At 40.7% G+C, this 243,793-nt stretch overlaps 1 protein-coding gene and 6 long non-coding RNA genes across 11 annotated transcripts; 1 reads left to right on the forward strand and 6 right to left on the reverse strand.

Annotated features, from left to right (window-relative positions):
• Positions 1–72,474: 72,474 nt before the first annotated feature.
• NTNG1 (netrin G1) lies at positions 72,475–231,288 on the forward strand. Of its 5 annotated transcripts, XM_056355571.1 has the most exons (10): positions 72,475–73,098; positions 79,167–79,866; positions 140,287–140,927; positions 169,933–170,105; positions 180,098–180,124; positions 190,144–190,209; positions 192,120–192,179; positions 197,373–197,540; positions 203,130–203,267; positions 230,004–231,288. In XM_056355571.1, exons 2-10 carry the CDS (start codon positions 79,621–79,623, stop codon positions 230,228–230,230), a joined length of 1,746 nt encoding a protein of 581 aa, XP_056211546.1. In that variant the 5' UTR covers positions 72,475–73,098; positions 79,167–79,620; the 3' UTR covers positions 230,231–231,288. The 5 variants fall into 5 exon arrangements, with proteins under 5 accessions (XP_056211546.1, XP_056211543.1, XP_056211542.1 ...); XM_056355568.1 differs by lacking the exons at positions 197,373–197,540; positions 203,130–203,267 and having other exon boundaries at positions 72,477–73,988; XM_056355567.1 differs by lacking the exons at positions 197,373–197,540; positions 203,130–203,267 and having other exon boundaries at positions 72,477–73,098.
• Positions 125,576–134,764, reverse strand: LOC130156785 (uncharacterized). Its single transcript, XR_008824610.1, has 4 exons — positions 133,458–134,764; positions 130,529–130,608; positions 128,581–128,662; positions 125,576–127,670 (listed from the first exon to the last, which is right to left on the reverse strand). It is a non-coding gene; the product is annotated as an uncharacterized LOC130156785 (long non-coding RNA).
• On the reverse strand, positions 147,158–151,500 carry LOC130156788 (uncharacterized). The gene is made up of 3 exons (XR_008824613.1): positions 151,374–151,500; positions 151,185–151,297; positions 147,158–147,503 (listed from the first exon to the last, which is right to left on the reverse strand). It is a non-coding gene; the product is annotated as an uncharacterized LOC130156788 (long non-coding RNA).
• On the reverse strand, positions 155,541–166,106 carry LOC130156783 (uncharacterized). The gene is made up of 4 exons (XR_008824608.1): positions 162,850–166,106; positions 160,525–160,622; positions 157,086–157,177; positions 155,541–157,015 (listed from the first exon to the last, which is right to left on the reverse strand). It is a non-coding gene; the product is annotated as an uncharacterized LOC130156783 (long non-coding RNA).
• LOC130156786 (uncharacterized) lies at positions 170,429–182,285 on the reverse strand. Its single transcript, XR_008824611.1, has 3 exons — positions 181,032–182,285; positions 170,626–170,809; positions 170,429–170,551 (listed from the first exon to the last, which is right to left on the reverse strand). It is a non-coding gene; the product is annotated as an uncharacterized LOC130156786 (long non-coding RNA).
• Positions 185,537–203,158, reverse strand: LOC130156787 (uncharacterized). The gene is made up of 3 exons (XR_008824612.1): positions 203,034–203,158; positions 202,843–202,946; positions 185,537–189,292 (listed from the first exon to the last, which is right to left on the reverse strand). It is a non-coding gene; the product is annotated as an uncharacterized LOC130156787 (long non-coding RNA).
• A 123-nt stretch (positions 231,289–231,411) lies between the features above and the next one.
• LOC130156784 (uncharacterized) lies at positions 231,412–242,838 on the reverse strand. Its single transcript, XR_008824609.1, has 3 exons — positions 238,552–242,838; positions 237,407–237,471; positions 231,412–233,278 (listed from the first exon to the last, which is right to left on the reverse strand). It is a non-coding gene; the product is annotated as an uncharacterized LOC130156784 (long non-coding RNA).
• Positions 242,839–243,793: the final 955 nt, after the last annotated feature.

Consider the following 243,793-nt stretch of genomic DNA (forward strand, 5'->3'; position numbering starts at 1 on the left):
GTCAGTAAAAGCCTGAATCCACACTGCACTCCAGGAGTTTCACTGCCTTCTACAAGTGCCCCTGGATTATCTCAACATTAAACCCAAAGTATTATGAGAATTCCTTATCTTTGTGAGACACCAAATCCAAACTATTATTTTTTTGTTCTTCACATTTTACTGCCTGAAAACTAAGATGAAGTCTCTCCTTATCCTTCTTCTGCAAAAAACACAAGAACGAGACTTTTGCAAGCACTACCTAGTAATAATAGCCTATAAAAAAAACCCTTTCAAATAGTGATTTACTACTTAGAAAGATTAGTCCAGGACCGAGAAATGTATAAGGTGCAGGCAAAAGCATAGAACTCCATGAACTGGAAGAAGTAATTTTTTATTGCTTACAGCAAAACTGAGGCATCCAAACATCAGGAGTTAATTTTAAAAAGTCATAACTAATCTCTTTCTCTCATATTCCTGCATGTAAAATAGAGTTAATGACACTGACCAGTGTTTGTAAAGGGCAGGAGATTCTGACAGAAAAAGCACTCTCTAGGTGCCAGGCAGGACTAGGTATGCTGCGAACCAACCATGTCACCCACCTCATACTGCGCATTCTTATTTAAAGATATAAATGGGACCATAAACTTACTCCACCGACAGTATTCAGTCTTCAGTAGCTAGAACTACAGAAATAGGGAGCAATGGTATTTCTATTCTTTACAACAAAACCAATTGACAAAACAGGAAAAACTATACATAACTTTCAGACAACACAGGCTATCCACGCGACATACAGAGGTTAGAGATGAGCCGTGTCTATTATACAGAGATGCAGGTTACAAGTGAAAGGAATCTTAAAAAGAAAAAGCCCTTGGATTGAAAGGATGGCAGGTTATCACTGGTTAAGCTGGGTGACCTAATCTTTGAACCCCAGGCATCAAGAGGAACGAGTAATTATTATTAGACAGATGTCACTCTCTCAATACTCCTTCTGATTCTCTAGGTATTAAACAGTTCACCACAGGACAAGTTTAGGATATTCCCTTAGGTTAAGGAATATCCACAGATAAAAAAATGTGATCATTTTAACGTTCTCCTGTGTAGAGAGGATGATATTCTCCATTAGGATAAATCCAGTGAGGTCAGACCTGTGCCAGAAGAGAATCTGACTCCCAGTGTTTACCTTACTGCAAAGCGAAAATAGCATAGCAGAAACTGCTCGATTACTGTACTGGCTGCACTCAGGCAAATTATTCAACAATGCAACATAAACTGAGAAGTAACGCACACCATATAAGCTGTACATGACAGTTTACATCTACATTTTTTACCAACATAATTATAGGAATCTGCAGAATGAAATTAAGTTTTTAAAGATTACAGCCGAAGTCTTGAAAGTACATTCCAAAAGCGTGTTATGGTTTGCAATGAGTCAAAGAACCATTTTAGTAAAACCACAAATTATTTATAACAATGGGTAAAGTGGTTCATTAATAACCACCACTGTTTCATCTATGGGTTGAACTCCTTCAGCAAGAGTATCACTGAGTGTTTTACTGTCTGTATTCATGGCACAACCCCACTGCCTGCATAAGTGGGCTTTCCTTCTGGGTAATGCTGAAGAAATAATTGATTGCAAGGCTCATCCTCATTCTCAATTGTACTGATGAATTTTGTGCATGACATCAGCTAAGCCATTAGCTTGCCTACATTCTCCTCAGTGCAGGCTTTGTGCTCTTAGGAACTCCTTACGACATCCTAGAATTTTTTTTTTGTTGTTTTGTTACAACGGAAGTAACAAACTAAGCAAAATACAATAAGTCACGTAAAGGCAGACCACAGTCTGTGACAGAGAACCCTTGGGCCCTACAGTGACCTCCTAACCTGCTGAAACTGAAAGGGAATTTTGAGCAGAGTTCTTTTATCGGCATCACCAGGAAATAAAGTCAAGGACTGGGGGAAGGCAGGAGAGGGAGGATTAAAAATGCTCTCAGGTGCAATCTACGGCTAACTAGTTATTTCTTAAACTTTCTTCTCTGCAGTTAATCAAAGTGAAAGTGTAGAACCACCACTGTCTTAGTAAAAACTGCTCCACTGACAGGGAGCAAAGTTTCTCCCAACATTTAATCAACTGAACTATTATTTGCTGTGAAAAAGATATATGCATCAAACAAAACAGAGAATGATGTAAAATACACCAAAGAGATTTTTAATAGTGTGTTAACAGATTAATGATGTCCTTAATCCCCCAAATGTATTTATGCTTATAACAGCATACACAGCATAATTACAAAACACGATAACCAGTTCTAAATGCATTCAACAAGGAATGCAAATCTGCATAGCAAGAGCTCACTCCCAGCACTTCCAGATCGAACAGATGCAGGACCAGGCTTTCATAAGAGCCCAGGGGGTTATTTTCAAGGGCTCAGCACCCTCAGCTGTGAACAGATTTTCAATATGCCAAGGTCGTATTTAGACACTTTCATGATTGCTAGATCCACAGAAGCAGCTCCCCACCCGTTGCCCCAGCAGCGCCACAGAGATCAGGACTCTGCACGCGCACACACATCGCCGAGCTCTTTGGTTGAATATGGCCACTTTGTTTTTGTGCCTAAACTGGGGACAAGCTTTTGAAGGAAGTCTGGCTCATATCGTGGATAATGACTTTTCTTTTAAAAACCAGGTCCATAGAGCATTCTTTGGATTTCTGACAAGAATCTCCTTTCTCATCTAAATCCAGAGAAACCAGCCAGGTGACCTGCTGTGCATAGTTACATGGAAGCTGAAAGTTTATTGCTCTATCTGAAGCATGTACTGGCCAAGCATCCTAACTATAAATGAAAACAAGTGGTAGTTTTTCTTCTTCGGTTTATTTGTAAAATTCTCAGGTGTTCCATCCTTCTAGAAGAGGTTATGTGGCAGTACAGTAACACCTGACAGCCTTTACAAATGAGCTTTGTGATACTGTATTCCTGCATTACTACCACAGCCAAAGACTCCAACTGATATTGGGTACTAACGTGTTAATTGTAGCACAAAGGATGCTGAGACAGACTGATGCGCACAAAGATTTATTATTTTTTGTAGTGGGGTCCACAGCTAGCAGCATGTATTGACTCTAACGGTTAAAGTTACTTTGGTGGGAAAAGTATTTTAGAAGGACAAAGAGAAAAGGGAAACTGAATCTCTCTCCCATAGCGAGCTCGGAGGAGACAAGCACCCTACCCAAGGCATCCTTGCCAGAGCAGCAGGCTACCTACCACCCCCACCCCCCCACCCCCCAATACATCTTCCACAGTAACTATCCTGTTTTCATCAGAACCTGATCAAACTCCCAACAGGTTGCTCCTGCTTGTGATGCTGTTTGCACTGACTGGAGCAATTGTTAAGCATGGACAGGTGCTGCACATCAACTAGTTTGTAATCTTTACAAATGTGTATCATTGGGTCCCCTGCTGTAAACCAAGAGCTACAGCCAACTGTCAGGAAAAAGCGGGTGGGCAGTGAGAGGCAAGTCTCTTACTGGTTGTGATCACTTCCCATGAGAACTGTCAGCCCCCAGTACAGGGTTTGCAGGTGCGCAACCAGGAGAAAGACAGCAGAAGAGCAAAGGCAAACACTGCTGCTGCAGCAGCAGCTCAGGGAGGGCTCGCTGAGCTGCAGAGATGAGGCAGGGTGCATCAGTACACGGTGGGCTGTGGCAGGACAAAGGCTAAAGCACTTAAGGCACAGTGTGGCACAGTCACTGTCCCATCACCAAGAGACAGATTGTTCCTCAAAAGAGTCAAGGGTCTTTTCAAAATGAGAGCCTTAAAAGGTTACATGGAATCAGGAAGGTACAACATCTTGTCCAGAATTTCACCACCGTTCAAGCACAGGAAAGGAAACCAACACATTATCTCCACCGAGACAGTGTTTTCTTGTGCCTTCCAGGTAATTTCAAATCTGTGTCACTTATATAGCAGTGACTCTATGTAATTATTTTCCACACTTTCACAATGTACTCACTCTGCCTGCACTCTAACATGGAGGGGGTGGGGGGTGGGACTGACCTGGGTTTGAAAATGACTGTGTCAACAGATCTGCTGTATCCTGAGGAGCAAGTGTGGACACATCTGTGCTGATGCCAAGGAAAATTTTACATACAGTGTGGGAGAAAGAATGGATTTATTTTGTGCTTTGTACATGTACCCTGAAAAGTTTCAAGGCCTAAAAAGAGACTTTGAGAGGCATTGGTATATCTGTATTTCAAGGTAGTACAATTCATACATTTTTCTCCTTCAGCATCAGAATGAGTGTACACATTCAGAAATTTCCAGACAGTAAAAGACACGATGTTTTTGACTACATGAAGTTATGTTTTCTCCTCGGAGATGCAAAAAGTACTGGAAGACAGTGAAATTCCTGATTAAGCCAATAAAACAATGAGCACCTTATCAAATAGGTATTTCCAGCTGCTAAATATAATGATCTTTCAAGAGCTGGTATTTTGTCGGGTCACTTCCTGATAGGTGCTGTGAAATGGTATCCGTCAAAGCCCTCATATATAGCAAATGGGCTGTGAAAGAAGCAGCTAATCCTGCTTCCACTAGGAAATGTACTAAAGCACTAATGCAGTATGGCTGTTCTGATCTCTGAGCTCATAAGCACCATCCATGCCAACTCAAACACCTTTGTTGGATCATCGCAAAACACCTAAAAAAGTCATTCATGGAAGACCATAGAACAAATCAACACCACACAGCAGGGAAAAACTGAGAAAACAATTACACCATTATGAATACTGGAAGCTACCAGCTGCACAGCACTAAGGGGAACACATTGCTTTTGAGACATGAAGAACCATTTCTACATGATGATGCCCTGACCAATGTGTATGGTACTCTACACTTCAAAGAGCACAGGGAATTGTATATTGTGGTATTCTATATGGTGTAGACACACCTAAAATGTCATTCAGAGCAATGATCAGGTGAAATGGACCCTATGTTTGTCTCCTCTTTGTACCAGAATGTATGGGAAAGGTAGCAATGCATTGCTATCCCTGTATTATGAGAAGAAAGCGTATACTAGTGTTTTCTTCGTCAAGGACCTTCCATTTTTTTAAATAACTGTCTATAAATCTAGGGATCTGTAATAAGTTATAAAAATCTCTCCAATTCTCAAAGAGTGCTTTGCTCAGTTATTTGCTGCAAATCCACAGGAACCTCAGATAAACCCAATGAGTAAATCACTGTGGAAAGACACTGAGCTCCCTGGGCACATACGTGGTGTGCACATTTATAGAGGACAGGGCAAGCCAGGTACTACTTGTAAAACATTTGAAACAGGCACCTGTTTCTGGTCTTTATGGAAACATCGTTTGACTTGTGGGAAAGCCAGTTTGTCAGAATACAAAAGAAGGGGTCTGTGCTCCCCAGTTTACAAAGACAGCCCCCATCCCAAGGAGTTCACAGGAGTTTTGCTGTGTTTGTACCAGGCCCTGGCTACAACGGAGTGGAAGTCAATAACCGGTGCTCCTCAGCAATGTTGCAGTAAAAACAGAGTACATTCCTCTGCTACATTAGAGGCTATGTCATGATGTACTGGCCTCACTCCTCCACTCCTCTCTCCTGAGAGAGTGGTAAAACCGGGAGATTACACAGTATTCACTCCCACTCTCCTGTTAAGGATGCTTTAAGCTTTAACATTTCAGCAGGCTGCTCCTGTTTCTCCCTCCTCGCAGCTCCCTGCGTAGGTGTGAAAGGCTCTCGTGGACACGCGCTCCCCCAGCTTACGCAGCCGCTCCAGCCTGCGCCAAGGGCGCCAGCACCCAGCCTGCTGAGCACGGTGGGCAAAGGCAGCCCCCTCACCCTGCAAGAGGCAGCCACGGGCTGGGAGCTCGAGCCTGTTGACTAGATTAAATCCCACAAGCACAGAGACATTGGCGTCATCCCAGAGGCTGGCAGTCATAAGGCAGGAGCAGGCAGTCCTTATCTCAGTAAGGAAGCTTTGGCTCCAGAACAGCTCACTTCTCGGGGAAACCTCCTGCAAATCCCCAACACCCTTACCTGGATTTCTTGGCCAATGGCCCCTTTCTGCTCTCCCTGCCACATGGCTGACCCCATCGCATCCTTCTGGAAAATGGGGTCAAGGCAGAGGTGGCTCCACAAACCACACTCGAGGGATGTCACCTAGGCTGAAAGCACTTCTGAACTGATCAGCCTTTGAGGTCCTTTGTTTCCTGGGCTGGGATGAGGGGGGACCTCATTCTTCCTCAGCAAAGCTCCTGGCTGAGGGCACAGCCCCATGTGCCACCTCAACCTCCCAAGGTGATCCCACAGCAACCTTTTCCCCCTCAGCCAGCTCCAGCCCTTCTCCTATGCCTGCTATGCTTGTTAAAGTCACTAAAACACTGAAGGCAAAAAACCCGACACTTTTCTTCTTCTTTTTCAGCTCAAGGGAACCACATCTTCCTGCCCACACTGAGACAGGAGGGAGAGGAGAGGAGGGCCGGGCCCCGGAAGGCGGGAGGAACAGGGCACAAAATGGCGGGGGACACAGCCTTGCCCAGGGTGCACGCCAGAAGCACCACTTAGCAGCATCAAAACATATCCCAGACTCTCGAAGGACAAAAAACACATTTCAAACTGTGTCACAGACTCCTGTATGATTTTTGACAAAATATTCTTAATGTCTTTGCCTTCAGTCCTCTTCAGTAAAACAACATATTGCACTGCTGTGCAGCTCAAGACAGGTCAGGCTCTGGTCTCAGCAGTGGGGGCTCAGGCAGGAGTCTCCCAAAACCAGGAATTATACTGAGCTATATTCCTCATTCCAAGTTTTTCAATCTTCTTTCAAAAAGCCTGTCATGTTTTATTTGTGAAGTAGCGAGGCGGGTGTAACAGGCCCATTACACTAACAGTAATGAAAACTCAGGCTTTCACTGCTGGTAAATCAGCCATGATCAGCATAAAAGATTTTTCTTTTTTTTCATCTTGTTGTAATGTTTTCAAATTACCTTAACACACTGACTAGCATGACAATTTTCTAAAATTACTATAACTGTTACTATAAAAATGCTAGAAGATATTACTCCTCTTTTTCATCTTTTTTCACAAATAAAATGGGAAGCTGCAAGCACAGTGTTATAGAAAATGGACAAACAACTGGAAATTGACAAAAAATGTGAAAATCTTTAAAAAAACTTAAATCCCACTTTCATTTCTGTAAGGTTGTTAAATACTAATTCCTTCTATTTGGTGGTAAGGTAAATGCTTAACAAACAGATAAAAACATTTTGGTCTCAGTTCCACCATACAAAGCCATAACAACAACTGATTTCTGTGGCACTCCTCTACATTTATCCTAGCACAACTGAATCTAGACTCTAGCCCTTGAACTGTTTGCTGAGAATCAGATGCAGCCCTTATTACTCTTGAGAATAGCCACATGTTAGTAAAGCCGGTACTTGAAATCACACAAAGTGCCTCTTCAATAATGTTGTTTATGAAGCTATATTGTGTTTGGTTCATAATGGATAGCTTCAACCCTGGTTCAGCACTGGGCAAGAGTTCTTAGAGAATGCAAAGGAGATCCATAGGATAGCTATGTTCCTGAAACAAAATCACTTTGAAGAAGAGAAAACATCCAGATGGACAAGATGAGGCTGCAACAATTACACAGTGACCAGCAGTTTTGTGACAGATGCCCAAAAGAGAAAGAGATGCCTGCAGAACGGAAGGAACTTATGTTGACAAAGCTATTAAGAAAACCTTTCAGAAGATACCCTTTGTTCTAGGACCAAAACGTTTTCCAGGACAATTACATCTTCCAGGCTCCTCATCCCCTTCATTTTTAATTAGTTTTTTTTCTTAGCTGTGCTTGGTTCCATTTTCTCTGTAATAGCTGTTTTTACTGCTGTCCTCATACCAGAAACGTTAGCAGGCAATCAGTGCTCCTGGAACAGGTACTTGGATTACAAAAGGCACAGAAAAGCATATTTAGGGGCCAGGCTCCTTCTGCCTTTGGGCAGTAAGCTGGTCTGAGCAGGGGAGTCTAGCCAAAACTGATCAACAGGCACCTGGCTGTACCTAGATACCTACTACAGGTAGAAGCAGAGCCAGTTCAGAGCAATAACAAGGTAAATACTTGTATTGCTTTAAGAGGAACCATAACTCTACAAGCAGAACCTAAGACACCACAGCCACAAGGTTAGATTTTGTTATGCTTCTGTAACACCATTCATTTTTACAAAGTGATTGCTGGCTTCTACCACTGCATCTTAGACCAGAACCTAACTTGTAGCTTTCTCCGACAAGAACAAACAAATCAACTTTCTTTTGTGCTATCATCTTTCCATTACACTCCAAACCAATTAAACTTCTCAAAGGATTGATCCTGAGGATTGTGGTTTTATTTCCTCAAATTCCCAAAAATATTCCATAACGTTGTAGTTGTATCTCCCCAGGTACAGCTGTCTGCTCTCTCCCAAATGGATTTTTAGCCAGTAGCAAGAAGTCTGTAGTAACCAAGTATGCCAATACAGTAGAAGTAGACACCAATTAACATCCAGTAACCATTTTTGCTGTTCTCATTGCACTTGAGCACAAACTCGATAGAAGTCACAGATTTTGTGCTCTCCATTTTCACAGATAGCTCAGTTCTGCTGTCACTTCTGGTCGGGAGAATAGCAGATGGAATTAAGAACCAACACCTCCTTTTTACCACTGACAAAGGGTGTTACAAAGTGCACCATTCCCAAAGGCATCTCTGCTCACAAGCAACTGCAGGCATTTCTTTCTCCAGGAGCTAATGTGGTTCTTCCATACACTTCCCTACCATAGCTGTTTGTAAGCACTATAGCAGTCAAGACCATGAAAAAACCCACAGTGCATACATTAAGCTCTCTGCAAACAGTCAGGGGGAAAGAGGGGAGGACATGATACAGGACAGGGGACAACAAACCACAAAACCCCCAAAAAACACACACAACTGAACATCCAGACTACCCATGCAGAAGCAAAAAGAGAGGACAAAAAGTACCTAAGAACACTCCACAAAAAATATTAATGTAATAGAGACTCCCAAATCCCTAAGCTTAGATCACTAAACCATTTCCCTCTCCAGAATTACCTTATTTATGACACATTTCTGTGCTTTCTTGTCCCTACCAACCCCAGGAGATACTGAGATACGCAAACATTATCATCAGTTTCTCAAGCCTTCAGTATTTCTGAATATTAACTATAGGTTCAGTTTAATTCTATTTTTATCTGAACTAGTCTGCCCATATCTAATGGCTTGGTTATATTCCAAAAAAACCTCTCTTTCTAATTTTAGAAAGGAGATTGCAACTCACTCTTCTCCTCATTTATAAATGTTTTAAGCTCTCCACATTACAGGTTTTTCCTCCCTTCTGTTTTAGTAAGGAAAGGTATAGTTTCTGTATTAAAGTGCTTAATTAATACACAGACAAAATTTTGTAAAATATTTGGCAGTAGTAACTTCCCCAAAATGATGATCTTGCAATTATGCTTCTTAAATTGTAATGACAGAAGACCAATTCAGTTGCTGCAAAATTAACAATGTCGCCAAAGGGTTGTCTCCCTGAGCTTGTTTACTCTTATCTACTGATCTTTTAGAATTCTTATCAAAAGCATGATAAATTATTAAGATGTATGACAACAAAGACTCCTCCTTGAATGATACTACAAAGACATTCTTCTAATGCTAAAATTCCGCTCATTACCAAAGAAATTGAAGGAGGCAGGAAGATGAAGGAGGGTCCTGCATAAAACTCATTTCTGGAAGATGAGTGCTTAAGTTCCTCTAAGGAAAGAGGAAAGCCAGTCAAGGGAGAATGCTGAATGTAAGGCATTTCACTCCAGTGCTATCACCATCTTCCATTCAGGTAGTGACTGCGGAAACTGCTGAAGGAAAAGGTTATGGTCTGATATTCTGTTGGCAAAGTACAGTCACTGTCATTTATTTTATCATCATAATAGCCCTTGGCAGGCTATCCTTCCCAGCAATACAACAAACATTTTAAATGCCTTTTTAGCTAAGCAGTTTGGAGAGCTGTGCAAAAATAAACCACAAGCAAGCAGTTTCAACCCAGGAGTTAAAGCAACAGTAACCATTACTTAATTTCTACTCATTTGCAGCTCCTGTTGTGGCAGCCTGAAGTAGCCAGTAGGGATTCACTGCTTAGGCACAGGTGACTCACAAGAGCAATCAGCTGCTCAGTTGTCTACTAAGATGATCAACAAATTCTCACTGAAGGGATGCATTTGCTTAGTAGAATAGAGTTGATAAGCATTTGGGATGAAGAGACAGTGCTGACAATGGATACTAATTGACTGATGAAAAGACCTGCACACTGCTGGTAAACAAAAGTTTCAGACCACTAGCACTACCGTGTACTGGACTTGAACCAAGAGCAAGCTTTCAGCCAACAAGGTTTTCTTAACTTTGACTTTGTAATTAAAACTTCCACCTTATTCTAGAACACTGTGCACACACGATCATTTTTCTACACGTTTAAATCACACCTTTTTCAACAACACTGTCAAATCACTTATATTGAGGAGATATACCTTGCTGCTGACTGTAGGAAAAGAGTGTTTTCACGGAGAGGGATCAAGGAGAGAGGAGACACTGAAGTGCTCAGTTACAAGAACAAGTAGCTTGGAGTGGAAGTGACTATTTCCCTAGCACTGCACTCAGATCTTGGACCAGTCACAGCTTCAGTCATTCTGTTCCTCCAAGTCTCAGTCTCTAGCATTTGATAAGCCTTCAAGACCCTGAAAAAAAAGATTATTTTCCCCAGATCAAAAGGTTACTATCATTCACCTGTAGTCTTTCTACTGCTTTAACAAGGATAGGACTCAGCTATAAATGTCTGTGACCCCCCCCCCCATAAGCAGCAAAGTAAGTCAAACCTAGAAGGTTAGACAGTTCACCTGGTAGGTACTAAATTAATGCACAAGCCTAGATCCAGTTGCTCCACAGCACACGTTCTCCAAATCATACACTCTAATGCAGCAGAGGAGCTATGCTGACTGCAGAAGCACTGACACTGCCCTTCAGACTGTGACTAAATGCACTCACAAGACATAATAGTTCTGAGAAATAACGTGTTCTTTAGGATAACGTATGCAAGATTAAACAACTGGAACTGACTCACTGGACACCCAGTCTAGTCCTGGCCCCATGTTACATGATTGTCTCACTAACTGATTAATTTCCAGTTTAAAAGTAAATCTGCCCTCCTTTTTGGTATGAAGGTAACAGTCCACCTGCTGCACCCACTGACAGGAAAGCAGAGGCACAGCTAAGCCTGGCTGCCTTGCCCTTTCTAGTGGAAGTCAGGAAAGACCTTGCTTCCATATTCAGGCGCTCTCCGCTTTCACCTGCAGCTATACAGCTTGATTTCCCACTTACTAGTCTTGCTGGGAGGATGCTTCAGGCCCTTACTCGAGGAAGATTAGAAACCTATTTCTAAACATTCACAATTTATCCATTTTTTCTTTTCTTTACATTAAATTAAACATGCATGAAGCTTCCAGTCCTCATGTATTTGTGATTCTCCATTGTATTTCCCTCCACATACTTTTCAAGAATAATCTTCCAAATATTTTCCTGCTAACCAAAACAATTAAATATAGCAGCGCATTCCCTTTGTCAGTCACCTTATCTATGTACGACACCAGTTTAATCTACCATTGGTTACCTAATTCTGATTGCATACTATTTATTTTCCTCTTCCCGTCACATATCATTAATATTTTCCTTTCAAATTTGTTAAGGAATTGCAAGCTATTTCAAGGGTCAGACAAAGAAGGCTGTACTAGTTAAGTGGCTAAATACTGTACTTTTCTAAAGTGATTTAATTTATTTAACTGACATTAAATGCCTGTTCTGTGCTGCAGTTAAATAACCAGCCTGAATGGCAATCTGGTTATCAGAGTTAAAAACATTTTAGATTTCACTCCTGCAAATCTCTTTTCTGATCTTACCTCTACAAGAGAAGGCTACAGAAATGATTTGGCTGCTTGAGAACATGCCCCAGGCCTGATCTGGCAAGGTGATGAGTCATTAATTCTGACTGAATTAATGAGAGTTCAAGTTCTCAGCACGTTTCAGGTTACAGCCCCCAAGCTGAGAACCAAACGCTTTGGTGAGATATTTTCAGTGAATATCCAGTGTGCACAGCAGCCATAGAGAACAGGAAGATTGAAGAGTTTACAGGAGAATAGGTAAAGGGACAGGAAAACTGGAGAAAAATAATTTGAACATAAATCTTCAAACATCTAAAAACCCAGACTAGCAGCCAATGTGTATGTCGAATAAATGAGCCATTTTTCTTACTCAAATAATCACAGCAGCATGCATTTTGGTGCCTGTTTGAAGAGATTAAAGCAGTGATAATATTACAGTCAGTAAACAACTAGTGTACGTATATTAGTATTCCACATCTTTTATTACTTAACCCTTTGGAATAGCAATTAGTCTTCAGTTTAATTGACCAAATAAAGTTGGTAGAAAATTTAAAATGTCTTTTCCAAATGGCAAAACTGAGGCTTTTTATTGATCATAAAGGTTTTTAATGCAAACTGAGGACTGCTGAGGTAGCAGAACTGTCTACAATAGGTTACAGTGTACAGTGATAAACTTCCCATCTCCTATCAAGCCTTCAGTCTGCTGTTCACTACGCAGTCTTTATCTTCACATGCTGACACATGTAATCGAACATTCTCACTTTGCCACAGCAGAAGCAATTGCTTGACAATTTGATTATGGTTTCCTGTCAGCTCATACACAGAATATTCTGTGAGCTCTCAAGAATTGCAAAATATTTTGATTTTACAATGATAATAATCTTCTGGGGAAAACATCATTTAAGAATTGATTTCTGATAGCAAACCTACTCCAGATATGCATGCAGAGACTTCTCTGAGCATCTAGAAGCTGATATGCTGCACATGAGATGAGAGGCAGGAATGACAGTAATGTGCAAATAACAGAGGGAGAGGGCTGGTGAATGAAAGCAGTTACTATCTGACAGCTGCTCTGCACCCTGTGTGAAATGAGTGGATGGTCCCAGTCTGGGCTGCGGGAGACAGGCATCCTCTCCACAAAAGTCCAGTCTGAGCAGAGAGGGCAAACCCTGAAAGCACATAAAGAACACCTTTATCTCTAAAAATGGCTTTGGCAAATCCTGGGTGATGCTCATGGGCATAGGGAATGGCAGAACACATGCCTGGTTGCTGCCTTTTCGGTTGCATCATTAAGACAACTGAGAACTCCACAGCAATTGCTGTCAGTCTAGCTCATTTGGCTTGTTTTTCATAGAGACTATGTTATATAGCTCTCTATATGTGGCTTGCAGCCAAAGAGCTATTGCCTAATCAGAGGCTGAGGCCAAAAACTGAAGCCACCTTTGCATTCCCTTTCTCCTGTCCTGCCTTGGCATTAAATTGCTCCCCTCATAGCTTTTTACGTTTTACATTAAATGTCAAAACCCCCAGTGGGTCAAGGTGATACCTAACACCATGCAGCAAAGTCTCAGTCAAACTGTTTGGCTCTGGTCATGTCCTAGAAGCTTAGCGCTCCCACAGATCTCTTGGTATAAGCCACAGATGCCAGGTGGGCTCTCTGTGCTAGCAAAACAGCCAGAGCAGCTGCAACACACTTGCTAAACTAAGCCCATGCAGTTATGTTTGTTGCCTTCAAATAGAATTTCAAGACATTTTTATAACAAAGGGACACAAGTTTCACTGAACAAATTGTGTGAACAGTTTAGAGACTAGTTTCTTTCACCTTATACTTGTAGTCTGTACTGCTATCTCCAATTGAAGCAACTGGAAGATGGACATCTAAATAGTTTTACCTACGCAGTTGTTGACCATTTCTGAAAACATTATCCTAAAAGCCAACTTGCCTTGTCACAAAGTCAAAGTAGTCCTTTTACTGGCTTAAAATGTAGAGGTTTTCTTTTTTGTTAAAAACACTATTTACATCAAGACATCAAAATACATTTTCTTTTCATTCCTCTTCTTGTCCTTGTCCCTGAGGTATGACAATTACATGAAAGAAAACAAGGGAATAACTACAAAGGGAGTGATGCAAAACAGGGCAATCTTGGATGTCTAGAATCAGACTGAAAAGCTAAGACATTAAAATGGAGGAGATATCACTGAAAATAATCCTATTGCCGAAACTGCGTGACTAACAATAATTTATATGCACCCAGGAACATATGTGCACCCCCAGAACACAATCAATCACTTCACCTGGAATTCAGCCACTCAGCACTATAATATTCATACATACAAGCTGTTAGCTACTATTAATCAGAAAGCTTTTAACTAATCACTTGAAGTTTTAAACAACAATTTTATGAATTTACACTAAATTACCAAATTAGCATCATACCTTATCAATAGGTATTTAGCTACTATTTTGCATTCTGCCAATGCTACAGACAATCTAGGTGTGTCATGAGAGGCCAATATGTCCAATTAGACAGCCAGTACCGTGAAAACCTTTACAAGTCGGAAGAGCTGTGACATGCTAAGATGGAGAAGCCTCAGAAGAGATCAAAAGCCACGTGGACTTCAGCAGACTTAGAGTTTAGCTCCCTTATGTCTAAGGGGAACACAAGAAAACTCCAGATGAAAAACATCCAAAAGTCAGTCATCATCTTCACTTGCACTATGGTATACCACAATTCAATGAAATCAGTTAATTGTTGAAGAAGAGGAAGAGCTCGGAAAATAGCCTCCTTTATATTACCCCAGAGAGTTTCTCTCTTCCACCAAATGGGGAAAAGGACAAAAAGCTTCTCTCAACCTTGTTAGCTGAGGGTGTTTAACCTACTGCATTACAGTTTAAAGAGGAATAATTTAGCTGTGACCAGCTCATTCCACTGTTGTGCTGTAGCCAGTCTTGCAAAGAGTGTTAAAATACCAGCACTATTTCAAGATACATTTTTAAGAAAAAAGAAATAGGACAGCCTGCAGGAGAAAGGAGTATAAAATAATAAGGCAGAGTACTTTGACAAATGAAGTTTCAGATTAGATTAATTGCAATGATTGTATTTTTTAAAGTGTAATTATGTATACATGTTATAAGTAATGCTGATTTACACATACAAATGGAATGAAAAACGGAAAGCAACACTCTAGCAAAATATAGCTCAGCTTTTTGAATTCATGTGAAACCTTCAGCTTTTGAAGTCATCCAAAATTTAAACACAAGTGCTTTTCTAGATGGCGTCTAAATGGCTGAAGGGGCCTGTTTGCTGTTTCTTCTAGCTTGACTTCTTGGTGACCAAGACAGCATTTCTCACCAAACTGCTCGTTTCAGTGTACTGAAAAGATACACTTCCCAGCAGTGTCGATACGAGGCTGTGATAAAACACTTCTGGATTATTTTTCTTCCACAATTCTGTTTTCAATACTATGCAGATACCCCTCCCAGAAACTGCACAAAAGCCATGAATTGAGCGACATCAAAACCCCATCGTCTGTCCTTTATGGTCAGATCTAATAAGCATTGAGAATATAGAGAGATTAACAAAAAGAACTGCCTTTCATCTCTCTGGTTGACTCCCTGAAGCACAAAATTTGTTTTATAAATGAAGAAAATATATTTTTATAATTGCAGCAGGTATGGACTATAGATGCCCCTTTATTTATGCTAGTAATTAAAAATAAGTGTCAGGCCTACCACATTCCTGATCATTTAAGTCCCTTTAATGATACATGAAATATAAAAGAAGACTTCACTAAAGGTCTCTAACGAGAAAAGGGCAATCCCACTAAATAAAGAAGGATTATAATGCTGGGGCAAACTTGAAAGGAGATGGCATTCATACAAAATGCAATTTACTTTGACAGTAATTTTCTGTATTTCCCCTGCTACTATTGAAGATATATGTGTTTGAATAAGAGCTTTATTCTTTGAGAAGCCAGCTGTTCATTCACTTTGGTCTGCAGTTAAGTCATATGGTCCTGTGTTAATAGCTTCACCATTTATTACATAAAAAAAAATTATTATGATGTCATCAATTTGTCATTTAGAGCCCTACTGCAGGGCCAAGTAACTGAAGGTCTTGAGAAACTGCAGTGTGCCTTGAGAAAAATCATTGCTTTCAGAATTTGGGAGAAGGTTCATTTTTTAAATGGTGAACAAAAAATTGTGAGGAGGGACACAAGCAGTTCCTCAGAGGTATATGTTTTTATATGGATGCTATAAAGACTCATTCCAAATGCCCATTTTTGGTCTTTCTGCATTAATGTGCTTGAATACAGCCTCTACATTTATATCAGGACCAGTTATCTTCTTCTTACCTTTTTTATTCAGAGTGGTCAAGCATGATTATGAATGTCCTCACAGGGGTTTAATTCCAAAAATGTTTCAGGAAATATTTGACCCTCACTAACATCAGGGTTTTTTTTCCTTCTAAAAACTTCTGTCCCTTTGTGGTGGGCATTATCTAGATTACTGTCATGTCAACAGCATGTGTGCAAGTACTGTTCTGTCTAGAAAACATCAGTGTGAGCAGGCAGAGGGGAGGATGTGACCTTCTCCTGACTGCTGTGCCAGGACCTGGGAGCAGGGGAGAAAATTGATCCAGGCCAAGGTACTTCAGGTGAGCAGTGAGTGAGACCAGGTGACATTTTGCTGCCAGCCCCAACTACTGCAGAGAAACAGTGACACTGGCACTAAAGCAGGAGACAAGGCCCTTCCCCCCCACCCATCTCAGGAGAAGAATGTGTTAATATCACTCCTTGTGTTCCTGATGAACACTCAGAGAAGCAGGTGACCTGCAGCAGGACAGGAACATGCACTTTCATGGAGTCCTACAGACAGATGTGTGGTGGCAAGGTCTCACCCCGAGGTTCTCAGTCTCAGAAGAACCACGTTCTTCCCAAGGAGCTACTCCAACACCAAATTTCTTGCAGACTATTGGAAATCAAATATAATTTGACAAAGATTGGTTTAAAAATGTAATTAACAATATGGAAAGGTCAATAATGAGATGGTGGGCTGACAGAAAGACTACGAAACAAACTGGGCTGAGAACCATTCCAACAGATTCACTGCCCCAGAAGAGATACTTACAGTTAGGTGTTTGAGTATACTTAAGATAGAAAAGTTACCTTAAGGTAATTGACACACTACAGCTATTAGCACAACTCTATAAAAATCATGCATTGATCTTCAAGGTCAGAATATTTTGCTTTCCTTCCCAGTTGTAATATTCAAAATAATATTTAATTGATTATTGTTATATACAGGTTGTCTTTTGCTTTCCAGACATTATCCAATTATATATAAACAGCTTTGAGATACAAACAGTTCAACACCAATATTCCTCCTTTTTGGAGGGTCATAGAATATACCTAACAAACTTTTAGAATATGGATATCCAGAGCTCTCATGATTAGACGCCGTGGCTTCTTTTACAAGTAGGCATGGCTACAAGACCATGCTTTGCTTGGAGATTAACTATAGCATTTCATGTAGTTGATCCTTCTTAGTACACATCTGCAACAAAACCAGATTAAGGCACCAGACCAAATTAGTTGTCTTTATTGCCAATGTTATGGCATTGAAAAAAAAAAATTAAACAATCTGAAACTGTGCAGATTGCAATTCAGTTCCTTCTTAGCCCTTTGCACAGAGAAGCCAATGCTCAGCTTCTACACACGGTTATACTGAATGCTTCCCATGTGCCGGGTTAACTGACATTGTGAAAAAAAGAACCACACAGCTCTAATTGAATTTTTGTTTGCCATCATTGAAATTCTTGAACTGATTTCAAATATGCAGTCTTAAAAGTGAAAAAGAGTTGACCCCATTAACTGCATTATCTTTGGATTGTATATATCCCAACAGGGCAGATTAGATTTCACCTTAAAATCCTACCCAAAATAAGAGTCCATGCAAACATATGCAATTAAAATGAATGAGTTCAGTCATGTAGAGTTTAAATGTGAATGACAGATGCACAATCACTTCAGAATTCTTATTCTACCCCAGAAATGAATATGGTGAAGGCAGGTAATTAACAAATCCATTCCCAGAGATTGTTTCTGAATGATTATGGATGATTATAAATATTAGTTTTAGTCCATGTACTTTGACCTTCAGGGACCTCAAATCACTCCAAAAGGAGAACTCTACAGACAAAACATGAATCTAATCTGGTACTATTGTGAACACTTCCTGGTAAAAGGCATTGTAGACAGACATTGTTGATCACACTGTAGGAAGATAGACCTCAATGTCCACTCAGGCTCTAATCTGAAACTTTTGGATATATTCAATGGAGGTCAGTATGGCCTAAAAGAAACCTATTACCATATTTTCACCTCTGATTTACACAGAGCTGTGGTACCCTACAGGAGAAGACAGTATGAATCCGTGTGCTCCTGCCTTATACTGCCTTCAGAGGAAAGGCAGAAGTGTTCCTCCTTCCCTTAGCTCAGTTCCTCCTGACCTCAGCAGGGTCAGGTGCGTCCCCACCTCCTCGCCCCCCCAGCAAGACCCAGGCTGCTCCGACAGCTCCCAGCTCCATAGCCCTCTGCTGGCAGCTGTCTCTGGCCTTTACTAACACTAGCACTCTGCATTCATTTCAATGCACCCTGTTTTCAGGCTCTAAACCCTGTTAGCGCAGTCTTCTGGAATAAGTTTGTCTTCATTATTTTTCCCCTTGCTGTTGTCATTTACAAATCACATAGACGTAGATCAACCCTTTTGGAGAATACTCTTAGCAACTGCATTAGCTCATGGCGCATATGTAAAAATCAGAAGCAGGAACATGTCTATCTATATTTTCATGCTGTTATTCTCCGCAAGCTTTTATAAATTACTTCCCTCTATTGGCAGTCATTTATGTCCAAAAAAAAAATCATCTCTCAAACCTTAGCAATGTTGACTTTTTTGCTTTACCAGTATGTTCTCATACTTATGTTCTTACAACATAAAATTAGTATATGTGGCAGCATGTTTCGACAAGGCACAGCAATGAAGTTGTCATATGAGGAAGGCTGGTTTGTCTCACTAAAAAAATTACAGAGAATACAAGCCACAGAAGGCTTTTGATGAGAAACCATCAGACCATTAGCTATCAGACCATTTCCTGCTCACTATCTTATGCTATTGCAGGGGTAAGGACTACAAAGAATTGCTCCCCCTGTCAAGCGGTCTCCTTGCACAAGAGCCTGAGCTCCAGACATCTTTAGATGTGACACTCATAACATCCATGTTTTACAAAACTATCTTAAAGACTGAAAACTGTCAGAGAACTGATGAGGAGAAATCTTTGCCTTGGCACTGACAGCAGGAATGATTAGCTACATCAGGGCAGGGAGCAATCTTCATCACCTGAGGATAAAGCCATCTCTGCATTCAGGACTCCAGAATTTCTCCCAAATTTTCCAGCCTAACAGTACTCCAGCTTCAGGGGACTACCTATATGCAAGTAGTTATTAAGCTACTATTCATGCTGAGTCATGGTGAAAAAACAAGGCAGACAAATAAGCAATGGCAGCAGTTGCTATTTAATAGTCACAATCCTATCAAGGACTGTTCATCTACACTTTCCATCTCCCTGCTGCTGAGCATCTTCCTACCATCTCTGAGCTCTGCTGCAATAACTTTTCTCCCATAAGGAACTCCCTGGGGCATTGCACTGTCCTCCACTAGCCTTCTTCAGTGGCCAGCATTGCATTTATGCTTTGTTTCTCAATGGTTGCAAACTGGCATTTACTTATGTTTTTAAATCCCAAACAAAGTTCATACCATTCTATCCAGCTAGCATTTGTCCAGTAGCCTATGTGAAATGAGTTGCTGACCACTTTCCAGTTTTGCAGCAATAAATCCAGTATCCCAGTTGGCATCCATGTCTGTTCCAACAGACTGAGCATTCCATCTAAAGTCCAGAAAGTACCAGACCTCAGGGGGTGCTCTGTGAAGTTGTGGCAAAGAAGAAGAGCTCAACCAAACTGTGCTTGTTTCCCAAATGCAGCATCTGTGTCTACCATACAGACTTCAGTTTGCCTGGAGATACCAACAGATGAGAAGGGGAAGAGATGCCTGATCATCTCTTGACTGTATCTTGTCTGCAGAAACCCCTGATGTAAAGCCAGTAATACCAGCAACCTCGCACACTTATCAGAACAGCTAATGTTGCCCATTGGAGCTGCTCTTAGTTTGTAAGTGATAAGAGCTGTACTTAAAATAAGAATATGCTGTGAGGGTACCCGTATTTTCCTGCTGGTCAAGGGTTCCTGATGCAAAAAGCTACGCAGCAAGCGCCTGTCCCACCAGATCTCCCCTTCCCACACAGGGAGCACAGAAAGGGCTTTCACACCGTTTCCATTAAGTGCAAAAGCTCAGGAGTAACTCAAACTGTCAGAATTTATTCTGAATCACCTTTGCCCATAATAAATAGAAGTCCAGTTCTCTCACGGTTAGAGAAAACTAAATGCACACAGTGAAAAAAATTAAAGCTGTTGAGCCATTAGATGACTCATAATTATGTGCATAAACGTTCAGATTTTAATGGTGAAAGGTGTAAGCATTAGTAATTAATATTAGATGTTGCCAGTAAAGATTAAGCTTAGTTATCAGAACACTGGTTGACCTCTTGAAACTCCAGATCATTGCAAATGAGATCCTTCTTTCATTACACAGTTAAGTGTTCACATACAGCATCCTATTTCTGATGAACAAAGCAGGCAGAAGGGGTATTTCTTACAATGATTTCCCTACAGGTTTAAGCAGCCCGGAGTGGGGAAGGAAGGAATTTAGAACAACTAGCTGCTGACAAGCTGGTTTATACCATAATTACTATCATAAATTATTTTTACCTGAATATTCTGCTCTGTATCCATGTTGCGAAAGGGTGAGGGTTTTGTTGGGGTTTTTTTTGGATTCAACATTTTAACTATTTAACATAAAATTTACATACCAGACAGTGTAATTCCTGATCTAGTTTCCAATAGGACTTTTGGAGAATTAGGGAAAAAATACTTAATACCTCTTGCCCAAGACAACAGTTATTGGCTGCTGAGGATACAGCCCACAGCAGCTGATCACATGCTGGACAGTCTCTAGGGGAAAAGAAAAGGTGTCCTCTGCTACAAACCGCCACTAATGCTAAAACTAGCCACCACGTTATTCTCCTGCTTACTGTTTGTTTCTATTTCCAGCGGAAAGCAGTAGACCCATTTTACATAATGTTTAATTCAGCCCAGCTGCTGGTGGGAGGGTGGCCATATCCTTCCTCCCTTATCTTTTTAGGGACACCATCTGCTCTGGAGCCCATCAGGCATGTACGGGAGGGTCGCCTGCTGACAGCACAACAGCACATAGCCTCCGTAGCCTCTGGGGCAGTGACCAGAGCAGCTAGGGACTTTCCCTTTTTTATGCAGCCAATAGTATTCAGCAAACAGTGAAGAAGCACCATGTGGAAGAGGACAAGGGCAGCAGGCCAGGAAAATCCAGTAAGAGTCACAGATGCCTCTACCTGCCAGTGCACTGTTACCTGGAACCACTTCGGACCCATGCTGTATCTGCAGTGGCACAAGAGCAGATCCCAGCCCACGAAACACTGTAGTTCTGCTGTGCCTGTGTGGGGACAGGCAAAGCAAGAGCAGGCTCTGCTTCTCCAGCTGTCCTTGTGTCTCACCACTACTTCCAGAGCAAGCCCATCCAGACCTACTGTCTGTTTTTCCACAGTACTGTTGCCAAGGTTTTTTTTTCAGTTAAAGTTTATTGTAGTATGCAAAGTACTTACAAAGATATAAGCTATGAAAAGCAATTAATTTGCATTGGCCATTCAAACCTGACAGCAATGCTTGAATAACCTGGCTGCTCAAGCCTTCCCCCCAACCCCGTTTTGCTGCAGCATTAGATCATCCAGAAGTGGCGTAAAGTAGGATTCATTTTACGAAAACACAAATAAAAGTTATTTTTCTTTTACATACCAGATCAACATTTTGAAGTTAAAGAGGAGAAAATTGCATTAAACACACTCAACTATATTTGCTAAATTATTAATCTAACAAAAGCCAAGCAAAGAACATACATTCTGGAAATACTGCATTTTTTATTAATTAGCTGAAAAGAAAGAATTCTCCTGGTAGCTTGCTGGAAAAAAAAAAAAAAAGAAGTCTCCTGGTAGCTTCCTCTAAGACTCACTATTGCTTAGGAATAAGTATATCTAAATAAGAAAGATAAATTGCTTTATAATTAGCATAACTTGTAACTCATCATGTATGTGAACTAACAGGTATATTAGTACCAGTATTTCTACAAATACACCTTGTACCAGCCCACCCATTGTACATTATTCAAGGGAATCGTGCTGGGCTTTATGCCACACAAAATAGTCCCCATGGCTGAAGTAGCTCCTGGGGTTCAGAAAATGTAGAGGTTATACTTAGGAATGCTATAGCTCCTCCTCATATGATGGCTCAGAAAGGCTGTTTCTGACCATTCTTCCTAACTACTTGCATCAGAAATAGTGCCAAAATAAAACTGTATCTTTGGACACCTGACCAAGGCAACTGTTTTACTAGCTGAGGGGCAGCCGTTCAGCATGCTGCACTGCACAGCAGCCAGCGCCAGCTTCCAGCCCAGCTCAGGCTCCTCGGCTGGGCAAGAGGCTTGGCTGTTTCTCTCCCTTAGCGGTAATTTCCCCAAGGAATTTACCTGGGGAGGCAGGCAAGGTCTTTCCCAGGTGGTGAGGCAATACTCATCAATTTAACTGGGCCTAGAGTCTTCTTCCTACCACAGAGTTTCTAGCAAAAGGAAGCATTAAACCAAGTGGAAAGCCATCCACCCCATAGGCTTTCCACCAATTCCTCTGACTCCTCCCATACAGCCACAGATAGAAGCTAGGTTTATAAGTCTGTCCCATTCCTGCTTTAGGATGAGGTTTACTGCAGTTTCTCAGATAGCCTCCTACACAATATTGCTGCCAAAAGCAATTAAAAAAAAGCAAAAATCCCTCTCCTATTCCTTCCCAATTAAAATACATGTTCCAGAGTCCACCAGTCCTCAAACACAGCTCTTCTTTTTCAGTTTGTTTTTGTAGTATTTGGAAGAAAGTATGGTAGAAGCTTATTTAGTTTCTGTAATACATATTTACCTACCAGTTCCTCTTGGAAGGGGACCCTCCTTTTGAGGTTGCCCTGCTTTGAGCTAGCAGTTGGACTAGTAATGTAATGTTTTTAACATTACTCATGGAAACCATATTAAATGCATCGTGTGTCCTGCAGTACTCTTGGGAACCGTTATCTGCTAACAGTACAGTATTACTGAGTCAGTTACTAGATGTCAGTCAGCAAAAAAAACGTGCATAGCCTTTCATGCCTTGGTATATTGAGATTAAAGAATTGGGTATTTATTTATGCATGAAAGTACCTAGACAATAGATCACCTGAGTCTCTTGTAAGATTCTGCTTCCTGCAGAAGTTGTCTACTAGAAGTGTTATTTGTAATTCTTGCTTCCCTACTTTTCCTTTTGTCATTAGCAAAACCTTTTCCACCTCAAAAGCATAAGCAGGACTTGGATAAGAGACACAGCTGCTGATGGCAGCACAGACATCTGGTATGGTTCACTCCCAGCAGACAGGCATGGCAGTGTTCCCTCGCCAGTTGTTCCCCACTTGCCTGCAGAGCTGGGTACCAGCAGCTTGCCAGTGCCGGTGTTACTACACCGCTATGCCACCCAATGACTAGACAGGAGCAAGAGCTGATGCTACAACTCAGATGACGGGCTGCATTACCTCTGCAGCAGATGCAAGTCAGCCCCCTTCTTTCAATATCAACATTGCTGCACCGATTTGTACTCGTCAGAGCTAGGCATTGCCTCCACTACCACAAAAATACTTTAGATAAATTATTTATTAAAAACATTGCTGCTTTTATTGTATTAAATAACATAGCCTTCTCCCTGACCAGTGCCTCTATAATACATGCAAGTGATTTTGTTCATCTAAAACACAAACTAAACCAAATACCAGATGAAGACCAAAGTCATTAGTTAAAGGAGAGAGGGGAAAGGCAAGTTTGGCATTAGCTTTTAGAATTAATACCAGTTTTGAAGTGCCACTTAGCAAGATATATCTTTCCTCTAAATTGCCGACTCTTTCCTTCTGTATTTCTTATGTCCATAAGGGTATAAGCTTGGACACTTACAAGTTCAGGCCTAGAAACTATCTGTTCAGTTTTTCTTTTTTTTTTTTTTTTACCTTTATAGGCATAGCTACATAAATGATATAATAGAAGTCTTTATTTTAAAAGCTTTTTCTCATTAGTGTCTGCTCTCAGTTCTATAAATCACTGAGCTGTACATGTGATTGTGCCCTGCCATACAACTCCTAAGTACAGAAGTAGACAAATGAAGCTGTTACCAACCAATAATATTTGACATTTTTAACCCATACATTTTGAGAACTTTTTAATTACATATTTACTATGATTTCTGATTAAACCAAAATTGCTTTCAAAGGCACTTAATAAATCACAGCACAGAATTGTTCGCATTGTTCCCAAATGTATTGAAATGATTTGTCTGCCACATTTGTGACTGAAGTCCACCTTCCATTAAGGAAATTTAGAAGAAAATACTTCTAGATACTCTGATAACTCCAGATCTTTCTATGATTTGTTCTGCCCTATTCTGCTTACCCTCCAAGGGAGGACTTCTACATCTTCTTTAGGTAAAAGAAGACTTAACAGCAGGTATGTGTCATTGCCTGCCAGTTAAGGTGGCTGTATCTGCTGCTTTGTACCAGAGACCCTGTGCAGCTAGAAAAATTGCTGTTTGAGGTCAGCTTTCATCCTCATGAAAGTGTTACAACAAAAATTCAGAAATGATGTGCCAAAGAGGATGGATTCTCCACAGCCAAATACTTTAATGAGAAATAAATAACCAGTAACTTATTTTCCTGATCTGTCCAGGCCTTGTTTCTTTAAAGGGTGTCTTTTAGACTGTTCTCACAGTCTTAAGCCATACAGCTCTTATTTCCCCCTTATTTCCAATAAACACTTCAATGAAGCTGCAGCCAACTTCCAGAAATACGTAGACATGAAGAAAAATTGCTTGATGTCTGAGTATTTTATGTAAAATCGAGAATTAATGACCACAATATTGAAAAATCCTTTTATACTGATCTAAAAGAAGTCTCATTTGATCCTTTTATCATCTGGAATATGCAAATACCTGTATTAAATATAGTTACAATCACTTTTGTTCTCATGGGTCTGTATCCTTATATTTCACTGCAACAAAAAATATGGCCATTGCCAGCTAAAGAATAGGAACTAGTATTTCACGGGGAAAAAAAGTCAACTTTTCTTCAGTGCTCTTTATACAAGCTACAGCTCTTTCTCTCTCTCCTGTGAGGGTGTACTGAGAAACTTTGGAATATAATGCCACTCAACTGTTGTGCAGTTCTTCTAGATACAATTTATAGTTCTTACCAGGAAGAGGTTTTATTTACTGACTTACAGGAGATTACAAAATAAGCAATACAGGCTAACAAAGGATAAAAAGTTGTGCTTGCTCAGCATTAGTTTATGTTTTAAAAGCTCTCTTCATAACAAAACATTTGGGATTTTACTACCCTTGTGACAGCCTAGTTAGTATAACACTTACTTTGGGAGATGGGAAGGCTGGGAAACAGATACTGTAAGTCTTTTTTTGAGTAACTCTGGGAGAGACATCCAATATACAGAATATTGGGCTTACAGGGAATATTGGACCCAAAATAACTAGCAATCCAGTCCACGAAGGGAGCAGCCACAGCAAGGCTGAGCTATATAGCATGCCACTTGTTGGAGTGGGAGAGTTTCCAGTGTTTATTAACATTTCACAAATGCTGCGTTTCACAAAACTGCTGCAAGAGAAACAGCCGTCTTCCTATATCACAGCCGATACCCTTCAGACAGCTACAACAGCTAAGCTCTCTTCCACTCCTAAGTTTATGGGTGAATTTCTGGGGAAGAAAATGAACCACCACCACCAATTCAAATTCACCTCCTCAACCAAAACCAGAGTAAATTCCCTGGTTTGTTTACTCTTTATCTTGAGAGGAGGTCAGGTTTATCACTGCTCTCCCCTGGCAGGTTGCCACTAGAAAATACAAAGCCATTAGCCAAAAGCCAAAAAGAAAGCTGGTGCACATGTCTGCCTTGAAACTTCACAGCGCAGGAACACCTAGGTAACTACACTGAAGGACAAACCCCCAGAATTAGTCTTCTAAACTGATCATGCAAAACAGGTACTTTGAAATCCTGGAAAACAGAATTTTTAAACTCTCCTGCTATCTCAGCTGTTGGTTTCATGCCCTTCTATGGGAATCACACCACAAAGGAATTTTAATTAGACACTTCTCCTTTACACAACAACCTATCTTCAAGCTGAATGGCATGAAACAATCAATGCCTTGATGAATAAACTGTCAATCAAAGCATATCCCTACATGTGGTTACCCTGAGCTTCCGCAGCCAGAAGAGCACTGTGAAAGAAAACTCCCGTTATTAACCCTACCTGCACTGCAGTGTCGGAAAATGGATTAATCATCCCATTCCTATCTACCCTTAGCACCACTGATCAAATAGATTCTCACAACAGCCATCGTTTTAGTCCCTCACTCTGCCATTTAAGACACCCTGTCAAAAACATTCTTCAGATGATTCTTTTTCTACTGAGCCATTTCTAGCATGATAAGTGCTAATCATACTGATCCATTTTGCAGTATAAAACATTCAATTAGGCTGCATACAACATTAATGGTGATTACTAGAGAACAAAGCGAAGGGCAACCAGAAGTGACTTATCTATGCTCAGGTTCGGTGACCCCCTTCATTCCTTGCCAGGGAACGTGAAGGAACTGATTAATCAAACACAATGACCATATGTTTACAAATTTTTAATTTATTTTTTTTTAAGCAATCAGACTTCCACAGTCAGAAAAGCACTGACAAGTCGATGCGTAATTTTCTTGGCATGTGTGGCTCACAAAATCTTTTGTTTGTAATCAAACTGCAGCAAATAGCTGTAGCTCTACCTGTAACCATGGCTCAAAGGGAGGACATGAACAGCGTGCAACTATTACTTCCAGGATGTACTCCCCTGGTGCTGGAAAATATTCTGACCAAAACACACTGATTTAGGGTTGTTGGACTTTGCAACTGCCATAAAAGATAACAAAAAATGTTTTTACAAGTACATGAGAAACAAAAGAAGGGACAAGGAGAATCTGCATCCTTTATTGGATGTGGCGGGCAACATTGCCACAAAGGATGAGGAAAAGGCTGAGGTATTTAATGCTTTCTTGCCTCAGTCTGTAATGGTAAGACCAGTTACCATGTTGGTTCCCATCCCCCTGAGCTGGAAGACAGGGACAAGGAGGAGCAGAATGAGGTCCCCACAGACCAGGAGGAAACGGTTAGAGACCCTGCTGCTCCGCTTACACATGCACAAGTCTATGGGGCTGGACGGGATCCACCAGAGGGTACTGAGGGAGCTGGCAGAGGAGTTTGCCAAGTCACTCTCCATCGTTTATCAACAGTCCTGGCAAACTGGGGAGGTCCCAGCAGACCGGAGGTTAGCCAGTGTGATGCCCATCTACAAGAAGGGCAGGAAGGAGGATCCAGGGAGCAACAGGTCTGTCAGCCTGACCTCGCTGCCAGGGAAGGTCATGGAGCAGATCATCCTGAGTGCCATCACATGGCACATGTGGAAAAACCAGGGAATCAGGCCCAGCCAGTGTGGGTTTATGAAAGGCAGGTCCTGCCTGATGAACCTGATCTTCTGCAACAAAATGAGTGAAAGGCTGTGGATGGCGTCTACCTGGACCTTAGTAAAGCCTATGACATCATGTCCCACTGCATTCTCCTGGAGAAACTGGCTGCTCACGGCTTGGACAAGTGCACTCTACACTGAGTTAAGAGCTGGTGGAACAGCTGAGCCCAAAGAGTGATGGTGAATGGAGTTACACCTGGCTGGCAACCAGTCACAAGGGGTGTTCCTCAGGGATCAGTGCTGGGGCCAGTCCTGTTTAATATCTTCATCAATGATCTGGACAAGGGAATTGAGTGCACCCTCAGTGAGTTTGCAGACAGCATTGAGCTGGGGGGAGTGTTGATCTGATTGAGGGTGGGAAGGCTCTGCAGAGGGATCTGTACTGATGGGCTGAGGCCAGATGTATGAGGTTCAGCACGGAGAAGTGCCAGGTCCTGCACTTGGGTCACAACACCCCAGGCAGCACTACAGGCTTGGGGCAGAGTGGCTGGAAAGCCGCCTGGCAGAAAAGGACCAGGGGTGCTGGCTGACAGCCAGGTGGACATGAGTCAGCAGTGTGCCCAGGTGGCCAACAGCATCCTGGCTTGTATCAGAAACGGTGTGGCCAGCAGGGCTGGGGCAGTGACTGTCCCCCTGTGCTCAGCACTGGTGAGGCCGCATCTTGAATACCGTGTTCAGTTGTGGGTCCCTCACTGCTGGAGGGGCACAGAGGGGCTGGAGTGCGTCCAGAGAAGGACAACAAGGCTGGTGAAGGGGCTGGAGCACAAGTCTGATGAGGAGCAGCTGAGGGAGCTGGGGGTGTTTAGTCAGGAGGAGACCTGGGGGATCTTACTGCTCTCTGTAACTACCTGGAAGGAGGCTGTAGGCAGGTGGGGTTTGGTCTCTTCTCCCAGATAACAAGGGACAGGACAAGAGGAAACAGCCTCCAGTTGCACCAGGGGAGGTTTAGATCAGATATCAGGAAAAATGTCTTCACTGAAAGGTTGGTCAAGCATTGGAACAGGCTGCCCAGTGAGGTGGTGGAATCACAACTCCTGGAGGTGTTTAAAAAAATGCATAGATGCAGTGCTTAGGGCCACAGTTTAGTGATGGACTTGGGAGTCCTGCGTTAATGGATAGACTTTATGGTCTCAGAGGTCTTTTCCAACCTAAATGGTTCTATGATTCTATGACTCGGAGTATGACAGAAAGGCAGATGTTTAAGCAAGACCTCAGAAAACTACTTTAAGAGCACCCATATTAGGCCTATATTTTCACAGGAAAAGTCACTAAGTGTAAGATATTCTTCATGTAAGACCTTTGACTGAAATATATCTACCATTTATAATAAGTTTTATAACTTGAAAATTACTTCCCCCCCCCCCCCAGCCTTCATTTAAGGAGGAGATGGGGAAGAATAAACATACTGATGAGAAGAACCTTATATTAGTCAATTGACAGAGACAGTTTTGTGGATGATGACACAACTGAATTAATTCATTTTTAATCATAACGTATTAACCTGTGGTACAGAAAGCCAAAGTCAGCAATGCATTTAAGGAAGCCTTTAAATCAAAGCAGACAAACAGCCACACTACTGGCTACTACCACGGGATCATTAAGATGCTTAGAATTAAGCACAGGCTTAACATATTGTTGGATTGTGGCCTTAACATTGGCAGGGCAGAAAGGCAGGAAATCCAGAATATTTAAATCATATCTTACAAATATCATAGCAGGATTCTGAACTGTTCAGAAAGAAAGAGTTCCTACGTTCCTCTGGAGTGAAGTTTGTGGGTTTAAATGTAGGAATTTCACTTGGAGTAATGACATTTGAGTAGGATGGTCAGTGTTGTTTACAGGAATACATCCCAGCCTGAACGGCTGCCATTGTGTCCCAACAGATTATGTAAAACAAGGATTTTGATCCTGTTCTGTCATGCCTGTTGCTTCAAGCTCAACTTGCACCTGACTGGCTTTCCTGGTTTTACCTCTTTCCCTTTCCAATGCATTTATCTTTTTTGTGTTTGGTGGTGGTTTTTTAATAGGGATTTCTGTTCTAGGCATGCTGCAGGGGACCCTTCCTGATTAAGTGGATGCATTCAACAACACCTGGTGCATTTTAAACCCTGGGACAGCCAGATGGTGAAGAGACAGGCTCTCTGCAAATGCTGTGATAGCAATGAAAGCAGTGCTCCTGCAGACAGAAACTGTCCTCTGGGAGGGGAAGGCAGGAGAGAGGATAGGTTGATTTTGCCAGGTTTTCCTAAGGGTCAGCTGCTTACACTGCTAGAAATCTAGCACACTGTGCCACACCACGCATGCAGGCTGGAAACTAGCAGGTACACAAGTAAGTAAGCCTATTCACAGTCCTACTAGTGAACTGTCAAAGGATTGCCTCAAAAGCTGTATTACACAGGGGCCCAAACAACAGGTGGTTTTGTGGAGCTTCAGGATTACCCACTTAATCTTCTTAAAGAATGAAAGAGAACAGCCATAGAGGGCTCTTACAGAGGAAGATCACAAAGTTCATCAGCTGAGATGTGATTATAAGAGAGCTAATCAGTTTAGCCACAAAGTAGCGGATACTATTTGTTCAGAAAGCTCATCAGATATTATTTTTTCTCCCCTTTCCCTGTCCTTGTCCCCCTTTATTTATTTCTTTTTCTCCACATACACAGATTAACACGTTAGGTGTAATATTTCATTTCAACCCTGGAAAAACAAGCACCTATTAACAATTTTTCCTACACACCAGTGGTATTCCAATGCAGTACAGTAAGAGACTTAAAAATCTAGGGAAACATCACTCAAAAATTATCGTTTCTGGTTGTACTTCTCACTTCTATATACAGCTATGTTCACTGTGTCGCTGTACTCAGATTTCAGAGGAAACCAGCTCCAGGGTTTGCACAGCAGGCAGTATCATGAAAACACGAAGATACCATACACCTGCATAGCTAGTCCAGCCAGAAATCACTCAGTCCACGGAAGATATTGTAGCAAGGCAAAGCACCGTTAACATGTCCTTTCCTAGCCCAGGGCTCTCCAGAAGCTCTGCTCTCCTGCCAAGGAATAATTCCTCATGCACCTAGATGCTCATTTAAATAAGAGCTTTCAGACCGGGCAGTAGCATGCTTCACCGCAGAAAGGCAATCCTTTTGTCTTATTATAAGCAATCATCAGCTACAAACAGAAATAGCACCTAGTGGACAAACCAAAGTGGAAACCTTCTTGACAGTGTGATTATTACCCCTTATTGTCTGTATTCTAGCCTCAGCCCTAAAATACAGTTCTAGGGAACCTTCTTTTAGGATTACCAAAACACAGGTAGTAACAGCTGCAGGATTTGCTATCTGAACACACACACTTATGGAATCTGGATTAAAATCACCCATTCATTTCACTTACCCATCAGTTAAACAATCATCTTTCTGTAACTCCTCCAGCTGTGCAGGCTTCATAGCTACATCCAAAAGTTAAAACAGTTTACACTCCTGGGAGCTACATAACCCCACTACTATTTTTAAAAACTTTGGTTTCTAAAACCTATTCTTAAAATCTCTTACTTAGCAACACTGCCTTGAGGGTTCCCCGATACCACTTAGGAAACGGCCTGATTGGCCACAGCAAAATCACCCCCATCTGCAGGTTGATAAGGATCAGGTGAGTCAATCAGCTGCCAGGCTTGTGCCTTGTCATCTCACAGGCTAACCAGCCTTTACCACCTGGGACTATTTCCATATCAGAGTACTTACATACATTAAGCCTCTACTTTAGGGAAATCTTAATAGTTCATTTTTGCCAAATTCTTATTTTCTGTTCTTTTCATACTTGCACTCACTGAATCAATGTAACAAAGATCTGTAAAAATCATGGGATATATTGATAAGTCAGTACAGGTCAAAGAAAGAAAATATTACAGAATCTAACAGGGAACCTAAATTGATGTAACTTTCACAATAAAATTTTCATTTCTGTTTATTTCCATTTGATTTTTAGCCATCTCTGAGTTTCGGTTGTTTAAAGTTGCAGAAGGCTTCTCTGTTTGCTGCTTTACAAAAGTCAACTCATGGCAACTAAAATAGTTAATAATGTTTAATAATTGGGACCAATTGAATCTACAGACCTTCCTGGCTGCTTTCCTAGGATCTACATCTTTCCCAGCATCTGTCCCAGCTCCCTGTGCAAAGGTAGCTAGTGTGGGTTAACTCCATGTGTAGCAGAGGCAGAGCAGGGCAGAAGCAGCTGCTCATCTGGTTCCAGGATCATGAAGAAGCACCACATCAGTGTTGGTGTACTCTGTGTGCAATCAGATTTTGCACATGTATTTACTCACCAGGTTAAGAAATTATCTGATAGAGGCCTTTAGTAACACTTCTACACGCAAGAGAAGGTTTGTGTGGGAACCACCTTTGAGAGAAACTTTTTGAAGTACAACATTTATGGCTGTTCTTATCTTTAAAGAAGTATTCTGTAAACAGAGTGCTTTATCTATACCTTTCACAGAATATTGATTCAAGACAAGTTAAATCAGTTCCCCACTTTCATGGTCTTACTCCTTAGCTGGTACTATTTATTACACAGATTTCACAGATCTAACAACACCTTGACTCTGGACCACTACACTACAACAATTATCTGGCTTTTTTTTTTTTTTTAAGGTTTCCTCATTCTTCCAGTTCTAGGAAACAAACAGTTTCTACATACGCTTTCTTCTAGCTTAGTTCAAGAAAGAACTTGCACGTGTTCTGCAGCCCACCTCCTCTCAGTGAAGCATGTAAACACATGCATTGTGTTTAAGTGCTCGCCTAACGATGTTTCCTTGAGTCAGGACTTGAACTGAGATCCACAGCACATGGTTTTTAATCATATATTTCTTACACAAACATTTCTTTGTGACCGAGATGATATAACTCAAGATCAGCTCCTGTGAACAGGCTGTTTACTTTGTCATCTCAGAGGAGTAGCATTAGCCTGAGAAAACTTGCAGTATCAACCCATCCTCCTAAGTCACTGAGAAATTCAAAGGAATTCTGAATACGAGTATATTGTTTGTGTAGCTATGTAGAGCATTCTGCTTGCTGGATATTATTTCTGAGATTAAATTAAAACCATAAAAAACTTTGTCATGCATTCCTATATTCTCTTCTCGCAGGGCTTTATGATCAACTTTGATGGTATTTTACTTGCATAGAAAAAATGCAAGTAAATTTGCCTAACTAGGCAGCCAGACATATGCTAAACCACTTTTTTTTTCAGTGAGCTGTTAAATAAAAAGCCATGAGAGAAAAAGAATCTGTAGTCTTTATTAAAAAACAAAACAAGTACTTGTCTAAAAATGTTCAGTGTTACAGAAATTGTATGAAGGGAACCAAAATCTGAATCCAAAATTACTTCTCTCTAATATACACCATACTCTAGATTGCCTGTCAAGCTGGGGAACACTGCAGATATGAATGCAGCCAGTGCATATGCTGGCTTTCTAAATAAAACCTGTCAGCTTCATATTCAAGGGTCTGTTTTCCATGTCTGTCTTCTTAAGCTAAACTCTCTCAGCACTGTACTGTAAATTAAAAAAACAAAGTTCCCAGGAGTGTGGCTGTTGCTCGAGAGCGGAGACAACACTAAAATTTTTGATGACTTTCACTGCCTCAGGCATGGACTTCCATGGGCATTAGGAAGAGCTGTGGGGACGTGTCCCTCCCTACCACTCCCAGGGCTGTGTGGCACTGCGCTCTTCACCACTCCCCTCCATAAAGCAGCTATTCACTTCTGAGCTGTTTCAGCCCTGTCATCTGAGTTATTTCAGCCCCCCTTGCTGACATCAAACTGTTTCTGGGATGGCTCCTACTATACATTATCGATTATGGATGAAATTGTGGTCTTTTTGAAGCCAATGACAAAAATCTCAGTGAATTTTCAGGATTTTTGCCACCCAGCTAGGAAGGGGCACTTCGCATTTCTAAGCCATATTTTTTACCAATTAATTGAAAAGTCTCTTTTCTCCTTCTGTAGAGACTTATAAAGGAAGTTCTAGATTAGATAGTTAGCTACTACTAAAGCAGTAAGTTCATTTATTTCAAAGCCCATTTCAGCTCCTACTGTTCCCAGCCCACTGCCCATACTAATTGATATAGCATCAGTACTTCTCTGAGCTCCTCCACCTAACTCCGTTGCTTCCTGTCTGATTTAGTTTCGGAAATCCCTTCAAACAAGGTTTGTCTTTCTGTCCTATGTGTACCTAACGCACAGAGACCCCCCTGTGCCTGCAGCTCCAGGTACAGCAATAATTCAGCTTGGAACTAATAACCCTGAAAGCGAACAGGCCCACAGGCCGTTTCCACCTCACACGTGTGAGATCCACAAGCTTGGTGCCAATAAAGGACCATGTATGCCATCCTCTGCCGGCTGACATGTTTTCGGTTCAGTGCATTAGAGTGACAATCACGCAGGCAACTGCAGGCTCTATGCAGAGGGCTTTGGATCTAAGACAGAAATCATGACCTGGACCTTACTCAACAGGAACCCAGGCAGGCAGCGTAGCGCAAGGTGATGTGTTGATGGTAATCTGCATTACCAAGCTGGTAAGTGGCTTGCAGCAGTTAGAGGGTTTTCACAGTATTTATCTTAAGACCTTGATGTAATGAATTGCAATACTGAAAGTTAATGAGCTTACATATGTGGATCATGATTTCTAGATCTAAGAAAAGAGGGCTCAGTCTTCAATCTGATCAGTGACAAACAGAAATAGGTGTGCTTTAAATACAACAGTACGGCATCAAGATAAGCCTGTTGGATCATTCCCTTCACAGAGATGCTGTGGAAATAAGGCCTAAATTCATACCTTGAGAAGCCAAACAGTTAAATTACAATATTATCTTCTTAAATTAAATACTTTGTTAAAGGAATAGAACAGGATAGAATCAATTTTTATTGCTCTATCATGCCTCTAAACCAATTGCAGCTGTAATAAAATTAGGGATCCCATTTCATTTAAAGCAAGGGAAGTAATTTTATTTACTTTTTTCAGTCACACCCCCACACAAGCGCATGCAGAGAGCAATCAGCTGCTGTACTTGTTAGCTTACTGATTAAATACTTTGTCACTTAACTCCAAACTAATTAAAGAGAATTGAAGTTGCCAGTGCATCAGCCGGCGTGGCATTAACTTTAACTGAAATTCCTATGCTTCACTCATTCCATGTCTGCAGAGCTGGGGGAGGGAGATCCTTTTTGGTTTTTCCATCCAGCAGTTCTACTAACAGATCCATCCTCAGCTGCTGAGATTTCTTTGGTCAATAACTTTTGATAGCTGTATTAAAACAATAAAATTTCCTTGTATCTTCAGTCTCATCAGCACTGCAACCCACAAGTGTTCAGTGTGTGCGCAGTGGAAGTGTAGTAGTGAAAGATGGTTAACAATACCACAATTCTAGCTAGTATCTGATAAACACCAGTGATGTTGGAGGGCACACAGACCCAGATTATCTAACTTCTGAAAATGTTTGTTTGTTAAAATAACCACTAATTGTTAGAACTTGTTCAAAGCTTCAGCCCCTGGAGGGCTGCTAATTTGTGAAAATCATAGCTATTATTTTAAGGGGTGTGTGTTTTATTTTGATTTTGAGACAGAAATCATAAAGCCTCAAAGTCTAGGGACTAATTAAAAAATTTTCCAAAGCTTTACATTTGGAAAGTCATGATTGCTAAGCCGACATCAGAATTCCTGAGAGTTTGACTCACCACTTTCAAATTTTGTCACCAACGTGGAATTATAGCCCAGGAAAACCCTTTTCAGTCCCAAGTTAACTACCCTAAACATATGCATTTGTCCTCTACCCTCCAAATGAAATACATTGTACTGACAAATGAAGTATAGATTGGTTAGTGGCACAGGTATGTGTCCGTGTGTGTAGTTTATAGAGCTGATAAATTAATCTAGAGGGACACTTAGACTATACATGTTTCACCATCACGATTTTTGGAATATAATCAAACAGATGGTGCACAAACATCACAATATATTCTCAGGGTCCCAAAGGGAGTTTAAAATATATTTTTTTTAGAATGGCAGCTCATAATATATCATAACTATGATATATCATAACTAAGTTTGTGTCATTCTTTTCCCTATAAACTATGAGTTTCAAGGGTTTATGATGTAACCATAAAAATTCATTCAAGCTAGAAAAACAGCCTGAAACCTAGAACTCAGTTTTTGTGGAGAAATGTCAAGCAAGACATCCCATCATCATAAAGTTTTCATTTTTAAAATTTTCTGCATGCATTCATATAAACTGGGGGAAGAGGGAAGGGAGAGGTTCTAAAAACAAGTCCATCCTCTAAAGAACATAAATACTTGGTATTTTTATGTCAAATTTTAAAGAAGTATAATACATGCCAAATAGTCTTTTATTATGCTTATGAATGTTATAAGCCAAGAAAAGCACAAAATAAAGAACAATACTCTTTCTTGACCAAAGTTGTTGTTTTTTTTTTTTTAACATCTGAATTGGAGTGACTGTAGAATCCAGAAATCAGACTTGTAAAATATCCATATACATTGTGTACCCCAATGTTTGTTTTCTCCATGTCATCTGCCACTTTCGAATATTTTAGTCTCTGCCCTTAGGATATTTAAAAGCAGCAATAATAATAATAATAAAAAACACAAAAAAACCCACAGAAAGTGTTCATTAATATCAGCCTTAGATAGTGCTGTCAGGCTGTAGAAGCATCGTCTTGCTATAAGCTGAGTTGACTCCACTTTTGTTTCACTTCCCTTTCACAGGTGAAAACAGAAGCAGAATAAGGTCTGGAGAAGGAAGGTATGAGTCTTCCCTTGAGCCTTTTTGCCTGTCTCTGTGTTTAATTCCACACTGTCACCTCTGTGGCTTACACCATTATTATCCTTAGATGATTTTGGGGGTCCTACGCAAAGTAAGATGTATAGGGCCATACTCACCTCAAAACTTACTTAATTCCACAATCTAAGCTGTGTGTTATTTCTTTCTGGAAGCACTGCAGGTTAGACAGCAGATCAGATGAGAGAGAAAATAAAACTATGCAGCATTTCGGAGCTGCCTCCCTTACCATTGCACTCTCTGCTGTCTCTCCAGTTTCCATCTCCTTCATGTTCCTTGTCATATTTCCTATGGTTGGGGTTGGTTTCTTTCTGTCTGAATCTGTAAAATGGGGCTTCTCTGTAAAATTCCTCAAACACCCATATGAAAAATTCCCCGTGCACATTGTATGAATGTGGCTTTGGTAGAAAGGTGCATGATGGCATGCCCGTGCTGGCAACGTAATGGTCCCTGGCAAGCACAGCACAATCAAACCCCCTGAAGCTGCTCACGAGCATCACTGCAAGTGCCAGCCCCAGGCAGCCCGCGCAGCAGCATGGCACAGGCAGTTGGGGCAGCAGAGGGAAATTACTGGGGGGCAGGCAAATTGTAGAAGATTCTCTTGACCGCAGAACAAAATTACCTGCAGTGGGAGGGCTGGGACATGTTCCTAGCTCTGCTGAGACACAGCTCAGCGCTGCCATGCAGGCTACGGCTGACTCACTTTGCTTTGCCTGGCTAAACCGGGGGTTTGTCCCAAACAGCCTCTCTGCAGGCACCTATCAGGAGTGGCATAAAAGCCATAGGAGTGTACAGGCAGAACTGACTGGCCCATAAATGGACAAAATCAAGGAAAAACGATCATCACAGTCTTATGCCCTTGGCCTCCTGCTGTTCTAAGACCCCAGGAGGCCACAGAGCTAAATTAGTGCAGCAGAAGCAAGCGACCGGCTGTGACCCGAATCGTGTATTACATACCCCATGGCAGCCCCGGAGATCAGTTCTGATCCCCGCTATGCTACTGTCTGCTCTGACTTTTGTGCACCTGAACATCATGGCAATCCTCAGCTATTCCTTTATGGCAAGCTCTGGTTGGGCTGCACCAAAAGAGAGGTCAAAAATGGGATTTGGAGGACATGTTTAATACAAGATAAAAGTTACATGCACACAAGACTAGAAAAAAAGCTTGACATCTGTTGTAAAACAGCGTTAATTAGGTATTACTTTAAATGATGAATCCTGGCCCATTCCCATGTGAACAGCTGGCAAATGTACTATTACAGTCAGATTGGATTTGGGGGTTAGGGGTGTTGGAGTTTTTTAATCAAGATACCTCATTACAATCACAGTCTATTAAGACCCTTTTATTAGTTTATTAACAAACACTTTTTCTTGTTGTCTCCATCAGCTACACTGTCTCATGTCCCCCTAAACAGTACTTCCGTTGAATATAAAACAATAGCATTAGAGGTTAGAAAGTCACCAAAACACATTAATAAAACCTTTTGAAAGTGCAAGCTTAATTCGCACTCTTTGTGATCATTTAAGTGATGAAAGACTTTTGTCCACAGCACCCTTGTTTATTCAGATGGTTGACTGCTACATGCTGGTGAATTTCTTTTGTTTCCCTCATTCAGCATATGTTCCATGCCTTGTAAACCACGTACCTGTAAGAAGCATCCTATCTTGTTTAGATTAGAGGTTCATACATACTGTGCTCTTTTTCTGAACAGATTTTCCTGGAACGCTTTCAGGCTGACATTAACAAGATAAGGCAATATGCAACAGAGATGTGCTATACTACTTAGAATCATCTTTGAGCATAATTGTGTGCAAGTCTGAGTTGGTTTGGTTTCTATTTAATGCACACCTATCTATGTTGTTAGTGATGGTCAGTGATTTTTTCTAACAAATTATGAACAAAGTTTTTCCTTAATCTTTCCCAAGCCAGAGAAAGCTAAATCTGTTCCCTTGGCATATTGAAGGAAAAACTTGGTTCATCAGCTCCTAAACTATAATATTGTAAGGATACTGCAGTTGTTGGAGGTTCTTTGTATGTGTAGCTGTAGGATAGAATAAGACAATTTAGGGTTAAATGCTTCAAAACTTGATAAAAAATCGTTCACTTTATATGCTCAGTGCTTATCCAGTGAAGTCAAGAGAAACGATTCGCATCATTGGCAGTAGAATTTGTTCTTATGTATAATGTTGCAGAAAAAAATAAAATTAAAAATCAGAGTAAGAATGGCTTTGATGACAAACCCTTTGGGGCAAAGACTCCCTTCTCATATGGTACCCAAGACACACTGAACCCAAGTCATGACTCCAACTTCTAGGAACTGGCACAAAGAGGAATAACGCAATTATGCCTCTTACATGACATCCTGTGGTGGTTTTGCTGACACCTTGCATATGGACTACATACTACTTGAACCCCTTTGAAGAAGTGAAATATCAAGATACCTGTTTTCACTGGCCTACCATGCATGTCATTTAATATTTTTAAGATCCTTACTTTGACAATTGCAATTTGTCCTGCATAAAATATGGGAAATGTCACTTATTTTAAAAGGCTGTATTTAACACACACAGAAACTGCATTCAAATGCAGTTAAGGTTGTGACAAGCCAGGAAATGTGTAAAATTACAAATAATGCAAAATGGGCCTCTTAGAGAAATTACAGATTTCAAAGCGCATGAAACCTTTGCCTCCTTCCCATGTAAAGCAGCAACGTAGGGCTGGTGGCAGCCTGAACAGCTGGTAGTTTGCCATGCCATCAGTAAAGAAAAGACTTTTTCTTTTTACTCTTTTTCTGTGGAAAATTATCTTCAATTTTATTATAATGCAGTGCAAGTATCAAGTTTATTCTTAGCAGCATGTCTCTTCAGTCATGTTGTGAAAGTAATTGCAACAAAGGGGATATGAAAAGTATTACTAGTAAGAATAATGTCTTACTTTTACGCAGATCATTTAGTCCAGAAGGGTTCCTAGTCACTCTTGCAAACCACTGGCAGCATCTTGTTCTCAGACCCTCAAGGCAGCTTTCAGCCTCAGTGCTTGCCTGTGCCTGCATGTGCAGAGCCCGGCAGAAGAATCCTGGCAGCTCAGCGCAGATGAAGAAATCATCATGATGAAAGTCACATCCTCTCTGTGAGTCTGAGATCTGAAATTTGCTCCTACCTTTACATCTGAAAAATGCTTTACCTCCCACCTTACCCATCTCCCAGTGGCTTCTGGAAAAATATCTCAACTCCTTGGCATTGCTGCTGAAATCTTAGGTCTTCCTGTGGAACTGTGGTCAAGATGCTTTCAGCCTCTGTACAGTTCTTGTATCTGTGAAAAGGACAGTGGAAGAGACGGATAGACAGACTATTGGCTCAGAGAAGGCAAGCTTTATGCGGACAGGTCATGGACCCTTTTCCTGATTTAAGCGTGAAATACATCTGGACCTGTTATTCTTTCAATAGCAGAGAGACATTTGGGTACACTGGTGTGGCAACAGGACTCCCTCAAGAACATTCCTTCAGACTTTATGACTTTTTTTAATTCAACTATTGTCCACTAAAAGTAAGTGCTTATCTCTGTAGTTGGCTGTGATAACTTTATACCCTAATAAAACACAACACTATGTGGCAATTTCGCTTACTTCCGTGAATTATTATACCATGCCAAAATTCTTGCTGCTGTCACAAATGAAGCAGTGTAATTACCTGCTTAGAACCTCTGAGAGAGAATTAGCAAATCATTATGTAATTACAATTTTCCATCTCCTCCAAACAATGGTACTTTTAGCAGACGATGATGCTGGTTTAGTAAAAAGTTCTTATTAAAGGTATTTTGATGTTGAGTGGAAGAGTCTGATAATTATCTTCCAAAAGTAGGACTTCAGGTTTCAAAGAACTCTGCCCTACAGAGCAGGGTGCACCATTCAGTCTACGAAAGAAGCTGCACAGCATATAGAAGCGCTAAGAATGGAGATGTAGTCGCCTGTGGATACAGGAGGGCAGAAGGGTCCATCAGATCAAACACAGACAAAATATTCTGAACTGGCCAAGAGGATTCCCCTGGAGCAGAACAGAAAGGACAGAGTGAAAAAAAAAAAAGACTTTTGAGGACACAAAAAAAAGGAAATAAACTAGAAGAGTAAAAATATAAACCAGCAAATCCTAAACTAATGAACATGTGTGAAGAACAAGGCAAATGCATGCGCGTGTCTGCATGTGCACGTGGGTACACAGTCAACCTCCTGCACAACCAACATCACCTTGAGGGAAAAAGTGGGCCTCTGCACTGACACTAATAGGCATCTTCCTCCCTTTAGTCTTTTATGATTTATTCAGTTTTCTGGCTAGAATATAAATGGTTTGGCCACCATAAACTGTCAAGAGAAGTAACATCTGTTATGGAAGGCAAATTGGCAAGCACTACATTAAAGTGGGATTTGAATAATAGTTGTTTTCCTCAAAATTTAGACTATTTCCAATTTTTTTATAACTACAGATATAATTAATGATTTCATATAAAATCAGGCCACACACTGTTTTTATTCCTGGGCTTGGACTTCAGCTATTAACAGTTATACCTGAATATGCATTCTGAAGAGAATTAGGCCTAAACTGCAGTCTCCAAAATTCTCCCCCAGACTGGAGAGGACTCGGAGTCAGGGCTTTATTTGCCTAAATTTTATATTTGTTTTTCACCTTAATAAATCCTGTGCAGTTGTTTCAGATTTATTCTTACATCCTTACAAAGAAAATCCTTGTACAAAGTTTGGTCCCAGATAGCAGCCTGCTATCTTGTTCTAAATTTACTTGTCACATTGACCTAATATTCATAGTCCTATTTCTATTCCTAATTTTCACCAGAAGTATAACAGCCACACATGTGATAAATACACATGCACATGCTGTATTTCCATGTATAGTACCATGGGAAAGTACTTTATGCTGTAATAAAAACAAGTATATATATAGTAGGAAGCATTAAAATGCAGGATCAGTCACTGTATTTTAAAGAAACACTTCCTCTTTCAGCCTGTGTGGGCCTACACTTGTTTTAATAACCACCACATCAGGAAAGGGATTCCAGTTATGTATAATCCTGATATTGACACCTTTCCTGGGACAGTGCAGTGCAAACAACACAGGCAACAATAAATTCTCTTTTTTATGCATTCTATTAATACACGGAAATGTTAAATCTGCATTTAATCCAGACTCCTACAAAAAAGTTGAGAGAACGCAAGCAGGAATATGTGCTCATTCCTGCACAAGTCTCTAATCCCTGTTTGGGATTCCAGTGAGAGCAGCAACCCTGGCAGTGATACTCAAGACTTTACTTTATGTAACCAAAACTCGAAGATGAAATTACAGGCACAGCATATGTGTGTACTGGGGGAAATAATTTATGGGTATGTTCTATAAAAGTTGCTCTTGTCCTTCCCCTAGCTGTTCTCTTGGCCTCTTACTCTCCCCATTTTAAAAACTCCAAACAATAAACTGTCACAATGAATCTATCTTTTTTTTGCTAAATTACAACTGTTTTGAATTTAGCTCCTTGTATGATTACCCAGGGGAGCTGGCATCTTCCTGTCCCTTTACGCTCCTTGAGTGAGATTTTTGCCCAAGGGAGCCCTACTACTTGCTAAAATATAATTCAGATTTTTTGTCATAAGTGAGTGAGTCGGTGCTGCTTCTAGTAAGCCAAAGCAAAGTAATGTCAGCCAGCACACTCTGCAGCTTTGCAAGAAGTTTTCCTCACCATGATGTGTTAGTAAATTAGTAGGAAGCATATAAAATGTATCAACCAATGCATTTTGGTAATTAAAGAAACCCAGGTTTTCCCAGGTCGCATTGATTCTTCCCCACAGGAAGCTCAGACCTGGGTAGGGCACACTGGGCACTGGGCTGGCATCTGAGGGCAGAGCCCCTTAAACTTGTCCCTCCAGCTGTCTGCTAGAGAGGCTGGAGCTGGGCCAGCTGGAGCTGCTGTCTTGGTTTCAGGGGGACTCCAGGATGAGTGCTACCAGCAGAGACAGGGGAGTTATTCACCAGCTGGGGACAAGGTCACTTGGATGAACACCATTGCATCTTGCCCCTGCACGACACCAAATCTCCACCTGCATCTGAATTCACACTGCTAGCTGTGGTTTGCCATTGGTACATTACATTTTCAGAAAGGGCGGGCAGACTGCCGCTTCAGGTTTCGTACACTAGCACTTTCAAATGTATTTTAAGATGGTCTAACAATGTAACTTTAGTTCTTGTTCTGATTTCACATCTTTTTGGCTGAAAGATTCTTCCTTTGGAAAACACAGCATTGTCAATATATTATTTCTCTGCAGAAATAACTCACTGTTGTTTAAAGGTCTTTGTCTTCCAGCAGGACAGCTGAAGAACAATTGCTTCAAAGTAACATTTCAAAATAGCCCGTTTCAAATAAAAATTTAAACCAATGATTTTTATTTTTACTTGCTGATTCTAAGTGGGAAATTTGATTTTAACCTGTGAAATTGTTTCTGACTGATGGCACAGTCAACACTTCCTGCTTTGGCAGTTTTAACCAAAAATTTTTAAGAAGATTTTTCTCTTCTGGAACTTTTGAAACTATGAACTTTCATTCTAGTTTGAACCTGGGGTAGTACCAAATTATAACTATTCTCCCATGAAAGGACAATTTGGTCTCAGACATGAGGTGGCAGCAGGGAGGGAGCAATAAATTGCTGCCGTGAATGAGCCTAGGAATTGCTCACGCATTTCTGATTTTTTTTTTTTTTTGCTTTTTACTGCCATATATACTCAACTGCATGTTTTACCTGAGCAGACTGCCTCTTTTAATGAGAATTATGTACACAGTTTATTCCAGTTCCAGACTAATGCAGGTTTTATACTCAGCATTTAAAGGCACAGGTTTCCATTTTGCATCTAATTAGTCTGGGGAAATAAAGCGGAAGAATTAGCAATGCCCTACAACGCCTGCAGGAAGACATGTGCCCAGGCTGGCTACGTACCCCATCATGTTCAAAACACATCTGACAGAGAGGCACGGCAAGCATCGCCAGCAACACAAGGGCTGGCAAACCACACCTGAAGCTCACTGATTCACAAGACAGAGGGGCGACCGTGCAAACAGCTCCTGAACACTGTCACTGAGCCACCAGGAAAGGCAGCTTCTTCCAGGAACAGGCTCTGCCACAGCATTAGCGTTTCATCAGGAGAACAGCTAAAGCCCTGGGGAGGAGGGGAGGAGTGGGCAGCTGGCACTCTGCATCACTCCAACCTTCTTCTTGTTAAGCTTCAGAAAGATGTAGGAAGAGGGAAGGTGGTACTGGTCAAACAGGGCCCTCCAAGGGCCAATTCACAGCTATATGGCCTGGCCAGAGAGCAGCAGAGCATTTATAAAAGCAGAGCTGCCGACAGGGCAGGCGATGCACAGGGGTGTCTGTGGGCACCCATGCTGGGAGGGCAGCTGCCCTTGGCCCCAGCTCCTGCCCTGCTCCCACGCAGGGACCCTGGCTGTCACCTCCAAGAATGGTGACATCACCAACAAAACGCATGTCAAGATGTTTCAGCTCCAGCAGAGACACTCCCGTTACTCCCCCCCAATAAAAAAGTCTGTGAGAGGAAGAGTCAGAGATCCAACATACTCTTTCAGGAGCAACCCCAGTGCCTGTGCGGGGCGGGGGTGGCTGTGCTGCCAGGCACCCTGCTTCAGGGCGGGGATGTACAGCCAAGGTCCCGGGGACAGCGATTGCTAAAGAGCCCGTGACACCTTCTGCAAGCTTGGGAGTGTTAAATGTAACAGTATCTGGGAGAAATTTCAATTTGGATAAAAAAAATTACTGCTAGATATACAGTCAGATGCAGAATTATTTTTTCTTTTTCTGCCAAATTGTTCTGTGGTATTCCTGAGCTACTGAGCCCCAGACCAGAAGCAGGTAAAATGATTCCTGCCTTGGGATGAAAAGTGTCTTTTCATTCTCTCTCTTTCACTCTCTTTCTCTCTTTTTTTGGATAACTCACAGAGCAGCTAAAATTGAAAACTAGAAGTAGCAATATGATACCTATTCACTCTATTTTGTATACAATTAAAGCAATAATGCGTAAGACTGAAGTGCTGTTATGGTATACTCTATTTCTAACAGTACTTGTGTGGGGGTGACTGTCAGCTCAGCTCTGGGATGAGTAAATCCATTATATTCTAAAATATTCTCCAGCTGGAAACTTGTATCTCTCTTTTTCAAGGATTTTTGTCTTCATTGTTGTTTATTTTCTTGTACATTTGCCACTCTAACCCTTGGCATTCAATGGATCACATCGAGCAGGTAACCTAAAGGTTATGCTCCTATTTGTTTTTAAGGGTGGTAAGCTACTTCCTTACTGTCTACATGAAATTGCTAGCTATTATGTTATTAAACACACTTACAATGCATGTGCTTAATTTCTCTATGTAAAACAAAGCAGGTAAAAACATCAGAATTGGGAAATGCTTTTCACCAAGCTTCTGCTTGTGGCCTGCAAAATACAGTTAGTTTTACTTGTGATTTTCTTTTGGGATCTGTGGGCAGCTATTAAATTGAATGAGGCATTTCACATATATTTTACGCATTGGACCAAAGTCTGATCAAAAGAAAAAAGGTGCTTCACTTGATAAACCTATACAAATAGAATAATAATAAGGGGAAGCTGAAACAATTTAAATATTTGTAAAGGTCTGTGAATTTCTCCTATGAACATCTGTGTGAAAGAAAGAGAAAAAAATATTTGATGCAGGAATACTAAATTACAAACCACACTATTCTCTGATAGAAAGCGAGAGAGTGTGACTGCCCGAGTTGTGCTTCTTATAGGCTCCTGTATCATTGATTTCTTTAGACACTTTCTATCTAGAACACAATTAAGTTGCTCAGTCTTCATCATCATGCTACCTGCCAAGCTTTGCACTGCCTGAATTGCACTGCTTTGTTTGGGAAGAATTAAAAATTATGCACTAGAAAGGGTGAAAGTGTTTGATGCTCAAGTTTCAGAATGAGCGGCTGTTCTTATAGTCATCTATCAGAGTACCAAGAACACATTATTGGTGCGTGCGCTGTATGTAAGTATTCATGAAACTTATGCGAGAGCCAAAACAATAAGTGTAGATCATGGGGTGGTTTTTTTTCCTTTTAAGGTCTGTGTTCATGTTTAGATAAACTTTTCATTACTGTGGCATTACCCATCTGACTCTTCTCATAATCCTCCAATTGCTATCAAGACAGAGGTTAATATATGGGAGGAGGAGTAGTCCTAGCTCTTTTACTTCATTAAATCTTGCAGATATAAAAGCCAACAGGACATTGTAGCCCTGACTCTTCTAAAAATTACTCAAAATTAGGTTACTTGCATCCCCAGCAGATGAAGTCATTGCTCACCAATGGAGGCACATGGACAGTAATAAACAGACACTCTTCTAACGAAGAACAGATCAGCTGGTGATATAAAACACTGGCTAGGAGTTACAGCATTTGCTGCTGTCCTGATCCTATTGTATGAATTGTGAGATGAGGAGCGCTCTGCAATCCAATTTTAAGAAAAGGCAGTATGCCTGAAAAATAACCGAGGAGAATTGTGGACAGGCATAAATAGGAAATCTCTAAACAACCTATACTGTGAGCATGCCACTGGCTAGAGGAGCCACTGTCAGGACTTTATTCCCACAGATAATTACACAGAGGCGCAATTTGAAGCACAAAAATGTTCTTTTAATCGGTCATGATTAGAGGGAGAACCCAAGCAGCAGCATAAATAACAACAGGCAAAGAGTGTGAGTGTTGCATTGGAGAGGTAGTACTGTGGCAAGGCCGACAGAGAACTAAGGCCAAAATTTGCTAGTTTTTCAACTAAAACTGCTGATCCAATAAAGACGTTATCATTCTATAAACCTTGCCCATTTAAATCCTTAGAACATCACCACTACAATAATAATAATACTATAAGGCTCTTAACACATACATATACACATATCTCCATTACTAAGGCTTGTATTGATAAACAGATTATTTAGAATATTTCTTAAGTTTTTAGCAAAGTAATGATCATCGTGTTATCAAGGAGGGGCACGACAGAAAGGAGAATTTATCAAGCTCATTTACCATGAATAATGATCTATCCTTATGAATTATGATTTATGACCAGCTGGGGAAAATGTTTAAGTTACAGCTATAGCAGCTACCTCTCATCCACGACAGAATAGCTATCAAATTCCTTCATTTATTCACAGGTAAAACTATAGGACAAGCACCTAAAATGCAGGTACTTGATGTTCAAAACCAGCCCCAGGAACAAAGCAGCTTAAGAAGTCCTCCATAAACTGCACTTAGATCTCGCTTCTCCATTTCTGAATGCCTCTGTAACCCCAAGAAGCCACAGCCAAAATCCAAAACACCTCATCTGGGAGATCACTTCCTATGTTCCCCAAGACGCAGACGGTAAAATTTAATGTGAGGACTGAGGTGTGTTGGAACAGCACTGAGGAAAAAGCATACCTGCTCACAGGGAACTATCTTTCACAAAACAAAGTAATCTCTTCTCTCTCCTTTTCTCTCTCCCCCACCCTTCTTTTTTGCAGTGAAAGGACAACTGACATTACTTGCACTCACTTTGCACAAGTTCAGTCTGCATTAAAGTAACAAAGAGTAAGAGCACTAAATCCCAACACTACCGTTTGGCAAGAGCTGCACTGAGAACAGGGACCTGAACAGCAGCAAACAGCTTCCCAAATGCATCCCAGCTTCCCACTCCATGCCGGATCCGCCTTCCCTACCTGGCAGGGCCCAGGACTTTTGGAAGGACAAAGAATATGCTGAGCCCTGCGGCGATCGGGTGCTTCTGCCAGCCAGGATTTAGGAACAGGGCTGGGCAAGGGCATGCTGCTGACTCAGCGTTTGCCAGTGCAGTAGGTCACTCTGGTGCAGAACCCAGCAGTAACCATGGGCTCCAGAATTAGGATCAGGCAGAGAAAGAATGAGGGTCATTAAAACAACTGCAGCTAAAAAAAATAATAACAAAAAAAATCAGCCTGGCAAGCTTGGAAACTGCTGTAGTCAGTAGAAATTTGTAAAATAAATCTTATTGTAAAAATCTATCTTTCTGGGGTTTTCTTTTTATAGCAAGCTTTATTTTTTGAAAATTGATATTCAGTCTTGCAAGATATTTACAGCTCTTAAGAGCACAGCGATTCCTGCTTTCCTTACTGTTTTGATGTTAGAACTTGATGAACACCTTTGGATGCATCGATCTTTATTATCAACCACAGCTACATCAAAAACTCAAAGGAATAAGATGTTGGCTCACCTGTTTGTAAGAGCCATTCATTACAATATGCACAGAATTGGGCTGCACACAAACTCTAATCACAATAAGTAGGAGACTGGAAATACTTGCCATTGCCAAAAAACAAAACCAAAAAAACCCCATGTAAACCAGGGACCCTTATTTTTATTATTTATTTATTGTAAATCAGCTGAGGTGATTCTACTCTACATACACTGAATTCTGTGCCCATGTTGCCAATTAGCATAGTCATTGTTTGTTCATTACTCAAAGCTATGTCCTCCAATTTACACTACCCATATGCTGGTCTAATTTTGTATGGCATAAGATGCCGGAGAAAGGGGCCAGAACACTAATACATAAAAATTACAAATACTGCAGTGGCTCAGCTGACAGGTAGGACTGCTTCCAGGATGGGGCTCTGGACCAGCCTGTCACAAAATTCGCCCTGCCTGTATGAATCCTTTAAATCATTTTTTCCCAAGCTAAAATTGGATTCTAGCAATGTGAGGGGGCAGAAGGGGAAGGATTTTCCACAATAACCGATTTTGGTGGTGACTGTGCAGAATTGTATGGGAGGTATCGAAGAGATTAAAAGAGATCACTCTTAACAGTCTGAAGGGGGGTGTGTGTGTAAACATGCTTTTATCACAGAAAAAACTCTTATAAGGCAGAAAATAGTTTTCCACACCAAACCTCTACTTTGTGCTATGAACCCATGGTATACAACGTAAGACAGCCATATGAGTGAGCCTATACAACAAAGTGTTGCAAGGAGTGAGGTCTGACAAGGACAAGAGAAGTCCAGGTTTCCCCTGCAGCTGAGGTGGGGAAAGCATCTCCCTGTTCTAAGACCCTTACACACTGTTTGTGATGCATCGGGCAACCTCACCATCAATAAGGACACAGAGATTTTCCTGGCTGATAGAGAAGGCAGCAGTGAGACTTGTTAGTGTCTGGAGGCAGGAATGTGTCTCCCCTGTTTAACCCCTTGGTGGTTTGCAGGACCAAGGGAAGGGGACGCTGGCAAGCACCTGCTGGCCACTCATAGAGTGGCCCAGTCTGGATGAATGCCCAGCCTCAACCCCGCCAGCACACAGCCTGATGCAAGGCAAAACAGGGCTTTATGAGCCTCCTCTGTCCTCCATCCTGGGTGGATTTGGGGTGGTGGCTGCTCTCTGTCCCCCTGCTTTTCCAGCTGTGCTCCCCTCCCCTCTCCTCCCACCCCACAGGGTGCTTTCTGCACACCCTCCTACACAGATATGCCAGTACAGTTGAAGGAAAAGCTCGCTTCTGTCTGAATATAGAAAGAAAGCTCTGAAAAGAAAAGCCGAGTGGTTGTGGGGGGTTATTTTTCCCCCTACACCTACTAAGAAAGATGAAGTAGTGGTGCAGAGGTTCTGTGAACCTCTCGCCGTGTGTTACTGTTCATTACAGAGCCCCATCCAGCAGGGAACACCAATCAAACAGGCCATGTGAAAGGCAGAAGCACCATTAGCACCCGAACAACAACTAACAGTCCTCTGTGAGGGCAGGAATTCAGGTGCATCACCTCCTCCGTCTTCATTATCCCATAACACAACCGCGTAAAGTTGTAAAAGGAAGATGCTCCTGCCGAGACCGACCGCAGATGCAAACATAACTGTCTACAGAAATTAGCAAGGCAAATAGATCAGCAGAGCCTTACTGAGGCTTGTGACCGCTATTATATTTGGCTGCTGCAGCTTTCCTGGTGGATATCAAACACTAAGTGAAGGGAAGAAAAAAAAAATCTATTGCGCCTCCTCTGTCAGTAAGCCATGTGCAATCCAGCCTGTAAATAGCTGAGCTAATTCGCAGCTGTCACATTTATAAATGCCACTGAAGTGCCAAAGGGAATGCAGAAATCAGAGCTGTGCATTGCCCCTGGTCAGCAAGAGCAATGCTACCAGCCCCTGCTCCTCTGCTGCCAAAAGCCGCTGGGCTCATATGGCCAGTAACTGTAATGCAGAAGGCCACCTGCCAAAGCAGGTGAAACTTATGTTTTCTTCCCAGCCTTGTAATGCAAATCAGTATGTACTGTTGAAAAATTACAATTTCAGGTTTCCTCCTCATATCCAAATGAAAAAGGCACCAGTTCTCAAGACCTGCAGTCACCTTCTCCTTACACACAGGCCAGCGAGGGCAGCTAGCTACCCTCGGAGCCCTGCCAGCGTCCCCTGCCAGCATGTTCCACTGCAGACCTAGGGCATGTGGGCAGAGGTTGCATCAGGTGCAGCTCTGATGCACAGCCCTGTCAGCTAGGAACCAAACTGAAACACAAGTTCCCTACGCATAAATTGCTGAATTCTGGAGAAAAATGTAAAACTGCTGCTTGTTGCTAATTGGGAAAGTAATAAGACTGTACTCGGAAGAAAATAAAAAAAATGTATTCTTGCATCTTGTAACATTGTCAAAAAGCCAATGTCACCTGCTTTAGTGAACACACAAAAATGTTGCTCATGTCTTGCCCCTGGTATGAGCATCTCATTGCTTCAGAAAACATATTTAACATTACAGGAGTTTAAGCCTCTGCTGAAACCTTTTAAAAATGTCACACACAGAATTTCAAAGCTCCAATCCCAGAGCCTTCCTGAGGATAATGGAGAAGTTAAATCAACTTTACTCTGGGATTACCTTGCCCCTCCAAGTCTCCCCTTGGTCAGAAGTAATTCATTAGAAGATTACCTTCATTAAAAACAATTCTCTATCCTCCTTGGAAGTATTTCCTTCCAAAGAGTAAAGAGCTTATGCTAGACTTTGAAAAGCTGGTTAATCAGAAGGACATCTGAGTTAATTTCTCTAATGTTCTTTGCAAAGCACTGGTGCCACAGACAGTCTGCTCAGGTGTGTGGCCACCCATCCTGTCCATTTTTCCTCCATTTGTTACAGACACTAGTTCAGCCTCCACCACAGTTGTACACATCATACTGCTTTTAATAACATCTCTGATGTGCAAGTGGTAGATGAGCATTAACAGCATTAACAGCAACCGCTTTCGGTCTGTGTATTAGTGATTTACAATACAATGGCTGGAGCTCTCTCTGCATGGTCGTACAGGACAGTAAATAATACAATACAGGAAAGTGTTAATGAATTCCTAAAGTACACTAGCAGACAGGGTCAATGACGTATTTATTATCTTTAAAAATAGATCAATCTGGCCTTGCTAGAACAGGACAGAAGGTGGTTCTGCCAGCAGAAACATGTCAAATCCCTATTTGTTAGCCTGTGATAGATAGTAAGCAAGAAACTTAAATACCAAGTTTTCTGTGCCAAGAAAACTGTTTCAGAGAATGCATAATTCAGTCCTTTAAAAGGGTAGAGATTCCTTTTTTATCTGTTTAAATTATATCTGTTTCTTGCTCAAGAACAATAAAATATGAAAACAGCAGAGGCCTTAGCCTGAGGGGAAGCAAGCCAAGGAAACATCTGAAGTCTTCCCTCACACACACGCAGCAGTTCCCTGTTCCTAGGTACCCCATGCACTCCACCACTGTTCTGCGCAGCCTGCTCTCTGTCCGGGCTGTGCTGCCTCTGGGAGCTGGAGAGCAACTGCTGCACTTGGGCAGAAAGGGGGTACCCTGCACCTGGCGGGGGCAGGATCAGGCTCCCTGCCCAAGCCCCACAGCTCCCCAACAAACCCTGTCTCCAATAGGAACCCCAAGACAATGAGAAAATTGCATAAGCCAAGAGCATAAAACGTTAATTCAAATACTTTGATGGTAAGCAGACTGGATTTTAGCTGCATTGCTTTTAAAAAATTAACAGATATAAAAGGATCATAAAAGTGTAACTTCAGATTTCACAGGCAGAAGTAAAGCTGGGCTTCCTCAATGAGGCACTGACATAAGGAGCACCAGAACAGAGGCTTCCCACTTTTCTGACATCCCTTTTACTGTCTGGCGGTATGAGCTGTATCAGCGCAGCATCTCTCTGGCATTTCAGATGCATGTTCTACCTGCCCTCCTCTCTCCCCACCCTCCTAATACCCTGTCATTTACAAAGGGAAAAGTTTTGATTAATGAGTTCTTCCTGCCAAAAAGATAGCCTCGCAAGCAGCAGAATGAAAATAAGTTAGATTGTATGGAGCCCATAAATACAATCCTTCTGCACAAAAATCTCCAATTAGTAGCCAGGCATACTTGCTTATGAGTCATTAATGAATACTTCTATATGCTGAACATTCATATCTTTCTGCTTGTGACACCGCCTCCGAGCTTGACCCCCTGTCATCACATCAAAAGGATCAAGGTTTTAAATGAGATATTAGCAATTTCTTAAATAGCTTTTTTTAAACAGCATGGAAAAACTATTGAACCATGACTGTTCGTTCATAGACAACTACTGAAATCCCAGCACATCATCTCCTTGGTCCTTCAGCAGCTGAAGGCATGAAGGCCACATGTTTCACCATATATAGCACTCCTATGTAAGAGGGCAGGAATTTTTGGTTATTTAGACCCTGGCAACACAGTGAAGTCTCTGAGGGCAGTTTCCCTGCACTGACATGGAGGTTTGCAGGTATGGACAGCAGAAAAGCCAGGTTCTGTAAGACAGCACCAGGAGGAACCTGCCTGTAATTCACTTTGACTTCTAAAAGGCAGTTTGATTCTACCAGGTATATAGATTAGACAGAAATTTCATTAGTATGTCTTTTATCCTTCTACTTTTTTTACTAGCCCTAAAGCTGCATTTTAAATTATGTACAGCTTACTCTGTAAAGTGAGGCAATTACCAAATTTGGGCAAATCACATTTATTTTAAGCTTACGGTGGCTGATACCATTCAGTTCTTGGACCACATCATTATCAACGGTACCAGTGAGTATCACAAGAGGAGTAAACAAGGGGTTTGCTTGGCATTTGCAAGTGAGGAGGCAATTTCTTTCTGCTCTTAGCCCCCCCCCCCGCCCCCGTACAGCCAGGATAGACCTTCCCTTCCCACCCCACCCCCCACCCCCCCGCAAAGGCTGCAGCACCTGTGGGACTCATCTGACGTGCCTTCCTCCCCAGAGCGCTCCGCACCCACAGTATGCTTGCTCCGCTTGATATCAGATACACTTAAAATCACCAAATTTCTACGGAATTAGCATGCTCCCAGGTTTGGCATAGCAAGCTGCTCACAGCATGATCCCTAGCTTTGTCCCAGTGCTGGGCACAATTCCTCTCACCTCCGCAAAGCTTCCAGGTTTAAGTCCAACCCGTCAGCAGCTGTGACATGGCTAGGTGGCCCCTCCTGGTGACAGGTGCCACTGTTCACCTCCCCCCTGAGGAACCAGGGGATTTTACTGCAATTCGGTTCATGCAGAAGTGAAGTAGTAAGATTCAGATTTGTTCAGCTGGCCTCGCTGCCTAATAAATGAATGCTGTCAAAAAAATCCAGTTCTTGTTATTTCGAGGCTTGCGTAGGGTCATTATATGATGATTGTTCCTTAGGGGAAGGAAAAAAAAAAAAAAAAAGGTAATTTTTTTGGTAAATTGCTCCTTTTACATATGAGGAGCCATGTAAGGCAGAGGATGTTAAAAACAAAAAATGAAGAATGTGCAGAATAGGCTCACATACGTTATTCTAGACTGGAGGAAATACCTTACAGTGAGAGACCTGAACAGCTCAATCTGTTTATCTTATCAAGAAGAAGATTGAGTGGTGAGTTGATTACAACAGATAAGCACCTCGTGGGGAGAAAATACCAGGCACTAAAGGGATCTTTAATCTAGCAGGAAAAAGTATAACAAGAAGCAAGGGCTGAAAGCTGAAGGCAGATTAAAAGATTAAAAATTAAGAACAAATTTTTAATTATGAATTCAGTGAGTTATTGAGCCTGATAGCAAAGAGAGAAACTGAATGGTCTAACAGAAAAAGAAGGTTTAACTGGCCGATCTGAAGCTCCTTCTGGCCCTGCATTCTGAATTTCAGAGTGGGGTGGGGAACTGGGAAGCGCTCAGATTTAAGAAAGTGCAACCCATACTTCTCATCAAAATAAACAACTCCACCTGCTCATGCTTGATTCCTTTCTTCCAGGGGTTGATGAAAGGGATATTGTTAATTTTTTAATTAAGAATATTTAAATAGCTAGATCATTCATGTATTTTAATGCACATTTGTACTATAACTCCTAATGAAGTCACATCCAGATCACATTCTGTACTTATATACGTGCTTCATAGTAACAGAAGAATAAAGCTGGAGAGCTCGAACTGGAACCAGATAAAGGAAGGTTTTAAAGATTCCTTTGCTGGGACAACTCAAAGGGGCAAGAAGAGAGGCAGTGTGCACCTCTGGAAGAGGCTGAAATGCGCCCCTTGGCCCCTCCTGCATCCCACAGGGAGCTGCCCCCCTTGTGCTGAGGACACGTTGCCTTGGCTGGGGTGGGCAGGGGGCTCAGACCACACAGTGTCCCACAGACATGCCAAGGGGTCCTCATCTCAGTGGGCTGACAGAGCTGTAGCTTGGGGATCTCTTACACATCTCACTTGCCAATTCCTGATCAGGCACTTGGACGGGAGTGCTGCAGCAAGCATTTTGCTTACACGAAAGCAACTATTTTTGAGCATTTTCAGTTCCAGATCACTATATCCACTGGAAAAACAGCGCTGAAAAATAAAGTCTGTATAGAAACTGACTGCTTTCCTGTAGCACTCCCTGTTGTGCCATGGGAAGCTATAAAGCTACCTATATTTACCATGGCTTTTATTCTTCTCTTTATGGTAGATTTCAGTTAAAGCAATTGTTCTGGACACACTCATGCCAGTTATATACTCTACATACTATATACTGTATGTTTCTTTAAAAGGCACATCTGCTACAAAGAATGTAAAGAGTATCATAAGACATACTACTTTTTAATAAAAAATTGCATTTAAATAAAGAAAATGTAATAAATAAAACTCTGCTCAGTTTTAACAATATAAGCCAATGGACATTCGTGTAAATGAGTATAGGATTTCACCCAGTAAAGCATGAAAAAGTCTCTAATATCTACTGAAGAAACAAGGAAAGAATCCACACTGTGATCATCCCCCACTTCCCCATCGAACAAAAAATATTTTAGATACTAGTTGCAACTTTGCCCAGTTGGACAGCCTGGTGGGTGAAAAAGCTCAGTGCTTGGGAGCAAAACACAGCAATCTCCAACTCTGTATTAGGATTCCTGATCATTCTCAAGAAGGAAGCTCCACACACCAAAAATACAGTTTGGGTCACTACCTCAGGTAACAGCCAGGAAGCTTCAGGAATCACCAGAAAACATTTGACCAACATTGGAAATTGCTCACGGTGAGAACTGAAATTCTAAGACTTCTTATATGACTATCTCAGGAAAAAAAAAAAAAAAAGAACAGTGTAAATGCTGCATAATAGCTTATGCAGTGTGAAGTTCTCTTAAGTATTCATTTATATTTTTTAATATAAGATTACATAAGATTTTAGTATCTATAGTAAATGCCCTTTACTAATCAGCTTAAATATTGACTTGAAGTTCCTGTGGGCAAGAAGTCCTTTGAGGTCACAGAGGACCAGGGAGCCTGCACCGAGGGGCTACATCAACTGAAAGACATCCAAAGGAAAAGAAAAGAAGCTTCTACACCCAAATGACACATCAAAAAATTCATCTGCAAGACAAGATTTGAAGTAAACAGGAAATCAGAGATTTAGGTTAATCAGGTGTGGGATGAATTAAACAGGTCTGGCTAAACTGAAGTCCTGTGTGTGGTGAAGCTGTGGTAGAGTACCAAGTGTCCCGACAAGCAGGAGCAGGCTAAAGCAGAGCAGCCCATTCCCATGGCTGCTGTGTTACAGGAGCAAAAAGCATATACTGAAGACAGCTCAACCCGTCTGTGACATCTTTGCATGTCTTTAATAAAAACCCCATGAGATAGTTAAGGCAAGTCCTGTAATGCAGAGCAGTGCTGCAGGTGTGGGATCACAGGCAAGAGAAACCAGCAGGTCTCAGTACAGCATTAGGCAGAGAAGTGGAGGATGCTTCTATTCTACAGGCTTGGTCTGGCTTGATAAGATAGGGGAAAAGGTGAGATGAGAAAAGGTTGCACCAATGATAAATTATCCACAGAAAAATCATTACCAGCTTTCAGATATGCAAAACATAGGTAGAAGCCTGGAATAATGAATCTGAGGATTAGTCAGTTTAATTCAATCTGCACTTCTGCCTGTCATCTGGTTTCCATAGGATAGAAAATATCAGAGAAAGCAGAGCTAAAAGCAAGAACAGCAGAAAAAAGTGCCTTTGGCTTACGAAGAGCAGCTGCAGGAACTGAACGGCCATCACCTGGAAGGGGGAAGCTCCCAGGGACCTTTCAGAGCACCATTCAGAAATCTTTTTCAGCGTAGCAGCTGACATAAAACTTGGGATGTAATCATGGTATCAGAGAGCAGCATGACAAAAGATCACAAAGCTACCGAAGGGGAGTTTTAGGCCAGCTAGGAGAGCAGCTGCGCAGCGCGGGTGCAGCCCCGGCCGGGCGGCCCGATGGAGCGGGGCACCCCGAGAGCTGCGGGAGGGAGGGCGCAGGCGGGGACCCAGGCAGGCTCCTGCGGCTCTGCCTGCTGTGATCCACGGCTCCTGCTGGAGCACGGGGGCTGCCGGGGAGTGGAGGGAAGGCAATGCATAAGCAGGCTAATGCTCAAGTTCATGGAATTATTCTCTTCACCATCACTTAGGCGACTTCCTAATCACTGCGGAAGCAGCTATTTCTTATCAGACAACTATTCTGAATGGGGTTTTCTCTATCTCCTCTCAACTTTAATTTCATCTGGCAAAAAAAAACAAACCAGAATGCTGAAGGCTTGATAGTCATTGCAAGAACAGTTGCTCTTTGCCCTTTTATGCTTTTAATATGTTACTGATGAGTAAGGCTGAGTCAGATTTACAATTAAGATATTTGGTCATGCAATTAATGATGAAATTATCTGGCGCATGTGTCAGTAGTGCAGTGTGGTTCCTATGGAGGCTGACAGGAGTTCTGCTTTTGACTTCAGCGGCAGCAGAGCCAGCCTAATGGTGAGCAATTCGGAGTTCTCTACCTTAAAGCTTTTTTTAATGCCATGAATAGCATGCTGTATCCTTGGTAGCATATCTTTGAGGCTATCTGCTGGCATGGCTTAATTATCCAGTATAAGTTTTCAATTACAAGCATATGAATTCTGACATGGCTGTTAGAAGTCTAACAGCTCTTTACCCAAAATGTACGTGCATTCTCTGGTGTCCTTAGGCACAATTTTTCTTCTCCATCACAGCAAAATTTGACCTCTTTATTGGCATTAGCAGTGACATTGTAGTTCATAAACTATCCTTAGTTGGGGTTGAAACGCATTATAATGATGTGAAATATTTTGCTGGAAAAAAATAGATTCTGCTTGCTGAGGCACTGCCTGACAGCTTCAACACTCAAGAATCATAATGCTGAAGATATTTTAAGTCAAAGAAAGTTTATGGTAATAAAGTACAGCCTGGTATATACAGGGAGAAGTCATTGTCTTAAGTGTGAAAATAGAAGAGGACTGACTTAGACTACATTTTCTCTTAGTCTTTTCATGCATCTTATTACATCTCTCCTGCAAGAACAGTGACAGAAGACTGGTTCAGAGGCAAGCCTTCTCCCTGACTGCAGTCCTGGGCTTCACAGCAAGTCCCAGTGTTCCCAAAGCCAGCAGCCGCCTCTGCTTAACTACAAGGAGAAAAAATGGTATTGGTAGGAGCAGGCTATGGAGAAAATTGTTGTTCTAGAGAAAAGCTTCCTAATTCTATTATGATTTTCATTATGTTTCCAATTTAAAATGCCCAAATGATAAACTCATAAAAATACATAATGAAAACAGTCAGACCATTAACTACAGTCAAATGCAATGCCACTATAACAAAATCTGCAGGTGCTCTTACAATCAGCAAAGCAACACGATTCAGATTAAGCAAGGAAGAGGGGATTCTCTGAAATCTTTTACTCATGCTTCCAAATATTTAGAAAATGTGGTTTAAATGTTGCAAATTATGTTTCTTTATGTTGTTATTTTCCTGAACTGGATGCTGTGACAGCAGTCTGTATTTCATAGGGCATCGTTTCCAACCAGCAAAATCTATTCTCAACAGGAGATATGCTCCACTTAGTCCAAATGTTCTGAGGACATCAAACATTGGTATAAACATGCTGTATCATAATTGAGAAACTTGCTAGTACTCAGGATTTAGACAGCACTTTACAGCTTCAAGGTGCTGTCCAGTTAACTTATTTATTAATTAAATTTTCTAACTAGGGACATAACCTAGATTTTGTTAGAAGCAAGCTGTGGAGGAGAGGAGGTCAGGTAAACAGGTTTATCACGTTTACGTAAAAGACCATACCGAGTCCACTTAGAGGAGCTTCCTTGCCAAAACAAAAAGATAAAACTTCTCAAAGGCTTCGTATCCCTGGTGGGAAACTAACGGTCAACTGCATGACAGGCCAGCTTGGACCACTGGGATAAGGGTTTCAGAGGTATTTGTCACTGGTCTCCCCAGGTTCTCCCAGAGAAGCGAAGACGCTTTCCGTTGGATTCAGTGGAACCTGAATGACTATTTTAAAAAACTCCTTCCTGTTGCTCAGCCATGTCCTTCCCCAATTTATAAACTAGAGCACTGCAAACCAGCAGCCTCAGTATTTCTGCTGTGGCTTCTGTTTTTTTATTACCACTTTAGGGGATATTTTCAAAGACTCAGTTAGGAGTTATGACCTAGATTTACAAAAATATTTAGATTTGTAATTCCTATTAGCTGCTTAGCATTCAGTGACATCAACAGACTCATTGCCCATCTCCAGCACGGTTTTTGGTAAAAACCATTTACTTCACAACTGAATTTTGCCCAAACTCCCAAACTGCTCCAAGTCAAACAAAATATAGCTAAAATCATCTGTCCTCCATGGGTTTATGTTCTGACAACACAGGAGAATGAAACTCTCTCATCTGATATAGGAGTGTCTCTGCAACTTATTAGTCTTTCATTGGCACATAGTAAATTGAGCTCTGGCAATAGCAATACTACTGGGAAATAAAGATAATTAAGAAACATAAAGCATGTCACTCTTCTTGAACCCAGTTGGAATCTTGGTTTTCTGTGTCTCTCTTGTTGTAGGATTATGAGCCTAGTTTTAAGTCTGTATTCTCATAATTCTACATAATTGACCATTTGCAATCTTCTATACTCTAAAATGTCTAATAACTATGCACAGAAAGTGAGTCCTTTCCATAATATTTATAAATATTTCATATGAACTGGAGTTAATACAATTTATTTATAATGCATGGGAGTCTGCAGTGGGTTTATAAAAATAATGGGTGTTAACATGCAGTCATGATTTAATAATCAGAGACTAATTTCTAAAATACATATGGAGAGTGGCTGGTTCCAGTAATTGGTAACAGGATTGAGAGATGCAGATATAGACAGATGACTAAGGTATGGTTAATATACTATACAGGGTCAGCAAAGTTGGCATTAACAAAAACTTCATCCTACTGGTACCCTTATTATTTTCAGTATCTGCCAGGACAAAACTACAATAGCTTCTCCAGAAAACCTCAGGGGGCTGGAATAATTCCATCCTGCTAACAACCACTGTGGTAGAGGATGTCGTCACATGTATTACATCACCATGGGGCAATAACACCATCCAAGGATTCCTGCGTTCCCAGGAAGCTGCCACAGAGCCACTAACCATCTATGAACTAATTGGTTCAAAACTGTTAAAAAGAGGAGAAAAGTTCTTTATCTATTCCACAGTAAATGCCTCTCTCACCTGGTACACCAATGTTGCTTAAGCAATTCCAACAGTACTTTAGATCTAAACCTACATGGCAGATGGAAGTGAAGAAGCCTATCTGCAGGAGAAAACAGATGAAGTTATTGGACTGATTGGGGAACATGCATACAGCTGAAATGGAACTTCTGGTTTTCAGCTGCTGTGAGTAAAAGAATGCAAACATAAGCAAGTGGATGCATCTGATGGTGATAATGATAGGACCACAGCTGCAGTGAGACAGCCACACACAAGTTATCCTAGAGAGCACCACAGCAAGGCAATAGACTTTCCATGTTAATGTCACTTTTGACACACATCTCAGTTCACTTTCTATACTCTGTTAGCAGCCTGTGTATGGAAGATGACAGAAGAGCAATTGTTCCTGCCGCTAGATGCTTGTTCCTGCATTTGGGGGAGGGGAGGGAACCTTAACACCCACAATTAGTCCATGAGATCTCTGCTGCTGTCATGCACGTGCTTTCTTCCTGCAGTTCCACCTGCCTGTTGTTTATTACTCATTATGAGACTAATCACTCTTTCTATGATGGTCCAGTGACATAATGACTCTAGATGTATTTCTTCATAATTTTTTGCGCTACTCAGCATCAATAAACTGTAAAATGTATTAGAAAGCAATGTTTCTAATGGCTTGCTTTCAGAATACATTTCAGGTTGTTCATGTCAAGAAATGCTTATCTTTTGAACTCTCAGATTGCTGGGCTGAGCAAATCAGTGCCTTTAAAAAAAAAAAATACCAAAACCTAGTTCAGATCTCAGTTTCATTAGAATATTTTTTTTCTAAGAATCTGAATGGAGTAAGAAGCTATTTTCAGGGCAGCTGGACTAAGTTTCTCAGAAGGAAGTAAGTGTTCAGGTAACACTTGTGACATGACACGACTCTAAATATTGCAATTCCCTATTGTAAAAGATTTTGTGTTTTCTGTTTGGTAAGATATCCTGCATATTTATTTACATGAGATTGTAATTACAAAGACAAAAAGAACCCTTAAGAACTAATATGAAATTATTCCCCTAAGCAGAGTTACCTACAAGCTTCAGCATTTCCAGTTACAAGCTGTACTGCCTCAGCTCTCATAGGAGTATTTAGCACAGTCTGCCTGCTGGCTCCCCTGCCCGGTTTTGCCTGCTGGTGGTGCCCGTTATGGGTTGTTCCAGCAGGGTCACTTCAGATTCCTATCAGAGCAGCATGTTTACACTTCCTGTAAAAAATATCATTTAGATCCATGCCACTAAATAGCTACAAATGTAAAATAATATATTTATGACTCTATTAAATAATACATTTTTTAAATGTTGCAATATATATATTAGTCAAGCACACAATGTTCCTCATTCTGGATATAATCTGTGATTTCAGCCATCAGGTGAAGAATATGAAAAATGAGAACAAGTGTTTCAGTTTATGTTCTTGCATATGTCGTCTATGCACTTCATGCTCTACTGCTTCAACATCCAATTGTATGTTCCTCGTATAATTTTAATTACCATTTTTCTGTTCAAGAAAAGATATAGAGGGGCACTGCAAACTGGACAGTCAGAAGGATACACATGGCCTATACTTAAAGTTACAGCTTTAGCTGATTCTGATCTGTGTGAAATGCTAGGCAGGACTGGAAGCCAGTGGCCAGATTCCCAAGTGGCAGATGCTAATATCAAAACATGCTCTCCCAGGTCTCAGTCCCGATTAACCCAGCCCCAGATCTGCAAACAATGCTGCTGAGATCAAAGAGCCAAATAGGGTAGATGGCCCAAAGGACACATTGCAGGCATCTTTGAAAGAGCCAAATCTGAGCCCCGCACCTGCTAAAAGCAGTTACAGCTTTATGCATGCTACATGCATCCCCTTGGCATTTTTCAGAAACTTTTCTTTCTAATCCTTTTTCTGTGTTTGTGCACAAATCTGAAAAAAATTAATTCTGTTCAACTATTTGCCTTTGGAGATCCTTTGTACTTTTTTACCAGCAGACCGTGTCCATTGCCCAGCTTTCTGCTCTTAACAAACTGCAGGTTGAGCTTGATCCAGGTTTGCTTTTCTGGAATTACTTGTCTATTGTAAGCAGTCTGTTTCAAGCTCTATTTTATAAAAGAAACCTTCAAGTTCTCATCATTTGCTGTCTGTACATGCCTTTTTGGAGCATGGTACAGCAAGTACCTATCCTCTCATGTCCTGAAATCAGTCCTCACACCTCTCAAAAGGTCCAAACTCAGAGGAAGGGAGGGCACACATGCGCCCTTCCCCAGAGGCATCAAGGTCACAACTGTGTGTGATGTCTAATATAATGCCTTCTCAGAGGATGCGTCAAGAAAGCAAGGAACAAGGGATTAGGAAAAGAAAAGCTTACCCACAAAACCCTTACTCTTAAAAGCCCTGGAGGAAACAAATCTCCAGAGACGCAGCACCCTGCAGCCTGAGCTCACAAGCCTGACACTGGTCCGTGTTTCAGATGGGTCTGACCCCCTCCTGCCTTCACTCTCCTCCAGCTCTTATTCATGCCAACCACAAACTCACGCCGTCTTTGCTCCTTGGCCTTCTCTGCTCCACTGCTCTCGCTCAGAAGGACAATCCTGTCCCGAGGGAAAAGGCACTGCCAAGTGCCCGGACTGCTCTCGTCCCTCTCCAGCCACCGGCACATGGCAGCACCACCCACACCCGGGGCAGTCCCACCAGCAATCCTCATCCTGCTGGCACACACAATGCCTGCCGCCGCTGCTGAACTGATGCACCTATACAGTATAATCTCACCTGGGGGAAACATTAATTATTTTTTTTTAGCTGGAAGGATGGAAGCCCTACCAATGCATGGAAAGCAGAACTCCTCAAGGTGTCGGAGCAACTGCATACTTTTAATAAAAGAGAATACAATAATTGAGATGTATATGAGAAGAAATTTGTAAATACTACCGACCAAACTTCAGATCAATAGATGTTTTACATATCAGAGTAAAGATATAAACTTCAGTGCCAGCTTAAGCTTTTAATCATTTCACTTGTTGATTCATTCGCCTTTTATGTAATCTGATCTATTGGTCTGGTTCTCCAACATAAACACCATTATTGCAGCAAATGTCACCATTTTAATTTGTAACCAGTGTACCAGGCGCATCTCATAAAATATTATTTTAATCCCTTAAAAGGAGAAGGGGAATTTTTCATGAATTAATTGGACAGTCTTGCACATTAAATATAGTAATAAATGTCTTGCAATGCAGGTGAAATTTAAAATATAAATAAACGTTATTGACTATAGGATTGTGAAAATCCTGATATTTATGTTTAGTTAGTACACAAGTCTGCTGGAGAAAGAAAACAACTAGCGTCTCCTTGGCCCCAACATCCCTCCTGCACTACTACAAGGCTGAAGGAACCACACAACTGCATGAAAGAGAGGGCAAGGAAACAAAACCAGCACCTGTCCCAAAAGCAAGTCAGCAGAGCCATGGGTCTGCAGAGACAGTGCCCAGGGGCTCACTCACCTGGAGCCTACCACTGAGTCTTAAGGCTCCCAGCTGGGTCCTCCCTGTAATTAATCCTCCCTAATTCGGCTCCTTACATGGGATGAATCCTTGCCTATCTCATCCCTTCATGCTAGGGAGCCGAGGCAACTCGCTTAGACCAAATGCCTACTTTTCTGTGCCTGAAGTGACACAGATACCATTCCTGCTCTGTCCTCCACCACTTGGAGCCTTTCTTAGCAGGAAGGCCAGCTGTACACCCCAACAGCTTCTGTGAAGACATCATTAACAAAAACCTAAAGCATTCACATCATGCAAAACATTGCAAGTACACAGTAAGTGGCACAATCTGAATTCACGTTAGTACTTCAAATATTCAGAGCAGATAAAACAAGAACAAAAACAATTTCAGATAAAGCAAGGAGTTCTGTTAACTCTAGCAACTATTTAAAACCTTCCTCGCAAACTTGCTTTTTGCTCACAGGGGAGCCATACAAATTACTCATACATATATCACACACCAAAACTTCTGAGGTTAAAGTAGACGCTTTTGGATTAACAAGGGCCTTCCCGACAGCTGGGCTTTACACTAATCTTTATCATGTGCCTAAAAAGCCCATCAGCAGTGTACTGCCCAAAGGGTCAGCAGAAGTCACTCCACTCAGAACCCCTCCTGGAGACCCCAGACACCTTTCTCCATCTCTCTTCAGCCACGGGGACTGCCCCAGCTCTGTGCAACCCCCCTGCGGCTGGCTGGGCAGCCAGAGGCTATGGTGGGTGGCACAGGTGTGAAGCAGACAGTAAGGCTGAATGCGAGCACGCTCGCCTTTATGAGCTGAGTCAAGACCTGTTCTCTTCAGCACTAAAATCATCCTAGTATTGGAATAATGATTTCCTCTGTAAAAGCGAACAATGCTGCAAATTAATATTGTTAGTAGGTATTTGAATATACACGGAGAGACATTTCTCTACTATAAAATCACAGTGAAGACCTTCATTTACAGAGTATTCAGTTAATCATCTAACAGGACTGATTCATCTGTTTGTCACAGCCATGAAAAATACTTCAAATACAGAAAGATGTACAGCTTTGTTTTTACAAGTAAATAGATGAACTATTGTTTGCATGAACTTGCAGTCTAACATAGCCTCCTATGGAAAGATGGAAAGTCAAGATATTTTTTTTTTTTTTTGGGGGGGGGGGGGGGGGAAGGTTGCTAACGTCACTTTTAAATGTGCACATGGGCATAAGACTATTAAAATGAGACTGAACAGTAAAGCAACTTTTAATTTATTCCCTCCAAAACACCATTGTAAATAAGAAAATATTTTGTACAAGTTTACAGTTACATTTTCAGACATGAGGAAAAAAACCCAAAATTGCCAATGAAAGTTCTTTCCAATATCCTGTTATATTCAGTATAAATGTAAGTTTATCAGACATGCAAACCATTTCCTGCCAAAAAAAAAGCTGAAGAAAAATTCAGAAATAAATGAGCTAAACTCATCTACCAATTTGTGTAGAAAAGCATACCTCCAGTGTTTTGAACTACAAATATGTATCTATTATTTACATATTTACGATATGAACCGTAATTCAATCTCCTAAAACCTGTTTTGATGTGTAGATCCTATGCTATAACGTAATAAAGCAATTGAATTGACCATACTCTTAGCAAGAGGTTCAGCTTTTCAATAAACAAAATGCCCTTTCCTAAAACCCTTTACAAACAAGCTGTTAATTTGTAGCTGCAGAATTCCACTCTGATGACTACAGAATGCACTTGAAGTTACTGTTTTGCAGTAATACAGCAACGCAACCAATTTCAAAGCAAATCCAGTCAAACAATTAATGTTTACATCATCTTAAACTTCAAAACATAATTAGTGATCTTTCTAGTTACCTAAAACAGTTGGTTAGTGCTGCCCTTCACTGGTTCGTAATGGTATACCACAAATCAGAACTAATGGTTACCTGACAAAAGCATGGCTCAGCCATATGAAAACTGAGTTTTCCCTACTTCTGTCTCTAGGAGTTCCACACTCCTATCAAATGAACACCCAAAAATGCCTCTTCATAATCCAGGTTTTCAAGCAGTAAATGTTTTTATATACATATTTCTCCTTTTCTTTGGGAGGGGTAACAATTTCAAATACCACCTCTGCCCATTGTTCTTGTGTTTTTATCCCATGTCAGAACACTACTGTAATTCATCCCTGAATGTTAAATTACGCTTTTCCTCCATGAAAGAAATTAATCAAAAAAGAGCAATGAAAATCATCCCTGGAGCATTTCTACTCTAATATTAAAATATTGGACTGATTAAAAGTGATGCTAACATTCACATTTGTATAAGAATATATCTAGGATTGGGTAAATTACTGGTTGTTTTCAACATGTGCCTTTTGCCCTGCTGAGGGAACAGAATATAGCTGGTTCTTTAACACAGCAAATACAATTGTCATTGCACCCAAACACTGAGCTCCATTTGGGAAATGAATTTGGAGCGACTGGCTCTTTCAGCTAGCTATCGCATACATACTACAAGAGCCACACATCTTTTAAAAGCTTGGTTTGAGAAAGAAAGGTGTTTAGGATAGCATTAACAGCTAGAACATATCTGATGACAAATGATGAATTACTGTTAATTACTATGTGTATTATATGTAGCAACACCAACCTTAGACGCATAATTCAGATGAGAGCAGTGTTAAGTTCTCTACGCAAGTGTAAGAAGCAGTCCCTGACTCCAAGACCTGGCAAGTCTATCTGCTAAAGAAAAACGATGCAAATGAAATATTTTCAAAAATATAGAATTAAAAGATGGAACCCCCATTTCAAAAACAGTTTCAGTATTTTTGAACAAATAATCTATTCCTTTTTATAATATATTATGCTTATTATTATGTTTTAAAAGTGGCTGAAGCTTGCATTAGTGCTGGCCATTTTTAGAGAACATTAAATCCTTAAAAGCCTTTTTGAAAATGCAAAAAAAGCCCCGACTTTGCTGCGCATATTTTTGATCAATTGCATTGACAGCTGTACGGTCACCCTCGCGGGTAAGTAGGCCTCCTCAGGACTCAGCTCAGCTGCGGTGACGTAAGCCTCTGTGAAGCTCTATGTGCCTGTGGGTTTCCACCAGAATGACCTCCCAAGCAGGTGAACTGATCAGAGGGAAATTCAGAAAATGGGGAATTTTGAAAACTTTCCTCCAAAGCACCTCAGACAATATAATTCAGGGAGTTTGTCCTGGTAAAAATGTCTGTGTCAGCCCGGTTACTCTGAACCCAGCCTTATTAGGGCACCCTCTTTTCATTTGATTAATAGGTGTAAGCCCATGAATAGCAGCTGGATTTTTACGATCTTTGCTTTCTGCAGAGCCCAAAATGAGAGTGTGAAAATGCTCCACATACATCTCTTTCCTCTTATTTCATGAGAGAATATTCAGGTTTACCTTTTCTGGAACATCTGACCTATTTCTGAGGACCCTCATATTATCCACACTGCTAACCACAGCCAACGAACCAAGTAGCTAAACCTTCAACAACAATGAGAGTTATCTAAAGAGGGAGTTATCAATTGGTTGGAACAGTATAAATAAAAGCAGAAGAAAATACAGAAACTATGAAGTCTGTACTAAACAGATCGATAAACATCTCGCATTTTGCTACTCCTCTGGTGTTAGCCAATCACTACCTTTCCCCAAAAGTCAGCTCAGCCTCCTCTGGAAAGACAGTTATTTCCAGTGCAGTTTAGCAAGCCACAGTTACATGTGGCTTCACTGATGATGAGACAAATTACATCCCACCTTGTACCAGACATCAGTGTTAGCATATGATGCAGTTTGTTACGCAGGGTTCATGAGCACAGCTACAGCTTTCAGCCCAGCAGCTGCTGCTGGCTGTGCTAGCACAGTAAGGAAGAGCAGTCCTGCTGTAACTGAGAGCGGCCGCGCTGCTGGCTGCCAGGTGGGACGGCCATTAAGAGCAATACAACCCAAAGACTTTGTCAGGAGGTTTCTCAGCTACTGCTGGTTTCTACGAAATGATGAAACCTACAAATACTGGGCTCTGAAGGGAGGAATCAATAGGTGAGACAAGGGTGTACCTAGATCTGCTACCCTGCACCGCGCTGCTATCTTGTTCTGCACCACGTAGAGTCATTCTCTGTCCAACCGCAGGACTGACGTTGACCCCAAGGAGGTCATTTCCTTCTTTCCACTGTAGAGGTGAGGAATGATGCTCTCATATCTCATGTTCCCTTCCCTCCGTTGCTAGGATTTTCCACATTCCTGTCTATATTTTGCTTTGGATACAGCTGCAAAGATTTTAATATTAGCCACTTCCCTTTTTTTTTAATAATTATCACCTATTTTTCTTTTAAAGAAAATGTGTGAATTATTTGTTATTATCAAAGGAAAACATTTAGTTTAATAACCTATCTCTTCACAAAACAAATCACCAGTGACTGAAAATAGAATGTATTGGTACCACTTTGTGAAAGTCATTTACAGCACAGAAAGACCACTTTGGCAGACACATTTATGTCTATACAAGATTAGATTTTGCATTTACTATGGGCATGTGGCATATTATTAATTATTAACACCAAAAATAAATGTTTACGTTTGCAGAAAAACAAGCTGCTAAATTCTGAAAAAATATTGTCAAGGATTTACACATTGTGTCATGTGTGTTATGTAAATGGAAACAGCAGAGATTCAGTATTTATTATTAGAACAAAACATTTTTCATCCTGCAAGCGGAAATCCAGGCTGTAATTCACATGCATCTCTGAATCAACAAGTCTGATACTTAAGAATAACCCTTTGTATATCAAATAACTGACTTTGCCTTCTCACCAAGGGCACACCTCATGGAACTTCTTTGTCCCCATTCCCTGGGGAACTGCATGGGAACTAAAAAAATGCTTCTCCCAGAATCCCTGAAATGGTTCGTTCTCTATCCTAGACCTGGGGAATGAGTAATGGGATACCACACCCTGCCAGCGGGAAACAATCCCGGCCAAACGAAAAACCCTGCTGATGAGGTGGCCTCCCTCCCAGATTTCATACATACCAAATTTCAAGATTGCAGACCAAGATGTCCTGTTCAGAGAAACCCTGAAACATGACTGGGAAAGATCTCCTTACCCTCTGAGGAGAAAAAGTCATTATCAAGCCATATGGAAATGGAGGCAGGAGTAGGATGTCAGACTCGCATATCTCTTTATGTAGTGCGCATCAGTGCAACATCATACTCCCAGCTGGCCACCCAGATTACCTTCATCAGGGGCTCAGGGCCTTTGAGCACGCTGCATGCCTCCAGCTTTTCTGTTCAAACTCCCCAGCGCTACTAGCCGGGTCCGCTCTGAGCAGAGCGCCGTGATGGAAGCCCTGGTCTAGACAAGGCACTTGTAGCTGCCAGCATTTTTCTGTTCTGCCATCCATCCTGCTCAGAGAAAACCTCTTGCAAACTGTACTGTGATGGAGGTTTCCGAGCAAGAGGTGACATTTTTTTCAGTAGCCTCCCTGTCCCCTGCCCCTGAGCTGTGTTGAAGCTCAAGCAGTGGCAAAACGCTGCTTGGGGATGCCTGCGTTTTTGCTGCTTCACTGAACAGTCGGGATTTGTCCCCCTGCCTGCAAAAATGCAGAAACCTTTTGATTTTGTCATTTATCTCAATCCAGTTTTCCAATCATTCTGCTGGAAATGACACTGCTGGAGGCACTAAAGGTGCAAGTCCAGACCAACATTCAAATGCTCACCAACCACTTGACTTTACAGGAGGTTAAACTACTGTGGGCAAAGCAGCAATAAAGTGGACAGATGAGCTCTGCCTCTGGGAGGGTTTGCTGTTTCTTGGCTATTTCTACCCCCGTCTCAGCTCAGCAGGGGGAGGCAGGGGCAAATTAGCGCTACTCCTGCTCCTGCCTCCCACACCTTTTGCCTGCTGCTTCATAAAACCTCTTTCAGCTGGTGGCAAAAGAGGTCAGCAATGCATATGTAGCGTGCCAGAGGAGCAGAGCAGCACAGCGCAGATGCACAGTGGCACCGAGCTGCTCTCCGCACAGCGTGACCTTCCCTGCTGCTGCTCAGCCCCGAGCACCTGCACCCTACCAGGATCAGCCTCTTGGTTTTGATGTCAGGCCTCAGCCCCTGCACCACGTCACATTTGCATTTTCAGGCCTCAGATACTGCTAGGCTGAAATGCTGGATGTTGGGTAGGGAAGCGCCCGGAGCCTCTGGATGCATTTCCAGGGACACCTGCAACTTCAGGCAAAGCCGGGCACCCTGCTACTGCCCAGTGCAGCGAGCCTCTGCTGCGGGGAAATGCATTAATAGAATAATTCTGCTGTATCATTAGAGGTCAACTTGGACTACAGCAGGTAATAAAAGATTCATAATAGCACATGAGAGGATGCACTAAATATCCAAACCGCAGTTTGAAATCATGCAAAGCTTGATTAGATTTAGGACTTGGTTAAAAATTTGCATTTCAGCTAGTGTCTCACAGAAAAGTTTGCAAGCACTGATACCACTTTTGTACCAGCAATTTATGCTGATTCCAGTAGAAATTACGTCTTGTAGCAAGGAGTATCCTAACAGGCATAGGCGCTCTCATGCTCAGGCCAGTAACCAAAAATTAATCCCTTCCCTGATTCCGTTCGGGGCCAATACCAGCTGTTACTGAGAAGACATAAGAAACGTTGCTGGAAGCACTTTCAAGATAACATGTTCCTAGTGTTGCAACTTTCAAACCTTTGGTATTCAACAACTGGGTAAATCTTAAGTTGTAGCCACAGTAGTCTGTACGTTTTTAAGATACTCCATTCAAACTTTGTTCAATCTTATTTGCTGTCTAAATATCAAATCTGCTTTAGGAATCCTGCTAAAATCCAGTCTCAAGGTGCTGTGGCAGCAAGTTCCCCAGTATATTTACATGTGAACAATCATTACTCACTACTAAAGGAGCTGTCAGAAATTCAATACAGGCATTCACGTGCCATATTTTCAGTTCGATTATAAAGGCGTCATCCCTTCCCCATTTTACTCCATCTTACGACTCTAACAAGAACAAAAACAACACAGGCAAGTCTCCCCTAGCTGCCGAATTCCATCTGCTTTTCCATCCTTGCAACAGCCTTTGACAAAGAATTTAAATCAGACTCCTTTTTTCTGATGAGCTTAAAATTTGGCTGTGAAGTTTGGCCACATTCTCTGACTGGATTTGCTTTTTGGCCACATTTTTACCAGTACAGCACATCTAATCTCAGAACTGGTGACACTGCACTCAAACCAGCTGCTCCAGCTTTGATACAGAGGAGGCTAATATCATTATTGGAAGAATTTAGTGATGTTTGACATATCAAATGGCTTGGTCCTGCTTTTAATCTTTGTGGTCAGCCAGTCCCACCAGCCAAGCGATGGTCTCAGCAGACAGGCCAAAGTCTCGGTGCAGAGAATGGAAAACTTCCAACAGACCTGTATGTTAGGTTCAGGACACATCACCTGGGCAGCACAAGGTGCAGAGCAAGTGCATACAGCACACTGAGCTCTGCTCTCCACCAAGTGCACCACTGCCACTGGCATTATTGTGACATGAAGAGCTGTGCTCTCCACACATGGAAAGGAGGCTTCCTCTCCCAATTCAAGACTAAAGCAAGAGAGCCCTCCCAAAACGTTCACCTTGCAGCATCTGCAAACAGCCAATCCAGACCTGCCCAGAGCCAGGCAAAGCCACTAAGCCTGGAGCACCTCCGAGGCAGAGGCCCACAACAGCTGTCGGGGACAGCAGGGCTGGTCCATCACGGGGCTTGGCTCGGTGCATACAGTGTCTTGCACTGTGCCATACAGCCAACCGTCTTGTAATTAGGCAGAAAACCCATTTCTTCCAACTGCAGTAAAACCCTGCCCCTCTCCTTTACAACAGGTCCTATGGAGCCTCGATACCTGACACACGTTCAGTTCAAGCAGAAAGAGGAAATTACTTATTTTTGTCTTCTTTTGTATCAGCTCAGCGACAATTTCCCTGCACCAGGAGGCTGCAGACAGACCAAGAACTGCTTTGGGGGCTGAAAACCCCCAAAGCCAAGTTTTCCCACCCCTTTGATCGTTCCCGGCTTTCCCACACAAATGGATTTTCCACGTATGTGGTACCCGCACCAACACAGCCGCAGAGATGCCAGAGAAGGAAAGAGTGAAGCAACACCCCTGCGCAGTGGGCAAAAGCCGGGAGGAACTAGAAGGCACCTTTTTTTACTGTGCTGGTTTAGCTGGCCGTAAGTGAAAGAAGTAAAACGTCCTTCTCAATGGTTCCTGCCAGTTATTTACATGACCTACCAAATTCCACCACCCAAATGGAGAACAAGTCAGTCTCTTACCCTACCGGGCACTCACTGCCCCATTCCAGCCGGTTACTTTCTGGCACTGCAAAATACCAAACCTTGTCAGCTGAATGCAATGGCACTGTTGCCTGCATAAACGCATTTAATGGCTCTTACCATGCAAAACACACAAACAAACGATAACAGAGCTCCTGAGTGTTCACAATACAGCGAGGGTCTGACTGCCCAGAGCTGGCACCTGGAATCGGTCAAATCCAGTAATCAGGTAGCTGCCAGGAGTAAGTGCAATTCCTACACGGGACCCCACGGATCGTTGTTAGTTTCCGATACCATTCTATAGCCTCAAGAAGCCTGAAGGGGAGAACTGTGTGCATCTCCCGTTTAAACGACAGCAGCGGGTGCAGGAGGGGCCCAGGCAGGCAGAGCAGAACACGGGGCCGGAGTTTTCGGCTCCTTCTGGGGCCCGGGAGGACCGGCCCGAGCCAGTGCAGCACCGCGGCACCACCGACACCCCCACTCCGTGCCGGCGGCGCCCGGCGTGCGGGCAGAGGCCGGACCGGGCGCGCCCAGCCGCTGCGCGGGGACCCTCCGGCGAGGCGGGCGGGTCGCTGCCCTGTGCCCAGCCCCAGCGCCGCTGCGGCGGGGCGCTCGGCTCGGCCCGCCCGGCTCCGGGCTCGGGCAGCAGGAGCACTGGCGGCGATCCCCGGCCGTGCGCTATCGGGCGGGAGCCGAAATAAAAAAGGAAAAAGGAGCGAGCGGCCACGGCCCCGGCGCTGCCCGGCTGGGCGGCTCCCGTCCCCGCCGGGGCTGCGGACGGGCGGCAGGGCAGCGGGGCCCTCCCGCGGGGCAGGCGGCGCCGGTGGGGGCGGCGGGGCGGGGAGCGCGGCGGCGGGGGGGGGGGGGGGGGGGGGGGGCGGGCGCGGCGGCGGCGCTAGGGCCGCGCGTCGCGCGGGCCCGGAGGTGGGGTAGCTGCCGCCGCCCCGCTCGCCGGCAGTCGCGGGGAGGTCGCGCCGAAGTAAGGAGGTGCCGCCGCCCGAAGTTCAGCCGCGCCGCCGGAGACCCCCGCGCCGCAGCCCCGGCCGGGGTCGCGCTCCGCCCGCCGCTCGCCCCGCGCCCCATGCCGCGGCCGCCGGCGCCCCGCGCGGGGACGCCCCCGCCCTAGAGCAGCGGTGGCGGGCGGGGAGCCCCGGCGGGCAGCACCTGCGCGGCGCCCGCGGCGATGACCTGCGCGCACCGCCCGCCGCCCCGCCGAGCGCCGGAGGAGAGCGCCCGCCCGCCCGCCCGCCCCGCCGCGCGCCGCCCGCCGCCCGCGCGCCGCCAAACTTCGACGCCGCCAAGTGCCTAGGGCCAGCGGCGGCCCCGCGCCCGCCCCGCCGGGACCCCGCGCCCCGCCGGCAACTTTCCCGGGGGGAAGCGTCCCCCCCGCCCGCCCCGCGGCTCCTCATGCCGCCGCCGAGGGAACCCCAGCGCGTCCCGGCGCCGCGGCGGCTCCGCGCCGCCCCGCGGTGAGGCGAGGGCGAGCCCGCGCCCGCGCGGTGAGTACCGCCCGCGCGCCCCTCCGCGCGCCCCGGGGCGGGATGGGGCCGGGGGTCCGCGCCGCGCGGCGGGGTCGGGCCGGGCGCGTGCCGGGGCGCGGGTGCGGGTCCGTCCCCCCCGCGGGGCCGCGGGCCCAGGGCGGATCGGCGCGGGCCGCGCGCCCCCTGCCGCCGGCGCGGCGCGGAGCGGAGCGCGACGGGGGCCGGGGCGGGGCGGGGCGGGGCGGTACCTGCGCGGCTGCCTCCTCCGCGGGAGCCGGAGCTCGGCCCGGGCCGCGACGGGCTCTGAAGGGGCGCGGCCGCGGCGCGAGGGCGGTGGGTGAGCCCCGAGGCGCGCGGAGCCCTGAGGGAGGGGCCGGCGCCCCCGGCTCCCGCGCGCTGCGCGGGTTTTCCCGCGCGGGGGCCGAGCAGGAGCCCCGGTCCCGCTGGGCGGGAGGCGGGGGCGGCCCCGCGGGCCGAGGAGCGGCGGGCAGGTCGCCGGTGCTCGACCCGGAGAGAGCTCCCTCCCTCGCATCGGAAGCCGCGGCGGCTCGCGCGCTGCCACACGCACACGCGGAGCCCCGGAGCAGCCCCGCGCGGCGCCGGGCAGCGCGGCCCCGGCAGGAGCGGTGCCTTTGTGCGTGCGCGGGGCTGGCCTCTGCTGCATGCGCTTTTATTGTTCTGCAATCAACTTTCGCTTATTCCGGATCTGGTGGGCCAGCAGCCAGCCTCGCTCCTGCGGAGATGTTAGCGGAGGCAGTGCGTGAAGCAAGCGGCGGAGATGCTTTCAAAGAGGGAATAAATCCCCGTCTTGCCTGAGGACAATGCGGTTGAACGGGAGCGGCTGTGGCCTGGGCAGCCCGTCGAAGGGAAGGAAACCACAGTAGAACTTTCCCTCGCTTGTTTCTTTGGTGTGTGGGGTTTTTGTTTGGGTTTGGCTTTTTATTTGGAAAACAATAAAGGTTGATTTCTGGCATATTTTTTGGAGCTTTAAAGGATGTTTACCAGAGAGTTTCCAGCAGTTAGTGGCAATATTCTCTTGGAGTCACGGACTTTGCCATCAACCCTCGGCCCTGTGACACTGATAAGAAGTGGCACCAACTTTCTAGCTACGTATGTAAAATCTGGCAATAGCACAGAACAAACTCAGGGTCCGGTAGGCGTTCAGTTTCGTTCAGTTTCAAGGTTAAGAGCTTACCCTTAGCAAGTCATTAGCTCACTCCAGGACCTGAGAGCTTGGTAGCCTGGATACACTGCCCGAGGAGCACCCTCGTTAGGGGTGAGAAATAATGACCAAAAAAACCTGCAACTGCCCCAAATGCCAACTTAAATTCTGAGAGGGAAAGACTTGCAGAACAGATTGATGCTAGTTACAGAGATACTGAAGGCAATAAGCCACGATTATAAAGATTCTAGAGGATAAACTTACAGCAGTTACATACGAATGCTCTAAAATTTAAATACCTGAAGTGCTTTTACTCTATATGCTGGTGGCTCATGATACCCAGCAAAGTAATGGCAGCGGTAGCGTGAGGTGGCACTCAGCAAAGAATGATTTGCAAAAAAACCAGAAATATAGTAACTATAGTGCTGAATTACAATTTTTTGGTAGCAGAACACTGTATTTTATTTTCTTCAGCCAATAGGTATTGATATTTTTAATTCCTCCTGAGGCAAAGAAATCTTTTTCTGCTAAATAGTTAAATAAGCTGGATAGAAATAGAACCTAAACTTACTTTGGAGCAGCATTTGAGTCCAAAGGCACCACAGCAATTGTTTGGAATATACTGTATTTCATAGAAGTAGTAGCAGAAAGTGCGTATTAAATTGTCAAATACAGGTTCCCTTCTTGTTTGCATAGATGAATAATTTTGCATTTATAAAAGGGGGTGGGTTGTGGGGTTTTTTTAAAAAATATCGGAGCGTTATACGTACCAGGTTGTAAGTCATCTATGTTTAGCAAGATATAAAACACTTGGGTTTTATTAAATGTGGGTTTGCGAGTATGAGGATTAGTTCTGCTTTACAGAATACACTATTATTATTTTGTATGTTCTAAACTGCCTTTAAATAATACCTGGAAGGGACACAAAGGATCTTTCTAGCTGGGTTTGATCAGACACATTCATCTGCTGAAGCTGTTAGGGATGCAAACTTAAAACATGTTCCGTTTGGAAGAAACTGTTCAGCAGATGCCGGTGTTGGGAGGTGACAGCCAGCGCTCCTTGCCATACTTCATGATTTTAGCCGGTTCTCCTCAGGCTGCCTTGCATTACAACAGCTGGTTTGGGCTCTCATTCTTACTTGTGTGCAGTGGTGGTGTACGCTTTACCAAACGCATGGTCTGGTGAGAGAAGCGATCACTTTTTATTTTATTACCTTCTGTGTACCTGCTGTTTGCCAAAGAGAGAGGCCGGGAGCCTGCCCGTATGGTTTGCACAGCGACTCCTGGCAGGGAGCTCATGTCGGGCATCCAGCTGACGTGGTTTGTGCAGGGGAATTATTTGGGAAAGGGGGTGGATTTTCACAGTGATGGAAGGAGGCAGAGGAGGAGTGTTTGCTAACAACCCCTGACAAGATCTGAAGTTCTCCACCAGCACCAATTCTGCTGAGATGCATTTTAGCTCATTTGTGAAGGGGGTATCTGCTTAGGCTGCAGACTTAAAATGCTGCGTGAGGTATGACTTACCCACCCGGAGAGGGATGCGTGAGTTCAGAGCCACCTTCACAGCTGAATGTAGGCTGGGGTTCAGCTGAGCTGTGTGCCCTTCTTCTCAGATGGCTGTAACATACTCACTGTGGCCTGAACACCCGGCACTTTGCAGACGGAGCAGTGCTCTGGGGGAAGGCAGAGACAGCTGAAGTGGCCTTCGCTACCGTTGTCTGCCGGTGTTTTCCATATTGCAGGGGCTATGGCACATGGGAACGAACATTCAAGGCCCAAAACGTCCTGCAGTTCGTATCGCTGTTGCCCACAAAGGAGATGTCCAGGAGGCTTTGCATACATTAGCTAATGACCTTCCAGTAGTTCGCCGTTCCCTCATCCTCAGTCATCAGGGATGCTGCTCCTTCTTTGCCACCCTCATGGGCCCCCAGCACCCAGGGTGTGCAGCTAGCAGAGCACCACGGTGTGCAGGGGATCAGGGCACCAGACATTAGTTACTCCTGATTTGTTAAATTGCTTTTTTGTTAAGTCAAATACACAGGCGTTACTGGGGACAAAAAAAAACATGGCTCTGTGTTGCCCACAGCTAGAGGCATAGCGCTACACAACTGGTACAGCTGTAAACTTCAGAAATGCTATTCTGAATGGTTTTTGACAGAGTAATTCAAATGGATATGTCCTTAGTTGTAGAGCACCAAAATGTGGAATGCATATAATGCGTGACTCTGCAGGAATAAATATAAGCAAGAGAAATCGTATAGCTCTGTCAGAAAAACCCCAGCAGTGCTCAGCACATGATCCTTAATGTGCCTTGGTCAATATCTTTCTCTGTATCAATGGAAGCTCATTAAAAGAAAATATTGCAGACTAACTGAGCCATGCCATATTAGTTCTTGCCAAAGCTTGACATTTTTAATACATTAATAATATGTCTGTAATGTAATGGAAAACTATTAATCAGAACTGGTTATATGCCAGAAATTTAAGCTATAATTGGCTGCTTCTTGTCAGGAATGTCTGCTGTACACTGCTACAGCTGCCTAATGCTCAGATGTCTTGCACTCCTCTGCACTTTTTCCTTGTCACTGCACTAAATTCGATCGATGTTATAGTCTATAATTCTGTGTAACGACCATCATTATGACTCGGGCTTACTTTAATGAGAATTCGTTATATGGGAAGTATTTTAGCACAGTGTGTTAAGGTAGTGGCGTGCTCCACATTACTTCAGTTCTATCCAGTCCTGTTTATTAGTGCATCTGAGTCTTAGCCATTATAAGAGGTTATGGGTAGCTGAAGAGCTAGCAAGGAAAGTATTAAAGAAAAAAAAATCTAATTTTGCCTAAATATACAGTCTTGCAGTCTAAGAATAATTAAACTCAGTAACTTCTTATTGCTACACAGAAACATGATATTTACCTACTGTTTATTCCAGCTATGACCAAGTCTTCTCCAGTACAGAGTATGTTTTGATTTGTCACAATATTAAAATAATTTGGCTCCTTTTTTAGCAGTTTCCCTTTTGCGTAATGACTGTTCGAAGCTATGGGGTTTTGGAGGTGGTTTTTTCCCCCTGCAAAATAGTAAAATACATTAGAAAGGACTAGAGGGAAAGAGTATGAGGTGTCTTTAGAATGATGTGGGAAGTGTTCCCTGAATTACTGAATTCCAAAATAATAAGTAAACATTCCCACTGAAAACCAAAACAACAAAAAAAGTAAAGTCACTACAAAAACAGTGGTACTACACAGTGCGCTTAAAAAGATATAGTTTTAATTCGGTCTGAAATACTTCTGCTTTTGTGTCAAATTCAGATTTGAAGCTTAAATCTATCTGAACTAATTGAGAATTGTTATTGCAGGAAAAATTATATATTCTCTGCATATTCTGATAAAATATATGAGTTGTATGGTAACACTTGATAAAATGAATATAATGGAAAATTGCATTTACGTCCATACGGCAATTATTGTAAATTACTTTGCTATGGAAACACAATTCAACCATCTGTTGGCATTTCGTAGTGTCTGTAGTTTAGTTCAGTTTAAGATGAAGCATTATTTAAATATAGGGAGGCCGTTTGCAAATAGCTTTGAAGATAAGTTTTGGAAACGCGTATTAACGAAGTGACGTGCTGAGGAGCTCACCGGGTCACAAACCGCTGCCTATGGGTTTGGGGTATAGGAGGGTTCGTGACACTGGGCGTAATTTAAAACCGGGAACAAGCAAAGTGGGCTGCAGTAAGCGGTGTCTTAAGGTTGTTTCTTGACATCTGTCTGACGGGTCTGCTTAGGTTTTAGCATTCAGACAAAAAGAGCATGGAGGTGCTGCGGCAGCTGCCTGAAATCCTCCTCCTGCAGAGAGCCCAGCGCCCAGGCTCCCCGTCCTCAGCTGGCACAGGCTGACACCAGGCGCAGGCTGAGAGAAATGAGTTGGAGTTCCCAGCCCTTGTTTTCCTTGCCCATGTTTAGGGTACTTGGTGTTTGCAGTTTCTCTCATACAGAATTTGTATTTTTTCCTGCATTTTTCAGCAAGTGTATATTTTACGTCGTTGTAATAAGGTTATAGAATTTTATACGTGTAATAATATGACTGAGGTGATACAAACTGAGGGAATTTCTAGTTGCTTTCTGAAGAGAGGATATATCTGCTCTGAAATAAATGTGAGCACACAGGTACCCCCACCCGCAAACCTAGGAGATTAAGACTAACATAACAGAGGGGGAAAGCTTCCTTATTGTAAGCTACAAATGAACCATTATCTTTATCAGTAACGTAACATAAGTGTGGTCAGTAAATCACAGTTCAAAGGGAAAAAAAGGAACAGAGCTCTTCCAATGCTGATGAGAAATTTCAAGGAAACAGAAGTGTGCCTGCAGTTACTTTGTTACTCTTCCAAAATCAAAACAAAACAAAACCAACCCACTAAGAAACCTGTAAGGCTTTTGGAGCTCACTGAGGTACTCTGGCCAAGAGACCGTCTGCACCTGGTAGCCCTGATACCCATCTCTGTGTCACTTTAATCAAAGAGCCTTCACGCTGCTGTTCTGCAGCACTGGGCTGCCTGCTCCCCTGCCTGCCTGCCTGCCTGCCTGCACAATCTGGGCAATGGTCGAGTTCTGTAGTTTACTCTCAGGATTTGCTAGGATGAAAATACAGTTTTAGAAGCCAGAAACCTGTAACTCACTTGGAACGTTATAAATATGTCTTTGTTGCAGAAGAGTTAAATCCTTCATGTCAAAATACTTTTCACTGTGAATGGTTTTGGTAGTTTGTTCATTCTAGCACAGCACCCATGGTAAAGGTTATCCATATTAGACCAATTTTCTTTGTATTGCATCAAACCTCCAAAATGTCAACATATCATATATTTGTAATGCATTGATTCTTGGACAATAACTCTAACTCTTATTGTTTCTAAAAGGTGCCAGAAGAAAAGAATGATTGATGGGAAACAGACACCGGCCTGTAGACACTCATCCTTTTGCTTCAGATACTGATTTATCAGTGCGTCTGGGCATCCCCTGCGAGCCCTGAACACGGAGGATCACTCAGGGTTATCGACAGTGTAGCTGAAGACCTGCAACTTCACAAATTATTATCTGCTATTGGACGTCTTTACAAGAAGCCCTGACAGATAAGTTATAAGACAAAGGACAAGTGCCGCGTTGCTGTGAAAGGCTGTCATCGGGGTTTGGGTGGCTTCTACCAAAGTCTTCAACTTAGTGAAACAAACACTCTATCCTAATGCTTCACGTTTGAGTTGGAACCTATTTTATAAAATATATACATGTATATGTACATATATGTATAATCTGTAGACTGCCCGTACACCAGTACTGAGCATCCCTACGAAGGTGACATAAAAGGATTTAGAAATGTATTTGTCAAGATTCCTGTCACTTCACGCCCTCTGGGTTACTGTATCCTCCGTGATGCAGCACTACCCTTCTGTGTGGGGACACTATGACGTGTGTAAGACTCAGATTTACACAGAAGAAGGAAAAATATGGGATTACATGGCCTGCCAGCCGGAAGCCAGAGACATGATCAAATACGTAAAAGTGACTCTGGATCCCCCAGACATAACATGTGGAGATCCTCCCGAGACTTTCTGTGCAATGGTAAGGCAAGCTTTCATTTTGCATAATTAGTCAGTAAATATATGTGATCAATGGCTTCAAAATGGAAGCCCTAGAGTGCACATGTAATTAGCCGAGAAAATCTGCATCATACTCCAAATGTGAGAGGTTCTGCTGAACCGAACGCTGAATGATACATTAATCTGAGCAATGAGATGTGCTGCTTATGGGGACCTGACTTGACTTGGTCTGAATCCGTTGTCTCTCTAGGTCATATTTTAATTACTTAAAAGAAAGCAGCATAAAACTCCTAGTGCTAACCCGTGACTGGGGTGCGTTTGCCTGGATCGCAAAAGGCTTGAGTGAATTGGTTCCAATACAATCGCCTGCAAGCATCGTAGCATGGTACAATTCAGCATAATTTCCAAACATGAGACTGTTGTTAGAAACTCAAACTGCAGAAGCTTAAAAAGTGGGAGCTGGGCTGCTGGAGTGTTTCCAGCAAGCCCACACAGCTGTGGGCAGCATTGCCGGAGCCTTGCTACCACGTGCAGCAGGCGCATACCAGCAGGTCTGTATCTGCATGTATGGATAGTGCAGCAGGAAATACCTTGGGGTGGGGGCCAGCTCTGCCAGCTACAGCTTTCTTCTTTCACTGAAACTGTAAGCATTTAAGCCAACTCAAAGAGACCAAAATCCAGCTCCCTACTTTAGATGCTCTTAAAATTAGAGGCTAAATTTGGAAATATTTGGCTTGGTAAATGATTGTACAGGTATGAGAAACCAAGCAGACACTAAGACATCAACCTCTTACAGCTGTGCTGCTCCCAAGTGTTTGATAGGTCATGCTGTAAGAGGTCATTAGAGTTAAAAGGAAATTTTCAGCTTGTAGGTAACTTGTTTCTCCTCACAAATATGGAGGATTAATTTTCTTTGCCACTGAATATCTGTTAAATATGGAGTGGAAAACAGAGTATTCCTAGACTAGAAAATGTGACTTTGAGATGCAAAACATATGTGCTTACATCTGTTAACAAAGCACTGGAAACATGTATCACATTACCTACATAATTTAGATTTGAAAAACCAATGAGTTCTGGTAAGTGAGGTTAACATAACTGAGAGAAGTCTACAAGATTATTTATTTGCCTGTGTAGGAATCATCATTGCTGTGTGACAGCACCCCCACAGGAAGGAAATTTGCTTTTAAATGCCTTATGGTATCGTTTTCAACCACTACTATTCTGTAAGGAGTTCGGGTCCAACCACACATACATTTAGGGCATTATGTGCACGCACGCAGCTGCTTCCCACGTACATTATGGTAATAGGCACGTGATAAATTGCGAAGCTACGTGAATAAATTACATTCACTGTGAACCTTTGACTGCACCACTTGCTCTCTGCCCACTAATCCATCTCTGCTGACATGGCTTTGACACTAAACCTCCAAGCAGCTTCAAGCAGCCACTGTTTAAAAACAAATAAAAACATCATGCCCCACGTAATATGATATTTTTTCTTTGTCTTGAAATGTATTTTCTCTCTCAAAATAGCAATAGCTGTAAATTTAGCCCTCAATCAATGACGTTTAGCAACTCATAATGTAACAAATAAGAAAAGTTGGTCTTTTAATGCAAAAGAAACTGCACAGCAAAACTTGTTTCTTCCTTTTTTGTGCACACAAATGTTGCAGCAATTCCTGTCTTAAGTAACTGAGTTTCTGAAGGCCTTTGTTACCAGTCTACTCTCTAGTTAAAATAACGACTTTAAACAAAATACAAGCAACATTTTGATTAAATCTCAGTATTAAAACTGGTGCCAGAATTCCTCCCGAAAATGCTTGACCTTGCAAGGTCCTTGATGCTGTGATAGGGGATGAAAGTTTGCTTGGGAATGACCTGAGGTGACAGCTGTAGCTCACTTGCTGCTTAAGCCCTTGAGATGCAGAAAGCCACCAGAATTCTGACAGGAGAAGCAGAGAAAGAGGAAGAACTGGGGAGAAGGAGAGAGTGCGTGCACAACAAGGGTGTGTATTTAGTGGTGTAAGTGTAGAGTGGCTGTCTCCTACGTGATAAACTGTTGTATTTGCTTTCAGTATAGATGTATATTGCACATACACACTGTATTCAGATACACATTGGTAACAGCTTGACTTACTTGAAACGTTAGGAAAATGACAGAAATGTTTGATGTTTGTGAGGTAGTGCACAGCAAGCAGCAAGGCATCTCATGCTCAAAATTGCTTCATGTCTATCTGTACTGTAGCTACATGTACAAATTACACATTTTCTTCAAAATGAGGTTTTACATATTTGTAGGGCTGACCCTTTGGCATTTCTCAATGGAAGATCTTTTATTTTTGTGTTCATTTTTAGTTTTAGAAAATGAGTTAAGGAGATACCACTGACATACTTGGAGAAGGTGGGCAGGGGAAGAGTGCATTCCTGTTAGGCATGTTCTTGTGCTAAAAAATCCCGTATTTGAAATGACAGAGATTCAAAGGTTTCTTTTCAGCATGGTGAAGTGCTGAACAGACTTACATAAATGCTTGGGTTTATTGTTGTCAGAATTGGATTTTTGTGTGCTAAACCTGCATACCACTGTTTTGTTACTGAAATCAGGTTAACACTGCTGAGGAGGAGGTCAGGGTCCTTTCAGATATCCTAACAATAAGCAAGGGTACCAAACAGCCGAGCCAGCTTCTGCAGAAAGAGGAGGAGGTTGAAGCAGCCTCCTGTTTTGTTTCCGTATCAGTTCTCTGATCAGGCTTAGCAATTTTCTGTTCACCACAGAAAGGTGAACAGACCTATAGGTCTATACAGACTAAGGTACTAGCTGTTGAGTCTGTGTCAGCTATCAGTGTAGTATAGATTACATCCCTGAAACACAGCCAGCCCCAAGAGGTTCACCCAAGTCCTGCTGGGATCTTATGGTAAAATCTAAGGCCGTCTGTGAGAGGGAGATGATAATGGTGTGCAATAACACGAAATGCAATTGTGCATTACAATGCATGCAAACGTACAGTACAGAGGAGATGGGCAGTTAATGGTAAAATTTGCCATGTCCTTATTTCTACATATTCCCTGTGGAACTAAATGTTCTTGGAGTCCATTATGAATTTTTACTCTATGAGCTTGTTTAGTTGACAGACTCAGTAACAATGTTTTGCACATGCAGATTTGTTGCAAAACGAAACACCCCTCTTGTTGGTAGCTAAACCCAGCACGTGGATGCTCGCCACTCCTAAGTACCTTTGCGCCATCCCTCCAGGACAACATCCGTCAACATTACAGGCAAGACGCAGCAGGAAAACTCTCCCACAAATGCTTTTATGGAGTCTTTCCTGAGAATAACGTTATAGTTTCTGGTGACATTCAGTATTGACAACTCGTGATATTATTCTGAAACCTCAAACCTCTGGAGTCCTGTGATTATGTGAGATTCTCAGCTTTCATTTAAAACATCCCCTTTATTTTCTTTACTCCTTCTGGTTGCAGAGAAAAGTTTGAAAATGAAACTGAGAAGCTCAAAAAGCAGAAGGCAAGTAAACGGCCCTCCAAATTATTATTTGTTTAAAATCGCATAGTTTTTAAAGTCACTCAGGAATTTTAGGGCTTGGGAAATAATTTTGCTTGAGAGGAGAGATGCATGAAAGAAACATAAACAAATGAATGGCTTAGAATAGTGAATGCTCACAATTTCTGGCCATGGAGTTGCTAGTGTCTGTAAGGAGGATGTGATAGCATCCTTCCCCAACAGGTATGCTCCTCCTGCCTGCACGATAACCAGCCCCCTGCGGAGTGGGTTGACTGGTCACCCCTAGCTTCCCTGTACATTTTAAAGCAATCTTTAACTGCTCAGAGTGAGCACACATGCTGGCAGATGATGCACGTCTGCTTTCTGTGGCATTCCTTCAAGGAAATTTCACTGTCAGTCACAGAGTTGAACTGGATGGTCATGGCATTTGAGCCAGTGTGACTGTTCCTGTGGATCTGTAATTCATGAACTTTGAACATTTGGCGTTGGGTAAGAGTGTGTCTGGCATCATGCACTTACAATTAGTTGGCCTGGGAGGAGAGGGAAGGGGAAGTAGAAGAGAGAAGAAGCTACTTCATGTTTTCATAACTGCAGGATTCACTTTGCAGAGATACTATATGCAAATTTTTAAGTACCTGTGGGTGCAAGTTCTTGTGGCCTGCAGCATTTCAGTCTATTAAATAAAACCGCTTTAAATCCCTGGAAGTAACTAACAGTTGAGGAAATCTTCTGCTTCCCCTTGTGTAAGTGCTTGTTGAGAGGTCACAAAACTCTGTCCAGTTATAAAAAGAAACAAATCTGACTTTTCATGACCGTCACCATCTTTTGCCCTATAAGAACAGCTCATAGGTAGCTTCTGACTTCTTGATTTCTAAAACACGTGTCAGCTGTGCCCTCGGTACAAGCTTCAGGAGCCCCCGCGATGCCGCTCATGGCTCAGGGGTCCCATTCCCCCAAAGTCGCAGCTGCCCCTCGCATGGGTTGGCCCCTGTGCTGAAATCCACCTGTAGCCTGGGGTTTGCAATCAAACCTCAGCCGGGATTAGTGTGGCAATTCATCACAAATTTAACCAGGAGACTCCTAGTGGCTATTACTGTAATATGCAAACTGGAGACAAACGCATTACCAACCTATGTTTGCAGCTGAAACAGCAACATAAAAATACAATTTTCTGCTTATGTTTAGACCTAGCTATCACAACACCATCCCACATCCCAAAAATGGCTAAAAAATGACAAATTCATCGGCAGCTATCATTGCCTGCAGCTAATTTTCTTCACAGGTTAAACAGAAGCTTGAAGAGAAGCCTACAGACGGGAGTCCTGTACATTTGTACAATTTATAGAGCAGAAGTGCTGATGATGGTAGAAATTTGAGCCCTTGAGTGCTACTCTGTATTTCATAGCCAATCAAAACTAAATTAAGAAACAAAGATTATTAAAAAGTCTTCTGTGCGTGTAATTCTGGCATAATATTATGAGGTGGGCATTAAATTTTTCCCTCTGAGACTTTGAGCATCATTAATACAGCATTCCTTTAATTACAAGTAGGCTCATACTCCTTAAAAAAGGGAAAATACTCCACAGTGTAGTTAGTAATACCATTATTGTGTTTACTGAAATAATTAAATGAACAGATAATTCTTCTGAGTAACATATAAGTAAAAATGTGAAATAAAAATGTATTTTTGGAAGCATTTTGGCATGCATACGTGCATTCTCGGGTACGACAATTGTAAACAGTGTTGAACGATACCGTTAAGAGATGCTGGTAAGAAAAAAACTTTTTTCTTTTATGGGCTGAATAAGGACATCAGCCCTTCATTTTTGGTCCGCATGGGGTAGAACAGGAACAGGAGCTGAGGCTATTGTTACTGGCCTGTTTAATGGGGATTTTCATAGTTGTGTATTTTAAAAGTACATACAGCTCAAAGTTATTGCAGACCTCATTTACAATACCTGCATTCACCTATTTTGAACTCTTTTGAGCACGTTTAATTAATACGGGTGTTGCTTTGTCATTGTTGGAAAGAACCTTATCCTTCAGGGAGCGGAGTTTTTATTTTGGTGTTTCCTCTTAAGTTAGTGGATGTTTCATTTCACTGTAGTACCGCAAGACCTATCCGGTGAGCTGCAGCCCCCGCTCCCCTTCTTCTCTCCCCTGTGTAGGGCAGGACACCTCCACCACCCTACCGATATGGCTGTTCCCATCAAAGCACTACTTTGGCCCTTGTGCCGGCCTTAGACCAGAGCAGCTGGCAGGACTAGAGAAAAGCCAGAAGCACACACCATGCCCTTTGCTCCTGCTGTCCCCGCCGTGGAGGTGACAGCCTACCTGTGGCCTTTGGTCACAGCCTGCCCGCAAACACTTTAAAGGTACCTTGTTCCTCAGAACACTTGGGAAAGGAGTTCTTGTTTTCATAAAAAAGGAGAAAATGGATATACTTAATGACAGCAGGAATACATTAAAAAAAAAAGTGGCTTGGTAAAAAAAAAATATCTCTGTTTTCTTCCAACTGGAAGCAATCTGAAAGCTAATAATTTCGCATAAATTGAAACTGAGGATTGCCAGGAAAACAGATTTGCATTTTATTCATTATCACACATCAAGATTCCCCAGTAAATCATCAATAAAACTCTGTCCAGTTGCTTACTTTTTCCTCCTCAGTTACACTTTGGGTACTGGAATATTTTCAAACATTAAACAAAGCAAAAGCACACCCACAAAGTATTTAAGTTGTTAAAAATGTCTGGGGGTAAAACAGGGTTCCTAAATAAAGTCAAGGGCTTCTGCTTATTTTCAGTTGCAGAGTTTTAAGGCACATATCACTACTATGTATAAAAATGCATCCTTTTAACAAGATGTATGTTTTCTAAATATACTTCATAGAAACTGCTTAACAACTGCTTTTAACACTTCCTTTATTCCATTTGGTACTTGCTCTCCTATTTTGTTTCTCCCCCCTGAAGTTAGCTGGAAATACTAGACGTTTGTAGCTAACACAATAATCAATTTATTGTAATAATAATTGATCTGAGAAAGCAAGAGATTTCTGGGGGCCATTGTGGCTCTGAGGGTGAAGTTCTCACAAATACCTGACCTGGTCCCCCCCCCCCCCTGCTGCTTGGCCCCCCCCAGGTGCCTTCCCCCACTGGCCAGGGCTGGTACCTGGGGAGAACTGCCCAAGTACTCTGCCAGAACTTGGCCTTCTGGTCTTGTTTGGGTGTGGAAACAGCAACAGCAATTTTATAGAGAAATGAACAGCTTTCACTGCAAAATGGATACCCTGACATCCACAGGGGAATCCGAATGGCTTGCCTTCAGTGTGGCTGGACCAGAAATGTCCCCTCAGCAGCACCTTTAGTGCCATCTTCTGCAATAAAACAATACTACTTTATAAAAAATATATAAAAAAAAATCTTTACTAGCAAGGTATTGTAATTTGAACCTCTCTGGTGAGGCAGAGGTGATCTCAAGCCTGTGGCTCACTGCAGGGAGACCCTCCTAACAGGATTTGCTGGGGCGCAGGGAGACAATGCAGTAAAGCAGCATCCTGACAGCGCTCCTCATCCGGGGTAGGACAGCGCATTCCTCCCCACCCTCAGGCTGAGGACAGGTGACAGCAGGTAGCCACACTTTATCTGCTAGAAACCCTGAACTGAGATTTTTTTCCAGGGTGGGTAAATTCACCTTTCTGCAGAGCAACCTTTGTTTTCTGACCTGCCAGTGTCACACAGTCAGCCTGGAGGAGCAGTGGTGCAGGCTCACCCCCTTTGCAGGGAGCAGCTGGTTTGCTTACGCACGTTTTGGTCACGGGCGTGATGCCCCATGGTCCCAAGTGAGCTGTGCAGCATTAGGCTTTCCAGGCTGCTGTCTCATTTTGAGGACAGTGTACAAGGAGTGTGATATTGTATTTCCTCCCGCTGTGATGGACGGACAAGTCTCAGAGTGCAAATTTTGGATTTACTTGACAGAGCTAGTTTTATGCTGTTCAGGTTTGTCCAAATTATTTGGACCAACATATTTTTCCTCCTTCATTTAGTACCTGTATGTCTCTCAACTCCAGAGTTTCATGTGTCTTTCTTGCAGGGTTTGTACTTAGTGACAGCTAAGAATCACTGGAAAGCAAATGCAGTTCCTGAGGCACTTGCATATATTAAAATTTCCATTTGTAAGCATCTGAGTTGAAACTAAGCCAAGTGAACTTGGCCAAGAGTTCTGCAAACCCTGTGTACATCAGGATAACTGTTCTGGTTAGCAGGCTCCCCTGGAGTCCTTTGAGAAGGCAGAAGTCACTAAGTTGACTCCCAAATAATGACGTTAACATTCAGACATTTATGTTACTTATAAAGCAGCCAGCCCTATATACAGCCTGAGTTGTCCCATGCAGACCTTTAAGCCCACAGTGTTCTGTCAGAGCATTCAGGAAAAAAAATACATGTACGTACTGATATGGTAATCAGGCTCCCTCATCCCTTCTGCTCTATGCTGTGGAGGAGAGAAGGAGAAATCCAGACAAGCATTGACAAAGTATGGAAATTACCCATCTCCTTACTCAAGGATGAAAATGAAAACCTGCCATTTGTTTTTATCCACAGGGTTTAGCAAGGGCTGAGTCTGTGGGAGCTGCTGAATTTAAGATGAGTACCACTGCTACTTTTTTTTAAAAAAAAACACAATACTGATACTGTATTGCCAAATCTGCAATTTCTGATGCATAAAACCCCCACCTATTTAAGAGTAGCTAAAACTAGGCAAGAGATCTGTTAAACCAAATATATCTTGACTTTTTTTCAAGGCCTATAAGTACTGGCTGGATCCGGAAACTCCAAATTAATCCCAGATATTATTAAGGTCATTGACTGACAAGATGCATGTCCCTAATCTCACTAGCTGAAAAGTAGGAAGTAGTTCTGTACCCGATTTACTTGTACCAACAATGGCCGTTGGTACACATTTTAGGTATGGAAGTTTATGTTTTCACAGGTCACTTGCAGTGACACCATCTTGATCTACAAGTACAAATATAGCTAGGGACATGAAAATCTTTGGCATTGAGCTGGCTTGGCAACGCATGTAAGTGATTTCACATAGCTTTGATGTTTGCTGTATTCTGTTTTCTGTAAAATGGTTTTATTTCTTATCTTCTAGTTCTTTAAGCAGATTGTTTATATGGAATTTAGGAATAAAAAAGGAGAGGAAAGAAAAGGCCGCAAATGAATTTTAATTATATGTATTACAAGCAAGAAACCATACTATACCAGAGAGATTTTGTGTCAGGCTTCAGCCCAGAGAGAATTTTTATACCTAAGTAGTTGTAAAACCTTTAAAAGAGGACACCATTATGATGAAAGGAGCATTTTCTTGCATGTACATACTATGTCTTTCCAGCATCCTGGTGCATTTTAGATTTTTATCCGTAAAACTGTCAGGAGCCATCATTTTAAATCATCAATTTGATTTTTACTATCTACACCTGCTCATAAGGCACTCCAGTGAAAACTAGAAACAGAGCTACTTGTGGGTGACATTTACAAATGACTGGAGGGAAGAAAAAGGTTTAAAAAAGAAGAAAGGAATAGCAAACAACTACACAAAAGCCCTCATCTTTGAAAAGCAACGTGTACAGCTATAGAAAAAAAGTACAGAATGTAATTTTCTGACTGCTAAAACAACTCTTTCTACATGTGCTATTTTCCTCATCTATTTTTATCGCAGCCTTCCAGACTCTGACATGCCTCTTGGCTTCCTTGACCATATGGATCTGCCAAGCAGCATGAATACTGTAGGGATAGCCTGCAGAAATATCCCAGCAAGGTGTCATGCTTTGCAAGAGTTTGTTCAGACTTCCAGAAACATTAAGTGATGGATTTAATGGGTTGCAAGCATTGTAGATTTCCTCACTAAAATTTTAGAGTAAATTTTTGGACCTGGAGTCCCCATTTTCCCGGAACAGGCCTGAGAGAAGCTTTTGAAAATACAAGCTTAAGCACATACAAGCTTTTTGCTAACTTAAGCACTGGCTTTGATTTTTAAAAAGAAAAGTATCCTTCAATAAAGAAGAAACACGTAGAGATAAATCATGATGTGTATTTCATGTCTAAGAGTCAGTGTTTGACTTTTCATAAACAGGATTTAAAATATGATCTTCCATTGAAATTAATGTGCCCTGTATAAGTCAACAGAAGGACTTGACAGCAATGGATCGTGCCCAGATATTGCTTGCTTCCTTAGTAGTGCATATTATCCTCTGTACCATACCAGTTTGAAACTCTCAACTGGAAACTTTAAAACCATCCTAAGTAAAAGCATAATTAACAGTATGCCTTTATCTTTCCATCTTTTTCTAGTCAGAAAAAATTTCACTGAAATACATTTATTTCCAACCTTTTCCAGTTACAAAATCTTTTACTCACTATACTGGTGCTTGGTTTTAGATTATTTCACTCCTGTGAGCTTCAGGGCAAGGCTGATTGTTTCAGGTGACTGGACAGGATTCGGTCAGGGGGATACATTTTTTCTTGGGTACAGTTTTGGTAATTTCAGAGCATGCAAGAATGCACCAAAAGCACATTTTAGACCATCTAGCTGGAAAGTGCCAGGTAGAATACATGCATAGAATACATATCAGGGTTTGCATATTAAAATATATTATTTTAGCTTTATGCATCTCTTGGCTTATTTGTAAATAATTAAAAAGGACAGAAGACTATTATTCAATAATTTTCCCATAGTTCTCTGTAATTGTTCCATCGTTGGTTGTAGCACTCAACATTAGCTAAGCATCATTTATGAGCTTTAGGTTTTATAGGTTTAAAAGCAAGCCTCCAAACAAGAGTTCAACAGTTCCCATTTATCATTAATCAGAAAAGATGGGATTTTCAGCATAACATTTTGTGAAATTTTAAGCAGTAACACAAAGTATGCCATTTTTAAACATTAAACCATGGACAAATGTTTGATATCTTGAATTCACGGGGGTTTTGTTTGCTTTTTGAAGCAATACACACATCTGTTTTCCCTCCATAAGTCCTCAGCTGGTGTAAAGTGGCATATGTGCATTGAACAGAATGGTGCAACCACCATGGAGAAGGTGACTCCCATACATCTGCCACTTGTGCCATCCCTCCACCCCTCCTGGGGGCCAGCCCCTCACCCAGCCTCATTGAAATGGAGGCTTTTGAAAATGGTGGAGAAAAGGAAGACTGAAGAGAACAATGGGGAGTTGCTCCAAACAGCGCAAGAGCCTTCCTTCCTCCTGGCTGGATACCTGTCTCATCACACCTTAAGGGCTCTGTACTTGAGAAGCCACCAGAGCTCATGGGTTTATTCCCGCTTACACTTCTGCTACCCTTTTTTGGGCAACAGTCTCTTTTTAAAATGGTGTAGACCCATACAGACCTCCACTGTGGACCTTAGACTGGTACTAGTGAAACGTTTTTCAAGTCTTTTTGAAAGCTTAAGGTTAAAGAGTTCAGCAATAGGATAGCATGTGCTGAAGTGGGGATTAGTTTATGAGGACCCCTTCATCATGCTGCTTTTCCTAGGCGCAGTCTCCAGGAGAGTAAATACATTGCAGGAGTGCAGAGAAAGAAGGCACAGTCTTTTTACAGGCAGCATTTGACTCTCCTAATCAATAATAATATGACTAAGAATTTGGAGTAAATGTCATTCTGATGATTGTATCTCGTCAAGGGCCTCGTACTGTTAAGTGATGGGTTTGAAATGATAAAATTGTGCAGAAGATCAGAAACAAAAATCGGATAGCAGCAGGGCCCCACTGAATTTAACCTTAGTCTCAGGGTTTTTGTTTCAGTTCCCATTCTCAAGGTCACTGCACCTATGCTAATGCAACTGTCAGCATCCTCCTCCTGCCAGACCAGTTGCTTCTGATACCCCAAAAGAAGATTTACAGGAGCTGACCAAGAAAAAATACAATGCTTTTCACAAATTAATTGCAGAGATGAATGGCACCTGTAATGACCTGTTTTAAGACTTTTTTTTCAATGACACCACCTTACATGAGCTTCTCTAAATTCTCGTCATGTAAGCCAGCCACAGTTGGGTTTTTTTGGCTGTCTTCCTAGCCAGCGTCCAAGGCCTCAGAAAGTAGATGTAAGGGCAATGCTGAGCAAGCCTTTGCTGTCACAGCCTTTGCTTTGGATTAGTAATTGGTTTGTTTATAATTATGAGCTGTATAAAGCCTTGCAGGAAGAGCAGAACATGTTTACTTTTACAATGATGAAATAAATAATAAATTGGAGACGCCTTTGGAATTCCAAAGTATCTCTCTTAACCAGGGATCAGATTCACAGCATTTTGCTGGGAAATGTGTGCACCTAGGCAGCACAGCTATAGCAGAGGGCTGCTGCTGAAGAACGGCATGATAAACCTCCTTACTGAGCTAGTAATGGCAATGTACAAGTTAATGCTGGTCTCGGTGGCAGACCCTGGCCTGTGATCCTACACACATCCAGAGCATCCAGGAGCTTCTGCAGCCCCTAAGCAACTCATGCACATGGGGAGAAGCACATAGCAATGTTGTGTCTTAGAAGAAGACAAGAGAGAGCCCTCATATTTCTGTGTGGATCTTGGATATTATCTTAGATAATTTGTTCGCAGGAGAAATCAGCTTTTCTCCATTAAGAAATGCTTGTGATATTCCAACAGTATTGCCACACAGACTTTGTTAGAAGGTATCATCTGGCCTATAAACACATGAAGCAGAGAAACTTCTAACTGAGCCTCTAACGCTGCTTGTCTGACAGTAAGTTTGTCTGCTTCAGCGTTGCTCTTCGTAGATCTCCACATGCCTGGTAGCTGGGTTCAGTTAGTGTTGGTTTTAATCATTTATAGTTTTCTGACCTAGGTTTCTTGATGCTTTATGCATAAAAGCTATACAGAAAGTTAACAACACAAAATACAGACATGCTTTACAGGTAACTTTACAGGGCCTTAAGCTAATGAGAAATGAGTTTCTGCATGGCTGTGGCTCACATGTTTGGCAATCAGTGAACCTCACAGGTGTCAAGCAGATCTGCAGCCATAGAAAAGAGCTATTTTCTAACTTGGTTTGGGGTTTTAGTGGAATTTTTTTTTCCTTGCTCAGTTTGAGTCATGTTCCGACTATTTTTTTAAAAAAAATTTGTTAATTTTATGTGTAAAGGTCACAGAACTAAAGTTGTAAAAAAAAAATAATAAATTAACCTGCAGGTGATTTATGAAATGATAGTCAATTCCTTGAGTTTGTGAAAATAACATATACCACTAATAATCTCTTGGAACTGATTTAACACCATATACTATTGCTGTGCTAGGAAGAAGCCAAGGACTTGTAACGATCTGTCATTTGCGGGGACATTTTTATTACTCTTTTAGAAATGCTGTGCTTTAATTGTCTCCCTGCTTCAAATCAACTGCTTAGTTTGCTTTAACAGTAGTTTTCTCTCTGTAGTTATCATGGCCCTTGCTGTAAGAAACCTAAACTCTCTGTATTCCTGGCATGGTAACTGCTAACAGGAACAGGAGCAGAGAACCTATCCATGTCCCTCTAATTTAAGAGAGTGAAAATACTATATTGATTGCAAGTCACATTTTTATGGAGTACACACCAAATTCCTTATAGACCTGCATCGCAGGCAATTCCCCCTTGACTCACTAGGATTGAGCTGAGAGAAAATCCATCCAAAATAATACACTTTTTTTTTTGCACTGTTATGAAGTTTGCAGCAAGATATCCAATAGAAAAATGGCTTTGCTTTCAACTATTAAAAAGAAACTGTAAGCTCTTAATTTAGTGGCAATGTCACTAGTGCTTTAGCATCTTCTGCAGCATGCCTCCAACTGAGGAACTGAAGTGCAACTATAAATAGCAATGATGTCTTCATCAGCTTGTGAGAAAGAGGGGTTGGGTTTCTTTTCTCCCCACATTTCCTGGAAAGACATACAGTAAGACATCTCTAATCTCTTCTTTTGCATAGCACATAGATTTAACTGTTTGATGGGTTACTGAATCAAAACACAGATTTGTTGCCTGCTGGTTCACAACATAGCTCAGTGAACAACAGGAATTGATTGTTCTGCCTTAAGGTTGTGTCGTATATGATTGGCACCCCAAAGTTTAGTGATTGCATTAAGGTCTCAGCTTTACAGTTCAGGACTTTGAGGTGCTCTTCCCTTTTCAAGTGAGAGGAGATTTCCCTCCACCCCAAAATGTGCTTGTCTGGCTGAATTGCTTACTCAGACCCATAGTGCCTGTGTGTTCCCTGTGCATCTCAATGATGAGGGATCCCCTCCCAGCATCCCAAATCCTTAGGAGATCCCTTTCACGGTTGGGCTGCTCCTTCACCACTCTGTACCTGATAACTAAGGAATTGCCTGAGGAGCAAATGGCTTTGTTAGATTGGGTCTACCTGCTCTGTATTTTAAGAGGCTATCTGTCAGAAAAGCATTAAGTTTCAAATCCCTGGGTTGGGGACCAGATGCAATGGCAAAGAGGGGGGACTTGATGGTTGCTGGGGCAGCACGGCTGGTCTGCATGCTAAGAGGTTTTAATGGAGCAGATGAAATCTGTCCTGGATTCTGAGTCACAAATATATTCAGGCAAAAGAAGGAAAAAAATGAAAAAAAAAATAATTTTCAGGGCTTGCATGCCTTCAGGTTCATTTGTTTAAGAATATTTTTGGAGGGTAAAGTTAAATGCTAAGGGAAAGTTACAGCAAGGCTTGTGACTGATGGATAAGATGCAGTATGCTCTGTGATGCTATGAGAAAAATGCTGATGCAGTTAGCTGATAGATAAAATAGCCCCAGCATTTAAAAAAACAGAAGATTTTCTAAAGTTTTTGAGATCCCACCTTGGTATAATTCTAAAGGATGTTTCCAACTAGTAGCCACACAAATAATTGCAGATTACAGTGTTGTACAACTCCATTAACTAGGTGAAGAAAAAATAGCAACATTGTCATTTTAGTGAGATGTCTGCTCTCTCCTCCTCTTTACCGTGCATCTTAATGTACCTTGCTGTCTGCACTGACTTGGGGCTCTGAGGCTTTGTCATTTCTTGGCAATTTCATTCTCTAATTTCTTCTGACACATGGTGCTTAAATCCACAAGAAATGTGAGGTGAGGCAGAGAGGATTCCTGCAGACTGCCGCACCATAAGAGAAGTGCTCATTTGCATTATTCATTAGATAAAGGCACTGATTTGTATCTCATCTTGGTCGTCTCCATTTCCAAGCAGAGGATGTAGAGAATTCACAGAACTGCTGAATTTTTATGGTATTAATAGTGTTCATTTGGGATTAAGTCTCCATTGTCTGCTGCCCTGTATTTTGTCCCACACTTATCTTAAATACCTACAGAAATGACATTCTTTTGTCCTTATTTATAATGAACTGTAGCTATTTTCCGCCTAGCAAAAGGGTGCTAATTTGTTTGTCATTGCAATTTTAAAAATATTTTTTATCAAAGCCATAATTCTATACTTGGTCATTATTTGTAATTAGATTATTATGATCTTTTTCCCTGTTGTTCTGAGGTTGTGCTTCAAAAGCAAAAGCTCGTAAAGCAGCTGCAATAATTACATGTGATGTGACAGTATCTACAAATATTTTTTTTTCTGTTCTGTATTCTTAAGCAGTAAGCTTTTAAGAACTGTATACCTTCTGTTAAGTAAAATGTTAACACATTGAAGTTGAGAAATGTAATAGCCCTAGATAACTTTCAACACTGTGTTCTTATTTTCTAAGCTTTATGAACCAATTTACATTATGCTTAACATTAATATTTGATTCAGAAATCTATACTGTAAAAAGGAGGGGGTATCACTTTTCTGACCGCAGTGCATTGCAGGGAGGGAATGCTTAATTGGGGGCGGGGGGACTTGGCACTGTTGAGCTCTCATCTTGCTACCAAATGCAGGAAACTGTCTGGGGAAATTAGGAATTCTAGAAGACATAAACAGGTATCATTATTTCCTATATGCTTTTTAAGAAAATTCGCATGATAAACACCTTAGAAAACACTGCTGAAACCCAGAGCCGTTCCCTGACCCATCATTTACCTCCTAGGACCGCAGAAGGCTAAAACAAACGGTGGCTTATTCTGACTCTCAAAGCCCTCAGTTAAGCTTGGTGCTTCACTGGGCCGGATATCGTACAAAAATAAGGGAAGGCCTTGTCCCCGGTTTAAATAGCTGACAGTATCATTGAAACACAAGCATAGAGAGTAGTAAAATGTGGGATCTGAAAGCCAAGTTTAGCAAGATGAGGTGCTAAGGCTGATGACTCCGCATTCTATCTTTTTTTATTGTAATTATGGCATGGCTGTATGGCTGATGCTGTAGCTGTATGATTTCTTGGGGGTGCCACACCAGCCAAATTCACGTTGGGCTCAGATTAGAAAGCGGGGAAGGCGACGGCCCTGAGCAGCAGTTTGTTAGGACACTTCATCTGTAAACAGTGTTACGGCAGAAAATGCAGTGCAAATGGCATATGAAAATGAAACAAGCTTATACTAGGATTCTGCCTAACACACAACTTAATTATAATTAAGTTTGCCACAAGTTAGTAGCACAGCTGAATCTCAACAAACCACCTAAGTAATGTGCTGATTGCACTAACAGCACTTGTTGTCAGGGGCAGAAGATGCCATATGGCTCCTCGTCTCTACCCAGGTCAAAATATTATGAGGAAGAAACTTAAATACATCAACACAAATGAGGAATTAGCTGATCTGGCTTTCCTCCAGCCCACAGTGTGCATACACGTTCTAGGGTCTGGCCATTCCCAAGCACAGTGGGGGGGGCTATCCAGAGTTTTCCAGAACATACCAAGTGGAGGAATATCATGGTACTTGAGGACAAACAAAGGCAGCTGGCACTTGGTCACGTTGCTCAGGCACAGCTTAGCTCTGCAAGACGTGCCCGGATTAGGTTTGGGCAATTTGTGAAAGGAAAAGACAGTATAAAGGAGACTGAATGCTAACTGAGGGGGGGACGTCTGGGGTGAATGCAGCAGGAGGCAGTCCTGCACAGGGCAAGCCTGGGTTCAGCACCAGGGAGGGCTTTTCATTTGGATGGGGACACGAGTCAAACTCCCACTAATTGCAGTGCATTCGGTACAGGTCTTTGAAATTTTGCACAGCCTTTTTATTTTCTTGTTTGGGGAACAGACAAAGCTATAGCATAAATTTTGTAGTGCCATGACCAAAACGTTACCCCTCACATTCCCCTGTGGTTTCAGAATCTCGTCCATTTATAATAAGTATCAAACTCTAAAACCAGTCACTAAGAACACTGCAGAAACTACTGCTCCTGTAAGAGCAGCAGAGCCTGGTACTACCACTGCTTTTGAAAGATCTTCGAGCATTTCTGTTCTAATTTGCGTGTGATGCTTTTCTAGGTTGCATCAGGCTGAAGCACAGCAGAAGTGGAGTTTATGCTGTGTTAAATTGTTATTAACTACAGAATGTCATCCAAAGTGTAGTGTTCTGCCAGTTTGAGTTACATACTTTTGTTATGCTTTTTGCTTTGAAAAATACACGTATGAAATTTTTAAGTGTGCCAAGTAGGCCAGATGCTGCCCTTCAGAAATAAAAATTACCTTAACTGATTCTGTGATGATTCAGGTTGTAGAAGAGCCGTAAAATTTCTGCCAGACTTAAAATATCTTTCCTTGAACACTGGTCCCGCTGTGCTGATCTTGCTGTCAGCAAGGGTTTGCAGATCCTCGGTTATGAAACACCTTGTCACCGCTCATCCAGCAGCTTGCTCCTGCTCCACTGTGAAGTTTGTTAAAGTCATTTGTCCAGATTTTGAAATACAGAGTGGGTTTCCTAATGATTTTCTTAGGATAGGAAGAGGGTTGTGCTTTTGTCCTTTGATACACCTCAGGGTAGCTGTTGTGAAGCATGTTACGGAAGTGGTGGATAACCCAAAGGCTCCTGCAGACAACGAATTATTCTAAACAATATTTACCTTTAAAAATGTCCTTGTCTAGCGCAAAGCAAGGAGAGCAGCTGTTCAACATTTATTTTTATCTTCAGTCTTCAATGGATATTAGACCTCTGCCTCTTTTGGGGCTTGCCACAGTATCCCTGACAGATCTGCGCTGCTCTGCCTCATTCATTACAAACCACCTATTTTGTCTGCCATGGGCTTCTCTACACCCTCAAGCTGCACCTGCGAGAGTTTGGAGCGAGTCCACTGAAGTCACTGTTGAAGTGCCTAGACCCTGGTTTGGATGCTCTGTGCTGCCTTGGCCATGCAAAATAGCCGAAAAGCAGGCTTGAGGATGGAGCAGAGGATTTTTACTGGCACAGAAATATTGCTCTAGTGGCAGAGGATTGGCAAAGCCAGCTCAGTGCCATCTGGTCTTTGAGCCTTCCCCTGTTTCAGAAGACAGTGGACCATGCCAGCAGCTGGAGGATGGGGAGCAGATCTGAGAAAAACCCTTCCAGACAGTGCAGCAAATACGCTGGAACCTGTGTAACCAAAATGAGCTGGAGCAGCCTTTAGGATGCTCTGAATTATGCCTAGAGCTGTTCCAAGTCTTAATCAGTATGAAATGCTTTTTAGGACTACTTTTCTCCCTCTTCATTTGTGATGAGCATAAGCTGGAAACCAAAATACAGGAATTCACTCCACGCTGTGGGTAACAATTTTTACAATATATCCATAAATTTAAAATGTGAGGCTGTTTCATATAAGCTTCAAAACTGACAACTGAAATAAAACTGTCAGTCTAGTGGGTCATGTCAAGAGCAGATCTTAGGTGCTTCTTGGCACTACGACAGCACAGTTGTTTGCTGCATAGGTGACCTTACAGGATCCAGACCTTCTAACACGCCTCACTAATTACAGAAAGCTGATCCTCATGTGTTCGTCCCACACATGTGAAATTCTGAAAGCTGAATCTAATTAAGTTCCAAATATATTTTCAGTTTGTGTTGAGAGATGCCACTATTTCAGCAAATCCGAGAGAAAAGGAATATTGCTTTCCTTCACACAGTACGAACAACACTGCAAGGAGATTACATCTGTTACAGGAGGAAAATGCTATCTTTATGCCTTTTTGTAAAGCAGCCAATGGCTAATGGACAGGAAGTCTTTCAGAAAGTTTTGCAAATCCACATAATGTTCCTGAGTACTGGAGCGTGCATTCAAATTGCAGATTTAACTGAGAGGAGAAAAGCAGGGGGATTTGTGCAGCCAGATAGCTCACTGTTAGCTGTGTATCTGAGAAGGATCAAAACCACAAGTCTTGCCAGCTAAGAATAGCATTATCTTAAGTTTAAAATACTGATGTTCCTTTTCAGTTTGTAGCATGCAAATCAGTGCTGCTTCTTGCCCTTCGGGGCAGACCAGCGTATTTGTAGGTGTCTTGCTGCCATAAACGTGGAAGACTGCGAGCGCATGGAATTGGTCCCTTCTCCAGAGCAATGACTCACATGTAACTGGGGTGGCTGACAGAAATCCTATAGATGCATGAACTAATCTAAATTACAAGGGCCAGAAATGAAGATGTACAGTGGTGGCTGATCACACTACAGCTTCTTACCCTGAGCTAAAGCATAGAGCAAAGCGGAACTGCTGCTGAGAAGTGCAGATACGCAGTCCATGATGACTTTCATTGCACTTCATATTTGTGGGGCGAATTAAATGCACGATAGGGGTACTCTCTAAAACTTGAAGACCTCTCACTCAATTATACCATGATCTTTCAGGTCATCTGAAGTGCCAGTGACAATCCCTGTAGTTTCAGGAATGTGCAATGAACAGGAGTCAATGCCTGCACCTCATCTCACACCAGTTCCATGGGGGAGCTGGCGACTTCCCATGGTACCACATTGCTTCTAAATGCTTTAGTGTGCAAGTCCTAATGAACACTGTGATTAAGGATCCTCCCAGAGGAAAACCAATGTAAGAAAGTTATGGGAAACCATAGTTCATATTTCTTTTACTGTCTCACTGTTCATTTTAGATGCCTTCAAAAGAATTAAATGTATTTTAGAGCTTAGAGGCTACAGTCAATATCTTAGGGCATGAAAGTTCCTGCTTTTGTACAGAATTCTTGAAAGTCAGTCACTGTGGTAGCTTTCAAGGAACAGCTCTTTTGTTTGCCATGCCAGCTAAACTTAAAAGATTACTGTTACAACTCAGGCATTCCAGTAAGTTTACAAAAAGAAAAGTTGATGCTGCTGTTATAACAACTTAATAGGCTTCCTGCATGGTTTTGTGTTTATTATTTCTTGCATGTCTCCTGGTTCAGCTAAGCAGTCTACCCTGTTCATATTCTCTTTATCTAAAAACTTTTCCATGCCTCTCATCCTTTTTTTGTCACAAGGGAATCTGAGTTCTCTGAACATCAAAATAGTGTGAGAATAACTGGCAGGAGCAACGTCTGAAAAGTTGTAGGAGTCTGCAGGGGAAGCCAGGCAGAGGGTAATATTACACTGTACAGTGACACTTACTGGTACATCATTTCCATAAACTAGGAGAAGATAGGGGTTTAACTGGTTGGTTCCTGAGTAAGCAGTTGCTATAGTGCCACTATAAAAATTATTGTACAACCTTATTATTTAGGAATGCCTGTGTTTACAAGCCCTTCTTGTGCTAGCTAGGTACTGTCCAAACATCTGCATGATCCCTTACCCCAAAGGCAAGTTCTCGTTTTAAGGGGACTTCAGGTATGAACAAGTTGTGGAGCACTAAGTAGTAAGGAGTCAGTGCTTGTCAGTGTGACAGACAGTAGCCATCATACAGCACATCATTAATATTCAGTATCACATTTCCACTAGTCACCACTGCGAAGGAGAAGCTTTTATGGAGGTAAGGAGATTCATGATCTCATTTCACTGACATTTATGGAGAACTCCTCCCAAGTTCTAAAAGCAGCATAGGAGAAAGCACAAGGGTGTTTGCATAATACATAAGTAAATAAATAATTTTTAAAAAATAATCAAACAGATAAGGAACGAAGGCTCTTATCGCCAGGTAGATATGAGGGAAGAGTTGGCTTCCTGATAGCAAACTGGAGATGACGAGTGGGGCAGGAGCAGACTGTGAAGGGTTTTGAAAGTGAAGGCAAACAGCTGAAGGTTGATGACATGGAGAAGGGGGAGCTGGTGGAGTGCAGTAGGAGCACACAGTGGCCCAAGCAACAAGCTAGAAAAATGATCTTTGCAGCCGCATTTCTGGATGGTTATCAACAGGGCAAGATTGCATTTGTCAAGGCCAGAGAAAAGGTTGTTGCTGTAATCAAGACACGGTATGGTGAGAGCCTGAATGAGACTTTAACTGGGAAGACAGATAGGAAAGGCCGTATCATAGAGATATGATAGTGATGTAGCGTGGAAGCCATAAATCATCTGGCAGAGCCAGTGCACTCTCAGCAAGGTCAATTAGCCCATGATGAGCACTGTGCTGCCAAAACCAGGCTGCTGCTACCCGAGCTATCAGGTTTGCAACTATCACAGGAACATCTAAACAACAGATTTATAGCTAGCTCGGATCTCTGCTCTGCGCAACTAAATACAGTGTAAACATATTTAGCCTAAGTGTGACTTTCCAAATTAATCCACCTGACAGGCAGGAGGTACAGCAGATCCCGCTAGCTTTGAGTCACTGTTTGCAGAATGTTTCCGGCAATTCTGATTTTCTTTCTTTGCTTGCAGTCTTGCTTTTGACTCTCCGTTTTCAATTTCTGTCACTTACAGCCTCTCTGCTGTTGCTAATCAACTGCCTTACAGCAGCCCTTTTTCCTCCCCCAGCACTTGGTGTTTAAAACTGAGGGTCAAGTTCTACTTTGTCTTACACCTCGTTGGGGAACAGTGTTTTGTCATGATAAAAAATGGATGGTCAGTGATGACATGTGCTGGAAGGAGTGACATACTCAAAGGAATAACCTGTCTTTTGGATCCATTGTTTTGCTGTGTTTCTGATAAGCAGCATATTGTGATTTCTTTTGCCTCAGCATGGCAGGTTTTCCATGGCTTCGTTCAGTGCAATTAGACATATGAGGGTTTCGGATACCTACTTTCCAAAGCATACACTAGTCATTCTGAGACATGCCTGCCTTGGAGTCATTTGGCAGTCCCAGGGTGCACTGGTACAGGTTCCTTGCTTTCCATCATAGGCCCAACCATTCAATGTATTTGTGATAAAGAATTTTATATGCATGAAAATGTTTGAGAGCTTTCCAGTGATGCTAATTGATAAACACAGGGAATATGGATAGGGAAAAACGATGGAATCCAAAATGATCCTAGAAATAGTCACAAAAACCTTGCAAATTCTTCCTGTGGTACTTTGCGTTTGACTATTATATTGATTTTTTTCTAAATGGCCAGGTGACAATAAAAATATTTCATATACTGGGGATGACATTTTCAGCAAGTTGTTAATTCTGTAATTTACAGATGTTAAGCTTTTGAAACAAAAAATTAAAACAAATGTAATTGGTCTTATTTTATGCAATCAAGCACATCTAAATGCCTGTACAATCTTGTTCAGCGTTAACAGTCAGTGAGTTTATAAGAAACTAGAGCTACATTCACTATGCAGTATCTGTCCACAGAATGAGAGATTTAATGACTAAGAGAAGAGTAAAATTTAGTAGCTAGCTTCAAACCATTCCTCACCAGCTCAGAAGGTTCATGTTTTTACAGCTGGGGCCCATGGAAAATGTCCTGGTCAGCATTAGCCAAGCCAGAGGTCTGCGCTGTACTCATCAGCAGTCCTATGGGACACTGAAAATACTGGCTGGTGGTCCTACACCAACCTGAACTCCCGAGCTATGGAGCTTGAGGTTCGATAGAAATGTCAATAATACATTGCTGTGACTGCACTATAAATACACATTTTGGATGCGGTCTCCCCCAATATTTATCCTGCTTCCTTCATTTCTCCTAATTTCATCCACATGAATTTCAACCCCCTAAAACACTTGCTTTCTTTACAAGATTGACAACTTCACCGATTAATATAAGAAAGGAACAAACGAGATTTCAGCTGCAGAAGGGTTACATGAAGTGACTATTGCAAGCGTTGGATAACATTAGATTTCTATCTAGAATTTGTATTTAGGGTTTTATCTGCTTTAGCCCAGCGTGAATGTGACCCTTCTGTAGAGCAAAGAGGAAGACAGAATACGCAAGGTACCTTTTTCTTAAGCTTTGGCACAAACTCGGGCTGTGTTTGACAAGACAGCAACTCCTACCTAGCATCCCCGAAGAATACAAACAAACCTGTTCTCCCTGGCTCCCAAAAAAAAGGAAGTGAGAAAGGCCTCTGCTCCTTTAATTTTTCTGCAGGGTTGGCACTTTAGGGTGCTGGACAATTAGTGGTATGTTGATAAATGTCATTATAAAAAGTGTTGTTTTCAGCAGAATAAATTCAAGGGTCTCACTCATCAATTTTAAATGAGAGTTGCAGGACTGCAAGGTCAAAGGTACAAGCTTATGCTGTTGCTGCTTTGAAAATGCCAAGAGAAAGATTTTCACCGTAACTCCACTTTGCCCCAGGAAAAAGCCTCCTCCGTTACCTTTTTAAATTAAAATGGACACTGAAAAGCAATGTTATAAGAATTAAGAGAAGAGTTTATACTGTGGCTTGATTTGGAATAATTATAATTGTGGGGAAGTATTTTTCCAAGTACACTCTCTCTTCCTAATTAAACTCATGGAAATGCCCCAATTTCTGGTTATTGCCAAAGTGTGTGTCAAACTCCAGTAGAAATGGTCGATTGCAATTTCATTAGAATTCTGTTTCTCCAGGCTATACAGGTGCAATGAAAGAAGAGGTAAAATTAATTAAAACTGTGGACATGTTTATACCCGCCAGGTGTCATAAAAGGTAGTGGCTGAGACATTTTTCAAGTAATTAAGCAGACAGTTCTGCTTTTTCTGGTGAGTTATTGCCCTTCCCTCTTTAATCTGTGAAGAAGATTTCATCACGGAGCTATTGTCAGGTGATGGGATTGCTCTTTACAATCAGCATCCCCCTTGCACCGCCACACGCTAATCAAAATCACATCATCACTGCAAAGAGGCAGTGACACATGGTCGGCACGTTTCCAAAGTCAGGCTTCGTATGCGAAGGTCTGCCCATAATTTAGGCTGAAAAGGGGATAACACAATTTTCAGTTTAACCATGTGTGGGGTAAATAGCTTGAGTGTTTATTTGAGGTATGGCACAGCTTCTGCATGTAAAGCTCCGCTCTTCTCAGTGAGGGCAGCATTTAATCAGATTCATATGTGTTGGTGGTGTTTATGTTACGGAGGATTTTTTTTCTTCATTCTGTTTCTATCTTGTCAGGAGTTTGTCTTCTGGCCATGTTGAAATAATCACTAGTTTTCCTGAGGACGTGCAAATTGCCATGGTCACATCCTCAGGCAATATTGTACATATTGGCTGTAATGATGCATTTGCTGAGTTTTCAGTGCAAGTTAGATGCCAGAATTTGGCATGTTTTACTTCTCTGCATTGGCATGGGTATAAATATGTCTCTTCACTCTTCTGGGGCTTCCAGAACCATAAGCACAACCTCCATTTATCCACTGTCTACAACCCCGTGGCTAGGGAAGGAACAGGCTGTCATGGCATCCATGGTGGTTTCTGGGCTCAGACATGGCAGTGCACATCTTTGGCACCGAGGGCAGGGCTAACCTCGTTATATTGGCTTGTACAGAGTGAGCCTATTGCGCTCCTGGAACAAATTGGTGATGCCATTGCCGCTCATGCAGGGACGGCAGAAGAGCCACACTAACCCCATGTTCCCCACTGCTCCGTTCAGCATTACTAATAACCACAGCTGCACTGCACCTCCAATAGCATTACTGCCACATGAAATAAGTTTGCCATCCCACATTCCAGAGAATGCTGGAGCCTGCATTGGATCACAGGTTGTACCTTTTCGACTTTTTGGCGTTGTACATGTTTTCTGCAGTCCTGTAGCCCTGATGTCAATGGATAATGCAGTCCACCAGGCTTTCTTAGTTACGAGAAAGTAGTAATTTTATTTCTTATTTCAGTTGGTTTGGATTTTGCAATCGCTATTGATTAAGTATTTTCTAATGGTCCATTTTTTATTTCAGGGTGGGTTATTTTAATACTGCAATAAGAGTTAGTGTGAAATAGATGGCTCTGTATTTGACAGAGTGGGACATGCTAACTGTATTCAGTTGCAAATGCCCATAGCAATAGACATACTTCGGGCAAAAATAATTCAGAATGACAGTATTCACTGCATACTTCCATTTAGAGTTAGTGCCCTCCCTGAGCATGTTTTTCTTAGGTTTTATTTAACGCTCTGTTTTTATTAACTTTATATCATTTTAATTAGATTTCCTTTCATAATATTGTAATATTCTCCCACTTTCAAAGTTATCCCTTACAAGGTCATCTCTTATACATGACTAATGCATTTGACTAAAATGCACAAATAAAATACGATAGTCGCATTAAAGCATATGGGACTGTGCTGAGAAAAACAACTCAGTCCAAGCTTTAATAATAAATAAATAAAGAAATAAGCACAGTAAAACCTTGGATATGAAAGATAAAGTCATACACTTCTAGAACCAAATTCAGCTTGTGTATACTTTGTACCTGCTGTTCTGGGGCTGGATTTGACCTTTTGAGAGTTCAAAACTATTTTTGAAACAGAGTTGTTACTTTTTTTCTTTTCAAGTTTTAAATAGCTGTTTTATACTCTTGCAGTACTAAATTCTGCCTTCTGCAACAACCAACATAAATCCAGAATCTGCCTTGACCTAAAAGGTGCTCCCTTCCATTTCTACCTTGCATGTTTGTCATGTTTTTTGCAGTGGCCAGGCTTTCAGTTAAACATCATAGAAGCAAGTTCCATCAGTAATAAGTTTTAAAGATATTACCTTTGTGTTTCACCAATTTGTCTCATTTTGTTATATAAAAGAACAAATAGAGCACTTTATTTACTATTTCTGTGCAAGTCACACTATGCTGTTATATTTCTCCCTATACGATACCAAGGTCTCATTTTTTCTCCTGTAGAAGTCAGCCCAGATATCTAGTTGCTTCCATCACCTGATTTTGAGTCTTTTCTATTTCTGCTATGCCCTATGGCAGGTGAAGTAAGCAAAAGTATATTTTAAGAGAGGATACAACAGTGATTTATGGAGCAGCATCTCAGTATTTCCAGTGTCTCTAGCCTATTCTTTTTGTATCCTAATATTGTATTTTTTTTCCCCATGAAAGTTTCTGCTCCCTATGCATTGTGTTTTCTCTGTGGTTCTTTTATTAACTTGAATGGGCTTTGGTTTACCACAGAAAATATTTCAAAAATGCTTTAGTAGGCACTGAACTCCTCAAAGTGTAAGGAGACCTACTTAGAAGTTAGTTTTAAGTGAAATACAGTATAGACATTCTCAAATTTATCTAGGAAGAAGCTTTTCTGATAAAGTTTTAGCAACTGATATTTTACATCACTTATTAGAAGTAGCATGTGCTTGTAACAGTGCTTGAAAAACAGTTGGTATGGCAGAGAGGTGCTTTTAGAGCATCTGATGTCAAGGGCAGGCTCTTACCATTCCTTTATGGAATAGGATATTTTTTGATTAATACAGAGTCCTTTGTTACTTAAACTTAATTTTAAGTGTCTCATTAGCAAGTTATAAAACCACATATTGTTAAAAGTTGGTTTTCTTCCAGGGTACGTATCAAATTATAGGAAGAGAAATTCTGATTGCGAGTACTGTAGGACTTTGGCCATGCTGCTGCTTGCTGTCCCACACGCCAGGCTTGCTCTTTGACTTTCTGAGTTGCTGTCTCACAGTGCACTGCAGCCTTTACTGGTGAGCTAAGGGGGCACCACAACCTCATGATCTTTCAGCTCTGAGAGCTTGAGAGCCAACATTACTGCATAACCGAGTCAAAGCACTTCCACCGAGGGCATCCAGAACAGACCCATAGTATAAGTACCAGCTCCAGCAACAGCATGACATTAAACAAGCAATTTCTCTCCTACCAATTTTCTCCTCTGGCCTCCCACATCACCACTTGCTGATAGTACTTCCAGCAAGAACATGCACAGCAACACACACAGCAGAGGTTAGCACACAACAATTTCTACAGGTAAGCAACAAGGTTAGAAATAAACATAGTGACTACCCACAAAATGCTATCCATAATCAATATCCACAAAAAATCTAGGAGAATAAAAACCCCATCCAAGTCCTATTCAAGAGATCTGAAGTTTACCTTGCTCAGAAATGACTAGGAGCCACCACAGCCTTCCAAACCTTTAAAAACAGCCACAGGTTAGCCTTGACAAGCTCACTTAAGCTCTTGGTTAACAGACAATCAGCATCACTGACCTTAATTGGGTAAATTTGTGGGGAGTTTCAAATAGAAAATTCATCCTCACCTAATTATCTCCTCATTCCTGAAAGCTGGATCCACAGTGAGGAGAAGCTTGTACTATGGCTCTCAAAAAAAGTGAACCTAAAAAAGAGTTAAAAAAAATAAACGTTATGATACTCTCACTTTAGTTATTCAGAAGTAGAGCATTCCATCAATATTGTGTTTTTATATGATGAAAAATATGTTTGTGGACTGCATTTTTGACATTTTTAGAAGTAACAGTCTAGCGTTGAGATTACATAGGATTTGAGGAATGCTTCTTTTTAGAAGGATAATACTCCCATTAACATGTGAAACTAGAAGCAGAATGGTAGCACCTGAGAAAGATGTGGGTGGATAAAACTTCAAGAAATAAATCAAGCAGAGTAAATCCACTGTCATTCTTGGATATCTGGAGTCGGATTTTGATGCTTTCTCAGTAGAGGATACTTTAATTTTATTAAAAAGTGCATATTTTATATGGTAAGAAACCAAACCCATAAATAAATAGCTATCTTAGAATAAATGAAGCTTAACATTCAGACAAGCTAACTAAATCACGCTATTTGTACCTGTCCTCAGCCCACTCTTTCCCTAGCCCACATACATGTGTTTTTCTAGGTATGGGATCATTGAATTTTGATATAGCATGTAGGCAGTTATATATGTAATTACCAGTGTGGCAGAAGCAAGTTAGTTCTGATTAACAAAACTTTTCCACTGTAATTCACTAAGTGAGAATAAAAGAAAACAGAAAATAATTGTAACCTGTCTGTGGCTAAATGTGACAAAGCTGAGCTTTGCCAGCAGGGACTGGAAAACACAGTAGCCTGCATTTCGTTAGATGTCCCATGTTCTCTTCTCTTGGGATCACAGTCCTCCTTTGTTGCTGATAAAGGTGAGATAGACTCCATCATTCCAGTAATCGAGGCTGAAGCGAGACATACATTTCAATAAAGCATAAGTTGATCTGGTAAAGCATCTGGAGCAGAGGTGGTAATCTTAGAATATTTGTTGCTATTGGCGTGTCTACTGGCCACCACCTCTGGAGGTTTTCTAGTTCTCCAGAGCCTGATGTTTCCAGTGTCTTTAAAACCTCAATGTGTTCGCCACATGGATCAAGATAGCACATCCTTGCTGATGGCTGCTCCTCTCCATCCTTGCTGTGGTTGCACTTGGGTCACACCAGCCCCACACAACGCTACAGGCTTGGGGCGGAGTGGCTGGAAAGCTGCCTGGCAGAAAAGGGCCTGGGGGTGCTGGTCAGCAGCTGGCTGAACATGAGCCAGCAGTGTGCCCAGGCGGCCAAGGAGGCTGACAGCATCCTGGCTTGTATCCAAAACAGGGTGGCCAGCAGGACAAGGAAAGTGGTTGCCCCCCTGTCCTTGGCACTGGTGAGGCCGCATCTGGAATACCGTGTTCAGTTGTGGGCCCCTCACTGCAGGAGGGACACAGAGGGGCTGGAGCGTGTCCACGGACGGGCAGCGAGGCTGGGGAAGGGTCTGGAGCACAAGTCTGATGAGGAACGGCTGAGGGAGCTGGGGCTGTTTAGCCTGGAGAGGAGGAGGCTCAGGGGGCATCTTACTGCTCTCTACAGCTACCTGGCAGGAGGCTGTAGCGAGGTGGGTGTCAGTCTCTTCTCCCAGATAACAAGTGACAGGACAAGAGGAAACAGCCTCTAGTTGTGCCAGGGAAGGTTTAGATTGGATATTAGGAAAAACATCTTCAGTGAAAGGGTGGTCAAGCACTGGAACAGTGCCCAAGGAGGTAGTGTAATCACAATTTCTGGAGGCGTTTGAAAAATGTGTAGTTGCGGCACTTAGGGGCATGGTTTAGTGATGGTCTTGGCAGTCCTGGGTTAACAGTTGGACTTCATCTGAAAGGTCTTTTCCAACCTAAATGGTTCTGTGATTCTATGTTTATTGCACACTTCCCCTCAGCAGAGACCACAGAGAGGACTCCCCCACCACTTCAGCCTGAGGTCTCTTGATTTGCCTTAACCCGCAGCTGACGGTGGTCAGCTAAGCTGATGAGTTTTCATGGAAGCGAGCAGCCAGTCTAGTCTGCCAGCTCTGCTGTGGGTCTCTGACCTCTTGGGGGGGCCGTGACTTGCATCCCTCCAGCCAGAGTCACTGGGGAGTAGATGTCAAAGCCCTTCATGAGCTGGAAGTGTTATCGCGTCTGGCTCCAGCAGCTCTTCATGTCTGTTGGTTTTGGATGGGTGCATTTATCTAAACAAAGCTCCTTCTCTAGTGGTTTTTTTTTTTTTTTCGGTTGTTTGTTTGCTTGCTTGCCTGTTGTTTTGCCATTTACAGAGAGAGGGATCGAATTCTTTCAGCATCAGTTCTCCTGTGTATCCAATACTAGTTATAAACAGACTAACCACGGAATCGTAGACTCATGCTTTCTCATACCAAGTTCTCACCCTCACTTGTTGTTTTATCTTGGCCTTGTGGCAACATCCCAGCTGGCCCTCTCAGACATGCCCACGTGGAGCCATGAGATCTTTTGGTTCCTTTCCCCAGTTCCTTCAGCAGCTGTGTTGATTTAGATCCATATGCAGCCTTAAATTGCCGCAAGCTGTAGCCCTGCCTGTCCCACCATGGAAGAATATAGTGTTTCACTAGCTGCAGAAACAACTCCCCATCTTTCTTTTGGACATCTTGCTAACCACTGTCAAAATTGCTTTGTGCCCCAGTCTCCTGCCAAGTCTCTTTCACATTCAGGTGATGACTTACACTGTTTATCCTTCAAGAGGACCAAAGGCTAGCCAACAAGTCCTTGTTTTCTGCAACACTGTAAGCTTCCTGAGGCAACCTGTGATGTCTGTTTTATGCACTTGCAATTTATTCCTTCTTCTGGACCACTCATACTGGCAGAAACTCTTGTGCATCCAGGCTGCCGAACCCACAGCAGCCAGTCCTCGGAAGATGTAGCAAAGATGCAGCCATGCACCACAGGCACCACACACACACACACAGGTCAGGTCAGGTGGGGCCTGAGACATACAATGGCTGTCGGAGACATTCTGAGGAGCACCCTTCTTGTGGCACCTGGGTGACCTCCAGTTGTACACCCAACACTGCAGCCAGGCAGTTCTGTGCTTTAAATAAAGCACAAACTTAAATTTCTAAGGAATACAGTAAAAAAACCCTCTTGCTCTAAGACAAAATGGTCGTGTTTCTTCTCTACCTGCTTGGTCTTCTTTCCTCATAAAATGGAAGTTTTTAATGGAGGCAGCAGCCGTCTGTGCTCCCAGGGAGGCCCGGCCTCGCTGCCGGGGGAGGCTGGGCTGTGTGACAGCTGTGCCGGCCTCGCTGTGCCCTTCTCTGCTGGGGACGGGCAACACAGGAGATGTCTCCTTCCTGATTCGCACGACTTCTACCTAAAATGGATTTTTGCCGTAAAGGATTCCTGGCTTTTTTTGGTATACAGTATACAGGCACAGCTATTTTAGGACTGCATTCTTAGATATTTCAGAAATCACACTTTGGTCTGTGAGCTTCTGATGAAGTTCATTAGTTAACAGCCTAGAAATATGACTTGAGGGGTTTATATATTCAGTTTTATTAAAGCCATCGGTATTTGGGCAACTCAGGATTACTGTGATTGGAAGTTAAAAAATACAATGATCCTTTGTGTCTAGCACATGTTATGCTGGAGAATATTTAAATCAATAATAATGTTATCAGAGCTGGAAATCAAATGCAAAATAATTCCATGGGCTTCCCGTGTATAATGACATTTGCTCTTTTGATGAATTGCTAATGTATTCTTGGATAGAAGAGCTGGCAGCCCAGCCAGCTCCACTGTATAAATGGCAGAGTGGGGAGAGCGGGATTGTACTTATGACTATTTTCTGCTAACAAACCATGCACCTTTCAACACATTATCTCTCTGCTATGAGTTATACAGGTTCCAAAAAAGCAGCATCTAAATAAACTTTAAGACCAGTCTTTTAAGAAAGTAATGTTTCCTTTAAGGAAATTTTAGCTGCTTGTGTTTGTTTTGAAGTGACAATATCAAATTGAAACATTATCTTTTTAAAAAGGAAAAAATTGTTTCAGCTGTGGTGTCTGCCCAATCCTCCCAGCAATTCCCATGACTCTAACTGTAAAGCACTTTCTTCTCTGTGTTCATTTCTCTCGTGTTCGTTTCTGACACCCCACACAAGAAAAGCGGACTGTCTAACCAGTGGGCAAACCTGTACTGGCAGCAGTGAAATTAGCTATATCCAAAGTACCACCCTATGTCTAGATTATGGAGGGGGGGGGGAATGGAGGAAAAAAATCCTGTACTTTTCCATTTTGTACGGGTAGTAATTTGGGGGTTTTATCTTTAGCAGTAATTGACTAAATCTCACTCAAATAACCAAGCACAGATAAATCTGGGAGGTGTTTTACTTACTTGTTCAGTAATGTCACCATAAGGACCAAAAAAAAAAGTCTACTGAATTTGAATTTTATTACCATGAATGATAAATTTTATCAGCATTTAAAGAGAATGCTAGCTTTGTGATTTTTTTCTAAGCATACTGCCATGCTATGATTTCTTTTCGTAGTAGATTCATAAAGATTTTAAAAGCATGAAGTATTTCTGATTCCCTAAGAACTCTGGCTTTTCTGGAAAATGGCAGCTATAAGGCTATACAGAAAACTTTATATTAGTCTGAGCTCTACCAGTTTTTAGCAGATGCATCTTTTTATCTCAAGATTGGGAAAGAATATTATTTCTTAATTTACTATGCTCATCATCTTAATTAAAATGATCAAATTCTCTACATTATATTTTATACACATGGACATATAGCTATGTTTAATAGGCATGGTATGGAAAGATTTGAAACCTTACTAGCCCTTTTCCAAAATCAAATACTTTTCACCATATTTACTTACTGGTTCTTCTTCTTGAGCTTTCCATTTAGACCTACTTACCTACCAGATATTACAGTAATAAGACTGCAGTTGCTTAAAGAAATCAAGACAAAGAATGAAATAATGCATTTCAAAAACAGAAACATACTTTCTGGCTTTGTGCATTTTCAAATAAATATGAATTTTCTAATTAATACATTTTATTCCTTGTGAGTGATTGAATAACTGTGATGAAAAAGATAACAGAAACCTCACCAGGCTGAATATAATCCCTACAGAGCGAAGCTAGCAAGTCACAAGATGATAGGTTCAGGTAATACCTTGCTTTTCATTAATCAAAGTTAAGATTTCCTGAGACTTCTGATTTTAACCTCACGACTGAATTGCAGCCTCATTGGGTCTCTGGAAATTTCTTTTTTTTTCCTGTTCTTGCTGGATTGCAAACTGCTTTCAGCAAACCGCGTAGTATTTCCCTGTCTCCCCGTCACCAGTGCCTCTGGTGGGTTTTTCATAGATGCTTTATGGCTCTGTCTCTGCAGCGCTAAATGGATCTGTACAATGTCTGACATAATAACACTTCACTCTCAACTGAGACTTCCCAGCAGAAAACCAGAAATTGTGAATAAGAGTAACCAGTATTAGGTATGGAAATTGCATCCATTTGAGAGAAAAGTGGTGATCCAGGCTACGCTGAAATGAAAGACAGTGTTCCCAGGGGACTGGAGATCTCTTTTCGTGTATGGCGGAACATTAAATAGAATACTCTCGCCTGTGTTCATCTGTGTATTAAGAGGGTAAAACACACCAGGTGTAGGACAAAGGGCTTTAACTGAATCCTTTGATACGCAGCGTACCTACATCTTACTAGAACTTCTTTCTCAAATGATCTTAGCACCAAAAGGGTATAGGAACAGCCCCTTAATGCCCCAAGGATAACAGGGGCTTCAAACGGGGTGGTGGGGTTGCAGCTGCTTTGCTGGGTGAAGGCAGGCTCTGGTGGTGTCTTCTCCTGAGGTTAGGTCGCTTGGGAGAGGAAGGCAGAGAATGCTTTTTGGAGCTGATGCTCCACCAAGATGCATGCTCGCTAAATCCCTGTTGTGGAGGTTCATAGTGTTCCACCACTCACAAAGAATGTTTTTACTTTTGTTGTTGATGCTCTGTACCTGTAGTATTTAGGTATTTTCCAAGTCTGACTCTTCAGGTTTTGGTGCCATTGTATGACTATTACCTGCAGTCCAAGACACTCTACATGAATTCAGCTCTGTTTATCCTTTGGCGTTTCTGTTAACTGCCACCAAATTCCACAAACCATGCTTAAAAATCAACTGTGTGATAGACAGTTTCCAAAAATATCTCTCAAAAGGTGTGATAGGCTGTCAAGAGAGGAACAACAAGCTCAGGTCTTCTTCATAACTGTTGGAGTCTTTAACTTGACCAGCAAGCAGAAAAGCCAGGTGGCAGTGCCCTAGCAAGCCCACTGTGCCAGCTGCCTGGCCAGTGATACAGACAGCCAGTTCACCTTCCATTCATTTCTTTTCTACACAGGAGCTACGGGGACACATGGCAGTCAGGCAGTTCCTTCTTTTGCTTCCCTGCTTTCTCCGTTGCTCCGGAGCCCGGCACGCACAGGATTACGCTCTTCACTTATGTAAATTGCCAAGCCCAAAATATCCCAAGTTGTGTGTCCCCATTAAAGACTGCAGTACACTCTACTGCCGCTCTCCTGCCACAGAACGACAGCCAATTTATTCCCTAACACAGCAAGTGCAATTTTTATGAGGGCGGTGGATTATGTAAGATAATTTTTCACTGACAAATTCTTTTTCCGTTTCCCCCATTGATTCTTTGTTTCAAAGGACCCATTGTCTCTCCCATTTTCTATACTATTTCCCAAAAGGTCATATTACTGTTTCTGGAACTTTTTGAGGAAAAAATAAAACTGCAGTTCTTTTTTTTCAGATCTGAAAAAAGTGTTTTCACAGCTGTTGGTGAGAAGGTTAAGAGTGTGCCAGCAGCCCCAATGATTAGCACAGGCTGCTTCTGTGTGCCTGTTTGTGGAGAGCTTGTCCGCCATCCTGCACATTTCTCCAGTTCTCATTGCGGAGCCTGGCAGAATCCAGGAAAACTTTATCTGTGAGAAAAGCAGCTTGGTGTCAGAATGTTTTTTCTGATAAGATTCAGTCTGGTTCACCACTGGTGCTGATCGAGCTTTAGGTGGCTAGTAAATAATAGACACATTTGCACTGCATGTGTTAGCTGCTGCCATGCATGTAAGGAAAGCAGTCTTGCTGGCTTTTGGCTTTTTGTAATGAAATATTTCTCAAAAACAACTTTTCTAGAAGAAAAGCTTTGTTATTCTCCATTTCAGGTGTCTACAAATTATGTAAGCCATTCATTGAAAAAGTTAGCTATATACCTGAGAGTTTAGGTTATCAACAAGTCTATGATACACACTTGCATTGACATGTTCAGAGCATTAAGCTGCCTTAGATATCATTTTATCTCTGAACAGAGGCATTTGGAAATAAAGGTGGGGGGGAGTGGCCCCACTCACTGTGCCCCTGCCACCTGGGGCTCTTGTGCTGGGGTTAAGGACAAGCTGTGGGGACAGGGAAAGGCTGTGGGGACAGGGACAAGCTGTGGGGCCAGGCTCCTCCTGCCCTGCCGGTGGGACAGGAGCTTGCACCAGTGCCCCACCAAATCCACTGGTGACTGTACCACAGGAGGTTTAACCTATTCTGGAGCAGTCACTTAAACCACACAGGCAACATTTCTTTCTCACCGTGTCTGACATGGGTGCCTTTGCTGAACATCTCTTCACCGACCATCAGTGTCATTCTCCATGGCAGGTTTTGCAAGATTTAAACATGAAACCAAGCCCTGGTGTAAAGCGCGCGCTCTCCTGAGAGGGAGATGAAGAAGCTGCCAACTGTTCAGTGCCAACTGCTGTGGGCATCAAGCAGCTCACTGTGTCTTCCCCAGAAATGCAGCCATGCACGTAAAATACCCAGCCATTCTCACTGGAGACGGTATCAGTCATACATTAGATATTAATCTTTCATTCCCGCCTATTACTAATTGATAGCCGAGGTCTTTAGCATGCAGCATATCCCATTGTACATCATAGCTGTAACTAAGTTGAAAATACAAAGATTCCTTAAAGCTAAAGATTTGAATGAAGAGACTCTGAAGGACTAAGGTTTACACAACATTGCCTTCTGTACAGTAATTACTGTTGTCCAGCTGTTCAGGTCCATGCTCTGCTCTGGTTTGCACAAGTTAAATCCAGACTAACATGATTGGCTTTAGCAGAGTTAGTCCTGCTGTCTTGTTCTTGATCAGCATTTCTATTTTTCAGAAACTGCTCATGGTCCCAGTGATCCAGGCCCCACCATGGTAAGGGTTATTAAAGCCTTTAGACAAAATTTAGCTTCAGGAAGGGCAGAGAGATGGGAGAGCGGGGGGATGACGTGGAGTGAGCTTTGTGCTTCCTCTCCTTCCTTCTGCACCTTGCACCTTGCCCAGGACCCATACTGGAGCTCTCCCTTGATACCAAGTCTAGGGAAAGCAAGCCATTCTTCAGAGGGGAAGAGTATTAGTGTGGTTTCTCACTAATACCCCTTAATTAATAAACAATATCTGAGAAAATGCAGAAAGAAAAATCTGGACTATTTGAATATCTCTTCCAGCTAAATTGAGCTGCGGAGCAGACTGCATGCCCAAAGGAAGCTCGAAAGCTTTCTTCTAGTTTTATTGCCACATTTCTTACCTTTCTCTCTAAAAACCCTGCAGAAAATTCACTTCAAATGTTGATCCATCTGAACTTTAAGTTGACACCTGCATGAACTTGTTACCTGAAGTTTTGGGTCAGCTTCCTGGCTGCTGAATATACTTTAACGTTTTTAATCTTTTATTTTTCTCACCTTTTTGCTCTTGCCAGATTTCAGCAGTTTTGAAATAGCATGGGGGGGGGGGGGGGGAGAAGAAAAGAAAACAGCAATTTTTTCTGTTATCAATCAAGAGAAAACAGAAAAGGAAAGGAAATTAAAAAAAAAAAAAAAAGAGAAAAAGAAACTTGAGCAAAAGAGCAAGCACTATTATTTTTAGAACAGGCAGCTGCCTCTGACAGTTCACCTAAGGTAGTGTTCTGTTTCTCCATTGGGCTCAAATTCATTCCTCTCAAGACTTTTGTATTGATCCTCTTTCTTTTCAGAGTTCCTGACCTTCCTCCTTTCCTGTCCCAGCCCAGCTGGTATGCTTTCATACGGCTTGGCTGGCTACTCAGCACTTGCATTTTACATTTCAGCAGGGATACCCTTAACATACTTAACCCACTCATTTATACCGCAGCAACTGAACTGGCTAGAGACGGTCTGTAGAGCTAGGGTTTTTTTGTTTGTTTTATTTTGGTGTTTTGTTTTTTTTTTTAATAGAAGATGTTACCTACTGAAATAAAAAGGTTGATTTCACTGCAAATATGAAAATCTCACAAGTAAAAGTCGTGGTCTATCTAGTGTAGTGCTGCCATTCCTCTCTTTTGTGTATCTGACTTTTTCTTTTCTTTTTACCCTCCCCCAAGAAAAAAAAAATATCAGTGTTTTGTGTCATTTTAACAACTTATATGCTAAATACAGAAATAATTGTAAGTGTAAATTTTCTTTCAAGTAAAATCTTAAAATTTAAAAATTTTGAGTTTGAGCCCAGACTTTGAAATCTCAAACTTCTTCATGAGCTACGATCTCTTGTCCTCTTCAAAGCATGGCTGGAAACTGCTTGACCCCCCTTTCATAGTCTGTTCCTACTCACTCTCTACAAGGGACACTGCACATCCTGTGCCTTGCTGTCCTCATCACCATCTGAGAGCCCATCTGCCTGCCTTATGCCTGCGAGCGCAGAGGAGAAGATCCCGGAGGCTATCTGAGGACAGCGCGGCTGCTGGGGTCCCTGGAGCAGCAGGACCTGGATGTGAACTGTGCCCGTGGGACTCAGGAGGCAGAATGAGCCCTTGCTGGTACCAGCAGATAAGAGCAGCCACAAAGGAATCCAAAGAAACTGGCCATGCATTGTGAGACAGGGAGGGCAGAGGGAGCGAGGAGGCTTGCTTTCTAAAAATGGCATTTTCTGTGGAATGGAGGACAAAACAAACTGAATTTGGGAGTTGCTGATTCCTTCTTTGGCAAAGGGAAAGAACGTGTAGGCCACAGTAGAAATGGCAATGGGTGTTCTTTCAGCGGCTGAGAAATTAGGAACACTTTTATTTTGCTTTCACACTATATGTAGAAGGAAAACATACATGTGCATTGAAGCATGGTGGAGGAAGTGAAAACAAGAACTGTCTGTGGAGACACCACACAGAAGAGCAGAAAATAATTATTGATGAGGAAAAATCTTCAATAAAATATATGTTAAGTTTTATTAGTTGTGCTGGGGTCTTTCTTGAACCACTGTTAGCACATTCCTGTCTTGTATTCCACTCCTTCCTCTAGCCCTATTACTTTTCTGATTTCCCCCCCTTCTTTTTACATTGCTCCTCATCCTTTTCCTTTGTAAGTGAGGTTATTATTAACAACCTATTTTCTTCTTGACATGTAACTGTTCAACGGTTACCTGTCAGAATTTTCCATCCTTTGGCCAGCCCTACCTTTTCATGTACCTGATATAATGTGCATAATGCATAGTTAAATCTAAGTGATGGATCTAATGACTCGTAAGACAATTTCAGTGTCATTTGAGAAAAATGTCATGATGAGCGCTTCTTAACAATCCCTAGAGAGCATCTGTGCAATCTCAACTAGTTTGAGCTGCCACTAGGGAAAAGACAAGGAATTCCTCTTTTTTCCCTCCCCCATGATTTTGAAATGACAGCCAAGTTAAATAAATAAACAGTATGAAGTAAATTCCATCCTTAAATATATTTGATACTGAAAGTCAGTAAGTTACCTGTATTTGTCCAAGGAGGAGCTTGTTTTCGGCCACATTTCCTTAGGCATTTCCAACATTAATTTTAGTAGTTAGGATCTGTAAAAAGAAAAGCTGTGTAAAAGAAAAGATTCTTAGAAGTGTGACTGGAAGATAGGTGCATGATTTTATTCCTTAGGGAAAACACTTTTGCTCGTATATTTTAGAAACACCTCTGCAGTGCTGCAATATCAATGTTACCGTGCCCGGCTGCCTCCAGCCTGCCTGCTGGGGAGTGAAACCTTCCTGCCTGCTTTTATTGCCCAACATGAATGCAGAGTGAATGAGACTTTCAAAATTCACTTTATGAAATTTTTAAGCGTTACTTACTAATTCAGGGAAGGAAATGTATTGTCCCAAAAGATTTGCATTAGCTATCTTCAACTGGACTAAATGAGTAAAATGGCATTTGGCAGACTTATACTAGCATACGAGGATCAGCCTGTGGTTTTCAAAATTACATGTCCAACTAATTAATAGAGGAGAGCTAAGTTTACACTGCCTACATTGAGCCTGTGCCCAAACACTTCTCTTTCTCTGCCACTTAATGTTCACAGACCGCGATTGCTTGTGTGAGGCTTTGTGGTTAGAGAGCTGGGTTTGCTGGGTGCTTTGTGTTAGGTTTGGTGGCTTGGTTATTTTTGTAGTTTCTGAGTGTATATATCCTTTTTGTTCTGCTTTGACATTGACACTGTGTTTTGCTTTAGTCTGAACACGTAGGAACAAACAACCTGATCTGCATAAAACATTTGTGTCACCTTTCCCTCCTGAAATTAGTATTCTTCAAAACAAACCAATATGTTTATATTGCATATAACATCCTCACTGTGACAGCCAAAAACCGAGTACAATAGGCACACCATTTGAAGCTGATTATATTAATTGCTATTCAGGTCATAGCTGAGATTAATTATTGTGTTTGTGTAGGATGTTCGTTAAGAGGTTTCCTGATTGCTGTTCAGACGATTGATTACTTGTTACATTTACTTTGTGGTTTCTGTGGGGAAAACATCTTTTATGCATTATCTTTATGCAAACATACTCAGGCCAGGCAGGGCCACTGAGAAGTGAGGATACCTACAGCTGCCACACTGAGAAGCCACGACATACGTCTGCGTTAATACCAAACTAGAAAATAGAAGATGCAAAAACCAGACATTACTTTAAAGCGCCTGAGTCTAGAGATAGTAACATAGCCTTAGGCACTGATGTACCTCTCATAATTACAGTAGGGGAAAAGAAATTAAAAAGCCTACAGAAAAATGCCAGTTGGCAGATCAGTGTAGATGAGGCAGTTTACAAAAGAGCCCACCTGAAGCCTTGCTGTACCCGTTACGTAGTTTGCAATGCCTTGAATCTCATCATTTGACAACAGCATGACCCAGGCTTTGCAGGCACACACAGTGAATTGCTTGATGTTTCTCCTAGAAATTGGCTGGTTTGAGGCAGAAGTGGGAATATGAAGCTTCCTGTGCAAATAAGGCATAATGTTCCAGTTAGTATCTGGAAGATTTTATGGGTATTTTTAGGCACATTAGCTTTAAAGAAAATCAAGAATATATTCAAGTATACGTCATATTTGGGGGGCATCCTTGGACGTGGTGAAGGATAAAGGCAAATGTGAACTGTCAGATTTTCTTTTATCTCCTGTAGCCCTCTTGAAATACGTTATTTAACCAGATGGCCACTCTGTCCGTCTTTACTGACCTGTCCATTTTTTTTGTCCGAACAACAAAGAGGTGATCATAAATAGCTGTTTACAACAAAAGTGTGAGGTACTGAAAAGAAGGCAAAAGAATGTAAACCAAATAAATCATAGCGGTCATAGCTGATTTATATGTTTTTTAAAGATTGCTTTCCAATCTAGTGCTTAAATAATAGTAAGAGTAAGGTATAAGACCATGTATAACTTTACAACAGACATGAAGTTTGTCTTTGTGCATTTGTATAATTCACTTTTCTTGCTTTACTTCTTACAGCGGTGTCAATAAAGCAGGAAAAAATTTGAAATGTTTACTTTAAAATTCAAAATAATCACTAGAGCCTGATAAGAGATCTTACCAAGCATTCAGGATGATTGTATCACCAACAGGAGCTTTGTTTCCTGAAGAGTTTTCCTAGTGGAGCTAGTAGCAGCTCTAGTCAGAAAGGGTTTAGAGGTCCCGAGTATATGAGGACCCTTTTCTTTTTAGTAGCTAGGCTGAGATTAACTGTCAAGTAGAGGGTATTAGGTGTGATGATGACAAATATGACATAGTAGCTCCAAACAATTAACATAAATTAGTTTTGACCTGCCACTAAACCTTTGCACCCAGCAAACAAAATTCTGTGCAATACCTGTCTTAACGCAATTAGTGCACCCACTCAGCGGTCCATCCATTAAGTGAATTGGTATTAAACTGTGAGATCTCTCCCTCATTTGAATAAATATTTTAGAGGAACCAGGTAGACTTATTTGTCAAACTCTGTAGGAGGCTTACCTGCTAGAGTTGCCTCATGCTGGAGAAATACAGTATCAGTGAACCAGACCACCAGTTTATTTTTCAGTGGAGATGTATAAATTTTCCTTAGTACATTTGCTGTATCTCATACTTTTCCTTCTCTGTATTCTCATGCATTTAGATTTAAAAATGGCATGTTAAGTAAAATCACTTAACTTTGCAAGCCATAAAAATAAATTATGGTCAAGTTCCATTAACAGCCCACCGCTGGTTCACAAACATACGCTCCTTTTAAGAGCATGTTTAGACTTTTGGGGAAAAGATGGGAGGAAAAAGAGGACTTACAAAGTTGCACTTGTGGCTGTTCTGCATGAGAAGTTCTTGTCCTGGTTTTTACCCCTTGTTTTGTCATTTAGCATAACATCCACATGGAGGAATGAGAGGAAATTAGACAGCAGGGAAAATGACTTAATGGTAATTCACTTTTTCACTTTTTTCTAATCTAGCACTTTTCCATCCCATCTTCTTTACCCACCTCGAGACAGCGACCTTTCATTTTCTTATGCTTTTCTTCTGCGTGCAAAATTCCTCGTTGTAGATAGTCTGCTGCCTTCAGATCAGACACTCGACTCTTTGCCTCATGCACAGCAAAATGAAGGTGTGATTTTATGTGTATGAATGTAGTTACGCTATTTGGACGTGTTATTTGTGTGTTAGCACATATTAAAAAAAAAGGTAGGAACGAGGAGCCAAGACCTCTGGGAACTCGTAAGTAGTGTGTGATCCTGTTACCCTACACTTCCAGTGCTAATGCTACCAACACAGGATAGAGTCGTGCTGGCATAGATGGGCATTTTTGTGTTGTAGTTACTCCCCGATTTTGCCATGTGAGCATATCCACTGTGCTGGGACTAAGGATGGGTGACATGCTGTGTGTTTTGTTGCTGTTATAATGGTTACCCTTCTGAGGGTGTTAGCAACCGGAATAAAGAAACGGGGACCATGACTAAAATAGTGACTATGGGCATGATGGGTCAGAAGCAGAGTTATGAGGAGAGATTGGCACAAGTACTTTTTGCTATAATATCATGTTCTAGGAAAAGGAAAGGAACCGTAGCCAAATACCTGAGAAACCCAGGAAGAGGGCTTAAATGGCAAAGGGGGGAAAAGGTACTTTTTAGTCAGAACCTTGCCTGGAAAGATGCTTGGCCCCATTGATAAGTAAACTGCCTCTGGGTGGGTCGCTCATAATTCCTGGCGAGTGGGACCTTCTGCATACTCATCACAAATTAGCAGAGCTGCATTAACAGCAGACCTTCCCTATCAGCTGTTTTCAAGAGGAACCAGCAGGACTACCAGTATGCCTTACCATTTATGAAAGACAGACCTGGCTGTGGCTTTCTGGCTTTTATATTCAGGGAAATGACCTGAAGATTAAAGAAAAAAAGTAACAAGAAGTTACCTTTTTTAAACTTCAATTGTTTATTGCCTTTTTTTTTTCTGACGACCTCAGTTCTTCACACTCCTCCTTCCCTGTTTCATACCATTATCACCTCTCTATTTCAGTTTTATCCAGTGTTGCCGACAGTTGTCACTGACTTGTTTCAGAATTTAGTCCTAGTCTTTTTTTTTCCGCCCCCCCCTCCCAAGTTTCTTTCTTTTCAGACTACTTCTTTGACCAAGGACACATCCCAAAGCCTACCTGTAGAAGTACAGGAGTAAGGACTGCTGTGCCTTAGAGCTGGATTTTTGTAAGCAGCCACTCCCTCGATGCTCTGGTTACCAATCTCATTTATACGGCGTTGTATGTGGTTCACACAGTCAGCTCTCAGATACAGCTGCAGTGACTTCAGGGAGGCTCCTTTGGGGAGCAAAGGCTCTCAGCTGTGACAAAAGAATTCACATTTTCTGGCCAGAAGGTTTGCAATAGCATGTGTCAGTAAATGCTTCTTCCCATGAAAAGCATTGCCTTGAATGCTGCCCCTCTGCCCCTATAACTGCCCGTTTCTGAAGCAGTTAAGCATTCAGTGGCACTTTCACAAGTAAAAATCCCAATAATGGTACCAGCATCAATTGTGATTGGTCAGGGAAACAAAATGTAATTTAGTTTACACATATCTGAGTATCAAAATCTTCAGCTTCTGAAGTCTTAATGCATTTTTCAGAGGAAATTGTTTTCAGTTAAAGACACTGCAGGAAAACCTAATACATGTTTGAGGATTTAATTTCCTTGGGGGTTTTGTGTACTGCAGCTTTAACGAAGTCACAAAAGTTATTCCCACTTTATCCTGACTTTTTAATCCTGACAGATTTCCCCTAACACTTCATTAATGATGGGAATATAAGCAATATAGTCCAGATTTTAACTAGATTTTCACAGCACTAAAAAGTAAATTATATTTTTCCAGAGATTTTATTCAGCCTTCGTGGTACCACCCAGGAGGCTAAAGGTGATCTCCCCTCAAGCTCTGGAGTAGCTTAGGGATGTAGCACAGAATCTACTTTGTATGTAATGATTTCTGCATTAAGTCAGGTAAAAGCAGGGAAAACAGAAGTTTCGTCTAAAACTGGAAAAGCAACTATACCGAAAGAAGTCCTTACAAGTACTTTGTCTATCTTGGATCACTGCAAAAATTAAGTAAGCCTTCTCCAGCCCTTCTTACTTGTCTATCCTACTAAATATTCAAAACCCCAAATAAGTCCCTCATCCAGCCTTCTCACCATTGACTTGACTTATACTACAGCTGTCCTTTAAACAAGTATTTTAAAAATACGAAGCATGAGAGCACCTACAGAGACTGCAGTCTGGGGTGCTGCTTTTATGGATGAAAGGTATATTTTGATACAAGACCACTCTCATATTTAATTATCGTTCTTGGTATTTCACCAGTTCAGCAAAGTTTCATTTCCAAAGTCTAGCATACGCATGCATCATTACCGCCTGTTCCACTAACACCATACAGGCGGCGTGCTGCAGCCTGCTCTCAAAGCAGCCGTTCTATTTGCAGAACTTAGTCTATTTGTAATTTCATTAAACTCACTTGGTGAATTACTTTAAATGTTACACTTGATAATTGGTGGGGTTTAAAAAAATATGGATATAAGGAGTAATTAATTTTACATTAAGTGAAGTCCAGTAATAAAATAATCCCAAACAATAAAACACAGTGGGAGAGAAGTCCTCATCTGAGATGACTGGAGCGGTACATTGCTTGTCACAGTAATGTCACTCTTTAAACCTTTACAATTGTTTGTCATTAAGAGAAATATTTTACTCACAGTATCTCCTATTGAACATAGTGTGTCCCTTTTTTTTCCTCTACTATTTCTTGTGGGATAATTGTGTTTTATAGACTCTTGCTGCTGTTTATATAATTGAGTGTCTCAGAGTAAGTCTGCTTCAATTTAAATCCATGCAAAGATTCATGCAGTCTTTAGCAGGAGTTGAGGGACACGTGAAGGACCTGTCCATCCCAAATGCCAGCCTAACAGCACCAAACACATACAGGGCTTAACCTTCTTATTCTTTGCACTGCTTCCTGAAGTTTTCCTATTCCTGAGTAAATCAGGAGTATAGGCTGTGGCTGTTCTGCGTCCTCTTCTCCAAGGCACAACAAGAAGCAAACACCTGAGCTTTGCTAAGACCAGTGCATGACAGCATGTCATTGTAACAGTGACAAATGAGCAGCTGGCCATCACCAAAATAATGAAACTGACAATGAGATGTATCAAAATGCTGTCAAGATGGGGAATGCCTCCAGGCAGAGGTTGTCTTCTTCCCTGTGTGGACAATGCCCCTCAGCAGGCTGTGGGCTCAAACCACTCGGTGACATGCTGCTGCTATACCAATGTGTAAACAAGCAGCAGTAATTAATACATTCAGCAGCCCAGCAGAAAGCTTTTTTTTTTTCCCTCTTTTTTTTTCTGTTTAGCTTAGGCCATTATATTAATCTTGTTAATGAAACTGAACGCTTTACACAGACCTATGGTATTCAACACAGTTGTGCCTCTTGGACCACAAGGTAAGCTGAGAATACACTGGCTGTCTCTTCAGCTGGGAATGGGAATGAATAGCAGGATGAGAAACACTTGGGTGTAGAATCCGTCATTGACAATATAATGTGCTTTTTAATGGCAAATGTTGGCTATCCAGTACAACATCACAATTCGAGCACCATTACTACATAACTTATCCTAAATCCTTCTGCAGAATGACAAACTTCATTATTGTGCATAAGCTAGTCAAAATCTCAGCAAATCTGCCTTCCATCCTGTTTCTGTCTTGTAGTTACACCAGCCCATGCCTGACTGCCCTGCTAGTCTAGACTCAGCTAACAGAGCCAGGCATTTGTAGGTGGTATTAAAAAAAAAGTAAAAAATCCCATTCATGATGGTGACTGACAAATATCAAGCATCTTAAATGAAGGTGCCCTGAAGGACTTACATCCTGCGGTGTAATTTAATGAAGTTATCAAAGTGATAGCAATTATATCATCTATGACAGCTATTGTATTATGAAGCATTTCTTTAATTAACAAAAGGTAAGGCAAGCGCTGCTATGAAACATGCTTGCCTTACACTCAGAGATACACAATTACTCTTTAGATTTACTCTAGTCAGACATTTGTTTTTCAGCCTTTTTACCTGCCTTCAGGTGGGGCTGTGGCCTTTGCTCCCCAGGCCTGCAAGCTCCCCACAGCCCCAGGGTGCCGCAAGGTTCCCGTCATCAGCCCTGTCCCATCTCCGAGCTCCAGGAGCAGAGCAGTGACATTGGGTTTTCTCACTCAGAAACTAGTGCAAGTCACTTTCCTCCACTGACATTGCGGGAGAATGGCTGATGGCAAAGCAGGCCAGCTTCAGAGAAGCGTGATGTATACGGAGCTAAAAAATGCTGGGAAGTGACAGGATCAACTGGGGCCTTTTAAGTACTGGGATACCTCCCAGAGCTTTTATTCAATTGCTATTCAGGTTTTATTCAGTTTGAGCATCTGTTGGTTTCAGTGCATTCTTGACTAGGAATTAAATTAATAGAATCTCAGGATAGGATTTGCCTCATTGAGAGGAACTTCAGAGCATTTCAATAAAACCATAAAGTCCTAATAAAATCTTTTCTGTGGCATAAGGTTATTTTATAACATAATAAATATTTAAATATCCCTTCAGATATACAACATAGAGTTTAAAATGCTTTTCTTACGTGCTTGCAGATTAAAAAAAATAAAGTTTCTATTTTTGAGCATCATATCCAAAATCTTGGCATCAGCCAAGTTCCTAGTCATCCACATGTATACAAGCAGTTTCTCCAGGTTTGGGGAGTACAGACCCTACAAGAAAATCCTAAGTCAGAGTCAAAGCTGTTTGCAAACTTCTACGTATCCATATATATTGTAATTCTAAGTTTCCACCTCTTACATCTGCAAAATAATGTTTACAAAAATAAGTCTAGAAAAGCAATCTAAGATACTGGAACTTTAAAAAGAAAGTTTACTGGGCTTAATGTCAAGTAGAGAAGTTGTTTTTATAATATAAACCTAGACAGTACTGTGTTCCAAAATATATACAAATAAGCAAAGAGATACAGATAGTCACAAATGTTTGCAAGGAAGCAAGAGGTAGACAGCAGTTTGTTTTTTTTTTTAAATAGCTTCTATGGCAAAACCAAGTACCTCTCAGCTTGCTTATCAAATAAATTATACTAATACATTATTTAAAATAACCTTAGTATGTCACTATGAGTTATTAAAATCAAAGCTAATGTAGCAGGCTTGCTTGCTTTCTTATGTACATTTTAATTGTTGGCCAATGTTTTGAATTTCCAGTGCCCATGTAAAGAATTATTTAACCAATTATTCAAATTCACAAAAATAATCTCAAAACCATTTAAAATTATTTAGAGCCCTATGTTGACTTAAGTTATCAGCTAAAATTTGGAGTTATTTTCCATTGATTTCACTGCAGGACTTTCAGTAAATACCCAATCAAAATTTAGAAGACATGAAATTTAATAAATCTATGGGCATAAATCTTTTCAAGTTCCTTTTCCTTTGGTTTTTTTATTAATATTTTTGCATTACCATATCACAGCCATGTTGAACAGGGTGATTTTGTAAGCTGTCTAAAGACATTGTTATAAGCAAAGCAATGCCACTTCTTATCCTTAAAACACTTTATTAGGGGCCAAAAATACTCAGATTGAATATGCAAAATGTTTTAATATAAAAAATGTAAATGCTGCATATCTTTAAAGAAAGAGGCACATGGTTTGGTTTGTAGCATAGTATAGCCCTAAATTCTGTGTTGGAGGAAAGAATATCTCACCTTCTCTCGGGTCTTTTATTTTTGTACCCTTACAAATAGTGACTCATTTTATAAACAGGTATTTCTCATTCTAATAAGTGCACTTCATATAGCTCCTTTAGTACAAACGGCGACCTAGAACTCCCTTTAAGGATAAATGCTGAACAACACTAGGTTGTTTAAATTACAGAGGAACCGTAGGAACACATGGGGACGTTATCTATCATTGTGGCAAGGCAACTGCAAGCCGTTCTGGCTTCGGGTGCTGCCTTACCCAGCCACAGAGCATCTTACCTCAAGCACAGCCAAGTGATAAGGAGGTGATGTCGCCATCGTACCCCTCACTGAGGCAGCTGGAGATGGAGCTGGGCTGTCCCGGTATGCTCCTGCCCCTGAACATCCCTGACCTCTGGGCTGCACAGCCAGGATACTGGTGGCTGGTGCAAGATTTTGATCTGCCCTGTACCACTACAAGAAACAGAATCTGTTGGAAAGTAGTCCTCCAGTCAGCCATCAAGTCATTAAACAGCATTTTTGCTCAAAAATGGTTGAACAGCTAGACAGGCTGGGATAAGAAAAAGTAATTTTTCAGATTTCAAATGGCAGCAGTTAATTGCATTACTTTATCCAAGGTGTTTCTCTTTATCACATCTTCTGTAAGACAAGCCTGTGATAGGTAGAACTGATAGTGAACATAATATGCTGTAATTTACAGCTTCCCAGGGTGGTACGGTGGAAAGGAACATACTTAGAGCCTCTCTTATCAACTTACTGTATAATAGATTGGAATGTATTAGGGTAAAAGGAATCCTTGTCGTTAAACTTTACCTTCAGGCATCCCAGCAGGCAATTGCAGAAAGACTGTTTTTTCCGCTATAGAAAACTTACATTCAGTCTCTCCTTGTGAGAAACTTCCCCACCTAATGCTTACCAAAAGTCAAACATTTTTTAGTGTATATTCATTCTACAGTTTTCATGAGTTACAGCTGTCTCATCCTGGCATATACACCCAGGCTTAACCTCAGAAGAGTGTTAACAGTACAGATAACAAATTGGCAGCACAACATCCATGTAAGCAAAAGCATCGGTGCTGAGCAGTGCTACACAGCGCAGGCTGCCCTGCTCTTACTAACGGGGTTGCCTGAGCTATCCCAGTTGATGTGCTGGTAGCTGTTCCTTGTAACAGAGGAGGCAAGCTGAGTTCAGAGTGGAAGCCGTACCGCAGCAGTCTTGCCACAGCTCTGTGGTGAAGGAAGCCTCTTCATCACCGGGTGGGAGTAACTCTACAATCAGCTCAGTAAGCAAGCTTGGCTCCGCTCAGGGGAGTTGCTCATGTGCTACACATCTGATGCGTTAACTGAAATATTACACACATTATCATAAGCCTTTCTTGCACTTAGAGGTGCAATATTTTATTTCAGGTAGAAAACACTCATTCAGACTCAGGAAGTATTCCGTGTCATTTGGGACAGTAACTAAGGCCATGAAGTATTTTTGGGGACTGGTTTTATCCCCGATTCCCATTGCTCTGAGTCTCCCACCCAAGGCAGCAGTGCCCAAGGGGCAGCAGTAGGGATCCTGCAGGCATTATGCCCCCTGCTCTGCAGGGGACAGGAGAGCAGCTGCTCTCCTTCCCCCTGCCCTGCCACCCAGCCAGTTTGGATTCTCTATATTTCAACATGCTGTGATGAAATAAATTTTGAAAATGAAAGGTTGTTAGGAGTCAGTGGAATCACGTACCATACCGAACTATAAAGTTGCAGATAATAGTCATAGTACAAATTAGCGTAGGAAATTATTGTGTATTTTTTCAGAGCCGTGCAGTTATTTGTTTTTAATTATGGATATAGGTAATAAAGGAAAAAACATGACAATTTCTGGCACAGGACTGAACAAATTACTAGTTTTTCACAAAGTTTGCAGCCCTTCCTGAAAAGATACTGTATGGTTTTTTGATTGAATTACTTACATTGATGGAGTATCATAATGTGGATTTGATGAGTGTCTTTGTTCTCTTTCAAAGCACTATGTGCTATAATCTGAATGTGCAGACATCACACAATTCATTGTGAATACTAATAGGACATCCCTTCGCTGTAGATTAAAATCCAACATTTGATTTTGTTTCTGGAACAATTCCACATTATGTAGGTATACACTGTGATTCATTAAAAATATTTATTTTCTCACCCTGACAAACACAAATGAAGGGAAAACAATGTAGCACACCTTTTAAGAGAAATGAGGTGAAATTGGATTTCACTTACAATTGTCATTTTTGTTTATGTTCCTTTTCATTCATCTTTAAGTGGTTCACATACACGGAAGGGTCCTCTGAGCCTGGGAATTCTGTAGCAAAAAATGATCAAACACAACAGAAATGAGTGCAGATTCCGTGGCAATAGTAAGTTTATATATATATATATATATATTAAAACCAGTGTTTCTCCATAACATCACCAATTCTAATTGTCATGTTTGACACCCAGTGTTAATCCATCGGCTCTAAAGTTTATTAAAAATGGCAGTAGGCACATTGCTAATACAGGAACAGGTCAGAACTTGTCAAAACCAATACTGACGTTAAGAATCAGAAATAAAATTATGGTTATTGTAGGAATATAATTTTGTATGAAATCCACGGGCACAGAATCAATAACACAGGAGGAGGACAAACAGTGCCTACAGATGCAAACAGTCCCAGAAGTACAGCTGAGATATCCCCAACACAAATAATTTCTTTTGTCACTTCAGTCCCTTTTATTTGTTGTCTGGCTCTGCAGTTTCTTTTCTCTATGGCATTAGCCATGTAATTAATTAAAAAAAAAACTCTTTGAAAAAAAGGCCTGTGGGGCAAAGGAAAAGGGTGTGTTCCAGGCTTAGCTTGGTCTGAGCACTAATTACTTCACCTCTTTGTCTGATCACCCCCAGCTGTAACTCTGTGGGCAGCTGAACACGCCTGCTTGTAAATCATCTGGAGATTTACAGCTTACAAAGTAATAAGCAAAATGCTACATAAACATGCAATATTGCATAAACATGGATTGATAAAGTTTTCTTATAGCTTGAAGTGACAGTTTTGCTATCCTTATTCATAGCAAGTACATTACATTGCTACATCCTATGACATGGGTAGCCTGTTGAAACTGGTGTGATAATACGCCAAATAAGGGACTATCATAGCTGGGGAAGACAACGTGCCTTGGCTTAGCAAAGCTGTCTACAATGATAACACAGTAAAAGATTGTTCAGATTTAGGGAATTAACTGTTTATTGAATTGCACTCAGTGTTTGTCTCATTCTGATGATTAATAAAACATCAACTTACTATTTTGGTAAGGCTCTCAATAATATACACATTAATTTCTGTAGGCTGTATAGGTATTTGATTAGAGCATCTGTCCTAAAATTAGTTCCTTTTGGAAAAAATAAAGCAAAATTTGAGATACTATTTTTCCAACTATTTTTTGCATCACATTGGACAAAAGTTATTGAACTACTCCTTAGGAATCCTCTCTAGTAGTCTTAAAAGTCTCCCACAGAGGAAGCAGGAATCACCCCAGGAAAACTATTAAAGGCAACAGTGGTTTGTCACAGGCAACCATTAATAAATACCACAGAGGATTTGGTATCCTTCTGCTCATTGTCTTACTCTGCTTCATACTCGGTATCCCACAGATATCATGCAGAATGACTGTCTGTTGTAGCTGCACATTTAGGCAAGCAGGTAGTATCTTTTTAAGTTGGTGGAAATTATAAGCAGGGAATAAATGGTAAAACCTTTTTCCTGAGGGTGAATACTTAAACAAGGACTCTTTGTCTTTACAAAGGCAGTTAGGTTTGGGGTTTGGTTTTGTTATTTCCCCTTTTAACTTCCTAGTACAAGAGTTATGCGTTTTGGTGCATGAAAAAAAGTTTTGTATAAACTTTGTGTCCATCAGAGTAGCTTGATACAGTGCATTTTGGTATCTCAGTTTTCATCGTGATAGCTCCGAATGCTGGCAGACTAAAAGCGAAACCTACAATCACAATGAGATAACATAACCTTCAATCAAACTCAGCTGTACTTCCCTGGTATAGCATATTCTACAGTTCTACTCATAGGAAAGAACAGCATTTTCAGATGAAGCAAAGAAAAAAATCTGAAGCATGCTACCATGTATATGTATCTAGGAAAAAAAATACTGCCTGTAGAAAAAAAATATTTCTTTGTACCTGAGTTTAGATTGTAGAGATTGCAACAGAAATACCCTCAGTGCTGACCCCAGTAGCATTTGCAGGTGCTGTGTTTACATCTGTAGGAAAGGAAATAATCTGAATGTCTTGTCCTAAATCCTGCTGCCCTTCGTAAGAATAAAATCATTGGGGTGACAAATGCCTTGAGGTGACATATGTAGCGAAAGTCATTTTGTTGGGACAGAACTGGTTGGGCCCACATCCAGTACACATTTACACCCCCAGAATATTTTTTTTTTTACAGCATAAACACTTGCACATACAAGTAGCTATTTGTATACGTAAATGACCTTTTAACAGATAAGCGTGAGCATGACAGCACAGGCATAATTTAGCTCTTTGTTCACAATTTAGAGTGCATTTTCATGTTGCCCTTAAGCCAATCTGCACCGCTTGGCTTCCCCAGCTGTTGCATCCCTTCCGGCAGTATCAGCACTTGAGTCAGTGGAAAACTAAGACAGGGAAAACATACTTGCTTTCCAGACACATCAGCTCTGTCATCCAGCTCACCACACAGCAACATAATTGCTAGGTACAGAGGTGGGATCTCCCAAGTTTGCAGGGAATTTGTCCTTAGAGAAGCTGCCAGCTCAGAGACCACCTGCTCCCCAGTAGGAGTGTGGGGGCAGGGGTGTTGCTCTGTGCAAGCAGCACACTGCTAGATTGCAGGCTAAGGCTTGCTTGAGGCACGGCTGAGCCCACAGCAAAGGTGCAGCTCTGAAGGAAAGGGATTTTCCATTAGATCCACTGGAAGTTGCTGGACTGGAAAACTGACACAATGGGATTTCTTAAGTTTTTTCTAAATGTTTCAAGGCCCCCCTCCAAACCCAGAAGAGTTACGTTTGTGCTGTTTTAAAGAGTAGCCTCATTCTAATTTAGTGTAAAATTAGCTTTAGTGATTGGAAGCCCTTGATCTGTTTTGCTGTGCTCAGAGGAAAAGGTAGCAAGCAAGCAGGTGCAAAGCCCCAGCAGGACAGGAACCCTGCGTGCATCTGCATACGTGCAGCCTTACACCCACCCTTACAAACATGCCCATTTGCAACTATATAATACTGCTCTGTGACCGTATATTGAGCTTCCCTGAACCTGAAAATTCCCAAATTAAGTACAAATTACAAAGCCTATTACTTATAGCGTTGTTCAGTCAGCCAAGCCCAGCAAGTAGCTTGAGTTATTGCATGTACCACATGTGTAAGTGCTGAGGTTGTTTTTACATACTCCTAGTGAGACATTAGCATTTTGGACTTCCACTACCTAGGTGGAACCTGCACAGAGGTTAAGTGGATGTCATCTTAAAAGTGTTTTTTCTTCATACTATTTGCTTTTTAGTGACTGCATGTACCAGTGTGGGCTTCTCTTATTACTCTACATTTAAATACAGTAGGAATAAACAAAAAACTCTTCGCTTGTTTAGTAATAGTTTGTTATTTTACACTGTCCATTTTTGAATGTGCTTATATGAAATACTTTACAATGTCAAGTCAAATACAGCCATCTTCAGTTCTACTCTGATTATTTAGACACTGTAGGATAGCTGTGCTATTAAAAAGCTGTAACTGTTTGGTCGACAGTCAGGTAATTCTTGAAGCAATATTAATGGAACTATAGTGTTTTAGAAACCTTCCAGATTAAAAAAATACTATGGCTAAGAGAAAAAAAAGAATAGAGGGTTTTGTGCATCTTTCTCAATAAGGAAACAGTGTATGCAACATTATCATTAAACTATTGAAGTGGCAATTTGATGACAGGAAGGTTTAGTCCAGATGTATTAAGGACAGAAGATTTTTAAACTGCAGCATAAGCCCATCCTGTTACTTCCAAAATGTTTACCACATTAAGATCTAGCTAACCAGTAACAGCCTTGTGAAAAACAGTTTTCACTGTACCTCCCTTTAAAATACAAACCAAAAAATCACAATAATGCTGTCCTTTAGTGGAGAGATCCAGACCCATCTAGTTTTCATTTAAGTCATTACAAAACTAGATTCATTTTTCGATACCCTTAGAACATTTAGTTGTCATTCTACGCTGCTTATTTCTAGCCTCACATGAGAGTTTGTATGCGCATGACTGCGACTGGTTTTTGGGGCTGCAATGAATGGTCTACCCGAAGAGCTGTCCAAGAAAGACACGTTTACTGGAACTAGCATGAGATAGGGTTCTGAACACTGTTGTAGCTCATCCATTAAACACCACATGGGTGCTCTCTTCTGCTTACATCACTTGGTCGACAACAGAAATCAGGTTGGAATTCTTGGCCTATCTGAAGGTACTCAATTTCCAAGACTTGTGGCATCAATACTTTGCATGAGCCTCCAGAGATACTACTCAACAGCTGCCCACCAGGAGGGCAAGCAAACCTTTATTGTAGGGGTAGGGGCCACGGGGGTAGAAGATGGAGCTTCCTTGGACACCAGTTAGAAAGCTCCAAGAGCAACCTTTTGCAGAAGCCACAACCATCATGTCCTACCTGCCTCCACCACTGTGGCAAGGCACATTTCTTCAGTTTGTCTGCAGGCAGGAAAAATGGGACTAGTTACATTTACTTACTTTTTCAGTTGTGTGATCTGTTAGAACAAAGCCTCCTGCCACTCCCACACATCCCACCCCTTGCGAGGCAGCACCAGCCAAATGCAGCTCACACCTACCACCCTGCCCATCCCGGGGAGGGGGGGGGGGGGCTGCTGGCCCACCCCCGGCAGCATACTGCCGGAGCCCACCCAGACTGCAGTGTTCCAATTTGCTCACACCATCAGTCTTCCTGAAATTTATCCAACAAAAAATTTCCATGCTCCCATGATTTCACATCCCACAATCTGATTTCATACTCACATACTCAGCTAATCTAAACCTACTCTACTGTCGCCTAGGGCCAGATGTGGAGCTTTGCATTTCTGTTGTGTCTTACCTCCTCGCTCGCTGCGTATCCCTCAGTGAGCACCAAAGAGCAACAGGAGCAGAGTCACGCAACACAAGGGCACAGGACCACCCCAGCACCAGCCGCGACCTCACCGGTGGGCACCATCCCACATGACCTGAGCACAACCAGGAGACACAAACCGTCCATCAACCGCCCCACACACAGCAAGCAGGCAAAGCAGGGTCATCGAGGAAGCCGCAGCAGGAGACAAAACAAAAGAAAACTGAACCCAACTCAAGAAAACGAGGCAGATGAAAGCCCCAGCCTGAGCTTAAATAGGGCCTGGCCAGGGACCCAGGTGGGGCTGGTCAGGGTTGTTAAAGCACTCCCCACTCTCACACGTTTCTCAGACATTTTGCTATCCATACATTTCCCTTGTGGACTGAAAGTCTGGCCGCAATAATTTATAACCACAGTAAAAAAGAAAAGAAAATAAAAGGTAGTTTTTCAGTGTTTCCAGCACCCTGATTCCCCCTGTCACCACCAAGGTGATTTGATTTCTCAGTTTTTTGATGCTCTCATGTTCCCTCTGTGATCACCACAATAATTGAGACCATCTGTCTGTGATAACAGACCAACCTGCCTTTGTGCTGGCTTTCCCTTGCCCCGGGATGACACCTTTCAGCTGTAGTGTTTTAGACCTCTCCTTTCTCTACCCCATCAGTGGCTTCCACACTGAATTCATGGATAGTCCAAAATAATCAGAAAGTGAGCAAGATGAGATCTGTATCAGACCACAAAACATGAGGTAGAGACACCGAGGTGGTTGTTATTGACAGTAGAAGCTATTCCTGGTTGAGGAGACCCCCTGTAGCTCCTGCGTGCCTTCCTTGCCAGAGGTCCTGCAGGGCAGCAGGATGGCCAGAAAAGCAACTTGGACAAAAATGTGCTGACGTGAGCTGAGCATTACGCTGGAGATTGATACCCTCTGCTGCCTTGTCCAAGGAGTGCTTTCATGGATGGGCTGACCTAAGTGCATTTGCCAAATGCACCGATGCATTTGGTGCTGGAAATATTATTTTTTTTTCCTATTATACATTTTCAGTTCACAGTGTTGGAGAGAGGCATGATCTAATAATCTGAGAGCTACTCTGAGTGCCCAGAATGCCTTCACATGATCTACCAAAAGGCTTTGGAAGAAACAGGACAATATAATCAGGGATTACAGAGTTCATCACGCAAAAGCATTTCTCTCTAATTCTGCATCTGTATGTAAATTTGGGATAGTATCCCATATCTCATGGAGGTGTTGTCGTGAAGATTAATTAGCAAGGTCTGTGTTCCATGAGGCTATGTTCCAGGCCTTTAAAGGCTTAAATATCCTTTAAAAATCTGAATTTTAAGGGCCTGCTTGCACTGAGTTTGTTGCGGAGTCAGGGCCATAATCTGCAATGTACTTCCAAGCTTAAAAGTGCACAAAGTTGTTAAGCATTATTATTTATTTTTGGCCAGTCAGATCCTCCCTGGTTTAATCTTTTTAAGTCTCCCCAGAAGTTATTGATTTAAACATGCTTTTTATTTTCTTTTCTCTGGTTTTGCTCAGAGTTCAAAGTGCTTGTCTCGTCATCCAGATGCCTCTCACTTGGGAGCTCTGTGAAAGAGCATCAAATCTTCCACTGAGATTTTAGCACTTTTTCTTTCTTAACTTAAATCACTTTAACTTAAAATGCTGTCACTGCAGTGATGAAAGGCTATTGATGGTAAAATGTTCCTGTCTACAACCATCCCTGTCTTCATCACAACAATAATTCTGCAGACGTTGACCGAGATGCTCTCAAACCAGCTAATGGATGTAGTCAGTTTGATAACATCAATTATCATGAGACAGATTCTGTGCCTTGCCAATCTTCCACCACTCTTGACTCTTTGCCCTTAGTAGGACAATGCCTAATGAGTAGTATCTCCCAATTAATGGTTTCATTATCTGGCGCTGTCACGGTAAACAGGTAATACCTTGTTAGAAACCACATGCAAAATGTAAGCATTAGGGCAATTGCTGCTATTAGCTATTACTGGCTAATTAGTAATATACAATGTACAGCACAGTACCAAGCGAACTGCTTGTAATGATCTCTTGGAAAGGAAGACAGAAATACTCTATTATTGCCAAAAGTGTGACTCAAATGTGGTAATTTACTGCACAACCTCACGCCAAACGTGAGGCAGACTGTATTTATTTTTGGTTTTGCACATCTGAGCTAACTACCTTGACGCAGTGGTACAGAAATCAGCTGCTGTGACTTGCTTCCTGAAAATTTATTTTGCTCCTTTTTAAAATCTTGGTCTGCTTGACCTCAGCAGCCTTAACCAGTTTGAAAATGCAAGTTATAATCCTCTATAGGGATTTAGCCAGGTGTCTATTACAGCATGTAATCTGTGATACAGCTTCCAATATTCATGCTGCAGAAGGGTTAAGCCACTCTGTCTTTGTTCCTGAGTAAAAAAGTCCATGGGGCGTTAGAGTGGACAGGAAGCAGATTGAAAGAAGCAACATCTTCAATCAAGCCCTAAGCCTGCGCGGATGCGCTGAGGAGCTGTCCTGATGAGAGACTGGCTTTGCCTGAGCAGCAGCGCTTGGACTTTAACCCTTGAACAGCAGCTGCAGCGCGGCTGCTGGCTCCCCTGCTGACGCTCAAAGGTCGTACTACTGCTAGACCTCTGTTTTTAGCCAAGACCCTCACTCTAGGGTCACTGTCCTGTCCGCCACCAAGTTGTTCCTCGAGATGCACTTGGTAAGGCGATGTTCCTGCCCAGTGGGAGGGATGTCTAGGGACGTCCCAGGTGGGGACACTTGCAGAGCACCTCAGACACCACTATGAGGGTTCAAGCTGGCTGGCACAAACAGACATCACTGAGTGCTACAACAAACTAAATCCAGCCAGCTGAGGGGAAACCCTACTGGTACCAGTCAGCCCTAGTCAGCAGCTTCTTCAGTAACTCCACTTGAGAGTTACGGGCACTGAGCGTGACCAGACCGTGTGATGCAGCCAGGTGCCCTTGCCATGCTTGCAAAATGGGTACCTCGCCCTAAAGCCAGAGCTTGTAGACTATGTCAGTAGTTTTGGTAATATTTTTCATTCCATGAGCAGCCTAAAACAAAATAAATACCAACTTAATTTGCCTACCTGCAAGGAGCTATTTAATATGCATCTCCAATTACTGTACAGAAAGATAGTGGGTTTCTTCTGGATGGTCATGGTGTTGGGAAAGCCTCAGCTACCTTTTATGCTAATTGGCAGTAAAGTGTTTAGAAGTGTTTATTAGGGTTTAATTATTTAGAAATGTCCTAATGGCTTAAATACCATTTTGAAAAGTTACAAATATTTTCCACCCTGTCCAGCTGAAGAGCTGCTGCTTGGAAGGCTTGAATGAAGATCAGTTTACGGCTGCCTGCTGGTCACAGAATTACTTACGGCTGCTAATGTTCCATGCTTTAGGTGTCCCCGACACAGAACGGCCTTACTTTTCACAGATTGGCTAAGGTTTCTCTTCGTTGTATTCATTTTACTGAGATATAGATCTTAAAAAGGATTATCACAGAGATCAAGACATTAAAATAGGCAACTAATGCCAGTTAAATTAATTGTTTTCATATTAATGTGTACTAAGGGATGTTCATGTAGGGTAAGACCCCTTTACACTGTTTTGGTAGTGTAAGTATGACTTAACATGCTAATTATGTTTAAGATTAATTAGAAGCAGTTTAATGCCAAGATGCTGGTAGAGAAAATGGGAATCTGACTCCAAGCCTCTGAAGCAATAACCAAGTTAAATACTTCTGAATTACATCAGTGACGTCCGTGTCAGCAGGCAGAGGGGAACTTCCCTAAACTCATCATTTCTCTCCCCCTCCCTGCGTTAGAATTCAGGACATTTATTGTATCAGCTTATATCAGCTTAGGGGTTTTTTTCTCCTAATATTCTCTAGAATACTGAACTCCACGCAGGTTGTTTTGGTGTCATCCAATCATTCGAGTCTTAAAAGAGAATTTCATGCTATAAAATTAAAAGAATAATTCCATTTATTGGGTAGGATATGCCTGAAGCTTTTTATTAGGATTCTCATTTGCAGTGATACCCTTACCCCAGGGTTTCAGTGGCAGGTTGTGCCACTGATGTTACTGCTGGTAAGACTTTGAGGTGCAGGACAGCACTTTGACCATTTAATGTGAACAGCCTCATCTTTCCCAAAAAAAAGCCTTGTGCCCACAGAGATGTAGACTACCATTCAGTAGCCAGCTAGGGCTGATTTTTAGCATTCACTGCACCATTTTGTAGGTACCTTATTGCTACCAGCTCTCATGATCTTACTGTGTTCACGTTAGCTTGTGTTTTGTTAGAGACCCGTCTCCCTGCATTCTCTGATTATATTGGCACCTCAGCTTTTGCTAAAAAGGAAGAGATGAAAGAAAAAGGGAGCAAAAGAAATCCACTGACATTCAGAAAGAAACAATATGTCTTACACAATGTGGATTACCCACTGGAAGTCACAAAGCGTGCCTCCTCCAGCATGCAGGGACTCGCGGATCAGAGTGGCTTTAGTTTTTAACATGAAGAATGACAACAGACTCAGTGGGTGCTTTGGAGCAGGAAGCCGAAGCCATCCCTCAGCAGACCTTAATGCACCTGTCTGGTACCCAGGAGCTTTTATTTGCTGGGTTTCAACACCCACGAACTCCCGGTGAAGTTGCTTTTTCCAACAATGACAGAAGCATATACATTATAGGTATGCACGCTGCTTTGTGGGGATAGGTACAGCAGTGACCAGATTTTTCTAGTAAACCTCAGAAAGCTGTGATTTGCACAACTGTGAGCATTTTCTGCAAAACTGATATGTACATATAGTCAAAGGGTGTGGAACCTTACAGATTTCACAATGTGTATTTTCCCTAAGGAAAAGGCCTAAGTAAGTTAGCAAATTCTGGCATTTGTGTCTGATATATTAAATGAAGCTTAAATAATTAAAAATTCGGTGTTTTCTCTGTTCTGCTTGAAACTTATTTTTGATTTTCACTGTTTTATTCAAAAGGAAGGCATAGAAATAGCAACCGTGAGCTTGAAATCAGAGCTGTAACAGGGAGTTACAGACACGTTTTGCAGAGTATTTCCAGTTACAGCTGCGTGCTTTGAAGCTGTCAGTGTAACAAGCAGTGTGCTGCTTTCAAATAACCCTTTTTGTTGTCATGCAGTTTTTTTCCTAGCTTCAAGTCCCAATGAATCGTTGTCAGTTTTAGCATTCAGCTGTATTAATGGGAAAGAAAGAGAGAGAAAGAAAATAGTATTTCCCTGCCCAGGTTGCTGGTCAGAGTGCAGGAGCCCATTTGCTTGTGCTTGGTGGGCATATGTCAAGGGGCAGAGCAGCAGCCAAGTTGGAAACTCATGTTTGAAACCCGTTTCCCAGACTGGATGGCATTGAATTGCTTCACTGCCCTGAGGCTTTGCGATGGAGAGAAGCGTAACTGTAATTAGAAGAAAAGGTTGATTATCATACAAGGGCTTGTTCTGTTTTCAGGGTAGGTGAGGGGAATGGTGATTAATGACAGTAACAGCTACACTTATGCCCCTGTCAAGCGCTGCTAGGTATAGGCATGTGCATCGTTTTCCCCATCAGTGCTGACCATCAGTGAAAAGAGGCATGGCCTCTTCCACCATCCGTGTGTGAGACGGAGGGAAGGATACGGAGCAGCCGTTGCTATCTGGAACAAACAAAGAATGAACAAGTAGCAAAATACTAATGTGTTGTTGAAAGCTGAAATTAGATAGATGTGATTCAGTGCAGCCTACAGGGTCTGATATCTTGGCAACTGCTGCAAGATATCCCCAATCTGCAGACAAAATAGCCTTTGTGAAGAAGCAGAAGATCGTAGTGTGCAAGTTAATGCATCAAAAGGCCAGGAAGAAAATAATTCACTTTCACCTTGCTACAGAGGACAAGCAGCAGTAAAAGCTGTGCACTATTGGCAAGCTTTTTTTGTTGCTGTTTTTAACTCACCCCCCAGTTCAGAGCTCCAGCCACCTCGGCAGCATTCCAGCTGGATCTGCTGACATCTCCCACCTAATCAAGTGCTGGATTATCTCATTCTGATAAATTGGAGCCAGTGCCTTGTGAAAAGTCTTTCCTGAAGTACTTCACTACCCTGTAATAAGATGGCAGATGTCTGAATCAAGCCCCAGAGCTGGCAGAGTGCTGTTTTTCTAATGGCTTTTGGTGGCAAGTGTAAATGTTTTACGGCAAGCCGGTACTAAGCCAGGAGCCCAGTTAAGCATGATAAATTTCACAGCCGGGTGAAAGGAAACTTGAGGGTATACTGGGTACTGGTTCATACCGAGTACGTGTGAGCTGCACCGCTGACCTCAAAACACTTGCCCTAAAAATCACTTCTTTCGTGAGCAGAACCCTTGAGGAACATACGTGTTTTAAAAAAAAATTCTCTTCAGCTGCTACATCTTTCTAGGAAGAGTTGGAGTTACTGAGCTATTACAGACTTGCTTACTGTTCACAGTCTTCTGTGACTCGATCGCTGGTCTGAGTCGTTCAGGGTAAATAAGCTTTCCTTTCTCTAAAACATACTAAGAAAAATGTTTATGTTACAGAAGCAAGGGTGCTATGTATGTGTGTTTGTACATTTACTTCAACAGGTAAAACTGCCAGGATCAATCTTGTTAAGATAAAGGTATTCCTTGCAAGCACTTGTTTTTTCTTTCTTGGTTTAACTGCTGGAGAAAAAGCAGCAGTTCTCTTGTGCCAAACAAACATCTTTATGTGTCACAGTCACCTATACCATGCCTCTTGTAACACTGCTCTGCTCTTTTCCAGGGGAATCCCTACATGTGCAATAATGAATGTGATGCGAGTACCCAAGAACTGGCTCATCCCCCGGAACTGATGTTTGATCTTGAAGGAAGACATCCCTCCACATTTTGGCAGTCCACAACTTGGAAGGATTATCCAAAGCCTCTTCATGTTAATATCACGCTCTCCTGGAACAAAACCATTGAGCTTACAGATAACATAGTTATCACTTTTGAATCTGGCCGTCCAGACCAAATGATCCTGGAGAAATCACTCGACTATGGACGAACATGGCAGCCCTACCAATACTATGCCACGGACTGTTTAGATGCTTTCCACATGGATCCAAAATCAGTGAGGGATTTATCACAGCACACAGTCCTAGAAATCATTTGCACAGAGGAATACTCTACTGGGTACATGACAAATAGTAAAATAATCCACTTTGAAATTAAAGATAGATTTGCTTTTTTTGCTGGACCTCGGCTTCATAACATGGCTTCTCTTTATGGTCAGCTTGACACAACCAAGAAGTTAAGAGATTTCTTTACCATCACAGATCTGAGGATAAGACTGCTTAGGCCAGCAACTGGAGAAATATATGTAGATGAGCAACACCTGGCACGCTACTTTTATGCAATTTCAGACATAAGGGTATACGGAAGGTAAGAGAACGTACACCTTTAGACACAAGTGTGTGTGTTTGGTTTTAGAGGTTATTCCAAATGGTTTATTTCCCCAAACGTGCTGACATTTTCTGCCTAGACGTGTGCATTGGAAGCCTGGCTCAGCTGAAGCCTGTTTCTGGTTGTACTAGAGGTGTCTGATTCAGCGGCACAAAGTCCTGCGTGTTCGCTGTCACGAGCCTGGGATCTTGAGCCCTAGATCTCGTGAGCAGTGTGGTGCTGACCATTTCTTACGCTGGCTCAGGAATTCACCCTGGCATTAGGACAGTCTGCTTTTATATAGCTGGAGCCTGATCTCATGGCAGTTAACCAAAAAGAGAGATTCTGTTTTGTCATTTAACTTTTTCAGGCTAATGTGAGCTGTGATTGATACAGCAGCCCTTGCGCAGACCCTTCCCGCTAGGTCTGGCTATGAACTGCCTGTGAACAAGGAAGGCGGCAGAGATTAGAGTCCGTTCCTTGTACTCTAATTAGCTCTGAAAAGCAGTAAAGCTGAAGTAAAATGGAAAAAAACAACAATGTTTTTTAGAGAGACTGATTTGAATATAACAAAGATGATTACTCAACTGGGTTCATGACAAATAGTCCCTCTAGGGCAAGCAGTGGCTGGCAGCAGGTGCCGTAGTCCCAGAAATAATAACTGTGCAATGACATCCCTATCGGGAAATTTTCTTCCCAGCTCAAACTAGCAATTGACTGATGACCTCAAGCAGGAGGGTAATACCCTTTACATGTGTCTTGGATGCCAATTTGCTTGGAAGAAATAAATAAGACCTTCTCTATTGCAATTCACTCACCTTTCTAATGTACCTTTTCCTTCTCCTCTGTTTCTTCTATAAAGAGTTCAGATCTTCCTTTTTAAAAAACTTTTTTTTTTTTTTTAAGAGAAGCTAAGTATCCAAACGAACAGAAAAGCTAACGTATCTTGGAAGACCAGGGCATTTTTTGCAGACTCAGGACTGAGTGAAAGAAAAGAGACAGTGATTATCTAGAACACTGGCTACTGTATTTTTATTACTCCTGTAGTGTGTTTGCCATTTTCTACTTCTTTCATACAAGACCTTCATGTTCATAAGCATTTCCATATTGCAAAAATCAATAGATGAAATCAAAATAGAATCAAATTACTGTGACGTAATCTATTGAAAAATATTGCCCTAACTTTTATATAAAGGAAGAATTGATGCCACACACAGATTTGAATGCATAAGTGCTTTTGCAGTGCCGATATATTTTTATATGACATCAAAAATACATTTCTTAGGACTGTAGATTTAGCATGTAGTTACAATCTTCTGTGTCCATACCAAACACATACTCACGCATACGGAATCACTAATTGAAAGTGTAAGATAAATGCTGCTGTTTTAAGAATTCTTTTTGTTACTCTCATAGTTACATTGTAAATTATTTTTTAGAAGCCTCTTGGAGGCCTAGGTGGATCGTGGGCAGCTTAAGGTACTGTTTGAAATAGTTCGGTGAAGTTAGCCGCAGTATATAAAAAATAACACGTATGTTCTGTTTAATGTGTATCCTTTCTCCACTGGGCTCCACGTATTTAGCTCTACAGAGGCATCATATCAAAGCTCAGGATTTGAAGGTCCTTACACTTTAAGGAAAAGCTGCTCCCCATCTGAAAACCCATTTGGTGCTTAATCTGACATCAATTAGACTATGAGTACTTTATCAAAGAAAGCATCTGAAGGATTAAAAAAGAGTGCATTGCATGCAAATTAGAACCAGAAACTTTCTGAGCACATCTGGGGCATGGCAATCTTGTGAAAAATTATCTATAGAAATGAAGTGTGACTGTACAGGGTACTTATCTGATGCTGATGCTTGTTGTCTAAATGCTGCAGTAATTGGACACATGCTTTAAAAGAAATAGCCGATGTGTAATAGTATCTCACTAGATTAGATTCATGTGAATTCTTATCAGTCTTCTGCTAATGAGAAGAACAGCTCTTCAGGGATTTGGTGGCCTTTCCTTCAATATGTTCTGAGGCTTCCTTGTTAAAGACTTTATGGGCTTGCTTACTGCTGCAGAGCTGTAAGGCTGCAGCACACAGCCCCTGACTATTTAGGCACACCAAACGGAACTTGCAATAGGTTTTAGGTATTTTTGGTCTCCTACCAGAAACCCTATTGGTTTCCCCCTGCAAGAGTCTCCAAATCAGCATTATAGTCATGTACCCTGGCGTGCCCTGAGCATGGGAACACAGTGGAGAGGAGCAAGGGTTACACCAGGGGCTTTGTGCTGCTGTTTCTGATTCAGCTGAGCTTCCCAGCCGCTCCACGTTAATTTAGGATGTTGACTGGAAATTAAGTTACAATTTAAATTTTATTTTTTTTCCTACAATGTTTCATATTCTGGGCTTTGAGACCTGATGTATGTGTACATTTAGTAAAGCTGGACTAGGCTGTTCCATGAGGATGGGATACAAAGGGATGTTACCGAGGAGCTTTACATGTGGTAGACGAGTGATGCTAGCAGACACATCTCAAAGTTAGTCCTTTTACTGAAAAAAACCTGTTTGTTAACTATACTTCAAATCACCAAAGTTCATAATAGCGTATTTCTAAAGGCAGCATAAATAGCAGTTTGTTTCATGCTGTATTTTAAGGATCGATGACAGTGAAAAGCATCTATCTTAAAGCCACCATATTTAATATACAGGACGCTGGGGTGGTTAATATTTCACAATGAATTATAGATAGGAGATTTGCCCACTTAATGTAAGATTTGTTTCGTCATTGCTTTGCATTTTGGTGTGAAATAAGCCTGATGTATGTAGCATTAGAGATGAAAACCTGTGTACCCTCGATGAGCGCCTTACCTCCTCTATTACCACTCATTTATTCATCTTCAATTTACCACTTCCATTGTGTATTTATTAAGGTGATGAAAAAAAGGAAACGTGGCTGTTAGCAATTTCAGCAACCCCATTGTGCTCACATTATTCAAGAAACCTAATAATCCACATGAACTGATTCTGACTTACTGATGGTCTGCTTCACTAAATCAGGGTGATTTTTTCTAGTGAATAATGGACGATGTAGTGTGCCAGTACCTTAATTAAAGAGAGCCTCTCTTACTCTTGATCTCGTTTTAATTTACAGGGTAATACTACAATAATATCACTAATGGAAGGTACATTAAAGGGCGTAAAGTAGCATTAACTGTATTAAATTATGGCACTTGTGTTAATTAACTGCTGAAGCAAGATGGTCCTAACGGCTAGAAAGGTCGACTAATGCATAAATAAAGTCTTCTGGGGTGGGAAACTAAGAAAGAGCAGACATTTTTCCCCTCCTCTGGCCTTGCTGCAGAGAATCAGAATGTGTTGTGTGGTAACATCAGGAAGGTGTCTCTCACTTTGCTGCTGCAGAGGTGGCCTGGGCTGTCTGTGGGCTCTGCCTTTGATTCCATGTGAAGGACAGTCTTGGGAGTAAGCTGTGAGGTACAGCTCCCTGTTTTAACATTTTGGGGGGGGCGGTAGGAGAATTTCACTAAAATGCTGATAATAATTCCTTTGAAGTCAATCAAAAGGTTGCTAGCAAATTTTGGATCAAGCTGCTAAAGATTCAACCACCATCATTCCAAAGTCTTTTTGCTTTAACCGTACTGTCAGTGACGTGTACATTTATAGACTGTAAGTTAACAGTAAGTTGGGATGCTAGTAAAAAAACATTGCCCCAGTGGGTGACAGAATGACTAGCTGGCTAAAACAAAGGATCTTATTGCTTTGGGGTGATTAGGTTTTGATCTAAGAGCCACCAGTTTCCTTCTGGCACCAGAATATCCAGCCTCTGTACAACGTTATTAAGCCCTTTGGAATTTATTTTTATACTCTCTCTCGCCTTGAAGCTTCTGTATTTAAGCCCCAGGGGGTTCTGACCCTGTCTCAGCTCCGGTTGCAGTTCCAGCAGCAATAGAAACCTCTGACTCACAGTATGCAAGTGAAAAGTAGCCTCAGTTTTAACAGATCCTTGCTCTCACATTCTCTTTTCAAAATGTAAATCCATCTCAGCATCTGAAGAAATTAGTCTGAAGGAAAGCACGTTTGCTGCTTAGGAAGTTGGGGCTTTTTTGTCTCCTGCCGGCTGTGACCCTGGGCCAGGCGCTCAGTGCCGCTGTGGTGGATGTGGGGCAGGGGAGAGCCCTGCTCTGCCCCAGGGCTGATCTGCCCCCGAGCCGGGGGCGCACGCTGCTGCCGTCGGTAGGTGGTCAGTGTGGCGGCTGGGTTCTACCAGGTTTCATCCTCTGGTTTCTTCTACGGATGGATTAATTGGATTAAATCTGTATGTTACTCTGGCATACACTTGACAGCGCTGTGATAATATCCCTCTGCAATTTACTCAAAAGCAGAACTTTGCCCTAGGGAAGCGGTAATATATAGAAGTGCTTTAGTTTTATTCATAATAGACAATGTTTTCATTAATGTTCAGCTCAGAACCAGATCATCAATATGAAGATATGTAGGCTTCAAGCTTTTAAGAGGACAACTGAATACCATTCCTGTTTCTAGTATTTATTTCCCATACTTGGATAGTCTTTGTTTTATGAGAACACTTGCCTAAGCAGCTTGTTCTCCTTTGAGATTTTCACTAGTACTTGGAGGGAATCTAGCAGTTTCTCCAATTAAATTATGAACTCATTAGAGAACAGGAAATAAAAAGAAATATATGTATTTAAGACCACGACAATTTATCTTTAACTCCCGAGTGCAATTAGCTTTTTTAATATATCTACTGTAATATGTCACTAGGGAAAATGGTCCTTCATTTTCTGTAAACAAATCTAGGATCATCAGGAATTGAAATAATTAAGTGGTCACTGTGTTTATTCACACATGAGTAGTCTCCAATGTTTTACTCAGTACAGGTGTCCTGGCTGGACTTTATTCCTGCCCATGTTCAGATAATACTGGTTTCCACCCTCCATCCTGGTGACACAAGGGCTGTCCGTCAGCTCAGAGTGGTCTCAGTCTTGTAGTGGCTGGAAGAGGAGCAGAGCAGTGGAGTCTGGGCGGCTCACTAGGTCTCTAATTCTGCTATTCACTTTTGAAACTGGTGGGTTTAAATCACCAGGTTTCACTTGCCACCTTTGCTCATTAGCATCTGATCATCTTTTCTTGGCCTGTTTTGCAAGACATCAAGCATTTCCATACTGATCTCCCTCAGCTGACTTTCAAGGAAGCTCAATATCGTGCAGGATCAGGGTGTCTGAGAAGAGGCACCAAACCTTTTTTTAGTATAATTCATTGTGCCATTGAACATTAAAGGAGTAGAGATAAAACTCCTGATGAAAGAAATGAGAATTTTTCTTCCTGTATCGCTTTTTATGCTGAAAAGCTATCCAAAGAGCCTTTCTGAATAAATTCAGTGATTCCAATATCTTGCAGAAACTTTCTTTCCTTTAAGCTTTCCATTCCAAAAGAGTTCAATGTTATGCAAACACTGAAATAAGCTTAAGGATCTCCTGGATCACATATACAAATGATTCCTGGCACAGGGATGTCCTTCATGTTGAAGTTAAAGCTGGAGTGGTAGAACATACTATCACGTTAAAAGTTTAAACATTTCCAACTATCTCACAAGTAATAGGAACTACGAGCTTGTAGGTGGGGGTTTTTTCTTTTATTTTTTAATTTGACAGTCTGATCCCTTGCAGGAGTACCAGCACTGTGAGATCGCCTGACATTTCTTTTCTTCCATCTCACTACCTAATCACATGTGCTTAGAAGCTGATTTTTACTGGATACTCCTCAGCGTGTGAAGTGCCTCAGAAGGTAGTAGCTGAACCCAGAATATCCATGTACTTTTTCTTGACACAGGTGGTGTTTCTGTGTTAATCTTTTTTGTTAGTTGTAATAAATGAGCCATCCTTCAGCTGTGATTTAGGGAAATACTTGAAACTAAGAGAGTTAACTTTGCAGCCTTTCTTCTTTATTTCCCTCTACTACAGTGCCATAGTAAATCCTGTGTATCACTCCCTATACATGACAAGAAGTGCTGAAACAAGAGACAAGACCTGATACTAGTTTCAGCTGCCATCCTGCAAATGGGGACTAATTTCAGTGAAGTTACCCATATTAAACCAATGAGTTTCAAATGTGTTCATGTAGGAGGAGGGAGGGAGTGAGGGAGAACAAGTGATGGAAAGGAAGGAAGGGAGGAAGGAAGGGAGGGAGGACAGAAGTAAGAAGGCTGTCCCAGCTCCTGTTTGAAAAAGTGAGAAAAAACCACACCTCTCAGTCCGTCTTCTCTCTTTGTGTGATAAGGCTGATGTGAAACAGGGCAGTTCTGCAAAGTCCAGTCGTACAGTCACACGGAAACACCTATTCAGAAAACTGGGAAGTGAATTAGTAAAGGTCAAGGTCTAATAGTCTCATTACCTGGGGTCTGTGAGAACCCTTCCCCTCCTTCAGTGTTGAGTCCATCTCCAGGATTAATGGATGTCAGCAGTACTAGTGACCCGTGCACAAAGGGGATCGCCGTGGTCCTTACTTGACTGCAGCAGGCTGTTGTGCCAGTGAGTCAGCAGCTGAAATCCTTGGTAAAACACAAATATAACATCTTGTTAACTGGGCTGAACAGCAGGGTAGGTTTTAATTCTGTTCTCATAGAATATAACCTTGATCATGGAAAAGTAGGAAAAGCGCTACAGAAAGAAACAGCAGTGCTGTGAATTTAGTGGGCAGCACTATGGTCAGGGAAGAGGAGACGAGGGGTTATGCTGCAGGTAGCATTCCCAAGAGGAAGCCTGGCTGCTGATGCATTCAGGAACGCATAACGTTAGCTGCAGCCCTCTGCAGAACGAGCTGTGTCCTGGTTAGATCCATGGGACATGCTAGAAACGAAAGGGTGCTGAATGGCAAGAGGTGTCCTAATGACATTATGAGGGAGCAGGAACTGGAGAACTTCTTGACATACCACCATTCCTGTGCGAGACCTTTAGCTTTTTGCAGCACACAGAACCCTTGGAGCCTTAGAGTCTGTTTGTGAACAGCATCTGGTTGCTCACACAACAGTTCATCCAGACTTCTAAGCAGGTAGCAATTAATAAAAAGGAATGATTGGTATGGATTTTATGCAGGACATGCTGCCGTAGTCTGCAGTGACATAGCTGTACTTCACTGGTGATTATTTTGAAATTTTGGGGGTGATGACCACTGTTTTGAAATAAGCCTGGAAACAAACAAAAACATTTCAGGAAGAGGCTGATAATCCATAGCTTCATAACATAGGTTAAGGCTGATCAGGCCTTGGGATTTACTATGGATAGTGAAATACATATGGTACATACACATGCCCAGTGCTGGGGGCAGTTTACTAAAACTTATGCTCTTTCTGTGAAACCTTGACTCTATCCTCTGACTTGGATGTTTGTGCATATGTCAATAGTTGTCTGCTTCTTCCTTATAAACTCCTTGGAACACTTTGTGATTGTTTTCATTTTCACCCCTAAATCCATCTCTGTCTTTATGGGAGCTACACAAAGCGTCTTCCCCCTCTGCCATGCAGTATCCCCGCTTCCGCCCTCTCTAGATGCATCTTGGCCTGTAATATGTATCCAATATATTAACATTTATAAAGTACTTTGAAATACACTTAAGAAAGATTGGTGGAGACGCACCATGGAGTGTTATAATCTGTCCTCCCTGCACCATCACTTATAAACCCGGCATGTAACAGGAATATTGGTATCAATGTTGTAATGTATAAATGGTATATAGGCTAATGTAGAGACGCTGTCCTGATGACAGAGGGACATGGTGGTTCATGCTTAACTGCCGTCAGTATTTCTGTTACGCTGCTCATTAAACCTATTAAAAACAGAAAAGGTAAAATTTTACTACAATAGGGATATATACATTGAGCTATGCGTCTTCACACTCAACTAATTAGTTGCCATCAACTGTTTTCCCTTTGCTGGGTGACATGTGGTATATAAATCATTACAATATGTTAAATGCAAATGGTTGGTAATAGGGTAACCATCTGCTCACTGTTGGAAAGTTAGCAGAGGAATATGGTAAGCTGTACTTCTAATAACGATGCTGAACTCACATCCCTGAAATACCAAATATCTAAAAACAGCTGCCTTCACTAATGGCAACATTACTAATACATCTCTTACCCTTTTCATTTTCAGAAGTAAACCACATATTTTAAGAGGTAATTTTGTTCTTCAGCGTGAACTGGAGTTCAAGGCTAGGGTCTGTAACAACAATGGGAACCACCGTATCGCAGAGCCTGATCTGTTTCTCAGATTGTGTTGAGCGCTTTTGAACAGCCAATAAATAATGAGGCTGCCCACTCTGCTCGGGACATCTTTTCGTCCACAAATATAATTAAACTCTCTTCCTCCCCTAATCCCTGCTGCCAGGCCCTTTTTCAGGGACAACATTATTCTGTAAGTGATAGATACTTGGCACATTGCTGCCTGGTAACGTATTGCGCTAGAGGCCGTCAAAGGGTGCCTTCCATCTAATAACCTACCGTGCTCTGTGAGCATTAAAGATCAGCGCTGCGAAGAGGGATCAGTTATTTTGCCACAGACATGTATTATCAGGGGCTGTCACATACCTTCCTAATGAGCATTTCTGGATCCGCAAGTGACAAAGTAATGCATTGGAAAATTAGTAGTGGGACAAGAGTGAAGGACTGCCTGCCAAAGTTGAGGCTCTGCCTTCAAGCTAGAGCAGCTCCTTCTCTCCTTACCCATTCAGTCGTCTGCTGGTCAGGGTCACCATCACAGTGCTGATGTGCTGGCTCCCCCACCAGTAATATACTGCAGTATCACCTATCAGAGAGATTAATATGTTCCTGTACTGAATTCCCAAGATGTGGCTATCAGCATTAAAGCAGCTGAGGAATTAATTCTGCTCCCACTGTCTGAATGGAAAAGAAGTTTGTGATTTCATCAGAGCCAGGTGCTGGTGCTGCCGTGGCTTTCTTATGCCACATTAGGAGGGAGGGGTTGGTGCTTGGGGGGTTACATCTGGCATGGCAGTGTCTGATTTAAGATTGTGCTTCCAGGGAAGCACCTGCAGGGGAAGAGGCTGCAGGAGAGCTCATTAGCTTGGCGGTTTCTCAGCCCTGGGATGAATTACAGAATAAGATGCTTGCTTTACAGGGTCTCAGGAACCTGCGGCTTTGTTTAGGTGAGCTGTTCTGCAAAGCTTCCCAAGTTTAAAGAAAAACGTTACAGGGAGAGGTTTTTGCGCTAACACATTTTCCTTTGTTGCCCTGTGAGAAAAGAAGCACCGGCTGAAGGCTGCACACATTTGGTGACTCCATTTTGCTTCACAGTGAACACTTGTTTCAAAATGGGGTGTCTGCACTTTGAAGTTATCTGGAGCATTTATAGGCAGAGCTGGTGTGATGAGCAGCACTTTATAATACCTCAAAGGCATGGTGCCAGAGCTGGGAATTTGATAAGCTGGGGTCCTGAATTGGATTCCAGCAATGGTCACAAGTTTTAGGAAGCTCTCATTTGAAATTGCAAGCGGGGGAAAAACAGGATTCTTTCTCTTTAATTGCATTAGTTTTATTGAACTGAAGCATTGCTTCAGTTCCCAGAACACTTTATATATATTTTAATGCAAGCTACCAGAGACAGGACGGTTGCAGGAGTTTATTGTTTCTGACTGTTATATTTGGTAAAACTGATTTTATTCATTTTCCCATTTAACTCTCTCGTGCATTGAGAATCTTTAGACTTTGGGATGGTGTTTACTGAAGTTGTCATAAACACAGTAATGTTAACTTCTTTGATGTGGTAACGCTTTTGCAGTGCTTTTCTTCAGGCCTGGTCAGAAAAGCCAGGCTAAGACATGCGAATGTGAACTGGAGCCCAGGAACCTCTGGTGGCCTTTTGTGCAGGAGAGGGAACATGGAATTCATTCCCTCAGTAGCTGATCCTTTAGGTTTTAATTTGATATATGACGCTAGCATTCACTGCAACACAAATGTCCTGGCCATTGGATGCTTCCCATCCATTGTTTGGGGGGGGAGAGGAAGGGTCATTTGAGAGGTTTGGGAGTTTTTAACCTTACTTACCTTGGCTGTATTTTTATAGCCTTGTCACATTTTAATTGGCTCCAGATCTTCTCATTGTATTTATTGAACTGTGGCCATCTCTTCCCTTACTTAGAGCTAGAGGTGTTGATTTTGCCATGCAAGCCCAACCAGGAATTGCCCAAAAAAAAAAAAAATCAAAAAACTTACCATTCCTGTCCCCCCAGTTAGAGCACAGAAGGTCCCACCACCCTCTACACTGCCAGGGGAGCAGAGCCGGTGGGAGCAGGGTGCAGCGGTGGCAGTTGGGACAGGGGACAGAGCTGCAATAGGAGAAGGCGTCTGTTTTGTCGGTGACCTGCTTTGGGAAATCCTCCTTCCCTCCCACACCCTGCATACCTCCAGCTGCTCATTTCTCACTGTCTTGTCTTCTCTTTTTGGTGATCATCACTCCTTCAGTGGTATCGCATGGGGAGTCGCTGCCCATGTGGCTCAAAGAAGGAATGGAAACCTTTGGCAGGAACATCTCAATTTACAACGAAAAAGTAAACCTATTATATTTTCTCAATGCAGAAAATTGCTTATCATTTAACAAGCTTCATTAAAGATACTGTGCTTATGAAACCATGCCTCCCCTCCTTTAAATGCCCCTGAAATAATTCTTCCAGCAGGACAGCAAAACAGCAAGGAGCCAGTTACATTTTTAATCGCTTCTGTCCCATAGGAATTGCAGTCTGTCAGCAAGGGCAGCTCCTTCCCCTCTGCAACACAGGAGAAGAATTAAAAGATGGGAAGCTGTGGTCCAACAATGGTGTGTTGCAGTTATTAATGAGGTAAAGAACAAACAATCTGAGCGTCATTAACTCCTAATATTCTGCTCCTGAAAATTTTTAACCCAATCCACAAGCTAGATCTGAGGGGAAAAAAGAAATTAAAACAAAAAAAAAAAATCCCCCTTTTCCATTTGTGTTTTTTCCTGAATGGGGAATGGGGAGTGGAGAAACAGTCGGATGAAAGACATAGGGAACAGTAAAATAATGTGAAATTTCTCCTTTACTGTACATACCTCAAAAGAAAGTTTCAACAGCTTAGAATCCGTACTCAAACCAGTTTGCATCGTTTTACCTTGTGATCAGGTAGGTCAGTTAGTTACTGCAGGAATAACCCTCAACGTAGATGATTCTTTCTGAGATTCATCCTTTCAGGTGGATGACAGCAACAGCCTCAGTTCCAACATGTACAAATAGCTCGTGTTTTAGGCTTGATGTCTTAAAATATACATCTGGACTTTTGTGTTTTTACAGCTACAGAGAGATCAGATTCTGAAATCTCTCTTCATTCCAGTGGATACTTTTGGAGACTAATGCAGACTTTAGATTTTGTGGTGTATGTTTGTTTGTTGTTAATGCTTCATAAAATATACATGCTCTAAATAGGAGAGACGCAGGAGAGCAATACCATCAGAATAAGAAAGGATTATGTGTCTTGATTCCAAAAGCAGGTGAAATACTACTTTTAATGTAGTTCATTGGTTTCCTCGCTGTGCAGTCACACCCAGGTTTTGGCTAACAAATGCGCAATTAGCATGTGGCTGATGTTCAGCCTGCCTGTCAGTTGTGAAGAGGAGATACCTATGGTCTAAAGGTTTCATACAAAATGCGTCACATTAGATTTTTAGAGGCATTTGGCATTCAAAATTAAACAACCTACACGTGGATTAGTGCTGGCTCTTGGAAAAATTGGGGGGGTTGTAAATTTTTACTGTGTTTTATTATTCCAGGGCTATTGGAAAATCTCTCGCACATATTACGACCACCAAAAGAAGACCTTACTCCCCGAGAAAAGTTTCTGCAGTTTAAAATGAGCTGAGTATGTGCTGTAACAGGAGAGAGGCCTTTTGGACTGTTGGGCAAATACTGTTGCAATGCAAACACAATTAATAGAACATAAAGTGCAGTCTCAATGCCCTGTATGCAGGAGCTTCCCCCTAGTTCCTAACACAAGAAATGCATGCTTTTTTATATCCTCATAAGCTTAGCACGTTTTAAAAGAAACCAGGTTTGAAAATTCAGCTGCTGTAACTACATTAGGCAAACAGGAAAGGGAAAGAACTCCTGCGAGGCACAGCGGAGACTTCATCCTAGGAGAGCTGTAGGCAGCAGCCCCGGGCGCTTGTCCTGCCCCGCAGCTGCGGGAGCAGGTGCCAACACCACTGAGAGAGGGCCAGTGTCTTGTCACTGGTGTTACTGGGGTTTGCAGTTTGCAGTGCCTGCACCTCGGGAGAAGTCTGTTACAGAGTAAGGCTATTTTCCCTTATTTTATCATTTTTTTTTATCTTCAGAGGTAGGTCAGCAGCTGAAAACCCAGAGATTATCATGAAGAGGTAAAACAGACAAAACAGAAAAGTGATTTGTGGGTTGTGGCGGGTGGGGGGGGAAGGAATAGAAATTTTGTATTCTGAAAGTTACATTCTACTTCTGTTACAAGAAGCTTGGACAGGTGCCAGAAGCTTGTTCCCTTTGTGATACGATTATATGGCCACTAAGTCATTTGGTTCAGTCAATTTGCCATATATCATGATAAATCTGTATATAGCCGAAAATCCACAAAGTTCTGCCCTTTTCCTGTCCTGAGGTTTTCTGCCCAACATGAAAGCAGAGAACAGCTTTAACAAGATCTGGGGCCACTTCCGAGTCCTGTGTGATGCTCCCCTCCTGGCTTGGGAAGATAAAGAGGGGAGATGCTGAGCAGGACATGAGAACAGATGAGGAAGGACAATGAGCAGTAATGGTGGGGACAGGAGGTCATGACGGCTGTGGGCACCATCCTAAGTCCCAGTGGAACTCTCTCCTCTGCAGCTCTGCCACTGTCTGAGAGAGAACACAGCACTGAAACATAACAGACATGAACTCCTTTATCCCCAGAAGCATTACTTTTGAAAATATTTCAAAAAAGTAGACATTATTGTTTTCTTGATTTTTTGTTTATATAATTCAGGAGGTTTCTGATAATTATGCCCAAGTTCATTAATGATAAAGGTCTATGTCATGTAAGAGTTCTTGTTAGGATCCTCTCAGGGCACCTCGTCTCTTCCTACCAGTCAGATCTTCAGGGCAAATCCCTCTTCTTTTCAATGGATGGCAGTGTGCAAACAAAAAACCAATTCATTTTGAACAGCAGTCTCCTCAAGTCCCTGCCCTGAAGAATGCTTTAGTGCAAGGAAGGTGTCCTTCACCATCTGGCTGTCTATGCCCTGAACAGGATCCTGTCCGATCCTGCTAGATCTATTCCTTGTAACGTGCTGCTGCTTGAGAAGTAGATGGGGCTAGGCATGCCCGCAGTAATGACGGGGATTCCTTCCCAAATCTGGGTTCTTTCTTTACCTGCATCTATTAGTTCTCTAGTATTGTTCACAGAGCTTTGTGATATATTTATTTTATATATATATATATGTATATATGCATACATTTTACTTCCAGATTAGCTCAAACATTCTTTGAGAACAGAAACAGCCTGTGCATTTTCCATTGGAGTTTGAGGCTGAGGAAGCCTGCTTGACATTTCAGGGAAAACAGCAAAGTTTGTATAGGCGTTTAAAAGCTACGTTGTGCAAGATGAAATTGCAAAGGTTTGTTCTTTAGTATAAACATATACTGATTGGTTTTATCAGCAGTATTTCATAATTTCTTTTCCCCCATGACAGCCTTATATTATTCATAACTTGCAGTCTATTCCTTAACTTTTCAGTTATAAGAGTTTCCTGGTGGGGGTTGAAGAATGTGAAGGGAAGTATTGATTTGAAACATTTGAAATATAAATGAAGTTGTTTAGTTCTTCTGGTACATAGAATATTATAGTTACTGGATCAAATTCAACCTCCTACCATATCTATTTTCATAGACAACAAAAAATGTTCCTGACTCCTCAGAGGACAGTGCAACTCAGCTCTAGCTCCTGTCTAACCATTCTTTGATGTACCCAATATTTGTTAAAAACTAACGTGAATAATAAATGTTTCAGTGCATGTGAAGGCCAAAAGCGATCACTATTTTATTTGAGTCTGACATTAGGGTCAGAATCTTAAGACTTTGCTGTGAAACTACCAGTCACTTAAACTTATAGAATAGTATCAAAGCAGTATCATCAGCGTCGTTTCAGAGAGAGATGTACACAAAGTCTCTTGTCCCATGTCATGTGAGTTTGGGGCTAGGGCAAGTATTAAACCCAGTGGCAGACCTGTTTCAGCACTGGGAGAAAACCAGTCAGCGTTGGTGGCACTGCGATGAGCAGACATACGTGCAGGTCCATCTGTGTCTCCTGCTTGCTGCTCCAAGGCCATGCCAGAAGCCAGGTCTCCCCTTCCCCATCTGAAATCTAAGAGCTCCTTTCCAGCGGCATCTGGTAAGTGAATAGGACTGCCTAGCTCTGGCCACCCACCTCTGAGAAGACCATTAGGAGTCATACCCATAGACCATCTATCAATTTGCTATGTTCAGATCTTTCATTGGTAAAAAGGCAGTAAATTTGACCCATAGTATCATCTATCTCAAGCTTTCTAATACTAAAGAGCATTTGTAATTTTCCCACCTTTGTATAATTCCACTGACTTTAATAAAACAGTAAAATGTTTGCAGAATCTAGCCAGTTTAATGGCTTCAAGAAAACAGTAAGTAGTGTATATAATTAAACAGTAGTCATGTAGTATTTTTGAAAAAGCAAAAAAGCTTTCTCTACACAGAGTCAGCAACTGAAATACAGTAGGAGAAAGAATTTTTTCGAGCTTTAAAAGATAGTTAGAACTTTATTTCCTGAACTTTTTAAAATTAGTCTCAGCAAATAATTTCTTTGTGCTATGTAGTTATACCAACAGGGCTAGTGATAAGATGACCCAATAGCTTTTTTCCCAGTAATTTAGCTATAGGATGCTAAGTTGCTTTTGGCATACTTCAAATGTTATGCACAGACACAAACTTCTCACTTTTCATCTAGTTTTCTTCAGCAGGAGCAAGGATTAGTATTTTTGAACTATACATTATTCACAGAAGAAACTTCTGTCAGGGATAGCTAAAAGTATCTTCAGAATTCAACCCACATTAATAAATACTTTGACTAATTTTTTTTGAAAACTCAAAAAAGGCATGATTTTTCCTTTGGAAATATTTTTGTTCAAAAAATTGTCCAAAATAATTTCAAAAAAGGGATTTGAAACCTGAAAATAAAACTACACATTTCATTTGACACAAATTATTTCCCCCCACCCCCCAGGGTTTTTTTCAGTTCAGTCAGTGAACTGAAAAATCAATTATTCGCACAGCTCTACTGGCAAACAGTTCTTATCATAATCATTCCAGAGGGAATTACTCTGTGACAAGGAGCTGATATTGTATGGAATTTAAAAGTTAAAAAATAGAGGCTAGCATGATAAACAATAAGAAATGTTCTATTCAGATTTTTCACTTTTCACTTTCAAATTATGACCTCCAATCAAGATAAAAACTAAAAGAGAAAAAGGAAAAAAAGAGAAAGATTACATATTTTAAAGCAGATGTTGAGTGCCTGTTTTGGTAATAAGAAGCAGACAATTCCCAAGTTTTTTAGTTAGATCTGTGAAGCCTAAGCATTTTGAAAATCAACCATGCTAAAACACAAGAAAACACCAGAACAAAGCCACTTTTGAAATATTTAGTCAGCTTTGTTTGCTCTGAACTGTTCATTATGCACCCTCAACTTTGATAGTTTAATCATGCATACATTGCAACACACTCCAGAAAAGAATACAGCTGCCTCATGCCTTACAATTGTCCTTAAAGTTCAGCGTCATGATTTTTCAGAAAGAGATCAATTAACCTGCCCTCGTAGGACGCACGTTCTCCTTAGCCCTTGCGAGCAGCATCACGCAGAGGCACGTCAGGACCCGGTGCAGGCAGTGGCTGGGACGCTGGCGCTGGCAGCATCCTGCCCGCTGCTTCTTCCTCTCTGGTAATGACAGCAACGCCGCAGAGGGAGAGATGTGATTCAGAGTCCTCAAATTCAAGTAACACCTAGAAGTAATATCAGCAGTAACCAGCAGAACAGCAAAACGCTGGGAGGGAACAGCAGGACACACTTTACCTGTGTAAAAAGGTGCCCTTCAGAGCAGCTGCAGTAACGATTCCTGGGCGGTGGCTTCTGTGTGGATGAGGAGCAAGGAGCAAGATGTCAGCCTGCAAAAAGGAATATTAAGCTAGTTCTCAGTGTTAGGTTTGGGCTAGGCTGTGTCTTCACAATTCAAAAATATTTTACATATTTATCATTTAATAGTATCTACCAAGAGGACAGGCCACTAAATCATATGCCAAAAGTTTTCTTGTCTCACAGAAGAACAACCTGAATGACATACCTGTTACGCCCTTGCTTAGCCCAGTGGTTTTCCTGCATGTTCAGTCAGCGCCTAGCCATCTCAGGGTGATACTGAGAAATAAATTGTGCTTTTATCAACAATTCTTTACCTTTCCCCTACACTTCCCTATAAAACGTGACAGATAAAAGAAAGAAAATCAGATATTGAAGTACATGTCTTTTTAAAGCACATAAGACCTGGGCTTTTCAGGGTCCGTTAGGTTGTGTGGAACTATCTATTAACAGAACTTGACTGGAACGAAAACTCAGCCTTAGTTCTTTACGTGTGCTCGATTGCGGGTTGTGTGTACTGGTGGTACACCTGCAGCAAAGGGTAGCCAAAATACATAGCAAAAAACCCCAAGGATGTGCTCAATATTCCTTTTCTCTTTGGAGAAAACTCTGGCACTTTTAGAAGAGATAAGTGGGGTCTCCTGATCAACTGCCCAAAGCTTTCCTGCCATCTCCTGCCCCTGGCTCTGACTCTGCTTCCCTGGCGCATCCTGCGTGGCTCCTGTTGCTGCCGGAGCCTGCCCAGCCAGGTGGCCTGTCAGAGCCACCATGAGTTAGGTAGAACCAGCTGCTCTGACAGGGTTAGCCAACCTCCATAAGTGATTCTGCTTTGCATTTGCATTTTCTCTGAGTTATGACTCATTTCTTTCTTGGAAACAAATCTTTCCCTGGCCTCTGTGTTTGTTTGGAAGGTGGGGTGGAAGTTTCCTCAGGGCTTTGTTTGATTTGTAAAATACTCTCAACTGCAGACATAAACTTAACAAAAGGGCTTAAAAGCAGAGCTGGTTGCAGCAGGTGCCTGTCAGAGAATGTGCAGGGGAGAAGGTTCCTCACTAAATCATGATGCCAGGAGCCACAGAAGGGCTTCCCTGCTACTGACTGCAGTAGGAACAGGACCAAGCTATCTGTTGCATTCAAGCCATCAGAGAGGTCTCACTTTTTCAAGTGAAGCATGGTGTCCGAGAGTAAGCATATGTGGGGTGGGCCGTTCTGCATCTCTTTTGTGCCCCTGGGCAGGGATCTTGCCCTACTGGCTGCCGTAGCCGCATGGTGGCCAGCCCTCACCCTATGCGAAGGGACACCCAGTGATGACAGTGGTGGGGTGCCCCTGCCCAGACTTAGGGCTTACATCGACTGCTCCCGCCAGGAGCATTGCTCAGAGTAGCACAAGGCATATTTTCTCTCCCTCAGAGGTAACCCACTGCAGCCCATACCCTGCTCTTCCATATACAGTGTCCCTGCAGCAGTAACTACTAGGGGCACATTCCAGCCTTTAAATGAGTCCACAGGAGGTCTCTTAAACAGAAATGCTTTAAGATCTTTTGAAAAGAGCAGCAGATGTACTGCTTCACAGAACTGGTTTCCCTGGTGTCGAATTCTGTGTGCACCATGGATATTTTTATGCTGCTTTTCTCTATTATAGTCCTCAAAAAGTTACCTAAATCAGTATGAAATTAACCTTGCTTGTTTCTTGTGTGGCAGAAAGGCTGCTTCTCTGACAATGGCTCATGAAAATACCTTATTCCCTACTGTGACGCAATAGGCGCTACACCCTGAGTCTTTGTCTAAGTTAAAGTAAAGATATTTCTGCTTTGACCAGGTCTGTGCAACATTAATTGTGGACACAAATTTTAACAGCTTACTTGGGGTGTCACTGCATGTGAGAATAAAATTTCTCCCATTGCAGAGAGTTAAGTAACATTTTTGAATGGTATTGTAAGCATGTCCACTTGGATGGTAATTTAATGACCACAATTTTAGACCTCCCACACAACAAATTGTTCCTTTTCAGTGTTGTGCTGGGAAGAAGAATTCAGGGTACCAGCTGGCAGCTGATACTGTGAAATACTACTTACAAATAAAGGCAGGAAGTTTGGTGTAATCACTAGCATATTAGAGCAGCTTTCTTGGGATTGCTACTGAGCAGATGTAAAACTGGTATTAATTAAATTAAACTCAGAAAAATTGGTCTCTCAATAAACTTAAAAGTGGTAATGCGCATTAATGCAGTGCCAGGAATTTCAGATCTAATGTTGAGGTTTGTATCAGGAGAAAAGAGAAGAAACAGTGTCTCCTAAACTTTTTAACTTTCCTTTTTAAATTTGCAAGCTATAAACCTTCGCAGTGATATATTGCTGCGCCTCTCATCTGAGGTTTGTATATCACGTTCTTAATGATCTAGCAGGTTGTGGTACAGACTTTTACAACTGCTGTGATACAGCGGTTAAATTCTGCCTGGTGGTATTACAGTGATTAAAAGAGAAGGTGTGCTGTAGGGTGTCTGTTGGTGCGTATTGACCTGGTAATGACTTACTGCCCAGCAGGTGAATGGCAAACTAAGGCTGACTGAGCAGGACACTGGACAGCAGCAAAAATTTAAACATAACAGAAGCTGTGCTTCCTTAGTATCCGGATGGCAATGAGGAGTAGTCAAATCTCAGCCAGCATGCTCCTTAATTGTTTTGCACCATCAACAGATAATGACAGGGTACTGCCAAGCATATTGCACTATTCCAGCTGGTGGAGAGAGAACTGCATTTTTTTGTCCCAGTAGCCCTTCTCTCTCTGATGCATAACAGTATGGGCAGCTGAGGACATTCAGGTTTTTTAACATCTCCTAGTTTTTCTTGGCATTTAGAACAAACCAATTAGAACACATACGATACAACACGGCAACTCAGACCGCCGAAGCTGGGTACCTCTGCAACAGGTGTGCTTCCCACTCTGCCATCTCATCCCACCTATGTATCAAGACATTGATTGCCGCATGAAGTACAGCAACGTAGTCAGTGAGGTCAAAGGGAATCCAGTGAGAAAGAAGGAAATTTCCAAGTGGGAGAGAAGGAGAAAGAAAACCTGATTGTAACACTGATGTACTTAAAGCTTACGTCTGCTGCTTTTTTTTTCCGTTCTTCAGTGGTAGTCTGTGAACCTACCAAAACAATCCCTAGTGTTAAATGATCAGCTGGTAGCACTGGAAGAAATTGTCGTTATTGATCTCCATCTTAGCAAGAGACTTTGCTTCCTCTCTGGGAGAGACATGACTGCTATGGTTCCCTTTCAGCATTTGTCATGTAGATGAGAAGAGCTTCCTATTTCTGAAGTTAAAGACCAGAGCAAAATAGATGCATGGAAACGATGTAAAATACCAGCATCCTACCTTCTCAGCAGTCGTGTCCCTAAAAGCACATCACGCCTGGGCTCCTTAGCCTCCACTGACTCCCAGTTTCCATCCCATGCTTGTTCAAAGTCTTGGGCCTGTCATTCAAAACGATAAAAAGATTATCTGCCATTACCTAAAAATACAGCCACCAAGCCTAGGATAATATGAATGAAAGCTGGAAACAAATCAGACCACGTTTCAGACAGTGTGAACTAACATAAATTCATTGATTCTACTGCAGCCAGATGGATTTACATCAGCTAAGAATCTGGCAAACCGTGTTCATGGGTGAAATTATTTGCAGAACATGCTGCTGGCAAACTCCAGCAGATTTTATAGGCACTCTCTGTATTGACACATTTCCATGAAAACTAATATCTCTGAAGAAAAAGCAAAAATGAATATTTGGGAAGGAGATGGAAGTTAGCTCTCTACAGCAGCTAACAGCAGCTATATTTTCAAGCATTTATTTCAGCTTTAACACTTAAAGAATACAAAACTAAAATTAGAAGTATTTGGCCATTCTACTTGGCTAGGTGTATCTTAAGTATTTAATATTAAGGAAGTTGTGGGTTTTTTTAATGTGGTAAACTGAAATTACTCTGACTTAGAATTAGCCATTCTGTTCTACTAGGCATAAGCATCATTGGATTGTTTTTAGACTTTGGACCTAAGAGACTGAAGTAAGTCTGAATATTTTCATATCTGTTGGTCTGTAAATTTTTTTATCTAGCCAAAAAATGAGAACAGTTTCAAGTGCTTAAATGAGGTGTTGGTAAGAGGTTTAGTAGGTTACTGCCTCCTCCTTTCTATGTTTGAGTTCCGAGTGTTGCTGATCTAGCCTGTAAACATTTTGGTTGCCTCTGTTTGTTCAAAAGGATGTCATCTATTGAACTACTGCATTTCAGAAACATTTGCAGTTTATTTGGCAAGGTAAGGTTGCTCATGGCCCACCCTTTGAAAGGGGCAGGGGGCAAGGAGCAGCAAAGCCGAAAGGATTTGCCTCACGAACACTTGGCTTCAGAAGGAAGACAGTATGGATCTGTCAGACAGCACACTAATCAAATACAGATTGAGACGTAAATCGATCAGTAGTGATCCTGCAGTTCTTGTTCATATTGACCAGCATGTAACTTGACAGTAGCTCCCATTTAAATAATCAGAATATGTAGAAATGCGTGCTAGTGTGTGAACACAATAGATGTTATAAACATTTTTTTATTTAAATTTAGCGCTTGTATACTCTTATTGTTGGGCTGGCTTAGTGCAAACAGCAGCAGTTCCGTGCCCTGCACGCTTTCTGTGAGGCTTGGGAAGTCCCTACTTCCATTGCAAAGGGAATTATGCTGCCCTTTTGGACTTTATTTTCTTCTTTAATTTCAAGCTCTCCAAACTGCTTGGAAGTAGGCCACTGAGAAAGCAAAGCAAGGCAAACATGCTCACTGTGCCTGAGTTTTGCTGTTCCCCACTAGATAGATTATATTCAGCTGAAGGAGAATAAGAAGCTATTTTCCCCAATTTTCCATACTGCCTGTGGGAATCTAATTCAATTTCCTCCCAAATTTAGCAGTGAAAACTAAACAGTAAAGAATAAAGTTGAAGAGGCTTCTGTAAATCTCTGGATTCCAAGGTACTAAGGTGCAGCAGGATTACTGAGCGCAGGTTAAACTTCTTTTCTAGCCACAAAGCTACTTACAGATTTAAGAAGCTTAAAAACCTGATCCAACATTAGTCCTTGCTTTGCAAATGAAAGAATAATATATCTACCTATACAAAGTTATATTTGTTATTATTGAATTTTTTTTTTATCCTTCATTATTGATGTAGCCCCATTCCACAAAGGAGTTTATTCTTTCTTTTTTTCAGTGGGAGATTATGATGTATTAGATAAAATCAGGGGAAGGGACAGGGAGAAAGACTGGTGACCAAATGCATTTCCAGAAATAAATAAATGAAAGAATGAACTCACATTTCATTACTCTCACTACAGTAGCTACATTTTACCGGCAGACCACAGGGGTCTTATTCATAACTTCCAGAAAAAAGATGTAGTGCCTTTTTGGACTTGGAATCCATACAGCGACATGGATTCAAGACATTCATATGGCTCAAAAAATACTGAATAATAACCAGAACTTACTTTTCTGCTTCACATGAGCTGGAACATTTGTTCAGCAGACCTACTTGCAGCCAGCAACCCATGCCATTTTTTGATTGCCAGCTGTCCTTAGTTTTTTTGACCCTTTTAGCTCAGAACTTCTTCAGACAGATAGTCCCTGCAGTGAGCACTGGTAGCCTAGATTGCAGTAATTATCTTGTTACCTCTTTTATGTGTGTGTTCTCGCTGTCTGTTCCATCCTTGCAGAAATAAATTGGCCAGCAATCATTTTGTTTCTTCACAACAGTGTCCTTTTTACTTGTTTTCATCCCCACAAAATCTTCGATAGCAAAGCTGTGTAGACATCTATTACGCTTTGGAAATTAGGATAAGGACCAGCATGCTTTGTTTTTTTGACATGATGTGGAAATAATCCTATGATATAATGAATAATAATATTCAGCAGACGTGATGTTTCCGAGACTGTGAGCCTCTATGAAAAGATGTTCCACTTGTGAGAGAAATTTAAAGGAAAACCAGACTTATCTAAATATTTTTGTGATGTTCACACCTTGTACATGCAAAGGTGTGAGAGTTCTGTCACTTACCTGTACAGTTTCTCAAGTTATAATGACTTTGTCTCATAAAGTGTCAAAAAAAAAAAAAAAAAAGGAAAAAAGAAAAAAGAAGAAAGTTACACCTCAAAAATGAGCGATTCAGAACCAGAGCTGGTTTTATCCCAAAGATTTCATGGTATGTTTTAAAGGTGCTTATATTTTCAGTTTCTCAACCTACAATCTCTTCTTCCTGCATGGCTGAGGTATCACTTAAAATGTATTTGCAATGTGGAATTTTCATCTTTGTCTACATTATATTAGAAAACTAGATCTCACTGGTGGAGCTGCCTCAAGGTCATTAGTAAGCTTGAGAGCCGTAACGTAGGTGACAGCCTTAACACGTTTGATGTCACGCTGAACACAGCCAAGTCCTTTAGGACAACTGTAACAAGGTGCTAGAAGCAGTTGCTAGCACTGGAGAGCTGACTAAGGCTCCTAACATTGCTAACAGCATTTTAAAATGCCTAATTAAAACTGTGCAGGGATGGTATTTTGTGTTGTATGTGCACCACGTTGTGTGGGCAGTAATGCGAAGAGCAAACACACCAACTCCTCTGCAAGTTCAGGCTTTGCTTACCTGGGAGCAGAGCACTGACTCCCGGCGTGTGAAAGCAAAGAGTCTGTGCAGGGGGGCTTACAAGTTGGTTTTAAGTTTCTAAACTTTGGTGATGACCTAGAATGATCCAAAGATGTATTTGAGCAGGGAACATATGGCTAGTCGTTAAAAATGTATCAAGGAGCTTCTCTTGTCTGTCTGTCTTATGAACCATCTCTTCAACGTAAATGATCCCCTCATGTGCCCCCCAGTCTGTTGGTTGGCACTCGCACGCAAGAGCATCAGCACGCTATTAACAATTACCTTAGTGATATTTACAGCGTTTTAATGTCAGTTGTCTGTATGTAAATAGTCTGCGAGGAACGCAGCGTGGGGGGGGCTCCCGCTCCCCCTACGGCAGCACTGCTCCTTCAGCGTGCCGGAGCGCTCCCTGCGCCTCGCGCAGCTGCCAAGGATGTCGGCTCAGTTGCTTTATGACAAAATAATGAGTCTGTCAAAGATGAGTGGTCAGAAAAACAAATTCGTTCTCCCACACAATTAGAGTTTATAGCGTTGGACAGCAATATCAATCTCCAGCGATTCAAAATTGAATTTGCACATTGGAGGGAAATGTGTTCTTGCGTGTGCTGTAACCAGGCTGCTTAGCAGGAAGAGTCCTGGCAGGTTGCACTGGGAAGATGGATATCAGCTGAGCTGTGGGAACATCAGGACGGAAGTTTCCAAATGCGGACAAGTGTTGGGGTGACACAAGTGTTCACTTCCACAAGCTCAGCGCTGGCAGAGCCGTTCCCACAATGATCAGCAACAAAAAGTTCGGAAAACTGTCACCAGCTATAACAGGCAGACAGCTGTTCTCTGCAGGCAGAAAGCTGTTCCAAGGCCTGCATCTCCCTGTACGTAACCTAAATGCTCGTGGAGTTGTTGATATTTATAATCACAGACTTCAGACTTTCTTTGTAAAGACATACAAAGCATTAGACCTCTGTGGTGCCATTTACGGTGAGCATATACTGTTATCTCGGAACTGCACTTTGCCCTTAACATTTGCTTTATCCCTACATGGGATTTTGCCCTTAGGCTGTTTGCTGGTGTAGTGCAAAGGCTGCAGCATACATCCTCTTACATTTGCCATACCTTAACCTGTACTCTCAAACCTGCTCTACTTATTACAGCTCCCTCAATCATCCCTTCTCAGTATACATGCAAACCCACTTGACGTGCCAAACAGCTGCTGCCCAGTAATTGCATTTCTGGGCATGTGTACATAATACCTTGTGAAGCACTTTGACTTTTTTCTTTCGATTTCAAGAAGCCATATAGGCATGAAAAATTGTCACCTGGAACTCAGTACAGAGGATGTGGAAGCAGTTTTTTAGGTTTTCAGAACTTCTCTGTTCTTACACATGCAGCCAAAGTGACCACATTCTTCTAATGGAAGCATCTACAAGGGCTATACAAAATTTTGTGTTTAAAATTTTTGTATGTAAATCTAATTAAGTGTTTTGTTATCATCTCAGATTTAAAGCAGGAACGGCTAGGAACAGCCTTTCAAAGCAAGCATTTAAAGAAATTACAAATGGTACCTAGGATTTTCGGTAATGATTTATCATCATGGATATTCACATAAGGTAACAAAATATTTCCTTACCTCTGGAGTAGAAAAGAAAGGGAATCTTCCTTTAAAAAGATACAAGACAGATGGAGGACTCTGACCTTGAGCAGTCTTCCATAGGAAGCTGTTGTCCACATCCTGATGGTGATCAGCTGGGAGCCCGTCAGCTACCAGATCAGTGGTGCTTGGCTGCTTCACAGTTACCTGCAATGCCCGAGGTCCAGGCTCTGCTGCTTTGTTTTCACACTGTTACAGTCCAATATATCTCATCACAAAAGTGGTTCTTACATGGTCCATCTGGATGATACTTTTACCTAAATAGTCTTCTTTCTGTAATCTTAAATATTTCGATTTTCCTTACTGCTTATCCCGCAAATAGAAGTAGTTGTTTATTGTACTCTAGTCATCTCTCAGCCCGGCTACGCACATTTACCTCTTTCATTAATCCAGAGGAGTCTGTCCCTCAAGCAAAACAGGCATTTCTCTTCTTTGCAGAAGTCTCTGAGGTTCTCCATACATACACTCTGATGAGGTCCCTGGGACAGATTGCCCAGTTCCTAGTGCAACCTTCCTGAAACACCAGAAGTACACAAAATATTATTTCCCCGTTTCAGTAAAAATGCCTCTCCGTATACCACACAGAATTTGGCATTGGCTTGTTTTTCCCCAGCCCTGGTACCCTCCAACTTATGTTCAGTTTGCTTTCCACAGTTGCTTTCTGTTCTCTTTCAGTTTTAGTACTGTCTGCATTTTACATTCATTCAGTATTCAGCTATGTCCTTGATTTGCTGTGGAAATCATGATTAATCTCTCCGGGATCTGTGAAGTGACCTCAGCAAACATTGGTACCAGTGAGAGGAGAATCAGAGCCCCAGCGGTTCTATTTCGGAATCCTTTTTTCTGCTCTTGCTCCTTTACTCCCTGTGTATAGCTACTGACACCAACAACAGCTCCAGTTTAATCTCTTCAGATTTCATTAATCTTCATATTTTTTCATACTTGTATAACACTAATGATCATGAACCAAACCCAACTTTTATGTTGCCTATACACTAAGAAGGCAAAGGTAATGTTTTTTTGTCACACATTGTCTGACCTTTTGTGGTCTGGGTTTATTTTTTTCTAAACATTTCTTTTTGTGCCCGCTTTAACTAGCTCTCATTAACTCTACATTTGACATTTTTAATATAAATGTCTTTTTTTACCTTGATCTTTGATCTTTAGCTAGCCTTATAGAAAACCACAGTGACCACATTTGTTCCTTACTTTCTTCTCCTTGAAAATTGTGCACAGCTAAGTTTGACTTATTCTAGGGGGTTTTAGGATTATTCAGCATTGTCGTCTCTTTTTTGGCTTCGTTGTTAATGTTAGGTTTTGACTATCTATTCTTTGCCCACAAAGGTTTTAGATCAGACCTTTTTTTTTTCCTTTTTTTTTTTTTTTTGTAGTGATTGAATTTGTTGTTTTCCCTCATTGACTTTAAATCTTACGTGTGGAAGGCTACACCTCTCTCCCTGTTCTTTTTTATTTTGGGGGAGGGGTGTTGGCAGCGAGTGTTGGGGTGGGGTTTTTTTGTTGGGTTTTTTAATTGGAGAGAGTAGAAATCTTACTCTCCATTCTCTTTAAGATGGTATTATTTGGAATTTTTGTTTAAGGCAGGTTGCAGCATTCTGGGAGATTCTTCTGGGAAAGCTTTCAAAAATGCATATAAAACATCCAAATAAGTTAATTTGAAGAGAGGCACTGATTGAATGAATCTGTGATTATTCTACCGGTTTAGGGCAGGAAGAACCATTTAGCATTTCCTCCATTTAGGACACTTAAATGGCTAAGATGTCCTACAGTATCTGGTTTGTGTGTGTGTGTTCTGAATGCCCATATGAGCAATGATTTTTTTAAATCTCAGTTAACAAGGTTTTAAAATTTGAAAGAAGGTCCCCAACTACTTCCCAACTACAAGAAAATACATTTTGCTGGTTTTGTGAAAACCTGCTCGTACTTGGTACAAACACAGACCTCCAAAATCTTTGGGTTTACTTTGTCTTTTGGAGCTCGGTGGCTAAAATCACAAAAGATGCCTCCTGCAGAAACCCTGCCAACGGCGTGGGCCCTGCCATGTGGACTGCAGAACAGCTACCATGGCATGATGCCACAGCTCTAGGCTGAGAGGCACTTCCTCTGCAGCGATCTTGCCCTAAGAAATTAGAAAACTGGGCACCAGATCAGGCAACAGAGATATTTTGTACTGTCCATGCTCTCTTGCCTGGGAAATAAGGAAAAGGAGGAGGCAGCCTATGAAGAGGTGTATCACAGTAGAGTTAGGAAATGTGGGAAATAAAAGGAAGTCAATATGCGTGAGAACTTAGTGTGTAAATATATATATACATCTCCATACATATAAATATATACATGTGGTTTTAGTATAGATACATTATATATATACACACACAGATATATATATATATATGTGAAGAGGCATGGGACAGGATGGGTAGAAGCGGAGGGAGATGGAGATGGCCAGACTCTGCCCAAGACATTTAACTGTGCAAGCAAAACTGAGGAAGGGTCAGTCTGTCTCTTCAGGAACGTAGGACAAGTATAGCATATCTAAGAAGTGCAGACAGACTTTGCACAAGGTTTTCTGACGCGACCATTCTTTATTTTCAAGTGCTTACTGGAAGAGCTGTGCACATGTACACCCATCAGCAGATGTACCTACATTTATTTTCCCCCACCTCAGCTCCCCCAGCAGCCTGCAGCACCCTTTCAGAGCCCTAGGAGCTTTTCGTCAGAATCAGCTGGCTTTTTCTTCCTGCCTAGATCAGTTTGCTGCCTCTGATACTGATGAGTCCCTCCAACAAAACAGAAATCTCCCCCTGAAACAAACCAAATCAGTTCCTCTCTCTCTCTCATGTATTCTAGTGACTCCACAGACTCTCCTGCTTCTTTCTCCTCTGACTCTACATCTTGGTCTTGTCATTATTGTATCTCTACTGTTTGGGAGCCTTCCATTTTCATATTCCTGCGGACAGTAAAACCACCCATTACTTGTCTCAATAGCAGTGCCATTTACCAAAATCTTCAATCTCTACATGAGTAGGCATATATCATCCACTCACACCCAGATAGAGGCATCTTAAATTCTGCAGTGGCTAGTCTTTGAAAATTTACTTTGCAATTCATACAGTCTTTAAGCATCAATATTTTGGAAACAATAAAAAAATGAATCACACTTTCTTTTGTCTAGCATATTCCAGACATTTTGGTAATTTCAACGTAAAAGGTGCCAAACCTGTTTTTCTTTAGGATGAGCATTGCTCAAATAACAGCCGTTTCACCTGCCTCATTTGTAACATTGAGGAGAATGCTCCACCATCTACTGTATTACAGATTCTTGTGGATTTTCTCCAGCAGCCACTTATGACAACTGCAAGCACGTTTTACCCTGGGGATATATATGTATGTGGCCAGTTGCTTCAGGTCATATTCCGTCCAAATGGAAGTCAGCTTGACAGCTGCTAATTTGCACTTGGCCATTCGATGTGTTGTTTTGCTCTCATTATTGGTCACTGTATGGAACAGGTGACAAATGCCCACACGAGAACCCTTTAAATCACTAGATGCACAATCATTAGGAAAACAAACAGGCAGGGTCGTTAAATACTAGTTTTCACTCCAGCCCCAAACAGAAACAGATTTTAGCTGATTTTGACATCTATTGGAAAGAGATGGAAAGGGGTGACAATACCTTACTGTTTATGAAACTAGCTTTCCATTCTGTAGGTGTCCTTGTTTCAGGGAAAGGGGGAGATTTAAGGAAAATACAATTGTTCTAAGACCAGATGCAGAATGGTTTATCTAATGATTTTGTCACAAGGTTTGATTAGGTGTTCTTTCTTAAGGAAAAATAAATGTGCCTACCAAAATACCTCCTCAGACCTTCAGCTACTACAACTATATCAAATTAAAGTAGAAAGAAAAAAATTCCTTTCTAAGCAAGGGAGTACTTGCTGAACAAGAATGGCAAAACACCATTATAGTGAGCATCCTTTCTATTGAAGTGCGGCATTGCAGAGGATATTTAATGGAAGTCTCTTTTCTTAGACTTCCAGGGCCTAATTTCAACCTTAATTTGGGGCAGATTCTCTAAGGACATCAGCAGAGGACTTGTTTTGTTCCTGGGAGTAGTGAGTAACTCCTGAGTTTTTGCAAGATTATAGACCTGTCTGTAGTAAAAATTATGAATAATTTAGTTGATCTCAGTGGAGCTGCATTAGTGAAAACAAGAAAAAATTCAGCATCTTGGAGTCTCGGCGAAATTACTGCTTTTAGACCTGTGGAAGCTGAAGATATTACAACACACTATTTAAGCGATGTCCGGTCAAGCATGCTAAAACGATATGGGCAGAACACACAGAAATAGAATGATTGTCATAGGACATGCTTTACTAAGACTTAGTCTGAACTTAAACTCACCTTTAAATAATATCCCACTTTTTTTATTTTTGCCTTTTGATAATAGGTGTAAGTGCAACCTTCATGCTACTGGCTGTAAAGAAGAAAACAAAAGACTACTTTGTGAATGTGAGCATAACACAACTGGCCCAGACTGTGGAAAATGCAAGAAGAATTACCAGGGCCGACCGTGGAGCCCTGGTTCTTATCTGCCTATACCTAAGGGCACTGCTAATATCTGTAAGTAGTTCCATATAATAAGGATATTTCATTACTAGAATTCTGCCCCATATCATGATTCTGAAGGAAGATTAATGCTGGCAAGTTTGTCATTTCTTTATGACCCAGTGCATATAATTGGGTGAGGTGTCAAACTGTGTTAATTGCAAGTGTACCTCATCTGTGCTCTTACATGGTTGTAAATAACTTGCATGAGAAATGCATGTTTGTATCCATAGACAAATCCCTAGCCACTGCAAAGAAAGGGCCAAGATATGAAAAGATTAGGACCCTTCACATAAAAAGTGCACACAGAGGAGAGAAACCAGTGGGAATATCTGCAGTCCTGCTCCAGCCGTGGTGCTGGCAGCTCTCCATTCAAACATCCTGTTGCCCTGACGTTCGAAATAACCTCAGCTCAGTGTGTGTGATGAGGTCCGTGCTCCTTTTTTGTACATTTAAGAAAGCTAAAAAAAAATCTCAGACCAAATTTTTCTAATTAACGACTAAAGATCTTGAGGTTGGTACAGGAAGTTTTTACCTGACATTGACCTGCGGTCCAGATTCACATGCGCTCTTGTAGATCACTGCAAACGTTGAAGGGGGACAGCGAGGGCAGACACACATGCTTCACTATTCTAGGACACGTTCATATTATCCAAGGGAAGTTATTGACAGCTGCACTTCCTGGTCCTGGGCAGGACTGGGTCAAAAAGAACATGGTGCTGAAAGAGAGGGCACAAAGACAAGCATGAGCATCAGTTCTTCCTTTTGTGCATGTATGAAATACACAATAATTTAGAATCCTCCTGAACTGAGTAACAGACTTAAATTCCTTTGAAGAAGATGAGGAGAAATCATGAAACCTGTTGACAGAAGTTACTAAATTCTTTTAAGAAAAGGGTGCGTAGTTTTGCCCTGATTAAAAGCAAAACATTCATTTTAGAATATTCGAATATAAAAATTTACTGAAAAGTTATTTGGGAGAAAACAGAACTACGTACTGCAGTTGAATGAAAAGTTTAAAACCAGGAGCAATATGCAATGCTCAGAATGTTATCTAAGACTTCAAAGCAGCAGCTGTGAAGAATCAAAACTCAAAAATGAATATCATAGGAAGCAGGACCTTATCAAGTTTAAATGTGAGAGTAATAGACCAAGTAACAAACCATGAAGTGTGGGGGCATGAAATTATGATAAAATTCTTACTGAGAAGAAAAAAATGAACTTCCAAAAAGCAGAGGAAAAACATTTTGTAAGAGTTTTTACTTCTTTGCATGTTATAAGAAGTGAGCATGCCTCACAGAATTAATACTTTAAACCTATGTTCAGGAAAAATGGTGAGATTTACCAGGTTGGGTTTATTTATATATTCTATATATACACATACACATACATACTTGTGTATATATACACACATACACATATATATATAATGCAGTTGCTATTCCAGCAATCATCTAAGCTAGTGACAAGATACATCTGAACATGAAAACGGGGATCGTTCGAAATGCAGCTTACTGTGTCAGTTACATCATTTCCAGTCAGTTGAGTACACACCAGACGGAACAGTGGAATTAGCGCCCACCAAAAGGATGCCTGAAGCTTGTTAAAACAACTTTTGACATTATTGAATTCCATCAAATATACAGTCCCATCAAGCAACAAAACGTTTTGCAAATTATAGGCAATCTTTCATTGTTACGATTATTATTATTATTATTACTGTTATTACAATAGCATCATGAAAACATAACCTCGTTTGAGCTGACAAATGCTCCACTTGCCCTCAGATCCTGGCTTCAGCAGTGATCAGCAGCAGGAATTTATGGCAAACAGGAAGAAGCATGAAGGATTTCTTCTTTGCCTTCCCAGTTGCCAGCAATAAACTGGCTTTCTGAGCCGGACCCTCCATCAGCCCCACAGTGGTTGCCAGCTGCTGAGCGCAGGGACCGACCCAGCTGTCATAATCTCAGTGACATTTTACGGCAAATGCATTTCACATTTTAATGACACAATGAGAGAAAGGTATTTCCTTTTGTTTGGTTGAAATGTTTTTATATGGTTAGGCCTGTGCCTCCTTAGGTAGAAAGAAACAGAGAATAATGCATCCCTACTTACATCCGTTATACCGTTTATGATTATATTGATTTGATATGTCCACTCACCCAACCTATTTTATAAATGACAAATCCTAATCTATTTAATCTTATCTTTCTAAAACGTGCCACATCTCTGATCATCTGCGCTTTCTTGTTCTCTTCTGGTTCTGTGTCATTTTTTTATTTGGTGGGGCTAAAACTACACACGATATTCTAGACATAAGAACAGCATTGATCTTTTACAATAGCATAAAAATGTTTCTGCTTTATATTTTGTTATTACAGGGATCACCCCTTGAGTCATTTTTAAAGCCTGTGCCACAGTTACAACATTTCTTCTGGCATCATGCTTGACAAATGTGTCAGGTTATATGTTACAGTAGTTAGTTCAGAAATGTCGTATTTGAGTTCTTTTATAACATTTTTCGGGTAACATCACCTTATGGCAATACTTATTGTTTGGTATTATTTACGTCTTCTAAAAAACCTTCAGCTGATGATAGATGTAGAACAACTTCCTTGGATTGTGAGAATCTCTCTAACGTTCTTTCTTGTGAACATTAGTGAAAACAATTTATTTAGTATTCAGTACCTTTATACCTTAATTGCCTATCTACCCAACCATCTCTCTGGGAGGCCTGCTGCTTCTAGTGTGGTTATTTTAACAAAAAAGAATTATTATACTTTTATGTCTGTAGCAACTTGATTTTCAAAAGACTGTGGTTTATATTTAACCTGACAGATTTTATGGTGGGGTTTTTTTCCTGTCTTTCTCCATTGAGATGACTTACACTTTCGAAGGGTGTCTTTCCAAAATCATCTTCATTCAGCTGCTTTGGGTGTTGGCAGTTTTTTTGGTTTATAAGATAGCTGATTTTTATATTTTTTTTAGAAATTGATGGGTTATATGTGATTATTCTGAGTCTCTCATAGACTTTATCTCTAGCCTGCCTTGACGCTGTTTGCATTAAATCTTTTTAGCTGCTCTTTTCTTTTTTCTTTTGACTTCCTCATTTTTATCTGCTTGTTCTGTGGAAGTTAAATATTACTGCAGTGGATATTTATTTTTTTCATCCTTTTCCTTCTCAAGAAGTATGTTAACTTTCAGTCCAGAAGTCAACTGATACTGCTTGAATCGGGTCCTGTGTACTACTCAGAACTAAATCAGCTTATCTTCTTGTGGGTTGTCTGATCACTTGCTCCAAGAAGCAATCATTTATGGCATGTAAAAGCTCCATTTCTTTTGTCACTTGCTGATTTAATGGCACGTGTGTTGGAGCATATGAAATTTTGCATTATTGTGTAAACTCTCTGCATAGCTGATGTAATTTCACTTACCCTTTGCATTTATGTCACCGTCTCCATCGTGTGGCCAGCAACGCATCCCTAGCATTATACTCCCCAGTCAGGCATGAATTCTGTAAATAGTTGCTGGAACATGTTGATAGAATTAACTTACCTGGTTTGACCCTGAATTTCCCTTGACATATTACTTCAATTCCCTGGGGACACTTTGTATAATCTGGTAATAGTGTCCTTTTGATACTCTTCCTTCCTGCAATTTTCAGACTATCTTTTCCATCTGAGACCAAAATATTTTAGATTTTAAATGGATTTGAAGGTTTGGGGTTTTTTTATATAAGTATGCTTAAATAAGATACAGCTAAAAATAGTTGTATAAATGAAACAGATATTTTTTTTTCCACAAAACAAAAATATCCCTTTTCTTGATATTCTCTGAATTTGGGAAGTTTCCTCTGACCCAGCAAGAAGCCTAATGCCTGTTTCCAAATCTTTCCCAGCTGAAGCTTCTGTAGTTTCCACTGTTCTGCTTCTGCCATTTTTTTGTGGCCAAGAAGACTTTATTGTAGCTTTTCAAGCTACAGCTCATGAAATACAAGACCGTTCTAGATTGTACTCCAGACATAGGCTAAACCTTGATATAAAGCCATTTTCTGTATCCTTCTCATTTTAACTCTACATGAGGTTTTCAGGAGAACACAAATTGTTTATTCCATGCTTTGCTTGTGAAAGACACCGAGTACTCTGTTGTTTACTGGCACTAACAATATCTCTGCATTTGTCTCCTGCACACATTTATTTTGTATTTTCATTCTATCTTACTGGCTATTTTGTGATTATATTTATTCCCTTGTGCTGCCACATTCTATGGAGAGTTTTTTCTGCAATATGTTTTGACACTCAGAGCGAACTTAACTAAATTTCTCTATACTTGGTATTACAAGATAGCTTTTCTCTTCAGCAGTTGTATGTGCCTGCCAGCACTAGCCCTTTTCTTCCTCCTGTTGTTTAGATCATCTTTGGCACTTTGTTCTTTGCTCCGTCAGACAGAGCTGTCTAAGACTGCTGGGCTGCCATCCATCAAAGCCTGCTCACTTTTTGTCAGTCCCTCCACAACCAATAACCTGTACCACTAGCGCCTGACACTCAGCAAAACCCACCTCCCAGCTGTTATATGACTTTCCTAATTCGTAGTTTAACATGAAACAAAGGATTGACCAGGACACGGGGAACGTCGGTGGTTCTTTTCAGTCAACAGTTAGGCAGATAGTCTAAATCACTTCACTGAATTTCTCCTGCAGTGGGTCCTCCTCCGACAGTACAGCCTCTGTCTCAGCAGCATGGCCTTAATCCTCCCTAAATAGGAAAAGGCTTACAAGGCATCACTGCAGCACAGCTGCCACAAAAACAGTTTCTGGCAAAAAATGTGGCACCTGAAGTATTGCACTGATTACCTTCATCTGTGTTTTTTGTTTTCCCCGTAAGCATTTGCTAACGCAAAGCCATCTTGAAGGACCGGGGTAAATGAAGTTGGCCAAAGGGTGGTGCGATGGCAGGCTTTCTGTTCAGGAATCCAAGCAGCATGGATCCCTGTAACCTCAAAGATCACACATCCTGCTGTCCTGTCAAAGCAGATGCATAAGGTACATGGTGTCCCATTTTCTAAGGGCCCAATTCCCCCAAAGAAATGGAAGGAGCTTTCCAGTGTCTACTGCATGACTGCGGAAGATGAAGTGATCCCACATGATCTCGGTCTGAAGGAATGGGTTACTCATGTTTAAGATGTAAAATGTTGCTCCTCAATGATTTTGATAACACCTTCCGTAGAGAAAAAGGAAGATATGAATGCAAGAGTAAGTTACGAAACAGCAAAGCTTCTTGCTGTTCCTGTTTTATATTACACAGTAGTTTTGGCTCATGAAGTTTACAAAATATGTAAAAGCCACACAAAAGCTGTGTCAGGCTGGGAATCTTGGTGGTGGAAGCAAAACTGCAGTGCATCAAGAGCATTCGGGAAGACAGAAGTGTCAGGAAAACCTGCAAATGATAAACGTCAGACTCCAGCTAGGTATCCAGTGCAATGGCCAGCAAAACATTGCAGGTACCTATGTAAAAACGGTGCACTACAAATAACATGTGCTGTATTTTTTTAAAATGGGGCTTGACAAATTCTTCTTCAGCATATTACTCTCTTGCGTGACCCTGCCAAGTTGGTTGTTTGTGCTGGTTACAGTGGCATCTGTTGCTGGGAAATTAATTGCTTCCATCCATCACTGGCCTCAGACAACTCTCTTTTTACCATATACAGTGAAGACGAGCACTGGAGGAGGGTTCTAGTCCATAAGCAGCAGTATGGGAAGGCAAAGTGTCTGTTATAAGATACTCAAAGTTCTAAAAATTGTCTGAGTTTCAGGCTTTTTTTGTAGTTTCTAATATCTAATAATCTTATCAATAAATTATGATTCCTTGAAAAATATTTTTATCTCACTGGGAGTTTACTAGACTCTTTTCTGTACTGGTTTGGAGTCACTAAAACATCATGAGAAAAAGTCCAGATTATAAAAGGTGTTACCCAGTAAACCAATAACTGTTAACTCTGTCCCATTTATTTGTGGTGGTATTGCTTGGGACAGCAAAAGTGGATAATAACAAACTTAATCTAAACAGTTCATTTTCTGGGAATGAAACATTTTTCAGTCTTTACAGAGCAAGCAACTGCAAAATTAACAGTAGCACGAGTTCTAGGGCTCTTGCAGCGAAACACATGAAATTTCCTAAGAATTGTCTCTTTTACATAGCTCTGACTCCTGCTATGGAAAGCTCTGTACTTTGTTCTCGTTTAAGAGTTAAAATGTGATGTACAGAGTACAATTATGTCTCCTTTGCCAGTAAAGCTCTCACACAGTTTTGCTCAGCCATCAATAGGCATCCAGATTTGTACTGCATTATTTACTATCATATCCTGCCATGCCTTCATAGGAGGCAGTCCGAATCCTCAGTTTCTGGGCTGCATTCACCTAAACCGGATCACTCACTGTGCTCTTGGGGACACTTTCGCTGCATGTGAGCGAGCTGAGCGTAGCGTCTGGATAGCAGCAGGAGCATGTCTCTGGCTCCCTGTCATACGGCAGGTGCACATTCCACTTGTGACGGAGAAGAGGAATGAAGACCATGGGAAAGATGGTAGCCAAGAACGCATTGACAGAGTAATTCCTCCACCCCACATGTACTCCCTGCCCGGGAAGGGATGCGTCCTGGCTGCATTAATTGTGCTGCTGATGGGAAGTGCACGCAGGCATTGACGATGGAGGTGGTAAGAGGAACGGCAGGGTATGACCCACCCTGAGAGTGGAAGCCGCAGTGTGGCCCTTCTCACCCAAACCTTGATGCTCCTCCTTTGTGTTATGGATTTCCCAATGACACAAACTATATGAGAAACTGAAAACTTGCTTTCTTTTCTACCATCTGATTTGCTTTTTTCTCTCCATTCTCAATAGTCAGCTCCATGGTAGATAACAGCTAAAACAATCCGCTTCTGGAAAAAGGGGAAATGAGAAAATTACAGGGCAGATGCAGAAGATCCTATAAAAGGAAAACACCAGATTTCTTTCTCTCAAGTAATGCGTGTATATTTAGATGCACTTACAGGGAACATGTAATACACCAAACCACCACCCTCAAGTCAAGTCAAAAATAATAAAAAGTATTAGAGACTTTCTTCTGCAATGTTTGCCATTTCCGGGGCAGTAGCTACCCCTGAACTTTCTTTGCACACTCTACTCACTGTTTCCTCGCTATAAAACTATTACCAGTAATAACCATCCCAGTGATTTCAACCGGAAGATCATTTAGACTGCACATTGCTTTGGTTTAACAACTGAATATACATAAATGCAATCACTTGGGTTTATTTACTCTTTATGTCTAGCTAAATAGCGTTCTGCATCAAGGGAAGGTAACGGGCCTGATTCTTCATCTCTCTCTATAACCTGTTCACATCATTTCATGCTGCAAAGTACTCATAGATTTCAATACAAGGCTGACTGGAAACGATCCCCATCATGCAACATACCGGTTTTCATCCAAAGGGCCGGCAGCGGTGGGATGGCTTCCGCCACCTGCCAGCATCCCGGCGGCATTGCCACGGCGGGAGCCACCCCCCTCGGCCCCTGCACGCCCCCACCGACAAGTTACATACACCTCCTGTGCTGTTACCTAAGGGCTTGCACCAAATACTGCTCGGCTGAATTCAAGAGCTGGTCTCAATATGTAACTCCAGATCTCACAAACACACTCGTACTAAGAATAATTTTCCCATCATATGTGCAGTTTTCACAGAGTGTTAATAGATACTGCTTTGTGGCCCTACATAACCAGCTCCTTTCCAGACAAACTTAGAAGTGCCATTCGCACTTTCTTTAGCAGAAAGGACACAAAGTAGTGCACTATCAAGGCCAGTTGCCACACATAGGGATGGATACCTGGTATTGCAAAAATCAAGCTGGTTACAGATCGCTCCAACCCAGAAACCCTGTACAGCGATGACAAAAGAGCTTCTCAAACAGAACCTGAAGACAACTTTGCAAGGTTAATGCAGAGCCCTTCGGGCTAGCAGGCATCTCGCTTTCATTGTTCTCTGCCCAGAAAACATTTATCACTGTGAATTCATTGAAATTTTTGAAGTACAGCAAAATGAGGCAAGCGGACTTGCAGGAAAACCTCTCCCTTTGCTACAATCTGTTCAGGAGAGAAAGGAGAGGATATTTGTATGTGTGTGTAGGAGAGAAGAAGGTTTGAGGCGGGGGAGTATACCCAGAGGAAATACAAATACCATTTCACAGTGGAAGTCTGATGCAAGAACACAGTATCTGTATTTTAGCTAATATTTGTGCAGGTTCCATCAATGTATAAAGGAAAATGAATCCTGCTAATTTAAAACAATTACAATGACTTGCAAAAATGTAAACAAGTTGCTATTGAAACTTCAGGGGAAATTATTTGAAAATGGATTGCCTTTTTGACATTTAAGAAAAAGGGATAGAAGGCCTTTTACATTATCCTAACTGAAAAAAAGCACTTTTCATTACCTTCAGAACTGTAACATCATTGTTCTGGAACAATGGTATTTTTATTTAGCTTTTAATACCTCGTGATTCTAAAATTTTGACAAGTGCATGTTTATCTCATCAGAAGTAGAAATAACCAGGTTTGCAAACGGCACCTGGGACTCGGTTAGCAGCAGGTGCTGCCTCCAGCGCAATGCCCGGTGCTCTGCTAGACCACAGGTTCTGTAGGATATGAAACCAGAGAGCTGCAGTTCTGATGTGTGCTCCAGGTCTGATGGGGTGAAACACAAAAGATCTGTTTATGGTCACCATTCTGCAAATGCAATTACTTCAGCATTGCCTTAGCCATGCCACAAGTTAGAAATGTTGCCACCTTGACTCTACAACCTTGCTTACAGTGAGTATCATCTACACTTAAGGCATTCCTTTGCTCCAGTTTGCGTAATTGCAGAACGAAGTCCATGCCACCTCTGTGTAAGACAGAACTTCAAGATAGATGTTGAAAGAAGTATAGCAGATGTTAAATGGAGAAACAGACAGATTTCTGCAGTAAAAGTCTTTGCCATTAGAAGTCAATAAAACTTACAAAAGGCAAACTGTATTTAACTGAGAAGATGCAAATATCCAGGATTTAAATACTGATCTGCAATTTGTGACTTCAACCAAATAGACTCGCAATATTGCCATTAGCAATGACATTTAATCTAAACAAGACAGCATTTCAGGAAAGATTCCATGTCCATATTTTTGTGCTACACACCTTTCAAGACAGAGCCACCAGCAGGTTACTTGTTGGGACTGCATCATGCAACACGAGATCCCGCATTGGTAATCTAACGGAGGAGCTTTACTCCACAGCAGCCCCACCTCTTCTGGTAAATCTCACCTGCCTCTGGAATGCTTTCCTTGCATTAATTCAGCTTAGGAATTGAAATGAAAGTAGGGGGGACACAATTAAAAAAAAAAAAAAATCAATGAGAGGCTTAGTCAATATGACCAACCTAATGCATTAGATTGTTTCGCTCAATTACATTCCTTTTCCCTAGTTTAATTTAGATAACCATCAGGTAAAAGAGGGGAAAAAAATAGCTATATACAGTTAATGCAACAGAAGGTGTCAACTGATTTAAGCAGCTGGCCAAAGCAGTTAGCAGTGCATCTATCCTTTGGTTAAATTATTCTTGTAGATCTGCATAATACATGCATGACTGATATTTTTATCGAAAGCATTAAACCTAATGACTGGTTAGTTGAAATACAAAACTGTTCTGAACAAATTCATGAAGTTCAGAGAGCTGGTGTAGGTCCCAGAAATACCCATCTGTCAATACATTTTAGTGGTCCCTGCAGTCTCGTACTGAAAAATCTAAAGACTGCATTTATAAAGGGCTGGAGACATACTGGCGGTTGCTTGGGTTTAACTATGTATTGATAAAATATTCTGAGAAGTGGGAGAAGATTGTTTTCAGAATCTTAGATGTAATAGCTCAGCTAACTGCAGCAAACAGTTAACTATAGCTTTTTGTGTTTTCTTTCTCTACAGGTATACCCAGTATTTCCAGTATTGGTAGTAAGTAATAAAACCGGTGTTGTTTTGCTTTGTCATTCAGCTTCTTGGATCTAATTTCCCAACATCCCTTTTCTGTTGTAGATAATATTTCTCTGAAAAAGTGCTCTGTAGTGCAGGGGGGCTCTGTATTGCCCTTCCACTGTTGCATTAACGTGTCACCATATTATGTGGTCAGAGAGAATGTCACTGCTGACATCACATCTGCCTTCAGCTGCAGATCTTCTGATCAGTTCTGATCAGCAGATGAAAACTGAGTGTGATACAGAGAATTAAGACACTATTCCACAGAAGATATTTGTTGAGTATCTTTTCAAAAAAAAAAAGGAAAAAAAAAGTGTTTGCTACTAATGAAAGCATACGACCATTAATTTTCATCCATGTATGTCTGTATGTAAATTCAAAGAGCAAGCGGAAGAGTTTATAAATGGAAGAGTTTTCATTAAGCAAATGCAGTGTACCTGCTGGAATATTTGCCTTAACGCCAGCGACCTTTGAAATGGGCTTTACTCCACAAAATAAACAATTGTGTTCCTTCACAAAAACTTGCTTTCTTGTGTGCAATTAGAGCATCAAAATGTTACACTTAAACTACAACAAAACCATAATACCATTATGTAAAGAACTATTATATCAAAAAAAGAGGTAAATAATTAAATAAAACACATGAACAAACTAAGGTAGCTGAGCTGTAAGTCTCAGCTGAGTTCCGTAGCAGAGCAGTGCCCACAGTCATGGCATGTTAGCTAATTAAAAATAAAGCAGGGAGACGGAAATGGGATCCTGCTGTGGCTGATGGAAAGAATATTCCCCACAGCCTCAGCTTTGCAGAGGTGTTAGACACAACTTGTGTGATGCAGAACTATCACAATAATAAAATATCACAGTACTAAAACACAATTTGCCATACCTGATATCCAGCTGAAAAGCTTCTAATAACTTGGGTAAAACTATCTCACTTCTTATGATGCAGGGTCAGGTCTATCAATTTATAAATCGGCTCAGTTTACTTAAGCTCATGAATGGCGCTGATTTGTTAAGCTGTAGACAGCAAGTTAAACGCCGTCAAAACTAGCCTCCGTGCAAACAAGAGCGGCGTTAGCAGCCGAGTGCCAGGGCATCTGGTTTGTGGCTTTAAACAGTGAAACAGCAGCAAGGACAATAACATGCAAATGAAAGCCTTCAATCTTAATAACGTAATTTTCCCACTGTAGTGTCTCCTTTGGCGTTTGCATGACTGCAAATGCATAGTGATATGCTGTTTTCAAAATCTGCTGTTTATACATGTATTTTGTAACCAAAAAATGAACTAAATGAAAGAGAAGTTTGCATCGCTGTTCTCAGGAATATTCCTGCCATCAATAACAGAAATGGGATGAATGGGAAAATAGCTCTTTGGAGTCTGGTTGTGCTATAGTTTCCTAGTACTGTGTTGCATGGAATATATGGTTGTGTTTTCACTTCACACTCCATACAGCCTTCCTCACCACATCCGCCATTTCTGAGCATCAGCAGATGTTGGCCTTTGAAAACTTAATAGGGAAACTCAAACACCTTTTAAATAATGGTGAGCTGAAAGGATGCATTGTTGACCTCTTTGTATTTTACACCAGGGTGATTAGTACAGTTTATCTATTACAAATGGAGACAATTCTGTTTAACATTCCATAGGAAATATGAGTTTCTACAGGTCTATGCTTTACCTTTAATCTGCTCTAAATGTCTTGGAATAATACGTGGTAGAATTCAACAAATTTCTTTGCCTAGCTGGAAAGGATGAAGCATGAGCACCTCTTCATGAGCACAAGTAAATACTGATATTCTGCATGGTTTTTTCATGTGTTTTTTCTTAAGTAGCTCACGGGGAAAATAGCTCCACTTGCACAATGTTCTGAACATCTTTCCTGTAAGATAGGAATAGCAGAATTATCATTAAATGAGGATAGAACCCATAAACTTATCCTGGTCTCTAAAAGAATTTAACAGAAGTACAATTAACACATAAAAACTAACCAGATTCATTACTTGTGGCTGCTTTAATGGATTCTGCATGATTTCTTCCTTTGTCTAGGCTAATACAATGTTTGTGTTCGTATCAGCAGAGTATTTCCCCTTCTGGGGCCAGGAAGGTACTCTCAGGAGATACAGTTTGGGGTTTATTTTGCCTGGCAGCAAGCACTGATGGGAGGGGATGGTGAGAAGGGGGGGGGGGGGGGAGGGCAGGGGCTGGGGTATTGGCTTTTGTGTCCTTCAAGCTTTTTCTAAAACAAGGAGGATGGGGTTCGGGCAGGGGGGTGTGAAGACTAAACTGCCAGCTTGCAAGAAAGATGCTACTGCAGGCGACATTCATTTAACACTTTTAAGACTGCAATGAAAGCAAGCAAAGAAAAATAAAACATATTTACCTGTGTGCACATATATGTATCATTATCTATTCCTTTTTTACCTCAAAGGATCTCATATTAAAGCAGCTCATCATTGAAGTTTGAACACAGAGAGTGGTCATGAAGTAAACATCCTTTCGGATCATCTAGAAAGGGGGGGGGGGGAGGGGGGGGAAGAGCTTTCCCATTAAGGTCATTTGTACCTGCTGTTGTCTATCAATTGAATAATAGGTTCTCTGATCATTTCCAGCATTCTTGATTCCAGTGCTGGCCCCTTCAGCATTTTTCAGCCATGTCTGGAAAAATCCTGGTGAAAGTGTTAGCAATTAATGAGTCCCAAAACCATTTCATAATTTTAAACAATGCTTACATACAGTATGTAAATATTCTGAAAATTACATTATTTTACTTGCTAAAATAATGATTGTGTAATTTTGCATAGACCAATGCATCAAAATGTTCATTGTTGTGATCAAATACCAAAATTACTAAACTGTACATGTGTGCCTTCAAAAAGTTGAATCTTCTAAACTGTAGCTTGCATCTTTTTTCCTGTAAAGCATAACTCCACTAATTATGCTAAACAGTTTGTTATAAAGGGTATAATTAGATACAGGATAGGATAGACATGATGTGCAAATAGCTCCGTGTGGGTGATTATCACCTTAAAGCCTGCTGGTGGCAGATGAGTCAGAGTTTAGAGACAGACCATGCACCCAAGTGCAAGATGCAATCACGATAATCAAATGGTATTTTCTGCTTTGTTCTCTATGTTTTAATTCTTCTTTACAGCCAATTTTAAATTGAGAACTTTTTTTTTTAATCATAATGAATGCAAGATGCAAAAGTAAAAAAAAAAAACACCAACTACTGAATGGGCACTCTTATTTTATTGTTTTCTTAACCTTGAAAGATCTAGTAGGTTTTTTTCTGGAACTAAAGTAGTGTCAGGATGAGTGTAGCTTTATTTGTTTTACATACTTGCTATGAAATTTTAATGTATCTTAAAAGGTTGTGAGAGCAAATACTAGTGGATTTTTTTTTTTAATTTTTTAATTTTTTTAATAACAACACAAAGTATTTTGGATCCGATTTTGCCCCCTTGTGGTAACTGAGAAGTGCTTTTATTAAACTTACAGCCATGGGATCAAAGCCATTACGATGCCAAGCTCTAGACTAGAGTACATCCACAACATCCACATATGTCAGTAGGATATAAACATGTATAACGAGGTTGTACATTACTTTTCTATTATTATTTGAGGTCAAGTTTTACAGAGAGCTGTACTGTCAAGATACCATTAAGATATTTATCTTCTTAGAACACTTACAAATTGTCTTCAGACTATATATATAATTTTAGACATAGTCGCCAAATGTTCTCATTTAAATTCAATTTTATCCAAGTCTGACTTTTTAATAAATACTGTTAATCAGGCTCCTAGTCTAAGGCAATCACCTTATCTAAGTAACTTACTATAAGATCAAGCCAGTAACAGTATTTGTTTTCCCTCCTTTATTTTAATACTTTGAAGCGCTCAGAATTCTTCACTGTAACAATTAGATATATAATATTCCATTATATTAAAACATTACTGTGCTGAAAGAGAATACTGTTAGCCTATGCGGTATAAGGCACTCATTTGAATACTGGATCTGAAAGAAATTTAATATTCCACATAAAAAAAATTATGAGTAGTTTCTTTACCAGGTAGGATTCATAACAAAGCCAATTTTCTTCTGTATAGCTAGCATTTCACCCTTGAAGTTCAGTAGCAAAGCACCCACGCTGGCCCCAGCACTGAGCAGAGACCACCTCTTTGTGCAGTGATTTCTAGTGCAGGGTCAGAAACGACCAACGCAGCTGCAGGGAGCACTGACAGGTTGTTGGGGGTTGGGGTGAAATTTGGGGGAGCCTTTGTTTCAGTTTTTGTTTCGCCAGATCCACCAATTTTAACAGATAAGAAGAGCTATTCTCACCAGTCTAGTAGACATGGCCACTGGCCGTGTCGTACTGTTTCTCCTTCTTATCCCACTTTACCTGCATCATCTTGGGTTAGTTAGAAACAGTGTATCAGTCAAACAGTCTTTCTGATGTTTTTTTGATTTGCTGTAACATATCTGAAGTTACTTTAGTTCACAGTTATCTTTGTTTCAACCATTTAATAAACAATGAAGTGATAGGACACTATAGAAGACAAGATATCAACTTTTCAATATGTACTATGGTACCCGTGCAAAACACTGCACCTGCAATATGCAAGTTTAGCTGCAGTTACTCAAGGAAGTTTATAGAGAGCAGACATGATCCATAAAGATATTTTAAAATTTAATAAAGCTTGGGGAGAAATTGCTAGCAAAAAATGCACTTCTATATTTTACCCTCTCCTCTTTTTCTTTCTGTTCCTTAGGCATGTAATCAGTTCATTTCATAGAGTATAAGGGATGAATAAGGTTTCCAAATTGGCATTCTGATTTTTAAAAAATTATCTTGATTTACTGTTCTTTCTCCGTTGTGAATTACTGTACAATAATCCTAATCAACCAGCCAATTTCAGCATCTTTGTAGGAAAAAGCAGAATCAATCAAAATAAAAAGGAACAACCCCTGGAAACTATCAATAGAATAATTTACTTTTTTTGTCATGAGATAGTATCTAAATATTTCCTTCCAAAAATACTTGAATTCATTGTTCACTTTTGCAAATATTTGAGTGGAAATACTCACAATTGAGGAATACTCCCTCAGACCTCATTAGTTTGAAAATTAGCCAACACATTTGTTAAAATCAGTGGATTTTTTTCTGATATCTAAAAGTTTCCAGAGCTGGATCATTGGATTGTTTTTTTTAAAAGCCTCTAAAAAAATCACTTTCTTTTACTCCAAGACAAGTGGACACATAAAGGACTAATTGCATTTAAATTCTTCCAACAGTTATAAAAGCTGTTATGGCTGAGGAGCTGCCATAAAACAACCACATCTTCACAAATATGCAGAATTCTCCTTTCTTCAAAGGAACAGGTATGAAACTTCCTACATTGCTCCAAAACAGATTGCCTAACATTGGCCATGTATTTTTTTTTTTAACTTAATAAAGGGGTGATTTTTTACAAAAACTTTTTAAGCATTTCTTCTCTTTCGATGGGTTAGATTTTGCAGTGTTACAAAAGTGCTGAAAGGAAAATTTTATGTGAGGTAGGTTATCATGACTTAACAGAAGTAAAGAGATAGAAATGCTGTAATAATGGTAGTGTGATCATTGTAAGAAGTGATGGAATATCATCTCATATAAACACAACCAATTATTCCAGCAGTTACTAAATCTGCTATTGATTTCAATGAGCATTATTTTTTTATTATTCCTAATTTTTTGTCATATATCAACACCTAAAAATGCTGTCATAAAAACTGCACTGTGCTCATTAGATACTTGTATTTTAGAGTAGGTATTTACTCTCAAATACTCATGGTTTAAAATAGGCAGTACCAAGGCCAGTTTTTCTGTGACTAGAAACATGGACTTCTGCTAGAATCATTAAGCTTATGCTGACAGTTTTTTAAATGCTTTTTTGTGTTTTAAATAGAAGTTGAAAGAAAGTTAAAAAAAAATATTAATCGGAATCTCTCACTAGGGCTCCTTATTGTTATTATAAATTAAATAAGTAATGATAGTTGTCAACACAAGTGCTCCCTGTCTGCCATTAGTGAGCGTTATTTAAGACTTACTGATTTATTAGTAGCAATTTTCAGCAAATGCGTTCTTCGTGGAGTGGGTCAGCAGAAGCTGTTTTGGAGAGGACAATGTGCTGGTCTGCCGTGGAGCGCAGGTGCCCTGGCAGCGACACAACCTCATACACTCCGTCACCTGCGTTCTTCATCCTTGTGAAGGGATAGCCCCTCCCGGTGGGAATACGTTTTAATTTTACTGCCAGCTCAGTACTTGGTTGGAGTGAGAAGCCAACAAAGTGCTGATTAATTTCTGCCAACACCATGACAGGGCTTTTGCACGTGCAGCTGGCTGGCTGGCATCGGGCTGAACTACCCGTTCATCTCCATTAGTTCCCCAGTCTGAAGCCACGATGCAGCCCACGGTGCAGACTGCAGTTCCAGTGAATATGTGAGCAAATTTTCTTCATTTAATACCATAGGTAATTCCAATACTGTATATCCAAAAAAAGGATTGGGGCCCCGGGGGGGGGGGACACACCAAAGGAAATTATCATACACCTAGTAAATATAATGCAATCAGTTTCTCCTTAGTTCACAAAAGCAAGATTATTACTTTTTTTCCCCACTTGTTATTTCCTGCATACAGTTGGCTTTGGAATGATAGTAACTAAAAATACAGAAATTTCCAATGCAAATTTAAAATGTTATATCGAATTTTCTGCTCAGTCATATGACACAGGTGCCTACAGTAGCTTCACTTCTAAATAACAATACTAAAATACACTTTTAGAAACTCTTTCACATTTCTGTAGCCTTGTTTACCCAAAATAGCTGTCATAGAATAATATTACAGCAGATCTACATAGTATGTCTTATAGAATACCTATACCAAAATTCATTAATTACTCTGGCAAATAATGACTTCAGTTACACACTACAGTGTCCATACATGGAATTGTTCTGGAAAAGCTTGGTTTATCTAGTCAATTTCTTTACAAATAAAACCTTTAGTGGCAATCATTGAGGACTAGAAATATTTTCACAAGTTGCTATAAAAGAATAACTAGCTGCTAAATGAATCTTCCCAGTGCCTGTTCAAAGGATGACTCATCTGCTCCAATATTCTTGTGGGAATGACAGTCAACATTCTTTGACTTGGACATCTCACATACCTTTTCAGATAAAGCATCTGAAGTCATCTTCATTATTTAAAAAAACAGAAAATTTCAAAGATAAGAAGAAAGGCCTTTATCAAGAAACCTGTAATCTTGGTGTTAATACATTTCATGAATAAGGACATAAGAAAAAAATACTCTTTTTACCAAAGATTTAAAAAAAAAAAAAAAAAAAAAAAAAGGCAGCAGCACATAAGAGAAGCATTAATTCTCTGGGAGCGTTAACGACATTACCAAGCATCCCAGAGACACTGACGACAGCAGCTGGTGTCAGCCGGCTATGACCCTGAACCACCTCAGCTAACTTTGAAGTTGACCCTGCTATGAGCAAAAGGTGGAAAAAAATGACCTCCAGAAGTCCATTCTAAGATGGCTATAATTATCACTAGTAACTAGTAATCATTGCTAGTAATAATACTTAATTGGTAATCTTCAGGCACTGTAAATATGCTCTTTATTGTTGTGGGTGCCCATTAAGAAACTCAGCTGAATGCAATCTAATCTAAAGGGTCAGGGAATTTTTAATTATTTTGCAGTAAGTCACAACCTTTTTTTTAAGTAAGTTTGCTAAAACGAGCACAGATCTATAGCATTTATAGGATTGCAAAGAAATACGTAACACTGATTTTTCTGTCATACAAATAATTATTTTATTTGGACAAAAGATTACTTGGGGAAATCATCATAAGAATAAGATTATATATGAAATGTTACTGATTATATGAATCAGATTATATAAAGTATCTGATATATTTCCTATATGGGACCTACAGTTTATTGATACAGCTATTCCAAGGGTTAGTCCTAAGGCATTACAAAGCTTTGACACTATTACTTTTACTTCTGCTTAATACCTAGGCCATTTCAATTGAAGACCATTATGGATGTGAATTTTTTATAGTAGGTGAAATTTTGTAGTAGGTGTGTAGTATGCCTACACAGTATTCAACAACACAAGTAGGATACTGGAAGCTCCAGTCTGAAACATTACAAGTGTTCTGCAACAACCCTAACGTTGCACAATGGCTAAAAGAAAAAAAAGGCTCAGGGGACAGCAGGACAATGTAGTCAATAAAGATTGCTTTTCATTTTTTACCAGATGACTTTTACATGCATTCTCTAATGTCCAGTCCCTTTACAATCTTTACGTGAAGCTTAAGTGTCCTAAATCTACCAAAATTTTAACAGTGAATTGACTGTGTGAGTAATTTGCGTATGCTTGAAACTGTTGCCAGCCAATGTTTCAGGAGGTGGAGGAAGGTGGTCTCTCAGGTGCATGGAATTAGTGTCTTTCAGTGGGCTAGGGTTATCATGCCACCTCCGTAAGTACGGCTTTTGGATGCCTTTTGTCATACACTCTGACTAATGTGTTTGCACTTCCTATGTGTGTGAATTGGTGGATCTGACCGGCAGAAGCAGGTTATCTTTTAATCAATACGTAGTCTGAGAATCTACCAAACTGACTCAGTCTTTCTTCCTTCTGTTTTCTTGACTGATAGGGAAAAGCACAAAAATGCAAGAATATGATGCAATGATGTGATTATATCACAACTTGACTGATTCACTTTCAGAAGACTACCTAACAGTAAATGGCACAGTGCAGGTCATCATCCTTTCCTTGAATGGTTCTCTATGTGGGAACACTTTGGGGACAGCCAACCTCACTCAGCCCATTTGTCTTCACCCTTGACAAGTGGGTCAGAATGGGATGCCCTCCTTCCACATCAGATGTTTGAAGCCCAAGTTTTTTTGTCGTAGCTCCCCTGAAGGTCTTCCAGTAAGATGGACATAACAGTGAGACACACCTTCCTCTCCCCATGAATATCACTGCTGTGTAGGCTGATGTGGCTGTCCAGGAAAATTCTGTTCAGATCAGAAAGGATGCAACCACTGCAGTACTCACAGAAGACGATAAAAATGTGGCCCAAATCTGATGTTCAAAGCTAGGCAGATGGAAAAGGAGAAAATATTATAACAGAAAAATAAGGAGAATATAAATACCTTTTCCCAGATCAGGGAAAGTTTTCTTTCCTCCCCACACACAACCCCGTCCCCTTCACTTACTCCCCATTCTGCTAAGGGTTATCACTGCCCACTGCTCCAGCCCCAAAACACATCGACCAGAGGAGATGAAGCTCTAAAGAGACATAGCTAATTCTTTCACTGAGAGGCAAAATGTTTCATGGAAGTAACACATTATGTAGGACTTTTAAGAAATGTAGACATTTAATGTTTTTACCAAAAAAAAAAAAAAAATCAAACTGTAAAATACATCAGCAGAGACGACAGGAAACAGAACACACAGAAGTAAGAAAGCAAAAGAAAAGGCCCACTCTACTGGTAAATGTATTTCTTCTGATAACAGATATATAATTCACTCAAAAGGCCCTAAAACAGTATGTTTCAATAAGATAATGTGTCTTTGGTAAGAAATCCGTATTTGTCTGATACTGTCATTTTATCTCTGCAGAGCAGCTTTACCAAAGTATGTTCCTGTTTTGTTCCTGGTGTTAGAACCATATATATTGGTCTAGGATATCTTCTATCACCAAAAAATATATTTTAAACCACAGAAGATACATTGTTACGCACAGTATTTTATGTCCATTTGGTGTTTTGGGAATCATCAATTGCTTGTTTTCTTGTTCACTGTGGAGTCATGTACTGTTCAAGTGCAACCTAGACTAGTCCAGTAATGGATGTTTGTATTCTGTGTCTTTGTCCATATGCTTGCCTGTTTAGAACAATATCACAGATGTAAATAACAAAACCTGATTTTTCCTGATGCATGCAGATCCTCCAAAGTTTGATAGGATATGGCCGAATATTTCTTCCCTTGAGGTTTCTAAACCAAACCAAGGTAGGATGCTGTAAAATTCCTAGTGGTCTAAAGTTACTGAAATTGTTTTGAAGGAGTCCCACGTGGTGGCAAAAGTAGTAACAACAATAATCCAACTCATTTTTCTTCTGGTGCCAAGTAATGCTACTCGGTGAGAAAATAACCATAAAAGAGACCTTATCTGAAAAGGGAGTCTTCCAACACTCAAATTGTGCACATTACTGCGAAAAGTCTGGAAAAGTAGATGCACAGATTATGAGTACTGATATACAGAAAGCCCTGGATAACGTTGGACTTGTTTAGACAGCACAGCCTGTATTCTAAGTTCTGAGATTTTTGAGTGGGAAAGATTGTCATTGTCTACATCAAACCCATTTTTAATGTCTCGTTTCCACTTTGTTTTCCCAAGTGAGCTGAGAAGCATTCTCAGCTTGTGTGCCATCCACAATACAAGCAAGTTCTCTGCAGGATAGACTCATAGCAGTCTACAATTGGAGTGCCACACAAACAATTACTGACAGACTGTGGCATGATTATTAGCATTGAAAGAGACAGAAGACTAATAAAAGTAAGATTCTGTGTTACTTGAAGTTATGTTCGCCTATACTTCACATTTCAAAATGATAGTTCATTACAAAAAAAATGTCCTTTTGTTCTCCTTATTTACTGCCCTTTACTCCCCAAAAAATCCCTGCAGAAATCTGGCCTGTGGCTTGCTTTGACTGTTCAAAGGGTGTCCTTTCTGTGCTATAACACATACAACTGGAGAATAATGTTAATGAAAAGGTGATCTAGAAAATAGCTGCTAAACTGAACAAGATGTATTGGGAATCTGGGGGGGAATTACATGGGAAGGGCCATAGTTAAAACCATTGATCACCATGACCAAATCAAAACATACGCACAGACTTATAAAATCTACCATGTTTTATGTGCACGTCTCTATGTTCCCAACAAAATAGAAAATACTAGTGGATTTGTGCTCTCTATAAGGATTAACGATGTACTTTAGTTCTCATTATTTACATATATTTTAAATTAAATATCCCTGATGAAGTTATGCTTAGCTTTTCAGTAACTTCATTTAGCTCATGGTACATTTTCCAAGCTTTTGCATGCGTTCCTTAAACAAAACAAAAAACAACAGATTGATCTCTGCTCCTCTGCTTTCTGTAAGGAGTAGCCTGCATTATTCACAGGAATTTTAAATCAAAACATTCCCAATTAAATGATACTTAGCACTTCTAATGGATTTCATAGCTTAATTATACTGCTTGTGATCTGAGACTTAACTTCATTGCAAAATGAGTCTTGAACAGAAAATTATTCAGTCCTTCTTCCTCAAAAATAAGAGTTATAGCAAATTTAGTTCCGATGTTTCAAGAGGGAGCACAAAACACAAAAACTTACAAGCTTTTCTAGTCAGTTTTTGTGTTTGCAGCACATTGTAACAATGTTTAACATGTATAGTAGATAAAATACTTCCGTCAAGGATAGCATATGAAGAGAATAATTACAGAAATCTGCCTATACCTAATATTGTTAATGGTGTTTTCTTTGTTTATGCTATTAGGCCAGAATAAATTTTTATACAAATTTAATAAAACCCTTTGCAGACCACTCTGGTTACCATATAGTCATCATTGGTCAGGGATTGGGAGAAATCATCAAATAACCTCTAACACAAAACTGCCAAAGTGTATAGATGTGAATTACATTCCCTTTCTTTATCTTGGATATTACAGCTCAAGTGATTCAATAGTAGATAGTACATAACTCATTTTCCCTGACTTTCAGTCTTTCCTTATAAAACAATAACCAGGGTTAAAGTTACTTTATAAGTTAGAAAATAAAAAAGTTTATTTTAATCTTTTGATTTGTTTCTATATGATACCTTTTCTAATTTACTGTTCATTTTATTACCTGTCCAGTTGCTCCCAAATTAGCTATGTCAACTGTTTCTTCTGTTCAAGTTGCAAACCACAAGAGAGGTAGGAATTCTTGGATTCATACAGTGATTCCATAGTGCTCTGTGTTGTGAAAACATTGCACTGTATGAATCTGGAATATCTGTGAAGTGTACCCATCAGCTTACTGGTGAGGCATCTTCATTGACAACAACAGAAGCATTAAGTCGCATAAACATAAGCCATACAAGGAAAATAAATACGCTTCTTAGACAGTTGCTGCTGGCATACGAAGTGACATGGCATTTGTTTTTAAAGGAGTTAAATGTATGAATATGACCATTCAGATCATTGACTAGAAAGCAAATGTTTGCTAGAGTCTTGTTTTCCTCACTAATATGCATAAATTGTAAAAGAGGATACATAAGCAGATTTGTTGAGGGCAAACAATACATAAAACGTCAATTGTCCGTATCCTCAAGTAGTGTCTGTAAATGCCATGGAGTGTAATGCATAGTTATGTCGTTTAATGCATTGTAAGTGCGCCTTACATCTTCATTTTATTGTAACAGTGTGCAAATTCAGAGCGTAGGCATTACATTTTGAACTGATGTTTCAGTGGTTTATTAAAATAATGGAATTATATAGGCATAATGAAAGATGCCAATATTCCCTCTGACTTACAGGCAACCCGTTTCATTTGCATATCTATCGTTCACAGTCTGAACCCTGAGATCCTCTCATTGTTTTTCCTGATCAATTTATCTGTAAAGAGTATGTATGCAGATGTTTTGTCTTTCTGTAGCTATTGTGATTATCTCATTATTCATGAAATACATATTAACAAGGAATAGGGATATTAACAAATGATTGAACTTAGTTTGACCCATTAGATGAGATCATGATGATGATCCATACTGTTTGTTATGAAGCAGGTCATTTCTAAGGTTACAGTGAAATCTCCTTTGTTTGCCTTTTGTTAGTGTATAGGGGAGGAGCACATAGTTACTGGAAAATGAAAAACACTGTAATGATTTCTGAATGCACTTTTCTTGAAACACTCTTTGTGCTTTTAATTAGAGAATGACACTGATAGATGTCTCATGCATTACCTGTCTTAGTTTAAAAAATATGCTTCCCTTCTGTATGTGTTTACCATTGTTTCATGTGATGATGTTTTGTGTTTTATTGGTCGCAGCTGAAGCTTCAGCTGAACCTTGTCCCCACAGCACGATAGAATGTCACCTCAAAGATGTAAATGCATAGCATTATAATGGGAGGGAAAAAAAGTACTGAATTTGTAGAAACAAAACTCTTAAGACGATCAGCCTCTTTATGAGCCTCCTTCAATGGGCAGTTTTATCAGGCTTTTTACAGTGGGATCAAGATCGTTGCAATAGAATCACTGCATTGTCTTTACAGGCTCATAGAGCCAGTCCTTCTGTGAGTCAACAAGGAAGCTGACAATTCCTGGATCATCCAAAGCCAATTCTCAAATCTAACGTGGCTATCTCTTCTCCCTTCTCCCTTCACGTTAAACCTATCTAACTATCTTTGCCTCTCCTCTGAGGTTTTATTTGCCAAATCATTTACTCCGTTTTGTTAATAGCTTTAAACCGTCTCCGGTTTACCTGTGCCTTTTCTGACATGCAGTACTCAAAACTGAAAGCAGCATTTTCTAGCACTGTAAGCTCACGTTGTTTCATTGTTGGTAAACCATCTGATTTTTATACTTCTCCCCCCATCTCAGTGATTGTGTGGCTTTGCCAGTGTATGAAGGTGCTTGGGCTGCTCGCCAGAGGCACATACCCAAAAACTTTAAGCTGTGCTTCTGACAGTTCTAATAAGCAGGCTTTTTTCTGGTCTTGGTGTGCTGGTTAAGGTGAGCCACATGATAAAGCTGGAAGGGCCATACAGCATTGACAGGTATCAGCATCCCAGCTGGCATAATGCTGAATGCAGATCTATACACTGTGTTTGACTGGTTTAGTGTGGCACCTCATGTAGCCAGTGGTAAAAATCATTCCATTTCAGTCATATGAAGACCCTTTACATAGCTCTCTTAATAAACGCAGAGGGATGTAAAAATGATTCACTTATCAGGCCAAGAGCAGTAAGCAAAATAGGTTCATATTACTGCACTAGCAAAATGCGGGAAGAGGTAGGGAGAAGCAAAAATTATTAAAAATTTGATTTAATCGTTACTTGCCGTGGCTTTTTTTTTTTTTTCTTTGCACCATTGCCAATCTTGGATCAGATGTTAGACTGTTTTTTACTTAACTAGGTTTTTTTTCTACACCATGTAGCATTTACCAGTCAGATGATCAAGATTCGTAGACGTTTCCTGTATCTTAGTATAAGTTAACTTGGAGACTAAGGCTTTCTTTCACACAGCACAGTTGTTACAAAAGAGCAGGACCAGTAAGAATGCAGCCAAGTATAAGAACTGGTCTCATTGTTTACCTTTAACATTGATGAGCCACACCTGAACTTGGTTAGTCCTTCTGCATACGGTTAGGAGCATGCGTGTACATCAAACTAAGTCCTTCATAATTAATAGATGTTTCTTGAGTCCAAATCATAACTTTGTAACAAGGCCTGTTACAGAGTGAATTACTTTATGTGCAGCTTTGTTTCCTGTGCTTTTGTAATGGCTAATTATGTGTAGCAGTAATATTACTGAAGGTCATATCGCAATTTCAGAGTGGAAGTAGTGCCATTCATTCACAGAACATTCTCAATTTCTTTCTGCTACTTTAAACACAAAAGATGATGTAGCATAGTCTGATCTACTGGCACTTCTTTATAGTCTGCATATTTTTGAAACATAAAAATGTAGTATTCTGCAGCCTGTTACTGATTTGAAAAACAAGGTAGATTATTTCCTCTAAATTCACCTACAGTATGATTATGTTTAGCTGCAAGTCTGACAAACACACTAGTATGGTATCATCTCACCAAAACAAATTGCCTAATGGTAACAGAAGACGAGTCCTTTGCCAGAGAGACTAAGACAGCTTTGCTTCTGGCTGAGATTCAGAAGGATCAGATTGCTTATCACTAACCAGCCTTTCTTATTTTAAAAACCAAACACACAAAAACTTACAAATAGTAACAATTTTCCCTGTGACTCTTGTTTGCTAGTGCTAGTTTCCACTTTTAGATCTGTTGCCTCTGCCCCACACAGGCAGTTTTTACTCGAGCAAGATGGATATACTAGGGAAGAAATGCTGCTGGGTGGCTGGCTGAGATGCTGAATCACACTGACCAGCTGCAAAAGACAACAAACATTAACACTTTTTTCCTCCCCACTCAGTTATGTCAAGTGGTAACATACTTAGACTGATACACCAAATGTTTTACCGTACTCCAGCAGTTACAGACATCAAAACTATCAGATAGGCATGAACCACAAAATGTTGGTTTAGCAGTATAACATGGAAGAGAATAAGAATGCATATATGTTGACCCAATGTGTATATATATAAACTGAATTAATGTTTCCTGGCAGCAGAAAGGCAGCTCTCAATATTGAAACATATGTTGTGCTAAGTGATGTACAGCATAAGAAAAGATGTGATCTATTTACAGTCCACTACATCAGACAACAGCCTAAAAAATATATAAGAATTGTGTATAACATACTCATAAATGTGTCCTGGTATTGTTATTTCTTTATAAAAATACAGACCGGCACAAATATTGTATCTGATGCCTACGCCAACAATCAGTGGGCTCATTAGGTGCCCCAGCATAATCGGCAGCATGCCATACGAAAGGCAGCACGGGCAGCTTGGCCCCTGTCACGTACGGAAACATTTTATACCCTCTGCTACAGCCTTATCTAATTACAGGCCAAGTTAACTTCAAGACCTTGAAGCCCTTCCAAGTCACTGCATCCAGAACTCCATTACTGCAGGAAGCATACTGTAATCTCTTTCAGCAGTTAACAAACTACATCTCTAAAGCATCAGTGTTTTTGCTACGAATTGGAAGAGCGCTCCAGAACCTCAGTGCCCTAATAGCTAGATACCATCTCCTAATTTCCAGTTGAAATTTCTCAATGGCCAGTTAACAGCCATTTGTTCTTGTGCCAGTATTGTCCATTAGCGCAGATACTCACTTGGGATGGGAGAAGGCTATCTCCTTGATGTATTTATAGCCCAGCGATATCCCCTGTCTTCAGTTTCCTAGACTAAACAAGCCAAATTATCCTAGTCTTCACTTTTTAAATAGGCTCTCTACTTCTCTGAACATCCCAATAACCTTTTCTGCATTCATTCTGGGCTCATAATCTCAGAGCTGAGTGATCAGACTTACACAAGCTTTCTACACAAAGCATAGCTGTGCCTTCTATAACGATATTGATACATTTCTAGTTTCTCCTTTCTGCATAAACCCAAACATTGCTTGTCATTAAAGACTAAAAGGCACTAGCGTTCTGCACTTAATGAAGGGGTTTTCAAAAAGCAACTGTCATGCCAGCTGCATTTCAGATGGCTGCAGTAAGCATGCTTTCTATTCAGTACACTTTTCAGAATTGTTGTGATCTTTTCTGGCCCAATTGTTTTTCATCACAGAGTATAAAAATGGGTTAATGCTTACCTCAGAAGTGCAGTAGAAGTAGCTCCCAAATAACACCGTCTTTTCCTTCCTATTCTTCTCTGTTAATTTTTTTTTTTTTTTTTTTAGGAGGTGCTGGCCAAAATTGTCAAACTAGAGATTTGTTTAGTCTTAAAACCAAAGTTCCCAAGGTTTCTACCAGTTACAGCACCCCAAGTTCAGCTGTATTTTTGAATACTCACCATTTACGTCAGAACAAAGCTTTTATTCTACTTTGAGTTGTGGATTTAAGCATGATGAAGTTTGACAATTTTGTCCACTGTATTTAACATTTTTAATATGAGGAAGTTTCTCCTGGGTCTTGGTTTATGTTCATCTCAAACGTGCAAAAAGACGTGCATTTCTATCAGCGGAAACCAAGCCTCCAGTACCCCTGAAAGGTTTACAACTGCAAATGCTTCAGTTCCATCAGGTCTGCCAACAACAGCCAACCTTCGACGTCATGCTATGGTTGTCAGGTCACGCTAACCTGCCTGAAACAAACTTCACTTTCATTGCAGATAAACATCTGCTGTTGTCCATGTTACACATTGATTAACGTGTATGTGCCATTCATTCATACTTCTGTTCATGGTTCATTTTTACTAAGCATGTAATGTGCTATTACTCTGCTGCTGTATACATTTTGTATACATTTCTGTTCTTCCTTGAAAGACTGTGAATGCTTCGGGCACTCCAACCGGTGCAGTTACATCGAGCTGCTCAATACGGTCATTTGCGTGAGCTGTAAGCACAACACTAGAGGTCAGCACTGTGAGTTATGCAGGCTTGGCTACTTCAGAAATGCTTCTGCAGAGCTGGACGATGAAAATGTGTGCATAGGTCAGTCCCGGGATACTTGCGGCTTTTCTTCTGTGCCTTTTCAGTTACTGGCAGCTGCTAGGGACCACTGCTGCTTACTTGCCGGTTGAGCCAGAATGAGCTTTTTCAATGGATAAGAACATCTGTGTAGACTTTTCACCTCATTTCCATTGCCCCTGTAGCCCTGAGGAGGTATTTTGAACCTGTGTATGATGATGAACCTCCCTGGCTGAGGGTCCTGGGCAGACTTTCCTCGGGAGCTCCCGAGGTTGGTCGTGCTGTCCTTCCACAGGAGGGAGCCACGCTGCAGTTGCATGTGTGAAAACTGAAGGGTTGAGTCATAAATACCTGTTCCCACTGTAACTTTCGGAATTATTAGTACAGAATCTTGAATACTTGCCTGGAGACCTACAAAAGTTGCCAACTGCATCAGTAGGACATGAGGAGTGGTGTTAATTAGCCCCTTTTATCCACTTAAATTTCATTAAAACATGTTGCAGCTAGTTCTCCTCCCAGGCACAGGACCATAAATGCAGCGTTACCTTCCCTCTCCTTAGAGGAGAAACTGAAACAATGCCCACATGGTTAGGAGAAGAATTTGTCAAATCAGTTTGACATGACGTCAATTTAGAAAAGGGATGCCTAGGTGAAAACAGTGCTTTAAAACTAGCGTCCGCTTTAAATACCCAAAACGCAGAATTAAAGAAAATGTCAGAACATAATATGAAAAGCGTATTAGGAAAAAAATAAAAAATTTTATCACACTAGGAGAATACACGTTGTTCTCATGTCATGACAGACAGGATATGGCAAAAGTTAGGACACTAGGTGAAGATCGAACATAGACAATAAAGGAAGCCTCATACAATGGCCACCAATTAATACGTAGCCACAAAAGGCACAATTCTAATAACAAACAGAGGTGGAGAATTCCATTAGATGTTTCCTGTAGACCTAAGCATCAGTAGAACCTGTTCTGGATTTTCATTGTGATTTTTTTCTTTTATTTCCATTTTCCAGGAAGCAGAAAGAAAGAGTAGTTATATTTTCATGCCAAAACAGACTATGGGTGAATAAATTATATTTTAATATTCTTTATAATCCATTGCTGAGATTCAAGCTAGAAACTGTTCAGGTTGCTGTTATTTGGTTCATTCTGCAGCCTGACAGATTTACATTTTATTTCGTGATAAACAGCCAGATCCATCCACGCACTGCATTTCACGTGTCTTCCTTTTAACTTTGCTTGGCAACACATTCAGAAAATGCATGATCTCCTTTGACATTAATTAGTTTAAGCTGAACTTCAGTAAGCAAGTCATGATTTTGTATGACTGTGCAGAGGAGAGTAACCCAATCGAATGTTCCTGGGAAAAACCTGCTGTCCTTCATATTTGTGTGATGCAGGTGACTGACATCACTGATATGACATCGGGGCTGTACAATTTCAGCCGCCTAAATAGGCCTAGTGAATATGACACTAAATTAGTCTATTTGGGATTTTTCATCAGCTCATTCAGTGTTTTCCCATGTACACTGAAATGCTAAGACAGCAGCTGTAGCTACGTAAGGCAAGGTTGTTAATAAACCAGGAGTCAAAAATAAGTAAATTTTAAATTAATTTGCAAGTAATGTATTTAAACTGTCTTGGTAAAAACAACCGTGCACTTTGAAAATCCCCAGACTCTACAGTAATAAAACTAAAAACCTTTAATTTAACAAGAGCCTTTAAAAAAAAGGAAGGAAAAAAAAAAAAAAAGATGGTAACACAATTCACTTGCTGACTTTCCCACCTTAAAGCAAACAGAATCTTCTTGGGCTCCCATGAAAATTATACCGTGTGAGATGGCTGTAGTATCAAACCCTGATTTGCTACATATTAGGTAATTTGTTTTAAATAAGTAATATTCTCGTTGGACTAAAAATGTTTTCAGGATCATAGTGACCATCCTATATACAAAATGCATGTATCCTACTTGATTTGCCAACTTAAGAAGACTCTTGCTACTTCTTGTTTGAAGTCAGCGAAGTGAAGCAGATACCTAAGCACTTTTCAGAAAACAGAGAAGTTTGTGCTTAAAGTGCTTTCCTGAATCGGGGCTCCTAAGATTTAATTGGGCAAAATGTAGAGTATTTTCACCTCTGAGAGAGCTGATGGATTCACCACCCTTCTAGGTCAAGCACAAAGAGTCTTGCTCTATTGGAAATGCTCATTTCTCTTTTCTCTGAGTTTAAAAGCAGTGTTTGGGGGTTTAAGTACAAGTGAACTGTTGGCATGAACATTTTAATAAGCAGATATCCAGTGACATGTGCAAATCTTATTCCTGTATGAAAGTAATTTTTCCAGGCTAATTTTTTTCCTCTTCAGTCATATATGTAGGAAAGTAAAGAATGTTTGAGTAAGCTAGTTTAATGACAGCTAACAGGGCTTTGTCTCTGATTTATCAGAACTGTTTATATAGTTTTTGTAAAGATATATGGTAAGTGCATGGATAATAAATCTGTGAATCTTAGCTGATGCTAACTAAATGGAGAAAATTTAGAATATTTCAGTTTTAAAACTAACAAGTTACAAGGAACTGAAGTACTGAGAAGGTTTTTACCAGTGAACTAAATGCAATGCATTATACAGTGGGCTTAAATCTAATTACTTTATGCCCTTAATTTCTTCAGAAGCTAAATAAATTTTATTCCCTAAAATGAAATACCAAAAATCTGTGGATTTCTCAGTTAACTGCAAAATTACCTCATATGGACAACTACAGTTTCTAAATAAATCAAGGTATTTTAAAGTTAAAAATCGTTCACTCGACATGCTTACAGTGAAAAAGAATTTAACAACTTGAAGAGCTTTTTATTTCTACAAGGTCTTAATAACTCTTTATTTCAGTGAATACACACACTGACAAGCATGGATAGCATGGAAACCACCAAGTAGACCCAGAGTAATAAAACATTTCCTTTGCCTAACTACATAAATACTGAAATGGTAATAATTGTCACACATATACGCCAACCTGGCAGTCACTTAGGCTTAAGCTTCAACTAACGCCTAGGAGACCTTTAGAAACCCTAATGATACATGGTTAAATGAACCCTAAGAGTTGTCCTGTAGCCACTGTCAACCCAGACTGATAAGTAGCAGGCCTGCAAGCTTCAGCCCATTTTCCTAACCTCCTTTTTTACTTATTTTCATTGTGGTTTGTTGGCAGCATCACACTGATACAGTGAATCTCAGTGAACAGTTGACTACTACTGTCATCTGCCCATCCTTCAGACAGTCACCAGATGGAGATTAGGAGGAGAATTCCTTTGCAGTTCAGATCTGCAGAGGTTTTTTTCCTTGCCCTGGAACCTGGTGTGTGGTCTGCTTATTTGGAATGTTAATTTAATGTTATTTAATAACCTTTTGTTGTAAGGGCGTTGGAGATACTCACTGCCTCCCTGCGGTACACTGGAATTGTGGCTTTTGAGCTTTTCAGTGCCTTAAGTATTTAGCAGGTCTTGGGAAGAGTTCCAAAACTTGTGATACTGTGTTGGACAATGAGTCTGGATGTTCAGTGGACCTCGGTAGACTATGTGCCTGTGGCATCAACTGTGTATTGGGAAAGGTGGAGGCTAGATTCAGTTACTAAAGGTTACTGGGTCTGTCTGGTGTTCTGATTTGAACATCTACTTTTGTAAAAGGGCCTGGCTTAAAGTTTTGTTTCCACTACCTACTTACCCTTAAACAGCACAATAAGGGCCAAGTACTTCTTATGTATGTCTGTGATAGAGTTCAGTAGGAAAGCTTCCACTGATTCAGGGTCAGTTTCTTGTTCTCTGGTAAATATAATGTATCTATAACATTCAATATCATAGTCCATACGTTTCTTTCGCAAACACTTGGTTTAAATCACTGTAACTCCATTATGTCCAACTAAGCTCTTTTTCACGTACAAGAATCGGGCCCTCTGTTTCTAACATAATTCCAAGTTTTTTGTCTTTCAAGGTTTTCTATAAAAACTCTTCAAGGAAATTTTACTTCTTGCATCCAATATTTATCTCAGTTCTATGCCTGTTTACATCCATCTGATTAACATCAGAATTGCCAGCTTTTCAAATGGCACTCACTGTGCTATAATTCTGCTCAGCCTTGCACAGTATTTTTGGCGTGTCACTTTTCAACTTCATTAATGAATGTTGCTAGCTAATTAACTATTATTATTGTGGAACTCCGTTTGCCAAAGGTAACTATTCTTCTTCAGCATGCCAAATGTTCAAAGTGCCATCTGTAATTTATAGTTAATAAACACTGAGACAACAGATGACAAATGTCTTCCTGGTAATTTTTTTCCTATTAACAGTTTTTCCATTGGATTTGTTTTTTATCTTTTATTTCCCAGTTCAACTTCATGTTGTTGTTTACAATATTGCTGAGGTTTAACCTAATGCTAGGGAACAATTGCCAAAGGTAGTCATCAAAGTAGCACTGCTTGACAGACATATAAAGCCAGACTCACAGCAGATTGCCCAGATTCAGGAATCGATTTGTTTATCTTTAGCCTTCAATAACAGCAGAGAGCAGATGCTGCCAACATGTGTCTGTGGTCTCAGTTGACAGTGGAGTTACTCTGGGTCTACGTGGGTCTATGTACAAATAAGATACAGCCCTTCATTTCAAAAAAAAAAAAAAAAAAGCCAAAACAAAACACAAACAACCCAAAACTGAAGAACAGGAGTGCCAAATATGAGCTCTGCTAGCTACTGTCTTGTCTTCGTTCAGCTAGCTGAAAGCTGAACACAGATATTGTAATCACATCTGAAAAAAAAAGGGCTGTGAATGAACAACACAGTAAGTGTTGTGGGAGGAAATGGGTTACCCTAGTCATTTTTTAATTAGGTGAACACATGTGGAAAATATACAGCAAGGAATGAGCCTCATTGCATTTTCCATCTGCCCACTGGGAGGTGAGAGAAATGAAAATGGCAGCATAAAGCCAGTTCTGATAAGTTTTGCATTACATTAGTGCTCACCTCAAGCTTTTCATTGTGGAATATGTAAAAGGTTTAACAACATCACTGATAAATACAATCTCATCAATTTAATAGCAGATATCCACATAAATTTTGCTGCTGCTCAAAACTATAAAGGAAGACTATCTTGGAAATCAGTAAAGTGCATTTATATAGCCCTGAAAGGCATTCAGCACTTCCGAAATATTGAGTAATATGGACAAGTCTATTTTAATAATGCGAACCATTTCACCCTGATGGCACATTGATATATCCATGCTATACAAAGCTTTTCTAATGTTCATTAAATTGTCAAAAATATTCTTACCAAAAGAGGATCTGTTACAATCACTTATCCTCAAAGACCATGGTATCTTCTGCCTTTATATCTTCCTGTTTACTTTTTCTCTTCACGTCATAAAATGTATCTTCCTGAAACGACATATGCAAACAAACAAATGGACCTATACTAGTTATATTCACTACTCTAGATACCCTTAACAGACAGTCTTCCTTTACCTTTAGCACTGGAAATGCACCCTTTATTGGTATTGAATGAATTGTCACCACGTGTAGACCTGAATCCAGTGTGTATGTGTTGTCTTGTTTCTGCAGACTGTTATTGTAACCCTTTTGGTTCAGTCCATGATCGCTGTAATGACAGAGGATTTTGTGAGTGTAAGGAGGGAACATCAGGGCCTAAATGTGATAAATGTCTGCCGGGATATATCTGGCACAGCTTGGGCTGTCAACGTAAGTAACTCTGAGAGTCGCCCTTCTCCCGCAACTTTGCTGCCTCTGCATCTGTATGCTATCACGTGCAGCTACTTAAGAGCAGAAAATGAGCAAACCACTCTACAAGCTGTAGGAATGCCATACTGCCTGAGCCTTTTCGAAGACTCCCAGATGAGGACAGAAAATTGACAGTGCCATCCATTTATTTCAATGTTTTCAGTGTCCTCTTTCTTGCTAACGCCTGGAGGAGCTCCCACTGAAATCTGTAAATATTTGTGTCTTGCCAACTGTGAAATAAGTTTTGTGTACTAAAGCATCAGCATATTAACTCCAGATTTAAAATTCTTACTAAAAGACAAAAGGTGATTTCTCTGCATGTTCACTTTTTTCTGTATTAAACTTCAGCTTCTTGAGTAACTTAACTATGCTTTTATATCTTCAAACTATGTCCCTAGACAATGAAACTGCAAAACACTGGCTCATTACCTGTTATAATTAGTGAAAACTAGACAATAGCCAAAGGTTAAAAAAAAATGAAGGTGTACTTAACATCCTTAAAAATAACAGCTGAATTTTTGCGTAGATCATGCTAGACCAGATGTTGTTTCAATGCTTGGTTGTATATTTAGCTTCTCTTCTGGTTAACAGATCTTGTAAACAAGCGACTGGAAATACCACATCGGTACATACAGGATTAGACTTTATTGCAAACTTCTTTTGTAGTAAATTCTTAAGGTTTATTCTTTATGACTGGTTTGATCATCTACTTCCAGAAACTCTGGAAAGTCCTCTCATGTTTTTCTTTGACCTTTTCTCCCTGCCTCTCTTACACACACACATTAAAGACAGATTTCTACGAAAGGCTGCTTTTGATTTTTAACACTGCGAAACACAAGAGAGAATGTAACTGCTGACACCAATTAGCCAAATACTGTAAAACTGGCCATATAGCCACACAAATATTATAAATGCTCTAAAACAAACGCAAATCTTACATCACCACAAAACAAACAACAACAAACTCAAACAAAAAAAAAAAAAAAAACAACACAAAAAAAATCCCAAACAAAGCTAGAGATTACTGCTGCCTCTCCACCAAGCAATGAGTACCAGGACTTGTAACAATTCAGCAAACGTCTGGAAAGAAAACCAATAAATAAAATTTTTCAGAAACTACTGTGATAATTAACCAATTAACATTAAAGGTAGTATATGAAGAAAAAGGAAGTTTGCATGGAACCTGGACTTCCTCAGCTTCTGCTAGAAAGCTCCTGTTTGTGTTTGACAGGTTATTTAAACCATGCTTTTCACATGTAGTTGGTAACTGTATTCTCATTTTCTGCATGCTTGTACTTGACTTTTAATTCACAAAATTATTGAGCACTTACCGTTGCAGCAGAAAGCAGGAAAATAGTGTTTCAAATCTCAGAGTTCTCTATTAATATTTTGAAAAATCAGATGTTAGGTATCTCAGAAAGAAAAAGCAGTCAGAAATCATGGAATCTCCCTCTGCCTTGCACCCCTTGTGTAGGAAGAGGTTGTCACCACCCCTGTACCTAACCATTGGTACTGGCAAAATAAGCATTAGAATTTGTGAAGCATTGAGATACTGTAGTGACAGGAGCCACAGGGAAAAAATGAAAAAATAAATCAATTTGATTCTCTGCAGTAGAATCTGAATAAAGTACAGTAAACACCATGTCCACACAGTGGGTCTAAAAAAAGCTATTAAGTAGCCATGATATTGAAAAGGGCTGGAGGTCTGTGGAGCAAATTTTACAGTCTTATAATTATTACAATAATATCTAGACCAGCTTGTCAAACCAATTGCTTATGAATTGCAGTAGTTCATATCTTTTCAGGTTCGGATATTATAACCCCAATAATGTTCTTTTAATGAGGATTTTTGAGCCCAACATATAATTAGCCTGATTTTAGCTGAATCAGAGTATTTGTAAAAGCTTTAGACAGTTTCTGGAAATGCTAGCTAATGCCTTTATATTTGCTGACAAAACTGATTAATTTTGCCTCACTGTGTTGTAATTTTCTGAACAAACCTCGGTCCATGTAACTGTTAGATGTTTTCTAAATTTCTCTGCAAGGGTGGTGAGGCACTGGCACAGGTTGCCCAGAGAAGCTGTGGATGCCCCATCCCTGGCAGGGCTTAGGGCCAGGCTGGATGGGGCTTTGAACAACCTGGTTTAGTGGAAGGTGTCCCTGCCCATGGCAGGGGGGATGGAACTAGGTGATCTTTAAGGTCCTTTCCAACCCAAACCATTCTGCGGTTCTATGACCAAATTACCTGATCAAATTCAGGAGAAAAACAACTAGGTGCTGTTGTCAGTTTTATGGAACAGACATCAAATCGCCACATTTTGCCAAGCACACACCGATTTAAATCTTATTTCAAGTCTTTTCATAGAGGAACAGAACTCCAATTCATTTAATTTTGTAGTGTGGCAATTTTAGCTTTGTTATTTTCCCATCAAAATCTAAACAAAAATGACTGGGCAAGCAAGCAGACCTCAATATACAAGAAAAATAAGAACTGATTCTGCTGCCTTAGGAAAGCTCAGAAATGTTATTTGTCTGGACATGCAGCATGTGGTTTTGATCTGTTTCCCCAAGCTGCTGTACAGAAAAGTATATATGCAAAGATGGATACACACACACTCAACAGAGCAATATATATGTGTTTACTTTTTGTTATACATAGACTGTTGGCATTATTAAGAAAATTTAATTTTATGGACCTTTGTTGCTAAAGATCATTGACCTAGGGCAACAAGAAGCTTGACCTATAAATAAGTAAGTTAAATCTATACCATAGCTAGTTTAATTACTCGTATGATTGTATTAGTAAATGGAGCGGCTTAGTTTTATATATTACTAATCCTCTGTGGGAAAAACCAGCGCTGAAGTCCTGTTGTGTTTTCTATCGTTTGATAAATTACTGTTCGGAGTCTACCTTGTACCACACCTGGGCAAAAGAAACGGAGCTGTTATCCTCAGAAGTATTCATTTAGGCACCTCACTTGTTAATTTCATTTAAAAGCTCTGAGGATGCGAGCAGAACGCTCATCACTTGGTTTCTCCGTGCACACAGAGGTCGGATGCAATTTTAGACTTTGCCTCCCAGATAAAAAGCACTGTGATAACAGCTGTTATCTTTTAAATTCAAGGTTTACGCTGCATAGACGTGGCGGTCAGCAGGGTCTGGTTGGTACAGGAAGGTTTGCTGCCCTCAGAAAAAGAGGCACATTTGATGCTACTGTGCATTGCACTACTTCTGAGCCCCCCCACGTCCCCCACCAGAGCTGTTCGTGCTGCAGGCGGTGTGTGTGCAGGGAAGCTGCTGGGGCTGAGCTCTCCACCTGCCTCCCAGATACCCACCATGGTTTTCTCACCAGCATGTGCACATAGATCAAAGCACAAGGAATGAATTAGGAACAGAACAGCCTGGTCCTGAAACCCTTTTAGAATTCCAGAAACATGAGAAAATACATCACTGCATTTCATTTTTCTATTTTATCGAAATTAAATTATTTCCTTTAAAATGAACATTAAAAAAGAAGAGAAAGCTCCAAGCCTGGCAAGAAATTTAAGCAGCAGCTACAGCTGTTTTGAGCCAGTCTTTAAACATAGTGCTTTGTGATAAGAGGAACCTGTAACAAAAGGCAGAAACATTTACACACAAAAGACCTGCCTGAGTTTAAAAAAAAAAATGTTTGAAGGCAAAATATTAAGCAGGAACACTCGTTTGATTTTCCAAGTGTACTGCTCATAGTCTTACATCTTTTGTATTTCTCGGTCGTGATGTTTCAGGTGACTAAGTTCTGTTGCATATATATAGGAGCATTTAAAAATTAACACCTTTTAATTTCACGCACACAAGAATTGATTCCAAAACCAGCTGCATATTTATCCAGTCAGGCAAAGATAAAGTGACTCTTTTGCCAATCTGTTTACCAGCACAGCTCGAATTTTCATTAGGCATGATCACCCCACAGGGGAAAAGGTGAGGGAAGGTCTGATGATTAATATTATTCACTATATCACTTCATATAGTCTATGAGCAATTGAGCTTGCAGCCCCACAAAGGCCAGGACTGCGTAGAAGAGTTACCAGTGGTAGCTTGTACCCGAGTTAAATTCACTGTGTTATTTATTGTGAGTCACTGGTTTAAATCATCTAGGTTCAGTGGCATAAATCTTAAACAATTAACGAATGGGTTTTCAGCCAGATGCCTTATGTCAAGCTCTGGATAGTCTAGTTTACCCTTTTTCATTCATTTTAAATAGTTTTTATTAAAGCAGGCAAAGGATTGCACTCTTATCTTCAATATTCAAACGGCGCTCAGTGCTTGTATCCATCTTCCAGACTGAAGTTGCGTTACTCTGCAGCCCGTTAGATAATTTATATTCCGCCACAGTGTGCATTCAACTTATCATAAGATTTAAATATAAGCTTTTTTTTGTGTGCATTTTGTCATGTGTTACAAATGTTAGAAACCAAGGCATTTGATCAAAATCATCATGCAGATTGAATTGCCAAAGAAAATCAAACCTGAAATTGTAGCCCTGGAACTTACATTAACATCTGCTTTTGGAAGTTTGTGTTTACAGCTCAGCAAGAAAAGATATATTACCATCCACTTCTAACAACAACCAAAAAAAAAAAAAAAGAATCTTTCTTGAAGAAACACATCATGCACTTCTTTCTAGACAGATTAAATACATAAATGTACCTGTCTCCCCCATTGAAAGTTAGAAATCTTTTATACACGTTTGTGCACAGATGTACCCTGTGAGTCCTTCAATACCTATACATTGAACGTGTGCCTGGGAAACTGTACACTGTAAAAACCAGAAATTCAGAACTGGGATGCCCTGCCTCCCAGTTCACCTTTGCAACTGCCTGTGTGGGGAGCCACAGACAACCCATCTATATCTTTTTACATCTTTTTACCAGTAGCAGTTTTAATGCTTTTAGCTGGCCAGGGTACAGCGGGATTTCCCCTCTGCACAGGTTCTGTATGTACTTTCACTCCTGGTATGTTCTGGTGCCAGGACTGGTCCTAATAAGTGCACTGTGACGCTTGGAGCTGGAGGGAAGTGAAATGTAAAAAGAATTTATTAAAAAGGGTACTGTTCTTATGGGGCTGAACATCGCTGTCCCCAAGGAACAATCTGCCCCTGGTCTTTATACATGAAATACTGGCTTCATAATAGCTGTCTTGCATGATTGTTATGCGGACTAAAGAAACTATGTATGTGTGTATAGGGGTTTGCATGTAAGAGGAACAGGCTCCGCTTCAAATGGCTCCAGATTTAAACCCAGAATAATTCTCCTTAATCCAGAACCCACTGCTGAAACTCCAGGCAAAGTACGGCTTACATATGTGAGACAAGCAAGGCAAGATTTCAAACAAAATTACAGCATCATCAGGCCTGATTCATCAGATGATGCAAAACACCGATTCCACTCTAGTTAGGGAAAGCATGCTGATGACTTAGGTGTGTAAAACTATACTGATATCCTGGGTCTTTTAAACCTGCGAAAAAACAGAATGTACATATTAACGCATTTCTTCCAAAATATGTGATCCACAGAATAACCATACAGATACAGGGATACATAGAAAATGTACACCAAAGTATGAATATCATGGAATGATATTAATATTTAATGAGATACTGGATTTGAGGGAAAAAAGAAGGCTGATATCTCTCTGGGAAGAGGATATTTTGCTCAGAATAAACATGTCAGAATACAAACACTGTATTTAATAAAAATTATTAAGTGAAGCATCTCTTCTCTATGAAGAACACAGAGGAGAAGATGAACACATCGGAAGCTTTCTCTCGATAGTTGTACACAGATCTGCATAGTTACTGGAGCGTGCCTAGGCTGGGGATCGAGTCTCAAGCTGCTTTTAGTACTGCTGCCTACAAAGTAAGCGGAATACTTCGGAAATGGAAGAGCCTGCAGAAGGAATATAGAGGGGCCCAAGGACATCCCCTCGGGGTCTCTGTACTGGAAGGAAGGCTTCTGTGAACGGGATGTGGATTGTGAATTAGGTAACACCTGTGTGTGAGGAAGCCAAGAAAGTAATGGGTCATGAAACAACCAGAGAATGAGGCACAGAAAGGCGGGCTAGTTAGCACAGTTAACATATTATGAAGAGGCACCAGGAACGGCACCAGACTGCAGCTCTTCACTTCAGGAGATTTACTCCTGAAGGTGATCAGACTTGCTTTCTCCAAAGTGAAAAGAAATGGTTCAGTAGCAACATTTATACACATGGCCTTTAACAGAACAATTTTTCCCCAGCAAGGTGAAGGATTGGGTAGGAGCAAAGAGGTTGTTCTCCTCTTGATCTTGCCTAGGTGTCAGCTTCAAAGCTGTTATTCTATGGCTGTCTAAAACGCTCTAATTGCAAGTGCTGCAATCCCTCTTCTCCCAATTCCCAGCTATTTAGTCCCACACCCCTAGCAATCTCTCAGGCACTGGTTTGACCTTTCATTGAACCATTTCAGAGCTAACTCAGCAGGACACTAACCAAAAAAGAATAGTTTTCTGCTGTGTTAGTCCTGTGATAGGAATCGGCAACAGGCTGAGAAGCAGGAGCACCCTGGGAGAGTATAACCCCCTGGGCTGGGGGGTGATGTGCCCCTGGCAGCCAGCAGGAGGGCTGGGCTAGGCTGCTGTGCAGCCGCAGCACATCTGGGGGATCAGCATTCTCCTCTTTCCATTGTTGGATCATTCACATTATAGTTTAGCAAGTTGCTGGTATTTTTACAAGACAAAGCCATATAATTTCAAATGGATAAGTAGGTGGATAATTAGGGAAGCTTCCTAAAAACTTTTTCCTAATTTTTTAAAAAAAAGGTTCTGTACTCTCCCAAAAATACTTTAAACAGCCACTAACCTACAGAAAAACAAACAACTCTCAAAGATTCTCTTGTACTGGAGCAGAATCATAACTTTTTACAGAATCAAAGCTAGGATTCTGCCTGCAGAGCCAACACGAGCAGTGATGGCAGATGCGAGCAGAGTGCATTTCAAAACAGGCCTATTTAAAAAGAGCGAATACAATTTCTAGGATCTTCAGTGTTTTCAGTGCTATATCATGGGAGAGTTCTGAATAACTAAATATTAGGAAATTCATGAAAAGTTAAACAAGAAACATTATTTGTTTTCTTTAGCCAGATGATTTAAAAATGGTTAATATTTGATAGCACAATGATAAATATTTTAATACAGTATATTGCAGTCAGTTGGGAATAGATCAAAAAGATACAAAGTAAGCTCCACTAGATAAACTTTTATTAGGTACATGAAATAGAACATAAAGCTTGATAGCAATTACCATTTAATCTATTCACATTTGGAAACGTATTGAAGGGGAAACTTATAACTCAGTTGTTATGAATTATTAAATGTTCATTTGAACAGTGATGAGCAGGACTGCTTTTCCTCTGAGAAATATGTCACATTTCCCTTTTAAGCCTGCTCAGTGGCCATAACTTCGATGCAATTTGCCTGCTCGCTGCCTTTTTTATGAGGACAGAAATGAAGAGACCAGTAGCACCAGAGACCTGCCCAAATGGGATGTTTTTATGAAGGGGCCTTAAAAGGATCGTTTAGGAGTAAGTAAAGTAATCTCCATCCTACTTAACTGCAGATAAAAACTACTGACCTGAGGTAATTAAAAATAGTCAACACTTCCTATCTTGACATTGGTGCAGCTGATGGCATGGCTGACACCAGCACATGCTGATTAAGACTTCAGTAGTGATTTTTTTAACTTCCTTTGCACACGTGCAAATAAAACTCTCCCAAGAGATTTTTGATCACAGCAATAGTGATACGAAAACCAAAGTTTAGTTTAGAAGGAACTGATAGGTTTTAACTTGCGAGGTACTGACTGCCTCCCCTAACAAAAGCTAAGCTCCCCCATTGTGACTAAAAGTAAAACAAAAACAGAACAAAAAGTCTTTTGATAATATGCATTAATAAATGGATGCCATGGAAGTAGGTATACCAAGATTTGGTCTACCTGTAAATTTAAATTTCAAAGTAGTAGTTTCCACCTTGAATGGATTTCAGAGTTATTCTAAGTATAGGAGCACACCTGATATTAAGGTTTGTTTCTGCCCTAAATTTGAACATGCTGAAAGGATGTAATCCTAAAGTAATCGGGATTTCTAAGTTTGTATTCCTACAGAACCGAGTACTGTAATATCTAACAGCTAATGAACTCAAGGCTTTTTAATTACATGCTACTAGCATTTGAGGTACTTTCCAAAAGATTTGAGATGTCTTTATTCATTGACATTATTTGTTATAAGTAATCTATAGAGTTGAAAAAAAAAATCTTAGAGCAAAGGTTTTAAAGAACTTTTGTTGAACTAAAGGAGTTATTATTTAGTATCAATAGGCTGAGTACTTCAGCAATGAATTTCTGAAAATAATCAAGACCTTTCAAGATCTAGGCTTTTAATTAAAACACCTAGCAGAAGTGCCTTTTTACATTCCCCAATTCCCCCTTCACCCTATTGCTTTCTGACCATCTTACCTAGCCCGTTTTAGATCTGGTCTTCACAACCTTTCACTCCTGCGAGTCCTGTGTTTATCTTCATGTTTGCATGCTTATTGACAGTAGAAAATTAGCAAGCCTGTACTGAGTTAAACCAGGGATCAATATACCCCAGTGTCCTCTATTTGACAGTAGTGGGCTTCAGTGGTATTTCATTCAGTACAGGCATCCAAACTCTACAAAGCCACAGCTTACCAGTTTTCTTAGCCAAAGAGTTCATCAGTATCTTCATATTTAGTTGGTCTCAATGAGCCCTTCATCCACTAATTTGCCTAATCGCTTCTTGAGACATGCATACTCTTGTTATCCAAATGTCCTGGGCACAAGTTAACAATTATTTAAAATGTAATAATAATTACTATTATTTCTCTGTTTTAACTGGCTGGCTGACAATTACATTTGGTACTTCCTAGTTTTGGGGAGGAAGAGATAATAAGAATAAATAAACAATCACTTCCATAACATTTGTGACTTTTGTAGATGGCTATTTTTATTTTCATTCAATTCATCTTCCCTTTCGTATGCTGAAGAAACCTAATCTATTTAATCTCTCCTTTTACAGGAACTACTTGTATCTATGACCGCTCTTCATTCTACCTTTTTTGATAGTACTATATACCTTTTCAATATGCAAGACTTCATGCAGCGTTCAAGAGATGGGCGCATCATGAAGTTTTATGGTGACATTGTGGTGTTTGCCGTTTCATTCTTTTTTTCCTGTCCAAAAAAATTCAAGAATCTATTTGTCTTTTTGACTGATGAAGAGCATTAAGTCAACATTTTCAATAAAATACCCTGAACTACTCTTAAGGGCCCTTTTCTAAATGGTAAAAGCCAAGCATCTATAGGTGTGCATTACTCTTGAACAATGAATTTCATCTACCATTTTATTGTGCTGTCATCCAGCACCCTGGAAATACTGCTGAAGGTCTTTACAGCCACAATACTTTTGTAAAGTGAGCAAACTTTATTACATTACTCTTCACTTGCCTTTCTAGCACTTCTGCAATGTCTTGAAACAGTTCTTACAGGGCTGACTAGTAGTCTCTGACATTTATTCTTGCCCTGTTTCCTACTATTTAATCCATGATTATTCCATTTAAAAAAAAAAAAAAAACAAAAAAACAAAACCCAAAAAACTCTCTTTAGTGGCTTCTTTGAAAAAGAGGGATCTGCTGAGGGATCTTATGGAATACTTTTTGGACATTCAGATATGTTATTAATGTGATCATTTGCATCCATATGCTTACTTATCCCTTAAAAAAATCATTACTAGGGTTTGTACACCATTATTTCCCTTACAAAAAGTTCACTCTTCCGTGATAACCATGCTCATTCATCTATCTGCTAATTCTATTCTTCATTACAATTTACATCCACTTTCTTGCTGCAGAAGTTTTACTTGCTAGTCTTTAGTTCCTTGTAGCTCTTTATAAAAATCACATCTGCCATAGTCTCTTCTTATGGTTAATCAAGCCTGTCTTGGCAATTAAATTAGTAAAATCACAGGTAACAGTCAGATATTTGTTTCTGCAATTTTTCAAAACTCTTAGATCAATATTAATTGCTTCTGGTGATCTAATGCAACAGACTATCTCCTATTTTTTAAGAATGTCTTGTATAAACTTTGAGACACACTTCCAGAGCACATCCCCATCAACATAGGCAGTAGCCTAGTAACCTCCTAAAGCTCTTCCATAGTTAATACTTCATGGATTTTTCCCTTTCCTACCTTTCACCCCATGCATTTGCCCTAGAGACTTCCTAGAAAGTTTCTGCTTCTGATGTGTTTAGAAGGAAGAAAAAAAAAATTATTACTTTAGTACATTGCTCAATCATTTCTGGCCTTCCTTGGTATTTTAGCATGTTGTTATAGCTAAATTCTGAAAGTCTATACTCTTTTCTTTTTTTCTTTCATTTCATCATAATTTCAGCATTTTTGTTAAAGTTTGTAAATGTATTTCTTTATAAAGTTTTCTTTTTCTGTGCTGCTAACAATGCAGTTTTTATACAAATCCTTTTAAATAGCGGTCTTTTTTTTGGATACTGACTGTACTCTGCGTCTCTAATAAGACCAGCTCACCAAATCATCTGCAAGCTTTCTGCCCCTTTAGCTTCTCCTGGCTTTTCTGTCTAATAAGTGCCTACATGATCATCTCCTCTTCCTCTAGATCCATACCCCTGAGACACATACTAGCCCATCCAGTAACTTCAAATTCATCTCTAAAGTGAAACATGCAAGTAAATATTCTGACAAGGAACATGGGTATGATAAAATTAGGAACAAAAGCTTGATCTTAGAAATGTCAGTCCAGCTTTGTGTCATATCTTTGACCACTACCCTTTACAGCACAAATTTTAGTCAAGCTATTCACATGAACAACAACTATGGAAGTGAATACAGCTTTACAGGATTCAGGCGATATATATTTAGAGGGGACTGATAGCCCATGCGAAAGTACCATGATGTTCTGTAAAAGTATTAACTGTTCTTTCAATTTCTTTCATCCCTGCACAATTCTGAGATACTATTTTGTTGATTACAAACTGTTCTCTCACACTGGACTATAGTCAATGGCAAAATCATTAAAAGAGACTTTTAATGGAAGCCAAGTCAAGCCCATTATAATTATCTTGGCTTCTAAAGAGAATAATTAAATTGTTAATAAAACTTACCTATAATCATCAGGTGTGAAGAGAAAGACGTGACAGTGCTGGAAGTGTAAAGATTTCTACAGAGAAGGGGAAAGAGTTTGATCGTAATTCAGTTGTTGGTAATTAATGTCTGTAGAAGATTAGTTAAAACTGAAATTAACTTGAAATAATTACATTCAAGAGAATATGTTCTTTGACATCACTGATTTCAATATACAGCTGGGGCCCACAATGATTAAATCATTATGCTCAAAACTATTTTTTATTTTTATAACTACAGCTTGGACAAGTACTTCTTCATATGCTATTTCTTTTCTTTCCAATGAATATCTGTCATTTTGTCCAGGTGGAAGTGGAAAAACCATGTAATAACAATTGCACTGATGGCACTGGCTGAGTCTAGAGATGATATTTTGTTTTGTACTTCTATTCACAGACCAGTTTACTCACTTCATTCCCTTTCTAGAAATCTGAGTGGAGTAACTTTCCAAATCTTTCACACTTTTCAGCTATTTATGAAACGCTGTGTATTTTTTTCAGATGTACAAAGAATAAATCATAAGAAAGTCTGCCTGTGGGTAAACCAAAATACTACTCCAGTTTATGGAACCAGTGGCTGAGCTGTATATTGGGCACCTCTGAACAGCCAAAGAGACCTTCCTCTTTCCATGACACCAGTCTGCTAGCCCCTGTCCTTACTCTTTTTCCTGCTTAAACGGCTTTTCCAATGGACAAAGACTTCTTGCACTTCAAATCTGCTAGGTTATAAGGAGCTCAGCAGTAATCTTTTTGGAGGAGGAGTCTTCCTTGAATAGTTATTTAGGTTAGCCTTAAGAAATAGCACCAAGCAGCTATAGGTCAGGGATACACAAGGGCTACAATCAAAAGAGCTACCAGCTTTGTTACCCACATGAACTAACCAGTCCCCATACACGCTGAGAGGTGTAGGAGGAACAAACACCTCCAGTATCCTCAGTATAGAAGTAGTTGCCCATAGAAGACAATTCAGCAGGGTGTTCTGTTAATGAGATGCTGCACCGCTGAGCTCTGAATGTTGCACATGCTTTAAATGGGAAATGAACCTCATTTTTAAGCCAGGAGATCCTAGAAATAGGACTCTTACTTTGAAGGGTTTAGAATTTCATTTCCAAGGAGAGTAAAGAGTGTTTCACCACATGTAGCTCTTTAAAGAAAAAGCTGAAGCTGCATTTTGATAGTGAGGCAATAAGCACTGACTAGCGTCCAAGGAGAACAAGCTACTCTCACAAGGTTCAAAAACCTGGCTTATTTCATACTGATTTCAAGAACAGGAGAAACCCACTATGAGATTTAAACTGGGGACATTGTGCAAGGAAATTCGTATTGAGAGCAAAAAGCATCCTTAAATCAGCACCATTATGCAGCAAAGTGCAGCTCCCTGCAAGGAGGCTTCAGGTCTCAGAAAAAAAAGCATCCCCTTCCACCTCTCTTTACAGACAGATTACGACACAGATGTCTCAGAAATTGAGCCAGATGTTTTTAAATGCCTCAGATTACATATGCACACATGCCATTTGGTACACAACTGGGGAGAAACATGAAAGGCTGCATGTAAACAGCATAACTTCTGCAAAGGTTCGAAAATTTGGGTCAAGCTTTGCACCACCTACCAAAATAAAGCCATACACTGCTGTAATTTTTTTTCTGCAACAACCTGAGAGCTTTGCTAGTTCATGCAAAACCATTACCGATGTAAAACACAACTGAAAAGATCCTTGCAAAAATGTACTCTAGTTAGATCATCTCTTTTGTTCAGCAGTAACATGACAACTTAGTGATGATGATGCAGCCCACGCTGCTCTGCACCATTAGAAGACCTTGACTGTTTTGCAAATACAAATCACTGAGCCAGCTAAGCTGTGCTGAGCACCTCCCTCACCTCCTCCCACCCACCCTGGCTGGGGCCCAAACCCCTCTGTCCCAGTGCCAACCACTTCCCTCCAGCACTCATCTTTCTGTCTTTCAGCTTAAACAGCTACTCATCCTGTAGTTTTCCTGCCGTTTTCAGAAAGCCACCATCCCACTCGGATCTGCCATGGTACCGCTTAGGAAACGCTGTCTCACACAGGCAGCATCACACCTTGGCAGTTCACACTGGGCTCACTTCAGCAGGCGGTGGCTGCCCGGGGCCGCGTGCCTCTGTAGAGGCTGGCCTCGCCTGCCAGCACCTGTGCTGGCCACGCGGCTTCACGGAGCAGGAGGAGGCTTTAGGTGTTTATCCACAGCGTTTGGACCCTCTCAAGGGTCCAGGCATAGACCAGTCCCACAGAAAGTCATCCCACCTGGAGTTCCAGCTTTTTCTCGCCCTCCGGTCACACACACCCTGCACAGGCGCGTGGCACATGCCGGCTCCCACCACAGGAGGTGGTGTCGAGGAATACAGGCGGTTCTGGAGGAGTTGTGGTGGGAAGTCAGATGTCCATGGCCATCACTGCCAAGGCTGCTGAGCGAGGACAAGCATGTGGTAGGAGCTGTGAGGGTTCAGGTTAGGCAAGGCGGGGTATGCGGGGAGAGAAATAAACAACATGTTTTAAAACATAGCCAGACATTACTTTTTTGAAGAACATACAACATTCTAGAAGTACATTTTCATAAAAATTGAGCATTTCTTGTGTGACCCTTCCATCTCTAAAAGCCAGAGGTGAGTATATGAGTTTGCAATATTGTGACACGTACAACTTCTCTGGAGCATGAGAAAAGGACCAAGATCTTGGCTTTTCAGCCTTAGGTGTGAGCAGACTTTCTGAGTAGCACAGCTTGTTCTCTTCATCATGAAGTTTAAGGGCACTGATACAATATATCTTTAGAAATATATAACACTCTGATTATAAAGTAAATTATTATGTCTAGATTAATGGAGCTATCTTTGTTATTTTTCAACTCTGGCATGACCTGACAATCTAAAACTTGGAGAAAATAATTTTAAATGAAAGAAAGCAAGTACTTTGAAGTGAAATCATATTTTCCAGTTATCTATTCCTTGAGGAGCTCAGGTTATTTCAGTCTTCACTAATAATTAAATTTTAACACCTTTGTGCATCAGGATTGATAAACAGAAATAAAAGTATGTTAATCAGCATGTCAAAAGTAACGCAAAAAACACACAAAGCATGGAGGGAAAAAGTTCTCATTCATGAGAGTCTTTTAACTCTGGACTTTTTAATATCCTGAATTGTCTTAATGTTTTGTCATAGTAATTAATATCACCATCCATGTTTAGAGGCACTATCTTCAGTTCATACGTGTGTAGAAAGAACTTTTCAGACCCAAACACACGGGTTGTATGCTCTCTTTGTAAGTCTAAGGCAGGTCTACTGTTATTCAAATGTTTTCTACATTGTAGCAAAACTGTAAAGTTGATTAAAAGTGCAATCCTATTACTGTTGCAATAACTTATTAGTAGTAGCCTGCATAGTAATATCCTGAAAAATATGTGGGTTGCCTGCATGAAATCTTAATCTGTATTGGTCATTGTGTAATAATGAATTATGAATTCTAATGCTGTATTTATCAAAATATCGCTTTTGAAAAGACAAATAAATAATCAGAGCCTTTGAAATTTTAAGAGGTGATAGATAAACAAATACAGTTATTTTGTGTTTTGGTGTGAACATCTTTTGGACATTTTTGCTGAATGAGGCGATAGTATAAGTCAGTTTAAAAAGTGTTTTCAGCTAAAACACTGGCTAAATCTGTCACATTGGTTATGCCTGCATAGCACATTGCAGAAAATCTAGTGTGCCTGACAAGGATTGTGTTGGAAAATGAGCATCTATTATCTGTGTTTTCCCATCTAATGGCTGCTCTGTCATGAAGATAAATGCACAATGATACCTAGAGCAAGTCTGTGCGTAGCAATAAATATTGTTGATGAAAACTATCACGAAGCAGCTAATAGCTTTAATTATTTGATACATTAATTTATTAGTTCTCATTTTTGCTGAGTGCTACATGCCAGCTGTTTGAGTCATCTTATTAATATTCTGATTAAAAGAGTAGGAAAGTAAAGCATTACACCAATTAAAACCCCACTTACAGGAGAGCATATTATCATCCAGTATATCTCAGAAAGGAATTGTGACATAAGAATCTGCTGTGGAGTGTCAGTTTTTAATTTTATTACAATAATTAAAAATAGACAATAATAGATAATATTTTTTAAGGGCAAGATAAATCAGAGGGGATAAACTTTTGCAAATCTTTACCATGTTCCCAATATATGAATATGAAGCTGCTAAAGCTCTGACTGCTGTGATTAGAAGGAGGTATTTCTAGTTGTCAGAATATTTAAACATCTTATGCAATTGCACATGACACTTAAGTGGACAAGACTGCATATTCCTTTTTTAAACTTCATAGGTTATAAGGCTTTTTATAGCTGAGAGTCTCCAGACTCCCCTGGAAACAGTAATCAGCTCTGCAGTTGCATTTATCTAATTAACAGTGCAATCTAGTAAATAGAACTGGAATTCACAGGACTGGTGTTCATTCCCTCCTTCTGTAGCATAGGCAAATCATTTGACTTTCCTTGGCATCAAGTTCTCCATTCTTCACTGGCAATAACAACTCTTGCTCTGAAGAGCTTTGAGACACCTACAGGGCAGCGATTTTATGCCCATTCTAGAGCTAGCTCAACAAGAGCACCGTGAAGTATTTCATCCACATTCAAAACAATAAATCAATGTAGATTCAGAAACATATCCCGATTCCCAGCATCATTGTCTTAAAAAAAAATCTAAAAAAAAACCCCAACTCTCATGTTTCATGTTTTGTAGGAACTATATAAATGTTTTACCTTTTTACCTTTGCATTTTAACTTACGTTCACATGAACTCTGAATGTTCATCTCCTGAGAGATTCTACACCATTTACTTTGCACGTTGCTGTTTTGCTCTCCTATAGTAGAGTATTATCCTAGTATCTTACAACTCTCGGTTTTGAAAAATGCACGCAGGAGGAATACATAATGCCATGTAAATAGAAACTTGGGTTTACCTTTACCTGTGGCCACTGTAACATAGCTGACTAAGTCCCACTTACTAAGTGGGACTCCCTTTTTTTAGTTGCATACCCATTCCATTTTAATATCTTTTATAATCGTGTCATTAAAGATTGGTGATGTTCCTATTGCAAACACTATTTTAAGCTGTTTAGAAGTTGATCAAAACATATATTCCCAGTAGGTTTTGTTACTACTTTTTTAAAATGCCCCATGCAGTTGGCTTTAAGCCAAAGTAACAAGAAGAAAGTTTGCAATATTCAAATTATTTTAGATCACAAATAACTTCAGAAGTGTTTGAAATTTAATTTGATATGCATATGACATCTTCTGTATAAATACAATAAATACAACTAAGTCTTTAAAGCTTTAAAAAACTAGCCATTACAATGCAAAATTATTACTTCAAATTCAAAGAAATTTTCTACACAGTGTTTCCTGTATACAGCAGGTATTGTAAAATAAAATTTGCAGAAGCAACCTTACTTCATCTTGAGTGATAAACTGAATATCAAAAATTTAGCTGTGTCTAACACCAAAAATAGGACATATGTTAATAATCTGCAACCACTATGCTGCTTTGGGCAATAAAAACCCATTGGTCTCCTCTTCTTTATCAAACACATCATGAACACTTTTGCTGAAATTGCCAGGGAATACAGACACATGCACAAATGTATCGTGTGTTCAGCGAGCAAAAAATTAGAAGAGAATAGTTATTATTTTTTAGATACTGTCATTAAATAACATAAGATTACGATTTAAAGTTCTCACTCAGCAGCTCTCCGAGAGGATTTGAAGTTTCATCTAATGAAGAACTTCAGGATCGAGGGCAATGTGGATGTTTTGAGGAATACCAGTACACCCAGTACTTGTCCTCAGATTAGTACTGTTGTGGAATTAATAATATTATCGAGAGAAACCACCAACACATTCTCTCCCTCTCCCTCTCCCCTTTACTAAAAGAATTTAGGAAAATAATTGTTGGAATAATTGTAATCCCGCAAATCATTAAGAAGTATTTTCAGATTCAATTATCTTCTCTGCTTTTGCTGCCAAATAAAGTAATGTGTGTGGGGCTGTTCCACAGGTTTTGAAAGTCTACAGTGCAGCATTCGCAGGGAAGAATGGCAGGAAAAGAAACTTTTGTCTGTAAACAAAGAGAGACTATTTGTATTCTTTAATGCCCAAAACATTACTGCAAATCAGACACCCTAGCAGCTAAGGAATCAGTCTTTTATAAAATTCATGATCATGTATTTGAATTGCTGACTTTTGCATGCTCCTGCTTTGGTTTCCTCTTCTGCCTTTTTGTGCTCTCTAAAAGCGTATTTGTTGCAGGTCTGTTTAGTAGTTCTTGGAAACTTAAGAAAATGCTGCTGTCATGCATGAAGCCGAAAATGCTGCTGTTCAGGCAAAGCCATCCTGCTGGCTTTTTGGATAGGATTGCACTGCCTGACCGTAGATGCCTGGTGCCACTGCTGAGGAGCGATGGCAGCTGGTGGTTCCCTAGAGAGGCAGCAAGCCAGGACCAGGAGGGGATGGTGTGGGGAAGGGGGATGGTGGGGCAGCAGGGCAGGGAGCTCCCCAGCCCCCAGTCCCCAGTCCCTCCGGCAGCGCCCAAGCCAAGAGCAGAGGAGCTCTGGTGGCAGTAACAGGGTCAGCCCCAGCCTGCAGGCTGCCAGACGAGCCTCTGGTGGTGAGGCCGGTCTGGGGTTCGCACCAGGAGGTCCAACATGCCAGGCCAGGGTGGGCTGAGCCCACCGGCTCACCCTGGCAAGGACCAAGGCGAGGGCCTGAGTTCAAAGGCGCTCCCAGCCTGGTGGGCAGAGGGTGCTCGCATGAGGCTTTTCACAGCTCCTGCTCACAACCCGGGGCCTTCCACAGGAGCCGCGTCCACTGTCGCAGAGCCGCAGCGGGTCAGAGCAGCTGTGGAGCACAGGCCGGGAAGCGGTGCGCTGGGCAGAGCGCCTGCAGGCAGGGGGGTGCACCCTGCCCACAGCAGCCAGCACACCCCGAGGGGGACGGGCATCCCCCTAGCAGCCCTCCTGCCTCACTCCCACCGTCCTCACTCTCTCACAGGTCTTTCAACGTACCTATCTACCAGCTTCGTGTAAATGTCTGAAGTGCCCTCCGGCACCTCTAATGGCAGTAGCTGCTTGTATTTCGGAACCAAATCCCACCCTCCAACTGCTCACAGGGCCTTTTGATGACCACTTCATCTTCTGGATCTGAGGAGTTTATGTGCTTCGCTGGTTTTTATTGATAGTGGTTACATCCAAACTCTGACCTTGCTGTTGGCACTGGATGAAAAAAAAAAAAAAACCACACACACCACCAAAACCCTGTAGTTTCAATTGCTTCTCTTCCTAGTTAAGGAGAGAGAAGACAGATCATGTAAGGATGTTCATTTATCTCCAGGAAGCTGGAAATAATGGCACTGCAGTTTACAGCTTTGTAAGTGGGATATGAATGATAGGGGTATGTAGTCCCTTTTGAGCAACTGAAGCGATGCTATAGCTTATTGCTGTCCTGAGATTATCCTCAAATAGGAGAAGGGTCATACCAATTCAGCAATGCTCCTCCATAAGCAAAGCAATAAGAAGAATGGGGAAAAATTTTTCCCCTGCTTTGGGAATCATCCTTTTTTTGAGAAGTATAACATTGGAACCATCAAAATTAGAAGATAGAAAGGTTAATCAATCACTTCCTGAAGCCAAGGAGGATTGGAAGGTATAACCATAACTCTTAGTTAACTACATCTGGATTTGTTTTCTGCCATTTTAACAGGCAATCCGGTGTTGTTTCTGCCAAAGCTACTGTGGCTTCTCTATCATGCAAGAGTATCAGTTCCAAAACCCAGTTCTCCCCCTTTGTCCTTTTGACAGATTTGATGTATGTATTCTCATTATCTTTTACTAATTAAATCCAAGGATTTTAGACAAAGATAGAGATGGAAAATGAGAAAGCACAGACACAACTTGTGAAACTGAGTAACTTTCTACCTCTGCTATCCTTATTCCATGGTTTAAATAAAATTTGTTCTGTAGAGGGTTTTGCATTTCCAGTAGTGAAACATAATCAACTAAGCTTACCCAGGTGGATGCCAGGATAAATTAGTACCTCTTTATGGGAGACAGAGATCACCATCCGTTTTGTGGCTGTGCACTGGGGAGAACTCTGAAAAGTAGCTGCATCTTCTTGTAGAAACTCTGAAGGCTTTTCCTGCAGTTCAGTTAGAACTGGCTTAGCTTTGAAGTAAGAATTGTGCAGAAAGAACAGAAATTACTCATAGTAAAACAATCTAAAAATTCTAGTGGAAATTTTCAGCAAATTCAGTACCTCCATTACCCACCTATTCATTCACTCTCCGATAACTTAAGAAAACCGGTTTGATAAAAAATCAAGTGTCACTTCAATTGTACCTTTACAGGCATTTCTAAGACAAGTCAAGATGGAGATGTCTGCCTTCAGAAACTACTCTCACTTGGTCAATGTTTATTTCCTTGTATTGCTGGCAATATAATTAATCACAACATTGTTTCAACTTTGCACCAGAGATCTTTGTGTTAATGTTTGTCATTTTATGACCATGGTTTTGACACAGTAAGATACGCTTTAGGCTTGTACTTGTCTACACTGATTTATTTGGTCTTAACTTCCAAATGTGCCTTGGTAGATAAACACAAACCACTTTTCTTTTCATGCTATCAAAGCATCTACCTTGTCTTGACTTGACAGTATCCCAGTACAGTTTTACTGATCCCACTACAGCAAATGCTGAATTGGCATCACTTCAAAAAAACAAATCAATATGAATATTTCATTTAAAAGAGCAGTAGCTGTTTTTCATATCAGGTATGCCTGTGATTTAAAACCACTGAAGAAACCTGATCAACACTGGCACGTGCATTCGTGGTAGCAAAACATTTAGAAATGATTTGGCAGTAACTGTATCTGGTAGCAATAAATTCTAATAATAATCCAACAGATTTTTATTAATAGATTTTATTGTTAGAATAGAAGTACAGTAATAGAATAATAAATTATGTTAATAGATCTAATTGGAAGGGGGAGAAAGCTAAGTGACAAAACCTCCAAGTTAGTTATTAGCCACTGGTTATTCAAAGGAATAATGTACTTAAGTTATAAAAATTTGAGGTTTTGTCATGTGCTGTGCAACACTGACTGTAACAGCAATAGTGGTAACATTTCAGAAGAAGCCTGACTACTTTTAAGTTTTCCCCATGCCCTTATATCCTTATTCCTAATATTTACTTTAGATGAGTAAAATCTCATGAGTCAGTGGAGCTCCACATAGAGATCTTTCACAAGTATATATTGCATTTTTAGGATCATTTCCAAACAATGGAAATAATTTGTTGTTGCTAACTCTGGCAATTTGAAAATTTTTCAATCATGGTCACATATTCTGATACAACTGGAAACAGTTTTAAACATTTGCATTTGAATGAGATTAAGTGTTTTGCATTCCCCAATTCCATTAATGTCTATTTGACAAAGTGTGGGAAAAATATTACTAATACCTTCACAACTGCAGAGTTTTTCTTGTGGATGCAAATACACATACTATATGTACGTGTAGATGCCAGTATTATTCTTAGACATACACACAAGCTTCCTCATTTGTGGTAATTTCTTTTATATTCTGTGATTGTTTTTACTGTTTATTGATTAAATGATCACATTTTCAGAGAATAATGCGTGTTGGTTACCAAATCCTTATAGTATTCATAGGAACTAATTCTGTATTTAATGAGAAATTGCTTGTGCTTAGCTTCAATTTACTGAACTTATGTAGTGAGATGAACCCTCCTAATTTTTTCACAGCATTTCAATATGCTGTTCACAACTCGCTATAGACAGACAACCACTGCATATATTGAAGCTACCTATAAACATCATTACCGAAAACGTGGGTTTCACCATGCTTGGGTTTTTATTCACTTAATATGCAGAGACAGACTATTCCGTTGGCATGTGTGCTGAAAACTTCCTCATAAATGTATTCAAGTAACATTCTATACTAGATAAGAAGTACCAAGGAAACAGATGCATTACAAAACAGCCAAGAATAATTTCTTCAGCCACCAGACCTGCATGCTTTCAAAGTTATGAACAATAGGTGGAAACTAAGGTCAGAAAATTCTCATGATTTCAGTAGTGCTATCCGCACAAATTACTGACAAACAGTACAGAAAATTCACTGCAGCAGAAGCAGGGTCAAAGCTTGCATCAGTACTTTAGAATAGACCAAAATGTTGTGTAATATATTCAGAGTTGTCAACCCACCAACCTGTCCAGGGACTATGATACTCATGATCTGGGAGACAAAAAGGAGAAAAGAGAAGAGATGGCTTTAAAAAGAGAGAGAGGGAGAGAGAAGGCTGTAAAAAATGACAGTACAAAAAGAGCACGCTGAAGAAAAATAGTGAGGGGAGAGATCACACACTTGAAATTAAAGACTTCAGAATTCAAGAAAGGAAGCAAGAACCTCTACTAAAAAGTTTGCTTTCTGTGGCTTCATCGTTAATAGTCTTTATGCTGTTCCCACAAGCAATGAAAATTTCATAGTAAACCCAGACTTTGGTGCAGAAAGTGAACACCATCGATCCCAGATCAAAAAAGGTGTCCTTTTGAATATCTTCATTTCTTTTGCTTAAGTCAACAGCCTGTCCTTTCTTATATTTTATGTGGCTGACCTGCCTGACTAAAATGCTACTGTAGGTGAGCTGCACAAAAATTAAGGTAGCACAAAGAAAAGTACAGAATGTGTTTTCTGCCCTCTTGGATGGCCTTGGGGAAAGACAGGAGGCTAAAAGAAATTGTGTTTTAAGGCCAACAGTGTATTGTTTTTCTGTCTGCGCAGTAGGCAGACCAAAAGCCCTGTGCATGCTCTCTGAAGCTCCCCACTCAGTAACCAGAAAGAACATAAGCCAAGAGCACAATGCTGTGCCTGAGGTGGCCCTCCAGATTTGAAGGGAACGAGACTTGCATTTCTATTACTGTGTCTATATTGCTGCTTCAGAACAAAAATCAGTCTATCTCCCTTCTTTCAAGAAGCTGCAAAGAAGGTAAAGTTGAGTTTCGGACAGACTACAAAATTTTCATGTATTACTCTGATTTGAACATTTAAGGGGAAAGTAGACATTGGTCAAACAACTGTGCTACTCTCAATACATTTCATTAAATACACAATATAAATTCTATTAAATACTAGCACATCGCTTACCCCTTGAGCTGCCTGAGCTAGTCAAAAGGCTGAATATTTTCCCCTTGTTTTCCTTCTTTATTCCGTTTCCAGCATGACTTGTGGCAAGGCATCCCTCATCACCATTCATAGAACTCTTCTCCTAAAAAAGAGGCTTCAGTATTTTATTAGTGATTATTTTAGAAAATATGTTTACATTTTAATTAAAAATAACATCATCTCTTACTAATTGCAGCTGTTTGTTGGTTTGGAGGGGGTGGGGGTTTTGCCCCGAAGGCAGAAAAGCTTCAAATAGCTCTGTACGTCTATCTACATGTAGCTTTTTCCCGTCTCCTTTGTATAGCATTTTAAAGATCCTGTAATCTGACTTTAGCTGACTTTGTAAATGGATGTAAATGAAAATAACATCTAAAAAATTCCTTTATTTTACTTTAAATCTTTCACTTCCTGCAGTAGCATAGATCCGGAGACTCAGAAATCTCTTTGGTCAGAAATACTCCCCCAAAAGGCCTGCAAAGCTTTCACAGCAAATCAGATACCTCTCTTTTGTTTCTCAAATGATCAGTTTGATGTCCGGTCTTCTAATTAAGGAAGATCTGCCAGCAAACTCGTGGCTGGTTCAGCCATACAAGCCTTAGTATCACATGCGATTACTTCAGAATTAGTCTTTTTCCTTGCATCACTTCTCCATGTCTCATTCTTTGATGAGAACTCAATACCTGATGCCTTTCAGATTAATTCAAAGTAATTTTTCATTATTATTGCTTTTAACGATGAAGCTAAGGTAGAGCTCATCCAACACCTCTCAGCAGTGGATGCAACATTTCACTGCTTGGAGTATAAGAAGGGGCGAAGGGCATGGCAGATAGGAGAAGATAGGAGGGGTACAACAGGCAGGAAAGCCCTCTATTGCCAGGCTCACTGCTCCTGCTGCTTGGAGAAATAAAAAAAGGCCAAGGGCCAGGCACACGCTGGGGCTCCGCCAGCCCCACCTGCACCCACCAGCACCAGCTGTGGGCTTCCATGCAGAGCAAGGGGTCTGCAAGGTCCTGGCCCCTCCTGCCCTGCTCAGTAGCCCCCGAGTCGCTGCCTGCTCCGAGTAAAGCCTAGAGCATCTTCTGAAAGAAAAGGTGGTATAACATGTATCCTAGAGAAATACTGTGTTAACATTAGAAACATTGTTGATTTTCATAATAATTAATATACTTGCCTTGCTTTGGTCTTGGCAGCATGTCAACTACTTCTGTTTAAGGCATAAATTTTCTTTTAAAGTGCAGTGACAGTACTCCAGTGAAAGTACTTATGCTGGTGATGTGCTACACTCGTTAGTTGTAGCTAATCCAATTCATAAACTGATCAAACATAATTAATATTAAAGTTTGAAAAGTAATCCTAACCATGCTTTCAGAAAGGTCAAAATGCCATTAGAGTTGGTCAGAATAAGATTAAAACAAAACTGGCAAAAAGTAAATAATGGGATTTCATAACATCTTCAGAATTGTTTTATTTAACTTCCAAATCACCACAGTTGCTATCTACATGATACATATATGTGTGTACATGTGTGTGTGTAAGAGAAAGAGATACAAGGATGAAACTAAGGGAAAGCAAGCTGTAACAGTACGAGACTTAACAACTCTAGAATATTCAGCTACATAGTCATTTGCAGAGAACATCAAAATCTACCCAGTTTTACTTAACATGTTTCTGTGGGCAAACTTTTAAAAGCATGCAGGAATAATGAAGGAGAAGCTTCTGACCCATCCCTTCTTTGAGTACATTTGTAAAACTTCCTAACGAGAAATAAATGGTTTGCTTTAAAAACCAGCATCTATAGCGTTGTATCCGGAGTTGGCGTAGACAGCAATGATTGGAGATGTTTGGTAGCAGCCTGCAGCGGTGCAGCGGGCTGGGCAGCCAGCCTGTAGCAAAACACCACTTCAGCCACCCATCACCAGCCATCTGTCACTACGGATCCGAACCGTGACTGACGGCCTCTTAAAATAACAAGCCATAGTTGTCAAAATAAGTTTTCAAATAGGAAAGCTTTTGGAAAAATAAATCTGTTTTATTGAATACTTGGGAAAATTTGGATAATGTATTCTTGGCCAAAAACAAAGTGTAATATCTCATCTGCTTTTTAAGAAGTAGTATTTATTTAACTACTGAATTCCACTCAATTACTTAATGTGAAGAATGGTCAGTACTGATGGGACAAATATTTCACCATTTCATTGTCTGAACTGTGGGAAGCATCCCAGCAGCGAGCAGTCTAGAAAAAGCAGGTTCAGTAGCTGGACCATCAGAAAAAGTATTTTGGGTTTGCGTATTGATATGGCTAAATATATACAATATGAATAATAAAGTCATCTTTAGAGATACATAGCCTCAGTTATAAGAGATTGGCTTTTAAAATCCAGTTCATTTTTTTGGCCTGTTCTATTTTCCTGGGTTGTTAATCTCATCACATTTATTTGGTGGTGATTTACTGTCCCTTGTACATAACGTAAATGCAACTTTTTTGTAATGTATATATAGAACATTAAAATTCAGATATATGGCTGTCATCAATGTGTTGTACCTTAATAATGAAATTTTGACATTACAATTCAGACAGTGCACAACAACATTAAAACCATAGCTTTTAATAAAAATCTTTGATTACTAAAGGAATCACTGAAAAAAACTATTTTACTGTTTTCTCTCAATTGCATCTATGAGTTTCTAACACACTGCATTATTATCTGGCCCACTTGAATGCAGAACATTAGAAACCAGCTGTCAGAGAGTCTTTCTAGAGTGACAATATTATTTTTCTGAAATCAAGCCGGGACAGATAAAATTACCGGTGAGGTTGCTAGTGCACAAAATTGTAGAGATTTATGTAGAATTGCATCACTTAAGAACTCGGACTGTTTCAGTTTTAGTTCTCAGAATATTTGAGTTGCTTTTAAAAATGAGTAAACTAACACTTATCAAACCGTACTATTTTTGTAGCAATAAGTAGCAGTGTTTAAAATAAGAGTAACAATATTTTCCCTGTTCTGAATTATTTAGGGTATTTCCAGGCTAAGGTATGCATGAACAGTGTGTAATGTTGAGTCTGCTTCTAAACCAAATAATCTTTTCCCTAATTATCCGAGTGAAAAATTCTCAAGTAAATTTTGACTGTTACATTCTGCCCTGATAGTAGGTGCAAGATCTTTAATAAAATAGCCTTTCCGATGGAAGACAGAGCTGTAGTCTAGGACATATTCTACTAGTGATATCATCTGGAATGACACACAGATTGACACGTTTAAGTAGTATATTCTTCATATCTCTACGTATTTACCCAGTGAAATATTTCAATTGATATTAAGTAATACAAAGTAAAGCCATCAATTTTTCAAATACGATAATATTACTCAGCTCTAAAACTTTTGCCTTTATGTTCTTTTAACTCTTCTGTGAAATCTGACTTCTGAAGTTATTATACCAGGCTACCCTGCCTAACTAAGATAGTTTTCAGATGGCAGTTACCCTCGTACTAAAGTGGCAAATGTAATTAAGAAGAAATATTCGATCTGTAATAGAAATAACATTACCTTTTATTTCCATATGTATATACCATGTAACCCCCATCGAGCGGCATGCTGAATTTCCTGCCTGCGCTTGCCTTATCTTTTTCACATAATTTTTTCAGATCATTAACACATGCGGTTCTTGAGTATAAAACCCTGTTTTCTCATACAGATCTTTCTACTTCAGCCAAGTCATGTTGCATTCTTGACCACTGTTCATGCTTTCCCACAGCTCTAGATACGTTGCCCCTTTCAAATAATAACACACCCACCTACAGTTCCAGTTCAGTTGTAACTACAAAAACTAGAACACTGGCACAAGGCAGGTATTAATATTCATATTATTTTGTTATTAATCACTATTTGTGTTAATACATTAATTAATATCATCAGTCAGTGGTCTGAAGTGAACAAGATAGCTCTCCAAGACTACAGCCTGAAGGGGGTGGGGGGTGGGGGGGGGTGGGAAAAAAGACATGAGAAAATATCAAATAAAATAAAAAAAATCAAACCTGAAGTGTTTCAGAAAACCACGTCCCCTGTTTACGTGTCTCAGGAAGAGGCGGGAGGTAGTGTTTTAAGTGGTTTCAGTGCAGAGTTTCTCCTGTAGATGAACTTACATTTATTCTGCTTTTCTTTCCCTCCCTCCCTCGCTATCTTGCAGCAAACGTATGTGACAATGAACTACTGCATTGCCAGAATGGAGGAACGTGCATCAACAATGTGCGATGCCAGTGCCCTCCGGCTTACACTGGCATTTTATGCGAGAAGCTGAAGTGTGAAAGGGATCCGGGAGGCTGCAGCCACAGCTCCGGCCAGGGGGCAATAGCACACAGGCTGCTGTTGCTGCTGACTGCTCTACTAGGAGCAACTGGACTGTGCATATGCTAGGCTCCATATGGTCGATGGCATTGGACTGCTTCAGACGAATGTGCCACGTGACAACAAAACAGTCGTAGCATTTGCTACCGAAATTTAAATGGGAAAACAAGTGAAAAAAAACCACACGTACAATCGAAGACGGCTGAACTGAACTAAGCCATATAAATCAGTAACGGACAGGGCTGCAAGTCAAGACTGTTCACCTCTGACTCGGGACAAGCTGGCATATCCCGTCAAACCGATGCTAGCTGCAAAGCCTACACAGGACTCAAACAGCTTTGACCGCCCCCAGAACGGGAAGAGAATTTAAAACACATTTGCTACTCCTATGCGGCGCGCTACCGTACCTCCGCCGGCGCGTGGGCCGACCAAATGAAGGCATTCTTTGCTGTCAGTGCATTGTGGGTATAAGGAAATCTGTAAAAGCTGCCATATTGGCCTGCTTCAGTCCCCGAATCCTTTCCAACCTGTGCTTTAGTGAACGTTGCTCTGTAACCCTTGTTGGTTGAAAGATTTGTCTGATGTTAGTGATGCACATGTGTAACAGCCCCCTCGATAAAACTCAAGCCAGTCATATCCTTGTATACCTTAGCAGCACTGCATCAGTAAGATGCTGTGTTCACCTACTGTACAAGAGTGGCTATAGGACAAAAAGTGTATTTATCCTTTTGTATTCAAATGAAGTTATTTTTCTTGAAATAATGTACAATGTAGATTTTTTGTATTATTGCCTATTTGTGTTACCAGACAATTTGTTAACATATTTAATTCTAATCAGATCAGAAAAAAATATTACTTTTTATTTAGTCCTTTTCTTTTTCCTTTCATTTAATTGTGCAGAGATTTCTCTGTATGGGCAACGTGCTGGCATCAAAGAATATCAGTTTACATATATAACGAGTGTAATAAGATTCCACCAAAGGACATTCTAAATGTTTTCTTGTTGCTTTAACACTGGAAGGTTTCAAAGAATAAAAATTCCTGCATAAACAGTTCCAGGATGACGTATTGCTATTTTTTAAGGCCTTTTTAGAATCCAAAAAAATTTTGATTATTTTACCACCTAGCGTGTGGAAGAAAAACAGACTTAACAGTGGAAATCACATCATAACAATCTAACCTGGTTTAATTTTCATTACTGACGTTATCTTTGCAAAGAATTTTAAACGTAAAGGGCATCATTTGAGGAAGATTTCATCAAATCCCAAGCTTGGAATAGTTAAATAGTTCTCATCTTTGTTCTCTCAGCTTATCACAGAAATTATTCCAAAACTGATTTACAAGCTATTACAGAAGCTAGTATTTAATTCATACCAGTTTTGTGGATTCTGGCAGTAATGAAGTAGTATAGCCACAGCTTATATTGTTTCTCCAAAACCTTCATTAAAATGATATGTTTATATATGTACTAGCCTGTCTTAAGAAACTGCAAAAATAGCAGCAATCACAAATAAATTAAAAAAAAAGGACCAGATTTAACTTTCAGTAAAGTCAAATTTCATATTTAGAAGGAACGTCAAAGTACACAGCAGCAAGTAGAAAAAAAGTGCTGCTCCAGCAAATAAAGTTTGTTTCAAATACTGCCCAAGGTGTAATAAATTCTTGTTTCTGCCTGTTATTAGGCCAATTACTGAGTGTGACAGAAAAGGAGAGCGAGAATAGAGACAAGCCAAAACCAAAGCCGCGTTGTCCTGGGAAAATTAAAAAAAAAATAAATAAAAAATATCAAAAGGTAGCAAGACTGTGAATTCATTTCCTGGCAATTTTCATCATAATGCCTATAAATATTTTACCAACATAATAGCCTGGTATGGAAAACAATTAATCAGCAAAAGACAAATTCCTGAGGGAAATAAATTCTACCTGGCTGCTTCTTCCAAGTGGTGAGCAGAGCAGAATTTAGAGCACTACCTTCTTGGGTGAGCTCTTTACGCTGAGGAAAGCAGCTTTGCAGGCCAGTGCCCAGCCTTAGGAAACTGGCAGGCAGGTCAGGTCCTCATTTTTAGCAGAATCCTATGAAGATGGGGACGATGAAGACATCAAGCTGGTGCTTGCTTGTTCAGGCTCTCACCTTGGCCCTACATGTAGAAGGTTTACTATTCACACTGCCAATGTCTTTTGGTGGACTAAATAAGATAAGGCAAAGATAAATAAAGAGCTTGCCTGGTTGCCTGCCGTGGCTTACATGAGAAGGCAGGTATATACTAGAAGGATGCTCAAAACAATAAACCGAAAATTACATTGCGACTCAATAAGGAATATAAATGCTAATACAGGTGACATGCAGAGATGGAGATTACTTATAATTAAGTAGATTTCTGATATTAAAATGTGAAATTTAAGTTTTCTCAAACCTTATTAGCACAGACCAAATTCGGACTGGAAAAGATGCATTTTATTGTCATTACAAGCTCAAGGCTTTGAGAAAGTGCTAAGAAAGCATGTTATGCACTTCTGGTTAGAAGGGATTCTACCAGCAGTGCTGAAGTATAATGAATATCAGATCACAATCAATTCAGCTGGATTTCAATTTCATATACTTAGGATTTCTAAACCAGGGCAGAGTATATGGCTTTCCACATATTTAGCTACCATTTCATGCATTTTATTCTCCCTCACCTATTAATAAAATTACAATTTTATACAGGAGTACATTCAGTGGAAAGTTTTCTTACCAATCATCCTTTTCTTCAGCTTCATTATTTTTTTCCTCTGAACTCCACAGAACTTCACTAATTGAAAATTTTTAATATAAGTTTCTATTACTGTATTCCAAGTATATTTGTAAAATTATGTGTGCATCTCTGAGAGAGGAGATTTACATCACTCATCACTGCTTTACCTGATTTTTTATTTTAATTCAGTGGAAAATGAAGGCAAAACCTGTTCCCCATTTCAGAAGCTGCGAAGAATGATTCCTTTTCCTGAAGATATGGTAGGATCCTTGCATTATAACATGTAGCTGCAGTATCTGCTTCATTTTCCACCTGAAAATATATACACATATTCCAACATAGTCTATGTTTCTTGGAGTGGGTGTCCTGTCCTTGTGAATGCCTGTAAAATAAAAACCACATACATGATACTGAAAAAAAAATAACAAGAGTAACACAATCACTAACTTAGGATTTTGATTCTGTATCAAAACACCAAAAAACAAACCTGCTGCAGAATTACTATTTCCTGTATAAGATTTCTTTTCTGTAAGGTTTAGCATCCAAGAAGTGCCCAGGCTTCACATTGCTTAGTTGTCCAGATTACAGTTCGGTTTGCAATGACCTTAAACCTAGCATTCGTAATTCAATTTAAGCGGTTATATTAGTTCCAGTCAATTTGCTAAATCAGTCAGTCCTAGTCAGCTTGCAATTCCTGTGTTCCTAACTAGGGAATTGGTTCTGATCCAGGATCCACATATTTAACATCTGAAAATGGAGCAGCTTATGACAATGTGCTGCTCTCTGACAAGGATGCTGCAGAAATTTCCACTTCAAGATAGCCACCTTTCTCAAAGGGACACTAAGACAGAGGCATCTGTCTTAGTGCAGGGTAACTGCTTCAAAAACAATCTATGCAAAGGAGAATGATGCAAATTGACCCCAGATGTTGCCCAATAATTGGTCAACGCTAGTACTTTATCATGACTGAGCCACAAATAAGAAGTTATTTCGTGTACTGATCAGAAAAAAAAAAAATGTGCAAAAGTTTCCTCAAATTTAGAAGGACCTCTTCTGCTTGCATATAATTTTATATATCTTTCTCATAACTCCAAGACACCAGGGGGATTTGTTATAGCCTCATTGGGATTCTAGGTTTATTAAACTATTGAATTAACTAGCTTCATCCATGCATGCAGTTTGTTCACCTGTGAGAAATTAGAGTAATATTTTTCATAGATTATGCAGGACCAGATTTTCAGCTAACCTCCAGCCCAGCTTTCACATTTGTCCTTGCAAATTCAAGATTACAGATGTAAGTATTAAGACATAGTCAATCAATTCATTCCTAAGAAAAACTGTAAGTTTAATTATTTATGGAAGCAAGCATTTATCCACCAAAATGCATGTCTGGCGTTATAAATCAGAAAATTTATATTAACTAACTTAATGCATTTCCCACCATCGTACAGCATCAGAAAGAAAAGGATGTAAGAAGTGTATGCGAAACAAACAAGTAAAACAGCAGCAATTTGCACCATATGGTGCATTTCATTTAATGAAATTGAAGTTTATCACTGGTACAGTATGTTCACCAAGACACCATTTTTGCCACAATATGCAATAGATAAAATTCCAGTACAAAGTGTACGTTTCCCTCGCTTTTTTTTTCTGGCTGTCATTATCAAAACAGACCCACACATATACATAATGAAATACTGCTCAAAAATTCTACAGCTTCAAAGAACACAGAGATGACTAATATTATGCAACCTGTAGACCTAAAGGGATTATAAAGGCTTTGGGGTTGAATTCCTGCATACATTGCTGGCTAATACTCATTTCTGAGAAGGACCAGGGTAAAGATCACAGTATCGAAGTGCACCGAATCAGTTTCACGGCAGTCGGTAGAACCAAAGTGGCAGCCTAGTTAGGGAAAGCACAACAGGATGGTGTTGGTCCTGCATCTGTCAGCAGGGGCAACCAAATCCCACCCTGGGACGTCCCCGGGCATCACTCCCCCAGCAAAATTCTTGTGTCTGCATTTACAGATACGCATGTTCTAGTTACAGTTGCTAAGACACCTGCTGCTTACACAAAGCTGCTCAATGGAGTTGTTGTTCAGGTGTTCAAGTGTACTGTTGTCACCAGAAATACAATTTTTGTACTAGACGCGAGCCGTTGTCAAGAAATGGAAGTAGTAACGGTGCATACTGGGAAAAAGGGGTCAAGAGTGGGTTTGGGACTATTGCTTGTTTATTTTGAGAAAATGAGACTGGGTCTGGATGAGCATTTTCTGTTTCCCACATAGTGTAATTTTCACTCGAGTACTCTGTGCATGTCTTTGTGACATCCAAGAAACAAATTACTATTAAGTTAATTCTGACTTTGATATGCCTGAACAAGACCTCTCAAGAATAATGACATCAGTTCAATCCTATACACTAGCAGTCTTTACAGTTCAAGACTGCAAGGTAGGCTCAAGACAGAGCACTCATCTTCAAAGAGAAGAAATATTAGAGGATTGCTAGGGGTGAAAGGGACTTGAGAAGTCCTACATTGAAGTGTAAAAAGTTAAACATGTGTATATGCATATATACACACACACACACCCCCAACACCGAAGCCAAAATCTCTGTAACTTGGATGCCTTGGTATTCTAAATAGAAGCTGCCTGATTTTCACTACTCCACGTTCACAAGTCCCAGAGATTGTCCCTTACTGTTATTACAACAAATATACAGTGAAGTAGGCTCTTCTCTGTTTTAGTGGAAGAGTGAATGAAAGTCTTTCCTCATCATGCTGTAATTTGCAAAGCAACTTATATGATGACCTATTAAATCAGTGCAATCTTTAATATATAGAAGAGTTATGCAAAGTTTATGATAGAAATCTCAAGTGTAATATTCTTCAAACACAAAGTTACAAAAAAATTTCACATTCTATTATTTGGAAAAGCCTAAATATAAATAAAAATAAGATTTTATTCATTCCTAACCTAATCCAAGTGATGGAATTTACAGAGCCCACAGCCGCAACCTTAAGACAGAACTCTGAAAGGACCTTAAGCTTAAATTTCTTCTCCGGAAGAAATATTGCAAGTTCACAAGTCACATCTAATAGAGCAAAACTGAATTCCAGCACCATCACTGCAGCCTAGATCTGAAAGTGCTATGATCACTCCTGATCTAACAGGCTTGCTGAACTGTTAAGTTTGTAAACATCTCTAAAAATTCAACAAGCTTTGAGAACTCAGATTATTGGCCAACAAAGTTTGAGTCTCTGTAATGATTACAGTGAGGCTTTTTAAATTCCGTGAAGTTCTCTTTAGTTGTCCAGTCACATGTGTTCCAAAATGCAATTTCTGGGACCGCTGTAACTCCAAAAATTATTTTATAACCTTAAAATGAAGCCATCGATTTTATTCAATCTGTAATCAGACACTTGTGACAATGCCATAGTAATTCTCTCTTTTCAGATTGTAACATTAATTAGGTAATGGATGGGAAAGGTTAACATCATCCTGTACACAGGATCATAGAATCATTGAGGTTGTAAAAGACCCTTAGGACTGATTCCAGCTGTTAACCTAACACTACCCAGTCCACCATTAAACCATGTTCCTAAAGTGCCACATCTACACATCTTACATATTTTTGTTCTTCATTAATGCAGAAGTAAATCACAACTCAAGTCATAGCACAAGTGATATTTTCTTTCTTTCATCCCCTCTGTTTTCAGTGGCATCCAAACCTAGTTCCCTCACCTATTCTGCAGAAATTTCAGTATTTTCTAGTCCTTCAATGTAATGCCCAAAACAAAATCTTCTCTAGCTATGTTGTGGAAGGTAACATTAACAAACCACAACATTTAAAAAAATATGTATTTGCATTAATCTCTTTGAAAAAAAATTGACAAAAATTAGTATAAAATCCCTTCAAACCATTTTGCTGCATACCACTATGCAAAATATCTTAGCAAAGATTTTCTATTTAGCAAGTCTAAAAGGGGTTATTTACCCACTTGTGATATCACAAACCGCTTTACATACAGTCAGTTGAAAGTCAGAGAGATTCCTGTGTGATCCCGACAGAATAATGTTCATACATCATTCATAAAGGTGGCTCACAAATACTACGCTAGATGCAAAGTTCATTAACGTAGTGCAGCAGGATACATTTGGAGGATAATACTGCCTGTAATGTGAAGATCAGTACAAATCTTTTTAAAAATTTAATAGTTCTGCATGTTCTCCAAATTCTGATTCAGCTCCATAGCATGAATGGATTTATTTTTTTTTAGAAAATTTTCTGGTTGGGATATCAGTTGATTTTTAGATGAATGCATGCTCTACGTTCAGAAGTGCAACACCACTCCTCCACAGAACCACCAAACACACGTTATGAGATGTACACTCATCCAGGCCCTTACTCTTCCAGTTTGTGCAAGCCATATTTCAAGTTCCCCGATTTTAAGAGGCCTTTATCTAGCTGACGCCTTCACATCTCTCAATGACCATTTTCAGTGTTACCTGAATATGTAAATGAAAACATTTCAGTCCTTGTACATCCACTGAGAACATGGTTCACTTCTCACCTGCAAAAAACCATGGATGCAAAATCAGTGGCTGCTGTCAATAATTGTTGTTTATAACTGACAGTACTGAGGGATCCCACTCAACAACTTGGGCTCTCTTAGACTAGATTCTGTAAACATGTTGAACTAAAAGATGTATTTGCTTACTGTAACTAAATAAAACACAAGGCAAAATCATCCTTACAAGATTCTTATGATACTCAAAATGTCGAAGAACTTCCATTTATCACAACTGAGATACTTCAAAAACCCTTCAAGGAAGACACAACAGGCTAGATTATTATTCTCTACAACCTATAAATGTTCAGATACTTTGCAGAGAAATTCTATATCATTTATCTTTTATCAGAGATGAAGTTGCCAGAAACAACCCAAAAAGCAAGTGGCAAAGTTCATTACACCCAAGCTCCACATCACACTGAGTAGGAACAGTGTTACACTACAGAGTAGTGAAAACTCCTTAGTAGCTTTGGTTATAATTACCACTACACACAGTATTATATATATGACCTGTAATATTATTATGCATAAGGTATATGACAATTTTCAAAATATTACTTCACACATCATTTCAGAATGGAAATCAAACCAATATGTGTTCTCACAAGTGATATGCATCCCAAATGGTGTGAAATTATCCCTTGCCTGAACAGGTAGCTATGACGCTTCATTAAGGCTTATGAACAACAGGGTAATAAAGAAGTTCGTTTTTCTACACTTATTTTTTAATGACAAGTAGTAACATATAGTGGGTGGTAAATTAAAGATAGCAATCAAGTTTTCAACTATCATATTATCTCATAAATAATTTCCTAAATCTTAATAGAAGTCATTTTAATGACAGGAGAATAAGTTCTTTACAAAAATGCACTAACAAATTTGGACCTCATCCACTAAAATAAATTTGTTTATTATTTACTTTTTGCTAGTTTTACTGACCTTCTGGATAAGAACTCTATTAAATTCTTCCTGCAAAAGATGCCTGCTAAATACATTCCCAGATCAAAGCTGGCACATATGCCAAAAAAAAGTAAGCTAAAACATAATGCCAATCACATTTGTAAGTTGAGATTTGCTCACCTAATAGAGCTAAAAAGCATTCACAGGAGATGGGATTCAAATGCTAACACAGTGTCTTCAGCTCCAGTGCAGGAACGTAAAAGCTTGAATACAGAAACAAAGGTTGGAGCCCACACAGTGGGAGCAGAGGTTACTGAAAAGAAAATGTAGACTAGCAAGAACAAGACAAAGTAGAATTAACAATTCTGTTCTCACTACCAGTCAGACACAAATTTTACCCTAGTCCAAAACAGAAGTGTATATGAAAGACATTGGAATTCAGAGGGAAACAAAGCAAAAAATCCACTGTTTCAAGAGTTATAACATTTAGGGGAAACCCAATACTGGGAAAGTGAAAAGAAAGAGAACTTAAGTTGTCCCCAGGCTAAAAATATACCAGGAGCTCAGGGAAAAAGCCAATCTGGATACTATGTACATATGCATAAATCCGTAGACGCAGTATTTAGCATTGTACTCCCTGACGTGAAAACTGCAGGACTTCAGCCTTGCACAGACAGGACACTCACCGCCCGAGGATTTCAGCATTTCACCTCCTGTCTAGGTGAGACACTGCTCACCTATCTTCTGGGAGAGCCTAAGCCCATCAGCACCACCTCTGCTTTGTCTTTGGCTCCAGCTGTGAATTTAGCAGTACTAGCCTGGCCATCTAGTCCAGGTGTTCACAAAGCAGCTGCTTTTCAACAACCTTTGACAAACCACATCACAGGCCTCCCTCAGACCAAAGCAGTTACATCTGCTCTTCACCACACACCTCCTAAATCATTACACGTAGTTCTTATAAGGAGATAGAATATTATATGTGTTCCGAAGCGAACATTTTCCCCCTAGACCTTCTACTGGCATCTGCTGTCACCATGTTCAACACAGGACTGAACTAGGGTCTGAATGACTACACTGACTCATTTAATACATTTCTTGTTAACTTCTCTTACCTTTAATTACTGTTGTTTAGTAGGATGGGAGAACCGCATGTAGAGCACTCCAGTAACTACATTTATTATACTGCTTTCTTTTGCCATTCTACAGCTTGCTTTCTTTCCTCATGTCAGTTTTTTTCTATGCCCTCATAAAGTATATTTATTACTTTGCTCTAGAGATCTCCCACAGGCAAAAAGTAGGTGGATTGGTACCTATGAATTAGTCTTGACAGTGCTCTTTTGCCTCCCTAGATCTGGTAGAGAGTCACAACTCCTTTTATAATTCTCTCATTGAGTAGGATGTAAGGAACGATGACTAAACTATGTAGATTTAGTGGTGAACAATTTTTTGACAGGTTTCTCGGTTACTGGCAATATCTAGTATCTGAGTGTCTCCCAGACTTTATTGAGGTTAGCCTCATGACTCTACTGCAAAGCAGAGAGACATACTAATCCATTTCATTCCTGGGGACCGAAGCTTGAAGATGTTGAAAGACTTACAAAGTCAATTACAGAAAGAAAGATGAATTCTGACACCTCATCCACCGCAATAAGTACCGAGACCTACAGTTCCCTACTCCATCCAAATTACACAAATCTGAAGTTAAATAGTCTTCCATCTGCATGTATTTGCCACCCACTTACTTCAAATTATCTTATCCAAGACTATTTTACATTACATCTCCCAAAACATTGTCTTTGCCTACCATGCTTGGAGTTTCAATGTTGTGATATGTAACTCACACATTTGATTTTCCTGGTTTGGGTTTTTCTCTTTTGCACTTCAGTCTAAGGCTAGAAGGAAACCACAACTACTGTTTTTTGAAGCAATGTTATGCGTGAGTCAAAGTAATTGGAAGCATCCTAACAGTCTGAGAAATTAAAAGGATGTGCATACAGAGAAAACAATAAAACACTGAAATCCTTGCCCAAAAGAAGAAGTTGGCTATGGGGTGTTTTTCCCTTCCTTATCTGACTTTATTGGATATGTTTAATCTCATACAATAACAACATTATGACTTTATAAATTAATACATAATATCTTTTATAGTTTGAAATACCTATAGCTTAGGCATTTCATGTCTTTCATAGATGTCTAGATACTGACACAATTAGCTTTTGATACATAGATATTTCTGCTTACTGGAAATCTGGTAGCAAAAAGACTCGACATTTTGAATGGGCTCATAAATATATATTGAATTTAATCTTTTAATACACAAAATCCGTTCTTCTATTGTTTGGTTGGTTTGGTGGCGGCTTGAGAGAAATATTTTCTATAAATATTTTTGTTTTGTACAACTAATTAGTCCATAAATCAGTACATTGTAATGTGGCAGAGATTACCCTCAAGCCAACAGAAAGCAACTGATTGAATGCACTTACCTTCTTCATAATTCAGCTATCTCTAATGTCTCTACATTTTCTTCTGCAGCTTTCAAACCTTGCCTTGCTACTTTTTTCTCTCTTCCCATACTTCAAATGTAGCCCAGTTTAACCAATAAGCATACTTGCTATTAAACACCAGATATTTCCTGTGTTTTGAACGAAGTACAGTGGGCTGATGAAGTACATAAATAAACAATAACCAGATAATCATAGATTAATCAGTTTGATGCTGGAGTAGAAATTTTTACATGATTTCCATTTTCACATTATTTATTAGGGCCATTTACCGATATTAAAAATATGCCAAGTCTCAAGCAAATACATGTCTCTAAAAGAAGGGAGAAGAAAACTACAAATGTACAATTCCTTTAACAGATGCCAAAGACTAATTAAGAAGTCAATTCAGGATGGCAATCATATTCTTAAAGAATAATAATTTAAAAAAAGCATAAGCACATGTTGAACTTGGAGCATGTACTTTAATAACATCAAAGCCCCCTTTAGTATATTTTTTCCTTCTTAATCTATAATGCCCACTTTATTTTCCTCAAAGAGCTTGCAATGGCTACAAAGAGGTAGGACTGTTCTGAGGCAGCATCACTTGTGAGTTGCACTAGTCATCCAGCCCTCTACAACTTTAACAAATAAAACAACAGGAAAAAAAAAACCAAAAACAAAAAAAACAATTAGACAGGCATGGCTTCGCCATTATTTCTGCTGACTCACATTTCTGAGTGGTAATTCTTGCACAGCAATTAGTTGGCGGTCTTAGTACAGCTGCTAATGGAGATGTGCACACTGATTACCAAAAGCTATCACTGTTTTTTCTCCTAACTGACAATCTTAGCAAAGGAAGCCAAGTGGAACGATGATGAGCTAGCCTTGCATGTCTCAAAACAAGGAGCAGGAAACAGATTGACAAAACAGTATTAAAAAAACACAGAACTTCAGTCTACATGATGCATCTATTCTCTGGACAACTAGGATTCATTCTCCAAGGACTGACCAGCTCGTCTTCATTAATGACCTGCTCCAGAATCCATTAAACACAAAGGAAAGCCTCACCTTGATTTCAACAAAACAGATTCAGGTTTTAAATTCAGTGGAAAAATAATTTCAGGAAAGGAAAAAGTAATCCCTTAGGCATTATCTCTCTGATCCTACTATAATTTGCAACATTTGTACAGTTCCATGTACTATTTATTGTGCATTATCCTATTGCAGCACTTAAATTATTATCATTTGAATGTTTCCACAGACCCAGCAGTTCTTGTGACAAATGTCTTAATTTTAAAAGCTGGTCTGCATGGCAGGCACCATTTCTATCCAACAGAGAAAGGAACTCCCTAGCTGAAGCTGTTTTCACCAACAATTTGTTTGCCAGCAGCATGTTTTCCTGTTTAATCCATGTTAACATTTTGTTCAGAGTTATCCTAACTGGCATGTATTCTATCTGATAAACATCTCCTCTTTCCCCTCACGGAAACATTATTTATTTATGACATTATTGTTACAGACAACTAAACAGCCAAGAGGGAAACACATTTGCTTTTCTACAAATACCTACACATGTTGTTAAACCTGCATCATTTTTCTTATAGAAACATCTAAAATTTGGTAAAAGGCTTCCTAGCATGTCTTTGGTATCCACTGAGAACAAGGCACAAGGACAGACACATGCAGCAGTACAAAATCAGCAAGTGTTCAGAACAGGAGGAAAACAGTGACATTTCAGGTTGTTAGGCTGATATATGAAACTTTGTCCTTTTCAGTCCACTTTGTCATGACTCCATGACTAAATGAACTAAATGGACTCAATATAAAATGGCACAAATCAAGAGCTGCTTTCATTCACGTTCTCTGTATCTTTGCCAACGTAGGAACAAGTCAGTGGGTTGTCAGGAAACCAGTACCCAAACATGCACGAAGCGAGCTAACACCAAATAATCTGTGTTGGAGGTCGTGGTGCCCCCCAGGCTGCTTCGTGACTGAGGTGGAATTAGGAAAGAAGAAATAGTATAAATCAAAATTACTAGAAGTGCCCAAGAAGCAAATACCCTCAAATTCCCTCTCGCTTCATCAGTTAGCAGCACATATCCATATACAAAAGGACCTGGAGACCTACATCTGTTTCATGAATGACACTAGAAGTTGTAATGTGTCATCAATTTAAATCACTGCTCCGCACCAGATCAGGACTGGCAGTCTCCCACATCTCTGCAGATCCTGTTCCATCCACAGTCTGTACTTTGATCAATATATAAAGATTTTAGTGTGTCTACCTGTAGGTTTCCCACTGTTCTTTCTGTATGATCTTTGTCTTAAAGTGCAAGCCTCTTTAGTGCATGCATGTCCTCAAACTATGTGAGACAGCTTAAGACATAGCACCTATCAGTTATTATTAACTGACATATTCTTGAATCTTCTCACACTGGGCTAAATTTTTCAGATACAGAAAGGACAGGCTCTGCAAAAAGGCTCAAGTCAAAAGGAGCAAAAAGGCAAAAACTGGGAGAAATTGAAGGCACAGACGTTTGTCAGCAGGACAAAGGTGACCTTTAAAGATGGACTCAGCTGTAGGTGTATTATTTAAGTAATAGATACTTATATACATTGGAATTATGCAGGTAGATATACATACATGCTCATGTGCTAATCATATTTGCTAACCAAAGATTTTATAGGGCTTTTCAAATATTTCAATTCTGTTACAAAGGAAAGTATTTGCATATTATGTGAACATACACGGGTAATAACTGTGTTTGAGTATCCACCCACCTGCTCATTTGCAAATGACTTCCTAAGTTAAATCAGTCTTACCCTCTGTACTGTTTCTCAGCTAAAGGACGTTTTCTGCCCATTATCTGCTTCTTAGTACAGAAGATTTAGAGACCTTCTGGAGTCCCTCACCAACAGAATCTGTTGCATCGATATGG

Source organism: Falco biarmicus, chromosome 11, assembly GCF_023638135.1.
Source record: "Falco biarmicus isolate bFalBia1 chromosome 11, bFalBia1.pri, whole genome shotgun sequence".
Taxonomy (NCBI): Eukaryota; Metazoa; Chordata; class Aves; order Falconiformes; family Falconidae; genus Falco; species Falco biarmicus.

Excerpts from the sequence above, each read along its gene's own strand:
- NTNG1 (XM_056355571.1), top strand. The coding sequence starts at position 79,621 with ATGTATTTGTCAAGATTCCTGTCACTTCACGCCCTCTGGGTTACTGTA. Across the intron at positions 79,867-140,286 it reads CCGAGACTTTCTGTGCAATG|GGGAATCCCTACATGTGCAA; the intron begins GTAAGGCAAGCT and ends GCTCTTTTCCAG. Across the intron at positions 190,210-192,119 it reads GGTTTCTAAACCAAACCAAG|TTGCTCCCAAATTAGCTATG; the intron begins GTAGGATGCTGT and ends TTACCTGTCCAG.